Here is a 268,778-nt window from a genome sequence, read left to right on the forward strand (position 1 = left end):
CCTCCTCCTCCTCCTCCTCTTCCTGGTCGGGGTCGGGATCCCTCACCGGCGACGTGCCAACCTCACTCCCGCTCTCTCCCTCCAACCCCTTTACAATCCCCATCGCCACCTCTACCCCGCCACATCTGACTACCGCCTCCTCAAGTTCGCTCACTCTCTCCCTCCACTCCTGTCTCATCCTCTTCAACAATGCTCCAGCCCGGCGCAACATTCCCTCCATTCTGCCCCACTCCCCCTGTAAATACTCAATATATTCCTCATTATTCTTCCCTTCCCCTTCCAACCTCTCCACATCCCTCAGCAATCCCCTAATCTTCGCATGAGCCGCGACCAACGCAAGCAACCCCTCCCTCTTCCCCAACATGGCACAATCATAATACCTCATCACCTGCACCCACGCACGCTGAAACACCTCCGGCGCCTTCAGCATCATGTACCTCAGATTCCCGTCTGTATCAGCGTAATTAATCATTTCCTTATGCGGGGTATTTGGTATCCGTGCCAGCGCCCTAACCACATCCTCGTCGTCTTGCTCCGGCCAGGGCACGTAGCTATTCGGGTCTGTGGGGTCCCATGCAGGCAGGACGGGGTCGTATGCGAACTCGTTGATCCAGATGTCACGAGGGAAAGGCCGTTGGTCGGAGTAGAGGGTGTACGAGGGGAAGGGGATGGTTGTGAGGGGGGAGTTAAGGCTGTAGAGGATATTACTTGACGAGTCGCGGCTCCCAGTCGTGTGGGAACTCTCTTGGTCTCGTTCGGGGAGGGGGTTGAAGATGCTGGTACTCTCCTGGGTTGTTGTTACGTTAGGGTTAGGGGTATGCGGGGCACTAACAAGATCAGGCGTCCTCGGGACAGAGGAAGGGTCCTTAGGATCGGGATTTAGCCCTCTCCCTGTGCGGCGGGGTTGAGGGGGGAAGCTAGAGGTGATGTAGGAGGGGTCTAGGGTCGGCGGGGGGGTTTCTTCGTGGGCTAGGGACTCGTGTTGACGATCATCCTCTCGTAAGAGGTTGTGCGCGCCCTCGTCGTCGTGTTGCGACTCGCGGTCGGGGGAGGGAGGGGGTGAGGGTTGTTGCATGTAGGTCATGATTGTGGTTTTTTTTTTTTAGGAACTAAACTAGAGAACAGTAAGGTGATGGATGATGGGAAGATCAAGTGTAATATTATGGGAAGGGAGGGTCTATAGGTCACTGTCTAGGGTGAGGCATCAGGGGAAAAATGATGCAGAGGCACGAAGGATAGGAGGAGTTCTGGTGTTTGTTTATGAGGGCTAGCACTAAGTAGGCTTAAGCATCGGAAAGCGCATAAAGACAAAAGACAAGGAGTAGATTGTCCGTTTGCGGGGAGCTCACGACAAGACAACAAAGAAGGGGGAGAATTTGGTATAGCATCATTGTCTTGGGCGCAGCATGTGTTTGCGTCGCAGGGATAATGAGGCTTGATTAGGCAAGCATTGCCATCCACGGTTTTAGCCATTGGAAAGGCTTTGCTCTTTGTTTAAGTATACAGTAGCCTGAACCATGTCTACTACAGACAGGCAGACCAGCTCTGGTCTAGCTCGATCTACTACACTCTCCGGAACGAGCATTTGGAACTGACAAAAAAAACAGGAATGCTAACTGTACCAGCTGCGCGCTCCCGGCCCTTGGGTCGACTCTTCCTCTCGATGAGGAATCATAGGCTCACGGATGTTGAAGGTCTCGATGATATCCCGCCAGGTGTCCATATCGATCGACATGATGGCCTGCCGTCTAGTAGACGTTTTGGCGCGTGTCGAGCCGGACGATGACTCTTTTGCTATTGGGGCTGCGAAGGTCAGCATCACATATTTTTTTTTCTAAAAGAAAATAAAAAAATAAAATTAAACATAAAATAGATAAGAAAAGGTAAATAAAAGAAATAATGCCGTGAGACCTACATATCGACGGCAGCCCATTCTCATCAAACTCAAGCTTAACGTTGCCCTCCCTAATAAGAAAGCTCACATAGAACATATTCTCCACTGTCTGCCCGAACGACCTCGGATTAATCACAAACCGCAACAAGTCAATGCCGCCCGTCGACCGTAGCGCATATCGATCCATCGCCGCCCGCTCATCGTCCGACGTCGCGTCCTCCGGCAGGTTGTTGATCTCCTCCTGCGCCTTGTCCTGCGCTGTCCGCTGCGACGCCTGCAGCTGCACATAAATCTTTTTGCAAATACTCGGCAAGTCGTTCTTGTCTGACTTCTTGAGGTCCTCTGCCTTCAGCTCCTGCGGGCGTGTCTCCTCGAGTCTATCAACGCGTAGTACCTGCCCACGCTTGCCTTGCTTGCGCGCCTTCTTCTCAACCGACAGGGGGCCGAGCAGAAAGCCGGGGAGGGCTGGCCGCCGGATGGAGGGCATGACAGCGTATCGGCCGAGGTGCGCCCAGTTCAGCATATCGCCATCATTCTCGTTAAACTCCACATCTTCCTCGTCACCACTACCCCGATTGGCAGGCATCCTCCTCCTCCTGCGCTGAGTACTCGACAACTCCGGCGCATCATCATCTTCGATTCCTCCTCCCTCCGTCATAAACGTAATAACCTTAGACACAAACTCATCCACATCAACCCCCCCACTCGACAATCCTAACGTTAACTTCTGAATCCTCCTCGCCGACAAATCTGCAGCCAGCACCAAACCCCGCGAATCAATCGCCGCCTCGCTCGTCTGCTTAACGTTCTTCATAATCCTGTCGGACTCGTCGAAGAATTGGAGGAGAGACTTTGGGTCGGCTTGCATGTACTCGTCGGGGTTCTCGCGCAACTGTCGTTGCATTTGGCGCAGGCTAGCCTGGATCGCGCGGCGCTCTTGCATCGGTTGGTCCGGGTCGTAGTCCTCGAAGTCGTTGTCGTCGTCTAGCAGCATGGCGTCGGGGGAGGGTTCGCGGGTGCGCCGGCGGGTGTGGGAGGGTTCGTCGAACCCTGTGGAGGTTCGCTTGCGGGAAGACGACTCCATCTTGAATGGGTTTGACCTGTGAGGCTCTAGGGAGCAGTTTTGGGTATCTTATCTCGATGCTGTCTCTGAATGTTGTCTTGTTTAAGTGCTGTGTTCTCTAGGAACTGACTTCGCTCACAAGACAAAGAATTGCGCCGACGCGGGGTCAGAAGGACTGCTTTAGACCGAATAAGTCGTAGAAATGCTGCCAAAAGTGCAAAAAAAATTTTATGATGATATTTCCCACAGATGGACTTCCTCTGTTTTCATTGTTAAAAGCGAGTCTAGCAGTGCCGTTGGAAGGGAAAAAAGAAAACGAAAGAAAGAAAGAAAAATAAAAAAAGACGATAACTCTTTGTCGCGTCCCTCACCCGCGACGCGACTTCCATCATTTCATCCATCTCCAAGAGGGGAACACGGGCAGTCATATCATTGGTTGAGCCTGCCCCACATGATGATGTAACAGCCCAGTGGAGCTCGTCCCAACGCGGGCGCCCCACCAGACAAGGTCACAGCAGGGTTACAGCGCAGCGGCACGCCCAACCCTGGCCAGCTTATCCAGGCTGCAGCTGACCTCACCTCAACCCTCATGTCCAACCCTCATCTTGAACAAAGCTTCATCTCAGGCAGAGACGCGACACGGCGTTGTGTCCTTCTTGCATTCAACTACCCACGCTGATGTAGGGTTACGGAAACTGAGATCAACCCCTCCATGTACACACTTGAGCTGGATCCGGACGTCGACGAAAGATGGAGCCCTTTTCGTTCGCCACCTCGGACACGCTCGACTTTCCCGTCAGCATCCGCATGTGCGTCTCTGCTTCTAACTTTAGAGTATATAGTTTTTCAGAAGAGCGCTAATGAGAGTAGAATCAATCTGGAGGGCGCCGAGCCGCCGCTGCGCTATTCCACGCTGCTGGATCATCCCGAGCTCAGGCATATTGGCTCCAACCAGAGGTAGGATAGTGCCATGATATCAGCCTGATTTACGCAGAATACGAGAATATGTTTTGTACTGTCCTGTTGCAACACACTTTCTAACTCTCTCAGCACCCACTCCGACCTCTACGTCACCGTTCAAGTCTGGGCCGGCTCTAAGCCCCTCACGGTCCCCGTGCAAACGGCCTACAAGGCATTCCGCAACGAGCGCCGCTGGAACGAGTGGCTGACCCTGCCCATCACCTACTCAGCACTCCCCCAAAACGCCCGTCTGGCCATCACCATTTGGGACCTCTCCCCCCTGCCCGCCGAGGGCGCCCAGGGCAACGCGGTCCCCTTCGGCGGCACCACCCTGCCCCTGTTCGATAAAGATAACCAGCTGCACAAGGGACGACAGAAGTGCCATGTTTATAGGCATCGTAAGGCCGACGGGAACGATGACACCAAGACTCCGGCATTCTTGCCTAAAAAGAGGGCCCGTAAGGGGGTGCTGGAAGACAAGGAAGCCGAGGAGCTGGACAGGATGGAGAAGCTGTTCAAGAAGCATGAGATGGGCGAGATCCCTAGGGTTGACTGGCTCGATCAGCTTGTGTTCAGGGGGTTCGAGAAGCGCGGGCTGCAGTCAGCAAGGTCCTCACTCAAACTGGCACAGAGAGCACAGCTAGCCCAGGACAGCGGCCCAACTAAGCCACAGGATCCGAATGCGCCCCCCGAACCCTCAAACTACATGCTCAACGTCGAACTCCCCCGCTTCGACTTCCCCGTCGTCTTCGCTGACCACGAGTACCCCCCGCCCCCAATTTCTTCCCTCCAACCCCTCTCCTCCTCCCAATCCAACGTCATCCTAAAACCGCCCCCCGAAGTGCATTTCGGGCCCGGCATCAGCCCCGAACAAGAAGAAGATGAAGACTCCTCCGAAGAAGGCTACACCGGCCGCCTCATCCGGGTCTACGACCCCGAAGTCGCCGCGCGTGACAACCCCGCCGAAAGCAAGCACCGCCGCCTGGTGCGCAGCCAACACCGCAATGGGATGCTCGACAAGGACCTGAAACCGAACGCTAAAGTCCGCGACGAGCTGAACACCATCATGGCGTACTCCCCCACACACGTGTTGACGCCGGAGGAGAAGGATCTCGTCTGGAAGTTTAGACATCACTTGACAAGGAACAAAAAAGCGCTTACCAAGTTTGCCAAGTCGGTCAATTGGCAGGACGCGAGCGAGGCGAGGCAGGCGGTACAGCTTCTGGGGAAGTGGACGGATATCGATGTGGATGATGCGCTGGAGTTGCTGGGGCCGACGTTTGATAACCCTGCTTTGAGGGCATTTGCGGTGGAGAGGCTGAGGAAGGCGGATGATGAGGAGCTACTGCTGTATTTGTTGCAGCTGGTGCAGGCGCTGAAATACGAGCATATATTGCCCAAGGGGAGGGAGGGGCAAGGACAACAAGGTCAGGGTCAAGAAGGGACGGCGGCAACAGCGAGCTCAGGAGCTCATGATTCTTCGTTGGCAAGGTTCCTCATCTCCCGCGCGGTCGGCAGCTTCACGCTGGGCAACTACTTTTGGTGGTATGTGATGGTGGAGTGTGACGACAAGTCGGCGGACCAGGGACCAGACAACCAGGCTATATACGGCAAGATTGCGTACGACTTTATGGCCGAGCTGGTCAGACAGCCCGGCGGCGAGGAGGTGCGCAAGACGCTCAAGAGACAGGCTGAGTGGATCGCAATCTTGTCGCGCATTTCCGGGGAAATCAAGGAGTCCAATGAGAGCATTGCCAAACGCACGGAGAGGGTGAAGGCGTTCCTGGCTGATCCGAGGAATGAATTGGTAAATATTGATCCGCCCCTGCCGCTGCCCCTAGATCCGTCGGTGCAGATTGTGGGCGTCGTGCCGGAGGAGACGCACGTTTTTAAGTCCTCGTTGCACCCCATCAAGGTGACCTTCCGGACGACGACGGGGAAGACGTATCCCATCCTCTTCAAAACGGGCGATGATTTGCGTCAGGACCAGCTCGTCATCCAGATCATCGCCCTGATGGACTCCCTCCTGAAAAAGGAAAACCTTGACCTCAAGCTCCTCCCCTACAAAATCCTCGCCACCAGCACTTCCGCCGGTCTAACACAATTCGTCCACTCCATGACCCTGCAAGCCATCTCCTCCAAATACCGCGCCAACCCTGCGCTGGCCTACCTCAAGCAAAACAACCCCGACCCCCACGGCCCGCTCGGTCTCCGTCGCGAGGCCCTCGACACCTTCGTCCGCTCGTGTGCAGGCTACTGCGTCATCACTTACATCCTCGGCGTCGGCGACCGGCATCTAGATAATCTATTGCTAGCTCCCGACGGACACTTCTTCCACGCCGACTTCGGCTACATCCTCGGGCGCGATCCCAAACCCTTCGCCCCGGCAATGAAGCTCTGCAAGGAGATGGTCGACGCCATGGGCGGCAGCTCATCCGAGCACTACAAAAAATTCAAAGAGTACTGCTTCCTGGCGTACAGCGCGCTGAGGAAGAATAGTAACTTGATATTGAACTTGTTCAGTCTGATGGCGAACGCGAATATACCCGATATCAAATTGGAGCCGGACAAGGCGGCGCTCAAGGTAAAGGAGAGGTTTCATTTGGAGATGAGCGAGGAGGATTCGATACGGCATTTGGAGCGGATTATGGACGACAATCTGAATGCGTTGGTGCCGGTCGTGATTGATAAGCTGCATGAGTTGGTGCAGGCGTTTAGGGCGTAGGGGACGAAGGGTAGACTAGGTTAGATATCATGGAAGTAAGAGGCTTAATGATTTTTTAATGAACTAAACCAGATTTCCCTTCCTTTCCATTGCTCCACTTCATCCAGCAATTGCTAGTAGTATACAACACGGCTCAGCGCTTCTACGTGTCCCCGAAAATAAACACACCCTTCCCGCTCCTAAACCCCTCCAGCGTGCCCTGAACAGCCTCCTTGAGCACCTTCTCCTCCGTCTCCCAGTCCCACCTAATCTCCTGCACCGGCGCCTCCTTAAACTTGCCCTCCCTCATCAGCTCAATGATCTCGTCTACACACTTCTTCTTCTCCGCCGGATTCTCCTTCGCCCACTCGCTCAGCCAGAACCCTTCAAACCGCAACCTCTTGAAAATCTGTGGCCCCGTCGGGAACGGGAAACTCTGCCTCGACATGCCGCCATAAGTCACCATCGTGCCCTTGGGGCTCAGCGCGCGCACGATTTGCTGCGCTGACTTCCCTCCCACGCAGTTCAGCGCCAGCAGGAGTGGTTCTTTTCCTCCACGAGTCCACTCCTCGTTCAACCGTTGCGTAAAGCTCCGGTCCAAGAATTCGGACTCGGTAACAACCACCGTCGCGCCCAGGTCATACAACTCCTTCTTCAACGCCTCCGTTTCCTCGGCCGTAGCCCTCTCCCTCACGACATTTATACTCCTCAATCCCCACAGTCTCCCCAACTGTATCGCCGCCCTCCCTACCCCGCTATTCGCCCCGTTCTGCAGGAACCATGCCCCGCCTCGTACATCAGAACCCCCTTCCTGGTACATCCTCACACTTACCCCCACCAAATCGACATAATCCCTCAACATACGATACGCACTACACGGATTAACACTGACCGTGGCAACTTGCACAGGCGTGAGCCCTTCCGTCCCCTTCTCCCCGCCGATCCTCCACAGCTTCTGCTCCGCCTCCTCCACAAGCACATGCGTCCTGAACGTGCCGAACCCCGACGACGAGGGGATGACCCAATCTCCCTTTTTGAAAACCCCCCGCTTGGCGATCTCACTCCCCACGCTGACTACCTCAAACACGCCTTCATTTCCCGGCACCGCGGCCGGCTCCGCCGTGCCCAGTAGATTCGAAAACGTCGGCTTGGCGCCGTACGTCCCCTGGATGGTGTTCACATCGGCTGGGTTGATGGGGGCTGCCAGGGTACGGAGGAGAACGGCGGTGTCGGGGAGAGTGGGGGAGATGGAGTGGGTGTGTAGGGAGAGCACGTCGATGGGTTCGCCGAAGCGGGGGAAGACGAGAGTCTTGGATTGGGTGTAGCCGTAAGGGGCGGATTTGTGGCGGCGTTGGGGGAGCTGAGGGGCGGTTTTTGGGAGTTGGGTGAGAGTAACACGGGAGGTACGCAAGAGGGTTTGCCGGGAGAGAGTTGAGATGCCCCCCAGGCGGAGGGCTGAGTGTGGTGAGAGGATGGACGCCATTTTTTTTTTTTTTGGAAAGGGGGGAGGGGGGGAGGGGAGAGAAAAGCGCGCTCTACGCTGCTCTACTGAGACAGGTAGATATGCGACGCTGGGAGTGAAGATAAAGACGAAGAGAGATTGGGGGGGGGGGGAAATGAATAAAAAAAAAGAAGAAAAAAAATAAAGGAGAGGTGTAGTCGAAAGCGGGGATGTTTGCAGAGCAATGAAATCAGCCGAGTTGAGCCGGGATCAAAACTGCGGAATAGATTTCCACTCATTCCACACAAACTCCCCTGGAGGATGGATGAATGAGATGGAGGTCCAGGCTGCAGAGCTTGTGCGGAAACCCCACTTCTTTCTTCTAAGCAGTCTCGTTTGCAGATTCACTGCAGGTTGATCTGACTGAAAATATCCCAATTTCTGTCAATTCAATTGCCGATCTCTCGTTCCGCAGACTCGAAATCTTCCTGCAGCTCTCATACTCAAGCACTGAGCACTGAGCAAGGAGTCGTTGAGATCCGCTTGCCCGAGCGATGACGTCTGAGTCCTGGACCAAGCTCAACGGCGATAAGATTGAAGCTTGGGCCAATCAACTTTAAGGACTGGATGTGACGGTTGAGCTTTACGAGATTTGAGACACAAGGTTGGAGACGACTGGACAATGGCTTGTACATAACCCTAACCTTCTTGATATTCTCTCTACCAGAAACAGGTTTCAGTAGTTCAATTGCTTCAAAACATATATCGAATATCTTGATGGACGAACCAACCGGAGCAATCCCCCTCTCCTTGGCAGAACACGACCTGTTTGGCCGGTGGTCGACCAGCGCGGCCGCCCAATGCAGCACAGCGTCGCACTCTCTTCCACAACGACGTCGTACCGACGCCATCACGCCCAGCGTAAATGTAGCATCGACTCCGTTGTTGGGCGTGTGTACAGTAAGCCATTGCTTTGTTTGGATCGTTGGGAGAAGTTCAAGATGGACGTTGGCATTCTCATTTTCCAGGGGTCAAAGCTCAGAAACAAAGAGAGGGTCAACAGCACATGTTCACCAAATGATGTGAGCTTCAACTTAGGAACAATCTCAAATTTGATTGCCCAACTCAGCAATTCTTAATTTCCATAAACACGTATCACACTCACTACGAGACTTCGGCCATCAGCTTGCATACAACTAAGGTAATGCAACATATAGTGTAGACAGGTAGTGCAAGTCGTGGCTTGGCGCGGCAGCATGACAAGGCATGTATGTCTCTTTGCTTCTTTTCTCCTTCTGGTTGTTGTTGCACAACCCCTCCAACAAATCCTCTCCCTCCTTCCTCCAACCTCATTCAATTCCTCCCGGCGCGGAATTAGACAGTAAGGTATACGCTTACTTCTCGAGAAAAAGAAAATTGAACTGCCTCCTTTTCCGGATTTTCTTACTCCGCCGAAAGAAATGATTGGGAGAAGAGGTATCAACACAGGCGTAGGGGGAAAAAAAAGGAAAACTGACGTGACATCAGTGGTTATGTAGAAATATGGGTATGTAGAATAGCAAGATAGCATAAAAGAAAAGCCAGAATAGCACACACTGAAGCAACCGAGCCAATGAGGTATGAAAAAACTTGTTGATAACATGACAATCCCTCTGCAAGCACCACCTAAGTGCAGCAGCAAGGAGCTCTTATTGATAGTGATGTTGCTGATGATGTTATGACAGAGGATAGAATAGAAAGTGTGCACGTCGGTGTGTGTAGATCCTCCTTCGATAGGAAATATGCCGAGAGAGTTGGGGATATATGTAAAGATCAGCGAAAGAAAGCAAAGATTACGTAAAAAAAAAAAAGGAACAAAGCCGCCAGCAAAGTAAATAAAACAAAACAAAAAGCCGGGGGTATCTTGCATTCTGCACCTCCTCCATCCTCTCCGTCGCCAACTCGCTTCCAGGAAGCTCTGTTCTCTCCATCAAGTCTCACATAAACGCGCCGCGACTGCACTGGGCTCAGCAGCCCATCATCATCACCGTTCTTGTATTCTCAAATCCCGCCCACATCTCAATCAAAAGTCCTTCCTCACTCCTACTTAATATCTTTAAACAAATCATCCCCAAACCCCACATCATCCCCATGAATCCCCAACTTCCTATTCAGCTCACTCAGCTCCGGCAACATCGGCGGCGGATCCTTCTTCTCCTCGCTCTGAGGCGACGACGCCAGCGGCGAGCTGCACTTATCATGGCTGCCCCCGCGCAGCCGACCGAACCAGCCGCTCGCGCGCTTCGACTTGCGCGTCGAGTCGGCAATACTGCCTGTCCCGCGGCTCTGCGGACGGTCTCCGTTTGCACCTGCGGCTGCCGCGTGCGCCGGGTTCAGCAGGCCGCGGCTGAATAGTCGGCGGATGGAGCCCGGCCGGGCAGAGAGGGTTGGGGAGGTCGGGACCGTGGATGCGCCTTTGGTGGTTTCGGAGGTTGGCGTAGATGTGGACTGCGGCGAGGAGACGTCGTGCTTCGAAGATCCATTGGCATTATCTTTCGCAGCGTCGCCGTTCTCTTCTTTCGGCGTGCCTGGCTCCTTGGAGGACGGCTCTTCTTGTATGGGCGAGGGCAGAGGCGGCGGGATGTCGGTACCGTCGGTCAGAGAGCCAAAGTTGAGGTCGAGGGCGGGGAGCTCGAAGCGCTTGACGGGCGCGTCTGTGCTCGTGGACGACGACGGCGCGGGGGAGGATGGGGACTTTGTTTTCGACGGCATCGGGACTGCTGTTTAGTGTGTGTTGTTTATTGTAGGTATGTGTTGGGTATCTCGAGTCGGGGAAAGCGTCACGAGACGTCCAAGGGGCAAGGCCAGAGGGACAGAGAATGCAGAAAAAAGAATCGAGAAATCAGAATGTGGAAAGTGGTGTGACGAGTGACGAAAGAATGGAGGGCAGGCCGGCACGATACGAGTGGGACTTTGGGGGGGGGGGGGGCACTGGGCCTGGATCGCGGCGGGACGTGGATTGGATCGATCACGGCTTGCAGCTGCAGCGTGCAGTAGTGAGCGAGCAGTGGGCGTCGGGCCACTGCAGTGGTCTGTCCAGTGAGCGAGGCTGCTGCGAACAGGACGAACCAAACAAGAGTTAACTCTTGACAGCGACGGGCGACGGGACGTCGTCGGGGAGACACTGTAGCTGGCAGCGCGTGCAAGAGACAGCCACGAAGGATGGATCAATTGGGATGGGTGCACGACAGATGCCCGTGTCGCCGGCTGCAGGTAATTGAGGGTTCAGGTTTGACAGATCGAACGAACGACGGTCAACAGCGAACGACGAACGAACGAACGGCCGAACGAACGAATGAATACGTAAGGGGATTGGCTATCTGAGCGCCTGCTCTTAACTTGCTCTCTGGTCGGTTCCCAGTTGAACGTGGAACGCGACGCAGTCTTGAGTGCCAAGAAGAGAGAAAGAGAGGGACGGGAACGGGGAACGGAACAGGAGGCTGACTTTGGGGCTCTCTCTCCCTCTCTCTTCTCTTCGGGTTGGAACTCGAAGCTGGGGGAACAAGGACTGGAGCCAGGGAGCAGGGGAGCTAGTGTAGAAACCTAGCAGGGGAGAAATGCCGTTGCTTTTCCACTTGCAGGCGCAAGCCTGCAGCCTGCTTTTTCAGCCACAGCAGCCCTGGTCCTCAGTAAGTTCTGTCACCACAGGGACCACAGCCAATCCACAGCGAGTACGACAGCAAACAAGCACAAAAACACAGCATCAAGACATCATCCACCCACATCCACAGCTCATCTCGTCAACACCAAAGCAGGAAAAGTGAAAACTGCACGGCACGACATTGCCAAGCAGAGCCCCCCAAAAGCCCAAGAAGAAGACCGGGTGGCTGGCGCCGGGGCCTAGCTGCCGCCAGCGAAGCCCAACTTGGCTCAGTCGGGTGGGTTCAAAACGGCCATGGTGATGCCACCAGAGACCGCCGGCGAGCCTAGCCCGGGGCCCGAAAATTCGTCCAATTTTGCGCTTTCCGGGGCTGAAGACCAAGTTTTTTTTTTCTTTTAAATATATATATAATAAGGTGCTCAGTTCCGTGTATGCGGCCATCGTTTGTCTGCACGTCTTGACAGCGTAAGGGCAAGGTATTGTGGATGCGGACGCGCAGTCTGGCCTGATCTCTTTTCCTGGCGTTGAGCCTCAGGCCAAGACCCTTGCGCCGTGGGTTGGGTGCAGAAAAAAAAGAGGTGGATCGAGCCGACAAAAGGGGAAGGAGGGCCCAAACTCTGGTTCGCTGGTCCATCCCTGTTCGGATTGTCCCGCTCCACATGGATGTGGGGCAAGTGGGGTTTTATGCGCTTAACGGATTTGCTCCAAATGAATTTCATATTGTCGCCCACTCCTTTTCATTGGCCGGTGGCATCATGAGGATGGCCGGCGCTCAGGAGTTAAGGAGACTCGGCACTGGCGCTGGCGATGTCATCTCAGTGCGTCCAGCAACGAAATGCTCTCTGTTGTGTAAGTGAGCCGGTACCTGCTACATATTCTCACCCTCCCGTCTCCTCTTCAGTGGTGGCAATGAAAACCCATGCCATTTGCTGGGGATCTTCAAGTCCGTATTGCTGAAAACCAGTGCGCCCCAACAACCACACTGGCGCGATATGTGATATCCCCCGTCAGTTCGCCGCAGAAGGAACCTGTTTGTGTCTGCGGATAACCCGTCCTCTGCGCAGCCTTGCCCGTCTTCCCCAAGCACCCCCTATTTCTTGGGAACAGCATACTTTAGTGTCCATTCCCTCGCTGTCGCGATCGCCGCTTGCTCGTCCTCCTTCCAGCTCTTCGCCACGTCTGCCGCGAGCGGGTCGTCGGGGTTCGGCGCGCCGAGAAGCGCTTGGATGGACAGCAGGATCGTGCGGATCTGGAGCGCCGGGGACCAGTTGTCTGGGACCGTCAGTACTTTCTCTTAAGCCTTCTCTCCAACCTGGCTCTCAACACCCACTCTTCAGCACATCCAAGCAGATGCGGCCCAACTTGTCAACATTCGGATGGAAGATCTTGGTCAGGAAGCGGATCTTGGGCGGCGCCATCGGGTAGTCCTCAGGCAGGAAGAGCTCGAGCTTGAAAACGCCGCCTAGCAGACACGGTAAGCAAAGGGTCGGTTGTGATGGACCTGGACGTCAAGGAAGGCGCACCCTCGTATGGCGACTGCGAAGGCCCATGGATCTCGACATCAAAGTAGCGGAGGTTGTCTTCGTGCGGGACGGCGCTGATCCCGGGGACCCTGTTGAAGGGTGTTAGACTCTGGCGCATGGCGTGAAGAGAGTAGGTTGACTGGCTTACGGCTCGGCCATCAGCCGCTCTGTCTCCTTGACAATGCGCTTCGGTAGACCGGCAGCCATGATGCTAGTGGGATCTGGATGTGGGGCTCGATGCTCTAGTTGGAGGAGAAATTGTGGTCGTAGAGCTGACACGCCTAAACCGTGAATTCAAGGGCGGGGAGGGTTTGCGACAGCGAAGGGGATGAGGGGTTCACGAGTTACGTGACGGGGCAGCCTGCGCGAGTAAGTGCCCGTCTGAGCCAAAGTGAAAGAAGTTGACTGTCACGGGCCGTAAACTGAACTGGAGCAAGAGGCAAAATGTGCAAGAATAGCGTCAGGCTCCCAGGCGTGGTAGTGCCGCGAACAACGAATGCTTAGGTGTGTTCTCTCTCTGAAGTCCTGGGGTCTCAGGCTGACTGGGCAAGTGGGATGAGTCCATGGACGAGACCGAAGGTGAGGCAGAGGGGGGTTCTCCGATAAGCGCACGGACCACCGTAGGCGCTTGTCGATAAGATGCAAAAAGGTGGGTATCAGGAAAATCCACTGCCCCAATGCCGTCTCCCCCAAGCGTCCGATCTCCAAACTTGGGGCTTTTGCTGCTGCAGCTCTACTTTAAGGTGCTGGGCCCTTCCCTTTCCCGGACATCTTCACCACCATCAACCACAACAACCGCAGCTGGATCTATGCATTGAGGGACGACATACCCCTATGTTCCGCGGGCTCTGGGGAGACTGAATCCCAACTTAATGCCGCACTTACAGACATCATCTGCCAACTGCATACTGCACCACCTGACGAACATCACCATCTTCGCTGTTCACTCTTCACGTCAGCATCTGGACTGGAACTGGGCATTGGAGTGACTGTACACCGCTGCTGCTGCTGAGACTGACCCGGCAGCCACAAAGCCTGGCGGGTGGCCGTCCTTGGGGAGCGTGGAAGGTCCGGCTGGCCGCTCAGATGGCGAGGCTGGTGACAACCATTGTCACCAAGTGCTGAGCGTACTTAAAAGTTTAAGCTGAGAACCCTGAGGGCCTGTCGTGTGATGGTGTCATTCTTGCCCCCCTGGCTCTTGTTGACCACCCTGACATCATCCGGCGACCTTCCTGATCCTGGCCCATCCAGGCTGCCCACTCGTTGTGGATCTGTCGCTATATCGTCAGCGTCCCTTAGGATCTGAACCTAAACCACTGGCAACTGGCACTGCTACAGCAGTTGGGCATCGCTGTCCACTGTTTTGGTCCTGTACAATGCACCGTGTCCTGCCCGCTGCATGCTACCTAGTACCATGTCTCTGGACTTTGTCCATCTAGGCGGGGGTCCCCCGAAGAAGACCAAGACGATCAAGTCCGCCTACGACAGCGAGAGCTGGGACAACGACTGGGCATTCCATGTTGATGGCCTCGTCGGCTCGGCCACCATCTCGCCCTCGGGCCGGGACGTCGCCCTTGCATCGTAGGCTCTGCAACCCCCCCCCCTTCCTCTCTCCCCTTTTTTTCCTTCCTCCTCCTCCTCCTCCTCCTCCTCCTCCCAGCTCTTTACCCCTGAAACCTGATTGCCCACTGACATCCCTATCCCCCCAGACCCGAAGGCCTCGCCATCATAGACCTCGACTCACCATGGAGTCCCCCCCGCCGCCTCAGCAGCCACGGCCTGCCCTGGCTGGTCGTCGACGTGCAGTGGTCGCCCTTCGCGGCCCGCGACTACTGGGTCGCATCGACGGCCAACCACCGCTGCCTCGTCTGGAACCTTAACATGCGGGACGACTCACCGACCGGCGCCATCGAGCACTCGCTGCAGGCGCACACGAGGGCCATCACCGATATCAACTTTTCGGCGCACCACCCCGACTCCCTTGCCACTTGCTCTGTCGACGGTTACGTGTATTGTTGGGACCTCCGCCGGCCGCGACAGCCTGCTCTTGCGTTTTGTGACTGGTTTGCGGGCGCCACGCAGGTTAAGTATAGCCGGCAAGATCCGAATATTTTGGCGTCGGCTCATGATCGGTGGCTGCATATCTGGGATATACGGAAGGCTGCCGAGCCTGTGAAGTCGATCTGTGCTCATACGTCCAAGATTTACGGGATTGACTGGAACAGGACGAAGCCTACCTGCCTTGTGACGTGCTCTCTGGACAAGAGCATCAAGTTCTGGGACCACTCCCAGGAGGGCGACTCCCCGCAGAGGGTTATTCGGACTGACTTTCCCATGTGGCGGGCTCGGCATACGCCTTTTGCTTATGGGCTGTTGGCCATGCCTCAGACAGAACCGGGCTACTTGTATCTATACGACCAGCGCTTGAAGCCCGACGACCCGGTTGATGGTCCTGTCAAGCCAGTCGCTGTCTTCCCCGGCCACGGCGAGCACCACAAGGCTAAGGAGTTCTTGTGGAGGAGTCGCGGCGGCGTGAGCAACGATGGCATTGACAACCGCGAGTTCCAGTTGGTATCCTGGGGCGAGGACAATAAGTTGCGCTTGCACAAGGTCGACGAGAAGCTGCTTGAAACGGTCGGCCATGTGCGTGGCGGCCCGGTGATGCAGAACCTTGTGCTTACACGCAAGGGGGCAATCTACAAGACATTCCGTACGGTCGAAGATACCGCTCATCGGGACCACAGGAGTCCGACGATGAGTGATTCGCGTGCGCCACAGAGTGCTCTAAGCCTGGGGTTAAGTCGCATGGGACATTCTTGGGGGAGGACGACCATGAAAGCCAAGAGCAACATGGTCAGGCACCTCGACAGGAGCCAGCTGCAGATCGACTGGCTCAAGCGCATCACCATGTCAAAACCAAAAACCGCCTCGGCCGATCCGGACGGCGAGGACATCTTCGGCCCCGAATGGGCCGACACCGAAACCATACAAGACGAGCTCCTCCGCATCAGCAGCTCTCTCCCCAACGTCAAGCTCGACAACATCGACATGGAGTCCCTCACAGTGCACGCTTCGCTCAAAGGACCGTGGGGTGTCAACCGCGAGACCATCTTCATCAAAGTCCGCATCGACATCCCCACCTCCTACCCCAAGAGCAAAGCCCCCCGCTTCTACGTCGACAAATCCTCCTTCATGCCCGACGAGACGCACGCCAAGCTCGAGGCCGAGCTGCATGAGTTAGCGAACCGCTTTCTGCAGAGGCAGCAGAACTGTCTGTACATGGCGTTTACCTATCTCTTGGGAGAGGTTGATCTCGAGTCTAGCACCGCTTACTTTAAGAATGTTCGCGACTTCGACGACTCCGACGGTCTCGCCGACGACAGCTCCAGCGAGGAAGACGAAAGCAATATCCCGGCTGGCGACTCCGTCATGTCGCAGGAGCTGAGCGCCAGCACCGAGCTTGATGCTGACGCCACGCTAGCAACGGCCCAGCGCCAGGCGGTTGCCCCGTTACCACGATTCTGTGGCGCGCGGTGGTCGAATGATGGCAGGCTGGTGTGTTTCTTCCCTACCAAAGAGGAGAAAGCGAGGGCGTTGTTTGGTGCGCTGCCGGATTCTTCTAGGGACAAGAAGGGGGAGCCGACGTTCGCTGGGTTTGGGAGGCTGGATCATGACTCGCCGCCGCCGAAGCACAGATTGCATGATGATGCCTCGGGGACGGAGGATAACCTAGATGATTCGGACGACGGGGCGTCGACTTCGTCGTCGACGGATTCCGAGCCGACGACGGTACACAAGATTGGCCTGTGGTACCAGCCTTATCGGCACTTCCGACGCACATGGAGCGCGAATGACTCGGTGCGATCAAGCGGCGGGGGCACTGGACCTGGAACAGGCACCGGCACCGGCACGAGCAGACGACGCCCGGGCCGACCGAAGAACGTGATTTCGATATACAACCTGCAGAGCGAACTCCCGTCGAAGAAGGCCTTTGCGCAGGAGTACGCCATCTTTGGCGACGGCGCCGACGTGTGCAGCCATAATGCGGCGGTGGCCGAGAAGTATGGCGAGCCAGAGCTCGCGCACGTCTGGCGGTATGCGGCGATGCTGTTGCGCAGGGATGTACCCTTGGAGATTCATGAGCGGTGGCATAAGGGCCAGCCGGTACTGGTTATTGCGAAGGACGCGGTCGCCAGGGCGAGGGAGGGGGATTTGCCGATGGAGGTGGAGGAGGAGGATGTCTCCGGTGCGCCGTCGACCGGGCCGAGCCTGGCAGGGAGAGTCAGATGGGGGTATCATCCGCTTGCGAGGGACATGATTGACGACTTGTTTGAGTACTATGAGAAGATTGCGGATATACAGATGCTGGCTATGTTGGCGTGCATCTTTGGGGATTACTCGATTGAGGAAGAGGCGGCGATCGCGGCGTCACATTTGCCACAGCCGAAGACGCCTTTGCCGATGAAGGCGCCGTCGTTTTCGTTGGAGTATTTTCCGACCGACCCGACGCTGTGGAATCTGAGCAATTGGAAGAGCCAGGCTAGCTCGGGTGTCACGACGCCCAGGACGGCGAATACACCTGCGGTGTACTCGGCTTCGCCCAGTGAGGAGGAGCTGCATGGATCGGTTGAGCCCAGGTCGAATTCCTACTCGTGCGGGGAGACGCCGCCTAAGGTTGTGAGGGATCATCTGAGGGATGTGACGAGTCAGACCCAGAGCTTGTCGACGTCGCCCAGCAACCGCCTGCTTCAGAGGGCCAACTCGACCGTCGCGGCTGCGTTTGCTGCTAGCTTACCCCGCGCTCTAGCCGGCATTGTGTCTGCTTCGCCGCCCGATCCTCTCAAGAAACGCCTCAGCCCGTCCGAAACGGCGCCAGGGACGTTGACACCGAATGCCCTACCCACCTGGGCCGGCTCGAGCGGGTCCAACGCCGGCGGCGGTCCCGACACCCCGGGTACATCCCGCACCTCCCTCTCCGACGACGAATACACCCGCGACGATTTATTTGCGATGGTACCCGTGGCGATAAACTGCTTTTCCGAAAACCAAGGCCTTTTTGACGACGACGGGTGGATGTCGACCCCGCTCATCGACCGCAACCGTTCCCAAGTGTACTCGAACTACCGCTATGCGTATGCAGAGATGTTGCAGATGTGGGGACAGCCTTTGTCAAGGTTGGAGATTATGAAGTTTGATGTGCTTAAGGAGGATAAGCATCATCTTTCTTCATGGTTCCATAGTGCTGCTGCTGGTGGGGGTGTCGGGGGTGCTGGGGAGGAGGGAGGGGGTCCCTCTGGACCGGCGAATACCCCTACGCCGTTTTACGGGGCTGTGCCAGGGTCGCCGACATCGCCGTTTGCCGATCGAAAACATGCCCATCTGCAGGATCTACTTAATTCCGGGCGAGCGGTCGACGTAACAGGCTTCTGCCGCATCCACCCCAACACGCCTCTCGAACCGGCCGAGTATTTACGTCCCAAGACCCCGGCTGGCCCCTCCCCCTCCTCCCTTGATGTCAACCCTCCTCCCAAGTTTGTCAACGGTGCCGTAGGCGTCTGCCACCTCTGCGTCCACTCGCGTGACCAATCTGATTTGATCCCGCAGACAGAACTCGAATGCGTCTACTGCTGGGGTCCGATCATCGGTCTGTATGTGGCGTGCCTGGCGTGTGGGTGTGTCTCGCATGAGGGGTGCTTAGCAGAATGGCATGCCCTGGGGGGTGAAGAGTGTCCCGTAGGACATGAGTGTTTGTGTGTTGAGCAGGCGAGTAGTGCCGAGGGGCCGGGGGTTTGGGTGGGTGTCGGGAGGGCATTGGGGGCTGCTGCGGCGGAAAGTAATGAGGAAGGGGGGGGTGGTTTTGTCGGGAAGTTGGAGGAGTACGAAGGTAAAACGGGACGGCAGGGAGGGACGAGGAGGAGGCCGCTGAGTGCGGATGGAGGAGCGGTGCAGTATCAGGGGCAGGGTCAGAGGAGGACGGGGGGAAGGAGTAATAGTATTACGGGGCATGACTTTGTTATTGTGGAGGGGAGTGAGAGCGGGAGCACAAGTACCGTTACGGCGATACGGAACAGCCCGAGGAAGGCATCTGGAAAGGGTCCGGGTCCGGGAGGGAAGAAGGGAGGTCAAGCTGCTGCGACTGGGAGTAGCTCTTCTAGCAGCGCCGACCAGAAGCCCGTCCGCCATCACCATATGGGAGTCCCCTCGCTAACCGTTACAAATCCCTCCCCCGGCAGCGAATCCCCCCCTGGACCCTCGGGAACGACAACATCAAGAGACGCGGCACCAGCAGGACGTTCCTCAACATTTATCTTCCCCTCGGCGCCCACCTCCCCGTCAGCATCATCCCCCCTCCTCCCCCCTCAAGCCCCTCCCTCCCCGTCTCCGCCTCCTCAACCTCCCCCCCTGCCCTTTGCCCCCATCTCCCTCGCCCACTCCTGCTGGTCTAGCCCCCCTAACCACCACCACCACCACCACCACCACCAACAACAACAACAACAACAACAACAACATTATCATCATCAACACCACAACCAACAACAGCACGTACCCCCCTCGTCATCAACATCCTCTGCGTCTAGTTCGCACCACAGTCCATCATTAGCCACGTCGGCGTTACTCCTAGCGGGAATAAAACCCCCTCCCACCGGCGACGAACCGGTATCCGCGGCGCAGCTGAGTCTGGGGAAGAGGCTTAAGAGGTCGCTGGAGGCGGCGGCCGCGCAGGAAAGGGGCCATCATTACCATGGGCAGGGGCATAACCCGGGGGAAGGAGCGAGTAACAGGCCGGGGATCATGAGGAGGAGTACCTCGGCGTTGGGGGGTAGTTGGGGGGGTAAACACAGGGGGTCGGGGTGAGAGGACTAGGGTTAGGGTTGGTCAAGGGGGTTGAGTGGGGTTATGTTTGGGTCTATTTGTCTATGCTAGGGAGATGATAAAACATAACGAGGAATTGGTATACGTACAAGCTTTTTTGGAAAGTGATATTTTGGGTATCTGGGTAGCAAACTATTGGTAGTGTCTGATATTATTGTGGTCTGGAGTAGGACAGGGATGTGTAAAAAGTGTGATGCGTAGTGAAAATAAAAAGGCAATAAGTTAATAAGTTCATCTCATTCAAGGTCTTACTCATTCCAAATCTGACAGTTTGCCATGGTAGATGATGGTCCCATGAGGTCTTTGGATCGACCTTGGTTCATCAATTTTCAATATATTTGTGTTCCTATGTTTCGAACCTCCTGGGGAATACTGACATCATCTTCATCTCGATACGTTTAATTGTCAGGGTAGAGAATCAATGAACATCACAGAGGCCATGGACGACAAAGTCACGTTAACAAACCTTCCCCTTTGAGAACACCACACCACTCTGAAGTGAGCTCTCTTTCTACTTGGATAGTTGGTTCTAAGCCATCATCAACTTCTAACGGGAGGAAGTTACACTACTTCAGTTGCCGCTAACTCACTTGATACCATCGTCATCAAGCAGTCACGAGTTAAGAAGTCAAGGTAAGAAGTCATGGAGTTCGACGGTTACACAAGCAACAATGGTGGCACAGCCGCCACATAGTCCTGTGGCGTTTCTCAGCAGGAAAATCTTACCATCCCTAGAACACGTTAATAGCCGAAACCGATATTAACCGAGCATTGTCACAGTAAACCTGGCTGATCAGGTGTTGTTGTCCAAATCATCAAGACAGTTGTCAACACTTTCGGCTGAAGTTACGCACTTTGCGCAGCTAATCGTCTATTTGGGAACAACAAGATGTAGCAAACTTCAACCAGACCCTGAATGTGATCGAGAAACAAAAAAATGACATGTCTACTACATACGCAGCTTCTCCCGAGATGTCTTCTGATTTCCAAGAATGTTCAGCTGGACAGGGGCGCTTCCTCCCTGCCGGATTCACCGTGTCGTCCCATGGCAAGCAAGCCCGCAAGCCCGCAAACCTGCAAACAAATTATGGGCGAACGGGCCGTTAGTGTTGAGTTTTTTTCTTAAAAAAAAGCTCCTTTATTCCATATGCTAGGTATCCATTAGTTTGAGCTTTAGGAACGTTCGAATCTGGAGAGGCGTTGTTTTCCTCCACGTTCCAAACATTCAAGAAGTGCCCCTTGTTTGCTTGTGTGTTGTTGTTGCCGGAACCGAGGCCATGGGCAAACATTCTTCGTAGCTGAGAAGACACAAAGGCATAGTGGACTGATACTTCTTATTCCTGTCGCACCCTGTCAAACTATCTAGAGGTACCCACGGACCCATTGTTGTGTGAATTGTTCCCTCCCCGCAGTCCAGGAATCTAGAATCCCATCTATAGTCCAGAACAGTCCAAACCTATGCTCAAATCTTCCCGGTCGGGATGCATGCATGCATGCGCTTGCTTGTGCAGGAAAGGCACAGGGTAGATACCTAGGGTGTGTAACAACAGTGGGAAGCCGGCGGGGAAAACAAATACGATCAAAAAAGGGGGGAGGGTGTTTCGGATATGGTGGGAAGGAAGTGACGTGGGGGTGGATGTTACACGCACCCTGAGCTTACTATCTTTCCCACTTCGATGAGTTATCTCGTGTAGAGGATTAGTGTGAATACTCTTTGACAAGTTCGGCCTTCAATCAACGTCACGTCACGGTTGAAATTGACAGTGACATCTATCCCACCACAGTGACACAGTACAATCCTGAGAGCCAAGTCCCTGTGCTCCTTTACCGGTCCACGTTAGCGGTCTGCTTGTCAGATAAGAACTTGAAGTGAACGAAGTGACTAGGTAGGCTACGTCACCACCGTTGTCCCGTCTGCTCTAATTGACCGAACAGATTGACATATTGAAGGTAGAAGTAGGGCTCGTAGTTCTACAGAAAGATGAGCGTGGGAGGGAGCATGGTGCATTGGCAGGTTGAGCCAACCACCTCAATCAATCGCGACGTAAGTATAATCCCATCAACACTGACACACCGACTCATCAACCACCCCGGACAACCGCCCCCTCCCTCCTCTCATCGGAGGGTTTTCCGACGGAGAAAGCTCCGCTGACCTAGTCCATCCAAACCGTTTACCGACCTCCCCCGCCTTTCCTTGTGCTTGCTTACTCATCCACCCACCTTCTTGTCCTTTTAAGTAATTCCTGAGACAAAGTTATAATACAGTTTTTGTCCAAAACCATGGCATGCCTCATTTTTTAACAAGCGGCTGGTAGGAACGTATATCTCACGTCGGTACACAACCAAATGTTTCCTTTCAAAAAAAAGTAAAAATGAAAAAAAAAAAATACACATCCCTGACGGCTGTAACTGACCACCCGCCGCTTTGAGCGGTTTTGGTTATCTCGAACCAACCCCCCCCCGCCTCTCGCAGCGAGTGACAGGCCGGTCAGACCATTCAATGCCGAAAAAAACAATCTCATTTGCAGCCCTTTCCCGGCCCCGTCTGGAACCCGTCCCCCTGCCGCCACCGGGTAGGCTTCCCGGGCCCAAGACTATTTTAAAAAAATGGTACGTACTTGTTGGCGAGTGTTTCAGCTATGATTCCTCTTGTCTGTCAACAGACTGACCGGTTTACCCCACAAGCCACGTCTTTTAACATACCATGGTGCGGATTGTTGAGACAGGCCCCAAGTCAGGGTCGGAGTCAGGTCACAGTCCGTCGGCTCGAGCTCGAGCTTATTATCAGCTCAGCTCTGCTTATTATGCCTCGGGAAATTGATCGGATAAGTACCTACCTACTTACTACATATGCAGCAGGGCTGGCGAGGATGGGATTGGACGAGATGATGGATGAGGGAATAAGGATGAGCAAACAGATTGGGAAATTTAGCCCCCTCACAGCCAGAAATATGAGGTTATCTGGCGATCGTCAAGATCTAGGCGTGCAGATGTTAGCGCCTTATCTAAGTTTGTTCTGTTTTTGAGTGCGTGCCCCGGTTCCATGGGGTTGGGTCGGGTCCAGCTCTTGCGGTTCAGGTTGATTACCAGACTTGATTCAATCGTCGAGACTCGAGAATATTTACTTGCTTCCTTTTCACTAACCATGGTTAGGGGTCTGGATTTGTGTATGCAATTCAGCTAGTAGGTACCTATGTATAAATGCACTTCATGCATTCAGATGTGCACTTTGTACGTACCTCGTCGATTCACCAATCCTCATGGCACAGCACTCTTCCCCCCCCCCACACCCCCCCTGCACTGTATAACTAACTTGTTAACAAGTCAAGTAACAAGGGATAGAGACCGGCGGTAAGCAATCTGACTGCTCCTCCCAATGGGCAGTGTCTTATCTTACCAGAGAAACAGTAATAACAGCATCGACCAGTAGACTTTGCGCGCAACCAGAAAAGCCTTGTGTCTCCATGATGACGCGGCTTCTGCAGGAGGTAGCCTACATGACTCCCGTCCGTTAACTTGCAAGATGCTGCGCTGACCCCTTAGCTGGAGCTTAGCATGCCCTGTCCTCTTCCCTTGTACTACAATACCGGTGTATACTATCTACATATGAACGCATGGGCCCGGGTCCCGTTCCCGAAGGCTGTGTGTGTATCGGTACTGGTACCTACCTAGGTATTTCTCTGCAGGCGGGTTTGCATGCCGCAGCCGAGATGATATATAGGACAGGTATTGCCACGTTGCCAACGACCAAGTCATGATCCATATCCCTACTTACCTCCCTCTGACCGACTTTTGCCTCTCTCTCTGTGTTTCTCTCACACACTCTCGCTCTCGCTCTCGCTCTTTCTCCCTCTCCCCTCTTCCGTTCAACGTCAGCTGCACGGCCTACTGGCCGGTAATATCTCCAGTATTATCGACGAGGTGTGATTTTGAGGTTGCAAAGAGCCAAATCCCGATAAAATATCGCCACCACCCCAACTGCCGTGGAGCTTCAAAGTTCTTCTGGGCAATGGTGCGATGTATACATAGAAAAGGGTGTAGTAGTGTACTGTACAACCGGAAGCACGAGTCAGCTCGCTAGACAGACAGGTAGGCAGTCAACAGGTAGCCACAGCGATGGATCACCCGCACACTACGGTTGCATCTCATTCACCATTACCATCTTGTCGCTCACTCACTTGCTGACTTCCGCAGCCGTCACATCACATCACATCACTGCTCAACTTCAACCCGCGGGCGGGTTAAGTAACCAATCCAGCGCAGCGGGTCATCTTCCGGTAGATGCTTGGATAGACGAACGGAAGGACGGACAGCACCACATCTCTGGGCACCGGTGGGGGAGAGGGGGGGAGGGGGGAAAGGGAGGGAAGGGGGGAAAGGGGCCTCCATGTATACATACATATCCGTCTTCTTCTGCTTCATAGATGGTGGGTAAGACAGAGACAGCTCCATCTGCATGATTCATGAGCCGGTCGATGAATCTGAGCCCAGGCCGGAAAGGACGGCGGACGGGAATGAGCAGCTGTACGACCACAGCCAAGCGATGGGCTTGTCCAGGGTGCCGGGTGATTGGATGGGAATATCATAGGTACCTACTTAGAGGGTCGCCGGGTGGATGAGATGTGTTCTGCTGTGTTAGGGCAGATATTTCCAAGCCGTGCAGTCTGCAGGTATGCTGGCATACTGTACCTAAACAGCACTGAGCAGCAAAACATGACGTTCCGCAAACGTAAAAGAAAAACTTTTTCCAGTAAATGAAAACTTCTTTGTCCTCCTTGGTCAACATGGGCCATGAAATCATCTGATTGTTCTCAAGTCCCCAATCACCACTCAATAAAATCTCCGCCCACGCCGACCTGAAGGAGAAAATGAACAGATGTCATCCTCCCAAGAAGGTTAACAGATAGGCTACTTGGCAAAGGACGCCCGCTCAACCCAGCTCATGGCAAATACCCCCCCTTGTCCCCGCACCACGCCACGAGATCTCACCGGTCGGTCAGCGGGGTTTGGGAGCGTCGAGGCTAGTAGTGATACGAGATCGTTTCATACCACAGTAAAGTACGTAAATTTACGGTGAATATGCTGAGAAAATTTCCGATTGCATTCTTCGGGTTAGGGTTATACTACGCGATCCTTTATACATGGCTGATATCGTGGGTGTGGTGGCAACCCTGATGAACTACCTACCTCAACCCTCTTCTGTCTCAACAACAGTGTGCGTATGTACCTAGGTAGGTATATACCCCAGGTTTTCGAGAAAAGTGTCTTGGAATGCATCCGATTATATGGATTCATTTTTCTACCTATGTGCTTTAGGGGTAATTTTCACTACCGCTTTCCAAATTTGGCAAGCGGTCATATGGCAGGACGTGCACAGCCTAACGTTATTTACAGCAGAACTTTTACGTCAGTTTGAAAAGGAAGGAATCTCAAAAAACAAAAACAAAACAAAAAAAAAGAACATATTTAAAAGAAAAAAAATTCTATCAGCTGGTCAAGCCGCGTAGCAGGGCTCTCCAACTTGGCGGTTTCCTTCCCCGATGCTCTGCAGCCAAACAACGTGATCAGGCTCCACCATCGGGGAGGGCTGGGTTCAGTTCGTCGGTAGCTACTGTGTACTGGTTTGTTGCACCTCTTGGTTGCTTCCGAGACAAAACGTGTCAAAACATTTCTGGTACCGGGAATACTAATTGATTTTGATGATCTTCCCAGTTCAAGCATTTCATGGATGTTGGAGGATTCGCTTTACCTACATTGCAATCGCTGGGCAGATACCAACCTAAATAACCTTTCAAGTTATTCGAGTGCCGCGGAATACTCTTCCGCCATGCTCGGCGAGCGCAGCAGTCGGTGTTGCTAGGCTCTACATAACAGCATTGAGTGGGCCATGGACGACGAGAGCATGACGCGCGCTCTACTGAAATATGTAGCGAAGCGACAATCTCGCGGCGCCAGTTTTCGAGACACAACTCACCTCCGATGGTCTGCTGCAGCAGGCAGATAAACGGTCACGACTACCTGGGGTATACGACCTGCCCTGACTTGTGTAATTCATGAAGTCGCTCCGTATCCCGTCAATAAGGATAGAAAAGATTTTTTTTATAAAAAGTACCTATTCGTAGGACGTGCGGGAGCCAGCCAGCCAGTCAGGTATAGGCCCAGCAGGGCAGAAGAACCTCCTCCGCAGTAGTGCAGGCTGCACAGCAGCCACCGTCAGGTAGCATTCCGAGCGGACCGGGGCCCGTTCGAGTAGTCCCGGCGGCGGCGGCAGGGCAGCAGCAGCAACGGCAGGCGATTGCTGTTTCGGGAGGATCGTCGAGAGAGAGAAAGGGATACATCATGGTTGTTTCCCCAGGCGGTAGTTTGCGGTGACGGTAGTGTACGAGTGGGGGGGTGTGAAGGAACAAACAACAAGAAGATGATAGTATGTGTATGTATCAGTCGGTCCAAATATCCGAGAGCTGGTGACTCGTTGACAGGGGCATTGGTCCGGCATCCCTTGATTCGCCGCACGCGCCCGCTTGGGGGCAGTTCCATTTCGGGTTCTTCCCAAATTCAGACAGGGCTGGGCTGCTGGCCGGCTCGCTGGGGCTGCTGCTAGGGGGACCCTGCACTACTGCACACGCGGAGGGGTGTTTTGCATGGCAGCATGGGCAAGCATGAAGGCCTTCCCACGCGTTTCCACGCTTCCCACGCGCCTAATTCTTCACCGGTCGTTCGCTGGATGCATCATCCGGTCAGCAAGCGTGCGGACGTAGCGCCCGTAGATGGGAAACAGCAACATGGTCAACAAGCCGAGTCGATGTGGTGGCCGCCTTGATTGGCCATCATTGGTCATCTTCCCCCTTCCCCCCCCATGGCGATTTGGTGACGGCGATGGCCGTGGGCCATGTGCCCGCTCCATTGTTACTTTGGGGTGGTTTGTGAAAATGGCCAAGGCAAGGGAACAAGAAGGCCCAGCCGGACGGATGGTTGATCGAGACGAGACGAAACCAGACGAGACGGCGGACCGGTAGACGGCTTATGCCTTGTACCTTGTGCTGGAAAGAGGAAGAGCTGTGTTGCACGCGGAACAAAGCGTTATTACCCATGGAACCTCCAAGGACCCCATGGATAAAGAGACGTGCGACCGGCGACCTACCAGACCCATGATCTCATCTTGACGACTCTCGTGTCTCATATCTGCTCTGCTGTACACTATTTGTATTTGTGTATCTGGCCCCCAGTGTCCCTCTGTCGCGCCGGCCCTGTGGTGTTGATATATCTTTGTTGTCTTCTTCGCTTGTTTGAACATTCACATATCTACCCTCGCTCTTTATATATATATATATATATATATCTATATCTATATATACCAATACCACCACCACCTACGAAGCAAGCAGGCCGTGGGTCGTCCTGGCATCACAAACGCAAAAAAACAAGAAACACACACACACACACACACACAGAAAAACAGACTCAAGTCACCATGGGCTCGCAACCACAGGTGCTGCACGATCCTGGACCCGACGGGTCGCGACTCCGGGTGTCGATGGACGAGATTAACAGCAGCATGGACTTCCACCCGGCGACGGCGATCAGCATGTCATGCGGCACAGTCACGATAGACCTGGCGCGGGGTAAGGTCCTGGTCATCTGGAACAGCCGGCTCAAGATTTGGCAGCTGCCCAAGGGCCGGCGTAACATCTCCGAGAGCATGCTGGAGGCGGCATTGCGCGAGACGTACGAAGAGACGGGCTACCGTGCGACGCCGCTGACGCTGAAGATCCCCACGCGCGCATCGGCACCCACTCCGGCCGGCGTTAAGAAGCTGGCCAAAGACCCCGACATCACCGAGGGTTATCCCAGCACCGAGTTCATCGGCGCCTGCATCTACCCGGACCCGCAGTCTCGTACGCCGTCGCTCAAGATGGTCTACTGGTACGTCGCCACTGCCGACAGCACCACCACGCCGGACGCCGACACCCAGGAGTTCTGGGAGAAGCTGTCGGCGAAATGGATCCCCCTGGCCGATGCCCCATCCACCCTGCGCTTCCGCGCCGAGGCAGAGGCCGTCGCCCAGGCCGTCGAGATCGTTAAGCGCTCAGGACATACCATTGGCCATGAGTGATATTAAAACACCTCAATTGCGACTTTACGATCGACTAGAGACATTTCTATTTCCTTTCTACTCGATATTATTTTTTTTTCATTTTTCTTGATGCGTCTAGGGCAAGACTTGGTCGGGCAAAAGCTGGCACTTGGGAGTATGGTTTCGGACGGGTTAATAGGTGACTGGGGTTTGGCGAACGGCGACTGGCACGGTTGGCTGGGATTAAGATGGCGAAGTGGGCCGTGGGAGATTGACGAAACTGATGAAGATGACGAGAAAGGCCCTGTGCGTTGCAGAGCTGGGCTAAGCAGGGCGGGCGGGCGGGCGGACGAATACGATGATGGATGAATGATGCGGTATTGCGGCCAACACAAAGCAGTAACCTGTACTCTATAATGAATCATAAATGCGAAGCGAGCAATCCCGCGTAATGGAGAAGTAGATTAGCGTAGACAACGCGGCAAGCTGGCGGCGGCGGCACGTCGCAAAGCTGCTGGCTGCCGGGCACCGGTGTGAAAAGTTGTTTGGGGGTGTAGCGAAGCTCTCCAGCTTCCCACTCACCAGACTTGAGGAAGCGTCCCGAGATTTCACGGTCGTAAGGTTGGGGACCTTGCGATGAAGATGTGGATCCGCCCCAGCAAAAAAAAAAATGGATCTTGGCCCCATCGCGTCTGCGATTGGTCAGCAGCCGCCGAGTACTGGTAAGGGGCGGCAACGTCGACCGGCAACAGGCAGGGGCCCAACAAGGCTCGGCCAGGGCGAGGTAGTCGGTGACATCAGAGCCTGCCGGGCAGGAGCTACCCCGCATTGACAGGGGCATGATCGAAGAAGGTGGAAAAGGGCATCAGGTTGTTGGCGCCGCGCGCTTCGTGATGAGGAAGCTGCCGCTGGAGATAAATGAATTTCCTGATTGATGCCTCGATAGCTGCCAATCGCTTTGGCTCATTGTAGCCGCTTAGTAGGTAAACCGTAGCATTGTGTGTCCCTAGTCCCTCAGCTTAGAAAACAAGAACAAAAGATTCAGAATGGTGGTCAACCAGCTGCGCGCCGCGGCAGGCAGATCGGTTGCGGCCTACCCCGCACCTCAAGGCCCAGCTGCGTATGCCGCGGGATCTCAGTACGCCCGCCGTGTCTCCATCCCATCGAGCATCCACCGCGCTGTTTTTGCGCCTGCGCCCAGCCATCCCTTCGCTTCCAGCACTTGTCTCAGCAGCGTCCACCGCCTTGTGCACTCGAGCTCTGTGTCGTCTAGGACCCTAGGATCACAATCACAAACCGCCAAGATGTCGACTATGCCGGCTACCTGCGGCCATAATGAGGCCTGCTGCAACATCCCGCCCGTCGTCTGGCAGGGCTACTCGCCCAAGGGCGCCTACGACGAGGTCGACGGCCTGAAGACTTGTACGTGCTTCTCCGGATGACAATGCTTGTTAAGCAGAGCTGACAGGACCAGACGTCACTGGCCCCGAGGATGCCACCAAGGGTATCGTTTTGATCTACGACATCTTTGGCTACTTCGACCAGACCGTCCAGGGCGCCGATATCCTGGCCACCAGCCACGCCCAAAAGTACCGCGTCTTCATTCCCGACTGGTTCAAGGGCGAGCCATGCCCAATTGAGTGGTAAAGTTCAAGCCAGCCTCCTCCATCCAAAGCTTACAGAAGGGCTAATTTGACAGGTACCCGCCGAACACTCCCGAGAAGCAGCGCGACTTGACTGCCTTCTTCCAGAAGAACCCCCCTCAGGGCGTCGCTGCTAAGCTGCCCGAGTTCGTCAAGGCCCTCGAGGCCAAGTACCCCAACATCAAGTCCTGGGGTGTCCTGGGCGTAGGTCCTTCCCATCCCTTGTTCCCATACTTCGGTATTAACGCAACCATAGTTCTGCTGGGGCGGCAAGGTAGTTTCCCTCGTCACCTCGGGTGACGCCAATCCCTTCAAGGTTGGCGCTCAGTGCCACCCGGCCATGGTCGACCCGTCCGAGGCGAAGACCATCAAGGTTCCCCTGGTCCTCCTCGCCTCCAAGGAGGAGCCAGATGATAAGGTTAAGGAGTTCGAGGACAACCTCAAGGTGGCCGCCAAGCACGTCGAGACCTTCAAGGATCAGATTCACGGCTGGATGGCCGCCCGCGCCGACCTGTCCGACCCCCGCGTGCGTGAGGAGTATGCCCGTGGCTACCGCGTCGTGCTGGACTTCTTCGCCAAGAACTGGGAGTGAGTGGATTCGAAAATAAAAAGCCCTCTGAATAATTTATGTGGGAAGGGGCTAAACTGGGTTACTTTTTGTGTATCTAGTGCTTCGCCAAAGCTCTGAATGTTGTTAGAACGACTTATGAAGAACGACAATTGTAAATAAATAAAAAAAAAAACTGGGATGACGCAATCATTTGTATCATGATTTCACATCGAGAGAGTTGGACACACTAAATGATGGCCATGAGCCGGGTTAGAAGTGATCTAGCTTGCCAGATATAGCCCCATGTTGAGTTTTCACTGCTCTGATATGTACCTATACATGCTCGCTCAACTCGATGACATAATAATCGCCATCTGGATAACCAGAAGCCCTTAAAATGCCCACAAATGCGATGCCTGACCTCTCTACACATAGTAAATGCTACAAAAAAAAGCCCTCTCATCCCCCCCTTTCACTCAATGCCCATTCATTGCGACAGATGGGCATACTCGCGGTTAAATGCGCGACCAATGACCATCCTCCTGACCTCCGACGTGCCAGCACCAATCTCATACAGCTTAGCATCCCTCAAAATCCTCGAAGCAGGCATATCTTCCGTGTAGCCCATGCCACCCAGAATTTGGATGCAATCCAGAGCGCACTCGGTCGCGCGCTCCGCGGCATACAGAATAGCGCCGGCGCAGTCATGTGTCCGGATAACACCATCCTCATCGACCGCGCGCGCCGTCGCATAGGTATACGACCGCGACGCCTGCAACTTGGTGTACATATCGGCCAATTTGCCCTGGATGAACTGAAACTGCCCGATGGGTGTGCCAAACTGCTTGCGGGAGTGGGCATACGGCAGGGCGACGTCCAGCGCGGCTTGCATCAGACCCAGCGGGCCGGCGCTGAGCACGAGACGCTCGAGGTCCAGACCTTCCATCAGCACGCGCACGCCGCCGTTGACGGGGCCCAAGACGTGCGAATGGGGGACAAAGACGTTGTCGAAGACGAGTTCGCCCGTGTTGCTCCCGCGCATGCCCATCTTGTCTAGCTTACGAAGCACCGCGAAGCCTTTCGAGCCTTCGGCCCGAGTGTCCACAATGAACGCCGTGATCCCTTTGCTGCCCGCATCCGGCTTCGTCTTTGCATAGACAATTATGAGGTCGGCATCAGGCCCATTCGTAATCCACATCTTACTTCCCGTCAACAAGAACCCTCCCTCCGTCTCAACTGCCCGCGTCCTCATACTAACCACATCACTTCCGCTCCCACTCTCCGACATCGCCAACGCGCCCACCTTCCGCCCCGCAATCAAATCCGGCAAAAACCTCGCCTTCTGCTCCGCCGTCCCATTCAACTGCAGCTGATTTACACACAGTTGCGAGTGCGCCGCATAGCTCAGCGCAATGGACCCACTGGCGCGCGACAGCTCTTCCATAACGACACAGTGCGCCTGGTACCCCATCCCCAAACCGCCAACGTCCTCGTCGGCCGTGATACCCAGCAGCCCCGCGTCGCCGAGCTTCTGCCACATGTCCGCGGGGAAGTTGTTGGACTTATCGGTGGCCGCGGCAACTTCCTCGGGGATTTCGCGACGCACGAAATCTTGGACGCGTTCGCGCAGCTCGGCGAGGTCGGATTGGGAAGGGGGAGTGAAGCCTTTAGGGTGTTTGGAGGAGGCGTTGCGGCGTTGGGAGAGGGATGGGAGTATGGGTTGGAGTGAGGGAAGAGGGCGCGAGAGAGGGGCGCGCACCACGGTGCGGGAGAGGGTACGGGAGAGGGTGCGGGTGAGGGAGGACATGGCTGTGAGGTTGGTGATGTTGGAGGAGGAGGTAGTGGTGTGAGTTTTGAAGTCGTTGTATAAGTGATAAAACGCGGGGATCACCCGGTCTCCCAATTGACAGCTTAGCGGGGTAAAAGAGAGGTTAAGGATAGAAAGAGCGTCCTGAATGCAACTGAATCGCCCCTTCCAGGTCGTCAATGGGAGAAAATGAGGATTGAAAATGAGGAAAGAGAGTCGCGGCCTCGAAGGGAAGGAAGACGTTGCCCGGGTGCCCCTTCCCGTTCTAAGCCGAGCTCTCTTCCCGCCAGCCAGTGCCTGGATCGTCTGGTCCCTGGCAAGGCGGGCAGGTGGCATCAGAAGGGGAGTGGCATGTGGCCAAACGGCCAGGGTCCGGCTGAACGGTTTCGGCTTATAGCGGTTTACCGCGGGCCGGGGCCCTTGGCATCCCCTAAACAGACCCTGTTATAGGCTGACCGTCCCCAATCACAGCGGGCGTTCGGACGTCATTGGCGCGCTGATCCGTCGCCCCGGGAACCTTGAGAGCTGCTTGCGGCGGGGAGCTACCCCAGATCTGTGTGAATGTGTGAGTGACCCCTCCGCGTGAGCTGCAAGCTTAGGTCCAGGACCCTGAGATCGAGGGGACATTCACCGACCGGATTTTTTTTTGTTCCTTGGTTTTTTTTTTTCGCCCTTTCACTTGTTTCTTCTGTCCAGCAATCGACCCTCATGTCGCTCTCGACACAATCGCGCGAGATGCTGCGCCTCTCCCGGGCCCTGGGCCGCCAAACTGCCCGGCCCAGATCATCACCAACCTCGTCGGCGTCGCTGATCGCACCCCGCACCCGCACCTACCACAACCTCCCCCAACACGCCTCCCTCAACCACACAAAACACCAAGTATCAAACAAAAATGGCATCCTCGGGCTGGCCCCGACCACCAAGCGCACCGTCGCCACCTACACAGCCCCGCACCACGCCGACGCCATCTCCATCATCAAGTCCAACTTGGACACCAGTTCGCCCGAGTACAAGGAGAATGAGCGGCTGATGGCTGAGACCATGGCCAGGCTGGACGAGCTCACACGCAAAATCCAGCAGGGAGGCCCGCCAAAGGCGCGCGAGAAGCACCTAGCCCGCAAGAAGATGCTCCCCCGCGACCGGATTACCGCCCTCATCGACCCCGGGACGACCTTCCTGGAGCTGTCGCCTCTTGCTGGGCACGAGCTATACCCTGAGGCGGAGGTCCCTGCGGGAGGTATCATTACTGGAGTCGGCGTGGTCGAGGGCGTGACGTGCATGATCGTCGCGAACGATAGTACCGTGAAGGGCGGCACGTACTACCCGATTACGGTGAAGAAGCATTTGCGGGCGCAGGCGATTGCACAGGAGAACAAGCTGCCGTGTATTTATCTGGTTGATTCGGGCGGTGCGAACTTGCCGCATCAGGCCGATGTGTTCCCCGACAGAGAGCATTTCGGAAGGATTTTCTACAACCAGGCCCGCATGTCATCCCAAGGCATCCCGCAGATCTCGGTGGTGATGGGCCCCTGCACGGCAGGCGGTGCCTACGTCCCCGCCATGAGCGACGAGTCCATCATCGTCCAGGATCAGGGCCACATCTTCCTTGCGGGGCCACCCCTCGTCAAAGCCGCCACCGGCGAAGTGGTCAGTCATGAAGAACTCGGCGGCGGAAGGATGCACTCCTCCGTGTCTGGAGTAACAGACTACCTGGCCGTCGACGACGCCCACGCCATCACCCTCGCCCGCCGCTGCGTCCGCAACTTGAATTACCCCTCCACATCCTCCACCATCCCATCCCAAACCTTTGATGAACCTTTGTATTCCCCCGCCGAACTCAACGGCCTCGCCCCAGTCAACCTTCGCATCCCCCTCCCCATCCACGAAGTCATAGCCCGCATTGTCGACGGCTCACGCTTCGCGGAATTCAAACGTGACTATGGCACGACGCTCGTCACGGGCTTTGCACACATCTACGGCCACCGCGTCGGCATCCTGGCCAACAACGGTATCTTGTTCAGCAGCTCTGCGTTGAAGGGCGCACACTTCATTGAGCTGTGCGCGCAGCGCGGAATTCCGCTGGTCTTTTTGCAGAATATTTCGGGGTTCATGGTCGGACGGGATGCCGAGAGGGAGGGGATTGCCAAGAATGGAGCGAAGCTGGTGACGGCGGTGGCGTGTGCGGATGTGCCGAAATTTACGGTCGTTGTCGGAGGCAGTTACGGGGCAGGCAACTATGGGATGTGTGGGCGGGCGTATAGCCCGAGGTTCTTGTGGATGTGGCCGAATGCTAGGATTGCTGTGATGGGGAGCGAGCAGCTCGCGAGTGTCATGGAGACGGTTGGGTCAGGGAAAGGGGAGAATGGCGGGTTGAGGGAGAGGATTGAGAAGGAGAGTGAGGCAGTTTATTCTTCGGCTAGGTTATGGGTGAGTTTTTTTTTTTTTTCCTACGGCGCTCTTACATTTCTTTTCTGAGGTTTCTTCGTTGCTGACATCCTCTAGGACGACGGCGTCATCCCTCCGGCGCACACACGCAGGTACCTCGGCCTGGCCCTCAACGCTGCCATGGGCGGCCGCAACGCGGTTGAGCCGGGCCAGACTAAGTTTGGCGTTTTCAGAATGTAGAGTATTTCGGCCCATCATTCATGTGAGCATACAACGTTTTGGTTACGCGGTTATAGAGTCTAATATTTTCTTGGGCTGTGTACTGTGTTATTACTTGAATTGTGATAGATGGCAATGTGTATGGTGTCTTGAGATGAATGTCCAGCTGATATATATATATATTTTTCCTGTCATAAAATGTTCCATCGGATAGGCAGTGTGTTGAATCAAGCAGCTCCCAGGTTACATGGGTGTGAAGCTTCCTCTCCTATTCTCTCAAAAGAATTGAGGGATCCCCTGCGCCATATGGCAAGCGCATAAACTAGACCAAAGAAGCTAGTTATCTTGAGATCCTGATGATAATAGCCGCCTATACTCTCAACGTATCGTCCAGGATTTGTCCTCGTGATCTGCTACCAGCGGGGCTCGTTAACGGTTCTTCGAGATACCCAACTCCAATCAAGCTGTTCGGACTGCCCCTCATTCATTACCTTCTCCACATTTGGGTTTTGTCCTCCATGGTTTTCTGTACTACTGGACAGAGAAACATCATTATTGCCTTACCTTTTACTTAGCAACCTTCTCAAACATTCAAGGGAAATTTTCCACAACAGCGGAAAACACCACAGCCGTAGCTTCTCTCTCTCTCTCTCTAACTCCTTTGCTTCTCCGCACACAGTTCCAGTTCGACTTAGCAATATGGAAGACAAACACTCGAGCCCGAAGCTTGAGAAGGAAAAGAAGATGTCCTCCTCCTCCTCCTCCTCCTCCTCCTCCTCCTCCTCCTCCTCGGTAAGCATTTCTCTCCATTATTGTCCCTTTTTCTTGTCCTTAGGGCTCGGGTACTCCTACCTGGATACTTGGCAGATTGGTTGGGCTAGAGGTTGGGCTGTCTCAAAGATCCCCACACCGGCCATTCGGCTGGGCCTCCACTTCCCGATCCATCTCCTTCGGCAGACCGGCTCCGGATCTTGGGGGTTCTCCGCATCCGTTATCCGTGCCGTGTGTCTCCACACCGGAGGATCTAGCTAGTCTCGAGGTATCATCCTCGTCTCCGGACGGGGACAGGTCAGGAGCCGGTAACGAACTGGCAGCACCGGCGAAAGCTCCCAGTGTTGGGGCATGTCTCCATGGTGGCTTTGTTCTCATAAATTGGAGGCTAGCTCTCCGAGAATGAAAGGCTGACTCTGTATGAGATTGGGAAGCAGACTGAGCAATCCCCCAAAGTCAAGCCACAAGCTCAGCCAGGCCAGCAGCAGTCTCAACAGGTTGAGAGAGAGTACCCTGAGAGGGTTAGACCGACTGAACAGGCTGAGCGGGCTGAACCATCCCAAAAGCCCGAGAAAACAGAGCAAGCCCAAGCCCAGCAGACTTTGTCAACTCAACAGATTCCTTCTCAAGTCCACCGTCCCCCTCCCACCCTCCCAGCCTTCTCCCTTCAAGGCAAGGTCATCGTCGTGACGGGTGGAGCAAGGGGTCTAGGATTGGTTATGGGACGTGAGTACCCCCACCCTTCCTCCTCCTTAATTATTCCCAGTTTTTCAGTATCATCTTTGCAACTCAGTCCTCGATCGATAATCCCCATAGATCAATATTTTCTCAGGGTGCTTAACCCCTTCAGGCCCTTGATAATGAACGAGGGTTGTCAGTGTTTGCCTACCAGTCGACTAACCTAACCCCCCTTCCCATACAACAGAAGCCATCGTAGCCAGCGGAGCCGACCTAGCCATAGTCGACATCAACGGTACCTTTCTCCCTCCCCCCCTTTTCTCCCAACCCCCATAGCGCCTCACTGACCCCTTGATGGAAAAGGCGAAGAAGCTGCCCGCCAAGCCCACCTCCTTCAAACTCATTTCCAGCAGCACCCCCCCTACGGCTCCCTCAAAACTCCGCACATCACCGCCCACCAAGCCGACGTGTCCTCCCCCACAGCCGTGACCGCCTGTATTGCAGAGATCCTAGCTTCTCATGGCGGGCATATTGATGGGCTGGTCACGTCGGCTGGGTTTGTCGAGAACTGGGATGCGGTGAGCTACCCCGTGGAGAGGATGCGACGGTTGTGGGAGGTGAATGTGGATGGGACGTGGTTATTTGCTGTGGAGGTGGCGAGGCACTTGGTATGTCTTTATTTTTATTTTTATTTTTATTTTTATTTTTATTTTTATTTTTTCCCTGATTTCCTCCCTGATGTGTTGAATGTTGGAACTGGAGCTGGGGAAGTGCTAATAACTAACTGAGGGAAACACAGATGCAGCGCAAGGCGAAAGGGAGCATGGTTTTCATCGGGAGCATGAGCGGTTCGATTGTGAATGTGCCGCAGGCTCAAGCGTAAGTCCCCCTTGTCTCTGGATAACGAATGATTTTCTATGAGAGGTTAACACCCTCCATGACAGACCGTACAATGCATCCAAGGCTGCTGTCCGACAGCTCTGTGCCTCGCTGGCCGTTGAATGGGCTCCCCATGGCATACGTGTCAACTGTATCTCACCAGGGTACATGTTGACTGATCTGTAAGGTTTACCCCTCTCATGTTATCCCTCTCTCACATTGACTATCCTGGACTTCCCTACCTCCACTCAGAGAAAGCCGCTCGTGATCATCTCCACTAGAGAGATAATTACATCCGCACTTGGATGTCGATAGACGCATCAAGACTAACTCATGGCCCTGGAATAGAACAAAGAAAATCCTCGACACCAACCCCCACCTCAAAGAGAAATGGACTTCAGGCATTCCCCTCGGGAGAATGGGTCAGCCACACGAGCTAACTGGTCCGGTAACCTTCCTCCTGTCAGACGCATCAACCTACGTGACAGGAGCCGATCTCCGGGTTGATGGAGGATACACTTGTATCTAAGTTAGGGCATCCGAGGCATCAGGCTCGAGCATGAGGAGTATGACTAGGGGTTTGGCTCAGCCAGGCTGCGGCTCAGGGCAGGGAGGAGGAAGAGCTTTGACAGCTAGAAGAGGACAATGAGGCTGTGATGATGGAGCAGAGGCATAAACAATGGTTGCCTTCATGCTCAATGGTAAGCAAAATGCGATTTGAGTTACAGCATCATGAACCCATTAAGCACCAATTCACAGCTTCATTTCAACTGCTCCCAACTCCCCAAATTCACTTCCAAGGATGGCCGATGGTGCCTCAGCCAGCCAGGTTCCCGTTTCCTTACCAATACTGACAATCCCCCTGCTGCATAACCAGTATGAATGCAAAACATGCTTCTCTCCACGGTCTCAGCATGTGACCTGCTGTCACGCTTAAATTGAACAGCGCCAAGGGGAGGAGAATGTATGCATGTCTCATAGCCACCCCGCATCTTAAAAGTACCATATCCACACCAAAGAGAACAAACGGAAAGCAGTGCCCCTCTTTCTCGGCTACAAGGGGCTTGTAAAAACTGGGAAATACTGTCAAAAATATAAGTACACTTATAAGCGTCCATGCATGGCAAACGCAACTGATGCAAGATGTAGATCGGATCTACAGGCTCGCCGATCATGTTACACAGCTAAAACTTTGGAGGGCCAAGCTGGCGGTTGAAATATCACCGACGGCGAAACAGCGAAAGGGAAAAAAAAAAAGACTAGAATGACGTCGTATGAGGAGGATGCTAGGATTAGTGGAAGGAGACAAGAAATACCTAGCTCGACGTATTTGTCAGTTCGATATGTATGTAGATGTAGCAGCTGACCTCTTTTCAACCAATTGGCCAGGGGCTCTGATTATGCACCGTGGAGAGATCTGCTGCCCAACTGCCATCAAACCCGGAGATGGCCACTCCGGAGTTCGTACGTGCAATAAACAGTAAGACAATTCATTTGTGAGAGCCTACAGGATACTCGACTCCATCCCCAAAGCCATAACAGCGTAGGCTGAAAAAAAAAAATCTCCGAAATAGAATGGCATGCAGCGGCCCGCAGCTTGCAGTTACAACCCACAAGCATCGTTCTTCTCGGGCCGTGTCGTCCCTAGATCCTGCGGCGACATCGGGCAGCAGTGCTCTGCGGGAATCAGGTCACAAGACCAGACGCATAATGGCCCGGGCCTGGAGCTGACACTACGTCTCAACAAACTACGCGGTATAAGCCTGAAACTCAGCCTTTGCTTCAAAGTTTGTCCCCTCACGGGAACATGGCAGCGGACCAGCGGCCCAAGCCTCCCCACAACGGACAACAGTGAGCCGTGAGTCTCCCTGGCCAAGCGGTCGGCACGGGCTCGCTTGCTTGTGCTTGGGTTGGCCGCTGATCCGTCCGTCGAATTCCAGAGAGAGCTGTCGGGTGAAGTGCGCCGTGCGATTGGCTCTCGCCTAGCCATTTTGGGCCATCTCATGGGGAACCCCTGCACGAGAGCTCTCCTTCCTCGTGGTGATTTTCCGGGGTTTTAGTGGGGCGGGACTATGAAAAGTGTGGCCAGAGTCGCTCGGTGTTGAGGCACCGAGATCGTCGGGTCGGGTCGGGCTTGTCACCGTCGGTGCACTGCTTCGGTGCTTCAATAAATTTTAGCCGTACCGTTTTGATGTTGTCAATGGTGTTTAGATAGCGAAAAAGCAAGTTGAACAGCAGGACTGGATAGGGTTGATGAGAGGTGGCGTTGGCCGAAGCTGGGTCCCGACGGCAAGGGGCATTTTGCGTTGCTGTTCACCGCTGTCCCAACCTTGAACATGTCCGACCTGAAGTTTTTACCTTTCCCCAGCTCCCATCCGCAGCATCATAGGTCGCAGACGGTCACGGACCCGAAACCGTGGCTTGCGTCACGGCCGTGATGACCTGCCCTAACCGCTCACCAAGCCCGTCCCAGCCACCATCCCGATCAAGCCGACGTGGGGGTTGTATTCCCTTCTCCAGCTCTGAACGAGGTTGGATGTCCTCATGAGAAGCAGAAGAGAGCGTTATCACTTAATAAGTGTTTGCGCTCGTGGCAGAGGATATCGAGTGCCGAGCCCTCAGCCTTGGAGGGCTGCAGTTGCTTATTGCGCGAGTAGCCGATGAGTCGCAAGGTATTTTTTTTGAATGTGTGCGGCCAAGCAGGTGAGGGGCCCTGAGTGGCATTCATCCCACGTGTCTCCATTTGGGGTTGAAGTCTGGGAAAGCCGGTGGTCTCGTGATAACTATGCCGTCGGCGATACTGTACATACGTTATGCTGCGGGCAAGTTAGGGCAGCCAATTGCATTACCCGTTGTAAACTGGAAATATGCTGACCATCGGCTGCTTGGACGGGTCCAGAAGAGTCATGTTGATGGTTTGATGTCTGTTTTGCAGATACAATGGTGATGGCTAACAAACGCTGAGGACTCAAGAGAGGTTTGAAGTCAAAGTGTGGGCGGACTTAAACGGAGTATTAACACCGCCAAAAGTCGTGCAAAAGCCCCCTGTCAAACGGTTTCGATTACGCTCAAAAAATGGGGTACAGGGCCTAACCCTGGAACCCTATGCCCTACTTGTATAGAAGGAGCCCCGGAGACTGGACCCAGCCAGAAGGAACGTTGGGCTCACTTCCAAGTTGGGTCATGATGGTCATTCGCCATGAGCTGTGATAACTTTAACCCTTGATGAATCCCTGCGACTTGCAACTTCTGTCGTACCAACAACGCCAGGGACAGCTTGGCAATTGGGTGCAAGGCACAAGTGCTTCACGTTGTGCTGTTTGCCTGACTGCCTAGCTTGATTCCGCGTTCTACTCCTTCTTCTTTCGAGTCGAGCTCAATCTTAAAAAAGAGTTTCTCTCGGTCAGTCCATAGTCGGTGACCACTGACCGTGGCGGCCCAAAGAGAAAGACAAGCTGCAGTCCGGACAAGGACAAGGCTGACTTTGTGCTCATCTGTGTGCGCTCTCATGCATATGCGTACAGCATCGCATTTGTGCACGTTAGGGTTCGCATTTGCAGCTTCCCGGCCCTGACGTGGCTTGACACTCAGTTAAGCTTTGACCGTCGTTGGTCGCCCTCCTCCAGTCGAGCGTCTTGTCCTAGAGTCTGGGTGACACGCACAGGAACGCGTCCAGCTCCCAGTCCGTCTCGACATAGTGTCAAGGGATGAAGAAGATAGCGTCTCAAACCATCCTGACGCCCTATCCTCTACTTCTAATTGGTACGTGCCTGCCAACATTACGTGGTATCCCTTCATAATGCTTATTGGACTCCCAGACAAAGGAAGCCAGCTCTGCCCAAGGTAGTGGCGCCTTGTCCCCAGATTATTGACTGTCTTTCTTTCGTCCACTCGCGCCTTGTCTGTCAAATTGAAATATTCAGACTTGGAACAGGCGTCCTCATTGACAGGCTGGACTGGATCCATCCTCAGCCTCGAGCCCAAAAGCCAGGCCCAGCCCCAGACCAGGGAAGGCTAAGGCGGTGACGTGGTCATCCTTCCAGAATCTGAGACGCGTCCCGCTTTGCACACCTTGCCCCAGCTCAGTTCGTCTCACTCGCCTTGCCCTCCTAGCTCTCCTCGCAGACCAGTGAAGGTGGATATTCCCCATTCATTCCCCTCTCCCCCCACGTTTCAAGGTGTCATCTCTCGGCAAGCCCATTGTCCACGTCCCCGGATCCTCCATGCAGGCCATTCTAACGGTCCTCTGATATCCAGAGCTTGTCCTAAGCACCATCCTTTGAGTCTTACACCGAGAGAAGATCCAGGGATCCCCACTTTAAACGGTTGCCTGGCCTGCCTATGACCTAGTGCTAAGGCCGTAAGGCTCAAGAGCACGTCGTGTGTGAGCTATGGTCCTTCACCTTCTCCAGAGCGCTCGCCACTCTCCACACGCAGCCATTCCAGCTCGGACGGCGAGCATCAGCCATAATGAATCCTGTATTCCCCATTGGGCCGGCCCTGCCCGTCGGCTTTTTTGAGAACACTCAAGAAGTCTATGCCGAGATTGCCAGCTACCCCGTCGTCCCTCCCGAGAAGATCAGACAGTACTGGAATGGTAAGATTGCCGTGCTCACGTTGCTAACATGTCACTAATTCCGAGCCCAGTCTATACGACGACGTTCCGGAGACTAGTCGATCCAAGCGCCTTTCGTTTGGAAAACTTCTGGTGGCACGTATGGGGCAGCGACAGGCGCAATCTGAGCGGGCCAGCACTTGCGAGACTGTTCCGAGAGTTCTCGACAGGTCCGACTATTGTCCCTCTCCAGCCTCCTCTTCGGCCGCGGAAACAGGTATGCTCTCGATGTATGAGGGGTTCACGATACCATACTGACTACCAAGCAAAGGCTCCAAGCCCGCAGGCTGCACCACAGGCCCCTCAGTCCCCAGTCGAAGGCCCAAGAACGGAGATTGGCGAACCTCCCGGAGCTGAGCCGGTCACAACTGAACCTGCCGAAGCCGTTGTCTCCAAGCCCGAGCCTTCCAAAGCTGAGGAGAAGCCCACGTCACGTTCACCTACAAAGCCAACAGCACCTCCTTCGATTTTAAAGAAGGCTAGGGCACCTTCGGCATCAGGGAGGAAACCATCCGCAAGGTTCGCGTCACCTCCTGTCAGTGATGATGGTGAACGGTCTGAGACGGAGGCTGCCAAGGCTGAGAAGGGTAAAGATGAAAAGGCTAAAACTGAGATGCCACCGCCTCCCCTACCTCCTAGGAAGGGAAAACAGCCTGCTCAACCCATCCCCGAAGAGGCGCCAAAGCCAGCTCCTACCACGACTGCAGCGACAGAACTAGTCCCGCCCTTGCCCCTAGCTGCCCCTCCTAAGAAGCCACGGCCTCTAAAGGTCAAGGGTGGTCACAAGAAGATCGTCGTTGCTACCGCGGCTTCTAAGAGAAAGCCCGTCCTTGTCCGCAGGGCCGGTTCACAGTCTTCGACTGGCTCTGACTCTGAGTCTCGAATGCCCGTGCCTCAACCGCAGTCCCAGAACTTGATGAAAAAGAAACAGCCCTTGACAGCCTCACAGCTGCTCGGCCAAGGATCGGTGTCTCCAGCCATGCAACTGACCCAACCAAAGACGCCATTGGCGCCGCTGAAACCGTCGGGGAAGCCGCCTGTCGTGGTCCAGGGAGAGCCATCATTAACAGTTGAAGGCGTGCCGCTGCCGAGGACGACAGTAGCACAACCATCATCATCATCATCATCATCATCATCATCATCATCATCACCACCACCACCACCACCTCCTCCTCCTCCTCCTCCTCCTCCTCCTCCAAAGCCAGAAACGAAGGCGACAACAATACCAAGGAGAACTTCACAATCAAGTGACACTTTTCCAGATCCTTCGAAACCCCTTAGCTCCGTCGCAGGGCCTTCGAAGCCAAAGCCTCAACCTGCTCCTCAGCCCTCAATGAGCTCATCGGTGAAGGATTATGCCCTTGGCACGAAAGTCCCCCACACTAGGGAGGAGCGCGAACGGGTTCAGCAACCTAAGCCTGCTCCTCCTCCAGTTGCAGGGTTTGTGAGTGAAGCATTCTCGAGTAGAGCCAGAGCTCCGCTTATGTCACGAACTCTTTCTACGGAACGCCAAGCCCGTCCGAAACCATCGGGCGGCGTGCTGGCGCTGCTCCCGGCTAGAGCTACGAGCAGTGTCTGTCTCGACCCAGCCCTGGCCAAGGCCCAGTTCGATATTCACCCCATGACGGAGCCGGCTATCCAGCAGACCAAAGACCTTCCCGATGCCGAGAGGGAAGGAGGCAAGAAGGTGTCGCCAGTGCTGCGTGACATGCCCTTCAAGCCTACGCCCCCTAGCACTACAGAGAACATACCGTTTGGCCGGACCAAGAGCGAACTCACTGTTATCCTGTCGCGCGACAAGGCACGCTCATAGACGCGCAAGCTGTCGATCTCGCGACTCATTCGGAAATTCAAAGGGAAGGATGAGGAGGATAAACAGTTTGAGGTGTTGGAAGGAGTGCTGAAGGATCTTGACAAGATTCGGGAGAGCGCTCATGCTGGCGGAAGCTCGTCACAAGCCCATCAGCGTCCCCGTGCCCCGCCCCGGAGACCCAGCGGCATGGAGAGCCCTGTTTTGGATGAAATCTTAGCCCAGATCGAAGGCACGCCGCTGCCCGAGTCCCAGGCTTTTTTGCCCAGTTATCTTCGTGAAGAAAAGGGTTTCAGCCCCTCTCCCACAAGCCACTACTCCGAAAGCGAGTCCCTGCTCGAACTCTTGCGTTTCGATACCACCGAGGTCCCCATCCGCCCCGGCAGCCGCATCCACGGGGAACCCGAAATCCAGCCCCGTCGCCGTGCCTCGCGCGACTCGAGTCCTAGAGGATCCGAAAAGCGCTTCCGAGCCTGGATTCGTTCCCATGAAAAGGGCGATATGCCGCACACGGCGCTAGAAGACACCCTCGCGGACCAGGCTACTCACGCCATAGGCTCCCAGGCCCACTTCCCCTCCACCCCGACCGGTCTGGGCACGCGCACCGACCCCTGGGCGCAGCTGCGGGCCGGAAGAATGGCGCATGGCGAGGTGGAAGAGTACACGCACGTTGGGACGGCGTACATTCCGGAGGTAATTCCCGAGGTGGGAGAGTCGGTTGAGGAGAGCGAAGGGTTTGACCCTGTGGTGTTGGAGCACATACAGGGGCGGCTGGACCGCGAGTCAAGGTTTGGGCGGATGTTGAGGAGACGCTGGTCGTGTCCTGGGCTGTTGGCGGGGAGGACGCAGGAACGGTTCAAGGGGAAGGGGAAGGCTGTCGAGAGTGAGGAAGAGGGGGGGAGTGGGAAGACGAGCCTGGAGGAGCTGAGTGACTATCAAATTGATTTGAGTTGGCGATCTTGTTTGGTTTCTGATCATTACCTATGGCGCTACGTTACGTTTCACGGCATAGCGATTGGCGTTTGGCAGCAGGTTGGGCTTTCGTTTTCGTTATTATTATCCCTACTCTTTATGTTTAGTTTTTTTTTGGGGGGGGGGGGGAGGGGCATGGCGTTTAATGCGTGTTTGATACCTGTTGGCGGACGAGGTGTCTAGACCAGCGAAGTTTTGACAACATTATCTTAGTTTTGCCTCACTCCGGCTCATTAAGTGACGATGAGGATGATGGTGATAAGTCATTAATACCTTCATTCATTATGTACTATTACTAAGTACCATACCCAATTGATTTAATTGTGTATCCTGTACCATCCTATCCAGACCTGTCCTGGAGAATCCTGTCTACAAAAAAAAAAAACCAAACTCCTCCCACCCGGCGCATATCTATCCTGTCATACTTCAGAATGAGTGAGAATTCCTGTCAGTATCAATATCAACCTCACCTTGCCTTTGTGTTCAAAGGAAGTCATCGACTACGTACCCAAAATTCACCTCCCAAGCATAAACACATCACCAGTAAAAAAAAAAAAAAAAAAAAAAACCTAGAACTTTCAGGTCCTCTGTCCTATCCAACCCAATGACCCCAATCAAATCATTCACTCCCACCCCCTCCTCCTTCTCAACAGCAAACAATATAGAGCTTCTAACCCTCGAGTCTAAACATCCGCCTCAACTTCCCAAAACGCTTCTTTCTCTCCCCACCACCAGAAGAAGACACCGTACCTGCTATGCTACCCGCCCCTGAGACACCCCCGGTAGCGACATCAGTGTTTGATCTTCCAACATCGGGGATGGGTCCCATGAATGAGCCGGCGTCGCTAGCTGCTGCTGATGGGACCGCGCTCCCTGTGTTATTGTTATGTCCCGAGAAACTGGGTAATACCAACGATGACACCCTCCTTTGTTGGACTTGCTGTGGGGGGTGTTGACTACTTGTGCTGTGGGAAAAGCGTGGCAGGCGGAGGGAGCCTCCTGTGTGAGAGGGTCTGGTAGGGGGGGGGTTGGTGGCGAGGGTGCGGGTGCCGAGGTTGGCGGAGGATGCTGCTGGGCCGGAGGGGATGGAAGAGGAGGTACCGGTGCGTTTGAAGAGGGGGCGAAAGATGGATGGGGAGGGGGGTTCAGGGGGTGGTTGTTGTTGTGGTTCGGGCTGTGGTTCGGGTTGTGGTTCGGGTTGAGGTTGGGGCTGGGGCTGGTCTAGGGGTTGTTGGGGTTCGTCCTGGACGCTGAGAGTTGGGGCAGCATTCTCGGCACCAGCAGGGCCAGCATTCTCCCCGCTGACAGCTCCCTGAACCTCCTTCTCTTTCCCCTTCCCGCTCCCCCTCCCCCTCTCCCTAACCGACTCACCCCTCTTAATCCGCTTCTGCAACTTCCCTTTCTTTCCCGACACAGCCTCCTCAACCTCCGTACTCACCTCCTCCTGCTCCCCCTCCCCTTCCTCCTCCTCCCTAATCTGACTCTCGCTGCTCCCACGCCTAATCCTCCTCAACTCCCTCACATCCCTCTCCAACCGTGTATCCCTCCTCGCAGGACTCTCGATCACCTCCGGCCGGACAATTTTCCCCGCTCCGTCGACAGAAGAGTCATGTTTCTTGCGCTGGAGATGCAAAGGGCGCAGCACAGAGATGAGGCTGTTGCGACGCTTCTTCGTGGTACCTGGGGACCGTTTGGTCGGGGTCGTATCCACACTCTCCGCACTAGGGATGGTGGTAGCAGTGGCAGCGGAGGGGGTAGATGGTCGATCAGGGGCAGGCAGCTGTCCCCGGCCGGAACGGCTTCGCCGAAGGGAACGATCAAGTTTCTTCACTGAGGAGGGGGAGGACACAGCAGCCGGCGGGGGCTGGCGCTCCTCTTTAACAGACGAATCCGACTCTTCCAGCTCTTCTGGCAGCGCCGTGCTCGCCACAGAACCAGTTTGACTCCTATTCGGGGCGTCAGCCCCTGCCATGGCAGCAATGCCCGCTGCCCTTGCCGCACCCGACAAGACGGGCACTGCGTTAGGAAGAGGCTCGTCATCACTTGAATCCTCAAACCGACTTCTAAACCCAGACTGTACACCGTCGTCCTCATCGTCACTCGAATCGGCGAACCGGCTCGCGAACTTCTTTGGCCCAGACGCCTTTACGCTGCTGGACTGGCTCTTCTTCCCGCCGTACGAGAGACCAGGCAGACTTGGTAGGCGTAGACCGAGGGGGCTCTTGCCTCGGGGCTTCTTTTTCTCCCCCGCTGAGAAGGATGCTGACCTCGCTGGAGGGGGCCTGGAGTTATCGCGGAGAGTTTTGCGCATCTGTCCTGGGGCGAGCTGCTCCTCAACCTTCTGCATGGGCGAAGCACCCGGGCTTCCAGCAGGAGGGGCACCCCGGAGCGAAAGCCGCTTGAATGGACGGTCGGCTTGAGCCTGAGCTTGCTCAGCGAGAGCAGGGGAGTTTTCACGCAGCGAGTGACGGAACCCAAGGCCATACGACTTGTTGGGGCGCGAGCGCTTGAAGCTGCTATCGCTGCCGGTCGAGCCGCGGCGCTGGAGGGGGACGATAGATTGGGTCGAGACGTCGAAACTGGGCTCGGGCTGGGTTGCTGAGCGTCGATGGTTGGTTGCTGGTTCGGGGGCCACAGCAGCCGGAGCGGTAGCTTCCACCTTGCTAGAGCCATTTGTCCTGAGGCTCGATCGCAACTTAGTCCCCGAAGCTTGAGCCGGCGCCGGTTGAGCGTCGCGCAGGGTACGCTTTATCGTAGATGTGGACGTAGAAGCTGACGCAGCAGGCTCCTCCACAGGTTGCGAAGAAGCAATCTCCTTCTCCTTGGCCTGCTGCGCCATCATCTGCTGCGCCAGCTCGACCGCGCGTGCCCTGCGCTCCAAATCATCCCAGACAACCGACTTTTGCGTTGCTTTCTTATGGGTAGTGGGTGTAGTGGATGGCTCGGCTTTCTTCCCGTTGGCCCCGTTGGTATCGTCGTTTCCATCCGGTCTATCCTCCTCCAGCTCCCTCGCAAACTGCGCCCTCTGCTCCGGCGTCAGACTCTTCCAAAACGCCTTCAGCCTCTCCCACTCCTCTTGGGGACTTGTCAACGAGGATGGCGTCCCAACCGCCGTGGTAGCCGACGACACATCCGTTTGCAGCTTGAGGGCTTGCTCAACCGGTTTCTGAGAGGGCGTTTCCGCGGATGTCCCAGCAGGCTTCTGAATCTGAGCGGTCGCCTGCGAAGAAGCACACTGAGTAGAGGTACCGTCTTGTAAGCCAGCAGGCTCCTTCGTCCCCATCGGCCTCTCCACAACAGCATCGATCGACTGGAACCCGGCGCCATCAACATTTGCCAGAGTCTCGTATGCATCGGCGTAGATACTCTCTGCATCACTCGACGACTCATCATCTGCTTGAGTCATCGTCTCCTGGGGAGTGTTGTTCTTTAGCTTCTCCTCCGCAACACTCTCTTCTACAGGCCACATGCTCCCCGCAACCGACGAGGCCGGCTCCGATTCACTATCCGGAAAACCGCCAGGTAAATCCTTCAACTGGGGGCTTCTTGCTTCAGTCTCTTTCGCAAAAACAAGAGGATTCGTCGTCAAACGAGCCTCACCCTCCGACGAGGACTGTTGCTGGTCCCGGACCACCTCTACTGCAGACAGACTATCAGCGGGCACCGCCGAACCATTAGCCGCACCAAGCAGTCCGCCCTCCTTCACAACGGCAAATTCCTTTTTCGGCGAAATCGGCGTCGGCTCATACTCCGAATCCAACAGCGACGAGGTATCGCTCAGGAACCCGTCACCCTCTCTGCTAGTCACAATCGGCGGGAGGGGCTCCCTCACTTTGGAAGTATTCGCCTCGTTCCTTGACGGCTGCGGCAGTTGCTGTGGCTGCTCTTGTGCAGCAATAACCCCACCGATGACATGATCACCACTCATCCCAAGCACAACACTCGGCCCGGAGCTACGTCCCTGATGAGAAGGCTTGCTCTGTATCTTCGGCTTGACAACTAGCGGCCGTTCCTCCTCAACCGTAGATGTGTCCCTCGGCTTCTTGTCCCTCACACTCCCGAAACTAGGCAGCGCCGGCCGCGGGCCCATGACACCCTCATCTGCGTCAAGCGCCGACAAGTCCTTGTTTGAGCGTCTCGCGAAATGACCGAGCCAGCTGTGCCGACTCGAAGGTGCCGATGACGAGTCGCTCCTGCTCTTGGACTCATGGTGCTCCTCGTCTTTGCCGGGCATGGTCGTCTCGTCGTCGAAGCTGACACGGACAGATTTCTTTCTCGTTGCAGGGGCAGCAGCAATGTCGTGGGTAACGCTACCCGACGCCTCAGATCCGTCAGCGCCACCGGCTGGAGACATACCGCGCGGCGAGCTGGTGCTATTCTTGAGCGCCGACTTCCTCGGTGAAGTCGACCTCGGCGGGGGTGAATGCCTTATCGTCGGATTATGCTCTTGCACGGCGGTGCTGAAGTGAGCGTGCCGCACGGGACTGTTGGAGTGGGTCCTTTCCCGAGCAACCTGCGATGTCCTGCTGTTCTCCCTACACTCCTCCTCCTTCGCAACCTGTGCAATCTCAGAGTCGGGCACGGGCATCGGCTCGATATCCGCCACCGTCGCAACAACCGATATCTGCGACACCCTCGCGGGATGTGTGACACTAGCCGTCGACGTCCGTGATGGCGATCTCCGAAGGTGTGTCACAGGGCTTCCTTGGACCGGCACCCTCGTTCGGCGGGGGACTGAGTCAAACGCATCGGCGATAGCTTCAGACGAAGTCGTTTTGGTCTCAGTCTTGTTGTTATTATCATCTTCCGACTCCCCGGGCTCAGGAACCTCGCGTACGACAGAGGGCAGTCGGCGGACCATCGGCCGGGGCATTTCGAGGGGCACGGTCGGTTGTACAGGGACCACTACTGGGGGCGGCGCTGGGGAGGTTTCTACAATCGGCTGAGTGTGTTGATCGACCTGGGTGATGATCACTGATGTCGCCGTGGGAACTTGGACAGAAGCAACTACCCCCGGATCTTGCGCAGGTATTTCGGCAGGCTGCGAGAGCTGCGATTGTTGCGAAACAACCGACTCCGTGGAACCCTTCGGGCTGTGAGCAGCATCAATTCTTGACCGACGCAATGTCCCCGCAGCAAGAACCGAACCCTCCTTCCGAGCCTTCTTCTTCCGTTTTGTGATTGGTTGTTGAGCGGCACCAATTTGCTCCAGCTCCTGTTGTAGAGCTCGTAGTTCTGATTGAGGGACCATCCTCCTCGAGTTAGGGTCGTAGACGAGGACCTGGTCATCAAGAGTTGGGATTGACTGACTCGAAGCGGACACCGTGGTGGCCTGGGCAGTTTGTGACACCTGCGAACCGTTGCTAGCAGGCCTGTTATCGAATGTCTGCGACAAGCTCGTCCGCATCGGAGCTTGGATCGGGTTGACCACACTCATAGGCGCTTGGCTCAGGCCGAATGCATTCGCGGCCCCGGCATTCGAGGTACAGCTGTTCGTCAAAGGCGGCGAACTCAACTTCGTCCTCGTCGGATACGAAAAGTTAATCGACGACGACTGGCTGCTCGGCCGTGCATTCTGATCTTCTCCGATCCTTGGCGGACTCGACGGCGGACTCGCCATCGCCGGATCAATCCTCCTCATATTCCTCATATCGCCCACCTTCGCAGCACCAAACCACGCCGGCCCCTCCCCAGAGGCCAGCGTTTGCGAAGCTAGCCTCAACGGCGTAGCATTCACCCCCAAACTCACCGTCTTCCTGTGCTGCGGCCTCTGCTGTTGCTGTTGCTGCTGCGGCACTCTCTCGTCGCCCTCCCCAACGAACCCCTTCGGCAGCGACGGCACAGGCGGCGGTGCTTCCTCCGCCACCCCTCCAAACAACCCTCCCGGAATCCTCGGCGACGACCTTCCACTCCCCATGTTCACAGGCCTGGGACTCGGCGTACGAAAGGTGCGCTCTGTCATCGAGGCGTTACTCCCTCTCCTCCTTAGACCCGTACCCCCTCCTCCTGTTATGCTACCGCCGTCTCCCGACCGGGAAGAAGCGATGGATGCGCTCCGGCGCAGGGTTCGTTTCGTCTGGACCTCGGCGACATTGGTGGGGGTCATGGGGCGCGCGCGCAGGGCGGCTGCCGCGGCTGCGGCCGAGAGGGAGGTGTTGGAGTCATGGCGGCGGAAGACGGCTGCCGCAGCGGCTTGGGCGGCAGCATCGGCGGGTTGGGGGATCGTGTTGGGGGTTGTTGATGTTATTGTTGTTGTTGTTATTGTTGTTGTTGAGGGGAGGGTGAGAGGCTTGTAAGGTTAGTATCGCGTTTTACAGGGGACATAGTGCGGGAGCTGAATAAGGGGCACAGCCAAGGTAGACAGATCTCGGGACAAAATTCGGCGAGTTAGTGTATCAGTGTGGATGTCTCGGTCGCCGGAGGAGTCTTGCCCGGACCGAGGACCAACATCTCACAAAAGGGGTCACAGGGTAAAATTTGATTTGTGCTGGCTTGAAAACGAGTCCTCCAAGAAGATGCGCGATAACGGGTACATACCGGATTCGATGCTCGTTGATGGTGATGATGTCTGCGAGAACCAAACATGCTCGGCTCGGTCGGCGCAGATCGAAGTTATCTGCACGTGCAAATGACGAAGGTGTGTCTTACGTGCCCGCCTACACGGGGCTGGGCAGCGCGGGCAGTCAACGACTACTTCCTAGAATCAATCATGTAGGTATAACCGACGTAATATTCAAGGTAGGACGCAGGTGTCGTTGTTGAGCCGTGTAATCCGGACGAAGCGATCAGGGCTATGTGATAAAGGATGTCAAAAGGACGGATGGATGCGTTGGCGTTGTAGGACAAAGAGGCTCCGATCGATCGATCAAGGTTTGGACCACGGCACTGAGGTTGCTCGAATGTGGAAGACGGACAGAAATGATGAAACAAGAAAATGCGGATAAGGATACTAAAAAAAAAAATTAAACCCAGACGGATCGACAAACAGATGAATAAAGGGTTTCTGCCCTGGTCCAGATCTTCCAATCTACCATCGCATTGAATCAGCTTCTCCTCGACAAGACAACATTCAAACAAAAAAAAAAAAAGAAGTGCAATGGAATGGAACGAAAATAAACGAAATATCATGCATGCCCAGTTCAGTCCAGTCCACGTTCCGTCCGTGATGACCACGTCCACGTCTCATTCATTAGATCCTCTGTGCCGGTGGAGGTTTCAGAAGCCCCTTCCAATGTCCAATGGTCCTTGGCCAGCTGCCAGCAGCGGCATTTGCAGCGGGCCGGCAGCGGGTCCTCCATCCAGCTGGGCTGATTTGGGGTCTGGGTCCACTTTGCCTGCACCGCCATCATGCGTACCGGGGTCTTGGTAACCTACGGTAAGATACAATCACCTGGTGCTGATTCTCATAGTATAACTTACATCATATAGGTAATGCACCGTATTATTCCCATCTTTACGGTATATTACCAACCGATCCCTGTTCCTGCAGTGCAGCTAGCTCAGCAAACTCCACACCCCCCCTTGCCCGCCTGAGTGGATGATCCACTAACCTGCAGGCCGCTGCTGCCACCTGTCAGCCCGTAGTGACCGGCACGCTAGCGGCCAAGCCGTCCATCCGAAGTGCCATGTGCTCAGCAGCTCATCATCAACATCGCAACCATCTGAACGGGACAGCTGTCCGGACTGCACGTCCAGCGCAAGACAGGATTAGTGTAAACTGCAGGTTCGGTGAACAAACCTGGTCAGTCTGGTGCACTGCTGATGCAGTGTAACGGGGACTCGAGTCTGTCTGTCTGTCTGTCTGTCTGCTGTCTGTCTGCTATCTGTCTATCTGTCTGTCGCTCTGTCCAATGTAACACAGCTCCAGAACATCCATACGAGATCACGGAACAGCATTAGTCGGGATACGTTCATTTAAGGTCATGATCATAATTCCGTTCGCTGCTACATACTCCGTCCAACGGGTCTGTGTCTCCCCTTTCCTCTATCAGGCCCGGAGAAGACACCAAAAACTCTAAGCCCATAAAGTTGCCATACCGAATCCCTCCTCCTCCTCCTCCTCCTCCTCCTCCTCCTCCTCTTCCTCCACCGCCACCTTTTTAATCCTCGTCCTTCTCCTCCATTGTCTTTCTTTCCGTCGCTTACTCACCCGTTAAAGTTGAGGAGGTGTAATTGCAAGTAAGGGATGAGAAGGGGGAAACTTCAGGTGAAAGTCAAGGTAGGCAACACGAAGAAAGGGCGCGATGAATAACGCTGAATACCGGCGGACGATATGAGGTGCTAGCTAGCTAGGTAAACAAGACGCTGACAAGCTAGGTAAGGCAATCAAGTAGGTAAGCTTGTTAGGGGGAAAAAAAAAAAAAAAAACGGGGGGGGGGGTGGAAGGGGAGGGGTTTCAGTGAAGCCAGATAATAACGCTGCGGTCTTGCGAGAGACGGGATTGAAATCGATGTGTCGCGAATGCCTTTGTTTATCCGGCAGACAATGCATCGTCAATCGTTCGTGACCGCCAGCAGCTGACTCCGAAACACCATCTATGTAGTATGTGCATACTTCCTCTAGACCAAAGTCGGTGTATGGTCTCCTCTCCTTTCCGATCCTGCTCATCCATCTGAACTGCACCAAAAAGGGATACCGCATGTCGATGCTGGTGTACTGGCTAGGCGTGTTCAATAATCTCAAAGCAGGGCCGAGTCGTTTCACACACCTATCCCCCAGGTGTCAGGTTACGAGCACTACGTACCGCCGCCGTCATGCCCATAAGAGCTCTCTCTCGAGTGACCCGGAGCATCACCATGTCGACCGGCTGGCCTCGGATTGACCTCCTCTTCGAGGACGTACTCATAGTCCTCCTCGTCATAGTACTCATCCTCGTAGTACTCTTCATCCTGGCCACCGTCGTCGTAGTGCTTCGACGGCGTGTCGCGCGCGTCAGCGGAGTGATGGAGATCCTGAGCAGCGTGATTGTTCTTGTTGGACATCTTGCTGCTCTTCTTGCCCTTATGCTTCCCCTTCTTCATTCTCTCCCACTGGGCACGCCGCTGCTGCGCCAGCTGACGCTCCTTCCTATCTTTGATCTCGTACTGCCGTACCAGGGCCTCAGGCGGGTGCCCAAAGATCGCCTCATACTCGCAGAAGTGACAGATCCAGATCTCCTCCGGCTTGGGCGGATGGCGCTTGTTGTAGAGCTGCGTCTCCCGGCGGCGGGCCTTAGCCGCTGCCAGGTACTCCTTCGCCAAGCTCCTCCTTGAGCTCTTCTGCGGTGCCGCATGCTGATTCGGTTGCCCACTACCCTTCTGAGGCTGGGCTTCCTTGCTCGCTACGTCACCCGTCTGAGTCTGGTTCTGAGCTTGGGTCTGGGCCTGAGCTTTCGACGGCGCCGGAGCGGTCTGTCCATTATGCTGCTGTGAAGTCGAACTGGTCTGTGTCCAGCTCTCTTTGTTGCTGGTCTGAGTTTGGTTCTGGCTTTGATTCTGGCTCGACGCTGACGGCTGGCTTGTCTGAGTCTCCGACTTGCGGTCAGAACCAGGCCAGGAAAAGCCACCCGGGACTGGAGAGTCGCAGGTGAAGGTGAACTGGGTAGACGCCGGGTTCTTCTTGGAAGATGCCTGCTGATGGAGAAGACTGACATCGTTCTCTTCCGGAGGCAGCTTTTCGGCATTAGCAATGGCATTCGAGATGATCCCGGTGCTCTCGCCTGTCCGTAAGTGTCAGCAAAAAACAGTCTTCAATGAAAGGAACGTACCAAAAGAGTTAGCTATTGTACTCACCTTGCCCTGACGTCCACTGACCGACGCGCGACTTGCCGCCCCTACCACTCCAATTGCTAGTCGAGTCGAACATTGGCCGCAGCTGGTTCTTGTAGTTCCTGGGTCGGGCATATCTGCCTCTCCCAGAGCCCGAAACATTTGACATGCCCGTCGCCAGGTTGCCACACCCATAGTAAGAAGCCGACGTTGTGTTAGACGCCTCGTTCTGACCTTCTGCGGCCTGGGAAGTCAAATTAATCAGGCCATTGCTTGCTGAAACGTCCGACACTGTGTGACTGGCAGTGGGTATGGAATCACCAGCCGTGGGAATCTTCCTCTTCTTGTAGTTGGTATTCTCAGAGGGAGCATCGCCGTCAGCCGAAGACGTTGTCGATGGAAGAGGAAACTCAGAGTAAGAACGACCTTGATCCGACTTGAGGCGCGTCGGGAGGGTAGTTGTCAACCCCGGGCCTGTAGGGGTGGTCATGTCTTGCTTGGATGCCGTGGAGCGCTGCTCCGAGGTCCCATTGTCTGACGCGCCGTTCGCCTGGCTATTTTTCTCGCCGTTGGTTTGACGATTGGCTTGGCCATTGGCTTGACTCTGCCGCTGCTCGGGACATGGGCTGCCCTCTCGAGCCTGCGACGAGCCAGAATCTTGGTGATCGTCCGACGACGGGAGAGGGTATGGGTATGGGAAGAGCGGTGCCATGGTACGCGGGTCGGGGGGGTATTGAATCGACTCGGCAACTTCTGGCGATAGGCGCTCGCGCAGACGCCGCTTGGGTAACGGACGAATGGGTCTGTTGGGGAAAAGCGATGATGCTGTGTCGGCAGCCATGTTGGAAGCTTCCGTGGATGAGTCGTCTTGAAAACGCTTTGCTGGGGTATGACGAGTTAACCTGGAAATCCGTGTCAGAAGCCTCGATACCGCGTTGGTAACGGAGTTCGCAAGCGTAACCAAGAGCCTGCCAGGGCCAGAGGCAAGAAAGGCCCTCCTAGCGCCTCGCACCATAATCCAGACGGGAACCCAGGAGGGCAGGCGACTTGGAGGCTAGAAACAAGGAAAGTTGAGGTGATAGATAAGGTAGGCAGGCAGATAAGGGTACGGATGGTAGGTAGGGGGTAAGGTAAGGTAGGGAAACGGGATAGATGGATAGATGGATAGATGGATGAAAGAAACTGCAAACTGCCAGAGGGGAAATGAAGCCTGCAAAAGTTGTTTTTGGGATGTTGCTTCGTAGGTTGCGGGGTGGAAAAAAGGCAAGCGCTCCAACCCGATCGCAAGAAAAGAAAGTTTGGCTCCAGCGCTGCGGCAACCGCTGCGACAACAACAACAATCACGCAAAAAGAAAACGGGAAGCAGATGGGAAGGCAGGCAGTGGGTGGAAGGGGCAGAGGTAGGAGTGCTGTCAAAAGCGACGGGAGCACGGGGGGGACATACCCTTCGGATCCGGACCTCACATATCCCCAAAACCGCTCAACCTCAAGCTCAGGCCGGCAAGTCTGACGACTACCGACCTCCGACCTCCGACCAGAAGGTCCTCCTCCTCCTGCGGGGTCTCCGCTGGGTTGTTGCTGACTGCACCGGGGGCCGGTGCAAAAGAGAACCGGGGGCTAAGGTCCTTGTCCTTGTTCCTTGCTTGCTTCTTGCTTCGTTCTTCAATGGACAGAGCTTGCTCTCTGGGATGGCAGTGCAGCAAAGGTGTCCTCTTCACTCCTTGTCCTCTGGTCTCCGGTCTCCGACTTTGTCCAACCTCTAGGCTGCCCGTGGGTGGGGGAGGGGGGCGGACGTGACCGAGATTTGTCTCTGTCCTTGCTTGTTCTTGTCCGTAACCTTGTGTTATCCGATCCGATCCGATCGTCACTCGCACTCGTACCGGCCTTCTTCGCTCGCCAATACACACGGATCAGTCTCCATTAGTTCTAACATGGCGCCGGCGATAGCAAGCAGGTAAGAAGGGCAGAGATGAATTAGGTATAGGTAAGGCAGGTAGGTGTCTTGTGCTCTGGAGAGGAGAGGGAGGACTCAGTCTCCAGCAGACAGACGAGGCAACGCCCGCGGCACTCGGCCAGGCGAACCTGAGTGAGAGGCCCTTGAGCCTTGAGCCTGGAGTCGGATGGTGGACATGCCCCAGTCCCATCCCATCCGAACAGTCCTCACGGCCAGGATCCAGGGGCCGAATACCCGGACGACCTAATCTGGGCCGAATGGCTGGCCGGCTGGGCTGACTGGCTGGGGACAACCCACCTTTTTTAGCTTTTTCCCTGGGAGGAGGAGTCAGTCGATCGGCGCGCGCACGCAGAGAGGCGTAGAAGAGAAGAACTAGATAAAGGTAGGTGACTGGACTGGGCTCGTGGACGGCAGCACGACAGGCAGGGCACAACCTCAAGGCAACGACCTCGGTGAACAGCCAGGCAGCTCGTTGGGCGATGGCTCGAGAAGCAAACTGAATGCAATCTGTCTTTAGAGAGCGTTCAGGAGGACAGCGTCGAGTTGACCTTTAAACCTCGCATGCAGGCTCGGGCTCAGGCTTTCGCTAGCAGGTTCTGTGGACTGTGGACTGTGGACTGTGGTGGAGGAAGGGTGTCCAGTGGCCGCGCCCACCACTGAGCCAGGACCTAATCAGCACGGCTTATGTAAGCAGACAGAGTGCCAGGATCGGCTGCACGGCGCCCGCTGGCCCTGTGTGAAATGTGTCCGATGATTTTCCGTCTCGCTTGTGCGGGGCTGTCGGGGCCAGAGAAGGTTCGATTGGGGGCTTGGAGAGCCGTGGAGGCCTAGAGGTTCACTGTGTCAGGTCTCGTGATAGGCACACGGCCCTGGACTCCGGCCACTTCAATGAAGGAGAACGGCCAATGCTGCCAGTTTTTTTTTATTGTTATTATCATTATTACTTTTTTGCTTCACATGGAAGTATGATTTTAGAAAACGAAACATGTAAAATCCCTTCAGATATATAATCGGCGTAGTCTGTTCCTTTTTTTTTCAATTCTCCCTTCTGCTGATCTGCTTCTTAAACAAAAACCCCCTCGCTCCCCCTCCAGTGGGCGTGATGTCATCCCTCGATCCGTCCCAGCCTGCCAAGGGACACCAGCCTCCGGTCCCGCCAGCCCCAGCCGCACTGTGTACATCAGGTACCGGAGGACAGTGGAGCTGCTTGGCCCATCATCAGCCACGGTTATGATTGGCTACAACGGCTAGCTTAGCCCCGCACCAGACGGGCAGCCCATCCCAGTTAGCCAAAAATTGCTGCCGTGAGTGCGCGCGCAGGCTCGGGGAAAAGAGCGTGTGGGCGTGTGTGGGCGTGTGCAGTGCTTGGTTCTCAGGGCGAGGGCGCACCCACACCCGCTTGCAGTCTCGACTCTATCGTCACCCTCTGGTCTCGTCTTCTTTTCTTCTTTCCTCCCATCTCACCACCTCGCGTGTCCTGCTGGTTTCTGAAGCAAAAGCCGTCGTTGGGCCAGCTCCCGATATGATTAAATCCTCTTCTTTACTGCTACTGCGTCGAATCCATCCGATTACCCAGACGGTCGCCTAGCCCAGCACCGTCTCTGTCCGCGGTATTCTCAACACCACGCCGTTGTCCTCTTTTCCTCCCCTTCTAGTGTCGCACAGTGTTTTCCGACATCGAGACGCTCCGTTCGACCGTCAGCCATCTGTTTTCATTGCGATTGACGTCAGCAAGGCGTGTTTATCAATAATCCCACGCCGTTAGCTGAACGCTCGCCCTCGAGTCATCAAGCTCGTCGTCGAGTTCCTCTGCCACCACCCGCTTCAGCCCCCAGGGACGAGATCACTTCTACTGCAGACACCTCTCGTCCAAACCAGCAGTTTTCGATTCTCATCACCAAAGAGCATTCGACATTTTGAGCGTACATGCACCCAGACACCAACTACTGATTTTCTTTTGGCGCTGCCGTTCTCCAAAAGAAAATCTTGGTCCCACTAGACCTCCAGCCCGCTCCGCCATCACCCGACCGCGAGACCGTCCTTGGAGGGCACCACGAAACCAACACTTCCGAAAGCAATTCAAGGCCAACGGTGATTCAGCGGCATCTACAATACACATAAACATCCTTTTCAAACAACTAGTTGGTAGGTTGACGCTGGCAACCGCACGGCTGCACCCGGACCAGTCGTGATCCAAGCTAGCGCCTACCGCTGAATCCCTTCGTCTCCCGCGACTTCCGAGTCGCTTCCATCTACCCAATTCCTCTACCCAACCTGGTCGTTGCGACAGCGGCACCCGCTATACACAATGGCAGGATCTGATCCTCGGCGCTCGTCGCGAGCGCGATCCAACAACCAGTCGCACAACTCGTCTTCGGCATCCAGCGTGTCGGGGCGTCCTGAGCGCAGCACCAGAAACAGCTTCAACAAGGGCGTTTCACCTCAAAAGTCAGCCTCGACCGGCTCGCTCTCTGAGCCGCCCGAGGATTCCATCACTGCCGAGGACCCCTTCGGCACCCGTCGTCGCACGCGCGGCCAGGCCGAAGACCGCGAAAAGGCCTCTTCCAAGCATGACACCAAAGACACGGCCCACGACGACGAAGTCCAAGAGGAAGATGAGGCCGTTCGCTGCGTCTGCGGCAACGAGGAATACCAGGGCCCTCCTCCTCCTGAAGACGAGGCCAAGCATGGGTCCAAGCACGATCCCGATTCCTTCTTTTCGGCCGACGTTACCGACGACACCGCTGGGCTGTTCGTGCAATGCGACATTTGCAAGGTGTGGCAGCACGGCGGCTGCGTCGGCATCATGACGGAAGAATCCAGCCCGGATGAATATTTTTGTGAGCAGTGTCGCCAGGACCTACACAGGCTTTGGACAGCAAGCAACGGGTAAAACAATTTTGCCTAAATACCGACACGATGTGAACTTTGGCTGACAGAGATGCCTCGCAGGAACGTCTACTCTCACTACCTCCCGCTGAGGAAGCACGCGAGAACGTCATCCCGAGCGGCCAGAGAATCTGCTCGTTCGCCGACCAAGGAGACCCAGACGCGCAACAACAGTAACAATAACAGCAATGGTGGGAGAGCATCGTCTCAGAGCCAGACCTCCAAGCGGCGTTCTACCCTGAACAGCCGCGAGGCTGGCTATGACGAGGCCGAGGCCCTGAGACGAGCTATTGAGGCAAGCAAGGAGGAGGCCGAACAGGCCAATCGGAGACCCAAGAGGGGCAGAAGCGACAGTCAAGAGTATGTTTTCCGTGGTCGGCCCGTCAGATCGGCAGGAGCTAACGTCTCCCTAGGAAACCGGACAACAAGAGGCAACGAACTGACTCACGATCGGTTTCCCCTCCTCCAGACACAAAAGCTGAGGAGTCTGACGATGGAGGAGCGATCACCCGCAACGGCAAGTCGAAGTCGCGCGGCGGCGCTGCTGCTCGAAACCAGCGCAATGAGAAGCCTTCCGAGAAGGAAGAGAAGGAACGTCAGGCTGAGGCCAACAACATTAAGAACAATAAGAAGAACAACAAATCGGATCGCCGGAGAGCTGAGGGTAAGCATATCCTTCCCATAAGGAGCTCTAGGGTTCTCGCTAACGCAACAGACTCGGACCCGTCAGAAGAAATGCCCCTGGCCGCGTCACGAGCCACAACGGCCAAGACTGCCTCCCAAACCTCCAACACGTCTAACCCTGCCAATACGAACTCCATAGCCACGGAACCAACACAACCTCAGGAAGCCTCCGAACCCCCTCCCACCTCTCAGCCCACGCCCGACTCCCCTCCCGCCGTCAGCGTCCCCGCCTCCAAGTCCGACTCCAAGAAAAAGTCCCACAAAAAGAAAGGTCGCAACCAATACACCCGCGACCGCGACGACGAGTCACCCGGCGGCTCCCAGTCGCGCGAAGCGAAGGATGAGGCAGGCTCTACGGGCGGTGGCAAGCATGAAGGTAGCGCCGGCAGCACCGGCGGAGGGAAGGGATCCAAGCACAAGGGCGGTATGTCCAGCAAGATTACCATGAATGACATGCGTCGGCGGGTTGGGGCACTGCTGGATTTTATTTCACGGACGCAGCTGGAGCTGGCAGGTGAGGGGGGTCCGATGACGGGGATTGTAAGCCATGCACCGAATGGCGGCTCGGCGGCCGGAGGGGGGGGGGATAAGGAGGGTGAGGAAGGGGAGAGGCAGGAACGGGATTTTAAGGAGCTGGGGTGCTTGGAGATGATGGATAGCTTGACGCGGAGGCTGGTTAAGTGGCAGCAGCAGTATGCCAACTGAGGGGAGGTCGTGTTGTTTTCTTTGTTTCGGTTATGTTTTGCTTTGCATTTTTTGGGGCGTTGACGGGACTCTCGTCTTCTTTTCTCGGCATGGACCTTGCATGGTGATGGATGGAGGGGAGGGATTAATAATTACTAGGTCATGTGTCAAGAATGACACGAATTGTTGGTTTCTTTTTAAAGAAACCGCAGAAGGACGGATGATGATGATGATGATGATGAAGATAAAGGGGGAACAGGGTCAGGGCTGTTGCTGCTAATACTGCTATACTTTAGTTATCACTACGTACTACGTATACGGGAGGAATGGTTCTCACGGACTTCACTTAGGGTCGGCTAGTCGGCAACTTAATACCCCTTGATTGAGAGATGGATGGGCTGGGAGTGAGGGAAAGGAGAAATGGAAGGAAGAAAGGTTGGCTGACAGGCGCTTAGCGTCATTTGTCATGTATCTTTGTAGTTCCATGGGTTGGGACGGGGTTTAGAAAAGGCTCTGATCTGGCTCTGGCTCTTTGTTTTTGTTCTCGTGTCGTGTTGGTGTTGGTTACTTTGGCATATTGTATGTTCTAGGTATGAATACATGGTTTTTTGATGTGATTTTCATGTACTATTTATTGTCTTATGTCCTTTGGAGCGGGTATCTGACCTGAAGCCTGCACTTCCATCCATTCCCGTGGTCCCATGTGCAATGCCATAAATATATTATATATACACTCACCAACATACATAACACCACCTTTCCCCCTTCTTCCCCTCCTCCTCCCCCCCCCCCCAACCTCCTTCTTTTCCTCCCTCCTTTCCCCCGCCCTTCTTCCTTTCTCTTCCCTTCAGAAATCATCCGGCGCCGCCAACCCCAAAAACCTCTGCTCCCTCTTCGCCAGCCGTGCCAACTTCTCCCTCTTCCTCGCCTGCGACAGACTGATCACCTCCTCCTTACTCTTCGCCACCGCCCTCACCAACGTCTCTGGCGTCACCTCATCCAGCACTACCTTCCCCAAATCACCCCTCCTCCACTCCTGCACCACCCACTCTGCTGCCGCCTCCAGGTTCGGCTTGCCCCCTTCGCTAACTTCCCCATTCGAAATGCCACCACGTGTAGGAACTCGTTTACGTCGTTCGTTGGTCGGCGCAGGTCCAAGCGACGCATGTAGGTGAAGGGATCGGACAGGTTGAGTTTGTACAGGAGGTAATCAGCCAGCGTCTCTTTGGGGACGATACCGTCCTTTACGCAACCCACCAGCGCGAGCTTGACCATCGCCTCCGGGTCGGAGACATAAGGTATGAAGACCCCCGGCGTGTCGACGACGAACACGCCTTCGCCTAGGCCCGGCTCGCCGCCTTCCATGTCTTCGCCGGGCAGTATGCGCACGGGTGTGCCCAGCTTGCGCGTCACGCCTGGTTGGGCGCCGGTTTGTGCCGCTTTTTTGAACCGCCCCATGCCGTGGCCCCGGAGACGGTTAAGGAGGGTTGATTTGCCGGCGTTGGGCATACCCACGACCATGCACCGCAGCCCAGTGAGGGAGTCGCGCGAGATGGCGTAGTGTTTGATGATTTCCAGCAGCGGGGAAAGAGATGAAGAATGGGACGGCGTGCGGCCGGAGCCGAGGAAGAGGACTGCCCTCGCCGCATGACGACGCAGTTCCGGGGGATAGGGAACCCCAGAATTGGGAGGGGGGAGGGTGTAGAATTCGCGGAGATATTGCGCGACCTGTTTTGTCTGCTCCGTATCCGGGGCGAGGTCTCTCTTCGTATAGACGATAATCCTCGCCCTCTCCTCCTCAGCCGCACACCCCAGGCTTTGCTCGATGAGGGGGTTCCAGGAGGTGATGGGGAGGCGGAAGTCGCGGCATTCGATGATGAGGCCGACGTTGGTGAGGGACTGGCGCATTTTGTTCAAGCCGGCGTGGTGGTGGCCGAGGTAGTAGGAGCGCGGGATGTTGAGGGAGACTTCGTAGTGCGTGCGCGGAGTGAAGCCGACGGACCCGGCGGTCATAAGGGCGCCAGCGCGGGAGACAGTGCGCGCTAGAGCGCTGGCGGAGGAGGTTGTTGGGGGGGTGGCCATGGCTACGCTTGTTTGAGGTCGTTAGGTGTGATGTGAGATTAGATCGATGAGGTGACTGGTGGTGAAGGTTTGATTTTAAGGCCTTCACATATTGGTTTGGGATATGATTAAGCGGCAATCAGCTATCTTGCCAAGGCTCCTGTTAGACGAGATCAGTATTAAGGTGTGTCAGGCGTCGTCGTAGAGTGTGTAGTTCACATCAGAGACTAGATTGTTGACGGAGTGATTTGAGGCTCGATCTCAGGAACCAAAATCTCGGGGTTTGAGGTTTCACTTACACGATTGTCGAAGCATAAACCTTGATACATGCATATCTTATCTTGCAGTTACCGTTAAACCGCGAAACCAAACGGTGCTCGATGGCACTCCCGGTGCTTTTCTGGGCTCACTTGTAGCCTGTGGGAGTTACAATGGCCATTTTCAGGAAAATGAAGGTACAGGGCTCTCTGTCCGTCTCTGTTCTGCTGTTCTGGGCACACGTTACGTCAGATATAGCGGGAATCAAGGCCGGGTACTGCACCCGTAAACACCCCCCAAGTCATTTTTTTTTCTTGAACTTGAACGAAGCTCTTGGCTCCTGGACACAGCAGGTGTCACGAAGAAACTCAGATTTAAACTCTCATTCATGAGCCATAGATCATGCCCATATGGCAGTATACCAAGCTGTTCTCTACTACCCTACTCTATCCCAATCTCCCAATCCAAAAACTCAAGTCATCTAGTCAAGCGTCTATCCAACGGTTCCCAACCTGTTTCAACCTACCGCTTCTTCTTCCTCCCAGTATTCATCATCTTCTCCTCCCCATCCCCCGCGTACTTCTCCAACGCCTCAAACACTCTAGGAAATACCAGCTCATGCACATCACTCGCCCACAAAAAGTCCAAATGCTCATAATGCTTGATCTCGGTCGCCACCGTCCCCGGCGGCAGTTCCCGTCTCATCACCTCAATATCCACCAGCGAGTCGCTCCCCCCATACACAAGCACAATGGGTGTCTTGATATTCTTCGTCGGGTACTTGGCGACCTTTGTGTACCGCCTTGTGCTGGTCGTGCCGACGCCCACACCGGAACCAGCGCCCCATAAAAGGGAGGGCACGTCGTCGTCGTACATCTGGAAGGACTTGGTTCGGATGATTTGGAACCAGTGCACGACCGACTTAGTAGAAGTGAAGGAATACAAATGGGGGTACGCCGCGGTTTTCTGCGAGGGGGAAATATTCTCGGTGCGCCAGGCGAAGAGGAAAGACAAACCCATGTCGATCAGCTTGCAGAAGAGGGGCGGGTAGAGCAGGGATTCCCACATGGCGGCTGAGCTGAGGATCGAGCGGCGACCGAAGAGGAGGAAGAGGAGTTGCGGAGAGGCCTTGACCAGCGCGTCGACAATGCCGTTGGAGAGGCCAGCGGGCGACATGGCGGGTGCGAGGGCAATGAAGACGTTGACTTGGTCGTTCAGGCGGGGATGGATTGAGAGGGAAGCAAACGCTTGTGCGGTACCCTGAGAAAAGCCGATATACGATAGCGACGGCTGGCCGGTGGTATCCAGGATGTAAGCGATCGTGTCGGGAATGTCGTAAAACGCGAACTCATCGATCGAGAAGTTCCAGAACTCGTTCCTGGAAGGAGACCACTGGATCGACTTCTTGGAGTACTTATTCCCGCGGTTGTTGCCCAACCACACGTCATACCCGCGCTCGACGAGCACAAACGGCAGCGCGCGCTGCTCGTCAGTCAGGCAAACCCACACCTCGCTGTTCATAAGCAGCCCGTGGTGCAGGTAGACGACAGGCTTCTGGATGCTCCCCGGAGCGCTGCCGCAGTTCACGCGCGCGCCTTCTTCACCTTTGCGCCAGGCTAGACGGTGCACGCCGAGCAGGTAGCCGTCTTTGGTTTGCACGACGTGCTCTTCGGCTGTGTAGCCGAAGACGGCGCAGAGGTCGACGAAGTCAGTTGCGTTGCGGACGGCGGTTGTTAGAGCTGGACAAATTTAGTCTCTGGGTATAATAGAAAACAAAAAAAAAAAGAAAAAAGGAAAAAAGAAAAAACAAAAAAGAAAAAAAAGTCAAGGTATGAATGACCTACATTGCCTGCGCTCTGGCCGAGTCCGAGCCGGACTGGCCAGGCGGTTGAACACGCTTTGGGAGGCGGCATAGAGGAGGTCGAGGAGGGATGTAGCTGTCCCGTGGTCAGTTTAGGTTTTGTTGACTCGGTATGTGGGAGGGCTTACGAAGGGCGAGGGTGAACAAGCGGACAAAAGCCTCGATCCCAACCAGCATGAAGGAGCCGATCAGGGCGATGTATTCGGTGCTATAAGGTCAATATTCTCCGCATCTATCTACGTCTGGACGACAGGAAGAGCATTGAGGGGAGCCTACAAGGTCAGACGCCCAACGAACGGTAGGGGCATCTTAATATGTGTGTTATTCTGGTTGCCGGTGCCCCTTTACTATTGGTGCTTTACTTGTACTTCATGAAGATAATGAAAAAAAAAACAAAAAGGCAGATCAAACTTCCAACCAGAACCGGGCGACGACAAGCGATGATGTATGAATACTAAGGGCGGGGACGCTCAACCTGGCACATTCTATGGCGAGCAAACTGTTAAGCCTCGAGATCTCGGCTATCTCTCTGCCCAATGCCAATCCTGCCTTTTAGCTCCGTGCCGTCCCTACTCTGGTACCGTTAGGGGGCGGTCTCGCTCCATCCGCGCCAGGGGTGATGTCACAGAGAGCACCACTATCACATGAAAAGTCAGTTGGGCCGCTTACAGCGCTACAGCGCTGCAAGCGTTGGGCTGCCACCAGCCAGTGGGTGCTGGGTGCAGCGCCTCATTTCTATTGGCTCGCCTCACTTTTCTCTACACGGCAGGCGGTATGTAACTATGTAAAGTTACACATTGGCAATCTGTAATGTACGCTCAGTGAACTGGCCAATCGGCGGCCTTCCCCCCAAAGGCCAGAAGGCTGCTAAGGCTTGTCTTTGCGGCGCCAGGCGGGTTGATCGGCGTCGGCCGTCCAGGTTCCCCGTCTGGCGATCGATTCTGTCCTGCTGTTGACAACCACGCCGAGCCTTGCATTCCATTCGTTGTCTCGCCGTCGCTCTCAACCGATCGATCAGTAGTAGCAACTCCCCCCTCACACAGCCAGCCAAGATGCCGAGCTCATGTAAAGAGATTCGTGCGCGCCCCTGCTCTCCCTCTCCTCCTCCTCTCGCCCATTCTCCATCCCCTCCGCGAACGTGATCCCGGTCCATTCCCAACACCAGCACGCTAACACCCCGCAGGAGCGGCCCTGGCCCAATGCCTCCAGGAATCAGACTGCGTCATGGTGCACCGGCACACTGCTTCCGAGTGCCTGCGCGAGCCTCTCGTCCATACTCTCCCCACCAAGTGCCAGCAACTGAAGAAGGGCTACGGCGAGTGCCGGCGCGGCATGATCGACATGCGCAAGCGGTTCCGGGGTAACCAGCCAGCTAACTTCCGGCATCTGGAGCAGGCCGAGAAGTCGGGCGAAAACTACATGCTGTACGCGGGCAAGAGCGCTTTCGGCGGGGCCGCGCACGCGACAGATGGGAATGAGAAGGCGCCGAAGGACTGGAGGGAGCTGGAGAATGAGAAGTACCGGTTGTCGCTGAAGAAGGAGGAGAAGGCATAGGGAATAGCCAGGAGGGCTGGGGAGGAACATAAGAATTGGGAGGTCTGGCCCTGAATCAAGATAAGGACAGACCAGAGAAACTTGGACTGTACGACCAGAGCAAAGACATGCACCCTGCTCCGATGGATAACCAACGAGTCGGGGAGACAGGTTTTCGCATGTGATATATATCTGTATTATACCATCGCGTTGCCAATATACCACGGGATTTGACGGAGAAAGCCCCAAGATTGAGGGCCGAAACATCGAGAAAACTTCATGATGTCTGATATTATTTCGAAACCATATCCAACACAAGACACGATTAGTTGGGCATTCCAACACCAAAAGCTTAGAAACTTGGGGTTCTTGGAGTAAGTGATCCACAGCCTTGATGCCGGCTCATTCGACGTGTTTCGTCTCCAGAGCCTTGAAAAGTAAGCACACCAGTTAAAGCTTCCCTTTGCTTTCTTTCCCATTTTCAGCAGAGCCTTGTGTGTTCGGTCGGTCGCCCATCGAAAAAAAAAAAAAAAAAAAACAACAACCACCCTTGCTCACAAACAAGCTCGCCAAGAGCCAGACCATCAAACCTTCAGCGGCTTTAATCCAACAAGCCGCGCCTAGGCAGCCTAAAGAAATGGACCATCACCGCAGCGCTACGAAGCTAACAACCCACCGTGGCGCAGCTACAATACCCAATCGCGACTTACTACACAATAGTACATCGAGGCTATCATGCTCTTGCGTCCAACTTTGCTCTTCGTCTGATAGTCCCTCATCTCAAGAGCTGGAGCTAGGACCCTTTAAGAGTGCGCACAGGAAGAAACTGGCTTACCTTTAGGCGTGTTTGCGCCGCACTCTAAGCGTGCAGCAAACTACCATCCACTCATCCTCGGCATCACTTATCAGTTGTCATCGCCATCAAAATGGCACCCAACCTCTGTCCCCACCCATCACTAGCAACTTATTGCCGTCGCCGTCGTTGTCGCTGTCGCCTCCTGCGCTCATCCAGGCGGACTTTCTTCCTTCTGCTGGGCACACTCACCCTCCTCACACTCTGCATTTTTATCCTCCATCTCCCCTCCCTCCATCAAGTCCTAACTGCCAGCCCGGGTCTATCATCATCACCCTCTTATGATGAAGATGCTGCCGGCGGTTCGGGATTCCTAACCTCCCTCGGCCGGATGCTCTCCGGCTTGCTACCTCCCTGGAAGAGGGGTAATGATGAATATGACGATGATCGGGACAATGTCCAACTCCCTCCGGGCAAAACAGACAAAGATAAGGATAAGATCCCTGCTCTAATCGCCTACGGCACACACAACCACCCGCCTTACTCAGACGACCCCATCACCATCATCGCCGATTTGCCCAGGGAACACATCCCTGTGTATCATCCCCCGTCCGGATCGCCTACCAGTCGACCCGGGAACCCTCCGGGGAATGATCCCCACCCTGGCGGCAGGCGACTCGTCATCGTAAGCGACGTGCACGCGAACCTCTCCCCTCTTAAAGAGTTGCTGCACAAAATCGGCTTCGATACCACCAAGGGCGATCATCTCGTTTTAGTGGGAGATATGATCGCCAAGGGACCGGACAGCAAAGGTGTACTGGACCTGGTAATGAGCTTAAACGCGAGCGCGGTCCGAGGGAACCATGAGGATAAGGTATTGGCAGCGGCGAGGGAGATTGGACGGTTAAAGAGTTACGAGTCCCTCCACGTTCAAGGAGACGCCATGGAGGCAGAGAGGAGGGGAGATGTCTCGGCCCAGTACGGCAAAAAACACGCGCACCGGATCGCCAAGGAGCTGACGAAGGCGCAGCTTCAGTGGCTGCGTTCGCTGCCGCTCATTTTGCGGATCGGGGCGTTGCCTGACGCGGGGGAGGACCAGGCGCCGTGGAATGCGAGTACCTTGGTGGTGGTGCATGCGGGCTTGGTACCCGGCGTACCACTAGAACGGCAGGACCCGTGGGCGGTGATGAATATGCGGAGTTTGACGTACCCGGGGAGAAAGAAGCATATTAAGTTGGATGGGAAGGACGTTGTTATTGAAGAGGGAGGAGATGGGGAGGTGGATGGGGATGTGCTCGAGGAGACGTACCCGCATTTTCCTGCTAAGGCGGTCGCGGTGCCGGTAGCTGGGAGGGAGGGTGAGCCGTGGAGTCATGCTTGGTAAGTCAAGTTCTGGCTCGTATACATCATCTTTGACGAACACAAGTGATGCTGATGAAGTAAGGAACCGCCACCAAAACCACCTCTCCCCCTCTAAGTCCCACATCCTGGCCATCTACGGCCACGACGCCGGCTCCGGGCTACAGGTCGACCCCGAAGTGGACATCTCACCCTACCATCCTAAACCCAAGCACAACAAGAAGAATCGTAAATTCAGGCGCTCGCTCAACCAACCTCCTAGCCTTGACGGTTTCGACGATAAAGACGAAGACTCCGCCGGCGACAGACTCCTCGATCGTCGTGGCGTACTCAAGGATGGCACGTCAGCCAGCAAGCACAAAAAGCAAAACAAGAAGATCAAAGAACGCGGCCTGCGCTACGCATTCGGCATCGATTCCGGGTGCGGCAATGGGAAGAAGCTGACCGCGTTGATCATTGATGTGCCCGAAGAGGGCGTGATAAGGCATCGAATTGAGCAGGTTCATTGCTCTTAATCAACGTTATGGACTTTTATGTTTTTTTTTTTTTTCCTTTTCTTATGAATGAAACCCCAATTGTGTTTTTTTCTTCTCTTTTCTTCTATTGCGTTATGTCTTAAAAGTCTTGCTTAATAGCGAGGAAGTGAGATGCTTATAGAAGAGAAAGATAGGGGGCTTCATCGGTCGGATGACGAAGAAGTGAGGGATCGAGAGCATAGCACATCATCGCATGACGTTGACAGTCATGAGAGGGGAAAGGCAAAGGGGAAAGAAAGAGGGGTCATGTTAATAAGCACGGGAACACAACAGATGTCTTGAAAGTGGATGATGAGTGGTCTTACCCTGCATACATCTACATTCCCAAGTAGTGGAGTGTCATCTTAACGTCCCTGAAGACAGGCCTGACTGGCATATGCCGCCTGAGTTACATTACACTCGCCGATGAAAAACCTAACAGAAGGAGGATTGGTGAAACCAATTTGGAGTAGAGAAGTTGAAAAGCGCAGGCAGCATTCACATATTACAGCAGTAAATGGATATCTCGCCTATGTAAATGAGATTCATTCAGGGCTTTCCATCCTATTAACCTGGTTGGACATAAGCAAAGGTTCAATGCTCAGTCACATCTGCTCTCCATTGCATGGCATGGCACAAACGACTCCATACAAACACCATCTCATTCTCTGCTCAACTGACGATTATCTAAGGTCCATGTAGACCCGTTCTCATCTCCAAAGAATACATGTGTGTGTGTGTGTGTGTGTGTGTGTGTGTGTGTGTGTGTGTAGAATGCGTCGCAAGGTAAGCAACGAACGCAAAGCAATCATCAATCAATGATGCAATAGCTCATCAGCAAGTCTACACTCAACCACACAACCAAATGCACCCAAAGCAGATCAAACGCCATGACAAAATGGACAAATCTCAGGAAGCCAATGATGACAGGCTCTCCCTTTCATTTATTAATTTGTTTTTTTTTTAATTTTTCTTTCCGGCATTCCTTCATTACCCTTTTGATATAATTTTGAGAGAACACCTTAACATCATTCATCATTACCACAACACATCCCCCCATTTCATTTACGCCTGTTCCAGCTTGGCGCGGATGATCTCCTTGAGCACGACGGCGTCAGCAGCGAACTTGCTGATACCCTCGCGCAGCTTCTCGGTCGCCATCTGATCCTCGTTGAGGTCGAAGCGGAAGCTGGGCTCGTCGTTGATGTAGCTGCGCTTCTGGATGTCGAGGGTGGCGGCCGCGGAAGCGTCGAGCTTCTTGGTGACCGGCTCGGTCGAGTTCAGGAGCTCCTCAAGGAGGGCAGGCTATGAACTGTTAGTCAGTGGGTCACAAAAGTAAACTATGTAAAGGGGAACACACAGAAATGGTCAGGTAGTCGCAGCCAGCCAGCTCGGTGATCTCGCCGGTGTTGCGGAAGGAAGCACCCATGACGATGGTCTTGTAGCCGAACTTCTTGTAGTAGTTGAAGATGTTCTTGACGCTGGCGACACCCGGGTCGTCCTCCTTGCTGTAGCTCTTGCCGGTGTGCGCCTTGTACCAGTCAAGGATGCGGCCGACAAAAGGCGAGATCAGGTAGGCGCCAGCCTCGGCGGCAGCAATGGCCTGGACGATGGAAAACATGAGCGTAAGGTTGCAGTTGACTCCGTGGTCGCGCTGCAGGATCTCAGCCGCCTTGATACCCTCCCATGTCGACGCGATCTTGATAAGCACGCGGTCCTTGGACACGCCTTCGGCCTCGTAGAGCTGCGCAACTGTTAGTACTTGTCCATATGTCATGATGAGCTAGTCTATGGACCTGCCTTGATGAGGTGCAGAGCCTTCTCAACAGACTTCTGGGTATCGAAGGAGAAAGCAGCGTCGACTTCAGTCGACACCTTGCCGGGGATGATCTCGAGAATGCGCTTGCCGAACTGGACCAGGAGGTGGTCGAGGGCCGCATCAACCTGAGTCTGGATGTCACCGCCCTCTGCCTTGGCCTTCGCGATGGCCGCGTCCAGCACGGCGGCATACTCGGGCTTCTTGGTGGCAGCGAGGATCAGGGACGGGTTGGTGGTGGCATCCTGAGGCTTGTACTTGCCGATGGCTAGGCGTTGTCAGTCCGGGTCGAGGGCAATAGGGGTCAAGGTCTTTTTGGGGGAAGGGGGAAGGGGAAAGGAGGGAAACGAACAGGCAAAGTCACCAGAGTCGCTGACGACGACCTAGCGGAGTCTGTTAGCATTTGCCTTGCGAAGAGAACCTCTTGAGAAGATCTTCAGTTGGTCATTGAGGGTTTGATATCACCACATCGTTACTCAATCTGGTGTCACGCCCAACAATGACAGGTTTGGGGGGGCAGGACGTACGGTGCCAGAGGCCTTGAGCTGCTCGAGAGAGTTGGCCATTTTGAAGAATGTAGGACTTAGTGAGCCGTTCAAAGATCGAAAGCGTTTGTATGGAAAGCTTGTTTCTTTTGTTTTTGCAATGAAACTGCCAGAGCAGACGAGCAGAGCACAAAAAGAATGTGGTTGAGATTGAGTTCCGAAGAGAAACAACTTTTACGTTGGGAGGGGGGGGGCCTGAAGGGACAGGTCTGGCGGATAATATGGCCCTTCTGGGTCCCCTCCTCCACGCACTGGGCTTGCTTTGGGAGGGGCGTGGGGCAATGAAGCGTCGTCATAACGCCGCCCCTGGGACCCAGGACCCCTCCTTCCTTGCCCCTCCCCGCCGCTGCCCGCTGCTGTCAAAACCTCATGTCCACGGGTCCTAAGTCCCCAATTGTGCTGATCTTATTGGAAGTCGAGTATCTACAGCAGCTTCGTCTGATGTTTTTGTGGCGATATCACGGTCTTCTGAAAGACCCAGTGGGCGACTGAATACGTCGAACCCTCTTTTGCTCCCGTATTTCACTTTGAGAGCCCAGATCCCAATGTTTCGGCGTTGCAGTCGCCAGCTAGCAGCCGATCGGTACCTCAGGGCAGGTACTTTCGTTCCACTTTAAGTCTCCCTCCGCATCTCGCATCACAAAAGAAACCGCCCGACACCCAAAATGCATGGTGTGGATCTCCGACAGGCGTCAACCCGCCGATCCCGGGTCTCACCAACAGGTAAGGTCCCAGCCCCGACCGCCAAGCTGCCCGTAGACTCCGGTAGGTGTCTGGAGCTCTTCCATTCCACGACATTCCTGTTGCAACGCTCACCTTGACACCTTAGGGAGCTGATGAGAGGGAAGGGGAAAAAAACAACCAGACAGTCTTCTTATTCATCCCACCATCACCACAACCAACCACACACCGCCTGTCCCCAATCCGCCACGAGCTTCATCATCAATCACGCTCTTCACCTGACAAATCTTCCCCATTCGAACACCGTCGAAGCAAAAACCAGGAAACGGACGCATACCACAGTGTAGCAACCCCCACGGGCCACGGCAGCAGCCGACGATTGGACAATTCCACACGGCAATTATCCACTTCTTGTAAATAGCCGGGAAACGAGAAAAGGGAGGGGTCAGCCTGGTCTGGTGGTGTCTGTGTGACGGATGAACGCCTCACTGCCGCTGTTACGGTACAACCACGCTTCCCGCCGTCTCACCACCCCAGCCTAACCAAAAACTGGCCAGCAGGGTAGGCTGGGTAGGTACGTAGCTGCATTGGCTCTAACAAAGTACAGGCCGGCGTGTTGGGCTGGTCGCTGGGGCTGATGATGGTTGCTGGCGGCTTTTCTCCTAGCTCGCCCGCGGAGAATTCATCCAGCGAAGCCAACCCCTGTCTGGATAGGGAATTACGTACATGAAGAAGTGATACGTATGAAGGTAGGTCCCTGGGGGTAAGGTAGTATCAACATCGTAGCTGGCGAAGTAAAAATAAAATAAAATAAAATAAAATAAAATAAAAAGAAAAAAAAACAACTGACATCTCCGGGCCTTGATATCAAGATCGTGTCGGCTTCGGGAGTTGAACGGCGCGCATTCACCCGGACGATGCTTGCAACAATGCTCGTTGCTCACGATACTGATCAGCGATCGCTCTTATGAACCGGGAAAAGCCCAACCGTTTGATTTTTGCCTACCACCCTCTCCTTACTCATCAGTAGACATATGTAGCAACTGAGAGGCAATTTTCCATGAGAAACCGTCCCTGCTACAATACAGTAATCATAACATTGCCTTTGATAAAAGACCCAGCCCACTGGAACTCTCGCAATACACCCCAACCCTTTAATCATCCGTGATATCACCATACTCCCACACACCACGCCGGTTCTCCTTGGCCTCATTCTCCGCCTCCTTGAGGCTCTTCAGCACCGGCTCAAACACCTTACTCCTCTCCCAAGCCTTGAGCTTCCTCGCGACCAGCGCGTGGCCCTCCTGCACCATGCGGCGATTAATCGACTCCGTCACCTTCTGCGCGCCCTCCGACTCCGGGTCAAACAGCGTGACGTAGTTGATGCCCTCCTTGGCGTCGACGTAGTCAAAGCTGCCCACCAACCTCTTCCCCTCCGTCAACTCATACAAGAAGTTGATCGCATCACTCAGGTAGTCCGACGAGGCCGGCAGCTGCACAAACGACAACTGGCAGTCCACCGCCTGCGGCTTGAGCCGCTGCACGCCGAACTTGGTCTGGTCCAGCGGCCGCAGCTTCGACCACGGCTGCTTCTCGGTGTTACCAAAGTCAATGTACACCACCTCTGCAACCTTCGCGGCGCGATCGTTCGACCTGATCCGCGCGCGGTACCACTCCCCGTCCGCAGAGAACTTCGCCGACACGTACTCACCGGCCTTCGGCGCATCCTTCAGCGGCGCGCTGTTGACAGGGCTGAGATGGAACTGCCGGAACTCGGCCATCAGCTTCTCCAGTGCGTCCGTGCCCTTGCCAATCTCCTGCACCTTGATGCGCCCGTTGGTATCGACATGCGTGACGACGATGTCACGGTAGTCGTTGGGCTTCTGAGTAATCTCGACCGCAGCCTCGGCCGCCGGCTCCGCGGCACCAGATTCCTCCTCCTCTTGGGCCTCCTTGGACGGATCCCAGTCGTGCCACAGACCCTTGCGGGCCTCTTTGGCACGGCGCTCGGCGGCGAGCAGCTCGGTGGCATTGCCGAACTTCTCGGCCGAGTACTGGTGCACCTCGGCGAGACCCTCCTCGACAAGGACCTTGGCGAAGCTCTCGCGGCCGACGTACAGGTCGCCGATGAAGCCGCCGACCTTGTCGATGTCGTAGACGTCAATCTCGCAGTCGCGCTGATTGCAACGGCGGTTTGCCAGCTCGAGAGCCTCGTTACCGAAGGGCTCGCTCTTCTCTTGCGGGGTGCGGCCGGCGCGAGGGGCACGGATGCCGGCAAGGACGAGTGTAATCTTGACGCTCTCGCGGGGGATCAGGATGGTGAAGCGAGACCCGGACTTGCAAAAATCGACAATGCCAGGGACCTTGCGTTGCCTGACCAGCGTCGACAGCTGGATCTTGGCCTTCTGCAAGCTCTCCGACATGTCTACGTACTGCCGGGTCTTGGGGGGCTTGCCAGACCACATGCCCTTCTTCTGCTCCTTGGCGGTCTCCTGGGCGGCCAGGAGCTCGTCGTAGTTGGGAGCGCGGTCAGTATCGTCCTTGCGATGCCGGATGACCGAACAGTAACCCTCCTGGACGAGAAGCAGACCGATGTTCTTGCCGCCGTGGGTAACAGTAGCAACATCGCGAGCCTCAAACTCCTCAGTGGCAGGCTTGCTGCCATCGACCGAGATCTTGACATGCTTGCCAATGAGCTTCTTGCGCAGGAACTCCTTAGCCTCGTCCCGGAAGGGAGCCTCGGAAGCCTCGTTGGTACGGGGACCGCGGACACTGCTGAACTGGATCCTCTTCTCGGGACCGTTCTTGGTGCGCACGATGATGGTATCCGCGCTCACGATCTTGGCGACCGTAGCCTCGATCTCCTTGTTATCAGTAGACTTGCCGACGAAGCCCTTGTGCAGGCGACGGCGCGCATTCTGCGCAGCTTTCTCGGCGGCACGAAGGGGAGCCATGTCACTGCCAAGCATGGTCGAGTGGAAGTCGTTGCAGCGAGCCAGACCCTCAGTGAGCAGGAACTCGGCGATGTTGCCGCGGGGGTGTAGGATGACACCAATGAGCTGGCCTTGAGGGCTCGCGCCGACGATCTTGACCTTGACCTGGCGCTGGTGCAGGCGCTGCTCGACATAGGCACGCGCCTCGTTGCCGAACTCCTCGGCGGGCTGGGTCTGACCGGTCGACTGATTGACGCGCTCCGTGGCGGGGGCGCGGATACCAGCGATCAAAGTCATGACCTGGAGATGCTTCTTCCCCGAAAGCATCAGCCGAACGAGGAGCCGGTCGCCAGTGATGACACGCTCAACAATGGCGTCCACAGTCTTGCCCTTCCACTCATTGAAGAAGGACGGGCTGCCCAGGTCGTGCTGGACCTCGATGACGCCGCCGGTGCCAGCGTGCAGGCCCTTGCCCTCCTCCTTGGCCTGAGCCTCCAGCCTCCGCAGATTGTCAATCTTGTCGAGGATCTCCTCGGACTCCTCCTTCCTACCGGCCTCCTCGCGAACCTTCAGCCATCCAGCTTGGACGGAAGCTTCTGGCAGCTGGGTGCCATCCTGAAGCCATGCGGTGCCGTACTCCCGGCCGGAATTGGGGATCGTGTCTGCAGTCGCACGCATTCAGTCAGCCACGGTGTTCAGAGAGAACAATTGGTCACATCTGATGAAAAAGGAAAATCAGGGACTCACACAAAACGCTGAACTTGATGGGCTTGCCCAGGGTCAGTTCCCGCAGGAACTCGCGCGAGTGGAAGGCGAACGGCTCCTCGGCGTCCTTGCTGAGACGGGGAGCCGAGACGTAGGCAAAGGAGAGCGTCTTCTCAGCGCTGGGGTTGTTGGGGTTGGTGAGAACGAGGGTGTCGCCGCTGAGCACCGACTTGACGTTGGCGTAGAAGACTGGAGCCATGGTGACGACAAAGACAGGCTTAGACAGACAAGCCTAGAAACGGCCTCTGTCCGAAGGTTAGCAGAGCTCTTCTACTTTAAGCTACCGAGGGTAGAGTTGCGGTATCGAGCGTCTTGGCCCCTGGTGGGAGGTGCCATCATCAGCTAGGTTGGTGCCATCACGGTTCTCAGCTCCTGGGAAAACTCCCCCGCCAAGAACGGAAGATGGATATGGACGATTTGCTTCGCACAAGCAAACTTGGGCACTGACGAACGTAGAGCACATACCGTTCAAGAGAAGAGAGGCGTCTTGGTAGGGAAGAAGCGAAAATTGTTGCTGTATCGGAGCAGACAGGCAAAGACAAAGAAGCCTGATGTCGCAAGACGGTGAGCCAAGTCCTTTTTAACAGCTTGCTCGATCCATCAATTGGGCCGAGATTGTGGGGAAAGTTTCGCCTCAGGGACCAGTCTCAGGGGGGGTTCCCCACACGTACTGTGTGGCCCCACCAGAAACTGGCACCTCTCGAACGTATCAGATGGTGTCCAAAGAGACGGAGGCCAGTCGATTCGGATGGAAAGCATAGGTATCTTGTTATACTAATATGTTATTTACGAAGCGGAGTCTGAACTCAGGCAGAGTTGCGTCGAGACTAGAAATGATCCCGCAAGCCCAAGCGTGTGTGACATCACACTTCTAAGTTGTGGGGCTCCCGTCGGCAGCCGGCAGCAAGCGGGAACCATGAAACCTTAGGTAGTTTATAAATTGACAGGATGCTTGCATCTACCTTTCGAGGGAACCGGAAGAAGCGTCTTGAAAGGGAGACTGGGACCTCTCTCGCGCTGAATGTTGACGTCTGTTTTGCAAACGTGTCGAAGACCGCCGCGCCCCTCCCCCCCCCCTTTCCCGGGGCAACAGTGCATGGGCAATTCCAAGCGCCAAGTCAGCGCTCTCCAGTAAGGCGCTACAGTATGAAAACTGTGTTCCGTCCTCTTCACACCTGCATCAAACCTTTGACCCCGCGCCAAGTTCTCAAAATATTTCGTCATTTGTTCCTAACGCTATCGACTTTCAGACCTCAGTTTGTTCCTAACCAGAGCTTATATAGGCCAAATGGCCGGTCTAAGTCTGCTCTCGACTCCGCGGCATGAGGAAGGATGCTCCACTAGCTGATGGAATGGGCCAACTGTCCACGTCTACTCCTGTAGCTCCCCGCCGCACCAGCCCGGTATTCACAGTTCCGAGGGGATGGTCGATACCGGTAATTTACTGGGCAATGCCAATAACGCCTTGGAAATGTCAGCATGAATTGCCCTCAGAATCGTGAAGGAAGGTCTGGACATACCGCAAGCAGGGCGCGGGCCAGCATTGCCGGTCTTAAGCGACTCCTCGTTGCCGCCCTTGCCGAGGTCATCAGTGCCAGCATGAACAACCACAGTGCGCTGTCCCGTGTTAGTAGAAAAGCACAATATCGGGGTATCCTTCTCAACGTACGCCAATAACGCTTTCAGGACCAATCAGCTTGACGAGATGGTCAGTCATGGTGCCCTTGGAGTTGCCGTTGGCATCGGTCTCGATGTTGCCAAGGTCGCCGACATGGCGGTTCTCGTCGGTCGGGGCGCCGTGGGTCTTGCCATGGGGGTTGACTATGTGATGTTTAGCCCACATGATCTTGCACTCGGGCGCATGCGCACAGTCATTCTAGCGGGCCGTAGGAGTCAGGGAACCTACAGTGAGGGCCAGCAGAGGTGCAGCCGTTGGTGTTGTCGCCGAAGGTGTGGATGTGCATGCCACGCTTGGCGTTGGGGTCGTGGCCGGTGATGTCCCAGGTGATGATGGTGGGCGACGACTCGGACTCTTGCTCAAAGGTGACAGTACCAGTGACCTTAGAGTCACCACGGACGACAGCGACTAGACACAAAGTACGTTAGCGACGGTTTGTTCACGCAATGGCAGTTTTGAAAGCCAAGTTACGCAGAAGAGCACGAGGACTTTAAGCTGGCAAACGAGTAACGACGCATTGCCTGAGCTAACAACCATCTCTTCCCCTAATAAAAGCTCTTCATGGACTCTTCTCAGCTCGCCTTCCTGGAGCGGGCAAGATCCAAACAAACTACACCATGGAGGGGCAAATATCAGGATCGCTGCTTACCGGCCTTGACCATTTTGACGGCTTGTGTTTCTGAGACTGAGCTTGAGCTGGAAAATTAGCTGTTGTTTTGCTGGTTGGACCGATCTACAAGGGGATGCAGGCAACACTGAGAGCTGAAAGCAAACCCCAAGAGGAATCTGATGGAAATGCCGAGCTGATGATAAAGCTGAGGGGGAAAAGCTCGGAGTCCGAGGCCGCTGGGTTTGTAAGGTGGGGCACCACCGGGCAAGGATGACGAGAGGACGTTGTGTGGGCTTCACCAACCCCGCACCGCCCGCCGCCATGCTTCCCACAACGAGGGATCCAGTTGTGGGCGGCAGGCACGCCAAACAAATTCCTGGTTGCAGAACCTGAAACCCACTGCACCGGGTCTAAGTTCGCAGGTTGCCCATGTTTTGTCGACTTAGACTGAGGACATTTTGTTCGGCAGCTTTTACTTGAGCCGAAACTCTCGACGTCATTTCTTGAGATGATCTTCCTATTAATTGACCTTCTAAACTAAACCCGAAGTTGTGCCTTAGCTAATCAATCCCTTATTGTGTAGCTTAAGCCCTGGATGCCAGAGCGCAACGAAACCGAGTTGTGGACAGGAAGGGTAGAATTGCGTCAAGTGCGTGCTGCAACTCCCTCCAGTCTAGAGGCCCCACTCCCTAATGCCGCCCCTACTGCCGTCGGTCAAACATCCAGAGAATTTTGTATCAAGCCTCGACACAAGTGCAAGCCACTTGCCATTCTGGTCAAGACACCAAAGACATTTGGGTTGCTGCGGACATAGCCAATGGCATCTCTCCAGAAATGTGTGCTTGTGCTGCGTACATTAGCTCCTAACACCACAAAAAGACATTCCCCAATCCACGGCTGCCAAACTCAGTAACTTGTCATGTGCACCTGTTGTGATCGAGCTGTTAGGAGAGTTATCTACCTAAACAAGCCAATGTCAACGAGCAGCATAGCTCTAGAAGATCAACAGAATGGAACACTTTGGGGGTAGGGTAAACACTCGAGACTCTACTGGCTGCTTTGCAGATGACAGGAGAATATCGATACTATGCCGCAAAAATTGCACAAACTCTTGTTGCGTTACCGGAACAAAAATAGATCATCAGCGGCCACGCTGACCGGAACGAGACTCGGGGGCTCCGGTTAGAAACTTCCAATTCGTCTGTAAATTTGCCCTGGGTACATAGATTATCTGCTCTGGTCCTTTTGGACGAAGTCCATAGATGATAGTTCATAAAGCTGAAGATAGTCTCGATCAAAGAAGATGCTGGCAACTGTTGTTCAATTGACTTTTTTTGTATTTTTTTTTTTTTTTGGTTTTTGATCCAAATCCAGTCCCGCATGTGGTGCGCAGGTGTGCTCGTCGCTTCTCCAGAAGCTTGACATTTATCCGCCACCCGATACAGTTAGGTGTGGCTGACATGTGGCTAGTGCTCCGGCACTAAGTCCGCCGAAGCACATTCGCATGACCGAAGCCCAAACCAGGCAGGCGCCCAGACTTTTTAGGCTTGGGTCAGGCGAGAGCAGAGTCAGAGAGAAGTGGCCGGGCCAGGAGCGATTGCTGTCTCAGAAATCCCCCAGTCACGACCTGATTTTTAGGACGAAAGTTTCGTAACAACCACGAAGCCGGCGCTGCGGCGCATCACCATAATCCATTGTGTTTTTCTTAAGTTGCTCCGCTGACGCTGCTCAATCTACGTGCCACACGCATGCACGTGGGCTGATCGTTGCAAAACTGACGACCAAGGCAACGGAAAGCGACCAGCGAAACCAGACAAACCACGCAACACAGCCCTACGCTCTGGGAAGGGGTCCTCCCAGGCCTGCATAGGACCCCCCTACAGGCTACCGTTACAACTTCCTAACAGTCACGGCTGTGGCACTCCACCCACCACAGACAAGCGTGCCCAGTGATCAGTGTCCATTGCCTGGGCAGTTCCCCAGTCCCCCACCTCCCGCAAGATACCTAGCGACACAGCATTTCCCTGCCCTCCAAACCACCTACAGCGACCCGGATCCCATGCATTTGATGGGACCTCTGCCAGGCGCACTCTGGCCGCTCGACGACGACAGATCGCGAATGTCGCTGGCGATTAACTGCTAAGGACCACCCGTTGGCGCCCATCTCGGTTAGCCTGGCTCCGCTTCCCCACGCGATTTTCGACCCCGCGCGACCTTGTTTCCCTCGCTTCTTTCTCAGACCTTTGCCTAGCGTCCAGGGTAGACGGGGTCTCTCTGACCGGCCTTATCACCAGCGCTGTGGCTCCATCGACCAATATCCTTAACGCAAAAAAACAATCAACAGCTCCCAATAACCGTGTTTCTGCTCCCTCGTCTGCTGCCAGTCCGCATATCATGGCGTTCCGCGGCGACGACACGCGCCGATACGGCCACGTTCCTCCTGCTCAGTACTCCGTCGCTGGGGCTGCGGCTGCCCAGGAACCTCTCACATCCTACTCTGCTCGACCGCCGAGCTACAATAGTGGTGATGACTCCAGCTTTTTCGACCATACCGCTACACGGCCCCAGACACACTACTCGGGGACCTCCGGCCGGGGTGAAGAAGAGTTGTTCATAAGCAGCCCGGCCTCATCACCAAGTGCCCAGCCAAACCCCAACCGCGCGAGCTACATTCCCAGTTCTACTTCCACAACCTCGGCCTATCAGCGCCAGTACCAAGTTCCTCCTCCTCCTCCGCCGCCGCCGCCTGTCCATGCGACGACGACGACGACGACGACGCCTACCACACCAAATACAACGTATAATCCCCAACACTTCGCTCGTTCTCACTCTACTTCCCTGCCTTACCATCCTCATCCAAGGTATGGGTCCTCGACGAGCCCTACCTACACGACCCCTTTGGTGACGAACTACACTCCACCGGCGTATAACCCAGCCGCGTATGCGAACACTCCGACAACGAGCACAGTTCCTCATCGGCACTCCACCATTGCCGGGTATGGAAACTACCGGTATAATAACTACTCATCTCCTGCTGTCCCTCAAGTATCCACAACTTTTGTGCCCCCTCCTCCCTCGAGCTATGGTGGATCACAACCTTCTTCAGCGACAAGCCCCTCAGTTCCGCAGCGGTACGAGCCAGCGCTGCATAGCCCTCAGTACTCGTCGGCTTCAACTCCATCGGCCGTTTCACCACAGTATGAGCAGCCCTCTTATTCGTACAATCCGGCTCAATATACAAGCTCGTACGCCGCGAATGGGGCTAGCCCTGTCTCGACTGCCTCATATCCGGTGACAACTTCTACGGCGCCGTATCCCATGCAGAACCAGATCCCTGTTGGCCCCATGTACTCCTCTCCGGACCCGAATACCTTCGCCAATCGCACTACTCGGTCGGCTTCTCAACCACCTCCCCTACCATCACCTCCGATCTACATGTCGACGACTCAGCAACCGCTCCAGCGCCATCCGACAAATGCCCCTCTCCCTAGCCGCCCCGATGAAGTCGCTGAAGAACCAGAGTGGAGGACCGGAGGCGCTGAGAGTGACATCCAAGCTACTCAGGATAGTCTGATCCAGGAGATCGTTTCTGACCTGGGCATCAGCCATCCCCAGTCCCTGAACGGTGCGGCTCCGGATGTGACCGCAGACAATAGAGCCCACCGCTATAATTCGACCTCGTCGAGGCACACCACTGATTCGGGCGTTAACCTGCACCACTCCAATTCTACTTCTTCCAGGAGCAACAATGGCGGCGCTCCCTTGAACTACGGTTGGGATTCTGAAGAGAGCGACCCTGAAGGTGCTGCTGGGCTTATTGCTATGCGAAATGACGCGGATGATAGGCGTTTCGGTAGCCTTAGCTTCCCGACTTACATGGAGACACCTGTGACGGCTTCTGCTTCGTCAACAATTCCCGCTACGTCCCACCGTCCGTCCATTTCCGAAGAGACATTCCCTGAGCCGAGCGACTATGGTGGGATGGATCTTGGCATGTACGGAGGCGGCTATGCGGGCAACCTGCAGTATGGTACTGATGTCGGCCTGACGTCCGCTACTGAGTCTCGTCGGCCATTGCCCGACCCATACGCACAACCTGCCGAGCTTCCCCCGTTCCCGGATGTGTCTGTTGACTATGGTGGCACCGGTGGTCTCCAGGCTCCGCAAGAACGCCGGCTTAGCTTTGACGAGGGCGAGGAGAGAGTCTCTGTTCATTCTCGTCGGAGCAGTAGTGATGATCCCGAGAAGGACGACTTCCCCTACGACCAGATGTTTTGGCACCCAGGACTCACAAATCGTCCACTTCCAGCCATTCCAACCGCCCCTGAGAGCAGCTCACAGGCTTCGTCCCAGCCTGCAGTCACCACTGCTTCCTACTCGCAGCACACCTACTCTCTTAGCGCCGACAGCACTCTACCTTACCCACCAGGTACTCCTGATCTGTACCCGAGCCAGGGCTTTGCTCCTCAGCAGCCCGTGGAGAGGTCTGTGTCGCTCAACAACCACAGCACTACTCCTCAGGTACAAGCACCGGCCAGGTCTCGGACCGATGCCAACGAAGAACGCCGTCGGGCCAAGTACATGTCCCAGCCCCATCTTTATGGACCTGGCGCTAGCTACGGGACTTACGGCGCAGATGTGGCGTCGTCGCTGGCTGCTTACGACATGATTACCCTGCCTACCGGTCGCAGGAAGAAGTTTGTGCCATCCAAGCTTACTTCTGCCGACTTCAAGCGCTGCGCTGAGCCATGGGCGCTCAGCGGCGTTACGGCCTGGATTCGCGAGATGGCCGAAGGCGAGCCCGATCTGAAAAGGAAGACGATCGAGGAGGGAATTCTGAAGCTGTTCTGCGCCAAGGTGCCGACCATGAATGTCGCCGATGCCGAGCAGCTGAGCGCTAATGTCGTCGATTCCATGTTTGCTGCCGGCATCCTGCTCCCCGATGAAGAATGGGTCAAGTTCGGCTCTGGCGAGCTCTCCGGTGTATTGTGGCAACTGACGGGCTCGGGCTGCTATGCCCCCAAGTTGCACGATAGTGAGGATAGCGTTCCCAGGTTGCACGACAACGGCATACCGATTAGATGCTACTCGCATCACTGCGGCAGAACCCTGAAGAAGATGAATCTGGACAACCTGAAGGTTGAGGAGGAGCCTCCCATCCTGGACTGGGCGACATTCTACGGTCTGAAGAAGGAGGACATCGAGGGCAAGCCAAAGAAGGAGATCGAGAGGCAGAACGTCCTTCACGAGATCGTCACTGGCGAGGAAGAGTACATGGGCCAACTCAATGTACTCCGCAATCTCTACCGCGACCAGTTGCGGTCATGGCAACCGCCGATCATCGCTGAAAACCGGATGGAGAAGTTCATCGATGCTGTCTTCGGCAAAGTGGATGCTGTACAGCAGATCAACAAGGAGCACCTCCTTGCGCAGCTCAAGTACCGCCAGAAAGAACAAGGCCCCTGGATCGTCGGCTTCAGCGACCTGTTCCGTGAGTGGATTCGGAAGGCCAGGCCCATCTACATCGAGTACTGCGCCAACTATCCCTATGCCGAATATATGATCAAGAAAGAGGCCGCAAGGAATCTTCTCTTCCGCCAGTTCCTGGAGGTTGTCCGCGAGCACAAGCTATCCAAGCGTTTGGAGTGGAGAACATTCGTGAAGGCGCCCATCACGCGTCTACAGCGCTACGGCCTTCTCCTGGAAACGGTCAAGAAGAACATGATTGGCGAGAGCGAGGAAAAGACCAACCTCGAGAAGGCCCTGGAGGAGATCAAAAAGGTCACGCACGAGTGCGACGAGAAGGTGGCAGAAATGGAGAAGAAGGTTATGCTGTTGGAGCTGCAGCACATGCTAGTAATGCGCCCTGGCTTCCAATCCGTATTGAACCTCGACCATCTGGGTCGCGAGCTGTTGAAGCAGGGTGAACTTCAGCGTCAAGGTTCCAAAGGTGTCCGTTGGGTCGATACCCATGCGCTGCTCTTCGACCATTACTTTATCCTGGCCAAGGCGTTTATGGCCAAGGATGGTTCTGGCAAAAAGTATGACGTGTCCAAGGAGCCTATCCCGATGCCGTTGCTCTTCCTGGAGAGTACAAACGATGAGCCAGTCGCAAAACAAAAGAGCCTGACTGCTCCGCTTACCCGTACGGCGGTAACCGGCGCTGGTTCTCAGCTCATGAGCAAGTCGGCTACCATGTCGGAGAAGCCCGGGGCGGACGACGACGGCAAGATCATCTATCCATTCCGGATCAAGCACCTCGGCCACGAGATCTACACGCTCTACGCATCTTCGGCCCAGGAGAGGACTGCCTGGTGCAATGCCATCATTGAGGCTAAGACGAGACATGCCCGGGCGCTTCATGCCCAGAACGCGGAGCCCTTCCGCCTGCGTGTAATTTCCGACTGCGCCTTTGCCTATGATTCGACCTCGCCTATGGGCAGACAGCCGACCGTGCCCATCCGAGATACTCCTCTTGACAGGGCGATTCGCGAGATGGAGAAGACCTATGGTCCTGGCCGAGGTCCGCCGCCGGTGTGCAGAGCCACCGTCAACTGTGCTTGCGCCTTCAACATGTTTGGCAAGTCGATCATCGCTATCGGTACCGACTATGGCGTCTACATCTCGGAAGCTTCCAATCCACGCGGATGGACCAGGACGGTTCAGCTCCCCAAGGTCACGCAGATCGCGGTGCTGGAAGAGTTCTCGGTCTGCCTGCTGATTGCCGACCGGTCCTTGATCTCCTATCCTCTTGACATCATCGCTCCCGTCTCGGCCTTCCCTCCTCCGACATATGACAGCCCCCGTCGTGCTCCTCAAAAGTTGGCTAAAGATGTTTCGTTCTTTGCCACAGCACGCATGAAGGACAGAATGCTCGTCTTCTACAAGCGCAAGGAAGGCATGCACAACACCTTCAAGGTTCTGGAGCCCGTCTTCCAGCGATCGACCGAGAAGCGCTCCCGTCTGTTCGGCCGTCGCTCCGGTGGCACAACCGAAACCTTCCGCGACTTCGACGAGTTCTACATCCCCGCTGAGTGCTACTCGCTGAACCTCTTCCAGACCTACATCGCGGTCTCAACGTCCAAGGGCTTCGAGCTCCTGACCCTCGACAAGAAAGTCCCCCAATCTATCCCCCGCGAGCTCAACCAGCCCGAAATCGCCAACATCGCCTCGCGCATCAAGGATACCATCCCTCTGGGCATGTTTAAACTCAACGACAACGAGTTCCTCCTTACTTACGAGGACTGCGCCGTCTACGTCGACAAGCACGGCGAGATCTCGCGCACCCTCATCATGGAGTACAGCGGCAAGCAGAAGAAGGCTAAGGCAGCCACCATGTTTGGGCAGTACCTGCTTCTGTTCAATGACGATTATGTCGAGGTGCGAAACGCGGAGAACGGTCGGCTGAGGCAGATCATTGCCGGTCGGGATGTCCGGTGTCTGGATTATGGGTATCGTGGGCCGACTGGGTCGGGAGGTGCGAAACTTCCGCCGGCGCAGGCGCTTGCTGCTGCCGCGAAGGATTCCAAAGGGACAGTAAAGATTTGCATGAGTCACCCTGAGGTGTCGGGCGGGCAGATCGTACTGGAAATGGTGTTGAATGATGGGCATGTGGAGTCGTAAGGAGGTGAGATGAAATTGGGGAGAGGGATCAGACAAATACCAAGGTGTTTTTTTTTTTTTTTAGTGTTTTCGTCCTTTTCTACTTGGTTTTGATCTCTAAATATGTGGAAAGGCGTTGTGGGCGTGGCTGAGCTGGTTCTGGTGATAGTGATATGTATGGGTCTTGACGGTCATCACTGGGGTGTGAAGGTTGTTTTAGCCTTCCACATTCTTTTTTTTTTTTTCCTTTTGATTTCGCTTTGTTTCAACCAATAGCCTCTGGTTCGTTTTTCATCCTAAACGTTTGTTCAAGTGGCTTTAGTTTTAAAAGATCATGATTACCCCCTCGTCTCTGTGTTAAGAATACCGAACTCGTTGTGTCTTAAGATTGTTTGGTGTTACGGATAGGTTTGGCTGGGTGCTTGGTCTATGTATGTACGGTTGACCCATGTATTTGTCTACATGTAAAAGCATTGGATAATAGGCCAACGGCAGAGTTTTCTGCTGCGTGATGTTCTCTCCAAGTCAAAGCGCATGCACCCTGGCGCTCCCACAATTGGCAATCACTGAGGGCGTCTACAGTCGGGCACAACTTACTTCTGACGAGCATGCCCTCATCAGGCCTGCTCAAGCGCCTTCCAACCCGTACAATTTCAGCTGTCGAGTAGACATGCCATTAAGTCTGCCAATGTGGTCTCAAGTCCCATTCTCCACTTGCACTGGGCCAAAAGCAGTCGGCGCTCACCATCACCCTGTACCAACCACATAATCCGCTGCTCCCACCAATAAGTGGTCATTGAGCTTTATCCAGCAGCTTCCAATTTCCCAGCTCGGCTAAACAAATGGCTGTTCACTGGGTGGCATTACACTGTATGCCACTCCTCGCTGGTGCCAGTATCAAGAAGGGATCTAAGCATATAATTTTTTTTCTTGTAGGGAGCTTACAATTTAGAGAATTGTATCACAGTTTGCTAACTGTAGTATATGAATGTGTACCTCCTCGAGTCCCTAAAGAAACTAGGCAACAGTTACTGCACATGAAAAGAGCTTCTGCCTTGCATATTACTCGGTAATTAATACCGTGCTCTAAACACATAAAAGTCAAAACACTGATAGGCTTACTACCCAAGAAAGTCTTCTTATTCTCCCAGTTCACAGTCCCAAAATCAACGCAGAAGCAAAAAGACAAGACCGAACCCAACCTCAATGCATGGGGAAACTCTCTTTGGATGTTGTCACGGCCCAGAGGTGGAGCAAAAATCTCCCAAGAATGGAGTACTGGAGAGATGTGAAAAAGTAATGCGCCAGCCGCGAATCGAACGCGGGGCTCATCGAATCACTTGCCCGGAATGGCAACGATGAATTTTACCACTAAACCACTGGCGCTTACAATTGTCTGCTTGATGGTCGGCAGAAGGTTGCAAGGTCTTCTTAAACCGTCCGGAGCTAGCCCGGTCTGAATGCTACGTGCTCTGCGACCACGATACATACGACAACTTCGGATGACGGAACCCAAATAATTTCCATTCAGTTTGAGGACAAGTTTGTTGATCATGGAGCATTTTGGATCGAAAAGGCCGCAGAATAGAGAGAGAGAGAGAGAGAGAGAGAGAGAGACTTGCCAGCGACTGAGAGAGAGGCAAGATAACCAAGGACAACCAGATCAAGAAACACCGAGCTCACTGAACGGTTGAACATTAACACCATATATCCTCCAAATATTATATACAACCCCCCTTGCACCAACTCCCATCTAGTCATCATCCCAATGATAATACCTGCGACTAATAATAATCGGCCTTGCGGGATCCCAAGGCCCGTAAATCTCATTCTTATACTTCTGTAACGAAATCAACCACCAACTACACCCTCCCATAGCCAACAAACTCACCACGCATCCAACCACCATGCCCACAATGGCTCTCTTCCAAGGCCACGCCATAATCCCACTCACGCACCCACTGACTCCAACAGCCTCACAAGGCCTCGCCGGATCCCCCAGAATAATGCCCACCCCGGCACCCGCACCACACACCAATGCCACCGTCAACAAAACATGATACCTCCAACTCCTATGCCTGGCAAGCTGCCTAAAAACAGGAAAGAGCCCAAACACCTCAATGCTGAACAGCGTCAGCGAAAACACCTGCCCCGTCGAGGGCAGTCTGCTCGCCAACACAGTCGACGCCATCAGCGCCGCATTCGTCGACAGCGACGCAACAGGCATCTTTTTCTTCTTCATTCCTGGGCCCGGACCAGGAGCGTGAGAGGAGGAGGTGATTGCCACCGCCGCCGCGGTGGCAGAGGAGGAGGACCCGGTGCCGCGGCCGACCCAGCTCGTGCCGGAGTAGTCGAAGAAGAAGATGTTGAGGGCGAGCAGCCAGAAGGACATGGCCCAGATGCTGTCGGAGGAGGTGGAGCGGGTGAGGGATTTGAGGATGGGGGAGAGGCCGAGAAGGGTAAAGTAGATGAGGATGGCGGACTTAATGGTGCTGATGCGGGCGTACATGCGGCTTGAGGGCGCTGGGGAAGGGGGGTTGAAGGGCGGTCGGGGTAGTCGGGCCCTTGCCCTTGACGGGGTGTTGTTACGTTTGGAGTGGGAGGGTTGGCTGGGTTAGGGGTTGTGCTGGCCTGGGATGAGATGGAGTTGAGGGAGCTGACGGAGCGTGAGTGTGGGTGGCCTGGGACTAGGAGAGTATTGCCTGAGCCATTGCCGTTTTCCCCGTTATTGCTGCTGCCGTTGCCATTGCCATTGCTGCCGGTGGTGGTGCTGTTTTCACCATTGTTCTGTGGTTGGGAAGCCTGCAACGACGCGTTCTGATCTTGCAAGAGGTTTGTAGTCGAGCTCGCGGCTGATGGCAAGTTGGACGTGCTGGTCACAATGCTGGTGGCTATCGACGGCCGCCCGGGGCCTGTTGAGTCCTGACGCCGAAGAGAAGGAGGCGGCGCCGGCGGGGGGGGGTATTCTCTGCCTATGAGGGTCCTGGCCTCGTGGTCCGGAGGAAGGGACTGCAATTCCTGGGTGACCCAGTAGTCCCATATCAGCCAGCCGACAAAGGTAGCGAAGCTGCTCCACCCGACAACGGCGACAGGGCTGACCCGCTCTTGGAAGATGCCGACGAAGCAGACGATGAAGATGATGACAGAGCAGACGTGCTGGACGATGACGGTAGTGTCGGCGACTAGCGGCCAGAAGTCATAGGGACGGACACGGGGATTGCGTTGGAGGTTCTCGAGGAAGGTAGCTTGGTCGGTGTAGTTGTCGGGATCTGCCTCATCCTTCGTGTTAGTCTCGATTGCCGCTGATATCTATACATAGCACTAATATCCAGAAGACCCTTACAAGACTGCTTCACCCAGAGCAGCTTCTGGAAGCGCTTGCGACGGCGACTGCGGCTGCGGCTGCCGTCATTGTGCCGGATGCGACGGCGGTCATCAGCGCTGGGCCCATTGCCGGCGGCAGAATTGGCATACGGAGTCGCGCGACGGGGCGGGGAGGTCGGGGCGTAAGCGTCCTCGGGGGACAGATGCGAGGAGGAGCGATGATGGAGAGAGGACGAACGAGAGCTGGTCGGCAGACTGGCCGGGAGGGTTGACGATCGTACCAGCTTTGGGAAAGGCGTCTCGGTATCGGAGGGGATGGCCGACTGGATATGGGGTCCGGGAGGAGGGGCCATGGGGCCATGGAATTCCGAATTATTGCAATATGGCAATATAAAATACCGATCACGACGGCCGGCGACGGTGCTCCATTCACTGTACTCAGACGCAAGCGAACATGGGATCTCTTATCGCTCAGAATGGAATGGCATTAGTAAATGCGCCTTGTCTCATAGTGAAATGGTGAGATGCTTGTCCGTGATGCTAATTGGTATCCAAGACGGGACGAGACACGACCAAGCATGCTTGACAATCGTGAAGCGCGACTCGACGTCCTCAAGGGGTACACGCACGGACCACGTCTTGGCTCTGTGGGCCAGCTTTCCGCTGGCTGATCGACGTTGGGGGCCAAAACTGGCACCCCTCCCTCCCCGCCGTGGAGCTTGACATTCCGATCGTCTTGGCACCCGGGCGCTGGAAGGAGGGACGAACAGCTGCTATTCTCTCATCCGCCTCAAGGCTTGGCAAGGGCAGCGTGCGAGATGAGCGCGTGGATTGTTGAACTGCGAGATGGGTGTCAATTTGTGTCCGACGGTTGTATGTGTACCTCTAGACTTCTCATCCTCTGAGAGCTGTTTGTTGATTGCTCCGTGTCTACCGACACATATCTTCGCTGGGACCTCGCAGCACGTGCCCTGGCCTATCGCCAGGATGGAACGAAAAGCGAATACGCCACAGCCCTATGCAGCGCCTAGCGGATTGCTCCTTGAGACCCTTGCTCCCTTGTTTTTTTTTTTCTCGGACTTTTCCGCTCGTGTCTGTGGTGAGGCGCAGCCGAACCTACTGTGCACATGGCAAGTTTCTGCGCTCTATGAGTAATCCATAATCCGTAATCCGTCGCCGGTAATTCGTCCTCAGTCTCAGGTCTTTTCTAGCATTCGCTGAGGTTACGATGGTCTTGCGGACCGGCCATCAGCGAACTTGATAATGCAGAAGATAAGATAAGGAAATGTGCAGAGCCGTCATCGTTAACCATGGTGGTCTGCCGTTTGCCATGTTGCGCTGTGCAGAACGGCCGAGCAACTGTGAAGCCGTTGTCGACCAGCTTGCAAGCTTCCGAGCGCCACACATGCCGGGCAATGTTAGTGGATGCGGTACTTGCCCAAGTAATACACGTGAACACAGTAGGTTATCCAGCAAAACCGTAGAACAATTGGATGCCCACTTGCTGCACTTCCCCGGCGGGTTCCTGGTTCTTGACGGCGTACCTGTTATGGACGGCCTACAACGTGACGGAATCGTCGGTGATAATACCTAACTAATAATCAAGTTACAAAAGCATAGCTTGCATGCTGGCATGCCTACCCGTGGGCTCCCCGGCTGGATGGAAAGTGGACGTAAGATCGACATCAATGCTTGCAGAAACCTCTCGGTAACCTTTTCTCGGCGCATGGGTGCGACCTACTAGCAAGTCGCTTCCAGATTTCTCTGGTCTGCCTAATCCTTCCCATCGTGCTCTAAGTACCCTAATCAACCTCAAGAGTTAATGCCCAATGCGTAGCAATGGATGTTTAACCCCCGCGTGTCAGCGTGCCATTGTCCCCAGTCTCCGGATGTGCACCTCAATGGACATAACCTCTCCCCCCCCCCCCCCTCTCTCCCCAAAAAGTATCAGTCTGGTCGTGGCTGTACCTACCTGCCTGTAGGCTTTCCTGTCTGATCTGGCCGCGGAGCTGCTGGGTCTTCCGCGACTTAAAGTATCCGTGCTGTCGACTTCTCATTCCTTCCCTCCTTATCCCTGTGCGACTACCTACCCCTTTATCCTCCCCACAGAGCCAAGGAGAAGCGAACGGACTGCCCTTTTTATACGGATGCTTTCCTTCATACACTTCGATTCCTCCTCAACTTGACCCATTCCTTGACTAAGTCTTTCGAACCTCAGTCTACCGTGCGCCTGACGGCGGCAATTATCTACGTCACATTTTTTTTTGGATCAGGCATACTTCCTGCTTTATCCAACTTTGGCCTTAACCCGCAGAATTAAACCAACTGCTACACGACTATGAAGTTGAATGGTAGTTTTTACCTGGTCCTGGGCTGTGCCCAGGTAGCAGCATCCGCTGTACTGCCCGTCTTCTTCCCCAAGAACCCGAGCGAAGAGGCTCCCGATGTGAAGAGCATATATCCCACCCTGGAGAGCGAAACTTCCAGTCAGTCTCCTCCACTTGTCAAGAAACTCTACGCCGAGATCATGCTGCTTCGCGCACCGCGACCGCTCTTGGAAGCGCCATCTTCAAAATCCTTCACACTCCCGCCACTGTCAAAGCACAGAATACCGAAGCCCAAATCGCATCCACTGTCCGACCCGGATCGGAAGGAGGTGGGGGGAGAAGGGAACTTCAACGTTTGGGGCGAGGAAATTACTGGGGAGTCTTCTGTAGAGGGGGAGGAAGACGGAAGGACGGTCCAGCTGATCGACGTCATCATGGCATCGCCGCCCGCGCCGCCTCCGCCACCAGCTTCAAGTTCAACTGTCTGGCCGCTCCGGCCGGCATGTATGAGCGGAGTGCTGCCGAGCGATCGGAACGAGACCTTGCTGGTGTACTTGGCGTTGGCGTTTGTGGTGACTGTTGTGGTGTGCGAGACTTTACGCGAAGCTGTAGGGAGGTGAGTGTTTCGTCGGTCTCTTTGGTGACGCTATCATTGCTGACAACGGCGGCTTTGACTATGTGTAGCGTGAAGCTGTACCGTAGAGGTGCGATACGGCTAGAAGAGGATATACCTGATCCTGATCCTTGCGTCGAGGGGGAAGAAGCAGGAACGGTTGATGAAAAGAAGTCTTTACTCGTGTAAGTTATTGTGTGTTGAATAGACAACCAACTCAGAGATAGTATACATCCGACGTCAGTTTCCTTTGTCAGGCCATGTCTGCGCCTTGATATGTCGAGGAAGAATAATGCCCGACAATTCATGAATATCTGTTCGATCTGCCTTAATGAAGGCAAAGTGATGGAATGAGAGCATCTGTTTAAGGCAGTGCAGCTGCAGTTCCAGCAGGATCTGAAAGGTCGCGGACGGTGTAATCGGCAAGCAGCTTGATCCAGTTGCGGCCCCTTTACCAACGCCGTCATAATCCCGGGGGTTAAGGAGCAGCAAGCCGGGAAACGTAAATGTGCGGTGGCAGCTGGGCGTTGGGAGGGATTCCGGGAGCCTCTTCCAGTCGCCGGCGCTTAAAGGACATGATGGTGGGGGCGATGGTGTAAAAGATGGGGAAATCCTTCCCACGATCCTTCAGATCCTGGAGGAATTGATGATAAGCACATTCACACCAGGTTGCTTCGTCTCAGTCTCCCTTCCAGCTGGGGAAGTCAAGGAACTGCTCATATGTCGTCACTCCCAGGGGCCAAATGTCGACAAGCATACCATAATCCCATCTGTCGTCAGGATATAGTCGGAGCTCTCCATGACCGTTCTGATAGACTTTTGGAGCCATGTATATATTGCTGCCGATGTAGGAGATTGGTTCTTCGCGGCCCATTGCTAGCCCAGAATCTGCGAGCTCGACGTGAATGTTGTGTTGGGAGCGGAGGCAACGAAAATGTTGCCGGGCTTGATGTCCCTGTGAGCATTGGAAGGCTTCTGTCCGCGGAAACAAATCAAGGCTGATAGTCATTGACGCAAGATGAACACAATTTTGTTGTGCTGTAGGACATCATATCGATATAGCGACATTCCGGGCATGTGTTCAAGTCTCCAGAGAGACCAAGGGTCGGATTTTGAAGCTAACAGGTGCACAATGTTTTCCTTGAAGACAAATGTTGGTGAATATTGCTTTCCATAATAAGGATGCAAGTTGGACGTACATGGCTGACTCGTGACATTATCCGAGCTTTTCTCTGCCATGTCTCTTCGTTGACGCGTCTCCTCCGCAGGAGATCATCTCGGAGCTGTTCCTCCACGAAATCCTCAAAGTTCCCGGCAGAGAAGTAGTAAGCAACTGCATCAAACCCTCCTGTTCTCAGACCGTCCTGGAGGTGCCTGGTGTATACGTACCAGTCGGCCGTCTGGTGTCCAATGGTTTGGCAATAGTTAGGCGGTTCATGAGAGAGTCAGGGCGAGCAGAAGAGAATAATGGATAATTGGTGTTCTTGCCCCGACTGCCCTGTGATCGCTGATGACCAATTTGAAGTTGCTTCTCTTACCTTTGCCAGAATCAGCATATGTAACCTCGGTTCCAGTCAAGGAAACCTAAGTTTTTTTTTTTTTTTTTTTTTTTTTTTTTTTTGTACAATCAGTGGCTTGAAGTTGCCGAAGGTCAGGCTGAAGTGCTGGAGGTTGATGCGATCGACTTACAGCTCGACATCGCGGTTTCTGCCTCTCCCGAACACGGATCTATGAGGAGAGCTTGGGTGGCTCGCTGAACCTGAACTGGATATGTGGAAGCTAAGAATAGTCTGAATCGTCCTCGGCTAGACCGACAGTTGCCTTACGTTTATCATGGCTAGGCTTTGGCTTAGACTGCGCCAACAAATAATCTGGATAGGATTTTATCACTTCATTTGCCAAACTGAGGTTGCCTGCGTAGGGGTAGAAACGAGCAATGACGCCGGAATCGTACATCTCCTTGTCAGTGGATATGGAGGCTTCAGGCTTCGATGTAGGGGTTGAAGATATAGTTTTGTTTTGCAATCAAGAAAGAGAACGGACTGCGTAGAAAATTAGGCTCAACGATCTCGATGACAGAGCCATGCTGACTCTCTTCATGATGTCGAAGGTCGATCCAATTTTATATAAATATGCCTGCTGCTTGGGATTGACATAGACGCCGAGGCTTTGAAAAGCTTGTCAGAAAGGTCAGAACGAGCAGCCAAAATCCTTGGATCAATGCTCGGCGGTCAGCAATAGACCACAGGATTAGCCACAAGTCCAGTGTTTTCCGCATGAAAGAACAACTGTTGGCCTGACGGGCTGAGAACACGCCAAGTATGGCGCTCAACAGCCAAAATTACAACTTCATAAACAACACTCCGAAGTGAAGAACGACTGCGCGCATGAAAAACTACTCGATACAGTTTGAATGTTCTATTTGACATCGAAAAGCATACCATGCTTCGGTTGTGCCGGGTTGACATCCTGAATCTTCGTCGCAAAGATGTCTCAGGATGAAGCGATTGCCCATTATCTTCTAAGCTTAAACGACATGAAATCGCTGGTTTCCTGAGGAAACATCGGTGCCCAGGTGGTAATTTTGAGCTCCCCGTCGATGGATGGCATAAGCTTCAGCTAGACGAGCATATTGAGCTTAGAGAGTGATGGCTGTTTATAACCCCACCGAGGCTCGTTGTATCATGAATTCTAACTCAATATTATCTATAAGGCACAACAGCAGCATCTGGCTGAGGATCCAACAACATTCTCACAGCCTGTGAGCGCTGATGAGCTCATGGCACGCTTGCAGGATATCTCATCAAACGCAGATGGCAATGATGACAATGACGTCTCCCAGGCACCGTTGGCTAACAACTCAAAGGAGTATCTTCTATCAGGGAATTGAATGAGATGATTATTCCTCAATTCACTTACTCGTTATGCGCCAAAAATAAATATCTACTAGATCCTTTAGTTACAGCAAATTCAGTATCTATCATCATTCCACGGATAGAGCTCTGAGGGGACGGTAAGGGAATGTAATATGAACGAGAACAAAACGGCGGCGGTGACCAAAGCTGCCGAGGAAAAGGACAAAGAATAAAGTGGAGAAATGACCGCAGCTCTTTGGGCGTAATTCAAATTCTCTTGTTTTTGTATGTATTACTCCAAAGGAACAATGTCATCTTTGAGACATGAACGGCCAAGTTGGCTCAGAGCGTCTCCGAGGTCAAGATCAACTGGAGTCAGCCCATCATTTGAGCCCCGCTTAACACGAGCTAAGATTTAAAATGTGGGGCGTACTCGGGTGAAGAACCCGGTAACGATGTTATGTGTTCCTGTATTTGTATACAAGCTTGAGAAACTTTATGTGACGATCCAACTAGCCTTCCTGAGATTGGCTCGAGCTTGGTTCAAGGCTTTTGGATCTGAGAGACAGGAGTTCTCACGCAGATTCAGAAGTACTGCGGTCACCAGTTGGTTTTAGGCAACTGTTTGTATTGCTGACTGGCAGGTTCTTTTCGTTCCCCCCCCCTCCCCTTCTGCTGCGAGGAACCTATCTCTAACTTATATACTCAGAATCCTTCCTCGTCTCTTCTACCAAAGACCTTTAAGTCTTTCGTCGGAGATTCTCGGCTTTTGATGATCTTTCACTACTGACACTTAAGCTCTGAGATCTTCTGTTGGTGATTCTGGGCTCTGACAACCTTCCGTCAGAACCCCTTGTTTCTTTGCCGCTTGACACATTCTGTTTGTTAGTCGTGACATTATAGTTAACATTTCGTTCAATATGTCCCAGATCTTATGGACAATTAAAATAGTGTATTGTTCTAGTACTGATGGTACTGAAAGTTCTTGGGCCCGAAAGCCCGCTCCTATGTATTACCCAGAACAAGTTATATAAAACGGTGCGGCTGACGAACGTTAAATTAAGAAAAGTGGGGTGTGGAGAAGCTCCAGCTACGCGACTTGAAGCTTATGAAGCGCGAACTTCGACCTACAAAAAGTTATAACTGCTTAAATTCCCAGGGCGTGCTCCATGAAGGTGCGATTTCCTTTACTGTGATTCGGCCCACTCTTGCATTCAATAACCAAGTACTGTACGGATGGAGCTGCAGTTAAAATATCTTTCCCATTCCATGGCTGACGCGAGAAGCTTCGAAAAGTCCAACGCGACAACCTGAACTCCAGCTGAGCGGTAACATCTCGACGAGCGGTCTTCAATGTCAGTCATTTGCTGATTGCTGTAGTTCTACGACACTGTCTTGATCCACCCCCGAGAAGACAACATCGACGGAACCAGAGCGGATGCGACTTTGACGTTGCAACCATGTTCTCCTGGTCGTCTATCCTCCCGGATTTCACCCCGCTAGACGTATATCTCCCCCCCCCTTTTTTTTTCTTGCCATCTCCATCTCCACAGCATCACTAACGACCTCCTTCACAGCCCCATTCCCTCTGGTATACCTCCTCCCGCAACCCAAATCTCTCCCTTTCCCCCTACGACACTTCCGCCGAAGGCGTTACCAACCCAACTGCCCCCGCCACAACCCCCAATGCCGCTACGACAACAGGCACACCCCGCGCCCCAACAGGCCCCTCCAACCCCGCCCTCACCGCCGCAATAATCGAGCGCTCCATGCTCGGCCGGCTGCGCGCCGACGAAGCTTTGCTCGAGCGCCGGCGCTCCGCGATCGCGAACTATGGCAGTACGTGGCTGAAACCACCTGGTATTTCCAAGACATTGTTCCAGATGCGCGAGGAGAGGAGGGAGGCCGAAGAGCAGGCGGAGGCTCTGAGACGAGAGATGCTTGCGCAGGAGTTGGCCGAGGCAGAAGCTGCGGCGGCTGCGGCGGCTGCGGCGGGGGTTGAGGGGGATGTAACCGGGTTAGAGGGGGAAATTGGGGGTGCAAGGGGAGATGTGGAGATGGAAGGGGAGGGGGAGGGGATGGAGAGGGATTTGGATGAGGAGATTCCGGATGCGGATGCGACTGGGGGGTTGTTTGGGTATGATGGGAATAGTGATGATGAGGAGGAGGAGGAGGAGGAAGAAGAGGGTGAAGAGGAAGAGGAAGAGGAAGAAGACGAGGAAGATGAGGAAGAGTCAAGCCTCTCCCGGATTGAGGCGATACAGCAGCGTCGGGCGCAGCGGCACGAGTTGGCCAACCGCATGGCAAATATGCGCGCGACGGAGGACCGCATGCGGCAAATGCTGGTTCGTGGGGGGGCCGGCGGGCAGGAGTCTGAGGATCTGTATGAGGGCGAGGACGACTTTGACGAGGAAGAGCACGCGCAGGTATTGGAAGAAGACGATTTTGTCGGTGGCAGAAGCAGTCCTAGCCGGAGCCGTGGCGGTACTTACTCACATCATCATCGGCATCATTATCACCACCATGTTGAGGTTGATCCTAACCTTGATATGGACATGGACGCCAATCTGGATGATGATATCCCCGAGGCTGAAGAGCTTAGTCGCTATGAACATACTGACTCGGAGGCTGAGGTTTCTAGCGAGGAGGAAGGCCCCGAGGAAGAGGAAGAGGAAGAGGAAGAAGATGAAGAGGAAGAACAAGCAGAGCTGCAGGGAGAAGAAGAGGAGCAGGAAGAATTGGACGAAGAAGAGGAAGAAGGAGACGATGACGAAGATGATGGTCACGGTCGCCGGCTGAGTTATGCCCGTAGCTCGCGGGTCCTTGGTCGTAGGGCTTTCCAGCGCAGCACCCATGGGCGGCGGTCGAGCCTTGATATCAGCGGCTTCCTTTCACATGATGGGAGCAGCTTCTTGGAAGACAATTCACACCTCCGAAGGGGCTATCATGGCTAAGGTTGATGGCTACCTGCTTGTTCGCTTAATGAGTATCGATACCCGTTCTGATAGAGGGTCAGGCGTCTGGATAGGTAGTAGTAGGTTTACATCTTATGGCTAATGTCTACATATGAACGAGGTGTCATGTTTGGACATCTCTGATTAAGAACTGCATATGAGTGAACAGAAAACATAAACCATGTTCAACATTATTACAAAAGTCGTATCTCAATCAACAACAACAAGCCCCCGTGACGACAGAATGCAAGTCTGTTTTACACCACACAGCCCGTTTATTCATACCATTCATCCATCAATCCATCCATACAGACAATGCTCTGCAGTTTGTTATCCCAAAAAGCCCCCAACTCCAAGGCATTATTACTTCGTGCAGTATTATCATCGTTCGTCCAATTTTTAACCCGCTCATGACCCAGGATCCGTTTTGCTTAGAAAAGCCACACGTAAATAAACAGGATAATCACGGCCACGAAAAACCCCAGCCAGGCCTTCCAGCCGACGCCGGTCCGCTCGGCCATCAGGAGCATCCTGTTCATGGTGCCGCGCAGGCGCAAGCGTGTTTGGTCAAAGCCTTCGTTCATCTTTTCGGCGAGCGCGGAGGACTCGCGGATTTCATCGCCTATAGCTATCGTCATCTACGTACAATGTTAGTATTGGGAGATGGGGAAAAAAAAAAGGGGGGGGGTTGTACATCTTTGAGTAGTTTAACCTTGCCCATGATACCTTCTACTTGTTGTTCGTTTTGGCTCTCGAGCTCGTTGAGCACCGCGTCGGAGTATTGGCCCCTGTGTTCACCGTCAGCATCAGACATCTCAAGCCCCTCAGCGACTCCTTCTCTTTCTTCCTGATTAACCAACCCTCATCAACCTCATATTAACCTCACCTCCCTTCAAACCTAGTCCCAGATCTCGAGGAAAACAAAAGGGGAACTCACTTTTTATTTGGCGTAGCCGCCCTAAACCCCCTTCCGCCAGTTTCCCCCCCAACACCCAAATAAGGATTTCCCTGCGCCGCCCCGTGACTGTAGCCTCCCCCCACACCAGCTCCATACCCGCCGTAGCCACTACTCCCTCCCGTTGTCCCATTTTGATTGCTGCTATAGGGTGATGATTGACTGTGTCGGTAACCGCTGGCAGGGGACGCACTCATCGTCCGGTTGATTGTACTGCTGGAGCCGGTGTAGCCGCGGAAGAGGTCGGAGCGAGGGTCGCGTTGGTGGAGGGTTGAGGGACCGAATCTGATAATGTTAGTGCCAGTTTTTTTTTCCTCTTTTTTTTTGGGGGGGGGGTTCTTTGGTTATGTCCAGGGGGCAGGGTAGGTTACTGAGTGGTTTAGGGGTTGGAGGTGTATGCGATGCGATCGAGGATCTAGGTGTTGGCAGTGATCGAGATTCTGGGGGTGTAAGAAAGGTTATCGCCGCTCGCGTGGAGCATCCTGGACGCTCGTCGCGAGTCTCTTGCCATCGCTAGCATGTCGCGATCATCCCCAGCGTCGTCGCCGTTGCCAAGGCCCGCCCCTTAACAACCTTCAAAACCGCCAGATCGACGGAACGATAGATCGCGCTAGCATCGCCGATCTGGATCTCGTCGCTCCCACACCGATCATATCGCCTTTCCTCTTTTCCCAGCACAACCCCCCAAGGCGCTTGCAAAGAACCGGAGTCAACTCACCTTGAAGCCATTTTGCGCAATGTATGTAGTAGGTAAGTTCCCAGGCAAACAAATGTTCTGATCTCGGAGTTATGCGCTATCTGCCTGGCATCGCGCCTCAGTCTAGGCAGAAAGAATATAAATCAAGCTCGTTCCTGAGAAGGACAGAGAGGCGCCAGCAAAAGCGCACTAAAAAACGCGGGTAAGGGCGAGGTATGCGAAGCAAGCTTGCCCCCCTGGAAACTGTTCCGCTCCGTTGTAGAATGTCCGGTATTTGACTTTGGGGCAAGCGAGCGCCCTCAAGCAAGCGATTCGGCGACCGCTCTGGCCCTGTGGGCGGGTCGGGCAGAGGGCGGGTCACAAGGGTGCCAGCCCAGTTTCCCCTAGCATCCGGCTTTTTTTGGTTCTTAACTCTTTGTCCAGCCAGTCCCGACAAAAAGCGTCCAAAGCCCACTTTGCAAGAAAAATCTTGGCGATCGCGAAGATTGGCCAATCTTATCGGTACTGATTTCTTTTTTAAAGAACCGTCGAATTTGCTGCAAGGAGGAAGGGAAAAAAAAAGTTGGGTAGTCATCAAGTTCCATGCATGCTTTTTAGGAGATTTGCCACCTGTGATGATGGTGAGGGACGGGGCTTGCATTTGTTCCTGACATGGGTGCTACAACAATGGGTATTTGTGTGATCGAATTTAGCTTCTAGAAGGGAGACATGATCAAATCACTGGTAAGGGTGTTGTACTGGATCCTGCGATGAGAGCTGGAGTTGGGTCGCTTGCATGTGAATCCAAAGCGAGGTCTGGGAGACATCCAAGTGAAGACTTGTTTTGGTAGACCCAAAAACATCAAGGTGCCGTCTCAGGACGACGAAGAAAGGAACCACATCTCCCCAAGGCAATAAACAACAAGCATCGCACTGTAGTGGGCGAACAATTGAGATACTAGGTCAGATCGACCATATACTTGCTCGCCTTGCGGCGGCTATCATTGCTAATCCTCGAAATCGCCAAACCCAATCCCCAACTCCCATCCGGCCACAGACGCCTACAAAGAGACCTTCCGTGGAGTGGTCGGCGCTGTCAGTGACACCAATCAAGCTGCTACGGAAGACTGCCACCGTCCCAATCCTAAACCCAGATAACCCGCAAAACAAAGAGGTATCCAGCCCGATGGATACGTTCCCATTTCCCACAATTCTTTTTTTTTCGTTCATCCCAAGACGTATAGAAAGGAAAAGAGAGGAAAGTCGTATGACCAAGGGGGTATGGGCGCCGATCCAGCGCGCGACCCGATGGCCAAGCCAGTACGAGAAGTAAACTAGCCTGCTCACCGGTCGTCGTTGCAAAGTGCGCTTAGTCCTCGTCCATCTTGTCTTCGTCAACGTGGAAGTCCTCGTCCTCCTCATCGTCGTCGTCATCCTTGGGGGGGTTCTCCTGAGCGGCCTTAGCGAAGTCGATCACCTTGCCGCGGGTGCGACGGCCGACGATGTTCTCGGGGTCGATTTCCTCGAGGTTGTCCTCTTCTGGTGATGGTCAGCGATACGACTACATGCCGTTATGGGGGTTAGTTAGGGGACGAAGTGTTGACGTACCAACTTCGGCGTCCTCCTGCAATAAAGTTATTAGCATCGCGCGTCCGAGGATAAACAATCTGACAGGATGTAATTGTCTTACCTCATCCACATCATCATCCTCGTCATCATCCTCGTCATCCTCCTCGACCGAAACCATGGAGGTATCCTCGAGCTCCTCGGTGGCAACGGCCTTGCCCTTGCCTTTGACATCGGTAACCTCGGTCTCAGCGACCTCAGTGGTCTCAGCCAGAGTGACGGGATCATCGTTGCCGTTCTCAGTCGCCATTTTTGCGGTGTTGTGTAAGCCGAGTTGTTGTGGCTGTTACTAGTAGGCGAATTGGCTTGATGGATCGCTTTGTTTTGTTGTGCTGTTGTGTGTTGTGTTATGATAGAATTGCAAAACAAAGTGTGAGTGGGAAAGAGGAAGAATTGGATGTGGGAAAGTCGAAGGGCAGGTTCACGGGAAAAGATGAGAAAGGAAGGAAGGCTTGAGGAGAAGGTTGTCGATGCAAGGAAGGGACCAAGAAGGTGTTTGCTAGGGTCCACCACAGCAAAGGACTGGAGCTTCCTTCTGAAATTCTGGGCTCTCGGCATCCAGCTGCCTGCCGCCAGTGGGGTCTCGGTGTGGGGCCCAAGCTTCTCTGTTGTCGCTAATAACCAGCTGAAACGGGTCTGTGCACAATGGCGAACTGCCGTGGCAATAAATGGTTTGTTGAGGTTCGCGAGAGAGAGAGAGAGAGAGAGAGAGAGAAGAAAAGAGAGAGCGAGCAATAAGAAGAACAGGGCTGGCGCAATGTTATTGAGAGTGCTTTTTTGCGGACTCTCAGGTTCCTGGTGCCAATAGATTCATATAACAAACCCACACATACCCATGACTTCCCAGAAAAATAACATCAAGAACCAATGCCCAAAGATCATATTTAGCACTCTATATCACGTATGCATTACTTCTGCTCCTCTCCTGGACCTCCAGCAAGCATCATGAACGTAATAAGAGCAATTGCCCACCAGTATCTATGATAGATCAGTCAGCATCATCTCAGGCACCCCAAAATGCAAAGTTGAACACCTGGTGCAGGGGGACTTACTTCTGAAAGAAAGTCTTCTCCTCCCCCTCCACAGCCACCCGTCTCCCATTCTCGTCCAACACCACATTCCTCCTTTCCAACACAGGCTTCCCCCCCTTGCCAATCTCCACGACTGCCGCCTTGGGGCCAAAGTCCCGCGTATGCCCCGCATCAATCTTCACCCCACGGCAAGACACCCCTAGAATGTGCTCCCTCTCATCCTGATCAGAGGGTATCTCTTCGCTGGAAACAGTGAGAACAAAGTGCGGTGCGTAGCCCTTAGAAAAGTTCTCTGCTGAGAGGACGGTTGTGGCGGATTCCCAGCGTGAGGTGGTGGGGTTGTAAAGGCCGATGCGAACGAGGTTGTTGGGGGTGGTGCTGTCTCCCTCTTCTGGGAGAGTTGGAGGATCGTAAGACATTACCCTCGCCCTCCTCCCACCAGTACCGCTGTAGACCTCCTCTTCATCGTTATCCCCTGAGCCGTAGAAATCATCTTCCTTCAACACTTGCTGCTGTCCCTGTTGTGCCTGTTGTGTTGAGGCCCCGGCCTTAGGAGGGGTGCTGATAGCGATTTCGGCGAGGAGGGTCGGGCGAGCGTCGGGCGCAGCAGCGAGGGGCTGAACGTAGACTGAGGCGATACGCTCGCCGGGACGGGTGCGCGCTGCCGTTGCCGTGGCCAGCAGGGTCGAAAGGAGGAGGGCTGGGAGTTTCATGATGCTCTCTCTCTGCCGCTGTCCTTGGATCTGTGCCTGAGTCGAGATCAGGGCTTGCTGGTCGGTTTCGGGACAGCGCTGCTTCTTGGTAAGTTTGAGTGCAGACAACCGAAGAGTTGCTGCGCGCGCACAGGGATATCGACTGACAGACGAAACTGTTCAGTCCATTCTTTCGCTGGATCCAGGTCGCAGATTGCGGTTCGAGCCAAGGCGTTGGGGACGGCTTGGCGCGCGCGGGACAGCTGCATCCTTGCGCTGTCGTCATTGGCAACAGGGCTTGTGGTGTACAACTCCACCGTCCATTCAGGCTCTTGATCTCAAACCTTACTTGGACTTCAGTCCAAACTCGTTTTCGACCCAAAAGCAGATAGAATTTTGGTAAGACACATGATACCATGACAGTCTAAAGCACTTCGGAGCACTTCGGGTTTATAAACATAAGTGGTATCTCAGGTGCTAGGTGGCATGCACTCTTATGCTTGGACTCAACCAGGAGTCTCGCCAGTTTCCAAGTCCTCCCCTACCATGCATATGGGTAGTATCCAAGAAAAACTCCTACGAAGCCAATTCCAACAGGCCCATCTCTCTCAAACATGTAGGTTGGCTGAAGTCATGTGTTATCCAATTATCAACGGAGGCCCTCTCGATTCGACTCTTCTATGAGTCGCTATTGTCTCCCAAGAAGTCCTTCCTCGCTCGTGCCGGGGGAATCCTCCATCTCATATCCAGACCCCTGTCCTTGATATCCCCCGTCAAAGGTTTCATTGTCGTCAAGTCCATCGTCATCGTCGTCGTCATCGTCATCTTGATTTTGTTCTTCATCATCGACATCCTCATCCTCTTCTTCGGCCTCAAGCTCATAACCCGGGCATCGCTCAACCAGCCCCCTTATAATAGGCCACCAAAACTTCCGGGTTGGGGACTATCTTCCAATCAACCCTTCGTAGAAACTCGAGCTCCAATAAGTTAAGCTCAGCAACTTTGACGCCCCCCACCCGGGCGTACGTCGAATTATTCCAAAAAGCATCTGATAAGCCCTTGGCCGCGACGGTAGCAGCCGTGATAAGGAAGCGGTGCACGGTAAGCGTGTTGATGGTGAAGTCGGCGTACATGGCGCACAGCCGGTCGATGTAGTAGACCATGGATAGGAGGAGCGGCGGGGTGAGTGTGGCATGCTTGGCCAGGCGATGGAGGTAGTCGAGGACGGAGATGCCTGGCGCCGTTCTATAATGGAGCCACGGTCAGTCCCCTGACGACCAACAAAGAGTTTCAGTCTGTCACAGGGGCGGGGTCATACCGGGAGTGAAAGCGGGTAAGATTTCTTGATTTTAGAGAGAGGGCGTCATTGGTCTCGATCAGTTCGCCGAGCATGTGCGCAATCAGGACAACCATATCTTCAACCGGGCAGTGTTCATATCGCAGCGGCAGGATCTTGGGCGGTGCCATATCCGGCTTAGCTCGTTTCGGTATTGCGGAAGGGCTATGCGAGGACGAAGTTCCAGAGCACCCCGGCACCTGAGAGATTCGCCTCTTCGACGGAGAGGGAGATGGGGGAGCCGAGTGGACGCATTGCGCCTGATGATGTGATGCAGCCGTCTTGGAGCGTCTGAGGTGCTGCGCTGCGGCTACAGGCCGCTCATCGGGATGAGCCATAGCTTCTTCGGGAGCTGGGGCAGGCTCTGGGCCCCGTGGCACGGGATCGGGATCGGGCTGGGAGGTAGGCGTAGGAGGAGGGTGGGGAGCTTGTGGGTGCAAGGCGCCGGCAGGCGTCGTCCATGTGCTCCGTAGGCGGCGATTGTGTAGCAACGTCTTCGGCTACATATCGCTTCGACAGCGGCGTAGCTGAGGACGGGGCGGGCGTTTGTGTTCACTTAGGTTGTGGTCGAGCGGTGTGCTGAACTGAATGTGGGGGTACAGCGTCTAAGACGATCGGCCGCCTGGACCTGGGAGAAGAGAGCGGAAAGTAGAAGGCGAAGACGAAATTCGCAGTTAGGATGGTCGTAGGGCATAGTGAAAGGCGTGGCTGCTTCGAGGCGACGCATTGATTGGGAACGTGGGAACGGAAAACCGCGCCAACATAATCCCAACCTCGATGCCTCGTCGGCAGCGCAGGTGTGGTGCAGGACGGAGCATCAACGCCAGAGATGCTTTTCGACATTCGTGCGGCGCCCAGCCCGATGAGGGGTGGGGCTGACAAGGGCGAGGGGACCCACCACGTTCATCATCCTTGTCAGGTCACCAGGCTGCCCGCCGGCGGCCCCAGGACCACCACGCGGCAACCCTTCCGAATCTCCACACAAAGACGGGCTCGATGATCGGACAGGGGGCAGTTCCGGCCTCCCGGAACCTGCGCCGCTCAATACCCTGACATTACGGCAGCTACTGCAATGCTAGTGTCCTGACACTATTCTACACGACTGCGGGAAGCATGCGGGAACTTCTGGTGCTGCGGGGGTTTCAATACCCCGGATCATGGACTTCTGACTTTGAGCATTTAGTGTACAGCTGCAGTTTCAATATTGCTTCCATCACCCAGGCTGCAGCTTTGAACTGTTCCCGGGTATGCATGTAATGATCACTTCCAGCTGGGTATCCAAAAGGCCCAATTAATCCACTCAGCTTTACAACATTACAGCTGCAGCTGCCCATTCTAGGACTTCGCTGGCCCGCAACCACGCGGATCGGAACATGCATCGCCGGGTCAGATGGGTAGGTAACACAGAGGGCCCCGGCAGGAGCTCTCAGCGGTTACTCGGAAGAAATCAGATACCGTGATAGTGTGTCTCTAGCCGATAGCCCTTAAGCCGGCATGGCTTCCATCATTGGCTTGCGGCATCGAATGGACTGGACGCAGGTTCCAGGCTTGGCGGTTCGAGGGCGCGCAGATGTCCGAGGTGGTCCGCTGGCGGTAGAGTAGAGTTTATGTGGTCATCAGCGTCACCTGTTCAACTCCGCGAAAACAGGTCCAACATATATGGCGGGTTGCACAACTTGATCGGGATGACATTGGATGAAAATCTCCCTGCAGAAGACTCGATCAAAGAAATCGTGGCAGTTGGAAGGGAGGGGTGGGTCATCAGTCAGATCATTTGCCTACGTGGACATTGTAGTTGTCTGCTTTGTGTCTTCCTCCAGCAGTTAACCACGCAATGCCTCGTTAACATCAATGCTGTAATAACAAATTGGTAGTTCTGGAGATGTTTGGCTCACAGCAAGCCGGGATCGAAATGCTGATGCAGCCATTTGATGCACATGGTGATTGTACCATCAGATGATAAGATAAGCGATCGCTTGTGCCCCACCTACCGGGCCCCAGATGGAACCCTGGAAGATTTGATGATCCCTGCTCGCGCCTAGACTGAGCACGACCTGGTCTTCGTCAGAGGTTGGGGCCTGTGCTTCATTGGCCGATTTCCTTGACGTGCTATCATCATCCACGACACTGCAAAAAGCCAAACGTTCTGACGGCGTCAACCCATCATCCCAATATCCCGACCTCTGGCATCTGGCGCGACTGGGTGCTTGCCCTTCAACAACAATATAGTGACAACCTCTAAATCCAGACTATCTTCGGTAGCGAGTAACCGAGCGCATCACATTGATCGGCCGAACTGCTCCCGAGTTCCAGAACACTCCCCAACCAATTCCCCCCCCCCCACCCACCATCTTGTGTATCGTTGCTTCAACAACAGTTTGGATCCTTGCTCCTTATCGCTGATTTTCAGCCTAAGCCAAGCACTTGCATGACATACCCGGGATCTGGTCATCTGGACTTTCAACGAGCCGCTCGTATCCGTTAATCTCCAGCAATAAGCCTTTGGCGAGGCTCCCGTTCTGTCTTAGTTTATTCTTCAACCTCACCATCTACTGAAAAATCTAGCAAACTTCGACCATGGCACGAATTCAAACACCGCCAGTCCTCTCACAAATCAGGGTTGCTAGGAGTTACAGCGAGCAGGCTGTCGGGCTCCGGTCCTTGAAAGACGAGATTATTGGCCACAACCAACGAAAGGAGAAATGGGTTGAGTGCGGCATCTTAGATACGTTAGTCGAGATCTTGCAGAATAACCATCCGCCAGCTTCAAGGTTGAACGGGAAACAGCCGTATGGACAATTATCTGTGCAGCAAGGGACTTTAACTGACACTGAAGTGGTCCGGTTGTTGTCTCTACAACTGCTAGGCAGCTTCGCCTACGGTGAGTGTGTCCCAAAGCCGGATGGATGCCTATATTAGACTACAGTTTATTGACAAATCAGGCGGGCCTCAATTTCTTCAACCCTTCGATGCCGCGGGCGCTGTTCCTGCGATACTTGCCAACATCTCACCCTCCGATGCTCCTCCCCAGCTAGTCCTGGCTGCTCTCCGGGCGTTGAATTACACGGCCAACTCGGCACAGCTGGCACCCCCGGGCGCTTATGATGCGGTCGGGCTAGCAGACGCTGTGTTCTCCTCCAAGGCCCTCGAATCCTTGTACGCTGTACTCTGCCAGGAATCAACAGACGTGGTTGTGCAGGAACAAAAACGGCTCGTTGCGGCTTTGATCAGCCGGTTATGCAAGATCCCCCGCCACCAGAATGCCATCGCAGATTCAGGCATTCTCGACGCTCTGGCCACAATGCTGGCTAGCGTGGTGGTTGCAAGAGGTGAGGTGATTCCAGGAGCCGACTACTTGGGACAAACCGATGGCCTGGCTTCCATGATCCCAAGCCCCGGCTCCTCCTGGGACAGATTTGGCTGTCATTCTCGAGGCTTTGTCCGCCATCGTTGCGAACTCCCGGTACCGGTCCTGTGCACTGCTCAGCTCTCCGTCTATCCTGGCTGTCTTGCCCCACATCGAGATCATTATGCCCACGGTCACAGGCTCAAGAACTGCCTGGACCGCGCTCGAGATGAGTGGCCTTGGCAACTTGCGGGACAAGAACCCAGGGGCTATGGAATTTCTGCTCCCTCCCGTCCCAATTCCACAGTCCAAATTCCCATCCAGCCATTTCGCCCAATTTCCTCCTCTGGGCGTTTCTCCATCCCGCGACAACCTCATGATTTTCTCTGGTTCCCGATCCAGCGGTGGAGACCCTCCTAGCGAGGACTCGGAGGTAGATGATACCGAAAGTCCTCTCATCCCTTGGCTCATTCATCTTGCGCGTGATACGCAGGGCATGGAGAGAGTGATGGCCCTTTCTCTCCTGACTTCTCTCTATAAAGCTGGATTCGCAAGCCCCGAACGGGAACAGGCACTGGCTGTGCTTGTTGTCCCACTCCTCTGCCAGTTGATGAAGGAATATGATAAGGAGATCTCCAGCAGTACTCTGCAAGCGCCTAATGTCGAGCCGGACATTGCGCTGGGATGGTCTATCCAGGAACGGGCTGCTGATGTCTTGGCCCGCTTGGTGGGAGACAGCGAAATCCTGCAGCAGGCTGCTGCCGACTGCGGCGTCATCAAGATGACAGTGAAAATTCTCAAAGACTCGTATGAGCCTCAGCCCGTGCAGACGGCTCCTCGGCCATGGTCTCCCAATCCAGACAAGACCATGGACACAGGGGACACCAGTCTGTCATGCCGCCTGGGCCCCAATGGCTTAGTTCCAGCTTATGTCCACAAGCTGAAGCTGAGGGAAGCTGGGCTGAAGCTGGTCGCGGGAATGGCGACGCTCCAGGAACAGCTCCGTAAGGATTTGGCGGAAGCCGATGCTGTACCATACGTCGTGGAGTCGCTGTGTCCGTCACCCGGGAAGCCTAAGAGCTCGAAAGACAGCGACGAGGGGGCTACATCTGGGGGCACTAACCCCTATGGACAGAATCCAGAGAGCGTCCTGATCGCAGCATGCCATGCGACAAGAGCTCTTTCGCGGTCGGTTGACAACTTGAGACGGGTTCTCTTCGACAATAACGTCGCAATTCCCATCTACAACTTGATGAAGCACAGCGACGTCAACGTCCAGAACTCCGCCTGCGCTGCCGTAATTAACCTGCTGTACAAGGCCAGCCCGATGCTGAAGGTGAGCACACAGATTGTTTACATAGTGGTAGTTCTGATTTGCTAACACACGGATGGAACAGCCTCTTCTGGATGCAGGCATTATCAAGACATTGTGTGAACATGCCCATTCGCTCAACGCCGGATTGAGAATCAACTCTCTCTGGGCACTCAAGCACATCGTCAATTGTGACGAGAAGTCGCTAGTTGACAACAACCTGCGAAAGAGGGTCCTCGAAGAGCTCGAGCCCGGCTGGCTCGTCCAGCTCATCAGCGATGACATTTCCGACGAAGAGGCTCTACAACAAATCCGTGGGCGGTCATCGTGGCGTGCGAAGGACGCCGACGACGACGAAGATATGGACGCTCCCGAGAGCACATCATACGACGAAACGGAGTCAGCACCCGGCGGCACCTGGACCTGGCCGGCCCTCAGCCGCGTGTGCATGCCCCTGCCGCCACGGCTGCAACAATCCCTCCAGCGCCTCAGCGCCCTCCGCGATGCAGAACTCAACCCCGTGCGCCGCGCCCGCAACGACAGCCTTGACATCCAAGAGCAGGCCATCAGCTTCATCCGTAACTTTCTGTCCATTCCCGAGGAGGAATCCCAGCCCGAGCTGGTCGACTTTATCTTCTCCGAGATCGGCCAGGACAGGCTGTTTGGCATCCTAGCGGACAAGCTTAGGCGGCGCGTTGTGGGTGGTTTGAGCCGGCGCAGCCGCTCATCCAGCACGACTGGCGCAAGCGGCAGCAATAGCAATAACGAGAGCGCCGTGACTTTTTACCCACAACCTCGTGTTGTCGAGAACATCATCTGGGTCCTCTGCCACATCGCGGCAGCCCGTCCTCAGCACCGCCAGCTGGTGCTCGCTCAAAAAGAACTCCTGCGCCGGTTGTCAGAGCACTTCAACTCGTGCGACGTGGGAGTCCGTCGCGCGCTTGTGCAGCTCTTTGAGAACTTGAGCTGGAGCGACGGGGATATGGAGAATGCGGCGTGCCAGCAGCGCGCAAGAGAGATTGAGCAGATGGGATTTTTGGAGAAGTTGAAGGTTTTGGAGCAGAGTGATGTGGATAAGGACGTTAGGGCGAGGGCGGCGGGTGCGGTTGGGCAGCTGAAGGCGCCTGGGGCGGGGAGTTCGTGATTTCACTGAAAGGGGGGATGGCTACGATGGGCGATGAGGATGGAAAGGGGGAAGGACAGAAGCTGTGTACATAACAGATACATACGATACGATACGTTTCGGTACATGCCCGACATCGAACATCACAGTAAACAGTAGCAACAGCAGAAGCAGAAGGAGTATTGGTTTGTTTTTGTTTTTGGACTCAAAAAGGGATGAACGGGTTGGGGTTTAAGGTTAGCTTGGATTGGTGTGTTCATACGCAGGTAAATAACACAACAACATTGCTATATTGCATAAGCACCTTTCTACCTTCGGTTCTTACCACTGTGTGTGAACGACCGGGTGGCTTGTGATTTGATGAGATGGGCTAGGAGTTTGGAAGTGCCAAATTAATGCTATATTGATGCACATAGTGAGGAGTTCACGAATGGTTGCTTAGTTTTCCATGAATACCAAGTAAGCTTCAAGATGACGAGTTGAGAGTTTAACGGGGATCCTTTGTCACTGCCCCTTCCACTTACACGGGCTTTGAGCCTCAGCAACCGTAACCACAGTGGCTTGGGCTAAAGTGTAAGCGGTCTCAGATGATTTACCTTAGACTCGGGTAGTTACGGTCCAAGAATTACATCTCAGAGCCATCCAATTGACTGATGACGGATTCAGCCAGTCAAGGGATGAGAGTTGGTCACGGGGCTACGAATGGGAAATGCTATTGAGCTTCAGCTATGGTATGCTCTATGCTTCGTTCAGACCCATCATCCTTGACTTTGTTGACCTTGTGGTCGTTGTCGACATCATCATAAGCCCGGTAAGTGACTTGCGTATGGTTGATCGGCAATGGTTCGCTTGAAGGGGGCTTGTTGTCTTGTGAGCGAGGGGGTTGCAGGTGAGGAATCATCCTTCATGGGGCCCTGAACTGATGTCGGTTGTGGATTGGGCTTGGACTGTGTGTGTTAAGCACCCTGACTTTTGGCTGACCAAGCAGCTCAGCTTAGAGCAAGCTTGAAGCTTGGATGATGATGCAAGCTCCTTACAGCACAGTATACCAGCACCTACGATGTAAATTGGTATCAGAAGTGCGAGAGAGGGGGGGCCCTTCTACATAGCTGCCATACGGTATAACAACGGGAGCTAAGCATGCTGCCTGGGGTGCATTAGCGTCCTTTTGTTTCAAGCCATCTGTAGCATTGGTCGGCAGACTTGTTGGGGGTTAAGACCAATGGGAGGATTGGTCTTGGTCTGGACTGCGAGCAAGCCAACAGCAAGCAAGCAAGCTGGTCCTGAAACCGTACGCAACTACTGTAATTAATTAGGTCCTGACTAGCTGTGATTTTGCTGTCGTTGGTTTGTCATCCTCGTCGCCCGATACAATCCTCCATTACTCCGAAACGCTCTGACCTTGACGCCTAAGGTTCATCTGATTTACTCGTCCAGTGTCATATCATTTTTTTCTCTCCTATAATTCACATGTTATGGATTAACCTACAGCTCGTCATTAAAAGAGAAAAATTTTTTTCTTCTCCCTCAGACTTATACACTAATACACGGCAGTTCCCTTGTTGTGGCGTGACGTTGGCCGCGCTTGGGGACAGGACAGCGAGGTCGTCCGAACCGGCTGGAGTCTGCCGGACCCATCTCTCCGATCTTGAATGCCTCTCAGTCCCCACGCCATCGGCAGCCAGAAACAAGTTCTCTCGGCTCGCGGCGTCACAGCGGCGGTGGCTGCCGGCAGCGATGTTTAGCGAGGGTCAACCTGGACTGGCAGAGTAGCATCTGAGCAGATGACTTGTTGCGCAGGAAATGTCAATGGTCGAGAGTACTGGGATGAGAAGACCAATCCAGGCCATGTAAGTGAGGACTTCTCTCGTGATGGGCGGAGACAGTGTGTATTCTGCAGGGACAACACTGTTCTTTAAGAGACCAAACGTATAATCCAGAACAGGCCCCTCCATGGCTCAAGAAATCCACCGGTTGCATGTTGCTTGCAGCGTCCATCTTCCTGTTTGTTTTCGAAACCGTCCTCGGCCTCTGAAGCCAAAAGCGTTCAGACAACGTCGGCAGATGCCGTTCGGTGAGCGAGTCCCGTCTGTCAGATCACCCCGGCCCGATCATGTCACCACCATCCCGAACATTTCTCTTCATCCTCCACACTTCAAACCCCTTCATAGGGCGCTAGCGTGCCTTGTGAAAAGTGTACCCAGTGTGAGTATATCGCTTGATCGCTAGATCGAGCAAGTGTTGTGTTGAGCGGCGTTGATCCGAGCCATCCGAGCATTCCGTGCATTGTTCGAACAAAAGTTTACTTGATGGGGGCAGCGAGTGAGCCCACAGCCCTTGAAGCCATCACGACCCTTCCCGGCACCGATGCGGGGCTCGCGGCAGTCCGCCATGCACAACGACGTATGCCAAGACAGCCGTACCGCGCTAGTCTTGCCCGGCCAGTCCACGATTGCAACGAGTCTCGGGGTTTACGTTAGTCAAGGCCTGCAAAGGTGGCCAATCGCCGGCTTAGAGACAACTGCAAGGGCTCTTTGGAGGAGCCATGGCTTGTTCTCTTGGTATTGAGCAAGGCAACGCTGATGTTGATTACCGAGCAAGGAGATGTAAGCACGAGCGGCTTGTTCGAAGCCTGAATGGCTCAGGCAAGCCACGCTGCCTCAGGACTTGCTTCGACGTACTGTGGTTGGTGACTTGCAGATGACACAGGCTAGTACAGCGCCATTCCAGCCGTCCGAGGCTGCTCACATCTCACAAAGGAAAGATGGATTTGTCAGGGCACATCACGGGACCCTCTCCTCGCGCGGGGAGGGCATTCTCCATGATGGTGGCATCCAGCGAGGTAGGACATTGCTGCGGCTTACACCGGGGATGCCGGGCGGGAGGAGAGGAGGTTAGGTGACTTGTGATGAGGATGAGCAACGTCTTGTCCCTTCATCATTCTCGAGTCGGCGAGCGTCGGCATGCTGCAGGACTGGATGGACTCACAATTGGATAGTCGCGGGCCAGTGGATTACGGGACGAGCAAATCATTGTTGTTGGCTGGAGACACAAGCGGTTCTAGCTTGCTTGCTTTCTTCCGACCGGTCTGGTCTCTCTCTCTCTCTCTTTCTCTCTCTCGCGGGCCTGCCCGGCATTCGAGATGCTTCGCTCCGGAGGAACCCGTTCCCCCCTGGCTGGCTTGCTTACTGACACTACCCAATTGTTGAGAGGTGTGCTGCCAGGTCAGAAGTTACACTGTCTTCACGGGAGCCGTGTACCCAGGACGAGAGTTTTTGATATAAAAATCCGGGTCCTTCTCCCCTTTCGATCGTCTCTCCCCCTTGACACGCACCTTTCAAGCGTCTCATCGTTCATCACGTTGACTCTCACTCCGACTATTGGTGTAAACACACTAACACCATCAGCACAACCAACCAAACAAACAAACCCCTGAGTTACCCCTAACCATCCAACTACACACAACATCCACACAGCCGTCCCAACTCCCACACCAACCATGCCCTTCCTCCAAGCCCGCAACGACGCGGTCAACAAGCACCCCGCGCCGCCAACAATCGACTACCCGCTCACAACGCGGGGCTCAAGCTGGCTCTACTCCGTGTGCTCCATCTATGGCGCCGCAACCCTGATCACCATCGCCCTGTCCTACATCGCCAAGCAAAATGAGCGTATCTTCCACCGCATCTTCACCATCGCCTACCTGGTCGGTACCGTCGCCTACTTCGCGATGGGCAGCAACGTGGGCTATCTGGACGCGCTGCAGCCACACCAGGTGGACGACAACGGCGATAATAGGCAGATGTTCTGGGTCAAGTACGTACTTTGGGCGGTGGACTTCCCGCTCGTCTCGACTGCGCTCGGTATTGCCTCCGGCATTAGCTGGGCCGAGATACTGTATAACGTTGCGCTTGCGTGGACCTGGATCATCTGCTACCTCATCGGCACCGTCATCGGCGATGAATATCGCTGGGCTTTGTACGCGCTGGGCACGCTCGCGTGGCTGCTGCTGGCAGAGAACACGCTTGTTCGTGGCACCCAGGCCGCGGGCCGCGTCGGTATCAAGGGCGATTATCTCATCCTCGCCGGTTGGGCCAACCTCATGTGGTTCCTGTATGCCCTAGGCTATGGTCTGACCGATGCCGGCAATGTGATTCGCGTCACGCCCAGCTTCATCTGGTTCGGTATTACTGATCTGCTGCTCATGCTTGGTGTGGGCTTCGGTATCATTGTGGTGTTTGCCCCGCGCTGGGATTACGGCAAGCTTAACCTCTTCTTTACGCAGTATGGCCGCGTGGCGGTGCAGGAGGGTAATTTCCCGGAGAAGGACACGGCCAACAACGGTACTCAGCAGGCTGCTGCTCCGGCTGTCTAAACTTTCCCCAGGGGAACATCAACAAAAATTTCTTCTAAGCTGACGTTGTCCTCTGGACAATGTCAATTGGGAGACTACGGAATCGGAGCCTAGGCCATGTCCATCTTGTTATCTGGACTGTGCCAGTGATAGGTAATTCTCACATTTGGGAGGTGTTTTGGTACCTGTTTGACTACGAGATACCCCACGCTCGCTTGTTATTTGCTGGGAGTACTTCAGGGGCCGGAATTCGCAACATAATGTCTAATCTTTGACAAAAAAGTTTTTTTTTTTTTTCCTCTAGGAGGCCATGTACTTTAGTCACTCGTTAACATGATACCCGTTGGCTTAAATTTCTGTCCCTGTGTAAAAGCTTCAATGATGCCAGCACTGAACGCCAGCCATGAGAAACCCAAACTAAATAAGTAAAAAAAAAAAAGAAAAAAAAGAAAAAAATTGCTCAACTTTTAGGTATCATTCCATTATTCCATTCATTAAGTATCAAAAAAAAAGAGCCATGGTAATAAGCCTCCGCCCTAACTGGTAAGTCATGTCCATCGTTGTGATCGTTGTCATCGCCATAAGTACCACCCCAAAATAAACGATACCGACAAACCTTTTGCTCCGTCCAATGTTCCATCCTTTCCTCTCAAAAATAAGCTTCCTCCCAAAACTCCAACTGGTCAAAAAATCCCATCTGGCATTTGCCATCAATCATCCTTATTCCGATCCTCATCATCCACCAAAATCACCACCGTCAACGTAGCGGCGTACGCTTCCCGAATGGCACATGCCATGCTGTTTTCTGTCAGCACTTGCCATCCCCCAACACCACTCAGCAATTCTTAGGACACACACACACACACAAACAAAAAAAAAAAAAAAAAACTTAACCAAGTCTTCCCCACATCCGCAATAACAGCACTCAACCCCCAGTGCGCACACCATGCCCTTGCCAAAACCTCATTATCCGGCACCCCAAACGCCTCCACAACCAACACTCTCTCATCATCCCCGCCGCTCAACGTACTCGGACTGCTCACCCCTGTTCCTCCCACTCCTGGCGGTCCCCCTCCGATCGGCCTAGTAGGGGTCGCAGGCCCGCTAGAAGACATTGGCCGTCTGGAGGAGACGGGGACACCGTTCCAGTCGCGCACCTTGACGAGTTTGTCTGCTTTCACGGGTGTGTAGACGTAGTCGAAGAAGAGAGGGTGGGGGCCGTCGGAGCAGGGCCAGGCGGAGACAAAGGACACGTCGTAAGCGAGACGGAGCGGCCAGGAGACGCCGTCGATGGCGAATTGGATTGAGGCGTCGTAATAGCGCGGGGTGTTGCGGGGTTTGCTATTTGTGGTGGCGTTGCCGGTGTTGCCGTTACTATCGTTTGGGGTGTTTGTGGACTCGGATTGTTGCAGCGTGCTGGAGGTGTTACCCTTGTGGTCTGACACCGGCCGGAGAGACAGTAGTTCAATGCGGACGAGGTCGGCTAGGTAAGCGTCGTCGTCGCGGTCCGGGGCTACTAGAGAGTACTCTTTGACAGGAAAAACCTGGGTCGGGGGACCTAGAGGGTCGGAGCGCTCGCTCATGGTGCGGATATCCTCGGGAGTGACGCGGTGCGGGGGCTTGCGGGCACGGATGCGGGCAATTTGGTTACGCGCGAGGTCGTTTGTCGGACGGGCCGGGCCAATCCATCCGCCTACGGCGCGACAGGTCGGGGCGAGGACTTTGCCTACGATGGAGCTCGCCGTCCAGTAAGTGTAGGAGTTGCGATACTGGAAGCCACATGAGGGATGACCGTGCGTGAGCAGCGTCAGATCATCAGTCGCCTTGTCCGGGTCGATATCAATAAGGGAGTTCATGATAAGAAAGGGAAAGGTTGGGCCTGGAAGGACAAGCCCCGAGAAGAAGGCCATCGCGTGAGAGGATACAAGATCGAGGGTAGAGTCAGCTTCGCGACGCTTGAGACAAGCAAGGGTCTCGGCTAGGTTGGGCCACTTCATCATTTGGGCGAAGCGCTTCAGCATGCGGACCTGGCGGCGCTTGAGCTTGTAGCGCAGTTGGAGCTGGTCGGGGTTTGGGCCGTAGGACTCGATGCGGATGTTGTCACGCCAGCGGCGGGCTAGGGCGAGGTTCCATTGGATGGTTGGGGGGATCTGGGAGAGGAGTTTCTCTTTGGCTTCGGTCATGTGGTGGTGGGACTGAATGCGTAGTTCGAGTTCGAGACTGAGCAGAAGCTGGTGGAAGAATTTGCGGAAGGTGGCTGCATTAGCAGGGCTGGTGTCGAAGATGAACTTGGTGACGACTTGGTTGCGCGAATTGGTGAAGTCGATCCAGTCCGGGCGTGATAGTACCATGATCAGGTCCATAATCTGCTTATCTAGGGTCTTGTGCGGGCTCACGTACTTGTCGGGATCTTTGAGAAGCCTGCGGTAGAGATTGCGGTACATGAGATCCTCATCATCGTCCTCCAACCCCTGCTCAAGCTCCTTTAGCCGGGCAAGGATGCCCTCGAGGTCGATTTCCCGGGGCGCCACGCCAGAGTCCCGCAGGGCAATCGAGGGCGGCAGCACACTGGATAACGATACCCAATGGTTGAGAGTAATCGTGCCGGGCCTCTTGCCAAAGCAGAATGCATAACTAGGATGCTCCAGAGAGTCCCACGGGTAGGTAGCAGGCCCAGAACCAGCCAGTCGTAAGGTCATAAGCTGGACCATGGCATCATGCAGGTTCACACAGTCCGTCTCATCTCCCCGGTTACCCGCAACAGTCGCAAACAGAGCATAGTGATGTTCCGACGCATGCGGAATAGGTTTCTTGTGGCCTTTGAAAGCTGGCACACCACGCGAAATGAGCTGCATCGCCGGCCCCAGAGCGAGCTCCTCGCTGCTGGACATGCCAGACGGCGGCCACTCAGTCAGCGGCCCATAGTCGTAAGAGCGGTCCCGCGACTGGTCACGGCCCTTGCCCTTAGTGGCGCTGGGATCAGTGCGCCGAGGCCGTCGGCGACGATAGTGGTGATGGTGTGTCGACGACGATGCCGCCGCCGACTGGTCGCCGTTTGAGGCGTCCGGCTTGTCGCTGTAGGACACATCGCCTTCGCTGGCTCGTCGTTGGCGTTCCCTCTCATATGGCGGCTATTGAACTGTGAGCAAAGTTGTCTTCATCGCTCATTCATGATGTGGCATACGACCGACTTACGAGCTTCTCGCCCTTGCTGGCTGAGCTTTTGCTACGAAACAGACGGCCCAAGAGGCCCTTCTTTTTCGGCTCCGACATGGCACAAGGCTATTTCTGAATATTTTTCTCTCGACAATTCAAACTCTAGGTAGCTTTCGTTTTCTTGCGTCGCCAAGGACAGCGGGCCGGCACCAGGCATACCCGCCGCTCTGAAATTTTACTCTGAGGTTTAAAATCTGGTCGTTGCGTCTGAAGTGAGTGACTTGATCCGAATCCTGGTTCAGAAGCGATCGAGTGGAGCGGTCTGCAGTCTGCGTCGCTGCGAGGCGTCAAGCGTACGGTTCACGAGGCTGACCTCACAGATGCGCGCGTCATGCCATGCGGCTGCCAGCGCCCAGGCAGGTACTTAGACTAGTCTGCGGTGTGGTCTGCAGTTCCCAGTGGCTAATAGTAGTGAGCGGAGGTTTTATGCATGAGACCCGGACAGCGCGTGTGGGATGGATGGGGAAAGGCACTTTTTAACCCGCAAGTCTCATATACTGAAGAGAAGTCTGAGTAAGAAAGTTTTGTTTTGTTCTGTTTTGCTATTTCTTTTTCGTGGCCGCTGGACTTGGAGACTTGAGCCGGGTAAGAAGAAATGTGAAGAGGAAGTCGGCTGACGGCTGAATAGCGGTTGGGAGGTTGGGAAATGGATTGCCTAAGTTCAAGAATGTGATGAGTTTCAAGTCTCCCCGCCGCAAAGCAATGGTGCCAAGACAAATCAGTTAAAAGTCGACGGCGGCTACGTCACAGGAAGAGAGAGATTCAGGGACCTGAGTTGGCTTCTTCTTCGAAGATACCCAAGGTCGAAGTCGAGTGTCACGAGTGAGAAGGCCCAAGAGAAAAGTAGTTGTCAGATTGTTGAAACAACCAACAAGAGGCTCAGCCAAGAGTGAGTGAGACTGAGGCATTCGCTCAGATGAGGCCGAGTGATTGACACCCCTCCCTGGATTCGCTTGTTGGAGCCCCGTGGCTTGCACGTCCGCGACCCGACGGCGCGATGCACTGGGATGCAGCAATGACACCCGACAAGGGGCTGAAAACACTGGAGAGGAGAATCTGGAGTCCACTGACAGCAAGAAAGATGAGGATGCCGAATTTTCAGAGTCTCTGGAAAATGTGCTTCTTCGGTTCGGTGCTGCAAGGCCCCGACCAATGATCCCCCCCTCCACTGGACCACTCAACAGGTTCACTGCATAGCCCAATCGAAGCCTCTGTCAGTTGGAAGCTGTGCGTGTCCGTTGGACCATTCACTAGGCGCTGGGCCACCAACCTCCCCGCTGCAACCCGCGATGCGTGATGCCTGCTGCCATGTCATCCGCATCGCGCGCTGCCCGCCGTGGGGAAGCAGCCCATCCGTCGCCCGACGTGGAGCCAGCCAGCTGATGCCTTTGCCTTTTGGCCCTTCGGGGAATCTTGAGGCTTGACGATCGTCGGGACACGGAAGAAAAAAGGAAGAGACCTGTCGACGCTTGACCCACAGCGGGAAAGCTTGTGGATTGTCCACTTGCACTTGCGATGGTGTGAGACGCGATATACCGGACAGTAGAGCGGAGGTCGATCACCCCTCACGATGTGCACAGAGTGCGGACTTGGGACGAAATTGAGATGAACTAAAGAGCAGCGATTTGCATCTTTGATCTTTGACAGGACCCAGCCTTCACTGGACCCTTCAGCATCTGGTTCAGAAGGGGCAGTCTACACAGTCCGACAACCCATTGGCACTGTTCCGATAACTGCATCAGTGGGGCACCCTCACCGCCCGCAGTGCGACCGGCAGAATCCAGAAATTTTCTGGACTGCGACCGCGCTGCGCTGCACCAGCTCGCCGAACCGCCCACCACGGACATCCTCGAGAGACGTTCGCGGCGATACCAACAGAAATAATGGCTGCTGAGCTGCGCAAGAAGAAGTCAAAGTGTATGTCTTACAGACCATCTTTGGGACAAGTTGCAGGCATGCTCATTGAGTGCTCTAGCTGCCGTTGCCGACGCAGACGCGGCCATCTCCAAGAAGGAGAAGGCCACCAAGGTCACGAAGGCTACACCCAAGGCTGAGAAGCGGAAAGGTTAGTTGTCCTGGAAATCAATTGGCTTGTTATGATGTTAACTTCTCAATTTAGCCCCCGAGGAAGCATCTCCCGTCGCCATCAAGAAGCAGAAGGCCGACAAGGATGCCGTCGTCAAGAAGGCCGCTGTGGCCGCTGAGGATAAGATTGCCGAGAAGCCCGTGAAGTCAGTTCTGAAGAAGGAGACGTCTGCTAAGGCCAAGGAGGCTGCCAAGCCCAAGAAGAAACAGGAGAAGGTCGAGGAGGAAGAAGAAGAGGCCCTCGAAAACGCCGACGCGGCTTTCGGCTCTGACGAAGAATCTGAGCTAGACGAGCAGACTAAGGCCCTCATGGATACACTCGACGACGGCGAAGAATCAGATGAAGATGAGAGCAAGCAAGTCAGTACTTTTAAGAAGGGCCAAGATGTGGGCAAGATCCCGACTCCCAAAAAGGCCCCCCAGAAACAAACCAACGGCGACTCCAAACCCGCCGGCGACAGCCAGCCCGGCGTGATGTATATCGCCCGCCTGCCCCATGGATTCTACGAGCACGAGCTGCGTGGCTACTTCAGCCAGTTCGGCGAAATTACCCGTTTACGCGTGGTCCGCAACAAGAAGACTGGCGCGAGCCGGCACCGCGCTTTCATTGAGTTTGCTGACGCAGAGGTCGCCGACATCGCCGCGCGCACCATGGACAAGTACCTCCTATTCGGACACATCCTTACCTGCAAGATCGTCCCGCCCGCGCAGGTGCACCCCGATTTGTTCAAGGGGGCCAACAGGAGGTTTAAGGTCGTGCCGTGGAATAAGATGGCGGGGAGGCAGCTGGAAAGGCCGTTGAGCGAGTCTCAGTGGCAGGTGAAGGTTGCGAAGGAGGAGCAGAGGCGGGCAGCGAGGGCGGAGAAATTGAAGGAGATGGGGTATGAGTTTGAAGCCCCGGCGTTGAAGGTGCCGAAGGCAAAGCCGGTGCTGGAGAATGGAGAGGAGGAGAAGAAAGCTATTGAGACGGCCCCTGCCCCGGCTGTGGAGGAGAAGGAGAGCAAGGAGGTTGCGAAGAGGCAGGCTGAGGAAGAGGTTGAGGAGAAGGCGCCGGCACCTAAGACCAAGAAAGTCAAGGAGGACAAGCCGGCCAAGGAGGCGGCGACCATCTCTGCGCCGAAGAAGGGCAAGAAGAGCAAGAAGACCAAGTCATGAGGGTCAGGGTCAGGTGTAGTCAACGTGGTACAACTATTAGCTACAGATACGGCACATTGTAATTCGTCACCTTGATACCCACGACTGAGGCATGCGAGCTGCCTGCTTCAAAGAGTTAGCCAGGAAAACCGAATGGCCAAGTATGGGGCCAGACACACGGCCAAATGGCCGGCTAACCCCCCCCCCCCAAAAAAAAATTCTCATGTCTACGATTTCAGGTTGAAATAGGCCAAGACAGACATAAATAAATAACCAAAAGGAATAGAGGAATATATGCACCCAGCGAACCTGACAGACCTGGGCGGGAACCCTTTCAGGTTCCCAAAGGGCTGCGGTCAGGATTTCATAAAAGTGCACTAAGTTCAAGCTTGTTGCTCTACCTGCTTTGCATGTGAACCAGCCGGGTATTTGTTCTGCACCGAGGCAAGCGGCGGACTCATCAAAGTAAGCAGGATTTATGGAAAATATGTAATGGTAAAAGAGAAGAAGAGAAGAGTAAGAAGAGGTCGGTGACAGGAGACTGTCTCTTTAAAATGTTTGCTGGGCAGAGAGGTGGTCCGTGCTTAACTGAGAGTTTGTTAGGTGGGGCAGGGTGATTAGATAAGATCGAAGGAGAGGGAATGTTCGAATCTGCCACTTTCTTTGGCTGGTATGTTGACAAGTTGACAATAAGAGCTCGACAGCTCGCAGAATGTGATTGTGTTGGGCAGAATTGGGTACAGTTAAAATGAGAGAACGACTTGCCAAATGGGGAGTGCGGCGGGCCGAAGCGTGGTGCGTCCGTCTTTTGGACTGACAGCATAGAGGAGGAGGATATATCATTTGACTCCAGCCTCCCTTTCTGCCCTCCATCCCAAGACGCAAGTACCATCGAAAGAAGATGGAGGCCCAAGGTGTGGATGCGCACCTTGTGAAACCCGATCAAACTGTTCCTTGCATCGGAGGTAAATTTAGGGTTGATTAATGGTAGGTATACCAGATTACCTAAGGTATCTGCCGGTATTCAGAACACGAGGATGTTGAGGAATCTGGAACTGGATTCGTACTGCCTTGTAAACTTGTTACACAAGTTTGCCCATGTCCTGGACTCATCGGCAGGCTCGGATGGCAGCTAGCCGCTGATCCCAAGGCCCATCTATCCATCTTTCATCTCAAGTCGAACGGTCGACTCGAAGCAGAGCCTGTCAAAACCGACTTTTGTTAAGGCGAAGTCGGAAACCCGGAATCCCTCTTCCATCCAAATCCATGACTCTGCACCTGCTGCTCCATCCGTTCCATAATTATTCCGCAGGAGGCGACGCACGCGTTCTCTCTTGGATCGGGGAACCTGGAAGTTGCTGCCAACTGCCCTACGACTTGAACTCTGACACGATTGGAGCGCGAGCTGTTCCTTTGACTGACTTCCAGTCATTTGCGCGACAAAGGATTTGCGATTCGTGTCCTCATCAATCGATCCTTAATCAACCACTGATCTCGACAACGGAAGTGCAGCGCAGTGCCGTTCCGTGCAGCAGAACAGTAACCGAACGACCCATAACTCTAATTTGAAATTTAATTACGGCGACACTGAACAGCAATGCCATCCCCCGCGTTACCGAACGGTGCGGCCCAATCGCCATCAACAACCAAAGGTATGTATGTAGATGTTTGTTCCTGATACCTGATGGTAGCAATAAGAGCAGGCGCAAAAAAGTGGGCATCTCTTTGGCGTTTTATAGCGATTATGAGTGGTCCTGCTTAGTGAGTGGGCTGCTTACCGCTGGCTTGCTGATGAGAGGGGAAGGGTTCTGGATCCCTTCTGGACTTCTGGACTTCACGACGCGCATTTGATGCCACATCACAGCTGCGGCAACGGTCCAGCCAGCCCCTCTGCCTTTGTCCAATCCTTTCAGCTACTCGCTGCTTGATCTGCACTGCTTGGGCTGGACAAGGCTGGCAGGCTGTCCACTCTCTTCCTGTCGGTGCCTTTGCTTGGCTTTCTTGGTTCAACCGATCTGACATTGTCATTCTGTTCCCTCGTTTCACCTGGCAATCTTGGCGCTAATGGGAAGCGACGCACGCGAATGACTAGGTCCCTCTTGTTCCGCCGCCGCTGCTACCAGTCCTACTACCGCTTCGGCTCCTTCCAAGAAGAAGAGTAAAAAGAAGAAGCCCAACAAAAAATCTACCGCCGCCGCCGCAAACAGTAACGGGACACCCGTCGCTGCCGCTACCCAGGAAGAAACCCACAATGGCGCTGGGAGCGCCGCGGTCGAGAGCGTGGATAAAGACGAGATAAAAGAGCCTGAGACGACGACGCCGGGACCTAACAAACACGAAGAGGCAAACGAAACCCAGAGAGAAGGCAGGACTGAGCCAAGCGCCACCGCCGACGAGGACGACGACTCGAGGCCAGCCGTGAACGGCCATGACGGCCCAAACGGACACGTACCAGTACCACCATCACCGCTACCAACAACGAGCACAACAGAATCCGGGATATCAGGGACAAGAGAGGAAGACACCAAGACAGATACAGAAGCGGCGGGCACCGAGCTAGAACCCCCACAACCAAAAGAAGAGGAGGCACCCAGCACAAAGCCAGCAGCCATGTCCCAACAACAACAACAACAACAACAACAACAACAGGACCCCGCCGCCCTCCAGGCCGAGGTCGAGCGCTTGCGCGAACAGCTCGAAAAACTCCAGACCTCCCACGCCGACGAGATAGCCCAACTCCGCGCCGACCTCGAAGAGTCCGAAGCCGCTAAAGAGCATGCCGAAACCCAATACGAAACGCTCCTCGGCCGCGTCGAAAAGATCAAAGAGACGCTTGGCGACCGCCTAAAGCGGGACAAAGCTGAGTTGGAAGAGGCCAAGGACCGGGTCGACGAGCTAGAGCAGCAGAATGAAGAGCTGCAGAGGGCGTTGACAGCGAAAAAAGAGGAGGTGGAGGGGTTGAGGAGGGAAATTGATGAGCAGGGACGGGAGTTGGATAAGCTCAGGAGTAGGGTTGGCGTTGTGCAGAGGGATTGGGCGAAGGAAAAAGAGGAGTTGATGAGGCAGGTGGGGCATCTGAGGGCCGAGTTGGAGAGCACGACGGCCGCGATGGGCGAGTGGGAGGTGATTGCTATGGAGGAGAGGTCGTTAAGGGAGCATCTGGCTGCGCAAGTCGGGGATTTGGAGGAGCAGCTTGCTACGGCGCGCGAGGGGTTCGATAGAGCAGAACGGGAGAGGGAGAGCCAGGCGCAGGCGGTTGATCGGCTGCAGAGGGCGCTGCAGGAGTTGCAGGAGACGAGGAAGCGGGAGCTGAGAGAGATGGTCGAGGCGAACGAGGAGGCTGTGGCTGAGTTGAAGAAAAGGGTGCAGGAGGCGGAGGGGAGGGCTGCTAAAGCGGAGGAGGAGAGGGAGAGGTTGGAGAAGGAGTTGGAAAGGACGGCTCCGTTTGAGAAGGAGGTGAAGGAGAAGAATCTGTTGATTGGGAAGTTGAGGCATGAGGCGATTATTTTGAATGAGCATTTGACTAAGGCGCTCAAGTATATCAAGAAGACGAAACCGGAGGAGGCGATTGATAAGTACGTCCCTTTACCCCTCTTCTCACTACATTCCTCCAAGAGTATGGCTGACAGTTCACAGACAACTTATTACGAATCACCTCCTCCAATTCCTCTCCCTCGACCGCTCCGACCCCAAAAAATTTCAGATCCTTCAAGTCATCTCCGGCCTGCTAGGCTGGAACGACGAGCAGCGCGAGAAGGCCGGCCTAGCGCGTCCCGGCGCCGCCGCCGCCGCCGCCGCCGCCGCCGCCGCCTCAGCCTCGACTCCGACCTCCGCCACCTCCAACCACAACACCCTACGTCTACCACCGACCCCATCCTTCCATCGCACGCCCAGCTCGCCGGCGCTCAGCAGCGAGTTCTTTGAGACTCCTTTCTCGCTCAGCGGGAGTGCGAGCGGGTCAGGGAAGGAGAAGGAGTCGCTCGCGAATCTGTGGGCTAGTTTCCTGGAGCAGAGCGCCGATGAGGCGCTGGTGGGGCAGGGGAAACGGAAGGATAGCGCGAGTAGTACGGCGACGGGGAATACGGCTAATACTAGGCCTTGATAGATCAAAGGAGGAACGCTGTTGGCGAGGAACGGGAGAGGGTTTTAGTTAAATTGTAAGACCTGTTTAAATCAGGTGTACATCGTTTGTGGCTGTGGCGTTTTGGGGGGTATTGTAGATGGGTTCTGGGTGTCGGTGAAAGCTCGAAACAACAGCACTGTTGGGCCATTCAACAAGAGTATAGGAAGAAGGTATCCGAGAAAGAAATATCGACTTGAAGATGGATTGTGCCATTGATCCTATTGAACCTAACCCAACCCGAAGCCAGATCTACCATTCATCAACCAAACACAAGACATTATTATCCCACGTTTCCCAAATTCTGTCCTCTATCCCAATGTTAACCCAAATCCCCTTACTAATCATCGTCATCCTCTACTAACTCCCTATTCCCAAAAAATTCCCTTACATACGCCTCCGCATCCCGCTCGACACTCTTGATATCGATCCGCTTCTCCAACGCATCCTTGATCCCCTCCACAACCTCCTTCTCCTCCATCACCTCCCGCATCAGCTTCCCCTCATGCGTCCAGTATGACATGCTCCTGCCCCTGAGCCCCTCGTCCCGCTGTACAGTGTTCTTGATAATCCCCGCCGCGTTGATTCTGCTCTTGACTGTGCTCAGCGCGCGCGTCACGGATTCAATCCGGGCGGTTGCTGTCGGAGGGCGGACGAAGGCCCGGTTCGTGCCAGAGAGGTAAAAGACTGCGCTGCAGATGATGTTGAGTGTGGCTAGTAATAGATACCGGGTTGCCCGAGCCCGCCAGTAGAACATATCCAGCTCCTGCAGTCTCAGAGCACGGGCATTTGCGCCGTGGTTGTAGGTTGCAACGCTCCAGAGGTCGAGTGTAGCCACCGCGATGGAGGCTAAGGTCGCCGGTGCCCGGAAGCGCTGCACGTTCCCTCCGGTGATCCCCCTTCCCGTGAGGAGTGTTGACGTCGCGAAGGCCAGAGCGATCAGGTTGATCAAATGCGGCGTCACCAGCTCCGGCAGGGCATAGAACAAGTAACTCCTCGGATCGTCGGACACGCAAAAAGGGCAGTCTGCCACCGTCGCAGGGCCATACTGCAAATACAACAGCCGCGACTCGAGCGAGACGAAACGGCTTCTCAAAGCGACGTCGCGGTTCGTGAGAACCCGCCTAGGACGGAGTGATGCCAGCCGTGTGAAGAGCACATCGGTCGGGATTTGCAGGCGGGAGGTAGTCAAGGTGAAGATGTTCTCCGGGGTGAGGGGCGGTAGGAGGAGGAGGAGGTAGGAGAGGGTAAGGAGGGCGAGGAGGAGGATGGAGCGCAGTATGGGCGTGGGAAGTGGTTGCGGGTGGACGTTGTAGAGTTTTGGGGCAGCCCGGAGCGAGCGGTAGGTCGTGATTGCTCTGGGGATGAGGACAGGGGCGAAAAAGATGAGGAGGGATTTGATCCTGGACCTATTTGTTAGATTTGGGTTGTTGAAATTTAGTGAATTTTGAAAGCAGACTTACGTCCCCCAGGGTATTGACATTGCGGAGGTTAGATTTATTTTAGCTAATTTGAAGGCGTATGTTGGCTTCTGGGAGGTGTTGACGTTGATAACAAGCTGATGGTCAACAAACGCCAGCACGCGTCGACGAGCTGCAAGGTGGTCAATCTCAGATCTGCGAGGCTGAGAGACCCACAAAATTCCGGCGGGGTTTAGAGGGGTGGACCCAACGGTTCCATCTCAGCCTTGCGGTGCCTAGAAAAAAAATTATAAAATGGAGACGGTTTGCATTTTCTTCACTCTCCTCCAACTTCTAATTTAGCAAAGTTTACGACCACATTCTCAAACGCGGACATGCGCTGAGTTTGTCGCCAACAGCTTCATGTACAGTACATTGTGATCACAGCAATTACTGACAACAAAATATACGACATTGACCCTCGTCCCCGTCTCATGCGTGCTTGACGTGACGCCTCAGGAGAACCCAAATGACTCCCAAACCCAAACTAATGGCACTATCGAAGCTTTGGTGGCCCTTTGCCCAATGGCTATCAAAGTCAATCTGTTGCCTAGAGCAAATCCGAGCGCCCTGCCAAGGGCCATCTCACGTCGTGTTGCAGAGCTCTAGCTCCGGCGATGAAGAACTTTGCGTCAAATTGTTGAGAGACAATTCATTATATATACTTAAATTACTAGTATAATCCTATTCCTTCATGATCTTCCCCCCGTCCTCTATGCCCTTGTGATATGATGATGCTCGCTGTAGTACAATGAATTCCCGATGTCCTTCCTTCTTGATCCCATCCATGCGTAATCTACAAATCCTTCTTACTCGTCCCCGGCGCACCTCCTGCCGCAGGCACAGGCTGCCTCTGCTTCTGCATCCCCGTTCCCCCCGTGTACCTCACCACGGCCATGACCGCCTCAATCACCAGCGCCAGTACCCCGCTGCACGCCGACTGCCACACGACGATGCTGACACTGCCCATGGGCGCGTTGGGGAAGGACACGAGCCACTCGACCCAATAGGGGAACCAGCCGTAGGGCAGCCAGAACATGGGCTGCGAGCTGAACCAGAAGCACAGGAACCACTGCATTCCGCGAGTCAGGATCCAGCGGTAGATGGTCAACTTGCGGGAAAAGCTGGTGCGGTGGGCGTCGAGTTGGGATTCTGTTTCGGAGAAAGTCAGCAAACAACCCAAAAGAGAGTGTGTTGCGCACCGTGAGGAGAGAGGAAGTACGCACTCTTCTTCTCCAGCTCATCCATCAACTTGTCATGCTTGCGTTGCAGCCGGGCCCACTTAGCAAACTCGTCCTGACTGCTAGTTGCGTTGAGGTCGTGTCGCACTTGTAGGTATTCCTTTTGCTTTGCGCGCTGCTCGGCAAAGTCTTTGGCAAGTGGGCTGCCGGGGATCGAGAGGTAGAAGCGCCATAGCTGGGCGAATTGTTAGTTTGAAGCTTTGACACAGCATAAATCATCTGGACTCGAGAGAAAGTGCGCACCAGATTATTGATGGTCTTCGCCCCGATGGTGTTGACGAGCTGGACGACCAGCTCAAGCAGGAATATGACGAGCAAGAGGGACATTGTGGCGCTCGAATCAGAGAGAATGGTGACGCGGTAGATCGATGTTGTGGAAGCTTCGAAGTTTGTATTTCGTTCGTCTGTTGACTACCTGTGAGTTGTCGCTGTACCGATCATGCCTCACCCTTTTTGTTCTGTCTGTGTTGTGTTCCTTTCGCGCGCGAGAGTACCGAAGAGCCTCGCTGCCGGTTGACAACTTGTCGATGACGAAACTATCATCTGCCATGCCGCCTGCCCGCTGCGCTGCCACCTCCATGCCACTTGGCAACTGCTGAGTCGCGGGTTAGGGTTGTCTCTGCTCCGCCAACCACGTCGCGCTAAGCCGTGTTGGGGAGGCAGTTACAGCATCTGTCCAACATAACTCAACCCAGAATCACATGGCTCTAAACAATTGGCACGGAAAGCGGCTTCATTGGACAATTGATGGTTGCTCAAGCTTTGTATGGTTATGATTAAACATGTCGCGCGCGTTGGATCCAGAGACAGCAGCACTTCTCAAAGCGGGAGACCCTCTCGCTGCATATCAACACATCACTCGCGCTCTGGGGTCGCCAGACGATGGACTTTTGGATATCGAGATCTTGGGCAAGACTCATTTTCCTGACCCAAGGCAATATGTACTGCAAGATGGCCCAGAAATTGGGGTTTCGAAGCTAGGGCTAGTCCAGGCATTCCTAGTCGCCAGAAAACACCTGGCTGATGTGCTCTCTGGCACCAAACACTTACCAGATGATGAGCTGTTCGCTCTTACAGCGGTCATCCTCCTCATGGATCCGGAGCATCTCACAGCAGCGAACACTCGCAAGCGACTGATCCAGGCCAGGATATCCAATAGCAATAGCTCCGATGACATCTTCAGCATCATCTCCAGAGAACTTTGCTTCCTCGACAGCCTTTTGACAAGTCGCTTACACCGACACACCAAATCCCCGACCCTCTGGAACCACCGTCGCTGGGTCGTTACAACATCTTACTCCTCAGGCTTGCCAGTGGATGCCTTCACAGACATCACTCGCATCGTGTTCGTCGCCGCGGAGAGACACCCGCGTAACTACTACGCTTGGTGTCACGCCCGGTTTCTAGTCAGCTCAGAAGACCGATCCACCATTAATGGCAACGATAGCAAGACCAAGTTACTCCCCGTGGTGCAGAGATGGTGCTTCCAACACTACACCGACACATCTGGATGGTCATTCCTCTACTTCCTGCTGAGCAGTTTCCATTCCAAGACTTCTAACCCAGACCTTGTGCGCTCAACATTCGAGAACCTCCTGCAACTGGTCAGCTCGCTTCGCCTAGCCAACGAGTCAGTATGGGTGTTTCTGCGGACGTTAGCCGCGTCAGGGCTGGTTGGGGATGAGCAGTATGCTCGGTTCCTGGAGGTTTGTCACGAAGTCCTGCAGGCGTCGAAGGTGCCGGAGGATCAGACCGTCCTGCGCAGGGCTGTTGATTGGTGCGAGACATACAGACGCAAGAATGACAGCGGCGGGACGGTTGTGATGGCAGATGCAGCAACCTCGTCTTGAGTCAGCCAAGAAACGGGTTATGGTGTCTTTGGCATACACTCGCAGTTTGCTGCAAATACGGAGCCCAAGGGTCATACATCCATCCGCCATAGGGAGCGCCCAAATCATCGAACAGAATGAAGGAAGGCAATAAGCTAAGTTTTCCACATTTGGTTATGGGCAAACAAACCAGTTTCCCCTCCCGGCAGCAGCGTTGATGACGTCTGCAGCTTGCTCTTCATAAACGCTCAAGGTCCTGCATCGAGCATTTCGTTGGGGTAGCACGCAGGGTTCGCTCACAATTCAGCCGGAATCTGGAAAAGGGAAACTGTTGGCTTCTATGTTTGCGACAAAGTGTCCTCCGTTCTTGCACAGCGTAGAGAGAAGTTCAAGGTCTGGACCGAGCTGCTGCAGCACGTCGTACAACTACACGGTCACGCTGTTGCTCTGTACACTCACGGAAACGATCGATCGGAACCACAACAGCCTGGTTAACGGAAGATAATTGCAGGAAAGATGTCATTTCAGATCCCTTGACAGCATCTTTCTGGAAGATTCGGAATGTGGAAGCGGTTGCCCCAGGATTCTCCGCACACAGCAATTCAAATCACAAAAAGCAATTGCAAGAGTTTCATCTTAAATCCACACCGCCAGGATATTGATGCCGTTTTTACCCCAATCATCATGGAGAAAGATGGAAGTGCGTCATGGATCGTGATGATTAAGACGAAAGCACATGGACAGGAGACTGCGCCGTTTTCACTCCTTGGCATTGTAGTGGAGCCTTGGTTTTGAACGGGTAATTGGCTGAGATTTTCATCCCAAGTCGAGCCTTGGCAATCACTCCAACAGGGATCAGAGCCCATCGTTATCTGGGGCAAGCGCTGACACCCTGGCCAGCGACCTTACCCACACCCCTGGGCGGCCGAACAGGCCCAGCTCTCATTGGATTTGGCATCTTGTGGCTTTCGTCCAAGATGCAGCTCGCGAGCATACAACAATTATTGCATGCTTGCAGAGAGCTGCCCGGCTGATGAGACCGTGGCGCGCTGAGACAAGCTGGTTTGGGCGCCCCTCATAATCTGGCCGGCGGTTCCTGAATCTGTTTCGCTGCTTGAAATCTGAACCATTTTTTTGCAAGTCATGAGTCCTCAATGCGCTACTTATGCAACACATAAGGGGGATTTCACAAGACATTGTGCTCGATCGATGATGAGGTCAGTTGATGGACCTGGTTCGTTCGACAGCCAGCCCGCAGCACCGGATGTTGTCCAAAAGCCCGGAGAACCGGGGCACACAAAATTGGGGTGGACAGCCACAGTGACACCGTGTCTCCACCTCGAAGTTTGTTCAACGCGACTGGCCAATCAACGCGTGGGATGCATATTGGGTCCTCCAAGATTGTGTCCATAATGAGCAGATCGCTGAATTTCGGACGACCAGGGGCCCAAGGCCCCCGCGGTTGCTGCTGATAATCCGTGCCGGCAGGCGATTTGTGGTCTTGTGCATGTAGTGACCGTGCTTTGCATAGGGTGAGCCTGTACACACACGCGGTTCTGAGGAGATGAGGGATTGGACGAGGTTCTGCGTGCTTTCAAAATCGTCGGTTCGTGCTCCCACGGTTTGCGATCGTCGGCAAAGATCAAGGGATTAAACTGGGCAAGAATAGATGCAATGTAAGCCAGCCAAAAACGAGCAATTGAGATCAATGGAGAGCAACAACACTGGGAAAAACGAAGCCAGTGGATGTGTTGTGCATTGTGGTCTGCAGACCTGTAAATCTGCAACCCTGACAGCCACCCTGCTCCAGGAATGCAACGTCAGGGGGCGATATGGGGACGCTTCTGGCCGAATGCCAGCTACGCCGTTGCTGGCTTCTCCATCATCCATGTTCACGTTCCTTTTTGGCTCTGGACATCCTTCCTCACTTGGAAGGACCCCCATGGAAAGCCAGATTACTCTGGATCGCTGTGGCGGCCACCAACAGGCTTGCCGAGCAGTCCGTCGACTTTCCAGCGATCCAGCCGCTTTTCAGCAGCAGGCCAGCAGCTGGAAACTACAGACTGTGCGCACGGTGGACAGAGCAACAGCCGACCTTCTCTAGGCTTTTCTCCACACCCTCCCCACCATCAGCGAGGCTCCAGGGACCAAGCGTTCGATGTTCAACCGGGCGATTGAGCTGCTCCAGTTCTCCTGTTTCTCCATCGATCCATCACATCCATCTCTAAGTCAAGCCCCAAATCCACATTCCCATACGTCACTGCCTCTTTCTCCTCTTTTTCGTAGACTCCATCACGCTCGCTCGTCCCTCTTTTTCCCGTGACTCTGTAAATCTGCGATACTTTGTCTGCGACTCCTCCTCGACTCCTCTCGCAGCATCCACTTCCACGATTTGCATGGTCCTCTCGTATTCCTTGTTGCTTCACGATTTTTCTCTCGTTGACTACTAAGTAATCGTCCCGGGTCGCTTGGTCTCGCACCTTCGACGCTTGAGCTGGTCAAGCATTCACCTTGAGGATTCGGTCGTGTTGTAGTCGCTTCAACAGACCCGGCATTGTCGGATACTCGTCTCGATTTCTGGCCTAATTCCTTTGCAACTCGTCTCGTCCGTTCTCCTCGGTTCGGCCTCTTTGACACGCCAGTCGGGTTCGGTCAGCATCTGTGTTTCGGTCTCATTCCAGCACGGTCTCGCTTGTTGTCTCCTAGTTTCGAGAATTTTTTCCCCCTCCAGCCGCATTCGTCATTCGAACATCGTTCTGGGCGCGACGTCAATGCTCTCTCCGTAATTCTTAATCGCCTTATTACCCATCTGTCACGCTTCTTCGAGTCCAAAACTCTTCGTCCCCACTTGTCAGTGTCGATCTTCCCGCTAGGCATCGCGTCTTAACCAGGTCTCCAAGCGTTGGGTTCCTATCGCTCCGATGCTATGAGCAAGTCTTGACTGTCTTGCTCGCCACTCTCTTTCTCTATATCCATACTTTGACACCCAGCTTCCTGGAGACTTATTGGCAACCTTTATCACACCCCTCACACCTCAGACCGGGGTGGGAGTGGCGACGCTCCAGGGCTAGGTTTCCACGATGCAGAGAATCACCACTCTGCTTCTCCAACTCACAATATGGGTCTCCGCCGTCCGTGCCTTCTACCCCTTCGTTCCCGAGGATCTGTGTGATCCCGGTGAGAAGTGCAGCTCGTTTACTGTGAAATTGGTTAAGGGGACCTCGAAGGTGCGTAAAGCCTTGTCTTAGGGGTTATCTGGTAAGGTGAGCTGACTCGATATCCAGGTGTCGAAGAAAGTAAGCAACTACTACGTCTCAAAGCCCAACCCCCCCACTGCACCAAACAGCGCCGGCGTCTACCAAAATGGCCCTGACTACTCGTACTTTGTTCAGGCGGAGATCGGCTCCGAGAAGGAGCCCTTCTACATGCTAATCGACACGGGCGCCCCCAACACCTGGGTCATGAGCGCCGAGTGCCCGTCTCCCGCTTGCAGGCTGCACAGCAACTTCAATCCGAGCACATCGACAACGTTCAAGGCAGATAATAAGAAATTTCACATTGCGTATGGGACAGGAGAGGTTGCTGGTACTCTGGGGAGCGACACGATCACTGTTGCTGGTCTGTCCGTTGGTATGGCCTTTGGCGTGGCTACTTCTGCGCACGACGACTTCAAGCATTTTGCTTTCGACGGGATCCTGGGTCTTGCTATGGGCGAGTCTATCACGGGTAATTTTCTGCGGTCTCTGAAGAGCAACAACCTGGTTGAGAAGCTGATGTTTGCCGTAACCCTGAACCGGGACTCGGACGGCGTCAATGACGGCCAGATCACGTTTGGAGGAGTAGACAAGTCCAAGTTTACAGGGGAGATTTCGTACTCGTCCGTGCCATCCCCGCAGAAGGAAAAGGGCGAGTGGACCATTCTGATAGACGGCGTGGGCTTCAATGGCAAGTCCGCCGGTATTAACAGCACCCTCGCCGCCATCGACACAGGTACCTCGTTCATCTTCGCCCCGCCGGATGATGTGGCTGCCCTGTTCAAACTGGTCCCTGGCGCGACCCCCTACGAAAACTCTATCTACGTCGAGTACAAGGTGCCATGCAACACACACCCCATCACCATGACCTTCGCCGGTGTCACCTACCAGATCCCCACCAAGGACTGGCTCGCCGGCTCGGGCGAGAAATGCCTCAGCCGCATCTACGGTTTGAAAGGCGCCAGCTCCTGGCTAGTCGGCGACGTCTTCCTCAAGAATGTCTACTCCGTCTTCGACGCCGATAACATGCGCATCGGGTTCGCGACCAAAGTTCAGCCCCCCAAGCCGACTACCACCGCTGTTGACATCACTGTCTCGGTTATTTCCACGGGCTTGCCTGATGATGGGTCATCGCGTCCTGTCATGCCGGGGACTAGTGAGGCGTCAGAGATGACGGCTCCGGCTGAGATTACGGCTACGCCGACGGAACAGCCTGTGCAGGCTTCTGCGCATCGTTTGGGAAGCAGTTTGTTTGCTTTGGCCGCGTGCGCCTTGGCGGTGATTGCGGTATTGTGAAACCCGATGGAGTGATCAACCTTGCATTTGCATATTATCTCGTTAAGAATGGGTAGCCGAATAGCTGCCTGACTTATTAATCGATCTGGTTGGCGAGCATAATGCTCTGTCAGGGTAGGACAAGCTGGCAGCCAGATGGGTGCCACTTAATCAGATCCTCCCTACCCTATCATTATCAGCATCAACATAATAGACCTTTGCCAACCTTACCTATCTACCTACATACCTGCCTATCACTACTGCGCTCTGCTCGACAACTGACGAGGAGGGCCGTGTACAACTTGCTTTGTGTTTGTCTCTTGCTTGGGACGGAGAGAGAAAGAGCTTTGAGCCGCTGGCAAACGCATGATACCCCCAGAGCAGGTGTGGTGTCCTTTATCAGTATTTCTCAGATTCGTCATTTGAGAGATAAAAAGCGGCTCCCAGATTCATCATCATTGGAGGTTTAGGTTCGGGTTAAGAGATCTCATGATGGGTCTTCCAGTTTCTGAATGGAAGAGGCCCTGATTTTGGACGATATTGTGTATTAGTAATGGGTGATTATAAGTACAACAACAGCACTACGGAGCTGGCGTTTTTTGGTCGTCTTGACGTTGTAATAAAAGTGATTCTTCGTTTCGTTTTTGAGAAGGTATGTTGTGTGTTGGTCATATAGTGATCTCAATGTTTGGGAATTTGGTTTGACGGGAACAGGGTCGTCATCCCTGTGATCAGATCTCCCGTCTCCGGATCTCCCATCTTGGGCTGGTCCAATGGTCCGAAGGCCCAGCATTCGTGTTTCGGCGACTTGCAGCGGTTGATGAGCCCCTGAAAACGCGGCGCTGAACCTCCTGTCAGGGGTTCTGATTGGTGCCTTAGGTATATCGCTATCAGACAGCTAAGGCATGCTCTGGGGAGGAGCGAACGCACTAACGGCATCTCCCGCTCGCCTCTAACATAGCCAAACTTCAACCTACATAAACTTGGTCGGTGAGTTTGACATCTTCAACTTATACAGCTGTTATAATTTTTTCATTTTAAATTAGAGTACGAAGCTAATTTTTTGAATGTTAGAAGGCTGCGCAAGCTGTTTCCTCTGTTCGAAACCAGAAAGGAATCAAGCAACCCCCTACAAACCCTACGTCAACCAGCGCCGCGGAGCAACACCTATCAACTCCGAAATCCAGCCGCGCGAGCGACACCAGTAGCCGGAAATGCCCTGATCGAGCGAGCACATAACGAACATAGACGACTCGGAGACACGCGAGAGAGAAGAGGCAAGAGAAGACAGCATGACTAGGGCCGGAGCGCATGGCGCAACGGCAGCCAAAAACAGCTCCGACACAGGCTCGAGACAAGGCGATGGAGAAGAAGGCGTCGGCCTGCTCGCCGCTGCGGCGCACACACAAGACGAGGATAGCTACCACTATCCCGGACAGGATCAGAAGAGTACACCGCGGCCAAAGGGGCCGGCAAAACCCCTCCAGCTCCAGCCCCAAGAAAGACTAATCGTCCATCCCGGCGAAGATGATGACGATAACAGCCTAGTTAGCCTGCCCCTCCGCACCCCCCGCACACCAAACCGTGTACGCTTCGACCTGCGCCCGACAATTGTCGAGAATAACAGCCGGTATAGCACTGATACTACGACTACAGCATCAGAGAGCCGCTCCGCGCAAGCACAGAATGGGCACACACGGAGTCGAGAAAGCCTCGACTTCGATCCCGACCCAGATCTAGATTTTGATTTCGACTTAGATGATCCCCTCTCCTCCCGACACCGCAGCGAACGCGGAAGCAACGGCTCCCACGCCCACCGCCAGCAGAGGATACCCCTCTTAACGGGGATAGAAGCCCCGTCGGTGACTGTTTCCAACCAGCTGTTCGGCGAGCACGAGTCTGCTGAGGCATGGCACCTCGCCGAACAGCGCAGACCTAAATCCTCACTTCCAGCTGCGTTCATGAACATGGCGAATAGTATCATCGGCGCGGGGATCATCGGGCAGCCGTATGCGATGCGGCAGGCTGGGTTGGGGGCGGGGATTGTGTTGCTCGTTGTTTTGACGGTAGTAGTGGACTGGACGATCAGACTGATCGTGATTAATTCCAAGCTGTCGGGGGCAACCAGCTTTCAGGGGACTGTGGAAAGGTGTTTTGGCCGGACGGGGTTGATTGCTATTTCGGTTGCGCAGTGGGCGTTTGCGTTTGGGGGGATGGTTGCGTTTGGGGTCATTGTGGGGGACTCGATACCGAGCGTGTTGAGGCAGATTTGGCCTGGGTTGAAGGATGTGCCAGTACTGGGAGTGTTGGCCGATAGGAGGTGGGTGATTGTGGTGTTTACGATTGGGGTTAGTTATCCGTTGGCATTGTACAGGGATATTGCGAAGGTTAGTTTATTCGTTCCAGAAGTAAATTTGGTTGGGTATGTCAGGCTGACGAAAGGTGTTGTAGTTGGCGAAAGCGAGCTCATTGGCGCTGCTGAGCATGGCGGTCATTGTGGTGACTGTTGTTGTGCAGGGCATGTTGGTTCCCAGTGAGGACAGGGGCCAGCTGAAAGACTGGAAGATGCTGGTGGTTAATGATGGGATATTCCAGGCCATTGGTGTCATCTCATTCGGTATGTTCCCCTGACATACGTACTCTGCTTTAAATACTCCTCTACTAACAGCTGTCAGCTTTCGTCTGCCACCACAACTCCCTCCTAATCTACGGCTCCCTCGAAAAGCCCACAATGGACCGCTTCGCCGTCGTAACCCACTTCTCAACTGGCATCTCGATGCTCGCCTGCCTTCTCATGGCCCTCTCCGGCTTCCTCATCTTTGGCGACCGCACCCTGGGCAACGTCCTTAACAACTTCCCCTCCGACAACACTATGGTCAACATCGCGCGCCTGTGTTTCGGGCTCAACATGCTCACCACCCTGCCGCTTGAGGCTTTCGTTTGCCGTGAAGTCATGCTCAACTATTATTTTCCAGGAGAGCCGTTCAGCATGAACCTGCATTTGTTGTTCACGACGAGTCTGGTGTTTAGTGCGATGGTGTTGAGCTTGTTGACGTGTGATTTGGGGTCGGTGTTTGATTTGGTTGGGGGCACGAGTGCGGCCGCGATGGCGTATATCTTGCCGCCGTTGTGTTATGTTAAGTTGACAACGAGGTCGTGGAGGACGTATGCTGCTTGGGGAGTTGTGGTTTTTGGGTGTGTGGTCATGGCTATGAGCTTGTTTGAGGCGATTGGGAAGATGATTACAGGCAAGTCTCTCAGTGCTGGTTTGACATGTTTACTCTGGCTAATGTTCTGTCTACAGGCGAGGGGGATACAAAGCAGTGCTATTGAACATCAGCATATCTATACTAGTAGTAATGCCTTTCCTGGCTTGTTCTGGGCTTGTTTTGAGATAGGTATTTCCACTAATAACCACCACGTCAAGGTCAAGGCTGGGTCCTGACCAGTTACACTTGCATCAAGACCCTCATCCGTGAGTTTCCCGCTTCTTGTGCCGACTGGTCCAGCAATTACACGCCCCTACACAGCTGCCTGGCCTAAACAGCTCCATATCCCTTGCTTCACGGATCTTTGTCGACCAACCTCTTTGAGTGGTTTTCCATCTTGCTGGGGTGTGATTGATTTGAGGCTGTGCATCATGAGCAGTCACAAGCCACATTGGCGTTCCAATTGGTCGAGCTTTTAACTGGCGTTTTTTTAGGTATCCTCTTACTACATGCAACCATAGTCACATTTTCAGCCTCTATATTTTTTAGCCCTTATTCCTACATCCCTGCTCTCGGAAAGCTGCTGCCTAGGTCATGAACTGTTTTCAGACACGAAATATGCTCAGAGTCTGTTAAGCTCTCAATCTACTTTTACCAGGTTCTTGAGGGCTTTCTGGAGTTGTCAACACTCGCCTTCATGATTTTTGGACTGTCAGTCGAGTGATTAAACGCTACCTATTCATCGGATTCTAACAGGCCAGCCATGTCTTCCTTATTCAACTGGGCCGGTAGGGGTCGCGAGAGGTCCAGTAGGGGTGGCTTATTTCGTCTCTTGCGGGACGGACCTGGCAACCAGTGGCATGGAATAACACAACAGATAAGGGGAAACATGACTGATCCTACGATTGACTGGGGGAGAGTGGGCGAATCTTTGAAACGATCATTTTCGAGCTACATCGCCGAGAGACGCCGGAGCGGCTCATTGGTACAATGTCATTGCTCGACTGCCAACTACCAACCTGTTGAACGAGTATTTGGATACATGATTCACCCGTTGACATCCTACGGCTTGTTTCCTTGCCACACCGATGCCCAGGTTGACTGCCTTGTCCAACTTACAAGACGAATCGTCGCTTCAACATCAGAACCTCAAGCACGTGCTCGCGCTTTGCAAAATCTCGGAAGAGCGCTGACGATCAAATATTCAAAGTCCGCAGTGCCCGTGGAGGAATATTTCGTGGAGGCTCGACAGGCTCTGGACCAAGCAACCGCATGCTACAACTCGATCCGGGACCAATGTGCTTGCTGGTACCATCTCGGAGCGCTTTACGCAGCCCGCTACAGGTGGACAGAAGCTGAGGAAGATCGGCAAGAAGGTACACGCTTTGCGAGCTTGGCGTACGAGAACAGCCCAAAACAACAGCCAACATCGGTACTTTCCTTCAGCTTGCTTGCTGAGCTACGGAAGAGTCGGAACAAGTTTATTGACGCATGGAGGACATTTTCGGCACTACGTTCTCCGGAGATGAGGTTCGACTCGAAGTCTCCTGAGGTGATGGAGGAGATGGGACGGCTGTTGAGCATTGAGTATGCTATTGTGGCCAGTGCCGACTGCGTCGACAACGCCGTAGTTTACCTTACTGAGATCTTAGACTCCGTACCGAGCAATGATCCGTTGCTTTACACGGGGCTTTGTGTCCTGGGAGATCTGCTCTTCGCTCGGTACGGCTTTCATGAAAGGGCGACCGATTATGACGATGTTATCCAGTTTGGCGAGATGGCCATGTCCAGCGATGACAATGAACCCCTTATTACAGAGTTCCTGCTCATTCGGACGATGTTGTGTAACCAAAGATTCCGGGTAACAGGAGACATCACGAAAATCAATGAGGCAATACAGTTGATGCGGAAGAAGCTTTTTGTTGACTCATCTAAGGGCCGATCTAATCCGTTGAACACCTTTGCACTTGGAAATTGCCTCCGTGAGCGGTACGAGTTCACCAATGCTCTCGGCGATCTGGAAGAAGCCATACAATGGCAACGTCAAGCGATGCGAGAAGCCCCTGAACACCATATGTTCGCAGCAAGAATGCACTTCTACATGTCTGAGATCTTGAAAAAGCAATATCAAAGGACAATGGAACTTGCTTCATTGAACGAAGCTATCGAGCATATGCGGATGGCAAGCTCGAGTCCAGGTCCACATTCATATCACCCTGAAGTTAAGCTGCTATACAACTGCAGCTTGGCAGAATTGCATCTCCAGAAGTATAATGCGACCAATGATACCGAGCATCTTACAGAAGCTCTCAGCCTTGTTCACACAATATTCGAAGAGAAGTTATCAGGTGAGGCTGCGCAAGCCCATGGCTTAGCGGTCGATACAATTGGCAGCATATACCGCACTTTGTACGAAAAGACAGGTGATTCTTCATATCTGTTAGAAGCTATTGCAACCTACGAACGGGCCACAAATCAAGGTGCCAAGTTGCCAATGAGCCATCGGTCTCGAAGCCGCCTGCTCAGCAACCTCACCTGGCTATATTTACGGCGCGGTGAAGAGACAAGAGACCTCGGCTATCTTTCAAAGGCCCTCGAGTACTGCGAAAAAATCCTTAAAGATAACAATGCAGCCGCGGCTGAGCGTGTTGAAGCTGGCAGAACCTACCTTACCAACATTGTGAAACTTCAGCAATGGGAAGCAGCGTATAAAGCAGCCAACCTCACAGCGAGCCTTGTCCCTCAGCTCTCGTTACGCTCCCTCCGCCACTCAGACCGCAAACAGTTGCTCGCCAACCTTTACGGCCTTGCATCAGAGGCAGCGGGTGTAGCCCTCCGAGCAGGCAAGTCACCGCTGGACGTGCTGCGCCTGGTCGAGCAGACTCGTGGCATCATCGGGGCATCCCTGGAGCAGCTCCGGGCCGATATGAGCCGCCTTAAGGATGTAGATCCCGAGCTGGCAAGGGACTTTGCCAAAGCCCAACAACAATTGACTTCACCCATCCATCAGGAGGACTGGTCGCCAGCACTGTTTGATAAGACGTCGTCGTGGGCCCATCGGGACTTTGAGGAGAGACAGAAGTTCGATGAGATACTGTCAAGGATCCAGCAGACTCCTGGGTTTGAGAACTTCTTACGTCCGTTGAGTGAGGCAAAGATATTTGAGGCTGCGTCTCGGGGACCGGTTGTCGTCATAAGTGTTGCACCTTTTGGTTGTGATGCGCTGTTGGTAACGGCGAACGGTGTGCGGGCGGTGCCGTTACCAGATCTTTCGCATTCAGAGGTTGTTTCTAAGGCGCAGAATGGTGACTTTGGGAGCTATGATACTCTGGAGTGGCTCTGGATGACGGTAGCTCGGCCTATTCTCGATGCTCTTGGGTTTACTCAGCGATATCAAGATTCCGGCAACGGAAGTAATAGTATGCCGCCACACATATGGTGGATTCCGACCGGTCCCTTGACGAACTTCCCTCTCCATGCTGCCGGTCTGCATCGTGCCCGTACTGGCCAGACGGTGCTCGACAGGGTCATGTCATCTTACGCCTCTTCTATCACCTCTCTGATTCATGTCCGTGAGCGCTGGTTTCTCCTCCCTCCCGCCCCTAGTGACTCTACTTCAGGAATCGACGGCATATCTAACCAAGTTCTCCTCGTCGCAATGGAGGAAACTCCTGGAGTCGCAAGACACGCCGTTCTACCATTTGCTGCCAAAGAAGTCGAAGTTGTCCGACAGCTCTGCACTTCCATGGGCCTGAGCCCGATCTCCCCGGGCGGCCACAAGCAAACCATCGCCCGTTACCTCCGTTCCTGCCAATTCTTCCACTTCGCAGGCCATGGCGCCACAGACCCAGTGAACGCAGAAAACAGCCGTTTACTCCTCCTCCCCGATAATGACGCTCCGGCCAACAACTTAGATGACGGAACCCCCACGAACGACGGCTCCCTCCGCGTCTCCGAAATTCTCGACATGGACTTAACCTCAAACCCCACACATCCTCCCCCTTTTTTGGCCTACCTCTCGGCCTGTGGTACAGGCAGCATGCGAGACGTGAGGGTTGCTGACGAAAGTATACATCTTGCGAACGCCTTCCAACTAGCTGGGTTTCGGCACGTTTTGGGGACGTTCTGGGAGGTGCTTGATAAGATGTGTGTTGATGTTACGCGGTTCGTGTATGAAAGGCTTCTAAGGGACTGGAAGAGTGGGGACTTGACGGATGATTCGGTCTGTCGCGCGCTGCACGAGGCGTTGAGAAGGGTGAGGGATCGGGAGGTGGATGAGATTTTTAGGGGGGTTACGAGGAGCGTGAGGGATGTTGTGCTTTGTGAAGAGGAGGATGTCGCGGCTTGGGCTCCTTACGTGCATTTTGGGCCTTGATATCTCTCGCTGTGGCTAAAATCATTAGTTGTTTATGGATTGTGTGGTTACTAGTTTGCTTCAACCCCATCAGACATATATGTCACGGTAATCAACGGAGAGAAACGTAGCAAAGCACGTTCATTACTGATCCATAGAAATTCATACATTCTTAGAGACATCCGTGTTCCCATTCCACAATGTCTCCTTAGCCCTTGCTACCGCTCACATCCTCGAAGAAGACAATTAGAATTGTCGCATACCTAAACAATCATAAGTTAGCACATGTCCAAAACACTGGAGTTAAGAAGGAAAGGGGAAACAAACGTTGCACCCGCGAGGACCAGCTCCATCGTTCTCGACTTAATTAGCAGGGAGACGACAAGAAGGTAGACCAAAGTGCATATCATGTACACAATGATGCGTATCGGCGTTTCATCGATAATCGTGCAGAGAAGAACCGGCAAGAACAGTAACAATGCGATCAATATGATTACCAAAGTCCTGGCCAATACTCTAATACAGGGGCCAGAGTAGATGTATACATTTAGGTCGTCCGAGATATCGTGGTGACGTCTCTTAATGGCAAATGGTGAGTATATGTGGCAGTAACTGCCGCTGAAATGGACTTTACCTTGCGAAAGCCACGCCAGAGCTTGATAAGAAGCTGTTCCACCAATGCTTCAAGCTTCACTGAGGCTCTGTCTCCATCAGGAACAAGCGATACAAGGTCTCTGTTATGTTTTATGTAAGTACATTCTTCTTCAGCTATGCACTTATTTCCCTCTAGCCAATTCCTCAAACTCTCGACATCTCGAGGAGTTGGGGGGCTGAGGGCTAGCATGCGACGGGTTCTTTCGACGAAGCGATCTATGAAACATGTTAGTCTATAAAGATGGGCCTGGAACAACTTTGTACGCACCATAGTCTTCGAGTTGAGAATCTATCTCAGCAACCAGAGCTGCTCGTTCAGAGTTCGCATCGCGGCGGCTTACACCAAGAAATAGAGGAAACTTTTCATTTTGATCTAATTCATCCAGTTTTGCTTCAAGCTGAGAGAGTCGGTCTTGCTTCAACAAGAGCAACCGAGCTCGTAGCCTCGTAAAGCGTCTGCATATCAAGAATGGGTCATGGGCAGACAGGAGAGCAGTATATCGTGGGTACCCTGGCCGGTAGTCCTCAACTGTTGTGTATTGTGTTGGATTAGCGATCATACGGCCAGCATAGAACTAAATCGCTGGAACTATCTCACTCTTTTTGTTACATACTTCTGATGTAGGAGTCTGGCCGTTCATAAAATTGTGAAGAGGCAGGGACGGTGATGGTGACATTGCTAACGATAACTTCAGTATTTTTTTTTTCGAAGACCTAAAAAGCTAGCGAAAGAGCAGTGTAAACATGCAGCTTGAAGCTCGCTTTTACTTTGCTTACAACCTTGTTTTCTGAGCAGCGCTGCATGGGCCAATGTTTCCTGCGGCAATGTAACACAGCCACCTCTAGTGCTTATGGCCTGCATTCCGCCAATGGCATAAAACCTGAAGGAGTTCGGCCTTATAGGCTTCCATTGATTGAACAAAACCATTTATATCCTACGATAGATGCTTCTAAATTGTGTATTTGTGATCCTGGCTTGCTGCGCGAAAACACACCTGCGTGCTATTGGTTTCATAGGTCGAGACACTTACGAGATGTCAGCCCCTGAAGAAGAGTATGTTTATGCTGATGTTTGCGTTTGAACTATCATTTCTAACATCATATCAAGTCCGCAAATTGCCTTTGATGAGGAAGATGAGAGGCCATATGTGAAATCTTACTCCAAAGTAGGTTTCTAGCGCCTGGTTCGATGGCCACTCCTTCATTAGGAAGGCTAATCTTATACTAATGAACACCTTATTAGAAACCAAAGTTCTCGGTCGGTCAAAGGGTTTACTTGTGCATGAATGGAGCCTATGAGGGGCCGTATCTGGTTGCAACAGTAGCGCCAGGAAAGGTGTCTCTCTGCCTGGGAAATGGGCTGCCTGTCCTAAATGGCAAGGAGATTGACGACTCTTACGTGCGGCTCAGCTGACTTGGCGAGATGGATCCTTGATGATAAAGAGCGAATGATTGGTCTGCACCTTTCCTGTACGTGCCTACATAGAAGATATAACTGCCCGTGAAGAGGTTGTCGTAGGGGATTGTGGTAACGTAATTCTACCCGACCAGGGATGATACCCCACAAGTTCGATCAATCATGAATGCTCAACCCGATACGGCCGCATATCATGCATTGTTGATTGGTATCAACGATTATCCAGATAAGCCCCTCAAAGGATGTGTCAGTGATGTCTACTACATCAAAAGCCACCTCGAGGACACCTTAGGCGATGCAATCCAGATACACCTCCTTATAGCTGGCATTCCAGCGGGACAGGATTTGGACCTCTCAGCACAGAACTCGGCGCTATGGCCCAGCTACCACAATGTCATCTCCGCCCTCCGCAATATTACGACACAATCGAAAGAGGGAGATTGTGTTTACATCCACTACTCAGGCCATGGCACCCAGGACCCAGAGGATGGGGACCTTGCTCTAGTGCTGCTGAATGAGAATCTAGGGCAACCCCAAATCGAGTTGCTCTGGACTGATGTCTTAGCAAACATGGTGCAGGCTATGGTGGACAAGGGGTTAAGGTAAGTGATGATCCATACTTATTGAGTCATTCAGTCATGCGTGATGTCTCCGTGATTTTGCCTCTGCTAGGCATATCCTGGATCAGATTGCCGGGATCTCTGAAAATCCTCAATGACACAAAAACAAGATCTCTAACATGAGCGAAGAGTGACCCTAGCCCTCGACTGCTGCTTCTCCGGGGGAATCTTTCGCGGTGATGGCCCGGAGGAAGGAGAAATCCTCCGCTTCTATCCTTATGATAAAGTTACTAGGAAGAGGCCAGCGTCCAGCCATTCTCGAACATGCAATTCAGCCTCTACTAGGCCCTCGGCATACCGTGATCTCTCAGCACTACTCAACTGGCAAGTCGACCCAAACCGACATGCTATCCTCGCGGCATGTGGCGCCAACGAGACTGCCAAAGAACCCAAGATCAACGGACAAAACAGAGGGTTGTTTTCTTACTTCCTCCTAGACGCCATGAAAAAGTACGGTCTCTCAGCAAGTCACGCTGACATCTTCAGCTACCTGTCCGGGAATGTAAAAGCATCCGGTGTGCGTCGACAGAATCCTTGGAGGGCAGGAAACAGGAACCAAGCCTTCTTTGGCCGGCAGCTGCATAGAAGAACCACAGAATCACTGATCACCGTCCTGCGGGATAGAGACGGCACTCTGGAGCTTCAAGCCGGTCATGCACACGGGATCTGTGCCGGGGATGAGTTCAGCATCTTGCCTGCTTCGGTTGCACTCCAGTCTTCAGCCCAGGACTCAGCAATATATAAGGTTCTCTTTGCCAGGCCTCTAACGTCAGTTCTGGTGCCAAAGGACGACTCAACCCAAATATTAAGTAGTGGTCGAGTCTGGATGGCACGTCCTCTTACTCGTCTCTCACTCCAAAGATTTCCTGTCTGGATCCCAAGAAACCTACCAGCATTTGAGGAGTGGATAACTGCGTTGCAACAGCGATCTCTTCAACTTTCGGACTTTCCTCAGACACCGCCAGCTTTCGAGGTAGCTCTTATACAGGACGGAGGATACCGTATCCTCAACGGATCATCGGAAGAGCTCCTTATCTTGCCTTCGCGCGCCAAACCCAGCATTAGCGACGTAGTCAACATCCTGGAGCATCTTGCCAGATACCAATTAGCAAGGACTCTGGTCAATCAGTTCCCAAATCCCATCTTCACGCAGTCCTATGAAGTATACATGCAGCTTTTTGGGAAACGATACGAACCTGGCTCCGAGCTCAAGGTATCCAACTTCAGCAAGATATCGTTAGTTGTCAGAAACTTGGGCAACCAGCCGATTTACATGGTTGTTCTTAACTTCCGACATGGCTGGCAAGTGAATAACCTGTTCAATGCAACCTACAATGTCATCCTGCCGCGGAGTGAGGGGAGGAGTTCGGAAAGGACGATCAGCTTCAGAGCTCAAGTTCCGGACGAAGTTATGGAGAAGGGGCAAAATGAATGCAAGGATGTCTTAAGGGTTATGTTGACATCCAGACCGACGTCGTTTGAGTTGTTGGAGCTTGATAGACTGGGCGAGGTTAAAGAACGTCTAAGTAAAGAAAGCTCAGTTCGTGCAGGCGGCGATGATGAGGAGGAGGAGATTTGGAGTGTTGAGGAATTTTGTATCTGCGTTTCTGCATAGGATTTTTGTTGTAAAGTGATACAACAAACCAGCTGCTCTTACAGTCGCGAATGAATTTTGGAATTGCAACAAGAGGGAACTGCTGTCTTCAACTACCACAGGTCCTCGCAAGCTGCGTGCAGGGGTCACTATAAACCCGGTCTTTGCCTGGTCGGGTTGAGCTGCACTAGCAGCCTGCCTTATGATCTCTCACGCTCTTGGCCCCAGCATCCTCAGTCTCATGCCGTGATCAGTGGCGTTGCATGCTTGCATTCCATGCTAATCATCTGGATCACTTTAATGATGGCTTTTCTGCCTGAATCTTCGACTTGCTCTTCATAGGACTTGGTAGACCAGTTAGCAGTTGAAGTGACGTTGGGGGACGAGCTAAAGCACAGATCACCTCCAAACCCACATCGCAGAAACACTCCATCTTGGACATGATGGGATATCGCCACACATGAACCCTCGCTTGACCGCCGACTTTCATGAATCCAAGCCCCCCTCCTACCCGGTAGATGCCTTGCACTTGGGAGCTTCATACTTTAGCAAGCCAGCCTTGCTCCCTCTGCCACTTTTATTGGCCTATTTCCTCCTCAACCCGCACAACAACCCCAATCTCGACGTCACGCGACACCCAGCGCCTCGCATCCCGTGTCAATCCGGCCAGCAGGGCGTCGTGGCCGTGAATGTGGGGTTTTTATGCGCGGTCCCGGCGGAGGAGGGGGGGTACATACATGATACGACCCATACATACAACAGACAGCTACCTAGGTACGTACTTTTTCCTAACGTACCGTAACTTTTTGCAAGCTTTTTGTGCAAGTGCCTTGCTTAGTTTCGGAGGAAATCAAACGGCGTGTTTCCATTTGCAAATGCGAATGATGTGACTTGCTGGCCTGGGAAGATCGGCTGGGGACACGGTGTGGAGTGTGGAGTTGGATCGGGGGTCTTTTTGATCGATCTGTGCATTCATGCATTGTACCGCGACAAGCAAGGGCTTACACCCGCTCACCGTCGACAGCTTGATGGAAGGGAGGGAGGTATGAGGCTCTCTAGATGTTCATCCTCGTAGGTAGATGGAAGGCCTATATGCCACAGCTCACCTGCCGAGCTCGTAGGGAGAAGCGTAGTACAAACTTGACATGTCCATGGCCAGATTGAGTGGAGGAAAGCTCCATCGGTATGTCTGTGTATGTAAGCCGACTTAAGGTGGTGGGATACACCTAACAAAGAGGAGGAGACGGAAGAGAAGGAGGAGGGGTGCTTGTTGCTCAGCTGGAGGCGGTGTCCTGCTCCTCCTCTCCTCCCCTGGTGTATAAAGACCCCGCTTTGCTCTCCATTACAGCGCATCCCGCTCAATCTTTCTTCCTCTATCCCTCACCTACTCGATCAGCCGCGCGATCTATCAGCAGCCCAAGGCAAACCTACGCCCCACACCCCATCAACAAGTCACAATGCACCATAGCAGCTGCCCTAAGTGCGGTGCCGCGGCCGACGGCCAGAGCAAGACTTGCGGCTCCTGTGGCGCTGTAAGTCCTTCTGTCTGCTTGCTGCCGTTGCCTTGGTGGTTCTGCCCCATCCATACCATCAGGGGCAACAGGCTGTGTAACAATAGAACCATCGGGCTGACTCTGTCCAGACCTGCCCCAACTAAGAAGCCTCACTGTTATCATCCATCGCTTCCTCGACAGTTATGACGCCCGTCAGTCGCTCTGTGTAACACAAGATTTTTCTCTACGGCATCCATCTGGTCGTCACGTCGAAGCTTGTTCCATTCGTGCCGATACTCCCCTGTACGGCGTGCCGAATGACCGTTCCTTGGCCCCCTAATGCCCAGAGGGAGCATCTACAGAAAGGGTTTCTCGTCCATGTTCCTCCATAATGGTCAGGCCCTGAACAACCACGGCAGCAGGGAGGATAAGGAGAGAAGGATGCCATAATCAATCGGTTGGTTGAGCTGTCGAGTCCCTTTTCTCGTGCTTTCTCTTTGGATCGGGGTGTTTCGATTTCAAGGAGAACGTCGTCACCGAGTGGGTGGATATGAAGATACTCCATGGTTTCGTAGTTAATGAGATATGAGTTATGACATGCACCAGCTGTTTGATCGATTGAAAGGACTGTCGTATGTAATTGTTGATATGGACAAATCCCGAGTATCAACTCCTTCTATGTGGGAGAACAGACCACGCAGCTTACGCAGGCAGCAGGCAAAGCTCTGGATGTAGGTAGGCAGGCAGGCAGGCAGACGTATAATCCAACAACCAGCTCAGCAAATAATAACCCGGGACAGCACATTATCAGAGGTATCAATCTCCTAAATAATCATTCTCTTCTTATAGCTACTACCCAGGCTCATCTGCTCAGTCTCAACCACCAACACACCACCACCACCACCAACCGCTCAAGCACCCATCACACAACTTCAGCTACAACCACTCCAGCGACAATAAGACTACCTATAAGCGGGGATACCATCCTCAATCTCACCACAACAATGTCAAGCCATTACACGCACCGCCATCTCAACAAAGCCACACGCACTTACTCAACTCACTCGCTCAACGCACGCAGCAACACCAACGTAACATGACATCAACACTGAAATAAATAGCTAGCTATCGGGAGTTTACCTAGAGAGAAAAAGAAAACGAGGAAAGCAAAAAGAAACTCCAAACTAAAGACATCAAAAGGAAAAGACAACACGGGAAACCAACAACAACCTGGATGCTGAGAGCGAGGAAGAAAAGGAAGCCACGTCGACAACTACCTAGGTAGGTCAATCCGATTTGGTCTGACCTGATCTGAGATACCTTGGGATATTGACGACGAGGAGAAGAGAGACGACAGAGAGCAAAAGACCACATGCAGAGATAGACAGCCAGAATCATCAGAGCCAATGAGGGGGGAAAAAAAGAGGGGAGAAGCCAGATGAGATGGTCAGTTATTTATGAGGAGGTAAGGAGACAGCAAAAAGGACGATGGATAAAAAAAAAGGAGAGGAGAACAAGGGCGTCGACAGCCATAGGATATCAAGTGGCCGAGTGAAGAGGGCAACCAGTTGAACTCGACTCGCGACCGACCCGATGTCCAAGACCAAAGGAGACGATGACCGAATGTGAGTGAGATTATCAATAACTGTCAACCATCCTTATTACTCCCCTCTATCCATCCATCCTTCTCCCTCCATTTAATGTGGCCAATCTCTTCAGCTCCGCCTCGACCTGCCTTCCTTTGTTTTGCAGGATAGCAATGGTCTTGACCAATCAGAATTAAAAAGCAAGCTAGGTGCGAAGGCGGTCCTGTCCCATCCCATCCACTTGGTTGAGGATTTACTCGCAGCTCGTCTGGGCCTTGGACCAGGTTACATGGCAAAACCCAAGAGTTGTTGACCCTGTCCAACATCATTCAGGCTCAATGCTGCTCGCTTTCCCTTTGCTGCTGACTCATTTCTTTCCTGCTGCCGTCCTGCTTGTTGCAGTAATTCCTTTGATATTTCCTGTCGAGGTCACATAGGCGTCGATGAGAAAATAGTGGTGTTGGTGGTGCAAGAAAGCATCATAACTCTCTCTCACACTCTCTTCTCTCTTCTGCTTCTTTCTTTCCAGGAAATTAATGACCCATTGCTGGATTTTGCTTTGCCGGTTGTGCTAGGGCCTGTGTGGGACAATATCGTTGACAAGATGGCGAACTTCTCGGAACTCCAACCCCCACTCCGAACGAGGAAAAAAAGAACAAAAAAGATCTTCGCGCTTAAGCAATCACGCACTTGTTCTTCTTTTTCCCGGTCTTCTTGAGCAAGGCAGCCCGTGTTGCAGTCTCAAACACCTCGCGGACACCCTCGTTGGTCTTGGCCGAGCACTCCAGGTACTTGGTAGCCTTGATGTTGTTGGCAACGGTTTGCCCCTGCGGGCATTATTAGCATAAACTGTTTGCTAGTTGACTGTTAGCTTCGGGGAAATGGGGTAGTTACTTGTTCGGGGGTAACAGGCTGCTGGCTGATCTTGCGGAGCTCCTCAATGGTCTTGGGATCGAAGCGCAGGTCCTTCTTGCAGCCAACCAGGAGCTTGGGAACGTCAGGGCAAAAATGGTGGACCTCAGAGCACCACTGCAGTCATGTTAGCACTGTTAACAACTCAAAGGCAGCAGGGACGACATTGATAATGTGACGTACCTTCTCACCGACGTTGTCCAGCGAATCAGGAGAGTCGATGGCGAAGCAGATCAGGATGACGTGCGAGTCAGGGTAGGACAGAGGGCGCAGACGGTCGTAGTCCTCCTGACCGGCGGTATCCCACAGCGCCAGCTCGACATGCTTGCCATCGACCTCGACATCGGCGACGTAGTTCTCGAAGACGGTAGGAACATAGACCTGTAGATAGTGTCAGCTATGCCTGAACCATATAGATGATGTTGATAGGCATAGAGCGATGTGGATGTCGTGTGTCGATGTTGTGGTCTGCCTATCGAACGTCGGGGAAGCGAATGCCGAGGCGGTCTAAGACCGTGCACCAGGGGTGCAAGATGGCAAAAGTTCGATGGACGACACGGCACGAAAGGGGTCAACAAATCGACGAGATCGAGATGGCGCAACTCACCTCTGGGAAAGTACCCTTGGAGAACACGCTGTAGAGAGCGTCAGCAAGTTGATGATGCGAGTGCGATGTGATGATAACCCGCGGATGGATGTTGATAAGGGGGTTGACAGAAGTCGCCCGCCTAGGGTCTAGGGGAGTTGTGAAGATGAATTAGGAACCGAGACTCACATCAGCAGGCAGGTCTTGCCGCAGGCACCGTCGCCGACGATGACCAGCTTTCTGCGCAGCTCGGCGGTCATTTTTGCTGTGTTAAGGCTCTGCGGATGGTGGTTAAAGTGATGGTGTTGGGTGATGGAGGAAGACGAGAAGGGCAAGTGTCGGTGGGCGACGAGAAGAAGTACGGGAGGCTGCAGCAGAAGGGGAGCGAGCTGCAGATTAGACCGTGGATTAGAGGCTATGCGCGATGCACGGAATCAGGTTCCCTTGGGTCGGGCAGAGGTCGCAGAGCGCGTAGAAAGGCGGAGCGGTGATAAATTCTGGATGAAGCCAGCACCAGGTTGTCGATGCAGCAGCTGATGGAGCGGTTTGGGAGATGGGAAAGGGTGAGAGTGGAAGAGTGGAGGAGGTTGGAACCCGAATGGAAGTTATCGGTCGGTGCCAGCAGGGCCAGCAGGTGGAAAAAGACCTGGCAAAGAAGTCTTGGCGATTGGCTACTTGGGAGCCTGGCCTGGTCGTTTACAGTCTGGATTTGCCGCGCCCGCACTGTGCACCCTGGGAGGCCTGCTGGGGCGCTGACTGGTCCCTGACTGGCTTTTACGCGGTTTTGGGGAGTATTTCCCGGTTCCCAGCTTGGGATGACCAGTGCAGGATGGCTAGAAGGGGACAAATGGGCAAAAATTGGAACAGAGGCCACAAATAGAGGTCATGAAATGGGTACAGCAAAGGGGGCAGAAGCGGATGCTGGTGTGCCACTGGGTGCGCGGCTTGGAACGCTGCACTGTGGCCGGGGATGCGTTGGGGGACTCGTGGACCTCCCGGGGGCCTTGGCCTTGCTCCAGCGCCGTTCGCTCGCTTGATGCTTGTGCTATCGGGGCTGATCTGACGAGGCAGCGTCAGACCGTCAATGCCCGTTACTGTTTCGCTGTCGCCGGGAAGAGCTTGTTTTTTTCCCTCCAGATCTCGGACGGATTGTCGAGCATCTGGAGACTTTGATTTCTTGCAACACCTATGGATTACGGTTCGCAATGCGAGCAGAACTGCGTTTGGTAGGGCAATTGTGCAGTGCGAGCCCTTTCGGAATCTCAATTTATTTTCCCACGTAATTTCTCTACCAGTAAACTATGCCCCGTAGCCCTGACTCGATGTCTCCGTTCCGCCCCGTACTTCTGGATTTCTGGACTTCCCGATTTGATGGCCAGCGCGAACGAACGAGGTCACCTCGGGAACACGCAATCAGCAATTCGCCGCTACGAGGGACGGGATCCAGCAATCCGGATGGCTGAAATACGCATCGGGAGCCTACCGACCAGAGATGGACTGAAACGCCCATCTTTTCCTGCAGGACTGCGTTCTGCTTGCGTGTTGCCCACGCGTAGGTTGGGTCGAGAAGCACTGGCTGACAGAAGTGTGTTGTCTAATACCAAACAAAGCCCCTGAAAAGCACTGTGGAGACTTGCCCGCTTAAAGTGACCCGTCTCAGTAGGCCACTGGGCACTCAAAACTCAAGGGAAGCGCAACGACTCTTGGAAAGTTCTTCACCTCTGAGAGAGCTTCAAATCATGGATGGGACATATAGGCTACCACGTGGCGAGGTTTTATCTACCTACGATAATACAAACTAGCAGGGCAAGGTTGCAGGTGATCACGGCAGCAAAATTATGTCCCAAGGCATGCCAGTCTTGGTCGGTCATCATGCAATGGGCCATCGTCCAGTACTTGACAGCCCAAGTAAACACGTGCTTGACAACATCCGGAACAGACCATAAAGCAGTCAACTCGGCTCAGCCTGCATGAGTGAACTGCGCACGAGTATCTTATACTAAGCTGCCAACCGCACTCGAAAACTGGCGCGACTTATGGCCACATAAACATATGGTGAACCGGCAACGTCTTTGGTCTCAAGAGTCCCCTCCAGCCATTCGGCGAAGATAACCGGGCTGAGTGTTTGTGGCGCATGCATCCCCCTCGCATCCTCGGAGATCGAACGAGTCCTATGATGGACAGTGCAGAGTGTACATGTGTAGGACTTCGACGCCCTTCCTCAACAACGTGAGAGACACAACAGGGCCTTCGGGCCGCTCGACAAGTTGAACAAAGGAAGAATCAGATATTTGGGAAGACCGGCTGCCTCCAAAAAAAGACCCTGATCCACAGGATTGGCTCTGGAGAGCCTTTTCTGAGGACAAACCCGAAGCAGCCATAAAGCTGGTCCTAGTCGAGGTCTGAACACAGTAAGAGAGATGATGGAACCTCTTGACCGTCAAGCGTTCGCGCTTCGGTTTGTGCCTCTTGTTCATGCACCTAAGGATGCGTCAACTGCACCAAGACCTACCTCTGCGCTGTATGCATGTGTTAAGTACACTGTGTACGGGTCTGGTTCTGGATCCCTCCTTTTGGAACCCGCTGCCAGCCGTCAAGAGCTGTCTGCCAACCGCACAAATTTTCCCGCTAGGCTTGGCCAGCACCGGACGATGGCGGCCAATTGAAGCTTGGCAGATGCTCCAACTTTTCGATCGCAGACGGCCTGGTCGACCATCAACGGATACCCAGCCCGCACGCCGCATAACCCCGCGAGCCTGGAGCAGTCCAGCTCTCCAGACCCGACTTGACCGTCTTAATTCGACTGCGGACCGGCCGCCGCTGAGTGTGATCGCTTCCGACCGTCTCTCCCGAACGTCGGCCTGATGGACAAGATCCTCCGCCGGGTGCGCATGGCTGAGCGCCAGGTCGCACGCCGGAACAAGGAGCGTGCGTTTCGCGAGTACATGCAGGAGAAGCGCAATCGCAGGAGAACGAGGGCGAAATTGGCAGCAGAGGTCCGTCTCGACATTGGCTATGCCATCGGACGCCGCCATGAGGACCTCGAGATGGGTCCCATCACCCCCAACCGTGATATCATGAAGGTCAACCGCTTCGGCAACTACTACGGCTCGATCTCGACCAGCCGTGCCCTGCTGGACTTTCCGATTACTGAGAAAGAGAGGGAAGCCCGCTGTGCCTGGGCTGGCGGTTCTAAGTACTTATGTCTGGCTCCCGGCGACCGCGTTGTCATTACCGAGGGGCACCTGAAGGGCCGCATCACCACTATCGAGAGCATCGACCGCAACCTCATGACCGTCGAGCTGGCTGCCGACTTCACTCTTGTGAGTCAGCTTCTTCCTGGCTGATATACCAGCCCTACCCCTCGCTCGCTCACTCACATCGCCCTTCAGGTCAACGCCACTGTCCCTGAATATGTCCGCGAGCCCGGCCAGAGCCCCGTCCAGCTCGTCAAGGCCCGTTTCCCCATATCTGCCATCCGGCTGGTCCACCCGGTCGCTGACCCGGTTACGGGCGTGACCCGCGATGTAATCATCCGGGAGCTCAAGCCATTCGGCATCGTCCACGACCGGGTCACCCGGAAGGTGACCTGGGCGCGGTTCGTGCCAGGGCAGAACATTAAGATCCCATGGCCGAAGCTGGAGCCAAAGGAGAAGCCAGAGTACGCGGGTGACACGTTGCGCATCGACATGGAAGAGCGCACGTTCGTGCCGACGCTGCTGCGCCCGCCGATGCCCGAGCAGGTGATCGATGAGCTGCGCAACCGCTACTCCAAGTTCCGCACCCGCCACACCGCCGAGTACATCGCCGAAAAGGAGGCCGAGGAAGCCGAGAAGAAGGCCCGCAAGAAGGCCGCCGACGCCATGCTCCTACCCATCCAGGAGTACAACCGCCGCATGCGCGAGCTGCGCCGTGCCCGTGGCCAGCCCGTCCTCACTGAGGGCATGCTCGAGAAGATTGGCCAGATCATTGCCCAAAACCTGGCCCGTCGCCAGGCTGCTGCTCGCCCTGCGCCCCAGCCGGCTCGCGTGGCCGGTGTTACTGCCCTTACTTCCAGCCAGGAGAAGAGGGACGAGAGCGTCGAGAAGCTCGAGAAGGCAGTCGAGCAGCTGTCGCTTGGTGGGGATGCGGCGACACCATCAACGCCAGATCAGCCAACAACGTCGTCATCATAATTGCTTGCTAGGAGACTGGCGAGGCTTCTTTGAGTTGGCGCCGGTGTCCGGTGTTTTACGTACGGGTCCTCGAACAGATGCGCTAAAACCCCCTCACTCCTTGACCTTCGTTCAGCCATCACTCATTAGTGGTGCTGCACAAAGCCATGTCAGAGTCATCGGAGCTGTTCCTGGATGTGGCGTTGGCGCTGGCTTTGACGACGAATCTGTGGACTCCACGGAGGCGCTGAGCTGCGTTCGTTCTGAAGTCCACGGCTTGTAACGATAGCTGTGAGATGTCTTTTATTGTAGTATATACATGTGATGGGATACAATCTAAACATGTCTGGCCATTGAGATTTTGGTGCCAATGCTGGCTATGGGATCAGCAGGCTGGGAGGGTGGGCTTGGGAGCAGGTTGCTTCACGTCCACCGCTGGTAGACTAGTTTACAGAATGCCGCTCCTTCGATCCTCTTTCCCTCCTCACACTTGCTTTGCTCAGATCCTATCGGCCCTCTCCCCCTACTTGTCGTTCCTCCAAAATGGCCGACCGATTCGCCCCTTGCGGTGGCTGTCTCTTAAGGGCCCGGTAAGTAATCTTTTACACGGTTGCATAGGTAATCAGAGAATGTTGCGGAGAACCCTGCAGCTCGTAGATGTTCTAGCTTCAACAAACCAAACAAGAGGGGCTTTCATAACCCAGTATCTCAACAGAATCTTGTAGTTTATATACCCTTTACTTTCGTAGGGCACAACCGAGAGGTTGACAACAATATTAGGCAACCAATCAAATCAGCCCGGCTCCCCGAAGCAGCCTATAAACTGGGAATCACAAGCAGCTACCTCCATAGCTTTGCTGAGATATCTGGTGTCAGATCTGACCACAAGCTTGCCGCCTACTAACTTTTCAGCTTGTAAAGGATGAATAAGTATAGCTGGATCTTGGCCCTGCTAACGCCTGTTTGGCTGAAGCGTAACTACCTGTTTCCAGCTGGCAGCATTCGGGGCCGCTGCAGTGCGCAACCTTGCCCATTCCTAAGCTCACGTTGACCATTGGACTTCCCTCCTCGGTATCTATCGCTAGCGTGGGTGGAAAATGGAGCATAGGATTGAATGGACCATATGTCTCTCTTATTGAGGTATGTCTTTTCCTTCTACTCTTCGTTCATTATTAAGTTGTTGTTTGCAAAGGAATCCGCGCTTGCCCATTATAGATGCCAATCCCAATGGCCACTTTTCCAAGTTATCATTCTATTCCTTTGTCCCAACCTGACTTCGAGCACCCAACAACCTATCCAAGCCAGGGTCCTATAACTCTCATCACTATCTTGATTCACAGCAGTTACCATGGGAGTTTTCTGATCAGAGGACAGCAGAAGCTGAAGCTGGCACTTCCAGAAGGGATGCCGATGGTTTCGCTTGGTGGAGTATTACCTGGCGCCTAGTACCCTTTCTCATCTTCAGCCCCTTGCTCATTGCGATCCTCAAAGTCTACGCAGACAAGCGCGGGCTAGGCACGTCGAAGCGGCGGACGTCCAACGTCCTGATCATCCTTTTTCATCACTTATCAGCTTATGCCTTGGGTCGCCACTTGGCCCTTAGGTGCTACCATCCGCTGGTGGTTGCCGGCAGAGCGCTCGCACACCGTAAGAGAAGTTGACTTTCTCTTGGGCATCAGCAATCGCCCTGTGGTACTCAAGTTCATGTGGCATGGCTTGACCAGTCGGTGGAATTTGAGGCTCCCTCTTAGGTTGCAATCGACTGCAACACTATCAGTTGCATATCTAGTAGTCAATATACTTGTTCGGTTAAGTGTGACATTCGTCGGCCTGGGATATAACTTGAAGGAGGACAAGATATGTGCAGTTATGGTCGCCGACTTCAGCTACAAGAATACAACCTTCCAGTTTGGTAAGTTTGACTCCAATGCCATATTAGGACTCTGATATATATTGACATCTGATAAGACGTCAAAGCCGAGGTACCGAGAGGTCGCTGTGCGAATGAGATACATGCGAGCCTTAAGTTTTGATGGGATTCCTAACTACGCTCACACAATTTAAAAACGGCCCTTCGACCTGGATCATAAGAAATCTGGGCAGTGTCAACAAAATACACTGGCACCGCCATTTACACATGATATCTCCGTGAATATCTTGGCCAGGAGGAATACCCGTCCCTCCATATGGTTGTGCAGAGCTCCGCGACCTACAGGTCTCCCATTTTCGACAGAAATCCGCTCATTTGTAACGTTTATGCAAATGGCACCTTGGATTCCAGTGCCCCTCCTTGTAAGTCACTCTGAACGCTCAACGATAACCCTTTGCTTGAGCTTAATACTTACAGATTCCAATCCAAACATACTAAGAGGTTGAAGGGAGAACCCCCTGAGTGGTTGCAATTAGTGCATGCCATAGCTATCGAGGAAGAAGAAAAGCTGATATTTCCCCATGACTTTGTATGATTCATGGATTATGATGATGTAATAACCGGACCCCTTCAGCCTGTCGGACGCACCGTAAGAGGAGATATAGTTATCAAAATCCTAGCTGCTAGAGCCCCAGACTCACTAACATCTCTCCCTAAAACATATCACAGACATTTCTTACCGACGCTGATATTCACAACTTGCAAACTTCGGCAGAACCTAGATGACCTTTTGGGTGCATGCACCAGTTGTTTAAGCGACTAGCCGGAAATTCCTGGACTAGGTGCCGGCGTGTTCTTGAACATCCCGCCTTCCAACCTTTCCAGAGTAACTGATACTCTTCTCGCTGTCGCTTCTTACGGCAGAAAGTCGGTAATATCCATCATAGAATTTATCTTGATTGGCATGCCAGCCATCTATATGGAGAAGTACTGCTAGTGGAAGTCGGCGAATCCAGCGGTGAACGTTCCCTGACATTTTCAAGCCCGAGAAAGATTGGTCAAGAGCCAAATTCCCATGCGCTGGACGCTGAAGGCCGCGCATCTGGCAGCTTGTCTACCAACATTAGCCATTATCTGCGCGGAGATCCATCTACCGCACGTGTTCTTTGACCCTGAGGCATTGGAGAGTGTGATTCTAGCCAGGATCGAAGCAAGTGGCAGTGATTGAGCGTGGGTTGATGGTTGTTACCATAGTAATAATCGTGCTGGTCAAGCTCCTTACTCGTAATGTGTCTATTCCCGAGCATGATAGTTACTTGGGAGTGGCAAAGCTCCTGCGAACGGCGGTTAATCAGGTAGAGGGACGAAGTGCAGCATTCAGGGATGAACTAGCAAGGAATTTACATGAGAAACCGGAGACTGATAGAGTCGGATATTGGTCAAGGAGAGTCGATGGAATGACGAGGTGTTTGGATTTGTGGGAGGATGTAGCTGGCAAGTTCCTTAAGGAAGTCAAATATGACTGAAGGGTTTGCAAATTGGTATGATGATACCAACATAAAGAGTAGGAATTGGCCTATTGGAACATATTTGGGCCTTTGGGCATCAAAGGAGGCATCTCGGGGCTTCAATTAGTCTGCATGATCGATGAACTTGTGTGGTTGAGTTGGCAAATTGTTGCCTCGTCATCGAACTAGAAGTGTGAACACCTGAACTGAGATGTTGACCGAAGTATAGTAGGGCAACCATCCAAATCAGTCCGCAGTATGGAGTTGCCCTCCGAAGGATGCAGCTGGCCGGGCGTTGCCACCACGTCAGCTGTCAATCAGCCTTACCGCTTCGCTCAGCTTCCAACACCATTTTTTCCACATGCCCCATTCCGTTGGACCCGATGAGCTAGTTTAGCTCGGCACTCAACACAATTCAACAGACTGCATCTCAACTAAAGCCGGAGCATTTAGAGTGCCGGGCGGTCTGTCAGATGTTGGATGGGTAGATTATAGATTGACACCAAGCTATGGACGGATCTCTCGGGAACCGTGTCGCTTGTATCAGGCTACTTGTTCACTCTAGATCGCCTCCTAAAATCTTGATGGGTGCTAAAAATATTTGCCACATCCAACGGCACCGTAGGAAGGAGAATTTGTCATTTGTCTTTATGTAACTTGCGATGTCAACTTCGGCTGACACCGATTGCTCAGGCGGTCAAGGGGAAAGGGTTACGTGTTTCCCTTTCGGACTTACACAGTAATAACACAAGCCGCTCCTTTCAAGAAAGGCCTCCTCTGAGCAAACACACAATTTTTTTTTCCTGAAAAGTTCGCACTTGATTCACGAGCATAAATTTAAAAAACAACTCAAATCTCCATGGACCGAAAGACATAACATCAGCAGAGCATCCTGCTTTAAAAACAGAAACCAAACCCCCCAAGAGCCTTTATCGACCATTTGCAACCAAACTGTCAAGCAGTTGCTTGAACGATTAGGGTCCAATGTCCTCACAAGTCCTCCGTCATTATACAGACCGATCGTCAAGAAAAAAGGTCACTCCAACTCTCAGGTCATCGATCAGCTAACTTCCGTCATCTCCCATACTATCTCTGCTCAGACAACTGACCAACAAAACAACATCATGATAAGATTAAATCAATGAGAAACTAAGGAACGGTGGTAACATAGTCCAGAGAGCACACTTAAGCCCTGAACGACGTCACAGCAGCTCAAACCAGAAAAGAATGGGGCATACCTTTTCCATAGCCCACAACCTCGTTATCGAGGAACACCAGCCCCGAGAATATACCGGCGAAATTTCAAGTCACTAGGACTAGTGATCAAAAAACGTACTGCATACGAAAGTCAAGCTCAAACAAATCAAGTTGGAGAGGGAAGGGGAAGGGTAGGAATTGTCGAAACGCAAAACGACAACAATGATGATGGCAAACAAAGTTCTACCAACCGTCTCAGTCATGACGTCATCAAACCAACTTGCCTACCCTCGACGCATCAGCAACGGCCAAACGAACTAAGGACAGTGTTTGTCCCATTCGAATCAGCCTTTGACAGAGAAGAGGGCGGGACAAGGACATGCCAAGTGGGGCATTGCCCGAAGGAACACAACCCTGCGATTAACACGCGCGGCTCCAACGCCGTCTTTCCTCCGAAGGTCCACTTTCAACATCATCTCTTTCCTTCAACAATCGTAGTTTTTCATCGGAGTCCATGAGCTGTCGCTCAGGTTGGACCAACTGGGATAATTGAGACTGGCCTTATGGTGATTCCATAGCTAGGTATGGCTGGTGAGTCCATTCTCCAGTTTAGTGTATCTTTGTTTCTGTCGATGCCCTGCTTGACATCTCTCCGCTTCGTTTTGCCTTTCTCCAGCTACTGCGGTCTTCTCAACGGCGGCGTGGATCCTTTTGCATCCATCTAGCTCCCAAGCGGGAGCGTCACTCACACAAGTCCGGATGTTGGAATATCGGAGGAAGTCTTCTGGCCTTCTTGAACGCCGCCTCACTGAGCCAACCGTTACGATACATGTGATCGACGACGTTCTGGTCCGACACCTGGACTTTAGGAGTGCTGCCATCTTTCCGGATGTGCTTGTGGATATGCTTCATCCGCTTCTCAAAGTTTTCTTCGAGGCTGTGCGGGTTGCTAGGCAATGTGGCCTTGAAGCGTTTAGTACAGAACCAACAGAAGAGCTCAGGCGGATATGCTTCCCCTAAGTGTTTCGCGTGGTGTTCTATCCATGAACTTCGGTCTTCGGCCTGGAACAGCTGGCGGCAAAGTTTGAGTTCCCAAAATTCGCACCACAGTTCGCCAGGGCCCGGTTCAGCTGAAGAGTGCTCAGTCTCCTCGCTATCCTGGTCTTGCTCAGTTCTGGTGGGAACACGGTTAGCCCACCAGACATCGAAGTCAGACCCAGGGGCCCCGCGTTCCGAGGGGACTGTGAAGACTGACTGTGTGTCATGACTATGAGCACCACTGGAAAATAACGACATCGCGTGGGTGTTGGCATGTGACGTCACCGTTGTTCCGGATAGTGCAGACTCGGATTGGGTGTCTACACTATCTTCAACTAGCAGAGGTGTGGAGCGTGGATGAAACTTGTCGAAGTCTTCATAGGCACGGTCTTTATAGGTGTTGAGAAAATACCAGATGCATTGTGGGTCGACACTGTTGTTCGCCATGGTGTCTGCGTTGTGGGCTGTGAGCGGGAGGCGGTTCAGCTCAGGTGCAGCTGGGACAGTGTGAGGGGCGATGAAGGTAATGGGTGCAGTACCGCAGTGTGGCTGCTGCACCGCAGATGAATCAAATTACTGGGATCGTGAACGAAAAGGGAAACAGAGAGAAAGCAACGCTAACGAAATGTCTTGCGCCAGAGCACGCGCTCTTCTTTCCCTTGGATGATGCCACAAGGAAGATGAGTTAAGGTGGGGTTGGAGGGATCGTGTTGGGTGGTTATGTGGTGGAGGGAGGCCAAGTAATCAGAGGTCGGGAAGCCGGAAGCACCCGGGGGATTCTCTTCTCGTGCTTCTCGAGTTAAGGAGTGGTGAGAGCGAAGCTTGTGGAGTTGAGCTTTTTGTCTTGAAATCGTCCTTGGGGATGCATGCGGTTTAAGTGCTTGTGAGTGTCAGGATCTTTTTGCGCTTGAGCGATCATCTGCCCAGTCTAGAGCATCTATCGGCATTCGGTTCCAGCTCCGAACGGTGCTTTCACTTTTCTCGACTGCGGGTTGCGTCTCGTCCCGCAACACGTTGCCCCGGACTCGTCTACCCACCCTTCCTCAGACCCTTCAAGCCAGCACAACCCTCTTTTTGTGGCTGTCAGGCAGAAATGGAGTAGTTGCAGGAACTCATCCAGATGATCATTTGTGGCAGGCTCTTCGAATACATAAACATGCTTTATGAAACCTACAATCCACATCTAGCATATAATACCTTTTAAATCAATAGTCAATCCATTCTTTTCTTCCGCACTGTCTCGAGATCACCGTGCATGACACTGCTTCCAATCTGCACCTTTTTCGCTGCTCATGGCATTCGACATCCAGCAAGGACTCAATCTGAAAAAGAATGGACCTAACCCTTCACTTCCTCTTTTTGTGCTGTTCCGTCTCTCTAGAGCATGCAGCTCCGCGTAGTTCGTGAAGCACCGTCAACTCTTCCTCTTCACTCACTGGACATCATTGCAGCCCTCATGCAGCTTCGGGACTGGCTAGGTTTTAAGCATGGCAGCCTGTCTTTGGAAGTCCGCTCATGACCCAGTCCTTCACCGAAAACCAGTACAAAGGTTCCGTCAGACGTGTCAGGTAGATAGGGAGGGCACATCGCTCACTTCCTGCTCACACATTTGCGCGCTGCTGGACTGAGCTATCAGCCACATGTTGGAGAGCAGTTCCTGGCGCAGTGATCCTAAGCCTATCAACGACTGACACGAGGATGTAGATGGCAGCTCTCTCGGGACCATCCGCAAATGTGCTTATGGCAGCACGATCTTGATTTTCTCAAAAGGACGCCGCGCTCTTGCAGAATGTGCAACGTATGTTGACGCAAGCGCGCGAATCGATTGTTGCGATGACTGTCTTCGGGTTGTCTCTCCTGTCCACAGGCCTCAACCAATGCCTGTGTAACGCAGGGTGAGGGAGCAAGAGGTACAGATTTGAGCCTCAAATGAGCTCAACTATCACAACATCCGGCAGAACTTGGTTCCTCATTCGGTTTCAGTAGCTCTTGTGACAACTGCTTCGGCAGTGCTGTCAAACTTGGCGATAGTTTCGAAAGACTGACTTCTATGCATGTAGTCATGCGTCGCCTAGGACAGAGAGGTTTGGACCACCAATCAGTGATTTCTGGCTACACCACTCCGAGGACACTTCGTCCTACCAACCTGATTGCGGATTCTTTGACAATAGCGCCGGATCTCCTTTGACTACTACCCCATCTAATGCTGTGATACACTGAATCACCCGAGGCTCTCTATCCTACTAATTGTATTCTCGGCTGTTCTCCTCCTCTCGGTCTCCGAGCGTATGAATAGGTCTGTTGCCATGGGACAAACCTAACTTGGTAATATGGTCAAGAGATGCAGTCTTACCGCATTCAGGCACTTCGCCCAGAACGCCACCCGAACCACCGACTGTTACACTCATCCATCCAAAGGCCATATTCCAACGTCTTTCTTAAATCAATGGCGCTGGGGTCGCCACGTCGAGGATGACTGTTTATGCATGAATGGAACAGTTGTTCAGCTATCGCAGAGATGGCTAGGGTACTACAATCACATGAGGGGATGGATGGTAGGAAAGGTTCAAACTGATCTCGATTACAACTGTTCTGCTACTTCTGTGCTACACTCTTATCGCTAAGCTACACACTTGACTGCATGGTATTTGTAGAGAGGGGTACGCTGTCCAAGTCAGCAAGGTACTGTATCTGTGTGCCATGAGGCTCTGCATGCCTGTACTTATTTGATATCTTGACTCAAGCCTAACTCGAGCCGTCCCGTTTGGTGTGCCGTCATTCACCAATCTAACTTCCACAGCATCCAGCCGCCGCAGCCACAAAAGCGTTTGTCCATGCGAAGGGGGGGGGGGAGGCTTGGGTAGGGGGAACAGGTTCCTATTCTGCGAGCGAACAGTTCGAGTTGCATGGGTTTCTGTGACAGGACTAATTTTGGCTATCCCGCTTTCCCAAACCGGTTTTCAGAATGAGACTTGATTACAGCATATATTACCTATATCTTCATCAAATGTCGGCGAGCATTGTATACTGCGTCGATTGTCCGAAGGGGTTTGCAATCCCGGCTCGGGTGGGCGTCTTTTTTCTTTTTCCTGTTGGAATTAAATTATGGGACTTCGGGTCGTAACTCCGAAAAAACAGGGAATTTAAGGGACCTTCTGTTTCTTGTTTGGAGAAGAAAATCCTTCCGAAAGCCTTTGGGCCTGACCCTGGATCTTTGTGCAAGTGTCATTGGATACATCTCAAGTCCGTTGCTTACCCCCGCTGCGAATGCGATTGGTCGAGCGGCGACCTTGGTATTTTTGCTTCGACTGGGTAAAGGAGAATTTCGCCAAGTTGGTGACTGACCAGTTGATCGGAGCCCTCCGGTCACGGATACGGAATCCAGAATCCGGATGCTTGCAGCTCAGTTCCAGACTTACCACGTCCATTACCGACCGGCGCGAAACGGCGGTTACACCTTGACGCGGCACGGAGCATGCCGATGGGCTAGGTGAAGATCATATGGGGATGATTGTGTTTGCATTGGATACTACCATTCTTGCATGTGCTGCATAATATTGCGTCATGGCCGGCGCGCGCGTGTACGTCAGGCTGAGATGACAGCGGACATAGCTACCTGCCTGCCTTGTTGAAACCAATTAAGAGATCGGAGTGGATGGATTACAATTGTCGATCTCGGCCTTGATTCCCGCGAGCCTCTCGGGGCCAAGTTTGATACCTACACCGGCATGCCATGCTGGATGTGCGTATATGCGTTGGGCATATGTCATAAACTCAAGTCCAGGCTCGAGCGAGAGTTGGAGTTGGGTATCATATCATCTCCGGTACAGAACCTGTATTGAAGGCAACGGGGATCTGGCACACACCCCGAGCTGCCTACAGCCTGTTCCCGGATTTTCTGATGCAGTTTGAAGGATATGCCCGAGGAAGGAAATTGGAATTTGATCCAGCGACGCATCATGCCGGGTCACCAGATAGGAAGAGTGGCATTTCACGGCTAATGATGGGTATAGTAGGTGTGTCAGCGATCAGTCGGGTCGAAATTTGTGTCTTGTTGTGGGTTTGCGACGCGAGAGAAAGAGATAGAAGACCTGCTCAAGCGAACCAGATCTTTCTCTCGGGGACGATGGCGAGAAGAGAATGGACTAGGTCCATAACTGCGGCTCTGTTGTCCGCTGACATAGTATTTGGTTAAGTTGACAACAGCAATACTCAACTAAGCAGTTGATTCACTTCTCTTGGATAACCGTGGGAAGAAACATTGACCAATGAGTCCTTGGTTCTTGTTAGCTCCTAGGGCTGCTTTCTTCCCATACAGAACACAACCCATTTTCTTGTTCTCTGCTTGAATATCACAAAACCAGGACAGTCAGCCTCCAATTTCCCTACTCCCTTCCTCTATACCTTCCATCCCTGAGTCCAACAATCCCCCCATCACACCTTGCCCTCCTTCCCCAACAACACCAGCCTCTTAACCCCCCCCACAGAAGGCGGCCTCTGATCTTTCCTCAACGCCTCCATACTATCATACAACACCCCTTCCGCTCCCCCGGGCCTCCACCCCATCATCTCCTGCTCTCCATCCCTCTGCTCCTGTGTCTGTCCCTGCCCCTCTTTGACAGGCCAGACCTCCCCAACAGCCTTCTCACACCCCGCCAACAACTGCGCCAACCCTTCCTCCATCGCCCTCGCCTGCTCCTGCATCCCCCTCCTCACAAGCGCCCACACAAGCCTCTCTATTTCGGGCTTGCTCTGCTCCACGCGCTCAACGAGTCTGCGTACGCTGTTGACGAGGTATTCTTCTTCATAGATAGTCCCTTTTCTGCCTCGAGCACGCTTTTTCTCTTCTCTACGACGATTCCGGCTTGTTGCGCGGGAGGATGCCTGCGAGCCTGCAACGGTCCCCGGGGCGCCCTTGCCGGTGTAACGCGTGAAGAGGCTCGCGCTGGTGCTGACTCGCGATGCGGCGACGGAGATGTCGTCTGGTATGTCGGCGCCCGCTTTGGAAAGGTCACCTTCGTAGAAAGAGAGGGGGTCTTCCTTTGCCTTGCGGCGCAACTCTAGAATGCGTGGAACTTGGGCGCGTAACTGAGAACGGCAATCAGCCAAGAACTCGGTGCTAGAGGAGAAAGCGTCTGCCAGGCCGGGATCGATGGCAGATGCGAGCAGATCCCGACGGTTGTGCAGTGTGATGAGACGGAGGGCGTCGGCGAAGTGGTAGCCTTTGCAGAGCAGAGGGATCGCGGTGTCGAGGGAAGTAAGGTAGTCTAGGTGGATGGTGGCTGCGGCAGAATAGTCTTTTGCTTCACGGAGGGCATCTGCGAGGGAGGTGGCTATTTCGGCGAGTTTTTCCTGGCTAATAGGGGGGTCTTGTTGCTGCGCGGCGAAGAGACATTCCCGCCAGCAAGAGACTCCGGCTTTTAGGTAGCATTCTGTTGCGTCGACAAAGTTGCCTAGGGATTCGTATGCCAGGCCGGCTTCCTTAAATTGCGATTGGGACTTGAGGTAGGCGGCGAAGAGGCCGGTGATGGCGCGGTGGTGGGGCTCATCGTGGCGATAGATGGTTAGGGCGTGGTGGTAGAGCTTGTGCTTGACGACGTACTTTTTGACGTCCTCGAAGTTGTTGAGGGCCTTAAGATGGTCGAGGGCGCGCTCATAGCGCTCGAGCTTGTCGTCGATTGTGAACTTGCGCTTGAGCTCGGGCATCTTGTGGAGGTTCTGGATGAAGGGGAGGTACTCGCGTGGATCCATCTGGGATTGTTGGGCAACTAAGAGGGTAAGTTCCAGGTTGTAGAGACCCAGGGCGTGGTCGTAGAGCCGGTTGACGTCGGCCAGGAAGCAGATGTGCTCGACTGCACGCTCGGCAAGTTCTTCGTCCTCCCTCATGAGCTCGGCGACGACTAGCAGTCCGTCGTCGAGAGCAGGAGGGTGCTTGCACACGTGAGCTGTGATGATGTTCTGCAGGTTGGACTTCTTCTGCGTTTTCAGAGCCTTTAGGACAGCATCGCAGATGGTATTGATCTTCCCAGGCCTCTGGGCAGTCTTAACGTCGGTCTGTGGCGTCCCAGACTTGGTGTCCCTGTAGATAGTCTGCGTGACATCCTCATCCCTAGCAAGGTCAGCATATCCCCAAAAGTTGTGGGTCAGGGTAAGCATACTTCAGCGATGACAAAAACAAATCAATATTTGCCGGGTCCTTAACCTGCTCCAAGAACAAACCCACATTCTCGAAGAACTGCTCGGGCCTGTGATCAAACAGAATGTTCATATCCACGCGCTGGGTCCGGCAAGTCGCAAAGGCCGAAGCGTAGTTTTTCTGCTCGATCCGCTGCCTGATGCCAGCAAGGACCATTGCGCGAGGGTAAATAGTCTCGAGATTACCACGAGGCATCTGCAGGACCAGACTCATCCTGGTCGGAATAGCAGTAACCAACCTGCCTCCGCGCTCAATACTCCGGCAGCGCTCATCCTTCTCGGGGTCATCCGGCGGGACATCGAGAGCTATCTACGTCAGTCTCTGCTCCTCAACTCTTAATGGTCAGAGGTACATACCATCCACAGCAGTCAAATGCACAAACTTCACGTAGTGATTGCTTGTCGTAAATATCAAATGGTCTTCCGTCACCGCAAACGAGGTGCAGTTCTTCGCCAGCTGCCGAGTATTGGCATACAGATGCCCATTCCTGGACAGCCCAAACGCGACGACCTCCCCGTTTAAGACGATGTAGTTCGCCCAGGGTAAGAATGTGGGGAACTCGACTGAGACGAAGGAGTGCTCCCCACCAGCAATGCAGCTTAGTCGGCCGGACACGTGCTGGGCTACAACACCGTCGATCTCGCCCGAGCTGGGGGTTGTGATGGTGCCGATGGAGCTCGCGTCCGTTTTGCGCCAGGGTTTGCCTTCGACGGCGGAGAAATCATGGCTTAGAAGCTCGAGGTCATCTGCCATTTGGAGTACCGCGACCTCTGTTGGTCGGGAGAAGCCGATCTGCAGCAGAGGTTCCTCGTATTGCTGCTCAGTGGACTTCTCAAACATCACGGTACACACTAACTTCGGGGCCGGCAGCCGAGGCCCATTAGCCTCGAAGGCGAAGAGACTGACACCTCCCCGATGCAAGACAGCCATCTTGGAGCAGTCTGTGGAGAAAGCCACATCGATAGCAGGCGTCTCGACCTCAACCTCGCAGAAGGCCATCGGGGGAGGGACGTTGGCAGTACGGAAGGGCGTGAACTTGATAGTGCGGCCGTCAATGACAGCCACCGCACCTTGGTCATGAGGGGCGCTGGTTGGGCCGCGAGCAATGGCGAAGGCGTATTCGTTGATCAGGACCTTGCCTTGGAGGAGTTAGCACAATCCTGTCGGTAGAATAGGGGTAATGGGACCTACCAGGAGTCGAAGCTGCCCACAGCAAAGCCTTCTCCGCATGCCAGGCAAACAACGGTCTCAGATTTCCCGACCTCGGATCCCCACATAAAACCTCCTGTTTCAAATAATAATGATAATTCCCCATCGTCCACAACTGTACCCGATCCCTTAAAATCACTGCCAACACCGTTGAGTCAGCATTCCACTCCAACGCAATATTATCCATCGCACCCAGCCCGTCTTGGGGCGCGCGCAGCGTAAACTGCCCATGCCGGAGCCCATTCCTCTCAAAAAACACAACGTCAACCTGGCCGGGTAGGCGCTGAATTCCCGCGATGAGATTCCCCTCCGGCCGCCAACTCAGACTCCCCTCGAGTCCATCCACAGGCTCACTCACACTATCCAGCTCGCCCTCCCGGGTATACACCCTCACCACTCTCCTTACTCCCTCCATGAGGAAATTCACCGCCACATATGCACCATCCCCCCTCCAACTAATACTGCACCTCCCATCATCTTTCTCACTCCTCTTCCCCTCATCAACCTTCTCCGGGATCGTCGGGTCCCTGAGCTGTCTTGCCTTGGCACCCCGTCCCTGAAACTGCGTCTCCTTCTTCCCCCACCCAACAGACACATGCTTCGACAGCTTCAGATCCTCTTCCGTGCATACAGTCTCCGTGATAACGTCAAAATTGCGAGACATAAACACAACCTTGCCATCCCCTGTCACCAAGACGAGGAGTTCCTCATCTGGGGACCAGCGCGCCGCAGAGATGGAGGGGGTAAGGGTGCCGACTATTTCGACATGGGCTGTGCCTTCAGCGTGGGGAGGGGAGGAGAAGGCAAGGCCAGTCGCGCTGTCATCATCTTCAACAACGGAGATGATGTCACCTGAGGAGAGGATCAGGACTGTGGTAAGCGTGTCGGGGAAGAAGTGCATGTCACAGATAGAGTCTGGTTCTCCATTAGGGCTTTGGGTGGGGTAGTCCCAAGAGGCGATGGGGCGGGAATGCCTAGTAAAAAGAGATTATTGTCAGCTTTATACTTCAATCAACAAAGTTTGAGGGTAGTGAGACGTACAACAACGCCGGCGAAGTCCCTCTTACATTCCTCCCGATCCGTAACAACTCAATCCTCTGATCCTCTGCTGTCGGCCCGCATGCAACGATCAGCTCGTCACGCGAGACATCCCAACACAATGCTGAAAAAGATGACAACGGTGAGGGTGTAGTATAGGCTCGAAACACGCCATGGCTGATGTTGCGCAGGTTACGCATCTTGGCTGTGACCCTGGCCCTGGCTCTCTGGTGAGCCCCTCAGTTTATGTGGGATTTGTGAGCTCAGGGGTGAGGGGAGCTCATAAATGGTTTCATAGAAGACTGAAGTCAAACCTTGGAGGGGTTCACATGATTCAACTTTCAAGAATTCAGGACTCAAAACATTGGGGCTTTCGCGGGGTTAATCTGCCCCACGTCAGAGGTGGCTATCGTCCAATCAGAGGTGGTATTTTCTGCCTTATGCCCCACCTTGTAAGGGCTTGGCGATGATGCCCCACTGTTTGCTGGACCCTGGATCTTCGACTCTGTTCACCAACCTGTGCGCCTTCTCACAGTATTTCCCATGACTTAAGTCTTGCGTTTGATTTGTAACCTTTGATTTTCGTTGTTCGCAAGTCCTATGGATCGGTAAAGTCTCTAGACCATCCTCATGAAGTGCTAATTGTGACTCATGAACACTTCCTTCTGAGGTTGAGATGGACCAGCTCAACCCAGGAGTCTCTAAACACCGGAGTCCATGAGCAACCAACCTACTCACAACTCACTTCATCCTCCTCAATCATCACTCACATCCTGTCATTGCCCGTACACAAATATGTACAGATACTATCCCAATATAGTATGCACACCATGATGTTTCCCATTCATGTTCAAGGGTAAGGGTGTGTTCAGCCACATACCCTTACCAAACAGCACCCATATCGTTCCAGCTCTGTAAACGGCAGAGCAATGTCTGTCTCTGTTGTCATCGGGCCGTCCTAGTTATATCCCAGGTCTTTCTTATGTTCCTTGCGTCCATGAACTTCGTTTTCCTTATTGTGTCGTTTTCATTTTCCAATCCATAAACCCAGAGGACCACCAATTGACCTTGTTGGCTTGATTCCAGGTTTCATGATTCCCATCCATCCATCATTCCCATGATACCCATACAACCATATTCCCATCATCCATCCATCCATCCATCCATCCATCCATCCACAGCAGCCTTCAACTCTTTGTGTACCCTTTGACAAACAAGGGAGAGAAAACGAAAGCAACAAGATGAAAATAAAAAAAGGCAGGACATACTCCATGCAGTCCGTAAAATAAAGCCAGTTAGACAGGACAGACTCTTCAGCAATCATCATCCCGTCCAGATATGCCATCAAATGCAAATCACACACACAAGATGATTGATTGACTTCCTTCGTCAAATGGGCGCGAGATGCGTGAGTTCTAAATCGAGTCAAGTCGAAAGTCGACAGTCGACAGTCGTGAGCATGACCCCTCCAGGCCAATAAACAACCAGAAATAGAGGAGCAAAATCACTCGCTCTTATCATACTCAAAAAACTCACGCATCATCTTGTGCAACGCGACGGTGTCGACACGGGCAGATGCGAGAGCCTCGGCAATCTTCTTGAGGCAGACCCCTTCGTCCGGCTCGCTGCTACCGTCCACGTTGAGCCCATGCCCGTACTGCTGGATCAGCTGGCAGCTGTCACGGATCTTGGTGAACCCCAGCGTCGCCGACGACCCCTTGAGGAAGTGGCCCAGTTTCGAGAGCTCTGGGAGGTCCTTGTTGTTCCTTTGTTTTGTGGGGAAGGTGATGTCGCAGTTAGCGGGTGCATTTCTCCATTTTTGAACTCAAGTTGAACGACTGCTGGGCTGGACTAGACTGGGCTGGGGCTGGACGAACTGCCAGGTCTTGGGCAGTAAAGCAAGCAATGGACAAACAGCAGACAGAAATCGCAAACAAACAAGCGCCGTTAGAACTTACAGGGCAGTCTCCATCTTCTGAAACGTTTCCTCGGCCTGCTCGAAAAAGTTAAGCACGAGTGGCGCACTGAAATCGTGATCGTCTCCCTCATCCATCTCCAGGATCTGCCCAAAGATGCTGGTGTCGACGTGGTCTCCAAAGTCGGGCATCATGATTGCTTCTTCTTCTTCTTCAGACACTTCCTCTTCTTCTACCACGTAATTGCTATTACGAGGAGTGTTGTTATTGTTGTGATCCTGCGCCTTTGACTCACAAGTCTCTTGGTTAGCCATCGCTCTTGTTTATGTGCCCCTGTATTTCAAACAATAGCAGTAGCGACAAACACAAAAATGCAATGCTCTGCTCCAGCGCAAATGCCCGACGTGACAAACCCGATCAGCATTGTCGACGATAAGCCCCGGCATGGTTGCTGAACACCGTAGCACAGTTGTTACTTGGGGGACTTGTAGTCGTCGTGAACCGTTTGTGAGACTTTGACTCTAGAAAAATGAGTGTATGTAGAAGGGCTGGAAATAGAAAGGCGGCAATGAAGAAGGGCGCGGACCGGGCGGTGGTAGCAAGTCGGTCGGCTGCTCACGGAAAAACGCGTCGCGGGAAAAGACACAGATTGTGGAAGATCAGAAAAAAAAAGGTGGGGGTTACTTGGAGGGTTGTGCAGCGCGATGGATAGGTCGGTAAGGAAGTTTCTCAAGTCGAGGTGGGTAGGTAGAAAGGTGAGTGGACAATTTGTCTGGCAAGGGGGGAAGGAAGGCGTGGGATGAGGATGGGATGTATGTAGTGAGCTCAACGTCTCTTGTCCGTGTTGTGCACTGTGCACAGAGGAAGCATTGAACTTAGAAGAGACAAAGCGTTGTATCAGTCCGTCTGCTGACTGTTTGCCAGGGCCTAATGACCAAGGCAGCAGCAAGTTGTCCGTCTGCTGGTCAAGAGGGGGGCAAAAGGGAGAAAAACAGGCAAGAGCAGTAACAAAAAAGAGGAAATATCAAAACACCCCTCACAGGCGGAGTTCCAAGCTGAGTGAGGCCACAACAGATATATGAACAAGACATGAGGAGAAAAACAGGGGAAATCTTACAAAACGCAGCAAATGCTAAACCCTTGGGTATCTGATCTGGTATCTCTGTGCGTGTGGGTGTGGGAGACCGCAAAACAAGTGAGGGGCCGGTCCAGAGGTAGAGGCAAGCAAGGTGAACGGGCTGTCTTCCTCAAGGGGAAATCTGGGGTAGGTAGCAGCAGGGCAGAACAGGGCAGAGCTGCACCACCGGCCACAACGCGGGGACAGCAGACGCGGAGAACGGTGCGGGCGGCCAATGTGTGTATGTATATGTGGCAGGCGGGCGTCGGGCTCTGGTGTCTGGCAGCTAGTATAGAGGTTGAACTAGCGGCAGCAGCGTTCAGCCTTTGACTCGATATCCCTCACGCGTTCATTCGGACGGGTCGTGGAGCAGGGGTGGCGGTGTTGGAAAAAGAAGTCAAGTCAAAGTGAGGGGAGGAGAAGATGGACAAGAAGGTAAATGGCTTCAGTCGCCGAGGGCCAATATTGGATGTATTGTGTGCGCTGCTGACGAACGCGACTCGGGGACACTCGGGGGGAGGAGGGGTCGCGGGGCGCTAGAGTGGGACCCCTCAAGGCGGCATGAGGGCGGCCCGAGGATGGCGGCAGAGGTGGAGAGACAGGAAGAAGACATGTGTGTGCTTGTGCTTGGAAGCGCGTGGCATACCTGAGTGTGTAATTCTGAAGCTGTAGAGATGCTGTGTGTCTATGTGGCCCCTATAGTGTACACAGCTCTGGGATGCTGGGATCCTGAGCTTCCACGAGGGGTAGCTCGCAAAGAGCGAGGAAAGCTGATGATTTGATGATCAGCACGGCAGCTCTATCCAAGAGGCCCGGTTGCCTTTGCTGGAGACAAGACGATAGTCTGTACGATAGCGGATAGCGTCTAATCCGTAGTGCGCGAGAAATTCTGGCGGGGTTAGAAATGGAGGAGGGACCAAAACCAAGAACCAAGAAAGGCAGGGAATGACAGAGTGGAGGATTAACTAGGTTCCGGCTCGTTAATCACGGTGGGGATGCTGGGTTCTGGGATGGTACAGCCCGCAGGTACAGTTTACGGCGGAAGTGGAGGTCAGTAACGTGCAACCTAAGCTCTCTTACATATTACCGGGGATTTTGTCTAAGGAGTAGTCTGGGCTCTCTGAGTCTGGAGCCCTGGAGTCGGGGACGCCAGGGCGGCGATGATATTCCCGATCCTGACGGAGAACGCCCCTTGCACATGCAGCCCTGCTTCCTTGTTTTTTGTTGTTGGGGAAAGCTTATAAAACCACCTGTTTGTCCGCTATTTGTGATCGTCAACCCCCTTCTCCAGATCGCCCCTCATTGCCCATACTTGCCAGCATACCAAACACCTGGCCGTCTCGCGCTGGCTGACCTTGGTGGTCCCCAATCAGGAAACCCTCGAAATGGCATTCCGCCATCTCTTGGCTATTGACAGTCTTTGCCTCTCTCTTCGTGTCAGTCTTGCGCCGGTCAGCTGCGGTCTCGATGGCAAGGAAGCCGTCCGTTCCGTCACTGCTGTGGTACCACAAATCCTGCCTGTCTGCACAAAGCCCTTGTGCGGCCTGTAGTGGCCTGTCCGTTGTGTTACGCAGGATCTCCGGTTTGTGTAATCGTCCTTGATCCGTAGCACGGTATCGCTGAAACGAAGCAATTGCACGTAAGCGGAGCAAGCCCCCACTCAACCAGCCCAAGGTTTCGGGTACAACCGCAGGGCCGCGAATTCTGCCTGCACCGCGCTGCATTCTGGGCGTCTGGAAGCCTGCCCGTCGAGTAATCTGGGTCTATTGGCTGCGTGCGTTTCTTCTCACGCTTACTACTATCGTTCGGGCACAGCAGCACGCCTTCAGCGGTCCCCCTCACCGGTTTACATCGGTCGCCACGGTCCTGCGCGGGAACGAGAGGAATGGTGTCACAGAGACCCAGGTGCACGGATCCTCGGCCGCAGGAAATGACGTCAACGCCTCAGGGCTTTGTGGACACCTCCTGCATTTTGCATGGCCCTCCTGCTCCCGGAAGCGCACGAGATTCCAGATCGCCAGCCATATATTCTCGGACGAAAATATCTTGTGAAACGTCATTGTTTAAGATGCCAGGTTGCAATGATAGCCGTTGCCAGGCTGATGAGGGATAACGGAAGCCAGGGTCTGGCCCGATCTGCCCTGGCCCCAGCCTCCGACGTGTACATACAGCAGCTGGCGGCAAAGGCCAGGGACCAAAGGCTTTTCTGACCCTCAATGAAATGTCTTGGCTCTGATGAGAACTGCCGCTGCGTTTTAAAACTACATGGAGTTGCTACTTGATGCCGCGGCAGGCCACTGCCTCTTCCTATATGCGCTGCCAAGCACAATTCCTGCTGCAGATAGCACAAGTGTGAGAAGAAAAAGCTACATCCGTAAACCGGTGGTGAGACCAGAGCTGCACAGGTTGGTTGCACAGCAGGGGAGTACAAACTTCAACCGCGGGCAAGCTGGGCCAAAGCGAGCCATTGGCCACTCCCCAAAAACGCTCATCCTCACCGGGCATAAACCCGCCCACCCTCCCCCGCCCTCCTCGTCTTACTACTCGCCGCAAGCGGTTAGCCGGTGGCCGTTTGGAGGCCAGGCGAGTAGCCGGAAAATAGCATTAGTACATACCCGTCGTCGCCTATCCGTCGGGAAGGAAACAAGCTCAACGATTGCACAATCATCTCTCGCCAGTACAGCCCGAACGAAGGGTCCTGCCCAGTGTGCCTAACTTTTAGCCAATCAACCCCACCTGGACTGCCCTCCTTTCTGCCCGAGACCCTCAAACCTCCAACGCCATCATTTTCTGAAACTTTGGCCGGCCGATGAGGAGATGGTGCACCACACATCCAAGGGCCAGGCTAAGTTTCAACGCTAGAGCGCGGAATTTCACTGTTTCCCGACGTCATCCCGCTAGCCTTTGGGTTTCCTCGTCGGGTTGTATCGTCTTCCCGGGTGGAGGTGCTTGCTGTATGCACACAGACACTTTTAGCACACATACAACGCACACAAACTTTTTGAAGGTTGAAAATAAAAAATTCCTCTGTAACACTCAATTCGCTACCTGCACCTCTCTGCAGCTTACGAAAATGGAAATTTTTCTTCAGCCTTCCCTCCCACCCACCAAATACCCAATAACTACATCCCCCTCTTCAGCTCTTGAGCATGCCCCTCACATCATCATTGGACTAATCACCAGCTGCGGCACTCCAGATCTCGACCATGGCGCGGGGTGGGGTGGATGGGGATGGAGGGGAAACGGTGGCTGTAGTGAGAAATCCTTGGTGGGGTGGACATCCGAGCAGCCAATCGTAGTCCTTCTTTGGCTGGGGTTTCTGCGGGTGCCACGCCGCATTGGGCGCTTGGTGGCTCCGGCTGGCCGGATATCGGCACCATCAAGCCCGGTGGGCGGCAGGCGGGCATTCTTCAGGAAGTGTCAGTCGAGTCGACCAGGGTTGGGGTCGAAGCTTGTGAACTGAGTGAACTGCGAGACGTACTCCCTACAGGCGAGCTTTTTCTTAGACCTGACCAGACGGACCATTCGCGGCTACCAGCTACGGGCTACAGTTACAGCTACAGCTACGTACAAGCTCCATCGTAGTGCAGTGCAGCGTACACACACGAAAAGCTTGGGGCTGCGTTATACCCAAGGTACTCCGAAATTTCCAAGCATGCTTGCGGCTTGCTGTCCTGCAATGAGACGCTCACCGTTCCGAATCGGCCTCCGGCTCACCTTGATCCCGGGGCAGGCGACAGAGGGACAGAAATGGTGAGAAGATTGTCACTTATCTCTCGATCCAATCTTCTCACCAGTCTTAAACCTGACCAAGTCTCGCTATCCATACGGAATGAAATCCGTACAAATCATCAAACGGATCTCGCGCCTTCATTTTAAGATTAAACGGAACGGAAACCGGATCTCACAGACTAGCTTTCATCTCTTTTCCGAAAAGAGGATAACCTCGTCCCACTGGCCCGGCGAGCTGCCGTAGCTTCTGCGCTGTACATATGTGGCTCCTGGCTACCTAGGTAATATGCGTGCGCGCCCAAGTCTTACCCCTGTGGTATGGGTCGTCTATCATTCGCTCGGAGTCGGACAAATCGCCCCCGAAGACGCTCCCAGATACCGAGCACCCGATTGGACCGATCGGTGCAACACCACACAGATACTGACACCTATGACCAACTGTAGCCAGAAGAACCGACAAGCAGACGAATCAGTGAACGGCCGATTGACGGACAACGCCTCTTCCAAGGAAATGGATATTGGACAGCAATGCCACGTCCTCCATGCTCTGCTGCGGCAGCCAAGTAGCAATCACGGCAAGCAACCAGGGCAAGCAATGTTCCATTTCGTCGTGCTTCTGTTTCATGTTCATCTTGTCTCATCTACTTGCCACGTCGGCTCCAGTTGGCTGAACTCTAGTCAGTGATCAGTGACCACATCAGCACTTGATTAATAGCTTGTTTCGATTTTCGATGTTTATCACCTCTCTTACACAGCGGTTCCCTTGCCTTAGTCTTTCCCTGGACAGCCGGCAGCTATCTAAACCTAGATTTCTTGCGAAAGGACATCCATTTACTCGGATTCTTGAACATGTTGTTCACACCTTGATATACTTACCTTAATCCCGAATAACACTTAACTCTCTCTACCCCTCACTCATCTCCCATCCCCCTTCCTTCTATCAAACCCCCTGGCCCTAGCCTCTTTCCTCATCTTCCCACCTCCTCACGAATATCTTTCTCACTCCTTCGTTCACTTACCGGCTCGCGGCTTGCCCCTCGTCGCCAAGCCTCAACAAGCCAAGGACCCAATCCAGGACAAGCAGGCTGCATAGGTAACCCGCCGCCAAAGAAAACCAAGCACACAAGCGTCGGTTGCCGGCCAAAAAAACCTGTTTTTGAGAGGGACATTTTTCTTAACAACCATCCAACCGGAGACAACCGGACCGAACGGGTACCCGGCACCAGCATCGGCACCGAACCAACTGCAAGGGCAGAGGACAGATGACGGGCAGAGACCGTCGTGCTGCGAAGGGTGCTGTCACGCGGTTTGCGCGGGGAATAATATAAAAATATATCTAAAAAAAAGTCAAAGAGATCGACAACCGAAAGAAAAGAACAGGAGGAGGAAAGACCTACACTGCGGTAGGGATTGACATTCAGCAGAAAGAGGGAGCCAAGACTAAGTAAGACAAATGGCGAGGCTCCTGGATGGATCTTCCTTCGATCTGTGCTGTGTAAATGATGAGGGAACCCTAGCCATATAGGCAGTAGGGTCCGAGCTTGCATCACCGGAGGGGTTACATACCGTGTGGTGTTCTCTCAGCCCTCACGGGAGGGGCAAGCAACCCTATATAGCGCAAGTCAGTCAGTTCACATAATGAGGGGAAATGCCCAAACCCCCAGATGAAGTTAAAGCAAGGTAACATGTGCGCTAACCGCCTGGATCGGCTTGGTTTCGATCTATAAACGGTGTAGCTTGCAGATGTCAGAAGGTTATGACAGAAACGGTCAAAGTAGCCCGGTTCCAAGATGCCCATTTATGGATGTAGGCATGAGAGAACTTCGTTCAAAGGAACGTAAGGGAGGAGGAAACTCCGCTCACCTGATTTCTGCCTAGTTCAAGGTAGGCTGAGACTTTTAAATGGTAAGGGACATGTGAAAATGGCCATGCCTCGGCGCCGGCAATGGGATCATGGAGTTAGGCAAAGCCCTTGGCTGGTAAACAACACAGATGATGACGGTCCTGAGCAAGTAACCCGGGAAAGGGGAAACAGAAAAGCACAATCATCTTTGCATCCTTCTGTTAACACGGAGTCTCCAGCACTTACTCGTTGCAGTCAGCTAGTCGGTTCAGTCAAACAAAAGAAACAGAGGAGAATCTATTAGAATACTTTAGGTTATCAAACGCAAAATAGTCCCCAGGACTATCCAGCGAATGCGCTTAGATAAAAGAGTGACGAGGACGAGAGTCTCATCAATATCACCCGTAGGGAGCTTGCTTTGCTGCTCCTCAACATTCCACTCTTCTAGTCATATACCGGAGTCAACCGCTGGCGGCAGCTCACGAAAAAAGCAGACTCTTGGCCAACCTGAACAACCAGGCCATATCCTCCACCCAAGTTGCTTGCTCCGGCGCCGGTTCTATCAGACCCGCCTCCTCCATGTCGGCCGCTTCATATTGGGCATCGATCCATACGAGAGAACCGGGGACTGGTAGATACCTGGGCGATGTCAACGGGTTCCCCCATTCGTCGAGCGGCCGGTGATCATCGCTGGACAGGTCTTCGTTACCGAAGTAGTACACACCAGACTCGTGCTGGCCAGCCTCCCAATAATCCTGCTCGTCGAAATCGCCCTCCTTCAGCTTATCCTCCTCGGTGTCGCCAGACAGACGGTAGCTACGAATACCGAGCATCTTGCCGAACCATCCGCCCGTGATGCCATTCCGTTGGCGCCTCAGTAACGTGCGGATGTCGCGTTCAACAGCCTCGAGAGCCGGCGGCTGCTCAGCCTCGGGAGGGAGCGGTTTTTCAAGCGCCTTAAGGGTGCGCGGATCGACCTGACCAGTCATACGGAAGTATTCCTCGTCCTCTGCGTCGCGCGCAGCCTCCTCCGCCTCGATCTCCTTGACCTCTTTCTCGATCTCTTCATAACCGAGGTCTCCCGTCATAGTGATGACGCCGGTACCCGGGGTCATGAGGACGCCCGGGGGCAGGCCATACGTCTCGCTGTTGCCGCCCGTGCCAATGCTCATCTGGCTGCCGATCCGGCTGAGCGGTGCCGACAGAGACTGCCAGGTACCGGTACCGTGTTTAATATAACGTCGCTCTGCCCAGCGCTTCTCATGCAGCCAGCGCTTTGCACGCTCGTGCTCGCGCTGCAGGCGCGCCATCTCCAAGCGGCGAGCCTTGGCGAGCTCCGGATTGGTGCGCTCCAACTCCCTCTCCTTCTCCTTCCTCTCATAGTCATCCCACCATCTCTTGCGGAAGTCGTCCAGTGGCAGCTCTCCACTGATGGCCGCGGACGCCTCCTGAAGGTCAGTCATTGACTTTGCGCTGCGAACCAAGTAGGTGGAGCCCGTCTCCTCGCGGACAGTGTTCGTCAGCCAGGCGCCGGCACGCTCCAGTACCTCGGACAGTGGCGCCTGCGGGAAGGGACGCGTCTTCCCCCCTGGCTGAAAGTAGAAGTCTGTTGGGCATTGCTTATATTGTTGTAAGGCAACGAGACGGGTCTGCAGACCCGGGGCAGAGGCGCCGCGCCGCCGCGGGGGCCGAACCCAAGAGTTCTCCCCAGGGCCCGGCTGGTGAGAGAAGAGGGACTGGCCAGGCGTTGGCGGGGCAGATCGACGGCAGAGAGTGGAGGATGTGTAGGGAGGGATGAAGTCCTCCACGCGGCGATTGGCATGGCGTTGCTTGTGCTCCTCAGGGAGAATGGGCGTCAGAGGATTAAGATTGAGGTTGTTGATGTTGCGATTCGCACGATTCGGTCGCCGTGGGGCGGGAGAATTGGGCGCCGATGAGGACATTGAGGATGTTGATGCTAACTCCATGTTGGGCCGTTTGTGTGTTGCAGGGGGTGTCGGGAACTGGCACGTTGGGGGTATATGATGGTATCCGATGGAAGTAGGTTAATGGCAAGAATTGAAAACCAACCTTGAGAAAATCTGCCAGGCCTTGAGAATTAAATATGCAACGCCCGTGCCCAACTGCAAGCCTAAGCGGACCAGACTCGTAGTCTGGGATCTGTTGGGGAAGTCTTAACACAAGTGCTTGTCGTCGCGACCCAAAATCCCAAAGGTTTTGTCGCAAGTCCGCATGCCTGCAACTTCCGCAGAAAAGCCAAGCTCGAGCTTATCCTTGCATTTTCGCTCGGCAGTAAACTTTCCCCAGTTTCCCCAGACGAATCGCAGCTTCTGATTGGTCGGCGAGTTACCTTGAGATGTAATTGCCACCCAATGGAAGAGGTCGGGCTCAAAGGCTTGAGTAGCCGGAACTTGCCTCGGGTGCGTCCACCCGAGCCCCGATGGTGTCACTGCGCACTCACTCGCAGTTTGGACCTCACTTTCACAGATCCATGACGTGTTCCGGGGACATCAACCACTCTTATCCGTCATCTGATCATGAAACTTGTGAAGCACCTGTAAAGCACAGCCGCATCTCAACATTGGACGCCGAGTTCATTCATGACATGAGAGCTTCGCTACCACGTGCACTGCACCTGAGCGGGGGTGCATTCTCCTGAAGTTTGTGTGTGCTATACGCCGTGATAAGGTGAGCGTTTTAGATTTGCCGTATGCTATCAACGACATACATAATGTTCCCATGATTGAACGAAGATTGAGGTTTGAGTTCGCAAGCAACTGCGGCCATTGAATCAGGAAGCAGGTTGCGAAGCTTTATTTCCCTGGCTGATAAGCATGAGAGATCCTCGATATGAGATGAAGGCATTAGACTTTTGAAAGCCCAAGTCTAAAGGCAGGTTTAAGGTGTCCGTATCTTGAAAGAAATGCAGAATTAAAGTCGGTTTGTATCTTAGGTCAACGCTTCAGGGGTGAGCTGTTCGAATAACCCCTCCAATCTAACTGAAGCTGCTGCCCCTCAAGCGTTGTAGGCCGTGAGATGGTCACTTCTCATCTCGAGAAATCATATTGAGGCCTAAGAAGAGGGGCGGACCTAACCAACCCTCAGGATCCAGTGGCAGTATCAGTATAGTACATTAAAACATCTATCTCTTCAAATAACGTATCAAGACACAACTCTTCCATCCAATACATCCGAAATGTGAGTCGGGTTGACTGGTCAAGACCTCTCGAGAACGAGAGCACGGACCACGTAGGCGGATAGTAATTGTAAATGACGAACGACTTCCCGATGACACACGCTGACTTCCTTTTTCATCGCCGCATCTCTCAAACCTATCAATCTTAGCCTTTGTCCGGGCTGTTTGCGGGTTTGGATTAGGGCCAATACCAACAACTAAGAAGCAATCTTGCAAATCACGCTCAGATTCAGCCGAACGAATCTCATCCCAGCGCCTGCTAACCCCTAACCCTCATCCAACTTGAAGGGTATTCCTCCCTCAACCCTGGGTCTCAACTCTCAGCTTCATCCAACCTTCAATCTCCAGCTCATCACCTCACTTCTCCCCTCAGCTACAACCACTACAAAATGCCCCCCAAACCCCGCAGCCCTCGCCTTAACGCCGCCTCCTCCTCCCCCCTCCCAACCAACTCCCTCCCCAGCACCCCGAGAAATAACAACCTAAATAACTACCAAAACACCAAAGACCCCAAACCCAAACCCCCTCCACCAACCCACTTCCTCTGCATCCCCCTCGCCGTCACACCCCAAGCGCGCAAACAACTCTCTGCCTCCCTCGGCCAATTTAAGCAGGATGTATGCGACCCCAGCCTGGGGTACGACCACCACTCTGGTCATGTTGCCCCCGCCGTGGGAGGAGGACAGTTACCTGTACTGGGGTCCGGTTCAGCGGGGGCGTTCGCCCTACCGGAGGATGCGGTGCGCCCGGTCGGGACGGTACATTTAACTTTGGGGGTTTTCGGGTTTGGGGAGGGGAAGAAGGCGAAAAAAAGGAGGGACGACCCCGAGGGGCAGGGTCAAGCTCGGGGGGAGGGGGAGGAAACACAAGAGCAGGAGTTGTCCGGCCCGGAGAAACTGGCCAAAGCCACCTCTCTGCTTCAATCCCTCCCCTTAAAGGAAATCTGGTCCTCCGTCGTGCAAGACATATTTTCTCGCATCAGCGGCAAACTTCCCTCCAATTCTCCCGCCCTCTCCACGTTGTTATCTTCCGACCGGCCGAGTATCACGTTGAAAGGATTAGCCTCGATGCAGCCTCCTTCGCGAGCAGCTGTACTGTACGCACCACCAGTTGATGAACTAGGTGCGCTACAGCTGTTTTGTGAACGTGTGCGGGATGTGTTCAGGCAAGAAAAACTCATGACCGACGAGGGAAGGCCACTATTACTCCATGCGACGGTGGTGAATACTATCTACATTAAAAACCCCAACTTCAACACTACTAACGACAACCGTCGCGGCGGGCATGGCCGAGGCGGCAAAGGCAAAGGAAGGAATAGTGGAGGAGGAGGAGGGAAGTGGGATAGACTGGTGTTCGACGCGACCGGGATCATTGAGCGGTATGAAGAGAAAGTATGGGTGCAGGATGTGCCGGTTGATCGAGTGGCGATATGCAAGATGGGGGCGAAGAAGTGTGTGCTAGATGGGGTGGAGGACGAGGCGTATGAGGTTGAGGCAGAGGTTGAGTTTTAGAGAAGAAGGAGGGGATGGGGGTGGCAAGATGGGATGTGGTTGGGGTCGTGTATATTGGGAAGAATGGAGTTTTGTGAAGGGGTAGGCGGTTGAGGAGGTAATTGTGCTGGTATATCCAGAGGGGCATTGTCTAGGTACCCCTCCATAGGGCATCCTGCAAATCATTTGAATCAAATATCAGCAGACGGCGACCACACAAGCATCACCAGACAAGGAATGTCGATATAAACGTTCACATCAGCAACTTGACTATTCCCTCACTCTCCACACCATAATAATGACAAGATCAGACCTGAATATACTGTCCCCCCGAGCAGCTTAGCAAAATTAACAGTTCCTCCGTCCGCAAGACTGTGTCTGACGTCCGGTCAAATGCCAATGGTAGGCATGCTCACCCTTTTCCATCATTGCTGGAGAATCTGTTTTGAGCCCAATCGCCGCATGGATGCCAAAGAGAGGGTCTTCATCAGAAACTCGTCGAGCTTCACCCTCTGTCATTACAAAGTCCAACTCTAATAACACGGCAGGGATCAATATAACTTACCTGCAACTCCAACACCCGTCTCCAGCCTCAACAACCCCACTCCTCCTCAAAGCCCAACACCTCTTCAACCCTCCAAGATTGAGACGCCGGACACATCCCCCATCTGAACCCTTAACTCCTCAAGCCTGCGACGGAGGTTCTGCAGAACGACCAGCAACCTGTTCGCAACACGAAGTATGGCAACCGTCGCGACAATAAGGCCGTACAGCGTCAGGGCGCTACAGAGGTACAGGCCACGGAGGAAGAAGTCCCAGGGCAGGACGATGAAGGTCAGGCGGATGAGTTGGGGCGCATTGAGGATGAGGGTTACCAGGTCCAGGGATCGACGGGGGGCCATTGTGTTGGAGGTGGTGTTGGCCGGAAAGAGAAGATTGAGGATGCGTTGGTATAGAAAGCTGAGCATAGGTAAGGTAGTCAAGTAGCAAGCTCGAGCTGGGAGATGGGACACCAAGCGAAGACAGGAAGTCGAACTTCTGGCTCGAAGAGGATTGACTGGAGGATGTATTTGACGAGAAAGCTCGCTGAGAGAGAGAGAGAGAGCAAACTGAGAATGGAAAAGAGGAGCAAATCCAGCAAGAACCACGTTCACATGCTCCAGCCCAATGGGAAGCCTCAGCCCAGAAACATATAACTTTGTCATCCAAGGACGGCGCGCCCAAGCAAGCAGAAGAAACAGCAGTCACGAAGCAACCTGCTCATCCAACGGCAGCAATAACACCCACCACTTCTCCCGCTTGCTCAACCCCTTCCAGCCATCAGTTCTCCCCTCCCCCATCCCCTCCGAGCCCACGCACTCGCCTTCCAACCTGGCTCCCCAGAACACCCAGCCTGCACACAAAAAACAAACATTAATTACTCCCCTCCCATAACGAAATCCAAGATGGGCGAAAACGACAACGAACTTCTCCACGAGCTCGAACAAGCGCAAGCCCAAGCCACCTACGAAATCGAACTTCTGCAAGACCTCGGACAAACCAAAGCTGAAGCCCAAACTCAAGCACAAGGCCAACCCCAAGACAAACCCCAACCCTCCTACTCAATTGATCTCCTTGAAGAGCTTGAACAAACCCAAGCTCAAGCACAAGCTCAAGCCTCCAAGCTCGAACGCGTCAAACACGGGACCTCTGTCGCCCTGGACCTTCTCCTGAAGCGCGAGGAAGAGGTAGCCAAACTACAGCAGAAGATAAAAGAGCTCGAAGACGCTTTCGTGTTTGAATGTCTCAGGGATCCAGAGAAGGAGGAGGAGATCATTCGGCTCAAGGCAAGGATCGAAGAGCTGGAGGAGAAGGAACGGGCATTGATAAATGCTGAGAAAAAGGGACAGATGGAGGAGGGCGTAGTTGTAGCGGCGATGGAACAGATGGGGAAGTGTGTGGAAAAGTGGGTGAATAAGTGGTTTGGGGCTTGTAAACTTGGTAGGATCTGTCTTCACGGGAAAGAGGGAGCTTGATATGAAGCTAACCGTGGACCGCAGTTATCGATAAAGAGAAAACGCCAGAAGACGTGCTACACTGTTTAAGGAGACTATTGCCGCAGTTTCACGGACTTATGTCGTCGCCTCCCCGGCTGGTACAGGCCTTCGTGACGGTCGTCTTGTCCAAGAGTATTTTCATGCGCATGTATCCTGGCGTCAAGCAGAAGTATGATAACGCCATTAAAGATATGTTAGAAGTCTTCAAAGAATACCGTACGTTTCTCCCTAATCCTCCCTTCTACCAGTTGAATCACCAACTAACCCCTCGGTTTAGATATCCCCCCCGAGCTGGTCTCAACCTGGCGTGTAAACACAACCAGCATGTTCGAACTGGCACCCCTCGAGCCTGCGACTTCTACTTTCGTCAACAACATCGCAGTTAGCATCCTTAATGTCCTCAACATAATCACCAGAACCGAGTGGACGCTCGATCCCGAAACACTTCAAGAACAGAGGGAACGGCGGTTCCTGGATCTACGAACCATCGCACGGCATGCCGTGGACTGGACGAGGAAGTTTGCTGAGCAGAAGACGGTGTACAGGCTCGTGAATCCAAAGATCACAACGCTGTTTATGGGCGAATACATGACTGATGTCGATGAGGAGGAACCGGGTACAACTGTGGAAGGTTATAATGTGCTTGGGCTGCCTGGGCCGTCCATTCCCAAGCCACAACAAAATGTTGGCTCGTCTAAGCAACAGCAAACGTCTGAGTCCTCTAGCCTCAAGGAGGGAGAAATCAAAGAAGAGCCTGGCAATGACAAAAAGAGCAATGAGCTGGTCACAGCAGAAAACTCAGAGTCCCATGTTCTGGGCAAGAGGAAGAGAGAAGAGGCCCATCCAAGGAGGTTGAAGTGTGTATTGTGGCCTGGTTTGGCAAAGGTGGTGGTTGACGAGGTGCCGGGCGTTAACGACGAAAAGGTGGAGGTTATTCTGAAGGCGAGGGTGTGGTGTAATTAGCGAATGGCTTTTCTTGGGTATGGAGGTGAAGGAGTTGGGTAGGTCTCAGGGTTAGCGATGTTGACTCGAAGCAAGCAAGCAAGGAAGGGTTTTAGTATGCCGGCCGGCTTGTTGCTAATGTGTGTAAACTGTATCCACAGTATACGTTTCTTATCTTATCATCTGCAGCAGAGCTGTGGAAAGGCGACCAGCCAGCCCCTGTCAGTTCGGGCGGATTCTCCAATCAGAGCACCGAAGAGTGGGTCCGAGCTCCTCTACTGGACACCATCATCGTCGTCGCTGCCATCGCCTCGCAGGCGTGTTTGGACCTCCTTTCCCACCGTTTCTCTGCACTGTCCTGTCAGATTATTTTTCCATCGAAGATGACGAGACGCTGCGCTGCCACAGTGCTGTATCCGGCTTGACGACGTGACGAACACGATACGACAGGGGGATAATCTCGTGCCCAACTGACGGTCCAGTTGGTAAGCCGACGATAATGAGGATGATATACGCTGTTTACGTCCGAATTATACCTACCTAATCAACTACGTCATTCTTGATACCATTTTCGATCGATCAATCTCTTCCAACACCCGCGATTATACACCAGTTCAAACACACGCACCGACACAATGCCCCCCTCCGACCGCTCCTCCCCCATCCGCGTCTTCGTCCGCTGGCACGACCCCGCCATCTTCGCGGGTGAAGAACTCCGCTGCACAATCACCTTCAAGAATACCGCCTCTCCGCCCCCTTCCTCGTCATCGGTGACTTCGCCCACGCCAACACCCACTCCTACCACGGTAAGGGGGACGCATTCTACCTCGTCTTCTCAGGCACAGTTCCTTTTCCCTGGTCCTGGTCCGTTGTCTAGTCCAGGGTCGGGGTCGGGACGACAGGCATTGGCGCATCGGCCGAGGACGAGTGCGCCGGTGACAGTTGGGCCTGTTTCTATATCTGCGTCTGGGTCAGGGAGCAGTACACCAGGGCCAAGTACAGGGTCGAACCTAGCCCCTCCGCCCGCAGCAGCTGCAAGGAAGGGGCATCGCCGCGGTGCATTGTCGCTTTCTGTGCCGCTGTCTCCTTCAACGAGAATAAGGGGTGGGTTGGGGGATGTGTTGTGGTCGCCTGCTGTGTCTTCGCCGCTGTCGCAGCAGCAGTCGCTTTCGGGGACAGGGACTACCGGGAATGGGACGGTCAACAAGGGGAATGGGCATGGGCATAAGAGGTCGATTTCGATCGTGAGCGTTTCGTCGTTGCCGGGAGAGGAACAAGTGTTATCGCCGAAGCCAAGGGCGAAGGGCCATGCTAGGGCGTCGAGTTTGCAGATTGCTGGGAGGGGAGGGTTTTGGGGTCCGAGGAATAGTAAGTCATTATCAGTGTGTTATGGTTTGTTTGGTTTGAAGGAGAGAGATGCTAACAGTCTGCAGCGAAACTCCCACATTCGATGTCCTCGCCAATATTTCACAGCTATCCCCCCGACCGCTCCCTCCAACGCCTAACCACTAGCCCATCCACACCCAACCCCCTAACCGAGTTCAAGTTCCCCCGTCTCGACCCCCCAGGTTCGCCAGTAGTCAGAGCCCATCCCAGCGAAGATGATCCGACCAGTCCGACACACTCCCTCCCGATCCGGCCGCGCGACGGCAGCAGCGTCCCAACTATTAATGAGCACTCCGTAGCCCCTTCTCCCCGCGCCCTCCCCACAACCAGTATCGCCGGCACGCCACGCAGCAGCGGAGAGTTCTACTCCCTCAGCAACCATTCTTCCGAGACACTGGCATCAGAATACGTTCAGCACCCCAACTTCCGCGGCCCGCATGCGCTGCGATCCCCGCCGCCGCATATCAGGTCGCCTTCGTCGCTTTCGGTTGTTTCCCTGCCGGGGACAGGGACAACTACGTCAACGGGGACGAAACAGAACCAGACGGAAACCCTCATGATGGGCTTTGCCCAGGTTCAGGGGAGTTTCGTGCTCGACGGGTCGCTGATCAACCTTGCGCCGTTTGAGAGCGTCAAGAGGAAGGCTGTGCTGGCTGGGCAGGGAGGTGGTGTTGTGGGGTTGGAGACGGGAGCGCAGAAGAGGGATAGCGGGCTGTTTCGACGGGCATTGGGCAGCTGGGGGTCCATCACAAGCAGTATCGGAGAACTGTTGGGCGGAGGGGAGATGAGCACGCTGAAGGAAATGCGTGGCGTCGCCAACAGCAAGGCGATACCCCTTCTTTCGGTGCCTCAATCGATACTGTTTGTGGATCTCCAGCTTGCACCCGGAGAGTCAAAGTCGTTTGAATACGCGTTTAATCTTCCGCGCGGCCTGCCCCCGTCGCACAGGGGTAAGGCGATCAAGATATCGTATAGTCTTGTAATTGGCACGCAAAGGCCGGGGGGCATCAAGGAGCAGAGGGTCAAGACAGTCGAGGTGCCGTTTCGTGTGCTGGGGAGTGTAAATAGCTACGGGGAGGTGCTGGGGCATGATTTGATGGCGCCATATGTCTTGTTGAGGGATCAGGCGAGGGTTGGGGAGGTGAAGGAGGGGGGCAGGGGGGAAAAGAGGGGGAAGCCTCCTCCTGGGGCCGAGAAGAAGGAGGGGAAGTCGACAAAGGAGGGATTTTTGGCTTATGTGGATGAGTTGCTTGCCCGGCCGAAGGCTGATGCCGTCCCGCTGCCTCAGTCATCAGCCTCGTCTCTCTTGAGCCCAACTTCTTCTCACCTAGCCATCCCTCCTCAAATCAACCAGCCGCTCCCCTCCCCCACAGCCTCACGCCGCCCATCCATCCACTCCCTCAACTCTGATATTCAGTTATCCCATTCAGCAGTCCCTCTAACAGCAAAAGAAGCAATCGACCTCGCCATCCTCCGCTCCGCCCGCCCCCCGCACCCCGGCGCCCCCTCGACAACCCGCTTCGACATCGCCCGCAACGGCGCCCGCGTCGCGGTTATTACCTTGCCTAGACCGGCATACCGGTTGGGAGAAAACGTCTTAGTGACCATCGACTTCTCCGATGGCGTAACGCCGTGCTACGCGGTGCACTGCTCGCTTGAGACAATCGAGCGGGTGTTGGATCAACAATTGGCGCTGAGGAGTGAGGCGAGTGTGACGAGGGTGACGAGGAAAGTCTGGAGTAGCGGGAGTGAGTGCGTGCTCTTTGGGAGGAGGGCGGTGTTTGGGTTGGGGGTGCCCAGCACGGCGACACCGGGTTTCGTGACGAGTGCTGTTGGAGGAGAGTGGAGGGTTAGGGTTGAGTTTGTGGTTCCTCCGTCCCAGCACGAGTCTAGCAGCAACAATAACAACAACGCAAATCAGAACCGGAACCAACATGGGGATGGGCAGGGGGAGGGGAATGGAAAAGGAAAGGGGAAGCATGCGTTGTTGGAAGAGATTTCGCGGGATGAGAAGGGAGGACTGGTGATGGTTGGCGTGGAGAACTTGGTGTGTGAGAGCTTTGAAGTGGTGGTGCCGTTGAGGGTATATGGAACGGCGGGTGGGGGATGGGAGAGAGAGGGAGAGGAGGAGGGTTTGGTTGTTTGATTTGTTAAAAGGGAAGGGATGATGATGGGAGTTTTTTTTTTTTTGGGGGGGGGGGTGTTTTAAGTAATGGGGGGAGGAGGGGAAAGAGGGATGAGAGTGTATGATGCTGAGGAGATAAGAGCGGGCAGCGAAGTTTAGGGAGAGGGTAATGCATGGATTGCATACTTGTTTAGGGGTAGCAGGCGAGTTGTTTGTTTATTTCTACTTAATGGGGTGATAGGGTCGTTTGTCTCGTTCAGCGTTGGTTTTATTGGGATGAATATCATATTATGAGCATGTGTGTTTACTTCACACGTACATAAACCTTTCATACTGGTCTTTGATGATGGCTGTTCGGGCACTAACGGAGGAACGTACGGAAGTAGCTAATAGAGTTATGTGCGATGTTACACTCGGTTTCATGCTCTGTGGCATATGGTCTTTGTACAATCCCCGAGTAGGTATCCAAATTGTAGAGGGTTAACATCTAACGACGTAGCAATCCGCTCGGGAGCTGGAACCGTCGGATGTAACTGCTTGGCGTGGAGGCAACTTCACTTCATCAACGTCTCTTAAGCTTTGATGGGCATGTGGGCATGCTTATTCCTTGTATTAAGATGATTTCCGCTGACATATGCTCTCGATTGAAGATGACAAGACAGGATGATGACGATGATGATGATGATGATGATGATGATGATGATGACAAAATATGCCATGATGTAATGGACATTGCTGAATATATGCACATGCGTAGGTGAAAATCTCCTTGTGTTCAGGTGTTGTATCTTATTTTCGACGTTTCATTCACTTATTTATTCCCTTTTGTTGATAAATGTCGCTTAGTTTATTTCTCAAACGCCTTATCAGGGCGAAGTCCGTCTAAAGGGACGGCCGGGTCTTCTGAGAGGGTTTGCTCGACATTGGATTCGTTATTGGGCTTCTTGATGCGAGTCTCTTCGGCCGGAACAACTCGCGGCGTCTCCAAAGTCTCAGGCTTCTTGGATGCTTCGGCGGCCAGAGTCTCGACAGCGCCAGGAGGCGTTTGAGTGGAGGAAGGGATTACCTTCATCTTGACCCATTCGCGGAGTTCACCATCCCAGCGGTGGCTATTCGAAATCAATCAGTCAGCATCATCATCATCGAAGCAAAGAAATAAAAAGGATAGAAGAAAAGAAAAAGGGAAAACTTACCCCTCCCACTCCGTAGCAACCAAGCACTTCTCCCCATACTCCGCCACCAACACCTCCTCCACCGCAAACGGCACCAGCGCCCTCACTCCCTCAAACACCGTCTCCCGGAGAGGATACAGCTGCTTCCACGGATCATAATAATGCCTGTTTTTGCAGCTCCACACCCCCGGCATTTTTTTGGGTTCGCGCTCCATCAACACCGTAATATCGACAAACATGCCCGTCTGTGTGTCAATCCATCTCGCGTCGATCACATTCAACCCTTTGCCGCGCTCGAGTTGTGACCAGTGAGGGTTGATGTCGAGCAGGTAGGTCCGTTTGTCGACAGTGGTTCCCTCGGATTCGTCGGGATAACTCCAAAAACTCCCGTTCAACCCCCGCCGCACCATCTCCCCCATCGTCGCTCCCGACACTTGCACGTCCACGTCATAATCCCAAGGCATGATCCTTCCATTCCACCACCACCCCAACAACGTCCCGTGCGCAAGCCAGGTTTCTATCCCCAGCTTTGACGTAGTAGCCAGATAACTCCGGATTAAATTGCGCAAAGCGATGCGGTGCTCCTCATAGGGCAAAGCATCCCGAAAGAAGCGGGCGTCGTAGTGCGTGAGTGCCATGGACTTGCCGGCCTCGTGAAAGTATTTGTACTCTTCGGGGACGTGCAGGCCGAGGCGCATGTTAGGGCGGGAGTTGGGAAGGGGACGGGAGGGTGGGGGGTTGTGGGAGGGGGCTAAGCGGAGGGAGGATGTTGAGGTTGAGGGGAGAGGGGGTGGAGGGATGGCCGCGGCTGGGGGGCGATGTTGTTTGGTGAAGGAGATGGAGTTGGCCTGTTTGGGGTTATTATTGTTATTATCATTGTGAGGGGAGGGTTGAGGAGGGCGGTTGGCTGGTTGTGTAGATACCGAAGGATTCGAAGATGAAGTTGTTGCCCGTGTCGACACCGTTACAGTCACCATCGTCTTCGCTTCCTTGATATCTTCCTCTTTCTTGGTGGTACTTTCCCCCTTCACCTGTGTCGTCGTCTCCTTCGGAGCAGTCATAGCCGTCGTCGTCGGTAGTGTCGTGGTTACTGTCGGTAAGACCGCCTTCACGACCTCCTCCACCCCCACAGCCACCGGCTCGCTGTTTTGGACCTCCTGCGCAGCAGGCGCAAAGGATGCCGAAAAGGCTGTCCGGTCATCATTGCGGGCGACGGCGGCCGAGCTGAGCAGGAAAGAGAGGGCGATCAAAGCCGTGAGGACGATGAAGGCGGGATGAGGGCGTCGTAGGATGGGCGGTATCATTTTGATGATGATTGTTGGTAATAGTGTGTGTGTACGATGAGAGAGGTATGTATGCTGCCTCGATTACCGGCGAGGCGTCGAGAATCACAAGCTGATAACGTTGAGGTTGGTATTATGTATGGTTGCAACATAGGATCGAGATCGGATTGAGGAGAGCGTATCGTAATGGGTATCACATTAAGTGATGGGTGTTCAACAAAACGCGAGAGTCGAGTCGAGTCGAGTCGAGTTGAGCACGTGGTGAGTCGTTCGAACAAACAACGACAATAATTATAAACAGAACACGATCCGATCTTCGCTCTTCAGATGCAAAGACGCAAGATGCAAGCACTGAAGTGCCGTTATAACATCGCCGAGAGACGTAGATGCAGACGCAGACGCAGACATACGACACGCGACAACAGCACAGACTGGCCCGCAGCGGCGGTCATCGCATCTTTTTCATCTCTTGTCTTGTCCGTTTAACCCCTTTTTTTTTCACTCTTGTCAATCGAAAATCACAAGCCTGCCTCTGTCATGTGGGATCCCTGACGTGGCATGTGCAGCAATCCAATGGGACTCAAGGACCGATGGAGAGGCGATCCACGATTGTCGAGGCAGATGAACGAATCGAGTCTGAGAAAGGACAGAGAAAAAAAACATGGATCGACTTTCCGGCTCGCACGGCAGCGTACGCTTGCAAGGTTATACCCACGGGGGGCGGTCCATTGGGATGGGTATCACGGTATCGCCAACATGGGTGCGGCAAGGAACATGGGTGAGGATAAGCCATGGATGGCGGATGAGGCAGCAATTGGCCAAGAAAGCTTAATGGCATCGAATCAGGACGGGGCCAGCTCCGCTTCGGGCTCGGAGGCCCACCATGGCCGCTGGTTGAGGACGAGGCTTAGAAAGAAAGGAGTGGGGCGATGCCCACTAGGCACTGTAGGATGAGAGGCGCATGCCGCTTGTGCAGGCCACGCAAACGTCGGCTAATGCGTCCCAGAGTAAACGGCGGGGGATGGGGGATGACCCGAGCTGTGAATCTCTTAAGATTCAGGTGTTGAGGCGTTGATGCTGAGTTGCGCCAGGTTGTTGGCTGTGGTATTTTTTTTTTTGCTCTGACAGTATACGCCGTATCAATGCTTAATAATGTATAGGTATTGTATATAAGGATAAAGTAGGTGTTCTTCTGGAGATTGCCCGTCTCGTGTTGACGCGCGTCCATCAATGACCAGCCTAACCTGACCAGGGAACTTGTCCATCTCTGCAGATCCCATCACCCACCGACAAGCCTATACTTCCCGTCATGATGCCCATCGTGCATCGTTCATCGTCCCGTAATCCCGCAACCGTCCCTCCGCCAGGCGCATGTTCCCCATCGCCGCCATCGGTCATTCGGCAACGCATGCACCGCAGAGACACATCGCACCATTGGTTGTAGATCTCTTGAGCTTCTCTCGTCGTCGGGAAGCCAGGCCTATTGTACATAGACTAGTCCGCTGGAGTGCGGTGAGATATAGAGGGGGAGATCACGTCTAATACAAGGGCGGGAGCGAGAAGAAAAAAATAGCCTTTGCTCCATCACGACCGGCATCGCCGGCGCTCCTTTCTCTGTTCGATCCCCAACCGCTCAGCCGGAGTCCTCAACCCTGCCTCATGTATGCATGCATGCTTCTTGTGGATGTGTGGATGAGACATGGACTGAACCCTGCCACTCCCCAAAAAAGAAAACACACAGACAAGGCCCAACTCAGCTCCATGTCTTCAGTCACCATCACCATCATCATCATCATCATCATTCCTAAGAGATTTGATCTCATTACAAGCGTACAATGCCCATCCCTATCAAACCATCAACGAAGTCGGTGACTTCTCAACAGCTTTTAATCAAGACGGAAAAAGCTCACACGCTAAAACCCGCCTGACGACGTCACCAGCCCTATCCCCCTGGTCGTCTAGTTGGCGGGCACCGCGGCAGCCACCGACAAGGGATCCACTCGCGCGCCAAAACCTACAAGAGCGGACCCAAAGCCCTGCAGAGATTTGCGAAGTGAAATGGTTGGCTGGAGACCGCGATGGAGCTTGAACCTCTGTTGCAGTTTGGGGTTTGTGAGCCTTATTGCATGTTTTTTTTTTTTTTTTTTCGCGCTGTAACTCTGAAAAGAAGGAAACGATCGTCTCATATCCAGAGGGGAGGTTAGGAACAGAGACAGCAAAGAAAGGAAAGTTGGCGTGTGCCCCACGGAGAGCTGGATTCCCATTTTGGACATTCACGCTAGCAGGGCAGATGATAACAGGGGGACGAAAACCCTCGGACTGCATGGCAGCAACAATAACAGTTCGTTGCCGCCGCACCACAACGGTGTGAGAGAGACGGCTTAGGCTTGGCTAAGTGCTGCTACTGTTTTAAGAGAGGATGGGAATGTTCGGTGAGGGACACCGTTTCTCAATGGTTGGGGGATTAGCCATGCCTGAAATTGCCTTGATAGGACAAAATGTAGAGGCTTGTGATCAAGACAGGGGTGCTCATTGAAGCGGCACATTAGCGATACAGGGGGTAATTGATCGCCGGTGATTCGGATTGACCTTGGTGCCTGTTTTCGAAATGAGAAGGGATCAATTCACAACTGATGGTAATCATCAACTTCGTATCATCCCCATCAAAGTATTAAGAAAACGATCTCTTCAAGAACTTTGCAAAACTGTGCACCTTAATGGCCTGAAGATCGGGATCATCCGAACAGTCAAGAAAACGTCGACCAGGCAACGTAACACGTCCTAGTAATATCCCGTCGTGATCAGACGGTTGCTGTATGGCGTGTGGATTGTGGCATGCGGATGTGGCTAGTAACAAGTGGGAGCATACGTAACCCAGCTCCATCCGGTCGTCACCACACTCATACGTGAATGTCCCGAAACGAAACAGAACTCCGTTGGTTCATGAGGCATTACGCACGCTTCGCTTCAGAACAGACCGAGAATCTCAAAGAACGGGATAAATTTGTGGAGTCCCCGAGTGAGATGATTGCGATCGACTTTTGTGATTCATGATTCATGGAGAGATTTATGAGATGGGGCACGATCCTAGCTGCGGCGATAAACATGATGAGCACAGCATTCATATGGCTCATGGTATCCTCTAACTCATCCATATTTACTCTTCTGAGCCCCCTCGTAGAGTAGGTCGAGGGCGTTATAGTTGCCATTGACTATACTTCCTCCACCTTCGGGCAACTTATGCATGCAGCAGCCCGTCCGTCCCACATTCCTTCTCGGTCTTGATGCAAACAAGCTTTTTCCAAGACCACTTTGGTGGTCCTTCGATATTACTCTCTGTCACACATCGTCAGCTTCACTAACTGAAATAGAAATCTTGTGTTGTTCATTTGGCAATCCCAATCGCCATCCCCCTCAACCCCACGCCCGCGCCGGCACCTCTTCTCCCTGCTATTGATGATCCTGCGCCAACAGCAGGTTGTAGAGCCGTTGCGAATGGGCTCACCGTCGTCCCGTCACGGAGCCATTTGTCAAGTGTGGGATTGCTCAAGCTGCTGGTCGTGCTGACTGCGCTATTGGGGACTGCCGCTGCTCCACCAGTGCTACTGTTGGTGACACCATCTATTTGTTGGTTTTGCGTTGGGGGCTTGTCCGACGAGGGGTCTTGAGTTTGCGAGGATGTTGTTGAGGTGTTTTCTATGTTGGACTGTTGTTGCTGTGGAGATGCTAGAAGGGACCGAGGTTGGGGTTTAGGGAACAAAGTGAATTTTCCAGCTTCTGAGCCAGATCCAGTCCCTTGATCTGTTCCCCGAGGAGCTGCCGCCTTTGCCCTCGCCCTCGGCGGCGGCGGATTCCCCAGTTGAAACGGCCCTCCCGTATCATTACTCACAGTTACCTCCTGCTGGGATGAACCATAATAATTTGCCGCATACCCGGTCCCAACCCCTTTTCCGGCACTGCTATTAACACTCTTCCTCGGAATTCGATTGACAGTATTACTCCTCGTAGGCTGGACCACCGCGGGGGGCTGTTGTACCGCTGCCGTCATTGGCGAGTCGGACATACGCAAGAAGGCTTTGATCTTCTCATCTTCGGTGCTGTAAATGGAACTAGAGTCATCACCGCTGAGGGCGTATTCCTTACTGGCAGCATAGAACCCAATGTTTGTCTCGTTGACACTACTGTTTTTGCTGCGCTTCTTCATGAGCTGGTCGCGGAACGCTTTGTTTGACGTGCTCGTTAGCTGGGGGTAGCCTATGGGAAGGATGCCGCCGTCACGGCTGTTGAACCGGTCGCGATCTCCTTCGGATTGCTGCTGTTGACGGCGGTTCCGCCTATGCCGCATGATCAAAAAGAACGCAACCACCGTAATAAGAGATGACCCGATAATCCCTCCCACAACAGCCAGTGCCGTTTGCGTAACCGACAACGCAGCCCCTTGAGCTTGTTGAATCTGCGTGTTGGCCTCATTCTGAGTATTGCCCCGTCAGCACTTATCTCTTCTTCCCCTTAATTGAGACTCCACACTGAAACTTACCCTCAAAGCCGTAACATCCGCCTCCGCCTTCAACACCACACTCGCCGCGCTCTCCCTCTCGCTTTCAACCGCCCTCGAAAAACTCGCACTCAAACTCCGACTCACACTCTCCACTTGCCGACTCATTCTCTCCTCAACACTCCTCACCATCTCGCTCGCCCTGCGCTCCGCCTCCTCGATCTTCCTTTCTGCCTGCTCCGCCCGTTGCACGGCTGATCGCGAGGCCTGCTCCGCATTTTGTTGCACGATTCGCGCGCTCGCGAGCTGTTGTTCGGTTTGCGACAAGCGTTGTGAGAGCTGCTGGAGAGATTGGGAGAGCTGTTGGGAAGTGATGGAGAGCTGTTGGCTGGCTTGCGAGACGGAGCGTGATTGATCTGATAATAAACGAATGGAATTGCTTAAGGCAAGGATCTGGCCTTGGTCTTGACGGGCTGCTAGTAGGAGGGATGGTGGAGGGGTGATTGTGGCCGAGGGACAGCCTAATGTTGCTGCTGGCGAGGCAAACGTAAATAGGGCTGCTACCGGATCTGGGAGGCCGGATAGTAAACTCCGTGCTGACGGGTCGGGCCCTCCCGCGGGCGCATGTTCGGCTGACGCTGCCAAAGGGTTTACAGCCGGAGCCGGGATCGGGCCGTTGTCACCGGATCGAGCACAGCTCGGGGGTAAGGAGAGCAGGAGGAGTAGCAGTGAGAAAGAAAATACCAGCTTCTTGGCCATGGTATATAATTAATCAAAACAAAAACAAACAATAAACCAATAATAATCCAAAAATTCTCTATTTTACCGCCGGCGGCAGAATGAGAACAAGAATCGAAGAGAGGAAAAAAAAAAATATCAGGTGAATATTAAAGATCCCTCATAACCCGAGACGATCATTCTTTCAGCCAGAAGGGCTAAAGGGATGAAGGACAAATGTCCATGTGGAGGATAGATTCAGGCAAAACGGCAAAAGGCAGAAAGGGAGGAAAAGATAAGAGGGGAAGAAACAAGGATTGCGGGAGGAGGGATAATAGATGAGAATCTGGGAGAGAGTGATCGTCAATAGTCGGGTTGCAAGCCCTGCAGTAACCGGCAGAGGTCGGGAGAGGGCATTGGAAACACTTGACTGCCATATGGGAAATCCCATTCTATCCAATTCCAGTAGGGTTTGAGTTCCATACCATCTCTGACAGCCACATTCAATCTTGAACCTAAACCTGATAGACACTATTGGTGTCCCTTCCCCAGGATGTGGGGGGCCCAGCCAAGTCAGCCCTCCAACCTCACAAAGGCCATCCTGTGATTGGGAATCTCCCTCGTGATGCCCTTCTTTGCACAGAAACAAAAGCAACTCAGCATTGACATTTCACTCCCCTGCCGGCGATCTCACCGGGACATAGCAACGCCGAGCGGGGCGCACAGACCCTGAGGGGGAGAGCTGCGACATGAGGAGAGTGTCACATCGTAGACAACTTTATGCGCTCTTGTTGTCACGGGTTGAAGATCTGTCTAGTAACATAAACCAGTGCTGGGGACCGGGGAACTGTCAGCTTGATCGTCAACAGATATCAGAGCTCAGGCTTAGGTGAGAGGAAAACAATAAAATCACACGGGCTAGATAGCTACCTGAAAGGGAGGTATAAACCTCCACAACACTGTACAAAACCGTCCCTAGTAGCATCCCGGGATTGAACTAACTTGATTCCGCCAGGACTGATACGGCCCTTCCCCGTCTATGTACCATGCCTACGGATACACTACACCACCACCAGCCACAAACATGCTTGAACACACACCGAGGAAATCCGGAATAACACACTGAAGCCACTTACCCAGCAATCCCCAACGCCACCCAACCACGATGTATTCATTCATTGTCCGTCCTTTGTTTTTTTTTTTTTTTGGTGTAATTTTGTTCGTTTATGTCCCTGGACCCGTGGAATATCGCCCGAGTCGTGTCCTGCCTGCCTTGAATATTGATCATAAAGCCTTTCTTTCTCTGACCACTCACCCATCCGTACAGTCAACAACAGCGTAGTCCCCATAATCCATCGCTTGTCATATTGTTTGGCACCTGTCTGTTGTTTGGTGCTAAACTGAGCAGTAAACTGCCCTTATAGAGCCGGGCATCCTCCCATAATCTTTAAGCATCTCTCCCGAGCCTTAAACAGGCAACTTAAACTTCTCCCCGCGCACAACCTTCGTATAATAAATCCAAAAGAAATCGCTATACAACAGAGTCTGTAGCACGCCCGCTACAACGGCGATGGTATCCACCTTCCTCGGCCCCTCCGTATAATACCTATAAATCCAATTCGGGATATACAGCGCCCTGTAAGTTCCCAATGCAAACAGATAGTGCGCGGTAATGGCCTCTGCTTCACCGGTCCGCTGCAGCATGAACAGCTGCGGCAAAATGGCGACGCTCTCGAGCCAAATGCTGAAGGCCCAGGCGATTTCGAGGAAGGTGTACTGCACGGGGAAGAGGATGGCCAGGATAAAGGCGAAGCCGAGAAGGAATTCTACGCGGAAGGTGTCGAGGTTGGGGTCGTTGGTTGGCTTGTAGGCGCGCGCCATCAGGTAGATGATGTAGCATTGCGAGGAGATGAAGAGGACTTTGAAGATGAAGTTGTAGGAGGATCTGGTCCAGGGGAGGTCTGGGGGGTGTTAGCAGGGCCGAAGAGAGGGGGAGAAGTGAAGGAAGGACATACCAAGATATCGTGTGATGTAGACAAGCAGATACAACATCTGCGATTTGAACGAGATGCCTGAGCAGCTCTGCGCGCAGTCCGTTAGCCATCTGCCCTGCACCCAACCCTTAAATCCAGCTACACACCTTCAACTGCACGATCTTATGCAGCAAGATAAAGATGGACGCTAAATGGGAAAAGTCTCCTGCATCGCATGTAAGCCATCTTCCCCCCTCTAGAATCACTCGCACAGAGCAGCGTACCCAGCACGCGAAAGATATTTAACGTCATTTTGCCAACAAAAGCAGCACTACTATCTCGACGTCAAGCCGCTCAATTGTTGCTGATATCGACGCGAAGATTTGACGTTTCTGGGGTGTTGCCCGCTGCGCCTGCCATACAGCAGCTCAATACGGCAACGGCGACAAAGATGGATGTGGCGTATCTCGGTATGTATCCTATTCGATCTTGCGACAGGCTGAATTAGTCTGGACGTTTGTTCACCTAAGGCGGCCAGAAAGGATGTCGTCGTTTGGTCGTTCGTTGGTCGGTTTGGTATTGAAAATCGGCTGGAATGGATCCCGCGTAAGCAGGCAAGGCCAAGTCAAGAAACCAAAGGCCACAGTGGCCCCTTCAACAACCGAGAGAATCAAACAACCTGTCCCTCCCGGTCCTGGGCACAACGTTGACTCTGTTCGTTCTGATCGGGAATCTCTTGGGATGGATGTCAAGAGATCTGGCCCTCCGGCGCTTTGGCCAAAAAGGAAAAGGACACGAACGCGTTTCGGCAGCTTTCCTTGGCCTCTTGTTGGGTCCCGATCTTTCTTGGCAGAGGACCCTTGCAGCAATGGCATGCAGCTCTGCCGGACCGTTGGACAGGATCTTGGGTTGGGGTTGGGGTTTTGACCCACTAGTAACATTGACCAATCAGAAGGGGAGGATGGGCACGGGTTGGTTTGGGGATTGAGACTGCGAGAGTTGTCAATGGGATTGTTTTTGATGATGGATGGAGGTGATAAGGCATCGGATAATAGTGCTGAAAAGGACAGAGAGTTTGCTGATGAAAAATGATTGGTTGTACAAATTGTCAGGCCAAGATCCAGCTCCAGAGACTGCGTCATCTGCTGTGTACAGTTGACCTGGAGCTTCCACCGAAGGCTGACCGAGCTGTTCGTTGCCAGCAACCTCGGGAAACGGCACACAAAAGTTACGCCATCAGATACCTATCTCTTGTGAGATGTGCTTGTCTAAACTCTGAATTATCATAGCGCATTACTCTAGTAAACAAGCCCTCGTATTCCCAAACGCCAAACGCCCGCCGGCCTGCCTCTGCCTCACATATCCATGCTCATCAAATACATTTCCAATATCCTCATAAACTTGGCTACGAAGGCTTCCAGGTGGAAGATCACTTTGGTTCCAGTCTTGATGCGATGCTCGAAGAAGGCAGCCCACTTGATGACCTCGGCCTTCAGAGCGTCATCGATCAGTGGGATCAGCTTGAAGGCCAGCGTGCGCAGAATTGTTGTTGCCGGGATGCAGTGCGTCAGCAGGTCATACAGCTTCGACCGGACCTGTAGAATGCGTGCCGGCGTGTGCTCCTCCATGATCTCGCGCGCGATTTGGCCGATCAGGGCTTCCCAGTCGGGAGGGGGGATCGGTGTGGTGTCGGTTACTTTCTCACTAGAGGGATGTTAGCAACAACAATAAGACAGTGGTAAAACTGAAGAACCTACTTCTGCGCATGCACCGTCTCCAACATCAACAACGCCTTCCTCAAATTCCGTCCACTCTCGACCGCAATCCTCTGATGCAATCCCTTTACCACCGGCCAACCCTCCCTCTTCGCCGATGCCGCCAACACATCACAAATCTCCTCATGCGTCGGCGCCGCGACCCTGACCAACAACGTACGCGACCGAATCGGCGCGATGATATTCGCCGTCGAGTTCGCCAACAGAATCAGCCTCAAATTCGGTGAGTACTTCTCCATGGTCCTCCTCAACGCAGCCTGCGCGTCCCTGGTCAAATGGTCCGCTTCGTTGATCACGACCACCTTGAACCGCTGCTTAGCAGACTGGTCGACCTGTTGGGTCTGGGCGACCTCCTTCAGGAGGTCCTGGATCACGACCCGGTCGTAGTTGCCGACATCGGACGGCGTGATCTCGAGGTGGTAAACGGACGCGACAATGTTGAACTCGAGCTTGCGGTTGTTGCTGGTCTGGAAGACGCGCGCGTCGATCTTTATTTTTTCAACACCGGGCCCGAAGAGCTCTTTGAGCGTAGCGACGATACGGGTTTTCTTGCCGGCGCCCGAGGGCCCGTAAACGAGAATGTGGGGGAAGTCGCCACTTTGCGCCTATTGCTGTTAGAAGAGCTTTCTTTTTTAGAGTAGGCCGTTTCGTACCAAAGAGCGCAAACGCTCTGAGAGCTCTGTGTGGTATGTGAGCTGGTCCAGGGACCGCGGCCGGTGCTTGTCAACGATAAGGGCCATTGTGATGGTGATGCAGGTAGGTGATGGTGTTGGGAAGCGTCTTCCAGAATGCAAGGTCTCGAGATGAACGCGGACGCGTCTGTGTGACGCGACTTCACGGGTCCACCAAAAATCCATTAAAGTTGTGGGGAGCGCACGGACCATATCTGCGCTGATCTTGGTATCAAGTCACCGACGTCCCCCAGCAGTCAGACAGCGAGTTGAAGAGGAGAGTGAGATTCATCATCCAATGTGCATATAAGGTCATATGCGAGTCTTCTACTTTCAACTGAAATGTGAGGTGGGCATACTAAAACTTTCTATGCAACTGCTCATGCCTTGCCCCTCGATGACTGGCCTTTGAAACTCTCTTACTCCCGAGACCAAACATGTAGAGGTACTCATCGGACCTAAAACCGACCATTATAGGCCTGTAAGTATAAAGGGGCATTTGGGGAGGTTAGAGCTCAAATACTTCGAACCCCTGGTCAGTTTTTCCTGGGACCCGGCCGGCTGGGTATCAAGTCACCATTGCACAGATGGCCGCTCATTGCCGTTCGTTAGTCTACATAATGTACACAAACAGAATAAGATACAATTGATCATGAAGAAGCCGTCGCCGTCTCTGTAGCCGACTCTGCAGCCTCAGGTGGCGGCGGGAGCTTCTTTCTTGGCCGTTTGAGGTCTTCCAATGTGATGCCATTCTCCAGCTTCGTGATGCCGACGACCGGCGGGTCGCCCTTTTTGACGAACTCATATTGCCCTACAAACTGTCAGCATTGATCGAAGCAGAAGAGACAGACGAGGCGTACCTGGCAGCTTGTTCCCCGCAAGCCGGAAGGCGTCCCGGATGACCTTCTCGTGGACCTGGCCACGGATCTCAAAGATAATCTGGTTGACGGCAACCCTTGCCGCCCAGTGGTCGAAAGAACCCTTACCCTTACCCATTCTCATCTACCCCAGAACCCGTCAGCTCTGATTCCCCATACCATATGCACAAGCTGAGCTCACCTCGTTACCGCTGACGAACACACCCACGTTCGCCGCGACCCGAGTATACAGCCGGTACTTCTCACCACGCAGACGCTGCTTGATGGTATCGGCGGCCACCTTCAGCTGAGCAGCGCTGATACGACGGTGGTGGTCGCACATGCGCAGCCCATAGTCGCCCCAAACCACCGTCGTGCCCTTGGTCGAGCCGCCAGTCGGCACTCTGGGCCGGCCCTTCCTCATCTTCTGCGTTCGCTTGATGTTGGGCTCCAGCCAGTTGCCCTCACGCATGGCGGTCACGGAGAACAGGCGGACATGTTGCGATTGCAGCTGCGGGCTGCTGCTCTTTGCGAAGTTCAACAACCCCGTCGTCGTCGCGGAGAGGATGGCGGGGCGCACGGCATTTTGGGTCGCGGGGGTGCTGATGCGAAGGGCTTGGAAGGCGCTGACCAGCGCCAACGAAGAATTTGGCCTCATGGCGGTCGGATTGGGCGGGAGGTGGGAGTCTGGGTGCGTCTGCTGTTCCCGTCCGGCGCCAAAAGACCCCTTCGAACCACAGACTCGATGTCGCTGATTTCGGCTCCAGCTTGCGCGGAACTCAGAGCGCCAAGACCAAAAATGACGCCAAGGTTTTGGGTTGAATAGAAGGATATGCGGATAAGGTGCACGAAAAACGCACGGGCCTCCTGTCACGTTTGGGCGCGCTTGATGCCAAGAATGGCCTTGGGAGCGCGTCAGCCCGCAGCGCGTCACGTAATTTGATAGATCCGGACCTTGTGTCCCCCAACGGCCAGGCTCCCACTGCCGGCTTGAAGCAACGACGACCCCGACTTGGGGTGGTTTATAAGTCTACTATTGACTCTAATTGAAACCCCCTTGCTCTCCCCATCAACATCATCATGCCCGACATCCGGTCCTTCTTCGCCCCCAAGGGGTCTGCTCCTCCCAAGCCTGCCAAACCAGCCGCAAAGAAGGAAGAGGAAAAGAAGGCGAGAGCCAGTATGTCATACATATTAGGTTCTTCATTGTAGCCAACATTTCTGACAATTATTAGAAGGACGGAAGGTGATTGAGGACAGCGATGATGACATAGAGGAGTAAGTCTGAGCTTTGATTGTGCTCGGGCCTCACTAACAGCTTCAGGATCCCAAAGCCGACGAGAACTTCACCGCGAAAGAAGGCAGCGTGAGTAAGCCCTTGAGGGAACATATCAACTTTCACTAACTTGAACAGCCCCCCTGTGGATATCAAGGGCGTTGAGACCACTGCTGCCAAGTACTTCTCGTCGTCCAAGGCAAAGTCCGAACCCACATCAGCCCAAGGGACGCCAAAGAAATCCAAAGCTCCCCCGGCCGCTGGAAGTGAAGTGCGCTTGAGCCCCAGAACCAAGACCACAAAAGTTTCTCCCGAACCAAAACCTACAAAAAATGGCACCAAAAAACCGGTGACCGCATATAAGAAACACGAGCAGTACGATGATGACGCATTCCTGGACGACGACGATGACGCTGGCGACGACATCTTTGCCGCAGCCGTCAAGAAGAGGAAGAACGACGACTACGTCGAAGACGACAGCGACGATGAGGTGCTTCCTAAGCCCAAGCGCGTGGCTTCTAAGGCCACCAAGGCGATCAAGACCGAGCTGGACGAGGATGTAAAGCAGACCCCGAACAAGGCGGCTCAGACGGTCCCTGCTCCCAGTCGGAAACGCAAGTCGCCGACCTCAGACAGCGAGTTTGACGACGATGAAGATGTCAAGCCGGCAAAGAAGGCTGCTCCTGCGAAGCCCCGCGCGCCGCGGGCCAAGAAAGAGGACGAACCCGAGGCCGATGACATCAAAGCCATTCTGGACAACGTGCCCTTGGTCCAGGCACCGGATGCCCCGCCCAAGGATGAGAGCCAGAAGTTCGACTGGAGGAAGAAGTTTGCTGGCGGCGGCAACGCCGGCCCTCCTCCCAACCCCGGCGCTATTGAGATCCCCGAGGGAGCGGAAAACTGCCTGCTGGGCAAGACGTTCGTGTTCACCGGCATGCTCAAGACCATCAGCCGCGAGGATGCTCAGGCTCTCGTCAAGCGATATGGTGGCAAGGTGACCACGGCGCCCAGCAGCAAGACCGATTTCGTCGTCCTCGGCGACGATGCCGGACCGAGCAAGCTTCGCAAGATCAAGGAGCACAACCTCAAGACTATCAATGAAGAAGGCTTATTCTATCTGATCAAGACCTTACCCGCACATGGCGGCACCGGCAAGGGAGCCGAGAAGGCCAAGCAGAAGCAGGAAAAGGAGGAGCAGAAGGCTCGCGAGGAAGCTCTGCGGATGGAGCAGGAAGAGAAGGCCCGGCAGGAAGAGGCCGAGAAGGAGGCTCAAAAGGCTGCCGCCGCCCGTGGCGTTGCTCCTCCTCCTGCTGCCCCGGCGCCGGTCCTGTCCCAGCTCTGGACGACTAAGTATGCGCCCACGCAGCTGAACCAGATCTGCGGCAATAAGCAGAACGTGGAGAAGATCCAGAGCTGGCTGCGAAACTGGCCCAAGGCGCGCAAGTGGAATTTCCAGAAGCGCGGTGCCGACGGTATGGGCGGCTACCGTGCCATTATCATCTCGGGTCCTCCTGGTATCGGCAAGACGACAGCCGCCCATCTGGCGGCTAAGCTGGAAGGTTATGATGTCATTGAGAGCAATGCCAGTGACACCCGGAACAAGAAGCTCGTTGAGGAGGGTGTCACCGACATTCTCAACAATACTTCGCTGCTTGGTTATTTTGCCGGCGACGGCAAGAAGGTCGATGCAACCAAGAAGAGAATCGTGCTGATCATGGACGAAGTCGACGGCATGTCAGCCGGTGACCGCGGCGGTGTCGGCGCGCTGGCCAAGCTCTGTCGCAAGACAGAAGTTCCCATGATCCTGATATGCAATGACCGGCGGCTGCCCAAGATGAAACCGTTCGACCACGTCGCATTCGACATCAAGTTCCAGCGGCCGACGGTCGACCAAATCCGGTCGCGCATGATGACCATCTGCCATCGCGAAGGCCTCAAGATGTCACCGCCTGTGCTGAACGCCCTTATCGAGGGCAGCGGCAAGGACATCCGGCAGATCATCAACATGCTCGCCACGGCCAAGCTGGACCAAACCACCATGGACTTCGACCAAACCAAAGCCATGACCAAAGCCTGGGAGAAGCACGTCATCCTCAAGCCCTGGGACATCTGCCAAAAGCTCATCGCAGGCGGCATGTTCAGCCCCGCAAGCAACGCCACGCTCAACGACAAGATCGAGCTCTACTTCAACGACCACGAGTTCAGCTTCCTCATGATCCAAGAGAACTATCTCCGCTCCCGCCCCGCCGCCCTAAACGGCCGCAACTTTGCCAACCCCCGCGAAGAAAACCTCAAGTACCTCGAACTAGTCGACCTCGCCGCCGAATCCATCAGCGACGGCGACCTCGTCGACTGCATGATCCACGGCCCGCAGCAGCACTGGAGCTTGATGCCCACGCACGCCGTGTTCAGTACCGTGCGGCCTGCAAGCTTTATCGCGGGTTCGTTGGGCGGTCAGACGACGTTTACCACGTGGCTGGGCAACAACAGCAAGTATGGCAAGCTGTCGCGGTTTGTGCGAGAGATACACTCGCATATGCGGCTGCGGAGTTCGGGTGATCATAATGAGATTAGGCAGGAGTACATGCCGGTGCTGTGGCAGCGGTTGGTGAAAAGGTTGGAGGTTGAGGGACGGGAGGCCGTGGACGAGGTCATTGAGCTGATGGATAGCTATTACCTGACGAGGGACGATTTTGACTCCATTAAGGAGTTGGCGGTTGGGCCGTGTGCCGAGGAGTACGTTAACATTGAGACGCAGACCAAGGCGACGTTTACGAGAGTGTAAGTCCTTCCCCCTCTCCCCATTCTATCTCACATGATACCTGACTGATACACTGCAGGTACAACGCCAACCCCCACCCTATCCCCTTCATGAAAGCGTCCAGCGTCACCGCGCCCAAGAAACTCAGCCGTGACATCCCCGACCTGGAGGAGGCCATCGAAGAAGAGGACGAGAATGATGTCCTTGAGCCGGCTGAGGCCGAGGCTGCTGACGAAGAGGAGGAGCTCGACCTCAATAAGGATAAGTACATTAAAATGCCGAAGGCGAAGAAGCCTGCTGGGAAGAAAGCATCGAAGGCTGCTAAGGCCGCTACTGATGATGAGGATGATGGGGAGGATGATGCGCCTAAGAAGGGGAAAGGGAAGGGGAAGGGGAGCGGACGGTCGAAGAAGGCTTGATTAGCGCCACAAGGGGAGAGGGAACTTTTTTTTGGAGGGAATGTTTTGTAACTGTATCGATTTTACGTAGTGTTTTTGGATGGGTTGGAGGACAGGAATTGGTATGCATAATCTTTCGTAGACGAGATGAAGACAGGCGGGTCTTGGCTTTGAAATTGTCTTGTGCTGTGCCTTCGTGGTCTTGAGCTCAAAGACGAAGTTGCATGCTGGACTAAGTGCGTAACGATGTTTGAACTGGAATTTTCGTCTCCCTCAGCTACGAATACGTCTGACCACCTCATAGCATTCCAGTCTGACAGCTAACCATACTTATCATCTAATTGAAGTACAAAAAGCACTAGATGCTCCAATTGCTCTCCCTCTTTACCTAAACACATTCCTGCCTACCTGGTATATACCCCATAAAATAAAACATACGACCTGCGTCCCAAACTATAAAGGTATATATAACCCCCCAATACAAACCCGCCCCAAAAATAACCCAATACACTCCCATTTCATCCCATTGATACCCACGTAAACCTCTACCCAAACTAACAATATTCTTCTCCCGTTACTCCCACAGAATCCCAGACCCAGGTAACTCATGGTATATCCATCTTTTAATTCCGTTTACCCCCTCCCGGCCGGATTCTCGTCCTTGCCCGCGAGAAAGGGCTTCGCATCATTGGACCATTAGTCCCTCCTAACACGCTGCTAACGGGAGTAATATCCCTCTTTCTTCTGGGCTCAGGGACAGTCTGCGGCCCGCCTGACGACCCATAACCTTGGCCGTGACCCATGGGTGTAGGCGAAGAAGAGGGCACGGTTGACAGCAGGAAGTTCTTACCTCCCGCTCCCTTACCCATACCCATATCCATCGGCATATGCAGCCTAAAATCAACCGGTACGTCCCTCTCCTTTACATGTTCCCTTTCATGGTGTTCCCTCCCCCTCCTCGGAAGAGAAGCCGTCTCTCCCACACTCCCCCACCAGCTCCCCCAGTCCTCTTCCCCAAACTTCTCATCCCTTTCCCTCTCATCATCACCAACCCACCCCTCCCTCATCAACTTCCTTCTTCTCTCGCGACGCTCTCTTTGTCGGGAGAGCATCCTCTCTCTCACACCACGCCATTCACGTTTCCAGTTGTCTATGGCTTGGAGCAGCTCGCGGTCGATACCCACACACGGGGGTTGGGAATACACAGAAGGGGAAGAGGAGGTCAAATGGCGTTCCAGTTCCGTGCGGACAACGGTCTCCACTGCGCGGAGGGAAAGACGTAGATGGCGGAGGTCGGATTCGTTTAGGAGGAGGTCTTCTTCTCTTTTGAGGGGGTTAGTATCCCTGGATTGTGGGTGTTTGAAGGAAAGGGTACGTACAGATCATCGATTTCTTTCTCTAAATCCAGTATCCGTTCAGCAGCGGCTTTGGCGCGTGAGGCAATTATTGCTTGGAGGTGCTGCGATTGTCAGAATCCCATCTCACATCATCACTCATACCTCTTAGCCAAGGATATGGATACATACCTCAGACTCCTCCTTCCTCTTCTTGATCGCCTCTACAGCCTTTTCAACCTCCTTCTGCAGCCTCTGCGCCTCAGCAACCACGCGATTGGCCAGGGCAGCGTGAGTGGCTGCAGCCCGCTTGGCTTCCTCGAGTTCCTCGCGGGGGACCATATCTACCACGGTTTGGGTCGATGCTGAGCGGGTTTCGGGCTTCGGCGAGGGCTGTCGATGAAGAGACTGTGTCTGTAGAGGAGGGGATGATGACACCTCCATCTCCTCGTGCTTGAAAGACCAGGCTTGCTGGCCCACTATCCCGAGTTTTTCCTCATCCATTTGCTGCAGCACCTCCTGCTTCCCCTCTTCTTGCTGCTGCTCTTGCTGGCCATTACCCTCCTCCACGTCCTCATCCCTCCAAACCGTCACCTCATTATCCCCCTCCTCGACGGTCTCCCCTCTCGCTGCCCGCTCCTTCTCCAACAATACACTCTCCTCCACTTCAGCAACCTCCTCGGCCATCGCCACAAGCTCCTCCATCTCATCAACTTTGAGATGCAGCGCCTCCAGCACCTCAGCCTCCATCTGCGGATCGGTGCCTAGCCGGCACGTAGAAAGGTGCTGTACTAGCGCGCAAAGCCGTTCCATTAGCTCAACGCGGCTGTCGTGGGGGTAACCGGCCGCTCCTGTTCCTTCCTCATACTCGTGTTTTGGGTCGTGATTGTGATCAAAATCGACTTTGTGCGAAGGGATGTTTTCTTTGTTCTCCTCCTCATCGTCGTCTTCTTCATCGGGGTTGAAAGTGGGTGATTGTTCGGGTTCGGAAGCTAGGTCTCGTTTCAATTCTGGTGAGGGCTCTGAGGCGGGGAAGTGTGCAGGAGGTAGTGGGGATGGTTGTTGGCGAGCAAGAGAAGGAGGTCTTTTACTTGATGAGGTGGCAGATCGTTTGCTGAACGACGCAACCGACAGCTTAGCTGGTGACATTGAAGGTAAGGTGGGCAGTTTTTGCGGAGATCCGACAACAGTCGACTTCACTGGCGACGAGGAGTATATCAGTTGATCGTCGACCAGACGCGCACCCTCCTCACCATCTCCTAAGTCACTCAAGTGTCTCCTCTCGATTGGACTCCCCGTCCGCTCAACCCACTTCCCTTTCTCCTCTCTCCGTCCCAACATCACCGGCGGCGGGGAAGACCCAATTTCATACTCCCTCCTGTCCCCTCCCCTCCCTCCTCCTCCTCCTCCTCCTGTTCCTCCTTTTCTTCTTCCACTCCATCTACACCTTCTACCCCCGTACCGGCACCCTCACCAGCACCCTCACCCTCAGGTTCAGATTCAGGTTCCCGTCCCTCTTCCCACTCAACCTCCCCCCAACTCCCCTCCCTCGTCTCAACCCCTGCACCATCATCCACAGTCCCCTCCCTCGTGCCAATCCCCGTCCAGCTCCCCGCACATGTCCCCACCGTGCCACCATCATCTTCCCCCGCGCCATACCAGTACTCTCCTGCCTCCTTAAGCCCTCTAGCGCTATAATCATCATTCAGATCGATCTGCCATCCTTTCTCCTCTTTCAGACGTTCAATCAAAGACATAGCCAGGCTCTTAGAGGGGGACGGTTCCATTTGGGTACTTCTAACCTCTCCCTCTTCCTCGGTATCAGTAACAGGGTGCCGGTGGTCGGATAAGTGGTCTTCGTTCGGATCCGGTAACACTTCCTCGTCCTCTGCTTCCTCGCCTGCCCCTTCATCGTCAGTCTCCTCCCCTGACGACTCCGACGAGAAAACTACCGTCGTACCTAACAGATTAGACAACCGTAATGCTTCTTCCATGCTAGCGCTCATGGATTGCTTCGTACCCATCCCTGCCCCCCCGCGAACGTTCCCTCCAGGCATGGGAGATGGGCTACTAGGCGGCCCCATTACCTCCCTCCTCCTCTGGTAGCTGGTACTTCCTGGTCTAACCGTCTCTTCTTCTTCTGTCTCTTCCCCCTCAGTAACCCCGATGACAGGCGTCCCAATTTGTGAGTGTCCCCGTACAACGCTCTTCATCTTTGCTGGCTTAACAGTAGGCATAGCCACCGGCCCTGCTAAAGAAATGGGCGTCATACCCGCCACATTGATGCCAACCCCGATGCCCAAGCCCAGGCCAGGCATGCCAATGCCTGTGCCTAGGCCTAGGCCGGTGTGGATAGCAGGGGTTGTGGCTGACCCTGCAATCACAGTTGCTGATGCTCCCTGCACGGGCTTGCTGCCATTATTTTTGCGGCTATTGGAGGTACTTGGGGAGGATGTGGGAGGGGGGGTTTGGACTGCAGGGTTGGGAGTTGGTTGTTGAGGGGGCATGGGGGATCTCTGTAGTTGACCCTGTGGCTGCTGTTGAGATTGCTCGGGTATTTGATTGGTGAGAGAAGTAGTGCCATCCCCTTTATCCTGAGAACTCTGCTTCGAGTGCTGCGGTGAGGTAGGGTGCGACGACTGTGTGGCGACTCCTGGGGCCGCGGTGTTAGAGGGTCGCGGCGTATGACCGTGAGGGTTTTGACTGCCGTAAGGAGGAAAAGAGTAGTCTTCTGGGATGAAAGATGAGAGTGTGGAGATGGAGGGTGAGGGGATGCGCTCCCAGCTGTTGGGGAGGGAGTTGTCGTCGTCGTCTGGTTCCAGCATTGTGATTGTGTTGCACGAAATGAACCGATGCGAATCGCTGTGACGAGTTAAGCGAGATGAATGAGTTTCAAAGACTCAGTTCAGTAATTCGTATGTGAGTGCTGTTGTAATGAGCGATGCGAAGAGTGTTGATGACAATGAAAACGATGATGATGATAATGACGTCGATAAGCCCAGCAGGCAGGCGGTGAAAACAATCGCCCACTCTCAACTCAAATGCAGGTTCACTGCGCAGAGCTGCAATGCGACGACGAACTCCTTGCGCCAACGCCAACGCACACGCACTGCAATGCATCGGCCCTGTCCTGGGCCTGCGATAACCTCTTCTTTGTTTACCTTTTTCCCATTAGGGCTGCAGCCCGTTGATGTTAATGTTATAAAAGACCGGTTTATTCTCTTATTTTGGGAATTTAGCATAAGGAAAGGAAATGGAGCCGTTGAAGGCGCCTGGGTGCGGGCGGAAGGCCGATCGATACGGGTGCGCTTGTCTTGTGTCGTACACATACGCAGTTTGTTGCGCTGTCATTGCTAGGACGCCAAGACTAATGTGTCCCCACTTTTTTGTTGTCCGGGTGAGAGCAGACCTCCTCTCCCTCAATCTTGGGCCCACCATTCCAGGCAGCCCCAGGCAGCCCCAGGCAGCCCCAGACATCCAGGGTCCGGCTTCACAACGGCCCGGCGTCTGCCGTTGCGCTTGCCTGATTTGCTCACCTCGGTAAGTACTGCCAAGTCTATGGTGAGTTCGGTGAAAAGAGCCAATCAGAGGAAGACAGTTTCAGAGATGCCAGAAGGAGCGGCATCCGAGCTTTTTCCGCTTTCCGCCTGTCCGACGGTGCAGAAGACGTGCAGCTCAGAGCCGGTTCGAGCCGATGGGCAGCCTCTTGGGGTGCTGGCTGAGCGGTGATGGAGGAAGCTCTCAGCTGTCGGTTCGGCATTTGAAATTGAGATTTCCATGAGCTCATCGTCATTGGAAGTCTGGAACTGCACTAGTCGCACTGTGTTCTACCTACGTGGTGTTGCTACGCTGCACTGCAGGTCGAGATGAATCTTGATCCTCGAGAGACGAGAAAAGGTGCGGTGGCAAAGAGATGGCATGGCGAAGATTCGAGGGCGTTTGTGAAATTGTCGAGATCGATCCTCGATTTCTATCGTTTTCTATCTTGCTTACATGTGACGTCAAGCTTCATCAGGTTGGGATCCAGACCGAGACTGTTATCCACGATCTCACTGTCTGCTTTTGAGCCTTCGAAGGATACTATACGCAGGAAGTTGGCCCTTGTCTCTGAAACTGAGAAAGACAAAGAGGGAGAACAGAAAACATATCAACAAGCAGTATTCGGCATCAAGACAACCAACAGCTTCCAGCCGCCGTTGTGGCTGCTGGCCTGCTTCTACTTGTAGGCAGCACAGTGCGACAACTCGGCAAGACCCGGGTACGGTACGCAGCAGCTGGAACAACGACTGGAGCAACTCGTCTCGCGAGGTCTCGACAGCCCACAATCTGCATTCCAGGATAACTGCACCGGGACCAACGGCCAGATAAATGGTGGCAGTCGATAGATTGCAGATTCTGGGAGGGCACATGGCCGGCCAAAAAAAAAAAGAAAAAAGCCCGCCTGTCTTGTGATGGTCGGTTAACAGTGGAGACAAAGGTGTCGAAATCGAGTGGGTGGAAGACCAGGAAGTTGACATTCCATGAGCTCAGCACGCAGACAGATGAGGGAGCATACAAACTTCACCACCTCTCCGTCGCGATTGAGAGTACACAGCAGCAAAGCATTGAAGCAGTTCATGGATGTCAGCAACAGCAGCCAGCCGTTCAACGGCCCTCGGGAGAGACAAGCCCCGTGCGTGGGGTACAGGCGCCACAGCTGGCTGTTACTGGACTCTGACTGGCCGTAAGACCACACATCAGGACCTGTAGGATGGAGAAGCACGCGCTGAATATGCATCTAGCATGCACATGGATGCACCGGGAATGCACTTTTCGAGGGTGCGAAGCGGGGTAAGCCGTTTTGGAGTTTGGGCGATCGCCAACTGCTCAGGTGAGAGCCAGCGGGTGACAGCGGGCAACACCTGGGGAGTCACCTGCGGATGGGACCTGGCCTCCTCCAGCAGAGTCGACAGAGGGTCATGGAGATGCTGTCCTGACGTGGATTGAGAGAGGGCTTGAAAGCTGGATCTCAAAAAGAAATGTTACGGCAGGTCCCGGGAAAATTAAAAAAAAAAGGGAGAGTCGGCCACCAAAAAGCATCCGATAGCACAACCGACCCGCGGCGAGGCCTGCCTGTGACCTGATACTAGGTACTTTGTGCTACTGTCAGTACCTGGTCGTTGTACCACAGTACCTTCCACGCTGCCCACCGAGTCAAGGCGGGGGATGAATCAAACCATGATGTCTGTGTAGAAAGAGTATCACAGCAGTGGCGTCTGTAAAAGCTGGATCTAAGTTCGAATATTCGCTCTGTTATAGCAGCTGCATCCGGACTGCCGTCATCGAGATCGAGGAAGAAACGGACGGATCTCCAAGAGTTCTGGACCAGGTGGAAGTGCGTCATCGCGTTGAGTCCTCTTTTGGCTTTTCTCCTTGCCTCGGCTTTGGGCCAGTGCCACAGAGTCCCGTCGTCAGTGAAGGGGCCCCTTGACAGTCCACTGCACGAACGCTGACTGGCTTGCGAAACGTTCGAGCAGCAGCGAGCAGCGTCGAATGTGACTCGATCAGGCTTCTCCAGCTGCTAGGGCCATTCCTGCCCCACCTCCGCTCTCCACAATCGAAATCGCTGACTCCACACAGCCGAGCGGCAAGACGCCAGAGCCGGCCACAGCCCGCAGAACCCGCAGAACCCGCAGTCTGGGAACAGGCACGGCAACGAGACGAGAGCGAGTCACAAGACAGACAGTAGCAAGCAGGGGACTGTCGGGAGCCGGGCTAAAAGAAAAACATCCGCCGAGCATCCATCCGTCGAGGCTGGTCTGCATCAATCCCGCCCTCTGCCGGGCTGTCACCCGTAACCCTTGACTAACCCTCAACCTTCTCTCAACCGTCAACTTCACCCGACACACTTCCATCCTCGCCAACGTCAACGCCAACACCGAACGCCCCGACACACGAATGCTGATGCTGCACGCCATACGATTTCCATATCCCCATCGCAGTCCCCAATTGGCGCACCAAGAGCCGCCAACATGTCGTGGAAGAGGTCGGAGCGCTTGATGGAAAAGATCCGTCACTATGCCAGCTTTCCGGCGACCGGCGTCAGTCTGCGCCAGATGGTCCAGTTCGGCGAGCGCCCGTCGACTGGTAGGGTTCCTACTTCATCTTCATCATCATCATCATCATCATCTCTATTCAATATCTTCCGCACACAGTCTCGGCATGCTGACGCTGCCACCTGCCCAGGCACCCTCTTTCGCGCCTCCATGTTCCTGGCCGAGGAGCTGCCCATCCGTCTGGCTCATCGCGTCCAAGAGCTCGAGGCCTTGCCGGATGGCTTGAGCGAGATGCCATCCGTTAAGAAGGTCGCCGATTGGTATGCACAGTCTTTTGAGGTATGCCATTCCTCCCTCTCCAAAAGTGCAACTTGTCCTGGCTCAATGACTCACACCCACACCCTCAGGAACTCACCTCCATGCCGCGTCCAGAACTCTCGCGCGAAGTCCGCGAGCGCCTGATGCGCCCAGCCAAAGTCTCCGGCAAGAACACGTGGCTGGATGAGCCGACGCCGAACCCGAGTATCGAGGAGGGCCAGTACGTGTGGAACGGCAACGGCAAGATGCGGCCGCTGACCACCCGCCGTTACTACGCCATGGTCGATGACAACGGCGACTGGCCGCCTGAGCTGCAGATTTACAACCAAAAGTTTGCCCAGACCCTGCACCGCATCAAGCGCCGCCACGACGGCGTCGTCACCACCATGGCCCAGGGCATCCTCGAGTGGAAGCGCAAGCGGCAAAGGCATCTGATCGACAATAACATCCAGGCGTTTTTGGACCGTTTCTATATGTCGCGTATTGGCATCCGTATGCTCATCGGCCAGCATATCGCCCTGACAGACCAGTCACACTACCGCGACCCCAGCTACGTCGGTATCATCTGCACCAAGACCTACGTTAAAGACTTGGCTCAAGAGGCGATCGAGAATGCGCGGTTTGTCTGCGAAGACCACTACGGCCTCTTCGAAGCCCCCAAGATCCAGCTAATCTGTGACCCCAACCTGCACTTCATGTATGTGCCTGGCCACCTGTCGCACATGCTGTTCGAGACCCTCAAGAACTCTTTGCGCGCGGTCGTCGAGACGCATGGGCAAGATAAGCAGGAGTTCCCTGTGACAAAGGTGATTGTCGCCGAGGGCAAGGAGGATATCACGATCAAGATCTCGGATGAGGGTGGCGGCATTCCGAGGTCTGCGATCCCCCTTGTCTGGACGTACATGTACACCACCGTCAACCGGCCGCCGAGCCTGGATCCGGACTTTAACAAGAGCGATTTCAAGGCGCCGATGGCTGGGTTTGGGTATGGTTTGCCGATTTCGAGGCTGTATGCGAGGTACTTTGGAGGGGATTTGAAGTTGATTAGCATGGAGGGGTATGCCTTCCCCCTTTCCCCCCCTTTCCTTTCCCTTTTTTGTGACTCTGACTAACTTACTTTTTGTCTCCAGCTACGGCACAGATGTCTACCTCCACCTCAACCGCCTCTCCTCCTCCTCTGAACCTTTGCAATAGCAATCAGCCGTCATGAGCGATCCCCCTTCCAAGTCCAAAGGAGGATCAACAGAAAATGGGGGCTCGCGAGGATTGACGCTGCCAATGCGCTACCTCCTCATGCGCAAGCGCTTGAAAGATTTGCCTCAGCTGGATCCGACTAGCCCGGCCGCAAAGACGGTGCTGGAAGTGTCGGAACGAAGGCAGGTGGGGGATGCTGAGGCGCTGCTTTCGCAACCGAAGGGGAGTGTGGAGACAGGGACAGAGGATCCAGCCAAGTGGAAGACAACGGCGGCGGAGAGAATGAGGGTTTATGAGTTCGGGGGTAGTGCGAGATAGGAGGGCATGCCCTTACTCTGGGGATTGGTTTTGTACTGGGACCACGACCACACACATATATGGTTATCGCTCGACTCTCAACCAACGAACGTAAACACACATACGCGCACACACACACACACACACACACACACACACACACACACCCATATATATATATATATATATAGACACACGCATCGAACGGAATTACAACATACGTACACACAAAACCGGAACAAAATGCGCACGGCAATATAACATACACATGCATAACATAGTGGGGACGACGGGCTTTTGGCACATCATCATCTCTACTTTTATGGAACAGAATAATGTATGGATTGTCGGATGGGATGAACGAGGGATGAAAAGACAGTCAGATGGATGGCAGGCTTAGGGGTTTTGATATATGTACGGTGAGAAGATGGAGGATCAACCGAGTAGAAAACAGCCAAGAAGTGAAGTAGAAGCGACTACCGGGAGGCAGCTTGATTGTTTCCGTTTGTGTTTTTCAGCATTCTCTTTATGGATACATACACACACACACACACACATATATATATATATTCTCTCTCTCTCTCTCTCTCTCTCTCTCTCTCTCTTAAAGAACTCCTGATCTTGCACGCATTGGTGGTGTCATTCGTTGTTGTGGCGGCTGGTGGGGTGTACATACATACAGTACAAGGTTCATGAGAAACACAAAACACAACAGAATGTGGGTAGGAAAGGGAAATGGAAAAGAGTTGAATTCGGTGTATGAAAATCTGGCATTGGTATGGCATGGTGGTTGGAAGAAACTGATCATCATGATAGTCTTGCATCTGCGGTGATACACAGGTCCACTTCCCAATGCCCAAATTTTTCAGTCTCATAAACCCGTTGCCCATGGAGAACAACACTGAGAACCAGAATGTTACAAACTGCTTAAGCAACTCAGATAGTCCAAACCATTAATAATAAAACAAGATGCGATCTATAATCCTAAAATCCAACAAGCAACTCCCCCAGCGCCTCCCCCCAACTCTTTCTTCTGCCCTTCCTCCTCTCCCTATCCTCCCTGTCCCGATCCCTATCCCTCTCACGATCACGATAATTACTTCTATCACTGTGGTGGTTATGCACCACAGGCGTAGTCCTCCTCCTCTTTGGCACTAGCTCCGGCTCCCCTTTGAATGAAGAGGGACGGGACTGTGTTCGGGTCCGACGGTCTTTTTCTCTTTTTTCGCGGGAGCAGGATCGGGAGCAGGATCGAGAGCAAGAGCAGGATCGGGAGCAAGAGCTTGAGCGGCGACGAGATCTCTCTCGTTCCCGGGCTCGGGCACTTTCTTGTTCTCGGTCTCTTCTCTCACGCTCTCGATCTCGTTCCCTTTCGCGCTCGAGGCGATCTCGCTCTCTGCGTTCATTTTCACGATCTCGATCCCGGTTGACTCGCGTGCTGCTCTCATAGATCGTCACCTTCCTCTCCTGATCCTTGTAGTACCTCTCCCTCTCCCTCTCCTGTTCACTTCCCCAAGATCGAGATCGAGGATGTGACATGGACCGATCAGCACCAGCCCGGTAGTGTGACGACGAGGCGTATCTCCCGTCTTTCTCCTTGGCTGGATCTCCGCTTCCAGCAGGACAACTCATGGTCCCAGCCACAGAATGCCGCTTTTGCGCAAGGGGAGCAGTACCATTTGGTGAAGCTGGTTTTCGTGGAGATTGTCTGAGGATAGGCTTTGGGCCTGTTCCTTGGGGAGGTCCAGCGGAGCACCGGTCCCGTTCGGAAGTTGATGGCACTGTTCGTGGGGAGGATGCCATAGGGCTGGGGGGTGATGTTGATGGATGAAGACGTTGTCGTGCGACATCCTGGGAAAGGGGATCTCGTCTTGCGGAGCCGTTGCTTTGGTACGTCGAACGGTCTCGCGATGCTGATGACGCAGCACTGCTGCTGTTTGTTGAAGGAGTCACACTCGCGCTGCCCCTCCTTTCCCTTTCCTGTGAGCGGGATCGGGACCTCGACCTCTCCCTCTTCCCCCTGGCCAACCTCGTACCCCTCACTCTCTCCTGAGAGGGCGCCCTTAGTCCTAAATCCTGAATTATCCTCTCAAACGCACAGTTCCACAGTTCACGAACCCTTTCATCACCCATAGAAGGCAGCAAGCGTCTTGGCACAGACTTCGGGATTCGTTCCTTCCTTTTGTCAAGCGCGTTCTCAACCATGATTGGCAGGGACGACACGATTTTGTTGAGACGGAGAAATTCGTCTTCAGGATAAGCTTGCATGGCGATTGTGAGAAACCGCACAAAGCCAGCAAGCGTTAGGCCCGGTATCGAAGGACGAGATGCGGGCCGGGAAGGGTCTGCGGCCAGAAAGTATTCGACTTGCAGATAGGAATAGAAGTCGGCGAGGGGAAAGTTTGAAGATGGTGAACGGAAGATTTCTAACGGACAATTAGTCAACTACTTAAGGTTGGGGATCGAGGGATGAGTCAAAGCGTTGAGGGAAGGACCTACCAAGGTAGGGAAAGAGCTCAGTGTCAAGTCTGCAGTGTGAGTAGAAAGCGGCCATCTTGTCTGGGGTTATGATGACCGTTCTCTGGGACATAAATTCATTCATCTGTCGAAGAGCAGTAAGTAAAGCGCTCGTTTACTTTGACTATTATCGCCAGGATTCACTGGGGCAATTGCTTACAATATATTGCCCAATTCCCGAAGCGACCTGCTCCCACCGCTTAGTAGGCCGATCATTTTGGTCAAAAAGCACGCCCCAAAAAAGCTCTATGGAGCTAGGACTGACGTCTCCCTGTCTGTAGGCACCACTTGGAGGTTGAGAATTGCTCCACTGTATAGCTGGATGGCTTTTTGGGGAGACATTCCCCGGACTGACGGGCTGGGGAAGAGAATAGCTGCGGTTTGGCTGCCCCGGAGGGTGAGGATGGGACGGTTGGAAGCGAGCAGCTGAGGGGCTTGGGGCTGATGGGCTTGAAGGATGGTGTTGTGGGTTGGCTCTGGGGTCCGCGGGTGTTGCTCTGGGGGTTGGGAGTCCTGTCTCTGTGAGTCTTCTGAGGAAGCGAAGGTTGAGCGAATGGAAGCATACCATTCTGCATGGCCACCGTACGGGGACTTCTTATACCATTAACCTGTGTCGGTTCCTGAGGAGGGATCCCCCCCTTCATCATCACAGGTTGGGGCTCCCTCACAGCGCCGTTCGCTCTTCTTCCCTCATGATCTGGCTCTCCTTCAGAGGGGGTCTCCTCCATATCCGCGACATCCTCTTCCTCATCGGATTCATCACAGACGGTTGGTCGTGGGGGAGAGGGAGGGTTGCAGATTACTGGTACTGGTCTTGCTTGAGCGCCATGGGGAACAGTAGGCAGGCGGAAATGATGAGGGGAAGGCCCCTGGACAGCGACGCCAGGGGGAGGAGGGGGAGGGGGAGGAGGAGCCGCTTCCTGCCAGGACCAGGTTTGTTGTGGGAGGGCAGACATCATGAGAGGTAAGTTCGAACAGTTGGGAACAGATATAGGAAACAAAAAGAAAGCAAAGATGCTGACAGTGCCGTTCAGACGACCGGGAGACAGAAAGACCCATACAGCTGCAGAAAGCCGTGGTTGATATACCCGACCCCAAGATCCGTAGGAGCCTCATTGTACCATCATGCATGCACGCGACGCAGCAGCAGCAGTGACAACAACAACAACACAATAGGTATCTATCCCAGAGCGGGCAATTGCCGTTAGCATCACCAACCACATGGTCCCGGCCGCCTTGCATGACGACATTCCTCCTCTCCATCCATGGTACTCTTGAGCCTGATGATAGAAAACCCCCCTAATTCATCCGTCGGGCATCAATCTCCCTTACAATGACGCCATCCCTTATTTTTTTCCCCTTTCAGAACGCCGGTTAACTCCCTGATAGATAACCGGGCATGGATGCCGGAAGACCAAGCAGTCCCCCGTCCTTCACATCCCCCATCAGCCGCCGGCACGGCTTGTCTCCAAACCAATCCTTTCTCAAATTCCCAGGCGCCACGGTCCAGTCACGCCCCGTTCACCGAGCACCAAACCGGGCTGGAAGCCGAACACAGCACAGAGATCACACATGTCATAATTGGGCCCCGGGCACCCGGAATCTGGCTGATGCACAACACGCTGCTGTTGTGTGACTGGGGCACAAGCTGCCTTGGTGAAGGCGCCCGGCGTGAGTTGGAGACCTTTGTGTGGCACAGATGTGATGCAAGACGTTGACAGAAGGACCGGATCCGGTATGTCTCAAGTCCATGGTGGGAGGGGTATGTATGTCCCCTTCCAAGGATGGAGTTGGAGCTGGGGGGGACTAAAACAGTCACAGGGAGTCAGAATGCTATTTGCGTGCGTTAGGAGGAGGCTCTGTGTGTTACAGCAGTTAACTGAACAATCAGGAGGCATGGAAGCAGGGCAACACACAGCCATTGCAGCCAGCCGGCTCAACAGTGGCCTGCTGACGCCCGGTTTCCGTCGTCCTCTGCCAAATCGCGATGCAAGGAGATTACCTATCATTCACACCATCTTCTTGTAAGCTAAAAACTTAGCTGTACTCTCTCGCTTCGGACATTACCAAGACCTCTCCTGATCAAGACTTTCTGTGAGAGAGTTACACCTGTGACTTGTGCATCCTACACCAATCACCTTGACAGGACGGCTGACGGCATGCGTTGAATGTTCTCCCGGTCGGAGAATCGGAGAATCGGCTGCCCGCAGGCTGGACACGTCTTAACGGCGATGGATACCGGCAGGGAAATGTCAGTCTGAGGTTGGGCCGCTACAGAGGCGGAGGATACGTCGGTATTTGAGACACTGGCTTCCTTGCCGAGCGCCACCGCCCGGTAAGTACGGATGAGGTAGGGAGTGCGGCAGGCGGCAGCCAACAGCCGGGGCCCCGCATAGGCTGGGGCACAGAAGGGATGCAGACAATTCAGTCCTGACTTACTGACGTGTGGCGGACAGCCGAATCAGATGGTCGGTAGCCGAGGGAACACCGACCTTGACCCTAGAGAACTCAAAAAGGAGAAGCGTAGCGGAACTCGGAAGAAAACCAACAAACGGAAAGCCTTTACACGGCGATAGGCCCACAGTTCTCACTCTCTTCTTTCTAACAGGCTAGATCCAAAGCCAAACACCTCAACATCTGAGTCGCCCAGCGATTCGGCTTCGAGAATTCAGAGGCTCATTACAAGTCATTCCGGGGAAACAGGAGGTTCGGATAATGTACCCAGCCAATCCTGTTAAGGCATTGCTCATCCAGTTGGCATCAACGGAAGCGTCCCTCACTGAAACATGAACAAGTGGCTAGGCCGGTGAGAAGCTAATATGTTGACGAGCGCCGCAGAGATACATACCCGAGACATCCGACTTAAAGAGAGCAACTGTTAACTTGCCAACTGGTCTTTGGCGGGATGAAAGCCTCGTTTGGAGGGTTGGGGGTTTGCCCTGAGTGGGAAGCCATGTGCCTCAACTCGTGACTAACCGTCAGGGAGATAGAAGGCAGTTGTGTTGTAGAGGTAGGTAGATTACCCCCACGTGGACTACCCTTCATCAATGCATTGCTGAGCTAAGTATAGCCATAGGACATTCCTATCTGGCCTTCGCCTTCACCGACAGACCTACCGAGCTACCTTGGGTTAAGCTCCACGTCCCAGTTCTCTATGCTGCATGTAGCTTATCACACACCACTCCTTCTTAACCTCTGCGCAAGAAATGACTTTGACTAATTCATGTCGTGTAAGTAGGGCAACCCTTTCCCGTGCAGGCTTAGGAGGATATCAACCAAGTACACAACGACCTAACAAAGCTTCACAGATAAGGCACCACCCACAGAAACCAGGAGAAGGCGACGCCGGTGAAACCCACAAGAGAACATACACCGAGAATAGATTGGGAAACCAAACCTCTTGCTTATACGACTTTCTTGGGTCGGATAGGACGAAGTTATGGACGGGTAGGTGATAACGCCCCTGGAAGGATACATTTCTTCGATGGGGTCCACGAAGTTGATGGGCAGGGACATACAAGTACATGCATGTCTCATTCCAGACAGAAAGCTTCTAAACCATTTTGTTTTTGCCCGCAAGCCATGTCTCAGGTTATGGAGGGTTGGTAACACTACGATATCCCAATAGGAACAGACTTCCTTTAGTGAGGAGTAAGATGAGGGCGATGGGCGAACAAGGAAGATGCAGGTTACTGAAGCTCAAGCTCACATGCCTATCCTCCCAAACCCCATCTCGAACCTGTCATTGACTTGTGTTCCGTCTATGTTGAGCTAGCTCTACATTGACTCCCGCCTTTGCTCCTCACTTTCCTCAGTGATGCCGGGCAATAAGCCAAGGAACTGCATACATCAGCCCTAAGCCTTACATTTTCTTCCTCGACTGCAACCCCACCCGCACTCATTGCCTACCTGGACTGCTATTATCTAAGATAAACTCAACGCCCTTGAGCCTAAATCGTTGTTGGGCATTGATTGACGCCTGCCTACAAAGCAGGTATCACTCACTCATGGTGGCAGACAGCATAAAAGCACCGGACTTAAAAGCAGGGCGAACGAACGCATGTCAGTACTTTGGCAGAACAGCAGGAAAGTATGTGATAACCGATCAATTCCCAGGTAGGTAAGTACGTACGTTTGAGCCCGTTGATCCCAAGTAGATTAGTAGACAAGTACGCTACGTAGCAAAACAAGTGAAGCGACCCAAACGTCGAAAGTAAAGCGATCCTTTCCATCCCTTTTCCCTAATCACCAACACCCTTCCACCAAAAAAAAAGCTCCTCCCTCGTAAGTCGGTTCTAAGTTCATGTTTCCCTTATCCCATTCCATCACAGAGTAGAAACCTATGTCCATGTCCATCCTATCTGATCCGCAAATCCATCTATGATCAATTGATCGATTGTTGCGAGCTGGTGGTAAGTAAGCGACCTGTGTCGACTGTGTCGAGGGACAGGTGTTGAGAGAAGGTAAGGTCACACACAGGAGATCAAATGATTGATCGATGTGCTGATCGTGGAGATCCATCGAAAGCAAGGTAATTAAAGCAAGCAAGTAAAAGTAGTAAAGTGAACAATAAGTAAAGAGGAGAGAAAAACTGCTCCCAAATAAGCCTGCCAATCATTCTGTCTTCTCTGCTACAAGAATCCATGGCCAGCTGCATGATTTTCTGCATCATGTCGATGCAACTCGAGCACCTCTACCCTTTGTTTTTGATATTCTTTCACTGACACACAACCTGTATTTTTTGTTGTTGTTTTGGTATTTTTTTTTTCATCAAAGTTACCGACAGAGACCCCGTTTTCTCGGGAGACTCGATGTGTCTATCTGCTGCTGGCTAGCAAAGGGAATTTGGAAGAAGGAGGGAAAGCAAGCGGGATAGATGTTTAAGGTATGGGGGCAAAGGGAAGCGAAAAGAGGTTGTAGTTGACACAAATTTTTGATACCCAGAAGGAGAAAGAGAAAAGAAAACATAACAGGATATCTCTATGAGGGTTAACCTCGATGCATGTGAGTTTGGAAATACCAACCGATGACTTTCAATCAAAGTAAAACACTCTGAAAACATGGTTAAGACCCGCATCTTTGTGCGCAGGTAACTTTGAATTCACTGCCTGGCCATCGAACCAGGATCGCGGTAGCTGGCAAAGAAGGGTAGGATGTGAGCCGTCTTGCGGGTGCCGGCGGGCTGTTGAGAGGTTGGGTTAGCACACACATCAAACTTAGAAGGAATGGAAAAGAATGGAGAAGTTGTGAGACTTACATCCTTTTCCCACCTGTTGTTTCTCCTGCTGCCAGAGCTGCCGTTGGAGTTGCAAAAGTAGTTGTTGCTGGAGTGGGCGTTAGAGTTGCCATTAGACTGGCGGTTGGAGTTGTGCCATTTTTCCCCCTGCTGGAACGAGTTTTGGCCAATATTGCTGTTGTTACGATGATGATTACCAAACCGGTTGTTGTTGTTGCTGCTGTTGGCACGATGGCCATTGTTATTATCAGGATGGTTGCCATTGCCATCATGGCGGTTACTATCGCCATTGTTGCCCGAACGGTTGCCCTTACTAGTATGTTTGCCGTTGTTCCCATGGTTTTTGTTGACATGGCCATTGTTGTTGTACTGACGGCCGGGGGCAAAGTAGTGGTTATGACGGAAGTGACGAGTCTCAACACCCCGGTTCATGTTCCGGTTGTAGGGGGTCTTGGTCCCGGTAGTGCCAGTGACTACATTGGTGGCAGAGTTGTCGGAGTTCTGAGTGGTATGGGACTTACCAGATGGCCGTGTGTTGGTCTCCTCAGGCCGCTCTGCAGCCTGGTCCGCAATCAAGGCAGGAACATTCTGGTTGCTGGACTCGTCACGACGGTGGGAGTTGTTCCGACGATGAGAGTTGCCACGGCGGCTATTGTAGTTGTGGTTTTCGCCATAAACATTGTTGTTATTAGAAGCGCTGTTGCTTGTGTTGTTGTTAGTGGGGGCGTTATTGGGTGCGTCCCAGGAGTCAGCGGCATTATTAGGCATATCCAAAGAGCCGGCAGCATTGTGAGGGGTATCCCAAGAGTCGACGGCATTGTTAGGAGCATCCCAAGAATCAGCGACGTTGTAGTAATCCTCGTCCCAACCGCCGTCTTTGTCGTTCAGGGTGGAATCCGGGGCGGGGAGAGACTCCCAATCATCATCGTTCACTTCATTGACGCCGATCTGGGTGCCATTAGGGCCATTGGCGAAGCCAGCAAAACAGGGATTGACGCGATAGCAGATCTCGGTACGTTTGGTCACAGTCGTAACTTGAAAAAACTCGCTGGGAAGAAGCCAATGCGGTGGGGTGTACGGCTCCTCAGCGACGTTACGCAGGTGCTCCGGGATGAACTGATCTAAGTCGACCTTGAAGGATGCCAGATTAAACTCCGCTTCGGCCTCGCCATTGGCAGGGGAGCAAAGGCTGGAAAGGTCAGTGCCTGAGCTGGAAGAAGACGCGCCAAGAGAGTTGGAATTGTCGGTCTCCTCCCAAGAAGCATCCTGCAAGCTGTTCTCAGAGCGACGGAAGTATTTCTGAAAGCCTGTCAGCGATTTCTGTTGAGAAAACTACGCCGTGGCTGGAGAACTTACCGGGTGCGAGAATGGAAGCTTTGGAAGAGTAGGGACAACGTCCTCGTCCTCAAACTCGTAGACTTCATTACTACCAAGGATGAATCTGTTGCGGTAGTAAAATTGTTCCTCGGTCATGCGCTCATCATGGTCGGCAACTACAGCGGCGGCCTCAAGGGGGATCTGAGTATCAGAACGGCAGCCCTTGCAAATCTAACCGACACAGGTAGAGTCAGCACAAGATCTTGAAAAAGTCAGAGGGCTGAAGTCGTAACTTACCGGCTGGCCGCTCCTAAAGGTTGACTTGCTGAAAGCATCAGGGGGTAGCACACGTTGGCAGATGTCGCACTCGACGCCATCCTTCGGACGGATATTGCCGTTGCCGTCAACCATGTCGACGTGCTCAGGGCAGCAAATCTGAGCATTGCAAGGAGTGGCCCGGCCCGCATTTTTGAGATTGTGATACTTTTGACGCTGGGAGTGGGAAAGCTCGGTCAGGTACACCCAGTGGTTGCCACCAACGCAACGAACAACCTTGGATTCTGCAGCCTTGCCGATGAAGCCGGTGCGAGCCATTTTACTGAGTGAAGCTTGAGCTGTGTTAGTCACCAGCGATGATGGAGAGTGTGTTTGTGAGTTGACTGAGGAGGGGATACCCGTGAGTCAAGTCAACTGTAAGTGTGAGAGGGCAAAGTACAAACAGGGCAGGGAAGGGCAACTTGGCAAGAAATGTAAAAGAAGGAAGATTGAAAAAAGATTGGAAGTGGTTTACAGAGGTAGAGGGATCGGAGGGATGAAACGGGTCTGGTAAGTCAAAAAAGATAGGGGCAAAATCCAGGGGAGAATGGGATGGCAGAGGGCACGACCTACCTATGAAGTGATGGAAGAGATCGGTTTTTTTTTTTGGGAGTGAAGAATTGGTAATTGAGATGATTCAGCCCTGACGAAGCTGGAAAAGACCCCGTCGACGTGATTGACGATACTACCAGGTGCCTTAGACAGCGATGCTGGAAGACCAGAAAGATGGACGTTGATGGATAGAAAATGTAAAGTGAGGTAGGCAAGAGTTGACTGCGAGGTGGCAACGATGGCTCGGGAAAGCCCTGAGAATCGATAACTGCCTCAGAAATCCAATGCTGGAACCGGGGTAGATATTTGGTGTGAAAAGAGTGTAAGGTTGCGAGGTGTAAGTGGTTTGAAATGGTTTGTGAGATGGTTGAAGGCGATGCTTTGCCAGAAATGCGGTGCGGGGTGCAATCGGATGTGCGATGCGAAGTCTGTATGCTAGAAAATCCTGAATAGATGGCCAATGCGATGTCAACTGGCAAGCTATTCCCATAGCCAATGCGTGCGCGAGGGGCCATCCAGATCTTCGTTGAATAGCTGCAGTTATTGCGCAGCTCGCGACAATAGCAAGAGGCTCTCCGACGGAAGGCAGGAGTCAGGTAGAATCAACAGAGCCAGCCTTTGCCTGTGAAAGGGTTGGCCGTGACGCGGCCAGTCACATCACTTGCAGCCCCAACAATGATAAGCACTCAATCCCGGCCTCTGGAACACATCTTCAGGCATAATGTTCCAATTTTTCCACATACTTGACTGCAGAACCCATGCAGCCCTTGGTATAATCCATTAGTATATTCCATTCTAATCGTCAAGGTGCAGCGGCGTGGATGTGGATGTCGGACTCTTACTATTCTCTGCGAGCGCTGATGGAGCCACAGAGTGGCCGCCCGCTCGCGAAATTCTGAGGCCTCACATTGTAAAAAGTAAATTTACATGGCTTCTTTTTGCAGCATGATGAAGTGTACTGTTGGCGTTGAAATGAGCATAGCTTTTACTTCTCCTTGATCGTTTCTGATGTGGTGCAAGAGTAGTTGATTTGATATATGTCTCTCATCTCATCTCATCTCATCTCATCTCATCTCATCTCATCTCATCTCATCTCACGCATCTCACTGTGGGATAGCAAGAAGTCAGTCCGAGTCCCTCAAAGCCGTTCCCAAAGCAGCTTTCCAGTTGTCTACAGCCCTTACCGTCGAAGTGAGCCAAATTCGTGGTGAGGAAATACATCGAAATGAACTGTATAACTGCGAGCTCACTTTTTATCAATAGAAATTGTTTTATGAGTTGATACGCGTTGAGTTGGGCCTGTCATGAGTTAATCATCTGGCGTTCTCACTGCGAGCCCGTCCCGGCGGGCAACCCCGCATTCTCCTGCGCCCCACTGAGCCTAGGAGCTCCAGACTACCGCTATAGAATACTCAGAACGGCCTTTTCCCCATAGAAGTCTCAAACTTTTGAATCTTAAAACACTCTCATACCAACAGAGTCACACATCATTAAACAACCGCCTCCCCGTCAACAAGTGTTGTCCTCAGGAAACCGCATGCTACTCCTGCTAACCGTTTACCAGCTGCTCTGTGCCCCTCCAACATAGGTCTTCAACACTTGAGTGGAGGGGCATTAGTCTCATGCAATGCAACAGCGTGGAAAGTTAATGCGACACGACACCTATGCGCCATCCATCGGATTGGAACTTCCCATACCATGCCGTTTGGGACTTGAACTTTCAGCTGTTTGCTTGAATTTGCAAATTGCACGAGGCAAGGCGAACGCCGTCACTGAGTGCATGAAATCGATGGATTTTTCTCTCCTCGCATTTGCCGAAAGAGCGAGGCCTTGTGACTTAACGTCTTCAGTCCGAGCATGTCCGCACCCCAACAAACGGCCCGCGCTACGGCGCGGGCGCGCCGATGCCGTGAGGGAGCCATGCTCGTTGGTCGGGTGGTTTGAGCCTTTGAGCCTTTGTTGTCTACGACCTGCAAACCATACGTTTGCTGGAGAAGCATGTTTTGCTAACTACGTGTCATACTCGAGATCCTGCACCTCGACAGACTGGCAAGGCCCCGTTTTATTAATTCAACTCCAAAACGTTGCTTATGCAACAATGTTTGTATCTAGTTAGATGACTGAGGGTCATCCCGCGTAACGGCCCCTAACATCGGCAAGAGACTCTCGAATATCTGGCTCCGCCCACCTGAAGCTCCCTTGCACGCCGTGGTACTTACCTCCCCTCACATCACCAACCTCACGACAAGGAGTCTTGTGATGGGACAGAACACTCACAAAAGAAACAAGGGATTCCGGGAGCCTGGCCGGGAGGGGTAGCAAACAAGGTTATCATGCAGTTTCGGCGATCAATCCCAGCGAGAGGGGAACGAGATTGGGGCGTTCGCGGTTGTGGGAGAAGTCATTCGACCCAAGAAAATGACCCGCGAGCTGCTGGAAAAATAATCTTGGCTTTTTTTCTTGTATTTTCTTGTCCTCAACTTCATCAACAAAGCAAATCTTTCTCATTGCTAGAAAATCTTATCAAACTACCAGGGTGATCGGCTGGTCGAAGGCGAAATCCCTTTCAGGCCGCGGAAACCTTCCGGGAAGTCTTGAGCGTGGCGCGCTAACTCTTTTTTTTTTTTTTTTTCCAAAGGCAACCCTAGCACCATCCATCCAACCACGCGCAATTTCCCAGACATTTGGGAACTCCAGATCGCTCAACCGAAAAATTGAAAGCATCTGATTTGTTGGGATTGGACCGGAGCGCTCCAAAGTTCTTGGCCATGCCAGGCTCAAGCCCCAGGGAACGACCCGGTGGTCTGGGGTCGAAGATGATCGCGGCCGGCTGCGCAGGCCATGCGTGCGGGCTCTCTCGACACGAAGCCGCGAACTTGGTACTCATACCCTTGTCTCGTGCGCCTAACGGAATGCTCCGCGTTCAGGTTGGTCTTTTTTTTTTTTTTTTTGACGACGGCAAAGGACTCTCCGTCTTTGTTGGTGGTTTTATTGCCGGCATCGTCGGCTTTTCGCGGGAGTCTTTGGGTGCGCTTTGGGACTCAACTGTTCGCAATGGTGACTCGGACAGCGAGTGTTTGGCCTTGATAAGGGTTCCATTGTTTACTTACAACTACGGCTAACTATCCTTTACTGCAGAGAGCGGCATGACAGTTTGCATTAACGGAGTACTCCGTGTCGTGTAGGGGAACACGTTTGGTCTCAGAGTCAAAGCTATGTTACTATCCAAGGCGTTTCGAGGTGCAACGGCGAAACCTCCTTGAGTGACACGCTGCCCTTTGCAAGCGATTGATGCCGAGGATCATGTTTGGTTCGGTAGCTACTCTGTTCCAAGTTGTTGGCCTCTTCTTGGCCACCGGCCACGGTGAGGCCACGAGGTCTAGGAGGACGGGAACATGGCATGGCATGGAGACAGTTCCTCTTTACCGAAGGCCCCTGGAAAGAAAGATCCGGGTTTTCGGGGCCAAAGAACGTTTTGATGAAGACGACGACGACGGTAGCCGGCACGCTGGGCCCTATCTGGAAGTTGCTCCGCTTTCTATGATAAGCACTCAGGATCGAAGGTTTCCAGAACACTCTGATATTCCTCTGCTATACTTTTGACGACATCGCAATTGGTAACGGTGACTGGGAGCTAGAAATAAGGCTAGAGACGGGATATCAAATTCGAAGGGGTTATGCGGTGGCAACGTTAGAAAAGGGGCAAGGCTGGCAAGAAAAGCCTCATCAATAGGGGGAAGCATCTACGGAGATGTCTCTGTAACGGCCGAGTATACCGTGAGGCTCGGTAGCCGGCTGTTCGCAACGCCGTGCTGCTGCAACATGGAGAACTTCTTGGAAGTCACTCTGTGAATTCCTGTGATTCTATGCCCTGGGATTCCCACTTGTGATAGTCCCGGGAGATTGATTCACGATTCAGATGAGATTTGAGATCCCCCTAGGCTCCGCTTTCGCGTGGCCTCGCGCTGCCGAAGTTGTAATCGTGCAGCCAGTGTCTCAAGCTTCATTTCACAGGATCCATCGACGTCGACATCTCGAAGCCATCGTCACCGATTCACGAAGCGTGTGGCGTCTTGGCATGCGGTTGGGATGGAACCTTGGGACATGGCCCGGGTCTGTGCCCGTGAATCTCTGATGAAGCCATCTCGTGCGCGCGGAGCCTGGTCGGTGATGAAGGTTGATGAGATTCTAGTCAAAATCTGGTCCTAATTTCAGCCACAGTCCCATCAAATACAGGGCTCTTTCCCCCAATGGGAATGGAGGGCGGGGCGACCCGTCATGGTTCCCCAGAATTGCTGCCTTTTTCATGCATGTCCTCCGAAGACGCCATCTGTCCCGCGCTGCAGAACAAGATTGGGTGAATGCTTGTTGCATTGAGGGTCTCTGAAACACCAGAAAGTGGTTGACGATGTTTTCCCCGACACAGCATTGATTTTATTTTTGGGGGGAGCTGGAAGATCAAGATTTCGACGTCGCGACGCGGTGGCTGAGGAAACGTGAAGCAGACACTGACACCCACAACGCCGGCAACACGCCATGTTGGAGCTCCTCGCAGGTTCACGACGCGGAGAAAACAGCCCTTTCCAGAGATGAGATTCGACAAATTAGGAATCTCCCGGCTGTTCCCTGCTCTTCTGGGAAGCCCCCTGTCGGACCGTTAGCCACACGCTCCTCATAGCTGCTTGCCCACTGGGCACAGTGCCGCCCAGGAATCTGGGTGATTGGGTCAACCCTTGTGTGGCCAATGCACGTTTACCCGTTCCTGGTAATGCGGGGCCTATGATGTGGGACTTATCGAATGAGGTGTGGCTCAGGTACCAGCCACTGAGAAAGCAAGTAATGAACGTGAAGACCGTGGAGCGTGATGTCGATCGTGCTCGGCACCGGCAATGCTCGTCGTCGACGGACTTATGAGCGGCAGTCGATCACGTTGCAAAAACCTCACTTGTAATTGTCACCGACGAGTGCAGCCGCGTGAGCGTTGCGATGCGTCCTGCAGTGGTGGTTGTTGGAGACTAGCCGTGCCTGTCGGATTGCCGCTTGTCCGCTCTCAAACCGATTTGACAGGATTCAGGACACCGGTGACAGCCTGCTGTGTGGCATGTGGTGCGAACAAACATGTGCTTGGCAACAGCTGAGCATTTGTTAAACAGCAGACCACCACCAGGATGATGAAGAGGCCGGTTGTCCATATGAGAGTGTATATGGACTTTCTATTGCCTGCTGCGTGCCGCAGGCTTTTCTGTGCATTCAAAAAGAGCAATTTCTGATGGAAAGGCGGAGCCGAGCAAGCGCGATGTCAGCGAGATGCGGATGACAGATGACCTGCTCCGGAGCCGTCCACGGTTCGGAAGATTGCAACGGCCAGAAGCAAAACGGACGGCTGGTTGGGGGGTTGGATGTAACGGCGGAGCGTGGATGCTTGGATGCATGGCTGCACTACATACAAAAGTGAGAGCAGCCAGGGCTGCGAGGTACGGCTGTTTAGTAAAGAGCGTGAATCCCTCGGCGATAGATGTATGCTGCCAGGCACGGCGTCGATAGTGGTGGTGGTACTGTGTGTGCGTGCAGTGCTTGAGGTTAAGGTCCGTCAACGCCAGGGTAGTCCGTCTGATGATGATAAAATCCACTGTATCCGCGTTATATCGTTGACTCAAGATTCAGACGAACTCCCACCGAACCGGCAACAGCCGGCCAATTCATATCGTTTCCAAAACGCAGGAGACTCTCACCTTTCTTCTTTTTTTTTTTTTCCAAGCACGTCGCCGTTCACTGTGGACGGTTGCCCCCTCATCATTATTACCCTGGCGGGCGGCCCAAAATTGCAACCTCAAAAGAGCAACGCTTCTCCGATCACTAGCGAGATTGGGACCTCCTGTGTTTTTTTTTTCTCGAAGCCCACCGGTGGACCCTCACCCTCGACCCTGGCTCCAGCGATTCATGCTAGCCAGACCAACTTAGGCTGCCCACCACTCGGCGGGTCCTCTCCTCCATTTCTCCACCCAGTCCCAGCGGTCCCAGGAGCTGCAAAAACAGTCCACTGTCCAGCATCCCGCCCCTCTCAAGAGAGGGAGCTCTTGCTCTTGATCTGTTCATTCCATAGGTCTTTACCAGTTCTGGCATATTGCCACGGGGATTGCGTGTCCTGTTTTTTCTTTCCTCCTTTGTGTTCGATTCGTAGAAAGTGCCGCGTGTTCGAAACACAGCCAAGCTCGAGAAAAGCAGAAAAACAAAAAGTATCGATTTGTTGGAGTCCAGCATCACATCACGCACGGCACACAGCCCGCTCGCTTGCTCGCTGGACACACACAGTCGCAGTCCAAAAGCCAGCTCCCCCTCACGCCTAGCCCCGTCAGGGCAAGACGTCGAATTACCGGTTGAGACCAGCACATTCTCCAGTTTCTCCTCTCCATCTCAACATCCTTTCTCTCTCTCTCTCTCTCTCAGCACATGCGGCATAGAGCAAGATTGCACTGAGAGAAAAAGCAGCATTGCGCGCGGAGACCCCGTTGTCGAAATCAAAAATCGAATTTACGTTTTATTGTCGCACTCGTACCCGTCGAGTCGGTTCACGCTATCTCGCTAGCTGCTCTGCCGTTACGACGACCCACGAAACGACCCTACACCCTGCCGGGGCACCCCAAGCGCCCCAAAAGCACCTAGCACACCAGCACCCTGAGTCCAGTGCACCCTGAACGCAACGGGTCATACACGCTCCCACGCCCGCCGTGTCCGCTCCGTTCTCCATTTTCACATCCTGGAGAAAGCTGGACACCCCCTCTCTCCATTTCAGTCATATCTCTTCTTTCCATCCTTCCCAAACGAAGACCACGCTTCCAAACAAAACCACGTTCCATCCCCCAGCCAGAGGGACCAGACGGTTTTGACTGTTGTGTTGTACCCGGCCTGCGCCCTCGACCCACACTCCCGCACTGCGCGAGAGATCCTCGCCTCGGCTCGTCTCCCGGTCTGCCATTTCGTCCGCAAAATCATCTCATGTCGCTCCTTGCCGAGTAACTTCTACTCGTCCGCTCCTTTCGATCCAGACTTTTGCTTCCCAACTATTTTCGCTCCTTCGTTCAACAATTGCTCTCACCGCGCTTTGATTGCGCCGCCGCAGATCCGTCGACGAACTGACGCTTCTCCGGCCTCGTACTACCCGCCCGTCCGCCGTCCAACGACCGACCTGACACACACACTGCTCAGACAACCGTCGCATTGGACGCAACGCCCGCTGTCCTCTTGAATGCCCAGGTGACCAATCTGTTGCTCTGTTCGAGAGCGTTTGTTTTTCCTGCATCGAGCTGTCCCCGCGTCGCTTTGGCTGCGCGTATTCAAGAAGGTTCGGGAAAGGAAGGGGAAACAAACGAAGATTGAGGGGGGTTGGTTTGCTGTGTCATCGAGTCGACACCGACCCTGTTTGATTTGGAAAACAAAAACTTCAAGGTGACCCGATATACTTTTATCTGTTCGCCATGACCGTCACACACGACCTGGCCCGTCGCGGGTCTACCCAGCTCGTCAATGGGCTGGCTCTCGAAGACAGGTTCGAGATCCTTAAGGAGGTTGGCGATGGCAGCTTTGGTAGCGTTGTGCTCGCAAGAGTACGGAGCGCCGGCGCGAATATTGCTCGCCGCGGCACAGTGGTACGTGTATCCCTTTCAACGAGGACGGCTTTTTGTAGCGCACTGACACCCTCCAGATCGCTATCAAGTCGATGAAGAAGACGTTCGAGAACTTCTCTCAATGTCTCGAACTCCGGGAAGTCGTTTTCCTCAAGACAATACCGCCCCATCCTCACCTGGTGCCGGCACTGGACATTTTTCTCGATCCATTCACCAAGAAGCTGCACATTTGCATGGAGTATATGGAGGGTAACCTCTATCAACTGATGAAGGCGAGGGATCACAAGTACTTCGACAATGCCAGCGTCAAGAGCATCCTGTATCAGATCATGCAGGGCCTTGAGCACATCCACGCTCACAATTTCTTCCACAGAGACATCAAACCAGAGAACATTCTGGTCTCAACATCATCCCATTCCGACTACTCGAACTCCTTCCGCCGATATTCCGCTCTTGTCACGCCCCCATCAACTCCCCCGACTTACACTGTCAAGATTGCCGACTTCGGTCTCGCCCGCGAAACGCACTCGAAGCTCCCCTACACGACGTATGTGTCGACGAGGTGGTACAGAGCTCCTGAAGTGCTGTTGAGGGCAGGCGAGTACTCGGCTCCTGTCGACATCTGGGCCGTCGGTGCCATGGCTGTCGAGGTGGCTACCCTGAAGCCGCTCTTCCCTGGTGGTAATGAGGTCGACCAGGTCTGGAGGGTATGCGAGATTATGGGTAGTCCCGGCAACTGGTACAACAAGGACCGCGTTCGGGTCGGCGGTGGTGAATGGAGAGAAGGGACCCGCCTTGCCAGCAAGCTCGGCTTCTCGTTTCCCAAGATGGCACCGCACTCGATGGATACCATCCTGCAGGCTCCGCAATGGCCGGCTTCGCTCTGCGATTTCGTGACCTGGTGTTTGATGTGGGACCCCAAGAATCGTCCGACTTCCTCGCAGGCCCTCGCTCACGAGTACTTCGCCGACGCCGTCGATCCCCTACGGCCAAAGTCGTCGACTTCAAAGCTCCTCGGGCGGAAGCAGTCCGATGTTGCCAAAGACAAGAGCTCGGCCTCGTCTCAAACCATTTCCTCGAAGCCGTCATGGTTCCGCAAGTCGCTCATCGGCGGTCGTTCCGAGAGCTCAGAGACCCTGTCGGCTGCTCCTCCACCGCCGGCCAAGGATGTTCCTCCACAGGTACCCTCTGTGCCGACCGAAGCCTCCTCGTTGAAGCCGAAGGCGTCCGTCGCCAAGAGGGCCACATGGAACAACGGTCCCTCAAGCATTGCTCCGATGCCCATCCTCCCTACTATCCGCCCCATCTCCCCTCTATCCGATGCTGTCAATGCCCAGGCCAGCAGTCGGACGCCCTCATACAGCGAGGCATACCACAAGATGTTGCAAGCTGATGACAAGGGATCCAAGAAGATTGGACGTCAGCTATCACTAGGCTCAACCGGAAACCACTATCTCGACGACCCGAGGAAACAAGCCGAGCGAGCACTCAACGGCTACGGCAATTCGGGTCTCATCTCGCCAACCAACACCGGCCACAAGGAGAGCTTCTTCTCGCACCTGCGTAAGCGGGCGCGTCGCTTCTCCGGCCGTCACCAAGCGCCCGTATCCCCCAGCTATGAAGACCTTGAAGCTCAAGCTGGGTGCACCCCCTGGGGCGGTAGCAACCGCTCGTCGATGGTGATTGACAGCCCGCCGCCTGCCCCGATCCCTAAAGACACCTTCGAGTCGCTCGATAAGACCCTCCACGAACGCCCTTCCATCGCCGAGGTCCCTCCTATTCCGCCTGCTCACCAGGTCAACCCCAGCGGGGGCCTCAAGCGCCATCACTCGCTGCCTCACCACCAGCCAAGGTCGGTTGATAACCTGCTCGGTATGTCAGCTGCCTCGGGTCTTGGAAGGACATCGACTGTGTCGAACCGAACCCGTCGTAATGCTGCTGGCGCGCACGGCCTCGGCCTGAGCCAGTACGATACCCCTGACGAGGAGGCAGAGCTGCTCGACGAAGTGCTGCACTCCACGCACAACGCTATCAAACGACTGGAGCGGGAGGAGAGGCTGCAGCGCGAGCAACAGCTCCAACAACAGCAACATCAAAAACAGTCCTCGCCGACCATGAATAATCCATACCCGACGCCATCGCACTCCGCCAGCGGGAACGTGATGCTCTGCGGCGGGTCCGGCGAGGCGGTGACGCCCAAGCCATTGCTTGACTTTAGCAGCAGCAAGAAGGGCGCCGAATATAAGTGGCCTACGCCGCCGTACGATGAGAGTGATTGGGCGGCGCAGGCAAGTGCGAGTATCTGGGCTGCGGGGAGCCGTTTTTAATTGGGGCGTGAAGGAGGGGGGAAGTATAGCGAACACACTGATACATACTACAACATAACATATTGCAGATACACAGATTACTTTTATTATGTGCTTTCTCTTGATCTGAAAGGACATACATAAACAAAAGAGTTGGGTGACTTTTGGGGGAGGGGTTATTTTGCTCTCTGCTTCTCTACACATGGGTGGATGGTGTTTTGGGGGGGTTATTATCTCTCTACATCTTTTTTGACTCTCATTTCCTGGGTGGGCATTGTTCAATCATCATCCACGCTGTTTTGACGCACATCGTTGTTACTATCATTATCCACTTAAGTCCTGTGGTTGCATTTTCATTTATTATTATCCATTCATCCCCTGTCGCTCACTCATCTGTCTTTCTTCCCCGGTCTCTCTGTGTCTCCTTTTCTCAACCTGGTCTTTCTCTCGTCATCAAACATCTCTCGTTTGTCATGGGCGGCTATCGTGGGATTTTTTTTTTCCCTGTCTCCTGTTATATCTCTAATACACGTGAATCTGGTTGTTTCTCTTTCGTCTTGGGACGTGGGGGAGGGATCCTCGGTTCATTAACTACTACAGTTACTCTTTTCAAACCTTCTTGCGAATACCCCCCGCTGGTGGAGGTGGGTTTTTTTTGGGAAAAAGAAAAGGTCATCCAGCAGCGGGTGAATTTTTTGATACCTACTGGTTTTTATTTTAATAGCTTTCTTCACTTCTAACTTTCGTGGTGTGGGATCTATCATAAAAGGTTGCTAGTATCTTTGCGTCTTCCTTCGTTTCATGTATCCCCTTCCCCGCTGTGTTTTTTTTTTCTCCCTTTCATGTTGATCTTGTGGTCTATCGTTGAGAGATAGTCGCAGATGGTAAATACCCCTATCTATATAGAGAGGTTGTGGGACAATCCAGCAAGCAAGCGAACGAAGTTTGTTGACTTTGGGATACCCTACCTGGGCAACTAAATGCTTAACTTACTGATCGTTCCTATGTGGTCGTGATAGCAAGTGGTGTATGAAAGTGTTATCTCGTCGACGAGTACTTACATTGCATGTGCTTCCGTTTTGTCCTTACCGTTTCCCATTCTCCATAGCATAACGGATACCATCCCCTACATCCAACCCTCAACCTTCTACCGTATCTCAACCCGAAAATACCCGGTGATTCAGGCCCCTCTGCTGTCCTACACCACCTATCGGTCGGGGAACCCTGCCGGATCTTGCCTGTCTAATTCTCTTCACAAGTAACTTTCTCTTATTCCCCAGATCTACGGTTGTGCCCGCCACCGCCTTCCCGAACGCCACCGTTTTGGGGGGGGGAACATGTCTTGGATGTTTACACGAAGATGTCTTGGTTCAATTAACACAACGGGGGTCCATTGAGCGTCGATCTTTCTACACAGCAGGGGGGTGCATGTGCAGGTGACTGCATGCACTATGCCCTATATGGGACTTCAGATGGGGGTTGTTAGGGAAGAGTGGTGTGATGTGCCTTGTTTGAGTTTAATCGAAAGTCCCGGTTTAGAACTTTGGACTGGGGAATCTGTGGTGTATGCAGAAAAAGGTTGGGTTTGGATACATCGCGCTATGTAGACCAGGCACGAATGCATGTGCGTTTCGCACATTGGGGTATGTCGGGATAAAAATTTTGAAGGTCAATTGTGCAGACAGATGCACTAGCAGGGAGATCTAGCACTGCAACGGTATGCAGAGACGTTGTGATCAGGATTACAGAGTGCAGAATGCATCGGTATTGTGATCATCGGAGTCACAGAGTTGCAGTCTGGGTGGTTGGGAGTCTTGGTATTGGGAGTGTGTGTGTGTGTGTGTGTGTGTGTGGTGGGGGGGGGGAAGGGGCAGGCCTTCAACACAATGTCAAAACATCAACAACACCGAGACAACAGACAGTGACATGAAAGCTTGAAACCAGAAAAGCTCTAGAATCGCTGGTATATGGTTGGTGACTTACAACTACCAACATCCATGTTTTTATATATATATATTTTTTACCCCTTACTTTTGGTAGTGTACAGTGTGCAGTCAATAATCATACAATGAAAATACAATGAACATTTATTCCCCCCACCCATTCCTTTGACCGTCCCTGTTGAACCCCTCATGATGCCCCGAAAGGTGTGATTCCACATGACGACTGCCAAAATCGAAGGCGGGGAGCTCTTTTCTGTCCCTTTGTGGAGAGAGAGAGAGAACCAGCACCGAAACAAAACCTCGAACGACCCCATTTACCCTTTAGTACTGAACACCATCACTATTGGCGACACCATCGGGATGTGGGCCCGGGTCCCGAGAATCCGCACAAACTGCGGTGTGCCCCGGGCCCCCGGATCCGGGAGGGTCCATCGCCTCACCGGATACTTTGGGGTTGCGTCGGACGATGGCCGCAGCCCGAGGCTTTCTCCAACGTCTTCGTCGCGTTTTCTCGGTGTTCCGTGGGACTGACAAGAATACCAACCTCTTCTTCCCTCTCCACAAGGACTAGGATGTTCATCTTATTGACACGTGATTTTCCGGTTAGCTCCCTGCATCTATAACCCGATTTGTCGCTTCCACTTGCTGCCCTCCGGAATGTGGCTGCTGTGGCTTACCACCAAGCCATCAATCACGTGACACAAGTATGCCCCTCTCCTCCCCCTTCAAAACCCCGCGATGCTCAAGGCCGTTAAGAACTGCAACCCAGCCAGGCAAGCGTATCCGGCGGTTCGTTCACAGGGCTGCGACCTTGGGATCGGTGCATGCAGCAGATACGGTATCAAGACCTGCCTGAGCAGGCAGCAGTTTTTGCAAAAATGAGGCACCGCTTGGAAAATGGGAAGCCAAGAGAGATGGCGGTCTTAGTCTTGGGAGTTTGCGTAATTTCCGACTATGATTCAATCGCGCAGATTTTGTGATGCTTCCTGCTTCCTGATGTTTACACTCATTTGTGATTTTGCTTTTTAAACCAAGACTCTGACTCGTTGGTCTTGTCAGATGTCAGTCAGTCGGCCGTTGATCGCAACTACAGGATTGCTGCGAGGGACTCAATAAGGGTGCGGCTGGGCTGCTGTGGGCGAACGACCCCTCGCCAACACGACGTGGTCAGCCCCGCCGTCAGCCATCGCCAAGCTCGGCGTCATCAGCATCAGCATCAGCGCATAGCACTTGCACTACATTGAGAAAAATTCAGCAGCCTTGTGTGAATCGTGAAGGGGAAGAGGGAGTTGTTTTAAGCTGCTCGTCTCTTCCCCAACTTCAACGAGACGGTTGTTTCTAGGGTATTGTCCTCTGTACAAGCTCAAGCAGGAGTGTGTCCATTCATCCTCGTCTCCGAGCAGCTTGTGATACATCAACGGCCTCGAACAGATCGGATGGAGTTTAGATAATGATTGTGTAGCGCCCAGCATGAGCCTCCCATTGCCCTTGCACACGTCGTCCAGCCAGCGGAACCGCGAGAGCAGGTCCTACTATACCACACAAACACGGTCGCCTGCTTCGGCGGAGGGCAAGTCCATCAATGGCGCGGCAACGACGGACGTTAAGGAGGAGAAGCCCAGAAGCAAGGAGCGCATTATTGTTGGCGTTGACTTTGGGACTACATTTTCCGGGTGAGCCCGAGCCCGATCCCGAGCCATATGTCCTCATTGCTCTTGCTGACAATACTAGCGTCGCTGCCGCATACACTGGTGCTCCGGACGAGATCGAAATAATCAAGACCTGGCCCGGCGGAAATGGTATCACCTCAGACAAAGTCCCAACCGAGCTGTCCTACGAACCTGCTCCTCCTAACTCCCCTCCCGGCACGCCTCCCACAGTAAAATGGGGCTTCCAATTCCGTCCCGAAGAGCCACGTCTGCGGTGCATCAAGCTCTTCCTGGACCGCGCGCAGAAGCTGCCCTTCTACGTGAGCCCCCTGGAGACGGCCAGCCAGTTGCGAAAGAACAAAAAGACCGTCGTGGACGCCGTCGCAGACTACCTCACCCAGATCCGGAAGCACACAATGGACACGTTGCGCAGGCGATACGGCGAGGGGCTCGTAGCCTCGACACCGGTCGATTGGGTGCTGACATGCCCCGCGGTATGGTCAGACGCGGCGAAGAATACCACGCTGTTGGCGGCCGAGCGGGCAGGGATGGGCGAGAAGAGTCAGATCCGGATGATTAGTGAGCCCGAGGCGGCCGCGGTGTACACGCTGAAGGCGATCCAGCTCCAGCCGACGCACTTAAAAGTTGGGGATAATCTGATCGTATGTGATGCGGGGGGCGGGACGGTTGAGTAAGTATGCTGTTCTGGTTCTGAGAGCTTGAGGAGGAAGTGCTGACGAGTCCAGTTTGATCGCGTATAAGATTGTGTCCTTGACACCTCTGCGCGTCGAAGAGTCGGCCGTCGGGACTGGAGGGCTGTGTGGCAGTGCGTTTCTTAACTACCGCTTCGAGGAGCACGTCAAGTCGAGGCTGGGTCAGACGCGGTTTGATGAGCTCAAGACCAAGAAGGCCAAGTCGTGGCAGATGGCGCTGAAGTACTTTGAGGAGTTTGTCAAGCGTAGTTTTAACGAAGATGAACATCAGGAGGTCAACATCCCGTACGTCTCTGCTGCACCTCCCCTTCCGCAGAAGCCCGGCTTAACTAACCCCTTAAGTCTCCCCGGCCTCCCCGACGACGAAGCCGCCGGCCTCGACTCCGGCTTCCTCCTCCTCACCTCCTCCCAAGTTAAATCCATCTTCGACCCCATCATCAAAGAAGTCTGTGACCTAGTCCAAGGCCAAGTCGACGTCCTCCGCCGCAAAGGTGCCATCGTCTCAGGCATCATCCTCGTCGGCGGTTTCGGCCAAAGCGACTACCTTTACCGGCGCCTGCGCGCCCACTTCGCCCCAGCCTACGACGACGAAGGCACCATCCCCCCTCCCCCACCCTACACCGAGCTCCCGACCAACCCCCCTCCCCCAGACCCCCTCGCCGACCGGCCCTTGCCAATAGAAGTAATGCAGCCCATCCACGCTTGGACGGCCGTCGTCCGCGGCGCCGTCCTCCGAGGCCTCGAGTCAGGCTCATCCACCGTCCTCTCCCGCCGCGCACGCATGCACTACGGCACGTCCTACGCCACCGTCTACGACGAAACCAAGCATCCCGTCACCGAGCGCTACTGGTCTCCCCTCTGGGAGCGCTGGATGGTCTCGGACCGGATGCAATGGCACATTCGGAAGGGGGAGCCCATCTCCCCGACCAACCCCATCGCCTTCCACTACACGCGCAACTTCCGCCCCGGCCAGAGCATGGTCGTCACGGATGACCTCATCGCGTGTGAGGCGGATGATCCGCCGGATCGGTATACTAGGGATCTTATTCATGTGTGTACGCTGACGACGGATCTGAGTGCCGTGCCAAGGCATTTGTTTACCAAGTTGACGACGACGAGGGGAGTGGAGTTTTTGAATTTGGATTTTACGCTGGAGATGACGGTGGATAGTGCGGGGTTGGGGTTCGAGTTGAAGGTGGATGGGGTTAGGTATGGAAGGGTTGAGGCCGAGTTTCATTCTGTGTAGATACCTATCTAGGGAGAAAGAAAAAAAAAAAAGAGGGGAGAAGGAAGGGGGGGGGGAGTTGGGGGGAGGGCGGAAATGTTTAGAGGGGTTGGTCTTTGTCTTTGTAAGTTTAGTGTTCAGTTGGGATAAATAAGGGTGCTATTGGGTTTATACTCGACAAGCTTGAGGCGTTTGCTGGCAAGGTTATCAAGCATAAACATGAGGTTTGGATAGTACGGTAGTACGGTAGTGATAGGCATGGTATATCAGGCAGGCATTCGAGCACATTGAAATTCATTGGTTGGTTAAAATCTTGTTAAGATTTCGATGGGTCACCTAGGCCAAGGTCAAGCAAGTCAGTTGAAGCGCCTACTTCGGGAGGAGAAGAGGTTATCAGCGACAGTCCTCCTCCTCCTTTCTCCTCCTCCTCTTCCTTACCAAAAAAAAAAAATAAATTATTGTCGACGTGGGGTATCAACTTTAATTCATTGCTTAATTGATATGGATGAATTGCTCTATCCGGCATTTCAAACCAAACCAAACGACCTTCCTATTTCTTTGACGAACAATGTCTCGTAGGTAAGTCATCCTCTCTTCCTCATCAGGGGCTATTCAATTCCTCAGCCTTCACAATGCTGCCCTGACCATCTATTACCCAAGCACAAGACTATGTATATGTACAAGATGCAAAAAAAAAGAAAAAGAAAAAGAAAGAAGACAAAATTCTAGTTCTTAAAATGAGGAGAAATCAAAGCTCAACGTTCTATAACTCCGGTATCGTCCCGTCACCTTCCCGGTCATAATTCTCAAGCTCCTTCTTCTACAGACAGCCAATACGGCTCCCTCCTTAAAATCCTACACGCCTCCTCGGCCACCCACGTCCTCGCCTCATCCTTCGACCTAGTCCCCCTCACCTCAGCAATAACCGTCCCATCCACCAAATACCGACACCCAAACCTCCTCTTGCTGTCCTTGTCCTTCTTCTTCCCCTCTTCCATGACGCTCTCCTCCCCTTCCGAACCCTCCTCCCGCTCGCACTCAAACACCTCATACCCCACACTCCTCCCCAAAGTCCTCATCTTTGAAGTCAGTACATTCAGCTCCTCCCGCGGATGCAACACTCCCATCGGGCCCAGCTCTACAATCCTCTTCATCAGGCGGTCCAGTCCAACTCTTTCTAACACCCGGCGACAGACATCCATGTCCCCTGAGTCGACCCACACGGCGGCGAGTACGGCCTCGAAGACGTCGGAGAAGACTTTTGGCGCGCGAAGCTGGGAAATTAGTCGCCAAGGGTAGCGGTCGCCGTGAGTAAGGGCGTGCTGCACTTCGTGGCGCATGGCGGCGTACCGGCGGGTGGTGTCGTTCATGAAGCGGGAGAGCTGAATGGTGTTGTGGCGGAGGAAGGCGGTTAGGGGGACGCGGACGTGGCGGGTGCGGAGGGTCACCCCGCCCGAGTGTTCACCGTTACCCTCAGATATCGCGGTCTCAGACCCTTGGGACGAGCTAGGAGAGGGCGGCGCGATGATATCCAGCTCCTCCTGGAGGATGGTCCATTCCTCGAGGATCAGCACGGCCATAATATCCTGGTTAACGAGCGCGCTCTTCATAATATGTAAAATATACGGCACGACCATCTGCTGCTGCCCGTCCACATTGCACTTATACAGCTCATACAGCTTGGTCGCAACCAAAAAATCCAGCAGCGCATCGCCCAACAGCTCCAACCGATCCAGCGAGCCCCTGACCCCCGGGCCGGCTGGGCAAGAGGAATGTGTCAGGGCCTCAACCAGCAGCGACTTCTTCTTGAACTCATACCCCAAAAGCTGCTCCTCAATCCGACGCATCGTCTTAGGCAGCGGGTCGTCCGCTGCGGCGTGATTAAACAAAATATCACGACACCGGCCGACGGGCAGCCAGTCGATGGGCACATCGGGCAAGAAGAGCGGGACGCAGGTCAGGGCGCGGTCCGTGCCGCCGGAAAGATAAGCGGCGCCAACCAGGGCCTCGACGACATCGGCGACCGTCTTGGTAGAGAGCTGGCGCGGCGCTGTGACGGAGGGCGGGCGGCCCAGGATGGAGGAGATGGTCGGGGGGCGCCAGCGCTTCTGGACCATTTTCGCATCGATGATGTACCGGTCAAGGCCAAAGCCGACGGCGGCGCGGAAGAAGCGCATGTTGGAAACGATGCGGTCCTTGATGGGGGAGAGAAAGCCTTCCGGATATGTCAGGTCTGGACAGTTAGCGTGAGGAATATTCCATCCATTAAGGATGAGGGGGAAGGCCTGTTAGGGGAGAGGATTACACTTTGCCTCGCAATTCACCGTCGTAAGAAACTTGAGTAAGGCATCCCCCAAGAACTCCATATTCTCATAATCTCCTGGCCTCTGAGCCCCGGACGCCCACAACGCCCTGACCACATTTCCCAAATCATCCCCCCCCATCCCCGTCTTCTCCCTCAACCTCTCTGTCAACAGATCCCTCGCCAGCAAGTGGTCCCCCAGCACGACCAGCAAGGCCGGGATCATCAGCGCAGCCTCGGCATACTTCGCCGGCACCGCGTCCATCACGACCTCTCGCAGGGGCACAATCCGGTCGAACTTCGGCTCTCCATTCTGCCCCATCGAGACGGGCATCGCGTCAGGCGCGGAATTCTTGCGAAAAAAGCCAGCTTTGTGCGGCAGCACTTTCCGCATTCCCACTTGCGGCTCGTTCTCTGGCTCCCGCGGCGGCAAGAATGTATGGTCGCCGAAGGGGTAGTTCCTATCGTGCACCCACCGCAGGAGATGGTCTGGATGGCGCTTGAGGAGTCTCTCCGTGACTCGCCCCTGGAATGTCAAGGAGGACGGCAGAGAGGGGCAGAGCAGCCGCAGGACGTACTCTCCCTTGCCGAGGATCCGAAAACGATGGGAAAAGGCAAGAGATAGCAGCGCCGGGGTATCGTCCGGCTCTGTCTGGGTGTCCTCCGGGCGGTCGATGGCCTCCTGGTCCTGATCCATCGTTACCTCCCACGAAGTCTCTTTATCATAAAACATGAAGAACTTCTCCATCCGCGGCACCTCCACAGGCAGGACGACCTCCCACCGAATCTGTTCGCCATCCCTGACCCTTGTCAGCGTCATCCCCCTCTTCCACAACTTCTTGCTCTGCCTCCACGCCTGGGCAACGGCCACCCAAGGATCCATCACGTCCTTGACATTCGCGAGCCCATCTCTGCTTTCCAGCTCGCCAAACACCGATTCCTCCCGGATCGGCAGCAAATGCTTCCCCACAAGGCCAGCCTCGTACAGCTTCTGGTACGCCTGGAAGGCCGCGTCGCGACACGCATCCGCCTCGCTCAACCACGACCTGATCCCTTCGATGCGTCTGAGTTCTGGTGGAAGCACGACCGGCAGATGGACCGTCGCTCTCAGCGGAACGGGAGCGAACGTGTTCACGGACTGGCCGTGTTCGCCGTGGAGGATGTAGAACGGGCGTAGCTCGGTAAACGCGCTTGTTGAAGACCTCAGCGTTCCGCAAAAGTGCTCCAGATGGGCTTTGGCGTCGTGCAGAGTCACCTGCGCCCCGGTCTCAGGATCTCTTAAGACCGGATACTCGTCCTCTTTCTCCGTCTCCACGACGATCCCATTCTCGATCTCTTCCACAATCCTCACAACCCGCATGTCATCCTCGTACATCTCCTTCATCTCCCGTTCCCGTTCATCCCATCCCTTCGCCTGCTCCCCTTCCGGCACCATCAGCACCAGCTTACTAACCCCCATCCTCGCCCTGCCCCGTCTCTGTATAAAACTCTTCAGATTCTCCGGCACATCAAAGCACACCACCAGATTACATGCGGGCACGTCGATCCCTTCCTCCAAGACGCTCGTCGCAACAACGAGGTTGACCTCGCCCTGCCGGAATGCCTGCAGCGCTTCCAGCCCGTCGTCCTTGCCCTTCTTTATTAAGTCGATGTATTCCCGACGCTTGTTACTGCGGCTGCCGCCTCCGGAGCCAGGGACACGGGTTGTCCCGCCGACCATGCAGGCAACGCGGTAGTGGGGTGCTGTCCGGGGATGGATGGAGAGAATATGGGACAATACCGCGGCGGTGGCACGTTCCCGGACGAAGATGATGCCGACGGGTTTGCGGGAAGGGTCGTCTTTGGCGAAGGACTCGAGAACGTCCAGCAGGGCGAGAATTTTTGGTGATAGGGGAGAAGGTCCTTGGTCGGTTGTCGCCGGGGGCTGGGCATTGACTTGGGAGAGGATGGATGAGATGTAGCGGCGTTCTTGCACCTGGAGGTTGTACTCGAAGATGGGGTTATATAACTCCACTTCTTCTTCATCCAAGGGGCCAGTTGAAGCCTCCGGGTCGTCGAAAAACGCCGAAATGACTTCGTGAATGTAGTACTCTGCTGCCCAAGGTCCCAAACGTTGGAGCATGTCCTTGGTGCGGATACAGAGCGCATACATATGCTCCATGCTCCGAGTCTTCCTCTTGCTCACTACCTTTTGCAGCTTCGCCCGGCTGCGCTGGCTGCCGTCCATGACCAGATGCTGGATATATGGATCCTGCGCGAGCTGCATCCCCCGGTACGCAGCGATCAGCCTGCCCAGCACGGGAGGTTCTGGCACTTGCCCTTGCGGATCCCCCGGGTATGTAACAGTCACCAAGTCAGGCTTGGTCACCATCTGCATCAACTCTGCCCGGTGCCGACTCGGCGTCTTACACACCGCGAACAGCGTCTGCTCCAGTTTTTCCAGATCAGCGGGGTTAGTCCTCATCACGGGGCTCGCCGTCAGTCCCAGAACGGCCGGAACCTGCGCTCCTTTTGCTTTCAGTGGAGCATAGTGTTCCTTCATCACCCTGGAGACGGGGTTCATCTTGATACAGTGGTGCGCCTCGTCGATGACTATGAGTGACAGCGCTGAGAGCGGTACCAGAGCGTGGGCGACAGCATCGAAGAGGATTTGGTAGGTCGAGACGATGACCCGGGTGTGTTTGAGCACGCCGTCCCAGACGCCGGGAATGGCGGACCACGTCTCGATGTCGTCATCGCCGCAGATCAGGCGGGTTGTCACCGCGGGGAGTTGGGTCTGGATAACAACATGCTGTTGGTGGCAGAGAGGCACTGTCGGGGCAAGGAACCAGACGACCTGAGCTGTCAGTTGAGGCTTTTAAGAAGCAATTCAGCTTTTTAAAGCAGGCTGGCTCACCTTATCGCTGCGTTCGAGCTCGTATTGTATGCGGAGAATAGCCCTGGAATCGTCAACATGACCTCAGGGCCTCAAGCCTAGAGTTTGGAAACTCACTTACACCTGTGTCTTGCCGCTCCCAGTGTCCATCTTCCAGCTAGCATGTCAGCGCTGTCACCTTCGCAATCAACTGCACTTCATACCGCTACGATAACATTCTGCTTCAAACTCTCCTCCAGCATCTCGAGCTGATACGCCCTGGGTGTAATTGGCGGCGGGGGGCTCGGAGGGCTTGCGGTCACGGACATTCTGCTGGGACTGTCCTCCCTAGGAACAGCGTCGGCCGTCTCAACCTCGCGGGAGAGCTGGGCTGAGACGGCCTCAGAGTCCGAGGCGCTGGAGCTACAGCTCAGCTCATCGTCGGTCGTAGTGGCTGACATCGCCCTCGTCTGGGAAAGAGAGCGCAAAGGCATGTAGCTCGTCATCGTGGGTGCTGGTCTGGTGATGCGGCGACCGTAAGGTTGGGGTTGCGCATGAAAGGACTTGAAGTTGGGTTCCTGGGATGCAATTGGAGCACCCGGCGGGTCTGATAATAAACTCGTCGAATTAGGTATGCCTCTCACGTCTCCCGTCCTGCTTTTGGTGCGGTCCTGGGTAAGGACGTGGTGAAGCTCACAGCTCGAGGATGAAGCTGACGCAGCACTATGTCGTGCTCCTCTGTTGGTGTGCGCAAGGCGACTGGATCGAGATAGTGACAGGCCTGAACCCAGCCTTAATTCCGGTTTTGTCAATTTAGACCGACTCATGCACTTCGTGACATTGGCGATGGTGCCGGGCCTATGGTCCGTCAGCGTTGCGCTTTTGCCGGCCTCAGTTATGTACATTATTATTAGTAAGGAAAGGACATACTCGAGCCTGGAGGGCATCTTGACTACGTCTCACAAACGAGCGCACGGCTTCAGACATTTTCCGTCCTCTCAGAGACCACAGCCCACGCGGTTTGCGACGCTACCTGCAGCCCAACCGTGGACTAAGCGCAGTACGCTGCTGTTGTGCTGCTGGCTCTGTGACCGTGAGACCCCCACTATTTTTTTGTGGCAAAAATTGTAGAGTTCGTCCCGCTCAGCGGGAGCCTGTTTGTGCATTTCCGTCTGAACATTGGACTCCCCTGTCAAACAGAAAGTCATGAACATGATGAGGCTGTTGGAGAAGAGAATTTATCCTGGCTTGGGGACTTGGACTTCGATCACACGATTAACTGAGGTGAATATTCTGGAGTTAGTTGCTTCTTCCTAACAGTCTAGGTTTTTTTTTTTTTTCCCAAGGCGCTTCAGACCTGCCTTGAATCTCAAATGTAAAAAAAAAAAAAAATAATGAGATCGCTTACTATATCTTTGGTTATCTGTCGCTCGAAACCAGTGGGGTCTCAAAGCCACCAGCCAACATCAATCACCCGCTGCCGTTCGCATATCCCCCCTACATACATACCTTGGTCTCTATCAATAGTGGAGCATACAAGCCACAGCAGTCTCAAGAGCAACTCATTCACCTCACTTCACTCTCATAAAACCTCAAGACTTAACACTTCAATTCATGAAATAAACCCCCCAATTTAACCCCCCCCCCCTCTTCAACCATTCAAGCCTCCTACTCTTTTTTATACTTGACTACTTACCCCATAAACAAAACCCCCCCCCCAAAAAAAATAAAATAAAAATGCCCACAGCCCTTTACGCAGCAGGCCACAACGCCTGGAACCAACTACAATTTAATCTCAACCCCTCCACTAAAATCCCCGAACCAGACGACATCCCAACATTCACTTGTGTCCTGCGCGTGGATGAAGCAATCGAGCGTGTTAGAGCATTTCCTACATATACAGTAGGTAAGCAATTCTCATACTCACTCACGATTCTCTCAATTCTCTCACATCCTCTCGGGATATGACCCCAACTGAGAGTGCTCACTAAAACCAACACCCTTAGTCTACACTAAAACTGGCCGCCATCTTGCCGGGTCAATGAGTAAAGCTCACTACCACCTCCTCACAACAAACCCCTCCCTCTACGATTCTTTCATCGAATGCTCTAACGGAACCGTCGTCGGTACGTTTTTCCCTTCTTCCCCCCCCCCCTTCCCTTCTAATCTCTTACCTTCCACCACAGGACCTTAGGTAGCTAATTTACATCCCCAGTCCAAACTCCCTCCGGCTTAATCCCCCACCATTCTCTACACTCCCTCCTTTCCCCTCCCCCTGGTCCTCACCCGAACCCCCCAGACCCCCTTCCAAACATCTCTTCCCCAATACAAATAGTCCCCTACTCCACCGGCTTTGCCTGCCTTACCTCCAGAGGCCAAGTCCTCACCTGGGGCGACGGGCGGTATCCCGCGTGCTTAGCACGCGACGTCTCTCCTTCCCAACCCGCCCACCTCCCGGCAGCAGTTCCTTACTTAGAGGAGTTGCCTACGGGGAAGATTACCAAGCTAGCAGCGGGGTATGGGGGGTTATTGCTCGGTGCGGTGACGGAAGGAGGGGATTTATATTGCTGGGGAGTAGGGCGACGCCTAGGCAACGGGGTTGGTGTTGGTACCAACACGACGGATGCAGAAGAGAACAGGGTGTTCCTCAAGGGAGTGGGCGAGGTACCGAGGCCGGCGGTCATTACTAACACCGACACCGACACCGACACCGACACCGACACCGACACTGACACTGACACTGACACTGATGCCGAGGAAGGGAAGGATGTAGCTGATGTAGCGATTGGGTCGGCGCATGTGCTGGTGTTGACTACGGAGGGGGAGGTGTATGTTACGGGGGATAATCGATGGGGACAGCTTGGGCTGGGGAAGGAGGTTACGAGTACGGGAGGGAGATGGAAGAAGTTGGATTTGAGGGGGGTTTTGCGGGAGGGGGAGGTTGTGAGGGGGGTTGTGGCTGCAGCAAAGGGTTCGTTTTTGGTTGTGGAGAGTAAGGGATAAGCTGGGACATCACTGGTCCATGATACCCTCGGAATGTAGGTGTTGTTTTGGTGGTAGATACCCTTTGTTGTTGTTGTAGGCCGTCCATGAGACCCGTCGGCTCCTGTGTGTCTAGTACACCGGTGCCTTATGCCCTAACCCACGCCGTGCCGTCATTAACCCCTCTCCTAAGGCCAACTGATCATAGATTCGTCAGGTAATCCTCAATCTCCTGCGGTGTCAGCTTCCGGAAGCGCGGGCCCCTTGCACCCTCGACGCCCTCGACACCGAGGAGGTGGTCTGCCGGCGGGCCGACAATGCCTGGACAAATCAAGCAAAGTTAGCAGCAATTCAGCCCCCCCCCCCCACACACACAAAGAGTCTCGGTCCCAGTACGCACCAATCTCGATCGTCTCCCCGTTCATCTCGCCCTCAATCGTCTCCTTCAACGTCAACAGCGCAATATGCACCGCATCCTCGAGCTCCAGCCCCTCCGTATACCGCTTCTCCAAGAACGTCTTAGCCGTCGCCGCGCTCTTCCCAATGGCCGTCGCCTTCCAAGGGAAGTAGCTCCCGCTCGGATCAACCTGGTACAGCATCGGCCCGCCCTTAAGGATCCCACCCGTCTTACCACCAGGCGCCTTCTTCTTTTCCCCCGTTGACGTCCCCTGTCCCTCTGTTGTCTTCTCCTCCTCCTCAGGCAGGATCCCCTCATCCCAGCCGGCAATCAACAAGCTCACACCGTACGGCCGCACACCGCCCGACTGTGTGGCCTCCTGCATGACGCGGGCCACATCCTGCACGAGGATGCGTGTCGGCGGGTACTCGTTGTAGATGCGCTTGTAGTTGGTGTGTGAGACCTTGCGCGCGCGGTCGACCAGCACGCGGTAGTCGGGACCCATGCCCGCGTAAACCATGCCGATGTTGGGGGTAATCAGGCTGATTTTGGAGAGGGAGGAGGGATCGGCGAGGGGCGTGGATGATTTCTTTTCCGTGGCGAGGACAATACCGTTGGTTGCTGGGGGAGAATCATCAGGATTTGTTCAGTTGTCTGGAGAAGTTGAGGAGGGGAGAAGGGGGGGGGGAGCGCGCGGGGCATACCCTTGATGCCCAGGGCTGTTACGCCCTGGTTGACGGCGTTGAGAGCATATTCTGGGATTGTTAGACCGGACGTCGAAGTGATAGAGGCTCTTGTGACTGACCAATCTGTACAAGCTTGCCGCTGAGCCGGGTTAGCTGTTGTTCGCTGCCATCTCCAAGTCTGCCGGCGACATGCCCTGCGCTAACAGCTTACCTGGGCGAGAAGGTTGTGAGCGAGAACGAGTACCGGTCCGCCATGGCGACTGGGGGGTTCTATGGGTTACGGATCGATATTTTCGGCAATGCTCGGTCTGATAGATTCGTCGTCAATTCGCAGAGAGGCAAATTGGTGTGAAGCTGGTACGGGTGTTCAGGGCCAAGGTGGGCTGTTGTCGATAGTTCCAGTCGATTATCGATGCACCAAGCTCCCCAGGCCGCCAGGCAGCGCAGGCACGGCGGAGTGCGCGTCTGCTGAAGCCGTGCCCAGCCTCAGCCTGGGAGCTTGGGCCAACCTGCGAGAAGATACGCAACATGATTGGTCAACTTGACCCTTCGATATGGGGTATTGGTACGTACCAGGCTCCATGCGACTGCGGGGCTACTGAATTGGGCTTGGCAACATGGGCCCGTGGAGATTTTCCGTGCGAGGGACGATGCGCGTGAAATTCTCCTTTTTTCCACCGTTTATTTTTTTTTCGTTTTTTTTTCCCTTTTCGCCCCTTCTGGGACCTTTTCTTCTTGTCGAGCCATGCGAGGTCGAGTGCAGCATGCACCCGCGCGTCAAGGTAGGTTAAATCAGGGGCAGACGTATATTGGCGCATTATATCGAGATGCTAGACGCCCGAGTCTGCTTCAGTGGCAGTGGCAGTGGCTGTGATAACAGAGGCGTGGCGCCTGCGCTTGGCTTCTTGCCTCAGACGGTTGGTGTGGGCTAAATCTGGGAGAGCATTTGCCATAGTCGGCTTGCAGCGCGCAGCAAACGCTGGCATCTTTGACAACAGCCGGCGCTCACACTTCTCCTGTCTCCCTTAAATGCGCAGCCCATCCGCGCATCTAATGCCGCTTCTAACCTCACCAGACACATAACATTAAGACCAGATCGCATCTACAGACACAGCGTCTTAATCGATCATTCGAATCTTAATCGCAGCGACTCCTTAGCGTGCGGACACGATGGCTTCCCGACCCTACGGTCCCGACCAGCCGTACCAGTCATCATGGACCTGGCCGACCAACACGCCCTCTGAATATTCGTCCGGCAACGTGGTATCTAACGCGAACATCGCCTCCCCCGCATCTTCATCCAGCCAGACGCCTACCCACGGTTACTCTACTGCCCTGCCGTCGTCGACCCAGCATTCCGGCACATCCGCTTACCCCGCGTCTCAGCCACAGGACCAGCAACAGCAGCAGCAGCAGCAGCAGCAACAGCAGCAGCAGCAGCGCCGCCGTCATTACGGCCCGCGAACCTGCCGCATCTGTCTCGAGACCGTCTACCCAACGACCGAACTCGACGACTCCTTCGCGAGCAAAGTCTTCCAAACCAAGGCGCGCGTGCGCTATGTCTCTGAGGACCCGTCGCTCGGCCGGCTGATCAGCCCGTGCCTGTGCAAGGGCTCGCAAAAGTACGTGCATGAGGGGTGCTTGCAACAATGGCGCAAGACGTCCCCGCTGTCGGAGCGCAACTACTGGCGCTGCCCGACCTGCCAGTTCGAGTACCGCCTCGAGCGCCTTACTTGGGGCCGCTGGCTGTCGAACAAGTGGACGCGCATGGCCTTAACTGCGGGAATTATGCTGTTTGCTATGTTTGTGCTGGGCTTCATGGCCGATCCGATCATCAACTTTGGGCTCGACCCTATCGGCTGCATTATCCGCTTCTTCTTCGGCATCATGGCTAGCATCATTCGGCTGTTTACCTTCGGATACTGGCCTGCGCGGAGCGTGGAACCGGAGCCTGAACCGGAGCCGGCGACCTGGGGCTGGCACTTCATCAAGGGCTTCCTCTCACTCGGCCTGCTTGGCTTCCTGACCTCCGTGCTGCCCACGTCAGCCGGCTTCCACTTGATCGATATCCGTATTCCGGGTGGCGCGCGGCGCCGTGGTCGTGACCGTCTGGACTACGTCAACTGGTTCCTGGTCTTCCTTGGCATTGCGTCTTTCCTGACGGTAAGCACCCTTCTATGATGATGTGAAAGGTTGTTGGACAGTGAGCTAACTGAGCGCAGGGCACTTGGAAGCTCGTTAACTTCGTCAGCTCGATGGTCCTGGAGAACGCCAGCATCAAGGTCGTTGATATCCAGGGCTCGGATGAGCCTGATGAGGATGACGTCACGGCACCAACTACTCCGACCTCGCCTACGGCAACGTCGAGAAGCAGCTTTGTCTATTCTGAGTCTAAAAAAGACCAGTGACGGGGTGTCCTATTACCTCTCGTTTGGCTTAGTCTTCTTGTTCGTCGAGTGTACTTAACTAGACCGTAGGTTTTTCTAGTACATGTATATTTTCCTCGGGTAATATACTACTTCTTTCTGCCACTTCTATCTCTCCCCCCTCTCCCCCCCTTCCCCTCCCCCTCTCCTTTCATTTTCAGATCCCATGTTTTTTTTGTCACCCCGCACACTCTTAAGTTGCCACAGCTCTACCTCTATGCAGTGTCAACTAGTCTGTGTGCGAAGATCAAGCCTGGCTGCTCACCCTGAGACTGGGACGTCTTGTCCTGGTCTCACTGGGGTTGACGCCTGTGCGTTAATCTATGCCTGCAATGGAGGGGTCTTTTTTTCGGGGACTTTCTCATATATATGAGCTTCCTAGGCGTAAGGGTCATTCGTTGACCGCTGCCACCGTAGAGGATGATGGGTTGCTGCAAGGCTGGGTTAATACAGTTTCTGCTGTTTGACGTATGTTTTGTCATGCCCTTGTCGGAATAGAGACTTTAGTCCCCGACAGTCGTTTAAGGATTTGTATATCAGCTTCGTAGGGAAGAAAACAGGATCAACTGTCCCATTTACGCCTTTAGCCTGCCCTTCCTTTCGTGGTTTGCAACGCGACCCCCGGCCGAATCTGACCCGAGACCGCAGTAATTTCCCTTTCCTCCGCGCCCCCCCCCCCCTCTCCTCTTCTCCTCCAAAACCCTCCCTCCGTCCTCCCTGGAGGAGGCTGGATGGTGGATGGAAAGCCCACTGGAAGCTGCATGCCCCTGTGCCTGTGCGACGTCCCTCTATCATACTTAGGCCGCCTCTTCTCTATTCCCATTGGCCAGACACCAATCACCAGCCCACACGCCCGAACATGGCTGATCCGCAATCCAGAATCGCAGGGCTGGCCAGAGTAGAGTCAAATGTGTATGTGGGTTAACCCCTCCCCCCCCCCCCCAACTCTTGTCCCCCTTGGCTTTAGCTTTGCTGATGCCGTGTGGCTGTGGTCTTCTCCTTGGCCGGCGATTCGCCGCGGTTTTGGTCTTTTGCTTCCGATGCAGAGAAAGAAGCACCGCACCACCGCAGGACCGCAGGAACTGATATTCCGACATGCACCAGCGACTAAGGATTGGCCATGTGCGAGGGGGAATTCCTCGTTTGGTGTATGGGGAATCCGCAGCAAATGGGGTCTCCTCCCACGCGCATCAGTGATGGTTAGATTATTTAGTACAGACTTGCCATGTGCCAATGCAACTGTAATGATGTTGGAGCGATGTGAGTCTGGAGGGCGGCACTGCAGAACATACACTATTGTTTGGTGATGGGAAATTCTGGGTTGTAAAGATTTCTTTCTACCTATGGAGCAGCTGGCTCTCAGTTGAATACTTGGCTTTGTAGACTGGGAAGGTGTAGAGAGTATTAGAATGTAGTGTAGATAGCAAATTCATGATAAAAGCATGGCTCATCGATTGCAGCCCATCTGAGCATCAGACTCTTTCCAAGCTACACCGTTATCAACGGCTCGGCCATCCCCATTCTAGACATGCTGACGCTAATCCATTCGCGCGTCTACCTATGTAACCTAGGTAAAGCTCCAGCCAAATCGCAGATGTCTTTGACCTGGACCCTGCTGACCTGGGCCTAGGTACTAGGGGCATGCTGGATACCTCCTCCGCTTGGTAAAACCCACCCACCCCCGCGGGACCTCCATTCTGCAGTTGAAAGAATGCTACCTTGGCCTGAGACCTTGAAAAAGCTGCTCCCCTGCATGCATCATCCGTTCGGTTTTCGCGCTCTCGTTATTCTGAACTGCTGACTGTGACCGAGGACATCTATTAATGTCTCTCTTTCTGGCCATCAGTTGCAGTAATTCCATCCGCCGTCCTCCAACTGTTTTGTCTTGCTTACCACCTACTAGCCCGCCTGTCATTTCCATCCCGGGACCTGGCCAGAACCGAGGGATCAGATCTTGTAGCGTAGCGTTTCCGACACTCCTTGTTCCTTAGCCGCGATAACTTCCACGGCCGCGATAGCATCTGCTTACACTCATACTCTGGACTGCTGCCCGCCACCACGATGCCCGAAAGACCCTCCTGTCCCGCTTGGGCTCCCGCACCTGCAGAGCAGCCGTCGACTGCTGCCGCGGGTGCCACTGATCTGCCGCAGAATTTTGCTACCCTCGAGGCCGATGTACGTTATGTCTGGTGTTGGCTTCTTTTATTGCCGAATGCCGAGTTCGAGGGTCAATGCCTCCCTCTTCCCCTTTCCCCGGGGGCCCCCCTGGGAGACTGGGAATCAATGAATTTAAGGAGAGAGTTTGCGATGAGTGATGACTGATCTTGTTTCTTTTTGGTTTTTTTTAAAAAAAAAACACAGGACGCCAATGACAATAGTGATGTGGATTCTGTGATTACTACGGTATGTGCTTGCCTGTCTATCCCTTGTTCACGCTGAGAGCCAGTCGACTGGTTGTTTGTTTCCCGCTCCTACCCCTAGCCAACATACGTAACTCACTCTCAAATCATGCTCAGGAGCTCCACACTGACCGCAGCCAATATAACAGGGAAATCTCAGCGAGACTACCTCCGTAGCCTCGAGCATCTACAGGTTCCGTGTTGAGAATGGGCGGACGTACCACGCTTATAAGGCCAACGGTAAGTCACCCCATTAAGAAGCTTCTCTCACCCATTTTGCTGATCATTCCCTCGCAGAGAACGATTACTTCCTCCCCAACGACGAGGTACACTCACTCACTTCAGACTGACTCACTATATCTGTGAGCCCATCATGACTGACGGTACCATTTTGCCAGCGTGAGAACGAGCGCCTTGATCTCCAGCATGCTATCACCCTCAAGGTGCAGCACAACAAGTTGTACATCTGCCCTGCGGGCAAGGACAAGCCGTTGCGCCGCGTGCTGGATGTTGGGTGTGGTACGGGCATCTGGTCGCTTGACTTTGGTATGTTCACTTAACGCCCTTCATGCCAGTGTCTCATGAGTTGAGTTTGCTCACAGTTCATAATAGGTGATGAACACCCCGAAACCTCTGTACGTCTCCATTAAGGCTCCAGCCACTTCTCATCATCAGTCAGACTAACCAACCCCCAGGTCGTCGGTGTTGACCTCTCCCCCATCCAGCCTTCTTTGTAAGCCTTCCCGCCTTCCCGCCTTTCCCCCCATTCCCCCCCCCCCCTTCTTTCCTCTCTCTCCCCAAACTCCCCTTCTTTTCTCCCCTCTTCCCCTTTCAAACCTCCCTAATAGTGATGTAGCGTTCCCCCCAACGTAGAATTCTTCATCGACGATGTTCAATCCCCCTGGACCTACAGCTCGCCGTTCGACTTCATCTACATGCGCTACCTGACCGGCTCCATCCGCAACTGGCCTGCCTTACTCCAGCAAGCCTACGAACATACTTCGCCCGGCGGCTGGATCGAGATCTGCGACCCGGTAAATCCCTGCATCAGTGACGACGGGACTCTAACAGAAGACTCGGCGCTGCTGAAGTGGAATCGGTTGTTGGTGGAGGGAAGTAATAAGCTTGGCGCTAGCATGGAGGCAATACATAACATGAAACGATGGGTCGAGGAGACCGGATATGTGAATGTGACAAAGGTGGAGTATAAGTGGCCTATCAATGGGTGGCCGAAGGATCAGCATTTTAAGGAAGTTGGTATGTTGTTTCATCCCCCAACCTCCCACCCAAAGAAAAACTCTTTTTATCCTCTCATCCCTTCTGGCCGGGTGTTGTTGCTGACAAGAGAAAAGGCCTCTGGTCCTACGAAGCCATCTCCTCCGGCCTGCAGGCGCTCAGCCTGTTCCTGTTCACTAAGGTGCTGGGCTGGTCGGTCGAAGAGGTGGAGACGTTCCTGGTGGATGTGAGGAAGGATTTGAAGAATAAGAATATCCATGCTTACTGGCCTGTGTAAGTGTCCAATTTTCCCCAAGCGCTTGAGGGTTCTAGCTAATGAAAAGGAAGATATGTCATCTACGGCCAGAAGCCGGAGTAAACGGGGAGCGCTTCGACCAATCCGAAGTTTTCGGTTGACTGGTTTCTTTATTGAACAATTTATTTCTCATAGTTTTATATGAATAACGAATGAATAGGTCAAAGGGGTTATTATTGGGAGGTTCGGAATCAAGTTACATGTGTATTGAGACGAAACGCCAGCCAGCGCTGCAATATGCCCATCGCTATCCACTTGTATTATGTTGGATATCCCACGATCATTGATGGCATGAAGCTGTATCCGAAATACAAATAACACCGACGACATTCGTGATACCCTTGAACATTGCTGCTCCCTGACTGATCATGATTCGCCGAGATGAAGCTGCGTCTACAGAAACGCCGAAACAACCCTGCTACCGTTTCAACTCAACGGCTCCGGACCACTGGGGACGAAATGATTCAAAGTCAAAAGAACGGATTTTTGTTTATATCCAGCCAGCTAGCCAGCAACATTGAGCAGGTAGATGAACATGCCCCTTGGAGAGTGAAAGCCGAGCCAATTCCCTATTTTTCTTAAAAAAAAAGTTTGCATAACCTTAAGTCCTAAACAAACCTGCTGAAACATCCATGACCCATCAGGCTACCAGGGGGCTGACCACAAGCCAGGGTGAGTGCCTACGCCAGCGTCTTGCTTGCCTCGACAAAACTTGTCGTTTGTTTTGCTTAGCAATTTGTGCTGATATCCTGTCACGGACCAGGTTAATTGTTCGCTTTCTTCGTTAGTCTAGTGTCGATATCTACATCCTTCTTCCCTCTTCTTCACTCCTGTCTCCCACTATCCTCATTCCGAAAGGTCCGATCATTGCACTTGCTCATGGAATGTGAGCCATATATGTATCTAGCGGTCATAGCAATAACCCAAGCCAAACGGAAGACAGGAGCATGGAACGTAGTCAAACGACTAATATCCAACAAAAGAAAACCACGACCATCAGGCGCGTTTATTCAATTCTTTTTTTTTTTTCCTTTGATGTTAGATCAAGTATGTAAATACCCGAGGTTAACCCTCCTTTAGAACACAAAATCCGAAACCATCATTCAGCAGCAGCGGAAAACGCCTGCCAGCATGTCAACAACACCAACCAACAACCAAACCCCAACAGTAACAACACCAACGTTTAACTAACCAAAACATTAAGAACAAGAAGGGCAAGAACAGAATTTAGGGTTGGGGGAGGAAAGATGCCACTCTACGCCATCATTACCTATGATGGAAACCCTCCAAACCCAACAGCCACCCAACCAATTAACCCGGACGAGATCTGATCATTGCAAATGGGGACAATGACAAGAGGAGAGAGAGGGAGAAAGGGGGGGGGTATCAATCAATCAAAAAAGGCGTTTTTATTTGCAATCAGATCAGTCTCATAAACCGAGTAAGAGAGCGCGGGACACAAGTTATGGAAGGGAGAGCGAGCGGCGTTTGTGGGAACATCAAGTCAGGCTTCTCAAGCACCGAGAGCCTGCCGGCACGTCTGTTCCTGAGCATTGCACTGTGGGACGGTGACGCCTGGGAGGGCACCCGAGTTGACAGCATCCGCGCAGGCGTTGTTCTGGATGGCGCAGGCACGTTGAACGGCATCGGCTCGGCTGGCAAAGGTGTTACCAGCAACAGCAAATGGGCGATTCGGGTCGTTGGTGCTGGTAATCTCCGGAGGGTTGATACCGCCGAGCGAGTTGAAGGCAGCTCGCTGGTTGTTACCGCCGTTGCTGTTGTTGTTGCTGTTGTTGTTATTATTGAAGTTGTTGTTGTTGCGGTTGTTTCCGCGGTTGCCGCCGTTGTTGTTATTGTTATTGCCCTGATTGTTGTTGTTGTTATTATTGTTGTTCCGGTTGTTGTTATTGTTGTTGCCGTTGTTGTTATTACCGTTGTTGTTATTGTTATTGTTGCCGTTGTTATTGTTATTATTGTTATTGTTGCCAGTTGCGCAGGCACCACCAACGCTGAAGTAGCGGCAGTCCTCCTGAGAGCCACGCTGGGCCACAGGCATTAGGACCGGCTGATGGTTGGACGCAGAAGACATGGTGCAGACGCGGTAGCAACCGCGGGGCAGGCCGCCGGTGACTTCGGCCTGGACACGACCCTGACCATTGCCAGCATCGTTAATACCCTTGAAGAAGGCAAACTGGGTAGGATCAAGGGGTTGAGTCGGGTTGAGCGTGTTGCCGGTGTCCTGGACAGTGACGTGGGTGTGGCCGATGATCTGGCCAGCAGCATTGAGATCTTGGGGCGCGGCGTAGTAGGTGCTCGTCGCGTTGGTGAAGGAACCCAGCTGCATGTCCTTGATCTGGAGCACAATGTTGAAGGTCGTGAGCTCCTGGAGGTCGTCAAAATTCTTGGGGTTCAGGATGACGGTCGAGACCATGCGGTTGACTGAGGGAATCTTGCCCATGGCTATATGATGTTAGAAAAATGCTCCAACAGATGAATAGGAACAAATACGTACGAATGCCATTGCAAGAACCATCACGGTTCTGCAGACCATTGGTCAGGGTCTGACCAGCGCAGAAGTTAATGAAGTTGGCAGGGTCACTGTAGGCTGTCAGCCATGAAGCCCGAACTACTGGAAAGGAGGGAAGACGTACGTCGCCGAGTTAACCTGGCCATCGGCAGGAACGGCGCCGTTCTGGCCTGTTTGCTGCGAACCGGTCTGGATGGCGTTCGGGGCAAGGCAAGTAACCGACGCAGCATTGTTGTTGTTGTTGTTGTTGTTGTTGTTGTTGTTGTTGTTGTTGTTGTTGTTGTTGTTGTTGTTGCCGTTGTTGTTGTTGCCATTGTTGTTGTTGTTGTTGCCGTTGTTGTTATTGTTATTGTTCCCGTTGCCAAATCCTCCGTTGCCAAAACCCCCATTTCCAAACCCCCCATTGCCAAACCCTCCGTTGCCAAACCCCCCGTTACCAAACCGATTATTCCCAAATCGGTTGGCTTGAACCTGTCCTTGATCCTGCCGTCTCGCCAGACCAACAGACCGAAGCTGCTGGATCGAGACCGCCTCGGTAGCCACAGCCAGACCCAGGAGGGCCGTCAAAGCGTTCTTCATCAACATGCTGGGCAGCAGTGAGTAGGGTGTCGTGTGGTCGCTGAAAGAAAGCGAGCTCCCCGGGAGCTGGTCGAATCGAGATCGAAAAGCGAAAAGAAAGATGGTGCCAGACCGTCAGAGTAGAATGTGTCCGCCTTGTCAAAAGGAGTGGTGGTGGACGACAGCTAGTGTCGTCGACTGGGCGATGTACTAGTACGACTACTGTTGTAATACAGACTGGTACAGCCCCCGACCAGCGAAAAGGAACGAACGGAAAGAAAAGCAAAGAAACGAAAAGGAGATGGATGAAAACAGACGACACGCACTACCACCATATAAAGTGGGAAAGAGACATGGTCAAAGAAAAAAAAAAGGCGAGAGCGAAGGGCGGAGGGTGGACGAGGGATTGGGCGTGACAGATTTAAGAGAGATACGGCACTGGGGAAATGCGAGGGTGTGCCATGCGACGACGATCCGACGCCCATGCCAAGCACTTGTTTCTTGCGTCCCCCGGCGAGCCAAGCGGTTTCGTCCTGCTCCGGAGCCCCTCGACAAGGGTTACCGTCCGGGGTCATCTCCAACCAGGAACCCAGACTACCAGATGCATTGGTACAGGAGGACGATGGTGTTTGGAAAAAAAAAAGAGGGGGGGGGGGGAGTGGGGGGGAGAGGAGGATGGAGTTTAAGGAGGACGGGGTAGTCGAGTGTGCAGCCCCACGCTTCCCAAACTCCATACAGGGCTGGGCGCTGCCCGGGGGCACGTCTGAAGCGCTGCGCTCTTGTGAGACGTCACTTAGCCCTGGCACGGAACAAAGGGGTGCAGAGCCCATGTTCTAAGGGTTTGGAGAGGATGAAGAGGATGGGATTGCTGGGCTTGGCTGCCAATTTCCGATGGAACGGATGGGAAAGGGGTTCATCGCTGACTATGTGTTCCCTGTAGTGGCCGACTCGCTCTTCACGGACCTTGTCTGCGAACGGCACTTCTTTACACAAGATGCAACCTTGAACTGTTGAGATCGAAAACGTGTGAAAACAGATGAGACGAAGGGTTTCTTAGCCATGCCAGGAACAGATGAAAGCGGTTGCCCTCCAGGAAGGCCTGTGGGGTTGAAGCAGGCACAGAGTTAGGTCATTGGACCAATCTCTCCTCCACCCCAGAGAAAATTGATGATACAGGAGTCAAAAAATAAAAAGCGTACCTTGCAGATGGAATCTGGCCGTGGAATGGCGGGCAGCCATTGGACAATTGGTGATGTGGGCTGCGCTTGCAAGAGATCAAGGAAAGAGCCACCTTCGAGCCCCTCTCATCCCTATTGCAACGGCATCCATTTACCTTGCTATCAGACCAAGTGATACACCGAATTCAGTCCATCTGCAAAGCACTGACATTGGACAAAAAACCGCATATGCCTTGGATGCGTTGAATGCAAATTCCCATCTCAGGCACGTAGCCGACACGACGGTAAGTCGGATGTTCGGCGGCCGCGACAAAACCCAGTGATCCAGCCCGTGTCCCCTCTCTATGCTGGCAGCCGCCGTGCGTGTGATGTGAGAGATACGCCAAAGAACCCTTGAGAATGCCATCGCAATCTCCTCAAAGTTTAGCATCTTTACAAGCGACACAGCAACAAGCGGGCTTCCAGAGGACGCCGGGACTCAAAACTTTTCAAGATGGGGGATGTTGAACTTGAGGCGGCATCTGTCCCAGATTGCCCAGGCACATCCCTGTCAACAACCAGATTGACCAATCAGACACCCCTGTCGGGCGACGATCCGGCAGTCTGCGTCTCGGAATGAAGCGCAGGCGAGTGGGCACTGACAGCCGCTCCCCTGGCCGCGGGTTTCTTTCTCCACAGCACCAGCACCAGCGCTGAAGTTCTCAACGGCGCTTCTTCTCGGCCCCGACCCCAGAGCCATCTTCGGAAGTTGTATGGCGGGTGTTGCATAGAGCCCGTCTTAGATGCCGTCCGTCAAGGATTTAGAAAAGTTCTCAGGGGACCCTCTCCTCGGAAAACCGGCAGGAAGACACGTGCACCAGGAACATGAGCTACTTTATCGCCTCCATCGCTTCAGTGTCAGATTTTTGGCTTTTATCAGCTCAGGGGGTGAGGTTGTTTCTTGTCCCTTTTCTGGCGATCATCCGGTCAGAATCGACGCTAGGGCCTGGCCGGAGTTGGCCTGGACTCGATCGCTTTGATTAGGCGCCCGGCCGAGTTTGATATCAGATAGCTGTCAACCAGCCGTTCGAATGTGCCATCATCTCTGGCCTGTGACGATGCTTTTTCTTTGAAAAGCTGGAGTTCCTGAATGAAGCACCTCAATCTTGCTTCATCGTCCCGTTGCCCCATCAAGTAGGCACTTGAGCTTCACCAAGCAACTCCACCACCAATACCACTGACTTGCTACGGCCGGCCTCCAGGCACCCCAACCTCTTGCTCCATCTTCATTGCAACCCCCCTAACATTGGTGGCAGGCGAGGGCACTCTCGAGTTTAGGGTAACCCAGACACCCTAGAAGGCGTCCCGCGTGGTTCATTCATTGAGGGCGGCTGAAAACAAAAATTCCACGCGGAACAACGACGTCACCGAAACGATCTGCGTCTTCTCACACACTGGAGAGCTTCAAGCTCGAGTTTGTTTCATTGCTCCCCCTCCCCCCCCCCCGCCCTGCTTCTGTATACACAGAAACTGGAAGTAGGCAGGTAGTCTGAAGCCTACACCTCGCGGGGGGAGATCTAAACCCAAGCGTAGTATCGTCATCGCCATCCGATCTCCTTCACTACAAGATGACAAGCACAATATCGTCATTGGAGGGATCGGACTGCTCATGAGGCTAGCTAACAGATCACGGATCTTCCACTTGGAGTCACCAACTCTGTAGCCGCCACTGGTCGACGATGAGACACCGGCTATTCCTCATAAAGACCTCATTTCCTAGCAGCCCTCCATTTTTATAGGCTTTAAGCGCCATTGGGACACACCGCCGGTCATATCACTGAGAATAGGAACTGCAGCTTCCATTACTAGGCCCAGGCAGTTCTGCAAACAGTAGGTACCACCTAAAGAGCCCCCATGGGCACGTACCTAAACTAGTTGTCATATCTGATGCAACGCCGAGCTGTGATCGACCGAGGAAACAACCGAATGTGCGGATCCGTCTCAATGCGAGCAGGCTGCGTGTGGGAGCTTGCTTTTGTAGAGGGATGATCAATCTCGGCAACGGCGGTCTTATCCAATCTTCCGTAGGCAGTCCAACTTCATATCTTATCGGTCAATCAGCCGTGATTTCAATCGATCAGGATGCCAAACAAATCTAACAAGATCTTCGGATGGCAGAAACCAGTGCTGACAAGTCCTATTCCGCCAAGGGCAAGGCAGTCAGTTCCGAAGGCAGGATTTCTCATACCATTATCAACGTCTACGTAGGTTCCCCTAGGTATTACCTATCGATATAGGTAGGTGAAAGTTACAAATCACCTGGCGGGGAAGGGCTTTGCCTCTCTTCTGGCGTCCAAGTCAGCGCTTGGGCATGCAGACTCGCGGTTATCATATCCAGCCAGGCGGCCAGCCGATATCCCGCCTTCGCGATCTGTGCCTCTACCACGGGGGCCGCTTTTTGGTAGTATTCGCCGCCCAGTTCCTGCTCGACAATGGAGTTCACCCCGTCGGGGAGGACTGTGACAGCGTTTAGGTCAGCCATCGTCCATTCTGCTGAAAAGTTTCTGGGAAGAAAGGACTCACCAGTCGAACAAACATAACTATTCCCCTCCCTTGCCCACTCCAGCGCTGTCCCGACCGGATCCGAAAGATTCGCCGCCTTCAACCAGCCCTCCTTATCTCTGCTAAACTTGCCCCCCTCAATCTCCCTCACCAACTCCTCCGCCCACCGTTTCGCCATCTCATACGGCTTCCTTCTGAGCCCTCTCCCCCCGCCAACAAGTTTCTCAACAATACTCGTATCCCACACATGATGCAAATTCAACCTTGCCCCGTCAAACAACACGGGAATCCCATTCCCCCCGCGGGCAACATCCTCGTTATGCAAAGGCTGGTGCAGATCCCCCACAAAGTGCACCACGAACTTGGCCGCGATGGCCCTTTCCGACCGCGACAAACTCTCGTCCATCAAGCGGGTGGTGTAGTTCGCCAACGCGGTGACCACGCACCCCGCAGTCTGCTTGCAGTCGCGTTCGATGTCGACGTTGCAGGAGTGTGGGGGATTGTCCTTCGCGTCGATGAAGTGGAAGCCCGAGGTGAAGCGACCCCATTTGGTGTAGCGGACCGAGTCGGCCCAGGTGGCGACGCCGGCGAGGTAGAAGTCGGTGGTGTTATGGAGGAGGGTTTGGAGGAGGGTTGTTGTGTTGGGGTTGATAAGGGAGGAGGCGAGGTAGCCTATGGTGATGTGGCCGAAGCCTGGAGGAGGTTTATTGTGAGTTTAGAGTTTACATCATGTCTTGGGATTTGGGGCAATTCATCTGGATTGTGGGTAGGTGGGAAAGTATGAAAGGGCTGCCTACCACCCCAGGCATCTGCCACGCTCACGGCTGCGGCGCCGAACGCTAGTGATGATAACCTCATTTTTTTTTTTTTGTTGTGTGTGTGTGTGTGTGTGTGTGTGTGTTCTAGGAACTGAGACAGAGACAATCGATAGGACCACTAGACGGAGTTGAGGTAGGTACTAAGCTACCTGTAGGTATATCGTGAAACTTTACCTAAGGTATACAGTCTAAGGATAGGATAGGATGTTATCGGAATTGATTGAAGGCTGATAACAGTGAGCTGTGCCGCCGGACAGGCTGACAACATCGACACAGGCTAGTCTCGGAGCTCCAGCGAATCGTTATCGCAGCCTCACCGCAGGTAACTGGCCCACCCAACACACGGCGGGCGGCCGCCCCGACAGGTCAGCCAGCAGCATCTCTGGTCCCTTGCCACACAATGAGATGGCATCTCAACACTTTGATTTCTCATTTCACCAGCTCTTCGTTATACTTATCTTGATTTGATCATCAGCCCCTCACAAAGGTAGACACTAGACATTTCTTTCGCCCTTCGGCTGTCCAACTCCGTCTCCGTCTCACCATCCCTCATTCACTCGTGCGGGGTCCATTACCACGACCACCAACCTTCTGGTCTAAGCCCCTGCTCCAAGGTCATCAGGGTCATCAGCTGAGCGTCCTTCAACCCCTACCTCACCTCCAAGTTTCACCCAGCCGCGTTCCCGCAATTGCAGCGTCGTCTAGACGCGTGTTGTAGCCTGCCAACCAAGATCGCTTGCTCCAAAATTAACCAATCATCGCGCCTCTATTAGAACACACCTTTCCAATTTCGGCAGCCCGGGCAGTAGGCATCGGCTGCGGGCTTATCTTGTACGCCCAGAGATCTGCTTTCTTGCGATAAGGGTCCGCCGACAAGGTCACAGGTGGTGCAGGCTCCGAGGAGGAGGAGGATCCACTAGTGACCTCACCAAAGAAGGGGGGGGGGGGGGGAGGCGCTCGCAGTTTGCGGGCAAGCGCTGCTGACTGTCGCTGTTGTCTCTCTAATTGTCTGTAACGACTGACTCAGGTTGTGCGCAAACTTGGAACAACCTTGTTTAATCTAGGACCAAAAGAACCTGCAAAATTGCGAGGTTGAAGTTTCGACGTCAAAACCCGCACTTCAAACCTGCGAGTGTCATTGTCGAAATTCATCCGCCTGAGCGTCAAGTGTCCGTTCGCTGCGCTACATGATCGAGCTTCTGGTCAAGTCATTGTTCGGCCGGTCTTTTTTGTTGTGATCATACCTAATTCTTTTCTACGCCTCCCGTCGTCCAGACGGACCGTCACCTCCAGCCCCGACACAGGCTCCGTAACCGTTATGCTCCAGTCCCTTGTCACGGGCGTCCCAACCGCCCTGATGGACGCCGCCCCGAGCGTCGGCGAGACGTTATCGGGGATCTTTGGCAGCGTCAGCTTGACGGCGTGGATATGTCTCTTGGTGCGCGCAGATGCATAGGTGCTCATTGGAAAGAGTCCAACCATGCTGACCGAGATAGTTGCCCCAATTAATCACCAACTACAAAACCAAGAGTGCCGACGCGCTGTCCATGAAGTTTCTTCTGATCTGGCTGGCAGGGGATGTCGCGAACCTGTCAGGTACGTTTTCTTTTTCCCCTCCATACTCTAGGCACTTCTGCCGAGTCCTGATGCTGAACCCCCCCGTTCCCCCAAGGCGCCCTCTTCACAACCCTCGCGCCCTCCGCCATCGCCCTCGCCTGTTACTTCTGCATCAACGACCTGATCCTCATCAGTCAGTGCACCTACTACAACACCATCAACGCTCGCCGCCGTGCCCGCCACCAACAACACCATCACCAGCGCCGGCATCGCCGCTCCTCCTCTTCACATCCTCGCCCGGAGCACACAGATGATACGGCCACAGCCTCGTCGTCGAATGCTTTGCCGACTGAATATGATCCCCTTCTTCCGGCGAGACATGAGTCCCATCACAGGAATCACCACCATCACCCCCACCACCACCACCATCATCATCATCATCAGGAGGAGGACGCCCTGATCCGGATCATCACCGGCGGGTCGGCCACCACCGCTGATGGTGCCTCAGTTGATGGTGAAAACAACACCTCTGCCGACACCAGTGGCCCCAGCGGCTGGGTGTACAACACCATCAGCCTGCTCGCTGTCTGGGTGATGGGTATTGCGGGGTGGTTCGTCTCGTATAAGATGGGCGCATGGGAGCCATCGGCGCCGTCGGGCCCTGAAGGGGGGGATGATTCAGGCATCATCTCGCCCAATGGACCTGGGACAGGCGACCAAGATCCGCTCAAGACGGTGGGTATGGTGTTGGGGTATGCAAGTGCGGTTTGTTATCTCTGGTAAACCCTTTCCCCCCTCCCCCTCTCTCTCTCCTTTTTTTTCTCCTACTCCTCTCCCAACACAAATACTAACTCTGTGATGAATCAGTGCCCGCATCCCCCAAATAATAAAAAACTACCGCTCCAAGTCCTGCGAAGGCCTAGCCCTCCTATTCTTCCTACTCTCCCTAACGGGTAACTTTACGTACGGGGCCAGCGTGCTGGCCTATTCGCAGGAGCGGGACTACCTTGTACGAGCGGTGCCCTGGCTGTTAGGGAGTCTGGGCACGATGGTGGAGGACTGTATTATTTTCGTGCAGTTTCATATTTATTCGCCTCACAAGAAGAATGGGGGAGATGAGGAGGGGAGAAAAGCTGTTGCGGGAGCCGTTTAGGGGTTGAGGGTTCGAATTGGTCAGGTTGCGCTTGTGAGTAGATTTTGGGTTTGTTTCGCATGATTCTGGTTTGAGCCTTGATTTGGTCAGCTTTATCGAGGGATGAACGATGGGATAGACGAACGGAACGATTGAACTGGTAATCATGACATCAGGTTTGGCAGTTGGATGTGAATGACGGGAGAGGAGAGAGATCCAGGAACAGGGCGACAAGGGATAGGGAGATGGGGTTTTGGTTTGGTTTCTAGCATAGGTTATATGGGATTTATTGAGGAAATGTGGGGTCCTGAGGTATTTGCACCATTATCTAGGTAATTGGCATCATCACATCAATCACGCATTGGTATTATCTTGCTGCAGGGGGTCACAAGTGGTCAGTGAGGGTTATGGTGGGACAGATTTCGTTATGATATTTCGTGTGACAGTTTATCGACTCATTGAAAACCCCATCCGGTGACTTGCCTTTCATCTGACTTCACCATTCCACCTCAACAATTAGAAATGAGATAATGATGATGATGAGATGAAAATGCCCTTGATGAAGACAAAGCCCTGGTTCATTTGTTTGTGCTTCCAGGTAAATAAATGCAGAGAACCTAGAGAGCCTCAATGAACCTCAAAGGAATATCAATGCAGATGCTATGAACTTGAACTTCCTGCCCCAAGATATAAGAAATTAGAAATTACAAAAAAAAAAAAGAGGACAAACCAGAGAGATGCAATGAAGCATATGCCTCTATCCAGAGATCCAGAAATGAAAACCACAACAACCGTGAGATATAAGACAGACCCAGAACTCAAAGCCAAGCAAACAAGGTGAAACCCAAGTGACAGTTCAAGTTAATGCCCGTAACTCCTCGCTCACTGACTTGCTGCAAACATGACCGATTCACCCAATGAAGAACACCCAAAAAGATGAGAAAGAGAAAACCCAAACGAACGATGCCCAATGCGAACAAGATTCAAATACCCCCTTTTCCCCCTCTGAGAAAAAAAAAACAACCCAACCAACCAAAATAGCCCAACTATGGGCGTGATAATAATTTTATTTCATCATTTTCACTCCTCCCCTTCCCGTGATTCAGGCACCCCTTCCCAAAACCCCCTCGGCAACGTCTGCCTCGGCTCCGTCGAAATCTCACAATACGCCGCGGTCCTCGAAAACCAAAACGTCATATACAGCATCTTCTCCCTCTCCCTTTCTTCTGTCGGCCCATCCCCATCCCCATCACTACTCCCATCCTGCTTAGTAGTCCGAATCCGATCTCCCATGATCCGAAACTTCCACCCCTTCCACTGCCCTAGCGGAGGCTGCGAACCCGGCCCCACATCATTCTCCCTCAGTCCCGTAGCGTCGGGAACGAATCGTACCCTTACCACGCTCCCGCTTCCGTCGGGGAGCCAGTACGTCTGCCACCAGACGGAGCGCGGACGACGGGTGTGAGTGCACGGGTCCACGCCCACGCGACATTGACCTAACGCGCGGGCGCCGCCGTTATGGTAATGCAGCAGGATACCGCGACAGGTCATCGTCACAGGGTCATGGAAGACTTGTGCGGAGGAGACGTTGATAAGGGGGGCCCAAGAGTAGAACGGTTTGCTGCGAAAGTAGACTTGTATCCTGTCGGGGATGGGGAAGGGCCTGGGAGAGGGCATGGCGCTTCTCTGCGGGGGGATGTACGCCCCCAGGAGGGGAACGGGCCTCCCCTCGCGGGGTTCGGCATAGAAGAAGGAGATTGGGCCAGCGTTGGCAAGCCATCGGTCCACCGCACCTCTTCGGCGCTCCACGCCTAGTACAACATCCCCTACTAGCCGCGACCGAACCAGGATATTCGCCACCCCAGGCCGATCCTCCCTCTCCCTAATAGCAAGTACATCCACATGATCATTCTCTGGCAGCGGGAGATACGTCCAAATAATATGGCGGGCGCGTTTTTCGCCTAGGCGCTGGAGGGTCGGGTAGGCGGAGGGCGAGGAGGGGGTGTGGATGTGGATGGCCCAGATCTCGTTGCACCAGAGGAAGGTGATGCCGGTGATGCGGTTGAGCTCGACGGCGTGGAAGCGCTGCCAGAGGGGCAGGTGTTCGGGGTAGATGCGGCAGCGGTGTTGTTCGGGGGGTGCCGGGGTGTTCCAGACCCAGAGGCAGTTTTGGAATGCCGGAGGGACCCGTAGACGGAGGAGGCCGTCCTGCGGATATGTGAGACTGATGTCTCGGTTCAAAGATGAGAGAGTCAGGCCGGTACTTACTCTGAGGATCGCCTCGACTCCGGATATCTGAGCGATGTCCGTCACCACGAAGGCCCTGTCCGTCACCAGTTCCCCCTGATAAACCGGCGCAGTCTCCAGTCTCTCTATCCTGCTGATGCCGTAGCTATCAATAGTGATCTTCAAAAAACGAGGCACTTTATATACGCCGCCTTCTTTCTCCGCAATAACCACATCCCCATTCCTCTCCCAAGATACAATTTCCTGTATACTAAACGCCCTCGGTGGCCTTGGCTCCAGATCCATCCTCGGATCCGCGGACGACCGACAGACCTTCTCTGCTGTGCTTACAGCAGCCGCAAATCGCCATATCAGCGATTCCTGCGAATAATGATACACCACGATGACCAGCTCCAGCGGTAAGCGCAGTAAGAGCGGCATGTTGGCGCGCTCAGCAACGCGAAACAGCGCCGCGGCCATGTCCTGCACGACAGCCGGCACCGGGGTCAGATGAAGCGGCCGGGCACGACGCCACGGCCTTCTGTAAGCCGCCAGAATCCATAGCTTCGACAAAACATCATCAGATGGCGTTGGGAACTGCCTCGGCCAAGGCCCAGGCCCGGACTGACTTGATAATGGGGCAGCAGCAGCAGCAGCAGCAGCAGTAGCCGAAGAAGAAGAAGAAG

At 53.8% G+C, this 268,778-nt stretch overlaps 72 protein-coding genes, 1 non-coding gene and 1 pseudogene across 74 annotated transcripts in view; 34 read left to right on the forward strand and 40 right to left on the reverse strand.

Moving 5' to 3' along the window:
- Nucleotides 1-1,084, reverse strand: part of CTHT_0013220 (uncharacterized protein) — a gene marked incomplete at both ends in the record, with an annotated part of 4,893 nt that extends 3,809 nt beyond the window's left edge. The window contains one exon of the mRNA XM_006691775.1: nucleotides 1-1,084. This exon is cut by the window's left edge and continues 3,809 nt beyond it. Within this exon, the coding sequence (XP_006691838.1) occupies nucleotides 1-1,084 (1,084 nt within the window).
- Nucleotides 1,085-1,612: 528 nt separating this feature from the next.
- CTHT_0013230 (uncharacterized protein) lies at nucleotides 1,613-2,978 on the reverse strand (the record flags this gene model as incomplete). The annotated part of the gene is made up of 3 exons (XM_006691776.1): nucleotides 1,613-1,794; nucleotides 1,916-1,965; nucleotides 2,035-2,978. The coding sequence occupies 3 exons, from the start codon at nucleotides 2,976-2,978 to the stop codon at nucleotides 1,613-1,615; spliced, it is 1,176 nt and encodes a 391-aa protein (XP_006691839.1).
- Nucleotides 2,979-3,707: 729 nt separating this feature from the next.
- Nucleotides 3,708-6,642, forward strand: CTHT_0013240 (phosphatidylinositol 3-kinase-like protein; the record flags this gene model as incomplete). The annotated part of the gene is made up of 3 exons (XM_006691777.1): nucleotides 3,708-3,766; nucleotides 3,828-3,914; nucleotides 4,008-6,642. The coding sequence occupies 3 exons, from the start codon at nucleotides 3,708-3,710 to the stop codon at nucleotides 6,640-6,642; spliced, it is 2,781 nt and encodes a 926-aa protein (XP_006691840.1).
- A 142-nt stretch (nucleotides 6,643-6,784) lies between these two features.
- CTHT_0013250 (NONE-like protein) lies at nucleotides 6,785-8,104 on the reverse strand (the record flags this gene model as incomplete). The annotated part of the gene is made up of 1 exon (XM_006691778.1): nucleotides 6,785-8,104. The coding sequence occupies one exon, from the start codon at nucleotides 8,102-8,104 to the stop codon at nucleotides 6,785-6,787; it is 1,320 nt and encodes a 439-aa protein (XP_006691841.1).
- Nucleotides 8,105-10,144: 2,040 nt separating this feature from the next.
- On the reverse strand, nucleotides 10,145-10,813 carry CTHT_0013260 (uncharacterized protein; the record flags this gene model as incomplete). Its single annotated transcript, XM_006691779.1, has 1 exon — nucleotides 10,145-10,813. The coding sequence occupies one exon, from the start codon at nucleotides 10,811-10,813 to the stop codon at nucleotides 10,145-10,147; it is 669 nt and encodes a 222-aa protein (XP_006691842.1).
- A 1,979-nt stretch (nucleotides 10,814-12,792) lies between these two features.
- Nucleotides 12,793-13,432, reverse strand: CTHT_0013270 (putative ubiquitin carrier protein; the record flags this gene model as incomplete). The annotated part of the gene is made up of 4 exons (XM_006691780.1): nucleotides 12,793-12,974; nucleotides 13,033-13,164; nucleotides 13,226-13,314; nucleotides 13,374-13,432. The coding sequence occupies 4 exons, from the start codon at nucleotides 13,430-13,432 to the stop codon at nucleotides 12,793-12,795; spliced, it is 462 nt and encodes a 153-aa protein (XP_006691843.1).
- A 1,207-nt stretch (nucleotides 13,433-14,639) lies between these two features.
- CTHT_0013280 (uncharacterized protein) lies at nucleotides 14,640-20,080 on the forward strand (the record flags this gene model as incomplete). The annotated part of the gene is made up of 2 exons (XM_006691781.1): nucleotides 14,640-14,806; nucleotides 14,935-20,080. The coding sequence occupies 2 exons, from the start codon at nucleotides 14,640-14,642 to the stop codon at nucleotides 20,078-20,080; spliced, it is 5,313 nt and encodes a 1,770-aa protein (XP_006691844.1).
- A 7,489-nt stretch (nucleotides 20,081-27,569) lies between these two features.
- Nucleotides 27,570-28,211, forward strand: CTHT_0013290 (uncharacterized protein; the record flags this gene model as incomplete). The annotated part of the gene is made up of 1 exon (XM_006691782.1): nucleotides 27,570-28,211. The coding sequence occupies one exon, from the start codon at nucleotides 27,570-27,572 to the stop codon at nucleotides 28,209-28,211; it is 642 nt and encodes a 213-aa protein (XP_006691845.1).
- A 1,007-nt stretch (nucleotides 28,212-29,218) lies between these two features.
- CTHT_0013300 (uncharacterized protein) lies at nucleotides 29,219-30,503 on the forward strand (the record flags this gene model as incomplete). Its single annotated transcript, XM_006691783.1, has 5 exons — nucleotides 29,219-29,594; nucleotides 29,647-29,815; nucleotides 29,872-30,019; nucleotides 30,072-30,403; nucleotides 30,485-30,503. 5 exons carry the CDS (start codon nucleotides 29,219-29,221, stop codon nucleotides 30,501-30,503), a joined length of 1,044 nt encoding a protein of 347 aa, XP_006691846.1.
- A 349-nt stretch (nucleotides 30,504-30,852) lies between these two features.
- CTHT_0013310 (isovaleryl-CoA dehydrogenase-like protein) lies at nucleotides 30,853-32,172 on the reverse strand (the record flags this gene model as incomplete). The annotated part of the gene is made up of 1 exon (XM_006691784.1): nucleotides 30,853-32,172. The coding sequence occupies one exon, from the start codon at nucleotides 32,170-32,172 to the stop codon at nucleotides 30,853-30,855; it is 1,320 nt and encodes a 439-aa protein (XP_006691847.1).
- A 708-nt stretch (nucleotides 32,173-32,880) lies between these two features.
- On the forward strand, nucleotides 32,881-34,797 carry CTHT_0013320 (CoA carboxylase beta-like protein; the record flags this gene model as incomplete). The annotated part of the gene is made up of 2 exons (XM_006691785.1): nucleotides 32,881-34,599; nucleotides 34,675-34,797. The coding sequence occupies 2 exons, from the start codon at nucleotides 32,881-32,883 to the stop codon at nucleotides 34,795-34,797; spliced, it is 1,842 nt and encodes a 613-aa protein (XP_006691848.1).
- Nucleotides 34,798-35,475: 678 nt separating this feature from the next.
- Nucleotides 35,476-37,633, forward strand: CTHT_0013330 (D-arabinitol dehydrogenase-like protein; the record flags this gene model as incomplete). Its single annotated transcript, XM_006691786.1, has 7 exons — nucleotides 35,476-35,568; nucleotides 35,940-36,273; nucleotides 36,473-36,520; nucleotides 36,589-36,893; nucleotides 37,025-37,104; nucleotides 37,170-37,286; nucleotides 37,453-37,633. The coding sequence occupies 7 exons, from the start codon at nucleotides 35,476-35,478 to the stop codon at nucleotides 37,631-37,633; spliced, it is 1,158 nt and encodes a 385-aa protein (XP_006691849.1).
- Nucleotides 37,634-41,574: 3,941 nt separating this feature from the next.
- CTHT_0013340 (uncharacterized protein) lies at nucleotides 41,575-44,742 on the forward strand (the record flags this gene model as incomplete). The annotated part of the gene is made up of 5 exons (XM_006691787.1): nucleotides 41,575-41,701; nucleotides 41,752-41,936; nucleotides 41,991-43,499; nucleotides 43,581-44,572; nucleotides 44,715-44,742. 5 exons carry the CDS (start codon nucleotides 41,575-41,577, stop codon nucleotides 44,740-44,742), a joined length of 2,841 nt encoding a protein of 946 aa, XP_006691850.1.
- Nucleotides 44,743-45,171: 429 nt separating this feature from the next.
- On the reverse strand, nucleotides 45,172-51,086 carry CTHT_0013350 (uncharacterized protein; the record flags this gene model as incomplete). The annotated part of the gene is made up of 2 exons (XM_006691788.1): nucleotides 45,172-50,790; nucleotides 51,039-51,086. 2 exons carry the CDS (start codon nucleotides 51,084-51,086, stop codon nucleotides 45,172-45,174), a joined length of 5,667 nt encoding a protein of 1,888 aa, XP_006691851.1.
- Nucleotides 51,087-53,236: 2,150 nt separating this feature from the next.
- Nucleotides 53,237-55,088, reverse strand: CTHT_0013360 (uncharacterized protein; the record flags this gene model as incomplete). Its single annotated transcript, XM_006691789.1, has 2 exons — nucleotides 53,237-54,198; nucleotides 54,272-55,088. The coding sequence occupies 2 exons, from the start codon at nucleotides 55,086-55,088 to the stop codon at nucleotides 53,237-53,239; spliced, it is 1,779 nt and encodes a 592-aa protein (XP_006691852.1).
- Nucleotides 55,089-58,509: 3,421 nt separating this feature from the next.
- CTHT_0013370 (uncharacterized protein) lies at nucleotides 58,510-60,479 on the forward strand (the record flags this gene model as incomplete). The annotated part of the gene is made up of 4 exons (XM_006691790.1): nucleotides 58,510-59,090; nucleotides 59,154-59,450; nucleotides 59,504-59,754; nucleotides 59,806-60,479. The coding sequence occupies 4 exons, from the start codon at nucleotides 58,510-58,512 to the stop codon at nucleotides 60,477-60,479; spliced, it is 1,803 nt and encodes a 600-aa protein (XP_006691853.1).
- Nucleotides 60,480-61,305: 826 nt separating this feature from the next.
- Nucleotides 61,306-62,540, reverse strand: CTHT_0013380 (mitochondrial GTPase 1-like protein; the record flags this gene model as incomplete). Its single annotated transcript, XM_006691791.1, has 2 exons — nucleotides 61,306-61,543; nucleotides 61,660-62,540. 2 exons carry the CDS (start codon nucleotides 62,538-62,540, stop codon nucleotides 61,306-61,308), a joined length of 1,119 nt encoding a protein of 372 aa, XP_006691854.1.
- A 759-nt stretch (nucleotides 62,541-63,299) lies between these two features.
- Nucleotides 63,300-64,946, reverse strand: CTHT_0013390 (sterol esterase-like protein; the record flags this gene model as incomplete). Its single annotated transcript, XM_006691792.1, has 4 exons — nucleotides 63,300-64,516; nucleotides 64,622-64,714; nucleotides 64,767-64,846; nucleotides 64,915-64,946. 4 exons carry the CDS (start codon nucleotides 64,944-64,946, stop codon nucleotides 63,300-63,302), a joined length of 1,422 nt encoding a protein of 473 aa, XP_006691855.1.
- A 744-nt stretch (nucleotides 64,947-65,690) lies between these two features.
- On the forward strand, nucleotides 65,691-66,192 carry CTHT_0013400 (uncharacterized protein; the record flags this gene model as incomplete). Its single annotated transcript, XM_006691793.1, has 2 exons — nucleotides 65,691-65,715; nucleotides 65,822-66,192. 2 exons carry the CDS (start codon nucleotides 65,691-65,693, stop codon nucleotides 66,190-66,192), a joined length of 396 nt encoding a protein of 131 aa, XP_006691856.1.
- A 905-nt stretch (nucleotides 66,193-67,097) lies between these two features.
- On the forward strand, nucleotides 67,098-68,838 carry CTHT_0013410 (phosphatase-like protein; the record flags this gene model as incomplete). The annotated part of the gene is made up of 2 exons (XM_006691794.1): nucleotides 67,098-68,344; nucleotides 68,409-68,838. 2 exons carry the CDS (start codon nucleotides 67,098-67,100, stop codon nucleotides 68,836-68,838), a joined length of 1,677 nt encoding a protein of 558 aa, XP_006691857.1.
- A 1,065-nt stretch (nucleotides 68,839-69,903) lies between these two features.
- CTHT_0013420 (transaldolase-like protein) lies at nucleotides 69,904-71,220 on the reverse strand (the record flags this gene model as incomplete). The annotated part of the gene is made up of 5 exons (XM_006691795.1): nucleotides 69,904-70,143; nucleotides 70,199-70,566; nucleotides 70,635-70,922; nucleotides 71,007-71,037; nucleotides 71,182-71,220. 5 exons carry the CDS (start codon nucleotides 71,218-71,220, stop codon nucleotides 69,904-69,906), a joined length of 966 nt encoding a protein of 321 aa, XP_006691858.1.
- Nucleotides 71,221-73,034: 1,814 nt separating this feature from the next.
- CTHT_0013430 (uncharacterized protein) lies at nucleotides 73,035-75,777 on the reverse strand (the record flags this gene model as incomplete). Its single annotated transcript, XM_006691796.1, has 2 exons — nucleotides 73,035-75,475; nucleotides 75,561-75,777. 2 exons carry the CDS (start codon nucleotides 75,775-75,777, stop codon nucleotides 73,035-73,037), a joined length of 2,658 nt encoding a protein of 885 aa, XP_006691859.1.
- Nucleotides 75,778-77,019: 1,242 nt separating this feature from the next.
- On the reverse strand, nucleotides 77,020-77,918 carry CTHT_0013440 (uncharacterized protein; the record flags this gene model as incomplete). Its single annotated transcript, XM_006691797.1, has 5 exons — nucleotides 77,020-77,042; nucleotides 77,099-77,195; nucleotides 77,248-77,399; nucleotides 77,485-77,664; nucleotides 77,906-77,918. The coding sequence occupies 5 exons, from the start codon at nucleotides 77,916-77,918 to the stop codon at nucleotides 77,020-77,022; spliced, it is 465 nt and encodes a 154-aa protein (XP_006691860.1).
- A 2,342-nt stretch (nucleotides 77,919-80,260) lies between these two features.
- On the forward strand, nucleotides 80,261-85,489 carry CTHT_0013450 (putative rho1 guanine nucleotide exchange factor; the record flags this gene model as incomplete). The annotated part of the gene is made up of 1 exon (XM_006691798.1): nucleotides 80,261-85,489. The coding sequence occupies one exon, from the start codon at nucleotides 80,261-80,263 to the stop codon at nucleotides 85,487-85,489; it is 5,229 nt and encodes a 1,742-aa protein (XP_006691861.1).
- Nucleotides 85,490-86,768: 1,279 nt separating this feature from the next.
- Nucleotides 86,769-86,854, reverse strand: CTHT_0013460. Its single transcript is given in 2 exon segments — nucleotides 86,769-86,805; nucleotides 86,817-86,854. It is a non-coding gene; the product is annotated as a tRNA-Gly (tRNA).
- Nucleotides 86,855-87,131: 277 nt separating this feature from the next.
- On the reverse strand, nucleotides 87,132-89,145 carry CTHT_0013470 (phosphatidylinositol N-acetylglucosaminyltransferase-like protein; the record flags this gene model as incomplete). Its single annotated transcript, XM_006691799.1, has 4 exons — nucleotides 87,132-87,150; nucleotides 87,427-87,991; nucleotides 88,045-88,737; nucleotides 88,812-89,145. 4 exons carry the CDS (start codon nucleotides 89,143-89,145, stop codon nucleotides 87,132-87,134), a joined length of 1,611 nt encoding a protein of 536 aa, XP_006691862.1.
- A 1,985-nt stretch (nucleotides 89,146-91,130) lies between these two features.
- CTHT_0013480 (uncharacterized protein) lies at nucleotides 91,131-91,921 on the forward strand (the record flags this gene model as incomplete). The annotated part of the gene is made up of 2 exons (XM_006691800.1): nucleotides 91,131-91,735; nucleotides 91,804-91,921. The coding sequence occupies 2 exons, from the start codon at nucleotides 91,131-91,133 to the stop codon at nucleotides 91,919-91,921; spliced, it is 723 nt and encodes a 240-aa protein (XP_006691863.1).
- A 4,126-nt stretch (nucleotides 91,922-96,047) lies between these two features.
- CTHT_0013490 (uncharacterized protein) lies at nucleotides 96,048-97,541 on the forward strand (the record flags this gene model as incomplete). The annotated part of the gene is made up of 2 exons (XM_006691801.1): nucleotides 96,048-96,092; nucleotides 96,165-97,541. 2 exons carry the CDS (start codon nucleotides 96,048-96,050, stop codon nucleotides 97,539-97,541), a joined length of 1,422 nt encoding a protein of 473 aa, XP_006691864.1.
- Nucleotides 97,542-97,972: 431 nt separating this feature from the next.
- On the reverse strand, nucleotides 97,973-99,225 carry CTHT_0013500 (uncharacterized protein; the record flags this gene model as incomplete). The annotated part of the gene is made up of 4 exons (XM_006691802.1): nucleotides 97,973-98,179; nucleotides 98,254-98,329; nucleotides 98,479-98,781; nucleotides 99,215-99,225. The coding sequence occupies 4 exons, from the start codon at nucleotides 99,223-99,225 to the stop codon at nucleotides 97,973-97,975; spliced, it is 597 nt and encodes a 198-aa protein (XP_006691865.1).
- Nucleotides 99,226-100,541: 1,316 nt separating this feature from the next.
- Nucleotides 100,542-101,048, reverse strand: CTHT_0013510 (uncharacterized protein; the record flags this gene model as incomplete). Its single annotated transcript, XM_006691803.1, has 3 exons — nucleotides 100,542-100,711; nucleotides 100,781-100,796; nucleotides 100,863-101,048. The coding sequence occupies 3 exons, from the start codon at nucleotides 101,046-101,048 to the stop codon at nucleotides 100,542-100,544; spliced, it is 372 nt and encodes a 123-aa protein (XP_006691866.1).
- A 658-nt stretch (nucleotides 101,049-101,706) lies between these two features.
- On the reverse strand, nucleotides 101,707-102,542 carry CTHT_0013520 (uncharacterized protein; the record flags this gene model as incomplete). Its single annotated transcript, XM_006691804.1, has 2 exons — nucleotides 101,707-101,776; nucleotides 101,851-102,542. 2 exons carry the CDS (start codon nucleotides 102,540-102,542, stop codon nucleotides 101,707-101,709), a joined length of 762 nt encoding a protein of 253 aa, XP_006691867.1.
- A 667-nt stretch (nucleotides 102,543-103,209) lies between these two features.
- Nucleotides 103,210-104,551, reverse strand: CTHT_0013530 (uncharacterized protein; the record flags this gene model as incomplete). Its single annotated transcript, XM_006691805.1, has 4 exons — nucleotides 103,210-103,429; nucleotides 103,548-103,766; nucleotides 103,840-104,284; nucleotides 104,470-104,551. 4 exons carry the CDS (start codon nucleotides 104,549-104,551, stop codon nucleotides 103,210-103,212), a joined length of 966 nt encoding a protein of 321 aa, XP_006691868.1.
- A 1,883-nt stretch (nucleotides 104,552-106,434) lies between these two features.
- CTHT_0013540 (uncharacterized protein) lies at nucleotides 106,435-109,659 on the forward strand (the record flags this gene model as incomplete). The annotated part of the gene is made up of 4 exons (XM_006691806.1): nucleotides 106,435-106,738; nucleotides 106,800-107,186; nucleotides 107,251-108,539; nucleotides 108,601-109,659. The coding sequence occupies 4 exons, from the start codon at nucleotides 106,435-106,437 to the stop codon at nucleotides 109,657-109,659; spliced, it is 3,039 nt and encodes a 1,012-aa protein (XP_006691869.1).
- Nucleotides 109,660-113,137: 3,478 nt separating this feature from the next.
- On the forward strand, nucleotides 113,138-114,013 carry CTHT_0013550 (uncharacterized protein; the record flags this gene model as incomplete). Its single annotated transcript, XM_006691807.1, has 1 exon — nucleotides 113,138-114,013. One exon carries the CDS (start codon nucleotides 113,138-113,140, stop codon nucleotides 114,011-114,013), a length of 876 nt encoding a protein of 291 aa, XP_006691870.1.
- Nucleotides 114,014-114,702: 689 nt separating this feature from the next.
- Nucleotides 114,703-117,265, reverse strand: CTHT_0013560 (uncharacterized protein; the record flags this gene model as incomplete). The annotated part of the gene is made up of 3 exons (XM_006691808.1): nucleotides 114,703-114,790; nucleotides 114,938-117,123; nucleotides 117,188-117,265. The coding sequence occupies 3 exons, from the start codon at nucleotides 117,263-117,265 to the stop codon at nucleotides 114,703-114,705; spliced, it is 2,352 nt and encodes a 783-aa protein (XP_006691871.1).
- Nucleotides 117,266-119,091: 1,826 nt separating this feature from the next.
- CTHT_0013570 (putative RNA-binding protein) lies at nucleotides 119,092-120,448 on the forward strand (the record flags this gene model as incomplete). Its single annotated transcript, XM_006691809.1, has 3 exons — nucleotides 119,092-119,125; nucleotides 119,184-119,273; nucleotides 119,328-120,448. The coding sequence occupies 3 exons, from the start codon at nucleotides 119,092-119,094 to the stop codon at nucleotides 120,446-120,448; spliced, it is 1,245 nt and encodes a 414-aa protein (XP_006691872.1).
- Nucleotides 120,449-122,024: 1,576 nt separating this feature from the next.
- Nucleotides 122,025-124,529, forward strand: CTHT_0013580 (uncharacterized protein; the record flags this gene model as incomplete). Its single annotated transcript, XM_006691810.1, has 3 exons — nucleotides 122,025-122,079; nucleotides 122,520-124,002; nucleotides 124,064-124,529. 3 exons carry the CDS (start codon nucleotides 122,025-122,027, stop codon nucleotides 124,527-124,529), a joined length of 2,004 nt encoding a protein of 667 aa, XP_006691873.1.
- Nucleotides 124,530-124,887: 358 nt separating this feature from the next.
- Nucleotides 124,888-127,575, reverse strand: CTHT_0013590 (uncharacterized protein; the record flags this gene model as incomplete). The annotated part of the gene is made up of 5 exons (XM_006691811.1): nucleotides 124,888-125,956; nucleotides 126,011-126,140; nucleotides 126,821-127,159; nucleotides 127,210-127,423; nucleotides 127,492-127,575. 5 exons carry the CDS (start codon nucleotides 127,573-127,575, stop codon nucleotides 124,888-124,890), a joined length of 1,836 nt encoding a protein of 611 aa, XP_006691874.1.
- Nucleotides 127,576-128,030: 455 nt separating this feature from the next.
- CTHT_0013600 (uncharacterized protein) lies at nucleotides 128,031-129,098 on the forward strand (the record flags this gene model as incomplete). Its single annotated transcript, XM_006691812.1, has 1 exon — nucleotides 128,031-129,098. The coding sequence occupies one exon, from the start codon at nucleotides 128,031-128,033 to the stop codon at nucleotides 129,096-129,098; it is 1,068 nt and encodes a 355-aa protein (XP_006691875.1).
- A 3,059-nt stretch (nucleotides 129,099-132,157) lies between these two features.
- CTHT_0013610 (aspartic-type endopeptidase-like protein) lies at nucleotides 132,158-133,627 on the forward strand (the record flags this gene model as incomplete). Its single annotated transcript, XM_006691813.1, has 2 exons — nucleotides 132,158-132,304; nucleotides 132,362-133,627. 2 exons carry the CDS (start codon nucleotides 132,158-132,160, stop codon nucleotides 133,625-133,627), a joined length of 1,413 nt encoding a protein of 470 aa, XP_006691876.1.
- A 1,271-nt stretch (nucleotides 133,628-134,898) lies between these two features.
- CTHT_0013620 (putative amino acid transporter protein) lies at nucleotides 134,899-141,190 on the forward strand (the record flags this gene model as incomplete). The annotated part of the gene is made up of 5 exons (XM_006691814.1): nucleotides 134,899-135,993; nucleotides 136,058-136,223; nucleotides 136,282-136,742; nucleotides 136,911-137,004; nucleotides 137,961-141,190. The coding sequence occupies 5 exons, from the start codon at nucleotides 134,899-134,901 to the stop codon at nucleotides 141,188-141,190; spliced, it is 5,046 nt and encodes a 1,681-aa protein (XP_006691877.1).
- A 1,667-nt stretch (nucleotides 141,191-142,857) lies between these two features.
- Nucleotides 142,858-143,237, forward strand: CTHT_0013630 (uncharacterized protein; the record flags this gene model as incomplete). The annotated part of the gene is made up of 3 exons (XM_006691815.1): nucleotides 142,858-142,877; nucleotides 142,932-142,989; nucleotides 143,067-143,237. The coding sequence occupies 3 exons, from the start codon at nucleotides 142,858-142,860 to the stop codon at nucleotides 143,235-143,237; spliced, it is 249 nt and encodes an 82-aa protein (XP_006691878.1).
- A 165-nt stretch (nucleotides 143,238-143,402) lies between these two features.
- On the forward strand, nucleotides 143,403-145,475 carry CTHT_0013640 (uncharacterized protein; the record flags this gene model as incomplete). The annotated part of the gene is made up of 3 exons (XM_006691816.1): nucleotides 143,403-143,842; nucleotides 143,990-144,628; nucleotides 144,722-145,475. The coding sequence occupies 3 exons, from the start codon at nucleotides 143,403-143,405 to the stop codon at nucleotides 145,473-145,475; spliced, it is 1,833 nt and encodes a 610-aa protein (XP_006691879.1).
- Nucleotides 145,476-149,207: 3,732 nt separating this feature from the next.
- CTHT_0013650 (GTP-binding protein rho1-like protein) lies at nucleotides 149,208-150,291 on the reverse strand (the record flags this gene model as incomplete). The annotated part of the gene is made up of 5 exons (XM_006691817.1): nucleotides 149,208-149,360; nucleotides 149,428-149,562; nucleotides 149,629-149,826; nucleotides 150,053-150,080; nucleotides 150,221-150,291. 5 exons carry the CDS (start codon nucleotides 150,289-150,291, stop codon nucleotides 149,208-149,210), a joined length of 585 nt encoding a protein of 194 aa, XP_006691880.1.
- Nucleotides 150,292-152,895: 2,604 nt separating this feature from the next.
- On the forward strand, nucleotides 152,896-154,206 carry CTHT_0013660 (mitochondrial 54S ribosomal protein uL24m; the record flags this gene model as incomplete). The annotated part of the gene is made up of 2 exons (XM_006691818.1): nucleotides 152,896-153,354; nucleotides 153,424-154,206. 2 exons carry the CDS (start codon nucleotides 152,896-152,898, stop codon nucleotides 154,204-154,206), a joined length of 1,242 nt encoding a protein of 413 aa, XP_006691881.1.
- A 5,295-nt stretch (nucleotides 154,207-159,501) lies between these two features.
- Nucleotides 159,502-160,245, reverse strand: CTHT_0013670 (uncharacterized protein; the record flags this gene model as incomplete). Its single annotated transcript, XM_006691819.1, has 1 exon — nucleotides 159,502-160,245. The coding sequence occupies one exon, from the start codon at nucleotides 160,243-160,245 to the stop codon at nucleotides 159,502-159,504; it is 744 nt and encodes a 247-aa protein (XP_006691882.1).
- Nucleotides 160,246-164,232: 3,987 nt separating this feature from the next.
- CTHT_0013680 (RNA polymerase II elongator-like protein) lies at nucleotides 164,233-168,441 on the reverse strand (the record flags this gene model as incomplete). The annotated part of the gene is made up of 5 exons (XM_006691820.1): nucleotides 164,233-165,907; nucleotides 165,957-166,299; nucleotides 166,351-167,133; nucleotides 167,186-168,177; nucleotides 168,245-168,441. The coding sequence occupies 5 exons, from the start codon at nucleotides 168,439-168,441 to the stop codon at nucleotides 164,233-164,235; spliced, it is 3,990 nt and encodes a 1,329-aa protein (XP_006691883.1).
- A 1,304-nt stretch (nucleotides 168,442-169,745) lies between these two features.
- CTHT_0013690 (uncharacterized protein) lies at nucleotides 169,746-170,603 on the reverse strand (the record flags this gene model as incomplete). The annotated part of the gene is made up of 3 exons (XM_006691821.1): nucleotides 169,746-170,007; nucleotides 170,200-170,441; nucleotides 170,571-170,603. 3 exons carry the CDS (start codon nucleotides 170,601-170,603, stop codon nucleotides 169,746-169,748), a joined length of 537 nt encoding a protein of 178 aa, XP_006691884.1.
- A 6,725-nt stretch (nucleotides 170,604-177,328) lies between these two features.
- On the reverse strand, nucleotides 177,329-178,816 carry CTHT_0013700 (uncharacterized protein; the record flags this gene model as incomplete). The annotated part of the gene is made up of 1 exon (XM_006691822.1): nucleotides 177,329-178,816. The coding sequence occupies one exon, from the start codon at nucleotides 178,814-178,816 to the stop codon at nucleotides 177,329-177,331; it is 1,488 nt and encodes a 495-aa protein (XP_006691885.1).
- A 1,618-nt stretch (nucleotides 178,817-180,434) lies between these two features.
- CTHT_0013710 (uncharacterized protein) lies at nucleotides 180,435-181,556 on the forward strand (the record flags this gene model as incomplete). Its single annotated transcript, XM_006691823.1, has 1 exon — nucleotides 180,435-181,556. One exon carries the CDS (start codon nucleotides 180,435-180,437, stop codon nucleotides 181,554-181,556), a length of 1,122 nt encoding a protein of 373 aa, XP_006691886.1.
- Nucleotides 181,557-182,164: 608 nt separating this feature from the next.
- CTHT_0013720 (uncharacterized protein) lies at nucleotides 182,165-182,437 on the reverse strand (the record flags this gene model as incomplete). Its single annotated transcript, XM_006691824.1, has 1 exon — nucleotides 182,165-182,437. The coding sequence occupies one exon, from the start codon at nucleotides 182,435-182,437 to the stop codon at nucleotides 182,165-182,167; it is 273 nt and encodes a 90-aa protein (XP_006691887.1).
- A 543-nt stretch (nucleotides 182,438-182,980) lies between these two features.
- On the forward strand, nucleotides 182,981-184,534 carry CTHT_0013730 (uncharacterized protein; the record flags this gene model as incomplete). The annotated part of the gene is made up of 3 exons (XM_006691825.1): nucleotides 182,981-183,515; nucleotides 183,575-183,787; nucleotides 183,849-184,534. 3 exons carry the CDS (start codon nucleotides 182,981-182,983, stop codon nucleotides 184,532-184,534), a joined length of 1,434 nt encoding a protein of 477 aa, XP_006691888.1.
- Nucleotides 184,535-185,148: 614 nt separating this feature from the next.
- CTHT_0013740 (uncharacterized protein) lies at nucleotides 185,149-188,045 on the forward strand (the record flags this gene model as incomplete). Its single annotated transcript, XM_006691826.1, has 3 exons — nucleotides 185,149-185,319; nucleotides 185,391-185,617; nucleotides 185,987-188,045. The coding sequence occupies 3 exons, from the start codon at nucleotides 185,149-185,151 to the stop codon at nucleotides 188,043-188,045; spliced, it is 2,457 nt and encodes an 818-aa protein (XP_006691889.1).
- An 826-nt stretch (nucleotides 188,046-188,871) lies between these two features.
- CTHT_0013750 (uncharacterized protein) lies at nucleotides 188,872-190,500 on the reverse strand (the record flags this gene model as incomplete). Its single annotated transcript, XM_006691827.1, has 2 exons — nucleotides 188,872-189,133; nucleotides 189,218-190,500. 2 exons carry the CDS (start codon nucleotides 190,498-190,500, stop codon nucleotides 188,872-188,874), a joined length of 1,545 nt encoding a protein of 514 aa, XP_006691890.1.
- A 3,364-nt stretch (nucleotides 190,501-193,864) lies between these two features.
- On the reverse strand, nucleotides 193,865-195,733 carry CTHT_0013760 (uncharacterized protein; the record flags this gene model as incomplete). Its single annotated transcript, XM_006691828.1, has 2 exons — nucleotides 193,865-194,950; nucleotides 195,017-195,733. The coding sequence occupies 2 exons, from the start codon at nucleotides 195,731-195,733 to the stop codon at nucleotides 193,865-193,867; spliced, it is 1,803 nt and encodes a 600-aa protein (XP_006691891.1).
- A 1,425-nt stretch (nucleotides 195,734-197,158) lies between these two features.
- CTHT_0013770 (uncharacterized protein) lies at nucleotides 197,159-197,976 on the reverse strand (the record flags this gene model as incomplete). The annotated part of the gene is made up of 4 exons (XM_006691829.1): nucleotides 197,159-197,652; nucleotides 197,707-197,773; nucleotides 197,832-197,872; nucleotides 197,949-197,976. The coding sequence occupies 4 exons, from the start codon at nucleotides 197,974-197,976 to the stop codon at nucleotides 197,159-197,161; spliced, it is 630 nt and encodes a 209-aa protein (XP_006691892.1).
- Nucleotides 197,977-199,019: 1,043 nt separating this feature from the next.
- Nucleotides 199,020-200,179, reverse strand: CTHT_0013780 (uncharacterized protein; the record flags this gene model as incomplete). Its single annotated transcript, XM_006691830.1, has 3 exons — nucleotides 199,020-199,368; nucleotides 199,422-200,044; nucleotides 200,093-200,179. 3 exons carry the CDS (start codon nucleotides 200,177-200,179, stop codon nucleotides 199,020-199,022), a joined length of 1,059 nt encoding a protein of 352 aa, XP_006691893.1.
- Nucleotides 200,180-200,760: 581 nt separating this feature from the next.
- CTHT_0013790 (mitochondrial 54S ribosomal protein uL16m) lies at nucleotides 200,761-201,625 on the reverse strand (the record flags this gene model as incomplete). The annotated part of the gene is made up of 3 exons (XM_006691831.1): nucleotides 200,761-200,921; nucleotides 200,971-201,112; nucleotides 201,170-201,625. 3 exons carry the CDS (start codon nucleotides 201,623-201,625, stop codon nucleotides 200,761-200,763), a joined length of 759 nt encoding a protein of 252 aa, XP_006691894.1.
- Nucleotides 201,626-202,047: 422 nt separating this feature from the next.
- CTHT_0013800 (replication factor C subunit-like protein) lies at nucleotides 202,048-205,423 on the forward strand (the record flags this gene model as incomplete). Its single annotated transcript, XM_006691832.1, has 4 exons — nucleotides 202,048-202,147; nucleotides 202,203-202,245; nucleotides 202,382-205,024; nucleotides 205,084-205,423. The coding sequence occupies 4 exons, from the start codon at nucleotides 202,048-202,050 to the stop codon at nucleotides 205,421-205,423; spliced, it is 3,126 nt and encodes a 1,041-aa protein (XP_006691895.1).
- A 602-nt stretch (nucleotides 205,424-206,025) lies between these two features.
- CTHT_0013810 (uncharacterized protein) lies at nucleotides 206,026-209,561 on the reverse strand (the record flags this gene model as incomplete). The annotated part of the gene is made up of 5 exons (XM_006691833.1): nucleotides 206,026-206,725; nucleotides 206,782-206,861; nucleotides 206,929-207,875; nucleotides 208,109-208,696; nucleotides 208,757-209,561. 5 exons carry the CDS (start codon nucleotides 209,559-209,561, stop codon nucleotides 206,026-206,028), a joined length of 3,120 nt encoding a protein of 1,039 aa, XP_006691896.1.
- Nucleotides 209,562-212,747: 3,186 nt separating this feature from the next.
- On the forward strand, nucleotides 212,748-214,283 carry CTHT_0013820 (pyruvate dehydrogenase kinase-like protein; the record flags this gene model as incomplete). The annotated part of the gene is made up of 3 exons (XM_006691834.1): nucleotides 212,748-213,110; nucleotides 213,179-214,146; nucleotides 214,220-214,283. The coding sequence occupies 3 exons, from the start codon at nucleotides 212,748-212,750 to the stop codon at nucleotides 214,281-214,283; spliced, it is 1,395 nt and encodes a 464-aa protein (XP_006691897.1).
- A 1,451-nt stretch (nucleotides 214,284-215,734) lies between these two features.
- Nucleotides 215,735-218,053, reverse strand: CTHT_0013830 (annotated as a pseudogene; the record flags this gene model as incomplete). Its single annotated transcript has 6 exons — nucleotides 215,735-216,023; nucleotides 216,257-216,629; nucleotides 216,680-217,006; nucleotides 217,080-217,108; nucleotides 217,453-217,594; nucleotides 217,663-218,053. Coding segments are annotated over 6 exons (1,551 nt in total).
- Nucleotides 218,054-222,198: 4,145 nt separating this feature from the next.
- On the reverse strand, nucleotides 222,199-224,244 carry CTHT_0013840 (uncharacterized protein; the record flags this gene model as incomplete). The annotated part of the gene is made up of 4 exons (XM_006691835.1): nucleotides 222,199-222,279; nucleotides 222,355-223,632; nucleotides 223,690-223,881; nucleotides 223,948-224,244. The coding sequence occupies 4 exons, from the start codon at nucleotides 224,242-224,244 to the stop codon at nucleotides 222,199-222,201; spliced, it is 1,848 nt and encodes a 615-aa protein (XP_006691898.1).
- Nucleotides 224,245-231,992: 7,748 nt separating this feature from the next.
- CTHT_0013850 (uncharacterized protein) lies at nucleotides 231,993-234,469 on the forward strand (the record flags this gene model as incomplete). The annotated part of the gene is made up of 2 exons (XM_006691836.1): nucleotides 231,993-232,163; nucleotides 232,220-234,469. The coding sequence occupies 2 exons, from the start codon at nucleotides 231,993-231,995 to the stop codon at nucleotides 234,467-234,469; spliced, it is 2,421 nt and encodes an 806-aa protein (XP_006691899.1).
- A 3,392-nt stretch (nucleotides 234,470-237,861) lies between these two features.
- On the forward strand, nucleotides 237,862-239,999 carry CTHT_0013860 (putative hsp70 family protein; the record flags this gene model as incomplete). Its single annotated transcript, XM_006691837.1, has 4 exons — nucleotides 237,862-238,064; nucleotides 238,123-238,731; nucleotides 238,787-239,038; nucleotides 239,096-239,999. The coding sequence occupies 4 exons, from the start codon at nucleotides 237,862-237,864 to the stop codon at nucleotides 239,997-239,999; spliced, it is 1,968 nt and encodes a 655-aa protein (XP_006691900.1).
- A 785-nt stretch (nucleotides 240,000-240,784) lies between these two features.
- CTHT_0013870 (uncharacterized protein) lies at nucleotides 240,785-246,081 on the reverse strand (the record flags this gene model as incomplete). Its single annotated transcript, XM_006691838.1, has 6 exons — nucleotides 240,785-242,211; nucleotides 242,284-245,116; nucleotides 245,177-245,219; nucleotides 245,277-245,305; nucleotides 245,359-245,992; nucleotides 246,065-246,081. 6 exons carry the CDS (start codon nucleotides 246,079-246,081, stop codon nucleotides 240,785-240,787), a joined length of 4,983 nt encoding a protein of 1,660 aa, XP_006691901.1.
- Nucleotides 246,082-246,871: 790 nt separating this feature from the next.
- CTHT_0013880 (uncharacterized protein) lies at nucleotides 246,872-248,137 on the forward strand (the record flags this gene model as incomplete). The annotated part of the gene is made up of 3 exons (XM_006691839.1): nucleotides 246,872-247,040; nucleotides 247,141-247,260; nucleotides 247,470-248,137. 3 exons carry the CDS (start codon nucleotides 246,872-246,874, stop codon nucleotides 248,135-248,137), a joined length of 957 nt encoding a protein of 318 aa, XP_006691902.1.
- A 181-nt stretch (nucleotides 248,138-248,318) lies between these two features.
- On the reverse strand, nucleotides 248,319-249,454 carry CTHT_0013890 (uncharacterized protein; the record flags this gene model as incomplete). The annotated part of the gene is made up of 5 exons (XM_006691840.1): nucleotides 248,319-248,437; nucleotides 248,517-249,134; nucleotides 249,218-249,268; nucleotides 249,319-249,338; nucleotides 249,411-249,454. The coding sequence occupies 5 exons, from the start codon at nucleotides 249,452-249,454 to the stop codon at nucleotides 248,319-248,321; spliced, it is 852 nt and encodes a 283-aa protein (XP_006691903.1).
- Nucleotides 249,455-250,369: 915 nt separating this feature from the next.
- On the forward strand, nucleotides 250,370-251,607 carry CTHT_0013900 (uncharacterized protein; the record flags this gene model as incomplete). The annotated part of the gene is made up of 2 exons (XM_006691841.1): nucleotides 250,370-251,362; nucleotides 251,422-251,607. 2 exons carry the CDS (start codon nucleotides 250,370-250,372, stop codon nucleotides 251,605-251,607), a joined length of 1,179 nt encoding a protein of 392 aa, XP_006691904.1.
- Nucleotides 251,608-253,686: 2,079 nt separating this feature from the next.
- On the forward strand, nucleotides 253,687-255,618 carry CTHT_0013910 (uncharacterized protein; the record flags this gene model as incomplete). Its single annotated transcript, XM_006691842.1, has 10 exons — nucleotides 253,687-253,800; nucleotides 253,987-254,028; nucleotides 254,174-254,264; nucleotides 254,322-254,350; nucleotides 254,423-254,570; nucleotides 254,637-254,659; nucleotides 254,720-254,757; nucleotides 254,881-255,281; nucleotides 255,377-255,533; nucleotides 255,588-255,618. 10 exons carry the CDS (start codon nucleotides 253,687-253,689, stop codon nucleotides 255,616-255,618), a joined length of 1,074 nt encoding a protein of 357 aa, XP_006691905.1.
- Nucleotides 255,619-257,068: 1,450 nt separating this feature from the next.
- On the reverse strand, nucleotides 257,069-258,667 carry CTHT_0013920 (uncharacterized protein; the record flags this gene model as incomplete). Its single annotated transcript, XM_006691843.1, has 3 exons — nucleotides 257,069-258,015; nucleotides 258,068-258,153; nucleotides 258,207-258,667. 3 exons carry the CDS (start codon nucleotides 258,665-258,667, stop codon nucleotides 257,069-257,071), a joined length of 1,494 nt encoding a protein of 497 aa, XP_006691906.1.
- A 3,438-nt stretch (nucleotides 258,668-262,105) lies between these two features.
- CTHT_0013930 (uncharacterized protein) lies at nucleotides 262,106-263,217 on the reverse strand (the record flags this gene model as incomplete). Its single annotated transcript, XM_006691844.1, has 3 exons — nucleotides 262,106-262,314; nucleotides 262,381-263,052; nucleotides 263,157-263,217. 3 exons carry the CDS (start codon nucleotides 263,215-263,217, stop codon nucleotides 262,106-262,108), a joined length of 942 nt encoding a protein of 313 aa, XP_006691907.1.
- A 1,317-nt stretch (nucleotides 263,218-264,534) lies between these two features.
- Nucleotides 264,535-265,887, forward strand: CTHT_0013940 (uncharacterized protein; the record flags this gene model as incomplete). Its single annotated transcript, XM_006691845.1, has 4 exons — nucleotides 264,535-264,615; nucleotides 264,674-264,773; nucleotides 264,850-265,486; nucleotides 265,602-265,887. 4 exons carry the CDS (start codon nucleotides 264,535-264,537, stop codon nucleotides 265,885-265,887), a joined length of 1,104 nt encoding a protein of 367 aa, XP_006691908.1.
- Nucleotides 265,888-266,946: 1,059 nt separating this feature from the next.
- Nucleotides 266,947-268,533, reverse strand: CTHT_0013950 (uncharacterized protein; the record flags this gene model as incomplete). The annotated part of the gene is made up of 2 exons (XM_006691846.1): nucleotides 266,947-268,074; nucleotides 268,135-268,533. The coding sequence occupies 2 exons, from the start codon at nucleotides 268,531-268,533 to the stop codon at nucleotides 266,947-266,949; spliced, it is 1,527 nt and encodes a 508-aa protein (XP_006691909.1).
- Between the last annotated feature and the right edge of the window lie 245 nt (nucleotides 268,534-268,778).

The sequence above is a fragment of the Thermochaetoides thermophila genome (assembly GCF_000221225.1).
Source record: "Thermochaetoides thermophila DSM 1495 unplaced genomic scaffold scf7180000011814, whole genome shotgun sequence".
NCBI classification, from domain to species: domain Eukaryota; kingdom Fungi; phylum Ascomycota; class Sordariomycetes; order Sordariales; family Chaetomiaceae; genus Thermochaetoides; species Thermochaetoides thermophila.